The sequence below is a fragment of the Oryctolagus cuniculus genome, chromosome 11 (genome assembly GCF_051225735.1).
Source record: "Oryctolagus cuniculus isolate XC-2025 breed Fujian yellow rabbit chromosome 11, ASM5122573v1, whole genome shotgun sequence".
Classification (NCBI taxonomy): Eukaryota; Metazoa; Chordata; class Mammalia; order Lagomorpha; family Leporidae; genus Oryctolagus; species Oryctolagus cuniculus.
This window is the reverse complement of record NC_142877.1, coordinates 101546487-101834844: the sequence shown is the minus strand read 5'-3', so window position 1 is coordinate 101834844 and position 288358 is coordinate 101546487. Positions and strand designations below refer to the sequence as shown.

The 288358-nt window shown below is 42.7% G+C and overlaps 5 protein-coding genes, 1 long non-coding RNA gene, 1 other non-coding gene and 1 pseudogene across 45 annotated transcripts in view; 2 read left to right on the top strand and 6 right to left on the bottom strand.

Annotated features, from left to right (window-relative positions):
* LOC103348369 (ubiquitin-ribosomal protein eS31 fusion protein pseudogene) overlaps window positions 1-4438 on the bottom strand; it is a 63156-nt pseudogene extending 58718 nt beyond the window's left edge.
* The window catches only part of ANKS1B (ankyrin repeat and sterile alpha motif domain containing 1B), a 1209513-nt gene extending 1121117 nt beyond the window's left edge, over window positions 1-88396 (top strand). For 7 of the 27 annotated variants that reach the window (XM_017342041.4, XM_089308839.1, XM_070052747.2 and 4 more), the window contains 10 exons: window positions 11996-12103; window positions 14039-14218; window positions 33316-33390; window positions 39457-39585; window positions 41736-41807; window positions 57349-57360; window positions 58277-58363; window positions 65293-65430; window positions 82012-82179; window positions 86534-88396. In XM_017342041.4, the coding sequence (XP_017197530.1) occupies window positions 11996-12103; window positions 14039-14218; window positions 33316-33390; window positions 39457-39585; window positions 41736-41807; window positions 57349-57360; window positions 58277-58363; window positions 65293-65430; window positions 82012-82179; window positions 86534-86644 (1080 nt within the window). In that variant the 3' untranslated portion in view covers window positions 86645-88396. Of the gene's footprint in view, window positions 1-11995; window positions 12104-14038; window positions 14219-14969; window positions 16192-33315; window positions 33391-39456; window positions 39586-41735; window positions 41808-57348; window positions 57361-58276; window positions 58364-65292; window positions 65431-82011; window positions 82180-86517 lie in introns of those variants that run through there. The other 20 variants (XM_089308832.1, XM_070052748.2, XM_089308831.1 and 17 more) reach the window with 17 other exon arrangements.
* Window positions 88397-103613: 15217 nt separating this feature from the next.
* APAF1 (apoptotic peptidase activating factor 1) lies at window positions 103614-233476 on the bottom strand. 6 transcript variants are annotated; one of them, XR_016216979.1, is made up of 27 exons: window positions 233226-233476; window positions 229267-229445; window positions 228945-229134; window positions 221921-222118; window positions 207270-207453; window positions 201839-201951; window positions 201580-201711; window positions 197384-197622; window positions 196479-196646; window positions 194612-194743; window positions 192929-193042; window positions 192305-192489; window positions 188529-188655; window positions 186824-186949; window positions 179682-179813; window positions 176705-176833; window positions 153425-153586; window positions 147889-148017; window positions 135366-135491; window positions 132207-132326; window positions 126269-126385; window positions 123071-123196; window positions 115117-115236; window positions 114345-114470; window positions 112136-112261; window positions 109753-109899; window positions 103614-105890 (listed from the first exon to the last, which is right to left on the bottom strand). XR_016216979.1 is itself a non-coding variant. In XM_070052732.2 (27 exons), exons 2-27 carry the CDS (start codon window positions 229402-229404, stop codon window positions 105744-105746), a joined length of 3750 nt encoding a protein of 1249 aa, XP_069908833.2. In that variant the 5' UTR covers window positions 229405-229445; window positions 233226-233476; the 3' UTR covers window positions 103614-105743. The 6 variants fall into 6 exon arrangements, 5 of the variants coding, with proteins under 5 accessions (XP_069908833.2, XP_069908834.2, XP_069908835.2 ...); XM_070052732.2 differs by having other exon boundaries at window positions 176705-176830; XM_070052733.2 differs by having other exon boundaries at window positions 176705-176830; window positions 233209-233348.
* On the bottom strand, window positions 222535-223129 carry LOC138844414 (uncharacterized). The gene is made up of 2 exons (XR_011380220.2): window positions 223011-223129; window positions 222535-222652 (listed from the first exon to the last, which is right to left on the bottom strand). It is a non-coding gene; the product is annotated as an uncharacterized LOC138844414 (long non-coding RNA).
* Window positions 223820-228763, bottom strand: LOC100351148 (importin-7-like). Its single transcript, XM_089308825.1, is given in 6 exon segments — window positions 223820-224884; window positions 224887-225068; window positions 225515-225691; window positions 225693-226634; window positions 227008-227210; window positions 227690-228763. Coding segments are annotated over 6 exon segments (3360 nt in total). The 5' UTR covers window positions 228596-228763; the 3' UTR covers window positions 223820-223934.
* On the top strand, window positions 233460-253613 carry IKBIP (IKBKB interacting protein). Of its 3 annotated transcripts, XR_007919762.3 has the most exons (4): window positions 233551-233997; window positions 239885-240002; window positions 246503-247446; window positions 252697-253613. XR_007919762.3 is itself a non-coding variant. In XM_017342039.4 (3 exons), the coding sequence occupies exons 1-3, from the start codon at window positions 233822-233824 to the stop codon at window positions 247337-247339; spliced, it is 1131 nt and encodes a 376-aa protein (XP_017197528.2). In that variant the 5' UTR covers window positions 233460-233821; the 3' UTR covers window positions 247340-249110. The 3 variants fall into 3 exon arrangements, 2 of the variants coding, with proteins under 2 accessions (XP_017197528.2, XP_051702524.1); XM_017342039.4 differs by lacking the exon at window positions 252697-253613 and having other exon boundaries at window positions 233460-233997; window positions 246503-249110; XM_051846564.3 differs by lacking the exon at window positions 246503-247446 and having other exon boundaries at window positions 233483-233997.
* Window positions 253614-259681: 6068 nt separating this feature from the next.
* SLC25A3 (solute carrier family 25 member 3) lies at window positions 259682-265714 on the bottom strand. 6 transcript variants are annotated; one of them, XM_089308822.1, is made up of 8 exons: window positions 265664-265714; window positions 265227-265387; window positions 263823-263947; window positions 262203-262382; window positions 261508-261689; window positions 260702-260874; window positions 260118-260228; window positions 259682-260023 (listed from the first exon to the last, which is right to left on the bottom strand). In XM_089308822.1, exons 2-8 carry the CDS (start codon window positions 265381-265383, stop codon window positions 259863-259865), a joined length of 1089 nt encoding a protein of 362 aa, XP_089164948.1. In that variant the 5' UTR covers window positions 265384-265387; window positions 265664-265714; the 3' UTR covers window positions 259682-259862. The 6 variants fall into 6 exon arrangements, with proteins under 6 accessions (XP_089164948.1, XP_089164950.1, XP_002711261.1 ...); XM_089308824.1 differs by lacking the exon at window positions 263823-263947 and adding an exon at window positions 263532-263653; XM_002711215.6 differs by having other exon boundaries at window positions 265613-265667.
* On the bottom strand, window positions 260945-261190 carry LOC127491237 (small nucleolar RNA SNORA53). Its single transcript, XR_007919823.3, has one exon. It is a non-coding gene; the product is annotated as a small nucleolar RNA SNORA53 (small nucleolar RNA).
* Window positions 265715-288358: the final 22644 nt, after the last annotated feature.

Genomic DNA, 288358 nt, shown 5'->3' with positions numbered 1-288358 from the left:
CCACAGGCACAGTTTTGCCTGGATGTTTCCAGATGGAAGGTGTTTAGAAATTATTACCAGGCAAAGGGTGAAAGTTTGACATTCAGTTGTAATTTTAGTTCTGCAGATGGGAACAACGCACCTCCGTTTCCACTCTGGGTGTTTAAGGACAGCAGAACTCCTTGTCTCCCTGGCAGGCTTGCAGACTGACTAAAAGAGGCTCCTCCGAAGGACCATCAGCATCGTAGAGCCACATGGCCATTACTCTGTAGTTGGCAAATAAGTAGGAAGGAGCAGAGGAGTAATCTACTCCCCTCAGTGGAAGGAAATTCCAATGCAAGGTGAAGCCATTTCCTCCCCTCCCTAAATAAAAGCCCAGACGTGCAAAGGACGCAGTCCCAGGGTAGTGATAACGGCAACTGCTCATGCTCGGCATTGCTGCATGTGTCATCTCTAGAGAATTCCAGCTGCATGTGCCGTATCACGTCTGTCAGCTTAACTCTGAACTCCGAAACAGAACCAATCAGAATGTGACACTGAGGAACGTTATGCAGATATGTGATTTTCCCTGGAGAGCTTGGTCCAGCCATCAATAAATGGGTTGGGATTTTATGCAGAACAGGGAGACTATCGCTACATGACTTTTCTTTGTGACTTGAGGTTTTCTTCAGAGTTTTTCATACTGTGTCTGTGCAAACATAGCAATAAAAATGGAAATTGGAGGGAAATAGGATTTTGTAAGCATGTGAAATGTCTGATATCCAGAAAAAGTTTTAGTCTGATATCCATACTAAATTTACAACAATACAGGGAATGGTCTGTATGTTATAAAATGTTTATTTAAAGCAATATTATGGTAATACAGTTACTTAAAATGTCTACTGAGAGTTATATATATAAAAAAGAGTTCTTAGTTTTAATAGGGCATGAAAAAAACCCAGGTGAAAATTATATTTACAATATGGAATACTTCTAAAAGTCCATGGAAAATGGAATTGAAACGTTAAATTTATTGAGGTCCAAAAGCTTCTGAAATCCATGCATACAAAATTCATGGAAAAATGTGTATCATCCTAAAGATATGTAGAGATTTCAAACTTTTTGCCTCAAAATAGGCTTATCTTTTTTCAGATTTTGTCTACATTTTCAAAGATTTATTCATCTATTTGAAAGTCAGAGTATCTTAAAAGAGAGGGAAGGAGAGAGGAACCGTCTGTCTGCTGATTCACTCCCCAAATGCTTAAAACAACTGGGGCTCAGCCAGGCCAAAGCTTGGAGCTGGGAACTCCATCCAGGCTCCCACATGAGTCGCAGAACAAATAATTCTTGGTTGCCCTTTTAGCAGGGAGCTGGATGGGAAGCTGAGCAGCCAGGCCTGGAGCCAGCACTCTGATATGGGATGCTGGCGTCCTAACTCATGATGCCACAAGGCAGGCCCCTACAATTATCTTTTAATTTTACGTCGTTGGGAGTGCTTGCAAATGACCACCACAACACATAATCATGGGGAGGAAGATGAAATATGCCTAAGTGTTGATAGTCAATGGATAACTGGTTTTCTTATTTGTGTTTCTGTATCTTTTAAAGTATCTATAACAGAAAATCAAAACATTCAGTTTTTTAAGAGAAGGTAAAGGTGGTCTGGCACTGTGGTTTAGCAGGTAAAACTGCCACCTGTGGCCCTGACATCCCATATGGGTGCCTATTCGAGTCCTGACTGCTCCACTTCTGATCCAGCTCCCTGCTGATGTGCCTGGGAAAGCATAGGAGGATGGCCCAAGTCCCTGGCCCCTGTACCCACGTGGGAGATCCAGTGAAGTTCCTGGATCCTGGCTTCAGCCTGGCTGAGCACCGAGCCATGACAGCTATTTGGGAAGTGAACCAGCTGATGGAAGACCTCTCTGTCTGTCTTTCTCTCTCTAACTCTGCCTTTCAAGTAAATAAATAAATCTCTAAAAAGAGTGAAGGTAAAGGAAGCACATGTTTAATTTATTTCGCATTATATTCAGCATGTTTATATCACGTTGAACTTGAAAAAATTTGAGTATACTGACTTTCAGCTTTGCTGTGACATATATTCTGTTTTTGAGCTATCACAAGGATAATGTCATTATATTGTCTGGCAGAATTCCGGCAGCTAAACCCAGAAACATAAATGACAATGACATAATATTATAGCACTGTCACTCAGAAAAGTATTTCTCCTATTGCTGGAATTTGCAACAGGGTTTCTGAAGTTGTCCAGTTGAATAGATGCTGGAGAAAATTCCTGGAGACAGCTACTATTGTGATGAATGGATACCAATTTGTGACCATCCTGTGTTATTTCAACAGGATCCCTTGCCTTTAACCAACCTGCATTTCCCTTATGATGGTTGTGGTAAAAACCATTAGGAAAACATGCAAACAGCATTTATTTCTTATCTGTTGGAAGTAGCTGGAAACACATTCCTATCCCCATTTGTATAATAATATTTTTTCCTTTTTTTAAAGATTTATTTTATTTATTTGAAGGAGTTACAGAGAGGTAGAGCCAGAGAGAGAGAGAAAGAGAGGTCTTCCATCCGCTGGTTCACTCCCTAAATGACCGCAACAGCCAGAACTGAGCTGATACGAAGCCAGGAGCCAGGAGCTTCTTCCAGGTCTCCCACGCAGGTGCAGGGACCCAAGGACTTGGGCCATTTTCCACTGCTTTCCCAGGCCATAGCAGAGAGCTGGATTGAAAGTGGAGCAGCCAGTACGCAAACTGGCACCCAAACTGCCAGCACTACAGGCCGGGGCTTTTAACCCACTGCGCCACAGCACTGGCCCCTATTTTTTTCTTAATTAGTGGTTTGCAGTGCAGTTATTTGTGCCCAATCTCTGCAATATTATAAATCCTGTTCATGTTTCACTTCTGAATCCTCCAAATAATTTGTGGCAGAAATTCCATATTTTTCTAGTTGGACTATGTTGCCTCGATATCTTAGAATAACAAAATCTCAAATACATTACCATTACTTCATCTTTTACTCCCATTGAGTTTCTTCTACACATGGTTAACGTTCATCTAAGCAGCTGTGAAAATTCTAAATGATTCTTCTCTATCACAGTAACCATTGCTGTGGCTTTTTGAAAACTGCAAGTTTGCTGGTCATAGTCATGATGCCTTCAGCAGTGGGAGTCCACTACTGCAGGAGCCCATCCTGGTTCCAGAACTGATCAGCCACTAAGCTGTTCAGACTTGGCTTTTCCACAACAACTATTCTTATTTGTAATATTCTCTGTGTTACTGCCTGATAATTGGATTTCTTATTGTTGGCTTGGGAGTTTTGAAGCCAAATGTCACACTCTGCTGTTCCACTGTTGGCCAGTTTGGATTGAACCTTGAGAGATGATGGTTTCTCGCTCTTTTGGCCTATAGCTTTAACATGGCTCTGAGTCTTATCCAAAACTGAATTAGTTTAATATCTTCAGATGGCCAAGACCCAACATAAATCTTTTAAACAATAATTCAAAATAAGAAGTACCATATTAAGAAATGATATTATGGCATGACCAAAGCTTAGCTAAGGCCAAAGGTATAGAGGTTAATAGCCAAAAAAGAAGTAAAGACGAGGTTAATAACCAGGTACAAATCCTATCCATGATACCTGTTAGCGGTGTGACCTTACACAAATTACTCAATAGTTCTAGGTGTCATATTTTGTGTCCCTAAAATGGGAATGACAATATTATTGTAAGAATCAAATGAGTTATCTCTGTACTTATATAATGTATTTAGGACAGTTTCTATCATAACTAGCACATAGAAAATGTTCAATAAATGGTAGTAATTGGCAATATCTGTGGTTCTATAGGCTCCTTTCTAATAAATAAAGAAGGTTACTTAAGTGGTGCTGACATGAATCGTCATCCTGTCGCCCTCTGCTTGATATTTCTGTGGAGGGGGACAGCAAAGGTGTTCTCGTATAGGAGAGGCCTCCACTTGCCTCCTATTGGAGGTTAAGCAGTATGAATGGGAGAAAAACACGTGCTTTTAAATTAGGTTAGCATCAGACTAAAAGCTAGAAATTGGACACATCCCTGCCAGGAGGAGTTTCTTCAATGAGAGCTTTTCCAAGCTTAGCCAGATCTCTCTGTGCAAAGCAACAGGTTCTCTATTTGACATGATTCACTTTGTGACAATGAACAAGTCCTTATTATTTTGGGTCAGGGTTTCCGTGGCTCCTCAGAGTCCAGTAGCTGGAACAGACACACTGGGAAGTTTGAGTCTCCTATTTGCAAGCACCATGAGCGTTTATCTCACAATTTCACTCTTCAGCTTGCCAGCAACCTTAGCGATCAGCAATACCCACCTCACTCCATAGCGAAAAAACTGAGATTCGCGGATTGGGGTGACCTGCCCAAAATTGAGTGGTGGCAGAGTAAACCGAAAGCAACGATGGGGTTCCCACCAGCCCAGTTTTACCCCAGTCATTTGTTTTTAGGTGTCAGTTATTTGTAAAAGTGATCTTGAGTGTGTTACTGTGAAAACATTTCTGAGCAGATTCAGGAACTTTACATAGCGACACCAGCATTGGGTTCAGTTACCAGGAGAAAGGCAGTGGGATTTTATGGGGCAATTTAGACCCAATAGAAGCCTTTGGCAAAGTAATTGAGAACAAGAATAACGGAGAACAAGAGAATAATAAGAGAATGGGGTATTTAGACTTGTAAAATATCTTTGAGAAAGTTAATGGTGTATTTTTCTAAAATGGGGAGATTCTTTCATCTCAATACTTAGAAAAAAAGAAACAATGCAAGAATGTAAGAGAATTTCTATGAATCATATAAATAATGCTGTCTACAAGTACTCTGCACTAGGACCATTCTCATTTAGCATATTCATAAATCATCTGAAAGAAGGAGGACATTGTGAGATTTTAAGGTTTGCAAGAACTGCTAAGCTCTACCAGGTAGTGATGTGTCAAGCTGGTTAACATAAATGGAGAAAGGAACACAGGACAGAGTGACTGGGCAGAAGCATGGACGCGTGGCAGATGGGCTTCTGCATGGACAACTGGAAGATAAAGCATTTGGGGAGAAATAATTCTACCCACTCTTCTAAGATTAAAGGGCTTTGCATTATCAGCCCTAACACAATTAGGAAATCTTATAGTCAGTATATACGTTCATCTATAGCTATTCCCACTACAGCTAAAAGGCCAGCCAGAAATCAAGTGTGTTTAGAAAGGATATTTTAAAAGCAGCACCCTCTCGGGTATAAAACCCTGATTCACTTATACCTGCCATATTTTTTAAGAAAGCTTTTATTTAATGAATATAAATTTCATAGGTACAGCTTTAGGAATATAGTGGTTCTTCCCCCGATACCAGCCCTCCTACCCTCAGTCCCTCTTCCATCCCATTCTTCATTAAGATTCATTTTTAATTATCTTTTTATATAGAAGACCAACTCTATACTAAGTAAAGATTTCAACATTTTGCACCCACACAGGCACACAAAGTATAAAGTACTATTTGAAGACAAGTTTTACTGTTAATTTTCATAGTACAACTCATTAGGGATAGAGGTCGTACATGGGAAGCAAGTGCACAGTGACTCCTGTTGCTGATTTAACAAGTGACATTCTTATTTATGACTTCAGTGATCACCCAGGGCTCTTGCTATGAGTTGCCAAGCTATGGGAGACTTTTGATTCCACAAAATCCATCCGTATTTAGACAGGGTCATAAGCAAAGTAGAAGTTCTCTCCTCCCTTCAGAGAGAAGTATCTCCTTCTTTGATGGCCCCCTCTTTCCACTGGGATCTTACTCCCTGAGATTTTGGTCATTTTTTGCCACAGTGACTTGGCTTTCCATGCCTGAAATGATCTCAAGGGCTTTTCAGCCAGATCAGAATGTCTTAAGGGCTGATTCTGAGGTCAGAGTGCTGTTCAGGATGTTTGTCATTCTATGAGTCTGCTGTGGACTGCTCCCCATGTTGGAACATTCTTTCCTTTTTAATTCCATCTATTGTTATTACCACACACTTGGTCTTATTTATGTGAACCCTTTGACACTTAATCCTATATATATGATCAGTTACATACTTAATATGATCACTTTAACATGTAAAATGGCATTAGTACTACCCAGCTTAATGGGATTTGGAGTTCCATAGCAAGTTTTTAGCTTTACTCCTAGGGGTAAGTCCCTGGGAATGTGTGCTAAACTGTACATCTCTTCCCTCTTTTATTCTCTTTTTTTTACTGGGATCTATTTTCAATTGGATTTAAACACCTGTGAATAATTTTGTGTTAAGTAAAGAGTTCAACCAATTGCATAGAAAAATAAAATAATAAAAAAAATAATAAAACCGTTCCTCAACAGTCAAGACAAGGGCTGTTCAAGTCATTGCTTCTCATAGTGTCAGTTTCATTTCCACAGGTTTCCTTTTAGGTGCTCTGTTAGTTGTCACACATCAGGGAGAACATATTATATTTGTCTCTTTGGGACTGGCTTATTTCGTTAAGTATGAAGTTTTCCAGATTCAACCATTTTGTTGCCCATGATCAGATTCTGTTTTTTTTTTTTTTTACTGCTGTGTAGTATTCCATATAGTACATATCCTGTAATTTCTTTATCCCGTCTTCTGTTGACAGGCATTTAGATTGATTCCACCTCTTAGCTATTGTGAACTGAGCTGCAATAAACATGGAGGTGCAGATAGCTCTTTACTTGCTGATTTTATTTCCCTTGGGTAAATTCTGAGGAGTGGGATGGCTGGGTCGTATTGTAGGACTATATTCAGATTCCTGAGGTATCTCCAAACTGTCTTCCATAGTGGCTTTACCAGTTTGCATTCCAACCAACAGTGGATTAGGGTTCCTTTTTCCCCACATCCTCATCAGCATTTGTTGTTTCTTTATTTCTGTATGCCAGTCGAACTGAGTGAAATAAAACCTCATTGTGGTTTTGATTTGCATTTCCCTGATGGCTAGTGATCCTGAACATTTTTTCATCTGTCTATTAGCCATTTGGATTTCCTCTCTTGAAAAATGTCGTCTCAAGAGCGTCAGGTGATCACTGACATCATAAATAAGAGTGTCAATTGTTAAATCAACAAAAGGAGTCACAGTGCACTTACTCCCAATGTAAGACCTCTCTCCTTAATGTGTTCTACTATAAGAATTAATGGTAAAACTAGTCTTCAAACAGTACTTTATACTTAGTGTTTCTGTGTGGGTACAAACTGTTGAAATCTTTACTTAGCATATACTAAATTGATCTTCTGTATATAAAGATAATTGAAAATGAATCTTAATGAAGAATGGGATGGGAGAAGGAGTAGGAGGTGGGATGGTTTGGGGGTGGGAGGGCTGGTATGGGAGGGAAAACTGCTATAATCCAAAAGTTGTACTTATGAAATTTATATTTAATGAATAAAAGCTTTCTATAAAAAAAGAAAAAAAGTCTGATGAAGTCTTTGGTCTATCTCTTAACTGGGTTTTTTGTTTTGCTGTTGTGGAGTTTCTTGATCTCTTTGTAAATTTTGGTTATTAATCCTTTATCAGTTGTATAGTTTGCAAATAATTTTTCCCATTCTGTCAGTTGCCTCTTCACTTTCCTGTTTCTTTTGCCATACAGAAACTTCTCAATTTGATGTAATTCCATTTGTTAAGTTGGGCTTTGAAAGCCTGTGCCACTGGGGTCTTTTCTAAGAAGTGTTTGCTTGTGCCAATGTCTTGAAGAGTTTCTCTAATGTTCTCTAATACTTTGATAGTGTAGGGTCATAGATTTAGATCTTTAATCCATGTTGAGTGGATTTTTGTGTAAGGTGTAAGGTAGGGGTCTAGCTTCATACTGCTGCATGTGAAAATCCAGTTTTCCCTGCACCATTTGTTGAAGAGACTGTCCTTGCTCCAGGGATTGGTTTTAGCTCCTTGATCAAATATAAGTTGCTTGTAGATGTTTGGATTGATTTCTGGTGTTTCTATTCTGTTCCATTGGTCTGTCCATCTGTTTTTGTACCAGTACCAGGCTGTTTTGATTATAACTTCCCTGTAGTATGTCTTAAAAATCTGTTGTTGTGATGCTCCAGCTTTGTTTCTATTGTATAAGATTGCTTTAGCTATTCGAGGTCTCCTGTGCCTCTGTATGAACTTCAGCATCATTTTTTCTAGATCTGAGAAGAATTTGTTTGGTATTTTGATTGGTGTTGCATTTAATCTGTAAATTGCTTTCAGAAGAATGGACATTTTGAAGATATTGATTCTTCCAATCCATGAGCATGGAAGATTTTTTCCATTTTTTTGTATCTTCTATTTCTTTCTTTAATGTTTTGTAATTCTCATCATAGAGGTCTTTGACATCCTTGGTTCAATTTATTCCAAGGTATTTGAATTTTTTGTAGCTATTGTGAATGGGATTGATCTTAGAAGTTCTTTCTCAGCCATGGCATTGCCTGTGTATACGAAGGCTGTTGATTTTTTAGTATTGACTTTATGTGATGCTACTATACCAAACTCTTCTATGAGTTTCAATAGACTCTTAGTGTAGTCTTTTGGATCCTAGATATAGATATAGATATAGAATCATATCATCTGCAAATAGGGATAGTTTGACTTTTTCCTTCCCAATCTGTGTTCCTTTGATTTCTTTTTCTTGCCTAATGGCTCTGGCTAAAACTTTCAGGACTATATTGAATAGCAATGGTTAGAGTGGGCATACCTTTCTAGTATTAGATCTCAGTAGGAATGCTTCCAACTTTTCCCCATTCAATAGGATGCTGGCCATGGGTTTGTCATAAACTGCCTTGATTGTGTTGAGGAATGTTCCTTCTGTATCCAATTTGCTTATGGTTTTCATCATAAAATGTGTTGTATTTTATCAAATGCTTTCTCTTCATCCATTGAGATAATCATATGGTTTTTGTTCAGCAGTTTGTTAATGTGATGTATCATTGATTGATTTGCTAATGTTGAACCATCCATGCATACCAGGGATAAATCCCACTTTGAGTGGATGATCTTTCTACGTGTTGTTCGATTCAATTGGCTAGAATTTGTTGAGGATTTTTGTGTCTATGTTCATTAGGGGAATTGGTCTGTAATTCTCTTTCTCTCTTGCATCTTTTTCAGGTTTAGAAATTAAGGTTATGCTGGCTTCATAGAAAGTTTAGGAGGATTCCCTCTCCTTATTGTTTTGAATAACTTGAGAAGAATTGGAGTTAATTTTTCTTTAAATGTCTGGTAGAATTCAGCAGTGAAGCCATCCAGTCCTGGGCTTTTCTTTTTGGGGAAGGCCTTTATTACTGATTCAGGTTTTGTTTTGTTTTGTTTTGTTTTGTTTTTGACAGGCAGAGTGGACAGTGAGAGAGAGAGACAGAGAGAAAGGTCTTCCTTTGCCGTTGGTTCACCCTCCAATGGCCACCATGGCCGGCGCGCTGCGGCTGGCGCACCGCGCTAATCCAATGGCAGGAGCCAGGTACTTATCCTGGTCTCCCATGGGGTGCAGGGCCCAAGTACCTGGGCCATCCTCCACTGCACTCCCTGGCCACAGCAGAGAGCTGGCCTGGAAGAGGGGCAACAGGGACAGAATCCGGTGCCCTGACTGGGACTAGAACCCGGTGTGCCAGCACCGCAAGGCGGAGGATTAGCCTAGTGAGCTGCGGCGCCGGCCGCTGATTCAGTTTTCATTTTGGTTATGGTTCTGTTTAGGTTTCTGTGTCTTCATGGCTCAATTAAGGTAGGTTTATGTCCAGGAATCTATTTCTTCTAGGTTTCCCATTTTGTTGGCATACAGCTCTATGTAGTAATTTCTGATGATTCTTTTTATTTCTGTAGTGTTTGTTGTTACATTTCCTTTTTTCATCTCTGATTTTTATTGATTTGGGAATTCTCTCTCCTTTTTTTGGTTAGTTGGGCCAGTGGTGTGTCAGTTTTGTTTATTTTTTCATATTGTGAGCCTTTTTTTCAACAAACCCTAAGCAGTTTACAGGGTAGGAAAAGGTCCAGAGAATGGCAACTAAAATGATCTTTGGGAAAGAGGAGCTGCTTTAGGTTAACAAACTTGCAATGATTAGGATGCATCAGATTGGGAAGATAACAGTTTATAAAATCGTGAGGGTATGGTGCATATACACATTTACCTTGGTTAACACTTACCATCCCATCATCATCAACTGACATGGGGTTTGGGAAGATATAAAGGGGTTGACATAGTGCTAATTAAAATCTAAATCAGTTAAGGCAGAAAGACCATTAGGCTAACTGATAAATAGGTAAATAAAAATTCAAGGTACCAAGGGATGTGTACCAAAGAAATGCCCACCTCTCCCCAAAAAAACTTGTAAAGAGAGGAGAATTTTTACTTAAGTTGTAATTACTTTGGAAACTAATGACAAAGCCAAAGTTGCTGTATCCTGGCACTATACATGGGGGTGGAAGGAGTAAGTACATTTTTATGAATGGATTTACAATATATTGATTTTAAAAATCAGTAATATTTAGAGACATACCCAAGCTTTGCGGTGTATACCTTAGAATGAAACAAAAACCTGATTCAAATCCTGTAGTACTAGCTCTTGCGTAAGCAGTGTAACCACTCTGAACCTCCATTTCTCCATCTGTGACATGAGAAAACCCCTTCTACAAAGAGATCTTGTCAAAACTGAAGGGAGTGGCGTCTGTAAAGTATCAGGAATAGGACCGGGGCTTGAGGATCTGTGCAGTGCTTAGTTCCCTAAGACACTGCTTGCACAGCATCCTTCAACAGCATGGTCAGACTCCACAGCCCAGCCTGGGGAGACGCTGAGTCCACCCCAAGTAGGCAGCATTTGATTCTAACCCTCATTTTTCTACTTTTGTCCTTACATCCATTCTTTCAGATACATTGGGCACATATTATGTCAAGTATTGCTTTATTACTCAGGAAACAGTAGTGATAAACATAGATCTGTATCCGGGCCAGCGCCGCGGCTCACTAGGCTAATCCTCTGCCTTGCGGCGCCGGCACACCGGGTTCTAGTCCCGGTCAGGGCGCCGGATTCTGTCCCGGTTGCCCCTCTTCCAGGCCAGCTCTCTGCTGTGGCCCGGGAGTGCAGTGGAGGATGGCCCAAGTGCTTGGGCCCTGCACCCCATGGGAGACCAGGATAAGTACCTGGCTCCTGGCTTCGGATCAGCGTGGTGCGCTGGCTGCAGCGTGCTGGCCGCGGCGGCCATTGGAGGGTGAACCAACGGCAAAAGGAAGCCCTTTCTCTCTGTCTCTCTCTCTCACTGTCCACTCTGCCTGTCAAAAACAAACAAACAAAAAACAAACATAGATCTGTATCCTGTTCTTAGGGAGCTCACAGAAGGAGATCGGGTTCACGAACTAGAAATAAAGTGATTTCATAGAATGGTCAAAAACAGGGTTTGTAGGGTCATGCACAATGAGGGTTGAGGCACAGCCCTTTTCCTGAAGAGTTGGGGGGGGGACACAGCATTTGAGCAGCCTCCACAAGGGTACAGTCTCTGGTTGTTTGAAAACATGCAGCATTTCCAGAAAATGGAGGAGCATGGGGAGTTCCCCAAGGCAGGAATGAGTAGGGAGTGTTCAAGGCCCAGAGGAGGCCTGTATGAGTGAGCATCCTGGATGGAGAGGGACAGGGACGTGGTTAGAGAGGGACAGAGGACAGCTAGCCCTAGGTGCTCAGGGCCAGGCCAGGACTCAGCATTAGCAGCCGTCAGAGTTTTCAGCTGATTAATGATGTGAGTGGTTTGTATTTTTGAAAGGTATCCTGGCTACTGGGTAAACAATGGGACTCTGAGGGCAGCGGGACTCAAAGGAGATGGCTCTGTGCCTGCTTTTCCAACCCCACGCTCGTCCCTCCAGATTTCCTAGAAGCTGCTCCGTCCTCTTTCTGAACTTGACAGTCACACTGCCTTCAACGCCGCATCCCTCGAGCGTGGGCTACCTTGACACAGATGACTTTTGTGCTTGTCATGTTTTAGGACATATACAAGTTATGTTTTCTCAGGTGAGATAGTTAACCCAAATCATGTCGTTTCAGGTTTTAAAAATCAATTTGATTGGCCACAGGAAACGCATTTTGGCCTCTCTGGGAGACAGGCTGCACGAGGATCCACCGCAGAAGCCCCCTCGGTCCATCACCCTCAGGGTAAGTGCCAAGAAGTCCTCCGTGTCCTCTGCTCTTGGCCTCCAAAATCTCATCATGCAATAAAGCAGCTGAAGCTATGGGCAAGGAGTGCAGTTCCCTGTGGAGCTCACAATCCCCCTTTTGGTTGTGTTTTATAAAACGAGCTTTGTTTTTGTTGATTGGTTAGATCTGTGTTTTTGAGCTTTAGATGATACGCATCTGTCATGGAATTCAGTCTGGCCAACCTCCGCCTTTAGGAACCAGCTCCTATCCCACACTCCCGTCTACACTAAGAGAGCGGAAATGAGTTTTCTGTCAGACCCCTCAAACCCACAGAAAGAAAATCAATAAAGAACTGGAGTTAAGTAAAGATCAATTTAAAATTAACCTTAGGGTCTTCTTTTTTTCAAGACATGAAAATTGTCCATCTTTACCCCCTTCTAAAAAAATTAAGAATAGAGAACTAAAACTTTATTTAATGAACTCTTTCAGCTATATTTTAGGATTACAGGGAGAAGCAATAAGAGGAACCAAGGAAGGGGGAGGGAAATAAACAGGAAGGGAAAGGACAGAGAGAGAAAATGAGAGACGATTTCCAGGAGGAACAGCAGTGCCAAGGAGCAGCCGACATCTCCTGTTTTCATGGCTTCTCTAAGAACCTTTCCAACATTCATCTCAAAGTTGGGCTCTCCCTGGCAAGCTGGAGATTCCCCATACTGTTCTCTTCAGTCCTGTGCTTACTTCAGATTCCCTTTTCTGCAAGGTGTCAGGAAAGGCAGTGCGACAGTAAATGGGGGACACAGGCATGGCCCTTGGATGTAACTGTCTCTAAGGAGGCGCAGCAGAATGGTGTAGCTACCGTCAGGGTGGCAGGGGGCTGGGCAGGAGATAAGCTGTGAAGCTTCTGAGTCTGACTGAGCTTGGAAAGAGAAGAAAATATACCGAGATGTCAGGGAATGCCAGAGAATTGGCTCCAGGAGGGAACCACGAAGAAAATTGATTACTGGGGGAATCAGGATACACTGGCATGTTTGGAAGCTACTTGAGGGCTTTGAGAGTAGGGGAAGTAGAAATACAATTCATTTCCCCCCTCAGGAAGAGCAGCCTTAAATAAATTGAAGGAAAATTAGGCTAGAAAGGGATGAGGTCTTACCTTCCTTTTTTCCATAGAAGGGGAAGAAGCTGTAGGCGCCATCACTGTAATGACCTCAGAAGGACTCTGCAGAGAGCGATTTCCTGCTGCTTGCTGTGTTCCCTTCCTGAACCTCTGGCATTAACTGTCCAGAAGAGATTTAGGGGAGAAACAGATGGATCAAAGAGATTTCCAAAAAAAAGTGCAGGACCTAAATCTGTCAGAGAAAGTTCAGAACCCCTGGGAGACACATGCCGGGCAGAACCAGCACCCCAGCTCAGCCGTTCTGGACTTGGGGCAGCTCTCTGTGCTTGAGCACCCTCTGTCGTTGCTTGCCCTGCTCTGCAGTCCTTGCACGCGACATGCTGTGTGGCCCTCCTGTGTCCTCTCCTGGGTCCTACTGTCAGAACACTCTGGTGGAGGATCAACACCCATTCAGTTCCATGTTAGCTTTCCCATGATTGCATATTCCATGGTGAGGGCTCTGCCTATGCGAAGACCCCCTTCTCCCCTTGTGAACACACGTGATGGTGTCGGGGTGCCCAACAGAGCTGTGCTTCCCTACTCAAATCCCCATAGCTCTGGTTTAAGAAAACAAAGCCTGATTCTTGATACTTTAAGCCTTTGACCAGAAATGCTTATGGGGGAAAGCATTGACTAGATCATGCTGTTAATAAAATGACAGATGTCATCCTGTCCTTGGCAGTCGGTTCAAAAACCACTCCCACCTCCCCACGGGTTTTTGTCTTGTCAGTGTTTCGCAGTTTTGAACCAAAGGTTAGCCACAGAGCATGGTATTTATTTCATGATGTATTTCCATTCAGGAACCCAGTGGTAATCACACTCCTCCTCAGTTGTCTCCATCACTTAGCCAAAGCACTTACACCACTGGTGGCTCCCTAGACGTTCCTCACATTATCATGCAGGGCGATGCAAGGAGGAGAAGAAATGAAAACTACTTTGATGATATTCCCCGATCAAAACTGGAGAGGCAGATGGCCCAGGTAAGGTGTTCAGCAGTCTGTGATGTGTTTGCCTTTCACCCATATCAGGTAATGCATTCGAATATTGAACAGTGGCTCACAACAGATGCTTGTTGTCCACTCCTAACTGGAACTCTGCTATTTTATGGGGTATTTCTCATTCCCTGCTCACTGGAACCAGTCTGGAGCAGCCCTTCCTAGAAAAGGAATGTATGTACATATCCTTCTTACCCATTCTTCCCTAGGAAGTGGTGTCTCATCTCATTGCCCCACAAAGTCTTTGCCCTAAAGGGAATAACATCGAACCAGAATCAAGTTACAATGCAAATGAATAATAGAAGTTAGATTATAAAATGTAAACTGGTTGAATAATGGGGCAGAAGCTAGGGGATGGGGAGGTATTATTAACTCTGTGTCCTGTTGTTAGTATTCTCCTACATTTACACGTGTGTATAAAACTGTGCTACAGGGACTAGTTGCGTCATCTCATGTTGTCATCTTAAATATTTGAAAACGATGCTTCTGCCTGGGCCAGATCATTGAAAAGAGGTCTGTTGCCTTCAGACCTTGCCATGTTTTTGGTGAGGATGTCCCTGTCTAGCCTACCCTTGGATCACTGCTCAGACGCTGGAGTCAACCATAGCCCAACTGTGACACTGTTGTCAAAGCACATTCTGATGGACAGCTAGCTCTGCAGATTTGCCCTGCGATTCAAAGATATGGATTTGTTGATGACTATTGGCAGAATCCACTCTTTTCCTCCTCATTCTAGGTTCAAACTGATGTGCTAAGAGACTTCTCTCTGCCTCCCACACCTAAGATGAGAATCTCGAGGTGAAAATTTGACTGTAATTGCTTTGCCTTGGTTGTTAAATATTTTTCTCAACTGTTTGGTGAGATTCTGTTTTCAAAAGCCTTTTGTAAACATTCTGTGCTACAGCTCATAAAGGAAAAATGTGAAGAGAATGTTCTGGAAACTGTGACTGTTCCGCCTGCAAATGCCTTGGATTAAAAGAGCCTGGGATTTTGGTCTCCTTTGTGCTGTCTTGGTATAGAATTGTTCTCAGGGCCCTTTGTGCAGGGAATTGCAATGTTGGGATTACAGATCATGTTTTATTGAAGCAAGATGGAAAATGTGAGAGAGACATGGAAAGAATAATTTTCCCTTTCTCTTGTTAGGTGTTGTCTTTTAATCTTCATCACTGTTTTCGCTGCTGCTCTTTTAAGACAGTCTGAAAGCTCTTGTCTCCATCCAGCCCATTTATTTCCAGCTGCTTGGTAGTGTTTGTAGATCACATATGTGGTTAAATTTCCCTAATGACAGCATTTCAGAGACAAGAGTTGTTTTCATCTTAATCATGTAGTCTTTATATATTAATACAAATGAAATAGTTTTGAACCCTTATCTTTCCCGGGTAAGGAAGGGTGGTCCATTCATGAGCATTAGTTGTTATTGTCTGTGTTGATCTTACTAACAGAGATACCTGCTTGTATGATTTATGAAATTTCTTCTCATAGGACAGTTTTTTCAAGTATTAATTACTCTTAAGTCTAAGTGTGAACACTCAGAGGTAGTCAAGCAATGTTGCTCACGGACAGGGGCAATGTTACCTTTGGAATAGCCCAAATCTTTTTCCTGTCACTCCAATCAAAAATGCAGTCTGCTTTCTTTTACTGGGTGAGAAAGAAAGCCTTTCAGGAGTGTCTTGCCTGGAGAAAATAGAACAAACGTTTATCTGGCCAGGTAGGAAAAGCCCACAAGCAGACAGGAGAGTGAGATAAGCAGGTTGATGGAATGCGGTGATCTACAGGGCATCAATGAGAGAGTGCTTATTTCCCTACTGACGATCGAATGTCAGATAGAGACATGGCTCCATCCAAAACCAGCAGCTTATTAGAGGCTTTCTAAACTCCTGCTGTTTGATACAGCTTTTTTTTTTTTTCTGCAGAGAAAATCAGAGATGGCACTTCAAGAATCTGATCAATAAGAAAAAGGGATTCTGGGATTGTAACTGTTTAGGTTATGTTTTTTTGGAAATGTCCCCTAGTCTGACAAGACCAAAACTTAGGAATCAATGACGAGCATACCTCTTAAAAATTGTATCATTTCAAAGTGTTAACCTTTCAAAATATGAAATATTCAGTGATCTTCTTGTTGAGAAGTTCAATTTATGTGACTTTTCCACCATTCGCTCAGCTGATTTTTTTGTATATCCCCGCCCTGCTTTTTTGCTCATTTGCAGTAATACTGTATGAAATTCATTTGCTTTTATAACAACCTGTCACTCATTCTGGACTGTATTCTTCTCTGAAATTATGTGTTTAGACAATAAAGCTGGGTCTTCCTAAAGGCTTGAATTAGCAATTGAAATCCCTGTAAGGAACAGTTATACCTCCTTGCAACCCAGAGCTCAGTTCCTGTGGTACTTCCTCAAGGGAGTTCTCCCAGGAGGTTGACGGTGGCTTGCTTAGCGCTGTCTCCACTCTGTCTCCCACTGAAATGCACAAGTTCACCTTGAGGCTTTCCTTCTTTCCCAGGAAAAGAAAGCAGAATGCAGTTGAGGGAAAAAAAATCACTAAGACCGTTTCATGTTCTTAGAAACCCCTCTTTCTCTCTACATTTAGCTGAGCACACCACTAGACTGATTTGGAATTCTAGCCTGAGGCCAGAAACCTGAACTTCTTGGTGGCTGTAATAATTCATAGGTGCTTTTGCCTTCTTAAAGTCTACTCAACAAATGTTTGGGGGAGCTTTGCTTAACTTAGAAAAACACTGCCTAAAGTTAAATTGAGATAAATTTAATGTTCTTTCCATCTCTTAAATTAGTGTGTTAGCAAACATTGAGAATGTACTTCTGGAGGGACATTCAATTGCCTGTTTTCAATTTGAAACATTATTAAAAGATACCTGTGTTGGAATACAGGGGAATTGCAAATATTGTGGCCATTGTTTGCTTTTATTCTGATATAAGCAATATTCTGGCCTTTAATTGTCTTAAGTGAATATGTGAGGAAAAAAATTGATATCAGCGCTAATAGCATCTTTCAAACCACTGAATTGTAATGATGTAAACATTGCTAAACAAGGGACATCCTATCATGCTGAACACTTAGCTTCTCTAGCCTATAATCCTCAATTGGACTCATTAGGCTGAAGGTTCTTTTTTCTTTATGGACAGGCAGAGTTAGACAGTAAGAGAGAGACAGAGAGAAAGGTCTTCCTTCCATTGGTTCACACCCCAAATGGCCGCTATGACCGGCGCACTGCGCCGATCCAAAGCCAGGAGCCAGGTGCCTCCACCTGGTCTCCCATGTGGGTGCAGGGTCCAAGGACTTGGACCATCCTCCACTGCACTCCCGGGCCACAGCAGAGAGCTGGACTGGAAGAGGAGCAACCGGGACAGAACCAGCGCCCCAACCGGGACTAGAACCAGGAGTGCCAGCGCTGCAGGTGGAGGATTAGCCTAGTGAGCCGCGGCGCCAGCCGGCAGAAGATTCTAAAGTGCTCCCCCATTTCCATTCCCTAGTAGATAAATGCTACACTCACGTTTGAATGATGATACCTTAATGTACATAGAGCGTTTAAGTAGTCAGAGCACTTTGATATGTTATCGCATTCTACACAGTGTGTCCTAGCATTATTAATATGTGTATACACATTATTTCTGAGTTCTATGGAGACGACATAGAAGGAGGTAAAAGTTTCCAATATTGAGGGTCAAATTGGAATCCTTGGAAGTTTCCTTGAATGAAACTTAAAAGTCATTGTAGCCTTAAAATGAATAACAACAGATACAAAAGTTACACTTTGTAAATTCACATTTATTAAATAAAAAAATAAATAATAAAAACAGAATGAGTGATGCAGAAGAGAGAATATCGAACTTAGAAGACAGAGAACAGGAAAGTATACAGTCAAACCAAAGAAAAGAAGAGGAAATTAGAAATCTACAGCTCAATAGGCTAATCATCCGCCTAGTGGCACTGGCACACCGGGTTCTGGTCCTGGTCGGGGCACCTGATTCTGTCCCTGTTGCCCCTCTTCCAGGCCAGCTCTCTGCTGTGGCCCAGGAGTGCAGTGGAGGATGGCCCAGGTACTTGGGCCCTGCACCCCATGGGAGACCAGGAGAAGCACCTGGCTCCTGGCTTTGGATCAGTGCAGCGCGCTGCCCACGGTGGCCATTGGAAGGTGAACCAATGGCAAAAAGGAAGACCTTTCTCTCTGTCTCTCTCTCTCACTGTCCACTCTGCCTGTAATAAAAAAAAAAAAAGAAAAAATCTAAAAAATATTGTCGGTAATCTACAGGATACTATTAAAAAAACCAACATTTGGGTTCTAGGAGTTCCTCAAGGCATGGAGAGGGAGAAAGGATTAGAATGCCTTTTTAGTGAGATACTAGCAGAAAATTTCCCAGGTTTGGAGAAGGACAGAGACATCCTAGTACAGGAAGCTCATAGAACCCCTAATAAATATGACAAAAAAATGAATAACAACAGAGAATAATGGAATTCATAAGGCTTGGGGACCCCATTCTCCAAACTTATGAGAAAAGGAAGAATAGTTTAAGATGCTAAAACTTAAAATCATTTCTGGGCTTCCATTTATAGAAATGCATATAAAAATGAAATAGTATTTGTGGTTTCACAAATGGAAAAACTCTGCAACAGTAAGAAAAATACATATCTTTGCACAAAATTTAGTTTAAGCATTAGTGAGGCAAATCCATCATGTAGAAGTCCTTGGGTTTTAAGTGTTCTCGTGGAAATATATTGCCTGAGGCAATAGATCAGATACTGTAAAGACCTTTTCTAAATCATTAAAAAGTCAATTCAATTACAAGTCTACTGTTCCTCAATTTAAACAGTATTACATACTTAGGAGCAAGAGAGGTCTTCCATCCACTGGTTCACTCCCAGAAGGCTGCAACTGCTGGAGCTGCACTGATCTAAAGCCAACCAATTAACTTCTTTATTCGAAGCACTTGACATATTATATTAGTTCTACAAACGTTTGATCTTTTGATATTAAAGGAAGGGAAATAAGAACTGAGCCATGTGGAAGCCCCACAGTGGCCAGGTTCATACCTGGGGTTCCCCAGACGATGTCTGTTGAATCCCCATAACTGCCCATTTACATGGAGGAAGCCAAGGAAATGAGTCTTCCTCATACCCGGAAAATGGAAGGGCTGGAATGCAATTCCTGCTCCGCCTCAGCATATCCCCAGATGCCCCGTGGGCTGCTCCCATCAAAGTGAGAAATATTTGTAATAGTTCCACAGATACTGGTGTCCCATATATTGTAATGAATTACACTTACATAGGCAGCAGGGGACAAAATCATTAGCAGTGTAGTGGAAACTCAGTGAATCAGTGCATGGGTATCACTATTCAACCCTTTAAATGCAAAAGTACAGTGATTACTTGTTGGTCCTTTGAGTGGAGACCTGCCCACCTTGGCAGAACTCTGCCTCTCCTGTGTTAGGGCAAAGTTTGTATGTAGTTGTGGGGTTTACTCTGTACACAGAGAAGTTGCTGTCTGTGGTCTCTCTCCAAACAACGCCATTTCCTTAGTGCTCCTTCAGTTGTAGTTCTGAACTGGTTTCTTTTTGTCTGTGTCACCTGGACAAGTCATGTGGTGTCTCTGAACTTCAGTTCCCTTGTCTTTAAAGTGTGGGTAAAGCCTGCTTCTCATATTTATGTCTAGCAGATAATTCATGCGAAAGCATATTCTAAACTGTAAATTTCTGTCATTTGATAGATAATAAATAGGTAGATGAAATGGCTATCAGTTCAGATGTATCACCTGCCAGTCCCTAATTCAAAAAACCCTGATTCATTGTAGAACAGAGTTAACAGCAGCAATATAAAAATGCAAGTGCTCCCATGGTTGTACCGTTCTGTGAAGACCAGCTTTTTATTCTTGTTATCCACACTGAGAATGTGTTCTGAGAGCAGAATTGGAATCTTCCTCTTTATCATTTTAACTGTATGAACACAAAGTCTGCGGTGGAGCATACCACACGATGAGGCAGGAGCCTCTGTGTGGAATGATCTCAAGCCAGGGAATGCTAAGGATGGATGGACTCCTCTGCCGGGCCAGGGTGTCGAAGAATACAGCAGACGCTATCTTACCACAGTAACATATTAACCTTATAGCATGGTTATAAAACACTAAGTGAAAGGAGGGGATCTTTTCCTTAAATAAATTCTAGAACCTTCTTGAAATACACAAAGTTGCTAACTAGAGAAGCTTGGAGATTCCAGAAAGCCATGAGGCAGACACATCAACATCACCGAGAAAAAAAGAAAAAGTAATTTATCCACCTATACTTTTATATATACTGTACAAGAAATTCTACTCAGCATGTCAGTGTTATTGGAATTTATAGAATCAGCCTTCAAAAAAGAGTGCAACTGTGTTGAAAGGAACAGCATTTTACAATGTTTCCCCAATTCATAAATATATCCCTTGACTATAGAAGTTTTCTTATTACCATGCCACCTCAGATTTTTTGATGTTAGTGGCTTGTTTTCTTTTTCTTGTTTTTGTTTTTGTTTTTGTTTTTTTTTTACTTTTTTATTTTTTTGACAGGCAGAGTAGACAGAGAGAGACAGGGAGAAAGGTCTTCCTTTTTCCATTGCTTCACCCCCTAATGGCCGCTGTGGCCGGCACACTGCACTGATCTGAAGCCAGGAGCCAGGTGCTTCTCCTGGTCTCCTGTGCCGGTGCAGGGCCCAAGCACTTGGGCCATCCTCCACTGCACTCCGAGGCCATAGCAGAGAGCTGGACTGGAAGAGGGGCAACCTGGACAGAATCCAGCGCCCCAAATGGGACTAGAACCCGGAGTGCTGGCGCCGCAGGCAGAGGATTAGCCTGTTGAGCCATGGCGCCGGCCATGGCTTGTTTTCTTAAAGATTTATTTATTTCAAAGGCAGAATTACAGAGAGACAGAGGCAGAGAGGGAGAAAGAGAGGCCTTCCATTCACTGGTTCGCTCCCCAGATGGCAGCAACAGCCAGAGCTGCGCCGATCCAAAGCCAGGAGCCAGGAGCTTCTTTTGGGTCCCCTCATGCAGATGCAGGGGCCCAAGGACTTGGGCCACCTTCTTCTGCTTTCCCAGGCCATTAGCAGGAGATGGATCGGAAGTGGAGCAGTCGGGACTTGAACCAGCACCCATATGGGATGCCGGCACAGGTGGGAGCTTTACCCGCTACACCACAGCACCAGCCCCCGTAGCTTGTTTTTAATTTAGATTTCCATCCCCTCTCTACTGTTCAGAACACCTCAATCTGTCCATGATTTCAAAATTTTCTTTCACTAATATCTAAAGAGTAACTCCTAATACTCAAGCACATATAATATGTAACCCAAAAAAGAAGGTTAGGAATAAACTGGGGAAACTTTTCCATCAGGAGCTCAAGTTTGACAGCTTGTCAGACTGACAAGCTGATGCGCTGGCTTCAGAGATAACTGGGGGTGTTGATGATATCTGTGCTCTGTTTCAAGCCAAGAACTCGAGACCAGTGACCATCTATTACCAAAGGCAGCGTTACCGAGCACAAGTAGAAAACGGAATTTCAACCTGTTGTGTGGTACATTTTGTTTATTAATGTGGTCAGCTAATTGCCTCTTCTCAAAGCACTCCCTGCTCTGCCTGTGACAGTCTTGAGGTTAGAAATTTCAATGATTTGTGTCATTCAGGCAACATTAATTCCAATATGATTAGTGTCTTGCATATCCCATACATCAGTCTTAAATGAAAGAATCAGAGATGGATTCCTTTTCAGGTTTTGATGGTCATCTTACAGGGCCAGATTCTTTCATTCTCTGTCAAGTCCAGCAAGGAGGCAAATTAGATGGCAAAGTTTTGCTGACAGGAGAGGCTCTGATGCCCCTGCCCTCCCCCTCCATGTGCTAATGCTTAACCAAGGTGACTGTTTTCAATTAAAACCGGACCATCAATTTTTTTAAAAAATCAATAAAAGAGATTCTATTTTCAGTTGAATAAATAAGAAATATGACAATATATAAAAGTCCCATTTCCGTGGAGTTGCCCTTGTGATATTTTGTAGTGCCTTAGGCTTGCTGACACTGAGCAGCTTGTTCTCAAAGAGGCACACCAGGCGATTTTTCCACTTGTTAAATTTTTGGAATGTTTCTCATTATATTCAGTCCAGTTTCTAAGTCCAGGTCAGAGTGTTGGCTGTTGTCATCTGACCTTGCTAAACTTTCAAGGGTAGAAGAATTCTCTTTTTCTTCTTCTCCATTTTCTGTTTTCAGTGGTAAAAGCAAGAAAGGTTTTTTAAAGTCTAGAGGAAATGGGACTGATCATGTAGTCTCAGCTCACTCTGTTTGAATGTGACTGAAGCACTCTTCTGGGCACAGGAAACTGCAACCCCACGCACAACAGCTTCGGCAGCAAAGGGCAAGTGTGTGAATCACGTCTTGGCTCAGTCTGGCTGTTCTGGATCCACGCACTTTTCCTTACCGCGCTCCCTGGGTCCACATAGCTTGGTTCTGCTCCCTTCTGCATCAGCCCTTTTCCCCAACAGGCCTTCTCTGCATGTTGGTGGGAAGGAGGGGTCTCAAGCCCAGCTCCTATTAAACTTGGCCCCACAAGAAAACAGAGCTTATCATTTCCAAGTGTTTCCTCCAATATTCCATCCCATCAGTGCAGGTCAACCTGGTTCAGATCATTTGTTCATCCCTGAGCCAATCACAAAGGAACATGGGGAGGGAGCTAATTATCTAGACATAGGTTGCAGGCCTAGAGGGGTGGTCTTAGCTCCCGGTGGAGCTGAGGAGTAGGGCGAGAGCTCCTCCCATGGACAGTCTCAACTCCTGTTACTAGAAGTGGGACTGATTTCTAAGACAGAAATAATAGGGGGCGATGAATAAACCCATTTTGACTTCCCAATTCTGACAATGTCTGGTGGAAAATTGTTGTATCACGTGGGTATCAACTCCTTTTTTTTTTTTTTTTTTTTTGACAGGCAGAGTAGACAGTGAGAGAGAGAGAGAAAGGTCTTCCTTTGCTGTTGGTTCACCCTCCAATGGCCACCGCAGCCAGCGTGCTGTGGCCGGTACACCACGCTGATCCGATGGTAGGAGCCAGGTACTTATCCTGGTCTCCCATGGGGTGCAGGGCCCAAGTACTTTGGCCATCCTCCACTGCACTCCCTGGCCATAGCAAAGAGCTGGCCTGGAAGAGGGGGCAACTGGGATAAAATCCGGCGCCCCAACCGGGACTAGAACCCGGTGTGCCAGTGCCGCAAGGCGGAGGATTAGCCTAGTGAGCCGCGGCGCTGGCCAGTCAACTCTTAATTTGATGAGCTTTGTTAGAATGCCAGATTTGAAGCCATGAGATCAGAGTTAAAAATCCTGTCCTGATACCTGTTAACCTCTGTAACCCTGGGACAAGCCTCTTAGTCAGAACCTAGTTTCTTCTTCCTAAAATGAGATTGGTAACAACCTGACACACACCATTGTCACAAGACACAAATAAAGCAATTTTTGTTGAAATATTTTACAGACTCTAAAGCTACACATTTTGGTTGTTTTAGAAATTATTATTTTGTGGTAATTTCTAGGCTACATCTGCATTATGCCTTTGCAGCTGCAGCTGAGTAAAGTACATTTTAAAGTTTATAATAATTAACTACATCATAACAAAGCCATTCTGTTTTCCAACTCAAACTAATACTTTTTCATTAATATAGAAACAGTTTTCTTATCAATGCAAACACTGTTCAAGAAGTTCCTATCCATGTTATAGTCTAATTATCATTGGAGCTCTGTAGTGAAAGATTGATGGATGATATCTACATTTAAATAGTTTAAAATATAAAATATCTTTACAAGTTAGTGTACTTCAAAATATGTACTTAGATTTCATTTAAAATGCACTCTTTTGGCTTTCAATTTATGTTGGCTATGTGGGGGCAAGGCTTGACTCATCATTTTTTTAATTCCCCTATAGTAAACAGTCCACAAGTGGAGTACTTGGTAACCAAATTACTTTATGTAACATCATATGCTTCTTAAAATGACAGAGCCCTAGAACATATCAGATTGAAGACAAATTGGGATGATCTAAGATCTTTTAGGGAAATAAACTACCCAGAACACGTAGCCAGTCACCTACCTAGCTTAGATCTGGTTCATGGGCATCATCTGAAGACTCAGCACTGATTAGCACAACTTTAATGTGAGGACTCTGAGTTTGGAGAGTTAGGTTGCTTGCCCAAGGCCACACAACGATCATAAGGAGTAGAGCCAGGATTTGAATCTAGGCACCATGGCTTCACAGCTTTCACTTGAACCACTGTAGTGATGAATGTACCAGCCTTTCTCTATAAGCTGGGTGCCAGCAGATATGACACATTCTAGAAACTCTAAAACTCCAGAAGGCTACAAGGCAATGTTCTAAAACTCTATTAATAATATACAATGCTTGATACAAATGCAGGGATAGTGGAGAATTGATTCTCTACAATAGCATGGATGAACCTTGTATTTAAAGAAAGGCCCTTGTTCTTGACATCCAGTTTTTCATCCCTTGCAGAGCAAGGATAGCAAACAATTGCTGCATGAAATGATGCAAACCCCCCCACCTTGTGAGTGGGTCTGTATCCTAATGAGGTTTGTTTATGTGACTGCAAGGTCGTAACATTTGCAATAATTCACATTTCTCTGTATGCATTAGTGGTTAGAGGATTGTTCTGTACTTGTCTTAAATAAAAGCAGAATTTTAGAATCAGAAGAGGCCAGAAAATCTATGCAGTCCTCTCTCTGAACTGAGTCAGGCACCCTTTCTCATACATCCTTAGCAGAAACCCACCAGTTTCTGCTGACACTTGTCACTGGAAAACTGCCTCCCTTTGAGGCAGCCCCGTCATTGGAAAGGTTCTTACTGATAATAACTTTTGCCTTATATTGAGATGAAAGCAGCCATTCTAAAACCCTACATAGTTAATGCTCTCTTCTGGAACAACAAAGAATAAATCTGCTTCCTTCTGCTGAGAATAGTTCCTTAAGACTGAAGACAATTTGATACCTCCTCCTCACTACATTAAATATACACAGCTCCTGACCAATGTCGTTCTCATAAATGAGATAGGGGCCCGTACAACATCATAGTTCCCTGGCTCTGGGCATGTCTGTTTTGTTACTGTTCATGCAGAGCAACATTGACATATCGTTAATCCTACCAAGCTTTTCTTTATGAAAAGTTCCCAGCCGCTATCAGTGTGAACCATGCCTCCCCTCACAGCCCTCAGCAGCACTGGTTGTTCCATTTACATTATTCTTTTCCAGATAAGATTTTCTTAGCAAGTTGCTTTTCCAAAAATCCTCGTCTATTGATACCTTCTTAGAACTTGGTTATCACTCAGTGTGTCAGTGATGCTGTGTAATGTGCTAATTTAGAAGCTCCCACCCCCCCAAAAAAAATACCTTCCAAGTCATCCAACACCGTAGCAAGTGAAGTGTTGAAGAGGGTAGAACTAAAGAAGAAACTGTAGACTTCTCCCAGAGACCTCTTTGGGTGGCATCATTCAAGATGGTTTTTCAACCAGACCTTGTTTTTCCATGTTTTTCACAAGAGTAAAATGAGGAAATGGAGTGTCTCAGTAAACATCATTGCATGAATGGCTTTGTTCAATGCCTCTTTTTTTTCCCCACCAGAAATAAGATACAAACATGGAGCACGTAGTTAATAAATGGGTGGAAGTAAAGGAAATGACAATCTCCATTTGCAAGCAGGGAGGATAATGTATATTTTAAAGAGATGTTATAGACAAAGAACAGCATTACTTTGCAAAGGCAAGTTTCTTTGCAGCAATTCACATTGAGATAAAAAGCTGATCGTGCCTTTCTGAATGTTATTAATATTTCTGCCTTTTAGTGGTCTTGAAAAATGTGTGTATCAGTAGTGATGGCATCTGAACTTTGAAATAGAACAGGTAAAATAGCCTATACTGCTAGAAACAGCATGAACCCAATTGTCTTAAATGCCCTGCAATACTCAGGGAACCTGGAGAGCTCTGCCATGAGATCTGGGTTGTATAATGTTCTTTCTTCTTCTCTGTATTTTTTTTTCCTGCAAAGAGATTTCATAAATAATTGTGTAATGCCACTGAGGGCTACAGCTGGCCTCTCAGGGAATGCAGGTTATAAATGATCTCTGCAAATGAAGAATAGGAATATCATAAACCTGTCATTCTCTCCTACTTTGCCAGCTGAGGACTTACTCTCTGTGCTCTCAGTTCCAGAATCAAGGTTAACAAGGGAGGGGAGGGGAGGGGAGGGGAGGGGAGGGGAGGGGAGGGCAGGAGCACAGGAAAAAGCCTTAAACCTGAACAAGCTGTATCAGAATGTTCATCATGCCAGTGGACTTGCGATGGAACCAAATGTGCCGTTTACTTCCTCCCACTTGGGGTAGGTTGATCAACAGTGAGACCAGGAAGAGAAGGTCACACATGCAGATGCTGTTGGAGAAAGCAGCTGTTGGCCTGGCTTTTCCCTTCCGGCAGGTGATGACTGATCTGTCAAGAATCTTCTCCCTAGACACCAGGGGAAGCTCACAATCATGAAATTTTGAAGGGACTGCTCTTCATAAAGGCAGAAAAATGATGGGAAACAGCATTTTCTTGAATTGAGCATTCACTGCAAATAGAAGAGCTTATCTGAAACCTTTAGTTAAAAGGATCAGTTGTGCATTCATTTCTGTCTTTCACTCTTCAGAACTAGAAATCAACAAATTGGAACTATGCACATGAGAGGCTGACAGTGTAGCTGAAGAATCCAGATTGCATACAGGTGTTAAAGAGAGCCAAGTATGGTGTATCCTGAAACTCACCTGAGAGGAGAAAAGGAGGCTCGTTCAAATGCTGACCTGCAGCCTCTGGGTAACACAGGAGAAACAAAAACTTCCCTTATTTTCTGATCTCCAGGCAGGGTTCCATTCGTGCCCATGGAAGAAGCAGCAGTGGGCCTGTCAGTGCTGGAAGAAATATGTGTACAAAGTGTTTGGCGTATTATTCTTGCTGCACTGAATTTGTTTGACTTCATCCTTTGACAGATCTCACCTAAGTCTCTGCTCCAGGAGCTGCCATGTTTGCCAGCTCCTGACCGAAGCGTCCATTGCCGGAGTGCCCCTTTTCCTCTGCCTTTGAAGCTGTTTTCTCTGCTCTTCAAGTTTGTTTTAGTTTGATTTTAGTGGTGCTGTCATCCAAGAGATGGAATGGATTTCATTATTCCTTTAGCTTTCACTCTGAACCTTTCATATTTCCTGTTGGATTCTTTCTGGTCGATTTCTGTACACCTTGAAGTTTAAAAGTATTATGGCAAACGTAAGGGAGAAATGAGGAAAGGCCATTTATTTTTAGGGATTGAATAAGGCAGAAAATTTCATATCTGATAGACTCTGACTAGAGGATGGAATTCATGAAAAGCTGTTTTCTTAAACTAGCTACACAGCATCGGCAGACTCCCAGAAGGTTTCCAGGGCCTAATTGGTATTGTAGAATAGATGGAACTGTCAACAGCTTGCTCCATTCCGAGACCCAACATCAGCCTTCCAATCCCAGCCTACTCTTGGGTCTTACCATGGAACAAGGATCGTGTACAAGTACAGTTTCCATTCTATAAACATTGATTAAAAGCAGGGATGATCCCTATTCACTCTTGTGACCTGTGCTTTGCACACAGATGACCAGGAACTATCTTTGGTCTGGGTACCAGGGAGATAGATTCTTAGGCTCTAAACGTTTTCCTCATTTTAAATTCTACTTGAAAGGTTACTCCTCTCACAACGTGGAAAGCACAGCTGGGATCTGGATGTAAGTGTTCTCTGGGAAAGTGATGTTTGAGTAGAACCTGCAGGAAGTGAGGAAGCTGGTCCTGCAGTGTCTGGAGGAAGATCGTTTCAGGCAACGGAAGAACAAGTACAGAGGCCTTAAAGGAAGGCTTTGCTGTCCAGAACCAAGCAAGTAGGAGGGAGAGTATAGGTAGGAGTGTAAGTGGAAAGGTGAGCTGATCCACTGCCTGGAGATGGAGAACCCTGCAGGCCATTGTGAGGACTCTGCACTTTTCTCTCGGGAGAGAAAGGGAGCTGAGTGGCATGATCAGGCTTTCATGGTAAATGGATCATTTTTGACTCTAAGATTGAGAATTGACACTAAGGCAGCAAGGATAAAAGGAGTGGGACCAGTTAGGAAGCTAATGGAATAACCCACATGAGAAAAGGTAGTGGCCAGGAAGTAGATTTGCTGCTGGACTAAAGATGAAATGTAAGAGAAGGGTTGAGTTCAATATCTTAAGAGAAAGGGGGCTACTGTTTGTTGAGATAAAGAATCTTATAGGGAAAGTGAGGTCACTGGGGACTTGGTTTAGGGCATTTAAAGTTCAGATGCCTGTTAAACATCAGAGAGTTCAAGTAGACGTTTGGATGTCAAAATCTGGAATTCAGGGCAGAGATTTGGGCTGGAATTCCAAACTTGGAAGTCAGGAGTGGCTAAGACCACCTGGTATAGCCAAGAAATACTGGAGATGATTGAGCACTGACACTCCAGGGATGGTCAGACAATAGGGACGAGCAGCAGAGACTGAGAAAGGAGAGGGATGATGGAGTATGTGCAGTAGATCAAGGAATAGAAAAAGTGGTTCCAGGTTGCGAAGGATGGGCTCACTGAGGACAGGAGAAAAGGAAGTGGAGACCATGTCCACACCTCTCGGGGAGTTCTGTTTCAGGAACAGAAACACTGAGCAGGGCTGTGTTGGGTCAAGGGTTTATTTGCTTTTAATGGAAGATGTTACATCCCTTTTGGAGAATGTTCCATTAAAGAGGGTAAAATGGATACTGAAGAGGAATAATATACTGTAAACTACTGGATTGCTACCAACTGAGTAGAAAAATCCATGTTTAGGGGAAAATTTTGGAGATTGATAAGATTCTTTTTATTTTGTGTTTAGAATTGAATGCCAATTGTGTTTTTCTGAAATGAAGTCATAGTAATATGAGGGACAAGATGATAACAGGAAAGAGATATGTGTTAACTTTTAAGAAAATATTTCCAGAGTTAAGGGTGATATCTAAAGATAAAACTGTATACTGTTGATTTTATTGGCAAAGAAATAAATATGACATTCTTATAATTATTTCAGTTATAAGACCACCACATGTTTACCCCCATTTGGTTGGATTCCGTAGTAATTCAGGTTCAGGTAAACTGAATTTGCCTTTACGGTGTATGTGGAAAAGGAGTTGAGAGGAAATTAATAAGAAAATGAAATTGCAGAGGAATAATTATCATTCTTGCACCAAATTGCTTCTGAGCTCTCAACAAGCTGCCCTTTGACATATAGGTGTGCTAATGACAGGTGTTCCTTCTCTCTGTAGCAGGACTGACAGTCCTTTTTCAGCCTTTACCAGGAGAAATGAGGACTGTTCTAGCAAGAAGTCCGCAGCATTAATTTTGAGTGCATTTTATCAGCGGTGTGTTGGCAGTGACTTCCTCTACCAAAGGCATAAGTGGCAACAATAAAGCAGACCATTGACAAAGGATGACAAATAACAGTAGTAATGTTTGTGTAGTGCTTTACTGTGTACCAAGAATTTTTGAATATATTACACAATTCCATTCATTCAGGATGGAAGAGGGCTTTCTGTGTTCCATGCTCTAGGAATTTAGCCATGGAAAAGTCCCCTGTTTCACAAAGCTTAGTATGAGCTGCACACAACCTGGTGAAATAAGTAGGTCAAGCCCTATTATTATTCCTCTTTACAGATGAAGACATTGTAATGCCTAATTAAAACTCAAATTTAAATCACCACTTTTCTAGGAATTTGGGGCTTAGGTGAAATTTTATCACCTGTATGCTATTTTTCTCTCTCAAAACTTCAAAACTCAGTACCACCATACATGTTGTCCCCAGAAATATCATATTCATGAAGATAATGAATTTCTGCCATGGAAACCCTCTTGCATTTAAAAATATTCATTCTAGTACTCAGTCTGATAACCCTGTGTCTAGAAGAAGAGTCATTTTAGATTACGAATACACCAATTACAGCTAGTCCACCTTATGTTGCTGTTCTGTGAGCCTAATAAATCATTTACTGTTAACAATAACTGTGATATCTGGATTTATCAGCTTTATTATATAACAAAAATAGCTTTTATAACACTGACACAATTAACTGCCATCAGTGTAAGTTCTATTTTACAAGCTAACATTTTGCCATTTGCACTAACTCACACAATTATTAGAAATTCTAGAGACCTCACTTTTTCTGAGTTTAAAACATCATTGGAACTCATAAAAACTGTGTAAGAGCAACACATGGACTCTCCTCAGTGTACATGACTTTGTGCCTTGGGAGTGCTGAGTGGAAGTTGCAGGGACCCATGCTGGAGCCAGATCTCTTGTACACGAGACTGTACAGTGGAGAGCCCTCCAGAGACTTCACCTAGGTGCATAGTAGAACTAAGGTGGGTGCACCTGCTCCACAGAAGGCTGTGGATGCCACATGGGTGTTATCAGGAAAGCAGTGACAGCCATCGGGGAATTCAGCCACGGCCAGACAAGAAAGAGGATCCTTATCCTCCTGTACCCTTCTCCCCAACTCTTCCCATGAAGAAGGGAGAGCTTAGGGTGGGGGACAGCCCAGGCGAGATCATGCTGTGCCTCCCTCATAGAGAAGAGCAGGGGAAGAGAAGACAAAGTGTGGACCAAGCCTCTCCAATCTATGTATCAGAAATAAGATGGAGTTTTATACAGAATGGATTCTGTGAGCAGAAAGTTATGCAGTCTGCCTAGACTAGGCTGTAGTTTGATGCCAGTGAGGGCAAGGAGGTTGGATAAGGACCCATTTGGAAGGATTGGAAAACAAGCTTTTAGGTGTTTGAGCCCATGTGGAGTTGACACTGTGCCATGAACAGGTTATAGTTAGATAGATTTGTCTCAGGCTCTGTAAAACAGTCTCCATAAAACCAGGCTTCCCTCTGCTCTGTGATGAAGTCGGGATCAGGCCTGCCCTCCATCCAGGTCATCCCAGTGGACTGACACCTACCTCTCCCTGTATGACCTGAGCAAGCCACTTAACCTCTCTGAACATTTATGTCTTCATCTGTCAGATGACAGGTGGCCCATGGGTTATTGCTGGCATGAGACATGAGTAAACATTGCAAAAGCTGCAATTTATGTAAGAGAGTTAGCTCAAGACCACGGCTGATAGTGCTGAGAGGGTCAAGGGAACCCTGGAAGTGTATTTTGTGCCAATTATGCTGGTAATACAGCAAAAGCACAATCAGCTTTCCATATCCAAGGATTCCACATCAGTGGATTCAGCCAATGGTGAATCAAAAATATTTGAAAAAAAATTTGAGTCTGTCCTGAGCATGTGTAGACTTCTTGTCATTATTCCCTAAACAATACAGCATAACCACTATCTACAAAGCATTTGCGTTGTTTTAGGTGTTACAAGTAATGTAGGATGATTTCAAGTATACAGGAAGATTGTGGGAGCTATTTTTTTTTTTTTAAATAAAAGACATCAGCACCCATGGATTTTTGTATCCAAGGCAGGTCCTAGAATCAAGTTCCCACAGATACCAAGAGACCACTGCGTGGATGAAGCGGATAGTGGCTACTAGAGACAAGACCAGGGGGATTCATGGGCCCAAGATGTAACTGGCTAGAGAGACTTTGAAGATAGCAGACACTAGACCACCCACTGAGAAAACAGCATGACGTTTAGAGAGGGAACTGAGAATACCAGAGTTGATTCAAGTGGGAGGCAGTTGAAGGTGCCCTTTGGTCAGACCTGGGGCTCTAACTTCCTTAAAAGAAGGCCGGTTACAGCCTGTCCTCAGCAAGCCATCCAGATGACTGAGGGGTGGAAAGCAAAAGTGGGTGTGGCAGGGATGTGTTTGTACCTGCAGAGAGAGAGCTTACATTTCTGGTGGGTGCTCCTGGGAGGGTAGGGAATAGGGAAACTTTCAGGCAAGGTAAGCTTGCTTTTCCATAATTTGGTTGCTGGTTTTCTAAACCGAATTGTGTGGATGTGCCTGTCTCTTTCCTGCAGTGATCTCTGTAGGAATCTGCTTGTGAATTCTGAGGATGCTCACCGTGCTTGCTGAATTAATCTAGGCTCTCTGCCATTTCAGTGATTGAATTCCACAGTGTCTTTTAGAACGATCGAATTCAGTAAAAGAACTCCGTAAAGGTCAGGCCGAGAGCCCCATCTCTTTCTGCTGTTTCCTGTAACTCAGCTGCATGGTACTTTCTGCCGGCACTCCAGGAGCGAGTGTCCGTGGGGTGTCTGTGGGTTTGGTGCTTCGTTCTGAGCAAACATTATTGCCTTAGATGGTTATTGGTATGGTAGAGCTCAAGTTATAGAGCTGATTCATTAGACCCATGAATGCTGTTTCTGGAAGTTTCTACTGGATTAACAGTGCTGAGCTTCCCTGACCCCAGACCCTCCCTGCTCCAGCCACCCTCCTGGCCTGTCTACCACTATGCCCCCTCCTGGGGGCAGAAGGTCACTACTCCTTCTGCTATCCAGAGTTTTGCCCTTTAGAACCCTGGAGAACAGAGTTTTTCCCTGAGAACTCTATTTTCTAGATTCATCAAATGGAGCAATGACTAATTTTTTAAAAAAAAAAAATCCTTCTATTGCAATATTTGCTCTTGGTCATTGAAGATAAGAAAATAAAAATGTTTAACCTGTTGATGGTTTTTCCCTCATCTTTCTTGAACTTAATAAAAATATTTATTCTGTGAAAGTAACCACATAAAGGTATTCTGTTCTTTTTGGCAAATGTAAGACACAGTTTGGTTTTTCCTAAATTTGAATGTGTTGGTAATTTCACTTGGTATAACACTAATATATAAATGGTCTTCTTTCCCTCAGCCAACCCAAAATGTTTTGTGCAAAAAGAATGATTTAGAAGTCAATGATTAAACCTTGGGTACCCTAAAACAGTTTTTAGTTGTTTTTAAAGAAATATGATTCTTTGCATTTTATTGTTTTCCTCTTTCCTTCCTGGATGCTACCGTGGTAGCTGTCATGTTTTAAATATTGACAAGATGAGATAGTTTTCTGTTTATATCAGCAGTCGTCTGTCTGTGAGATATGGACCAATCAGAACGCTGGATTTCCTTTCTCAGCAATCCATCAGGTTCATAATGTAAGGTTACATGTGGTTATTTCCTCTTCCTGAACTTGCGCTGTGTACTGTGTTGCAAAGTGTTGTCAACGGCTATAGGTACCATGTCCTGGCAATGCAGACAGTGTGTAACGTCTGGTGACTTCTGAGGTTCTTCGTCTTCTATACTTCATTTACTGTGCCTTGTGACTAGTTGATGTGCAAACATTGTCCTAAAGTGATAAACATGCTTGGTTTTAAAGTCCACGGTTAAAAATCTGTCCCATGTGAGTTCTGGCTTTCATTCCAGGCATCTGTGTTAACTTGCTTTCACAGGAAAAAGGAAAAGGGTAAATCGATATATATAAATATATATTTATACACACATACACACACGTATATATCAGTGTTATTCTTCCACACTTTGTACTTTCCCATGTCCATAGGCTCTTCAACCCTTTGTGTTTAATGATTCTCAAAGATTTGTGTGCTTTACTTGTGAGACATATTTGAGTATGATTTGCATGAAACCCTTACACATTTTATGCAAATGTGGGAGGAAGTTAGCAGGGGAGAGGCACTGTTACAGCTACAACGTGGTTCTCAGCCTTTTTCCACTTGAAAATACCGAATTGATCTTTGAAATGTGTGTGAAATTGTGACCCATTTTACTCTGAGCTGCTTAATATTCAAACATGCACATTTCGCCTTTGCAGACTTAAGAAAAATTCTTCTTTGGAAAGTGAACATTTTAATATTTGAGGTTTTTTATGTTTTCTATTTTAAAATACATTCTTATTCTCACAACCTGTTAAATTGTTCCCGCTGGGTAGTGTGCTGAGAAGTGGAGACATTTGGTTGAGAATCACTGAGTGAAGTTCTCGGAGTGGCATGCAAAGGGCCTCTGCTGGGTGCTGCACCAGGCGTTTCTGTCCTCCTGTGCATGGGCTGTGGCTCCTGAGGACCATGGTGTCTGAACATCGGTGCCGGTTCTTGTGACCCGGAAACTCCTCCTGAACCTGTAATTGCTAACCAAAGCTTTTATGTGTTCAGAAGTGGCCATCTCTGCTCTTTATCATCAAAAGGAACACATTCAGTATAACCAACTGCATTTGACCAAACTAACATTCTGTATCCTTGGAGATTTTTAGAAAGAACTGCAGCATCCTGGGTATGAATGTCTGCAGGAGATCTGTCCTTATGTGCATTCACACATTTGGATGCGTAGATCTGTACACAGCAGTGAGCATGGAAAGTCAATGTGATCACATCCACCATGGATATGTTGGGTAGCCCATCTCTGAAATGGATCAGAATTATTAAAAGTATAAAACCTTAAAATAACAGTTGTTGCTTTAAATCAATTTAGTTTTTCGTTAAGTGTTCTGAAGAAATAGAGAATAATAATTGTTAATATTCAGATCTAAATTTACTAACAGACCAGTGGGAATAGCAGAAAAACTTCTATTGAAAAAATGAATACTAATTCTAAAAAAATTTAAGAACAATAGATTCAAAGCTTGAAAACACCATACCTTTTCTGTTAATGTTAGAATGCTAAGTCATAATGATGACTGTTCATTATTTGTTGATATACTTATGGAGTTTTCCTCTCAAGAAGAAGATACAAGTGTGCAGGGTTTTCCCCTGTGCATTCTCAGAGCCTACAGAATATGTAATACTCAGTTTCCCTTTTTGGGGAGAGATCCAGATGATGTGATCTGATTCTGAATTTCCCCGAGATATCTGGTGCCTGTAAACTAAAGACTTATAGCCATCTAACAGCTTTTGAAATAATGGAAAGTTTAAAAGCTTATTTTGGAATCTGTCACCCAGTAAAATCTGTCTCTATAGACAGCTGTAAATGTCTTATATGTAATGACTACATTTGGCTGGTGGTTTTATATTTTTCATCTGATGATATAAGAGAGTGTTTGCTTTAACCACATTATTGTATGTGGCCCAGTTACAATCCATCACACTCAGCCAGACTATGAATTTATACTTCACAGTTGAGAAATATCTGCTAAACAGAATCAACTCTCCATTTAAAACTATAATCTCAAATTATGTTTCCCATTTGTGTTACAAGTTAATTTTTGTTTAAGTTTGAAGAGATAGTTAATGATGTTCATTGCCCTCTGTTGAATTGTTGTGTTTTAGTCTGCTTATAAAAAAATTGAAAAAGCCTAGAGGCATATATATATATATATATATATATATATATATATATAAATAAATACCAAATAAATGAGATTTTAAGCCATGACCAAATTCTTAGAATATTGATCACTTAAATACATGAACCTAAAGGAAAGATTTTTCTCCAAGTATTTTAAGCTCTAAAGAAATAGCCTGAAGCACATATTACAGATTCCTTGAATTATTTCAGTTTCTCTTCTGTAACTACTTACAGAAGCCCTCTAAGCATATCTGTGTCAGTTATAGTTTAAAATGTGATGGAATTTCTAAACCAAACTTTTCCTACTTCATTTTGTTATTCTAATTAAGTATTCTGCCATCATTGTTACCCATGTTTAACTTTTTATTAAAGTTTTGATTATAAGCCATTATTTGAGGCAAGACTTCATAAATCTGCTTGATTTTTATTTAATATGTCATAAGCATTTTTAAATGGGGAATTATTTAATTTAAAATATTGACTGAGCAAATGCAAGTATTCTGTAGATATGAAGGTACTACTTAATAAGACCTAACCTGTACTTACAGGTCAAAATTATTTGATGTTTGAGATAAAAGCCCTTATTTATTTTTTGGTCTCTTCTACCACTCCACAGACTAACCACTCCGCTTAGCTCCTCCTGCAGCGTATTCCTGCTGTAATTCAGCCTCCAGGAGGGTTGAGACCTAAGGCACCCTTCTCTGAATTATTTTGTTCTTGCTGGTGGTGAACCTGATAGAGCTGAATCCCAGCCAAGGGCCAAGGTTGTAGCTGTCCTTTGCAATGGTGTCGAAGTCCTGCTGTTGGAGTCCATCCATTCCCATTTAACTAATTCCAAAGTGAAAACTCAACATCTACAGGTTGAGTCTTCTAAGTATTCTTAGATCTAAGCTTTTAAAAAGGGACAAAAGTTGATAAAATTACCAGGAAGAAAAGAAACTTATTTTCTTATAAATGCAATCTTAAAAACACTTTTCCCTGGGTTTGAAAATGAATTTCTGGAAATAGTACTATGTATGGCAGAACTTGACATCTATTCCAAAAAAGTAGATTCTGGCCTGTAGGGAATTTGAGAATATTTGGATTGAAACAATGTTTTAAGGCCACAAGGAAAATGAAGTAAGGATTGTATTTCTCTTCATTAAAATTATCTCTGAACATAGTATCTATGGAAGGTCCTATCAGATCACTCCAGATTCAAAGCAGGTGGTTTGTGGCTTTTGAACAAAGTAGAGTTACAGAAGAGCAGATGATGGCTCTACCTAAGTGGAGTTAAGTGGGTGCACTACTGATTTCTTCAACTGGCTTCGAGTAAGAGAGCCTGATGATTTCCAGACTGAGGTTGTATAGGTTGTCTGTTCTGGGGCTTATTATTCCCAAAGTGGCTGCTACAGTTTCTGTGGATGATGTAAATATTTGGATCAGCATTTGGCTGTAGTTTGTGCTTTAAGTGTATGGAACTCACATTAAAGTTTAATTATAAAAGTGCGTGAGATAATTGAACAATTAGAGAATGGATTTGCATATGATTTGCATGCTTAATGTACTAATACACGAAATGTTCCCATAATCTTAGCTTCACCCCACCCATTCCCACCACTGCCCTATTCCCAGTCCTTTCCCTGCAACCCATAAACCCCCAGCTCCTGCCATGTCTGTTCAGGCTTTTTGAGAGTCTGCCTGCTGAGCCCGGCCAAGCTGTTCCTCTGCTAAACTGGATCAGGGCTAACATGAAGATGCCATGCTTGGTTTGAATGGTCACATCAGCAGACACTGGATCAAAGGACCTTTTGATGCCAACCAGATCCTCCTTTTGTATCATTCCTCAGAGTTGTGTGCAAACTTCTGTTGTTCTGTTAACAGTGTTACCTGTGACTTAAATGTATAATACCTGTTTGCTATGTTGTTGTTTCTTTATCAGGGGAGGGGAGAGAAGTGGGGAGAAGCTAATGGGGCAACTTAGAGGATCTGGGGAGAACTTTGAGAACCCACAGCAGCACGTTTATAGAGTTTTAAGCTGTTGTGACTTAAAAGTTACTAAACTCAGCTTCAAAATCTTAACAAAATCCAAATATCCTCCATTTTGTATCTTCTGGTAGCTTTTTGAGAGCAAATCACAGCCAGTTGAGGTAGACTGGAGAGAGAATAAAGATCCAGACATTTTAGAGACAAGGAAACAAAAAACTCAAACTAGGAAGCTAGAAAAAAAAATTCTAAAATTGCATTCAGTTGTTGCTTTTTCCAAAGAACAATTCATATAAGGAGAAAACCTCAAGAATGGTCCAGGAACAGCTCACAAAACATGAAAAGATGCAAAAGTTAATATTAACAGGTAAAGTCTTAATACTCTCAACAGATAAGGAATGGGAGTATCAAGTAATGTATTAGTAAATCAGTAAATAGAACCAAAATAACAGAGTAGGTGACAACAGAGCAGAGAGACAGCGGGTGGGGCTCTGAGTGGTCACAGCTTGGAAGAGACCCACCTTGAGACAGCTGCCTCTAGCTGTCTACTGCTATGAAAGAGCCTCTGCATTTTTCTCTTGTTCAAAACCAGTTAGAAACTTCCAGGAGGCAAGGTCTTTGCCTGGCACTTTCCATCATTGGCAGCTGCCTCACATCCCATCTATCGTAAGCCCAAACTGCACAGCAGAAATTGCTAGGCTGCGAAGCTATTCCTGGATGACTGTGACTCTTAAATTTGGGAAGTATCTTCATGAAAGCCATGGACTTCCTTTCTCCCCCAAAACACGCACCTTCAGCCAAAATTTCACATTCTTGTCCTGAACTCTGAAAATTCTCCTTAAGAAATCCTACACCAGTGAAGCCAACCGCTACTGGTTCTATAGAACTTTGTCTCTCTCCAAGGTTTTATTTGGTTTTGGAGTTCATAAGACATTTTTATTCTGTTCCTCAATTTCTCATCATTCTGTAAGACCAGCCAAATCAAAGTTAGAAGAGAGTGTCTTCCAGAATCTGTTATTGTTTAGTTTATGTCCCCTTGAGAACAAAGTACTGGATTTTGAGAAATGAGAAAACAATATGAAATATCCTAGGTATACTATGTAAATCAGGTTAGAGCCCAGAAAAACCATGCCAACAGAGACCTTTGACTTTACAGATGCTCACACCAACCATTACAGTAATAAAACTGGTTGATGCTGACCTCATGGAAATTGATAAATATTTTAGGTCTTAGTGGGCATGGGTATTATGAGATACACTACCAAATGTGCCTGTGCTTATTCTCATAAATGAGGTTCCTCAGGTACATGCATAGGCATATCTGAGCAACCTTGGCATTTAAGCGTTTAGTCATCATTGGTGTTTTGGGTTTTCTGAGCAGGGTAGCTAAATATGTCCAAGACAACCATGGTGGCGCTAAGTCAAACACAGTTGAATTCAATGAGAGAAACTACTTGTTAGTCATTAGTAAACTTTTTGCTAAAATTGTTCATAGTATCATACTTATCTCCAAAAATATAAAATTATTCAAAGAACATGGTACATGTCATTATTTGGGAACTGAAATTTATAGAACTCTGCATTCTGAATGTAAAAGCTATTCAAACTAAAAATTTCAAATAGTCATCTAAAAACAGAAAATTCTTTCAAAGATTACAGATTTGTTTCTGTTGTAACAGAAACTAATAAACTAATAGATTATTTCTTAGTATCTTCATGTTTTATTTTAAAATTTTCTAACTTAGGCTGTTATTCTAAAAATGAATCAACTTCTTCACGCTTCAAAAGTTAACTTGGAGAAACGTGCTAATAAGTATACTCAAAAACTTAATAACCAATAAAAGTAACCAAAATGCATTTCACATTTGCAGCACATGTGTTAGAAAGTGAACTCAGGCTAGCTATAGGGGGTGAACTTTGCTTCCTGCTTGTACTGCCTCTAGAATAAATGTCATTTTCAGACAGGAGACTGGGGAGAACCTTCCATTACCTTGAGACCTCCAAACGAAGCCACAGCCTCAACTCCAGTACAGTACTGGCAACATCACCCAGAAAAGCTCATCTTCCAATCATGCGATTACAAAGCTTTTGTAAGTTACCCTGAATTCAGTCTTTGGGTACAAATGGGGATAGAAGTTATGTTTCTTATTTGTTTTCATTTATATTGAAAAAAATACCAAAATGGCCATGGCTGAAATTTCTAAAATGTTTCCCCTCCTCTTTTTCTTAAAGCATCATTCTGTCCAAAGTCCAAACAACCAGAGATTTATAACCCTTTTATTCTTGAAAGCTTAAGTCTGTTTTCTGCCTTCTTATACAGTCGTGTGTCTTAGAGTCAGTGTACTAAAGCAGTCTTGAAATGGAAACAAGTGTGAGTATAGCGTAGGTGCACCCTTTTACTCATTCCCTGTGACCTCAGAACATGGGGTCCACCACTTTATATAAATACCACATTCTTTTCATTGTCAGCAATAGTAGGGTTATACTCCTCTTTCTTTTTAGAGGTAAAGGAATAGTTAGGCTTAGGTGAGAATTGTGAGTAATAATATGCACCAGGTAAATGTTCAAAAAATACTGTGTGCTTGGGACAGGTGGTGGTTGTCATGTCTACAGCAGAAAAAGTGGCTGAACTCTTAAGCAGTCTTCTGAAACTGCCTGTCTTAAAGAAACACATTTCAATTAAGGCAAATTTTCCTGATAACTTAGAAGATAGGGAACCTTACCAAGATCGTTTTCCTTAATTTCATTTAGATGTGGCATTTTGGTTATCTCGTGGCAATTTGGACTGTTTTCCATTTTTGCGCTATCTGCTCCTTGACTGCTTCCTTATCTTGCAGCATTGGAATTATTTTAATAGCAATCACTCAAAACGTATGAGGTTGAAGTGGCTCCTGCCTTCAAAATGCAAGCCCAGTATTCCCTCAGCCTGTCTTCATGGCCTTCGACCAGGCCTGTGCTGTTGTGCCTTTGCATGTGCTACTCAAGTCAGGACCTCTCTGGTCTACAAGGCTGATCCCAGCCCTGTTTCTACAGTGTACCAGGGTGTCTCTGGTCATGGCAAGAAGTATTTTTCAAATCTCTCCTGAAATAATTATATTAATTCACTTTTTCAAAAGATGTATAGACCCTCTTTTTTTCTTGAAAGGCATTAGAGAGGAGGGAAAAAATGATAAAATGAAGGAATCCTGTTGAAGCTTAAAACTATCTACCGCCCACCAGAAGCTAGAGCATGGATGGCACTTTGCACCAGGCTAGTGTCAGATCCGCCCACCTGATGCATGATAGTCCCTGGGAGAAGATATTCTCATGCTTACCCTGCCTCCATCTAGCCATCCAAGCCCACCAGGGGCTCAACTCTGACTTCTGTAAAACTGAGAATAGCCTTCCCCTCCCCACCCTCCTATCCATTCTCAGGTGGATTAAACGTGGGGAACACAGCTGTGAATGAAAAGGGTCTAAATCTGCTTCTCTGCCTAAGAGCAGCCCAACACTAATTACCTATGGAGCTGAACAAGCCCAAATAGGGGGCATGTTGCTTGGTTTCTCAGCTGTCTCATACAACCCTGTAATTACAGAGAGAGTAGCATGATTTATTTTTACAGACATTACTGCCTCAAGGAAAAAAAAAGGAAAACATTTTTAGATGCCCCCATTTTGCAGTTAAATATGATTTGAACGACGGCAACTTTAGAAAATGCTGCCGTTTCATTATAAAGAGCAATTTTCAGCCTCCAAAACTCATGGTTAATTCTGCTGCATTCTAATTACAAATGTATTTATTTGTTAGGATTAGTTACTGTTTGCTTTGGGTGGTTTTTAGTTGGTTGGTTTTGTTTTCCAATGTGAAAGGCAGAGATCTTCCATCCACTGATTCACTCCCAAAATGGCCCCAACAGCTGAGACTGGTCCAGACTGAAGCCAGGAGCCCAGGACTCCCTCCAGGTCTCCCACGTGAGTGGCAGGGACCCAAGACTGGGGTCATCCTCCTCTGCCTTCCCAGGCACCTCAGCAGGGAACTGGATAGGAATTGAAGAAGCCAGGACTTGAACTAGCGCTCTGATATGGGATGCCAGTGTCGCAGGTGGCAGCTTAACTCGCTGCACCACAACACCTGCCCCTCTGTTCATTTTTAAAAGTCAGGCAATAATAAATAGGCAGGAAATCTAGCCAGTAGTACTTCCAGTTTATTTTTAAATTGTTATACTTTTCTTCATAAAGCATTGTATTTTTTATATTTTAGTATTTAGGTTCTATGCTGATCAAAGAGCTCAGGGGGACAGAATCAACCCAAGATGCTTGTGCAAAAATGCGGGTAAGTTTTCCAAATTGTTTTCTCTCTAGTAGCTGAAATACTAAATACTGGGTAAGGATACAAATTGCCACCTTTCAAATTGCTATTTTCTTCATTGGCTGGTCTGCTGGATCACATTGGGAGTGTATTTTAAAAAAAAAAAAAAAAAGATGTTTGGACTTTGTTCTTGTTCATACTTGAGCTTATTTCCCTGTGGTTTGAGTTAGTGTCTGTTTGACACAGTTATCCCATATTGCATTCCTCTTAAAGTTTTAAAGGTTTAAGGTGAATTGTATGAACATTGATCATTCTCCAGATTAGAGGAAGTATCTTCAGTTAAACAAGAAAATGTTTTAAGCACCCACATGACTGTCTAAGAATATTTGTTGAAAAGACCACCAATTAACTAAAAATTACTAAAGCAGAGGCATTGGGAGGATATTACATAAAGCTAATGATTTTCATGAGACCTCTTAACTATTCATCTTTTTTAAAAATAAAACATTTAACTCTGAGTGGAATGAGCCAGAGGCAAAATTCCAAATGTCTGATTTGTGGGTGCTGGTTCCCTTGGAGTCTGTTTTTGCCAAAGCAAACCCCTCTCATACTGCAGAGCCACCTGGGCACCTACCAGCATGGGTTCGTAAGCTTGCTTTCTTCATGGCACATGTGTAGAGGATATGGCAATTATCTGACAGTGCAAGTCAAGAATATTGAGCTCATTGAATACAGCAAGTAACCAAAGTCAAACTTAAGATCACTAGCAAGTGAACCCTACCTTTAATTTGGGACAGGTATACTTTGTCATTTATTTTAATATGAGTAGCTTTGGTTGGAAAATATTTCACAACATATAACTGAGCCAAAGCAATTATGAAGGTCAACATGAACTGTCCATTGTTCATGGAAAGCTAAATATGTACAAGTGTTCGTGAAATTGAGACCTCAGGATGTAATCACTAGGTTACTTTTCTGATTAATAGCAAAACAGCTATAATAATTGCCCTTCTACTAGATGTAAAGTTAATGCTTAAATTGTCAGTACCAATGATTTTTATCCCAGGTACTGACATTCTGCTTCTGTTGCTGCTCACTTGCCTTGGAAGTCACTTTTAATAATAGTAATAATAATAATTAATAATACTAATAAAGCTGCTCACATCCACTGGATAATCACAGTGTGTGCTCATACAGTTATTATTCCCATTTTACAGATTAAGAGCAGAGTTAGGGAAGGTATGTAACTTTCTTGAGGTCACACAGTTTGCCAATCTGGGCCTAAAATCTAGGTTTATCTGCCTCTGGAGTCCAAGCTTTTAACCACATTCTCCTGTTTCTCCTGAGCCTCTGCTGCTTACTTAGAAAATGAGAACCTTGGACTCGATGCCCTTTAGGGTTCTTCCCGCTTTTATAATTCTAGAAATCTTATGTTCTAAATATAGTTATCTGACCTAAATTGTGTCACCAATGGACAATGAGCAAATGCAAAAATTTTTCAATCATCAAGCCTCAGAATGACTTTAGAGATATTTATGAACATGTCTAAGAAATTAATTTGGCATCTCTGATTTAATACTATTAACTAAATTACCTGAGACCCAGCTACTTCCATGTTGTAATCAGCATAAATACTGCGTAGTGCTTGTAGCACCATTTAAAATACACCAGATCTGTGATTTGAACTTCAGCCAATTTCTTGAGATTGAATGTATCTGAAATTACATCCTGCTAGTGATAGCCAAGCCATTTTAATAGTCTCAGTAGAGAATAATTTAGTTAAATACTTGTCTGTCGCTTAAAATGAAACCTTGAAAAAGCTGTCTATTTAGAAGGCATTCTTCTATTCTTTGGGGCATTTTTCTGGTTTGCTGCCCTTGATGTTTGTTTTAGGTAGTTTATATGAAAATAGTAATTTTATTGCTTCTTAGACTGTCATAAACCCTTAATTCTCATCTTGATTAAATATATCTCAGTCCTTGATACGGTAGCTAACTTTGCATTCACTGGAACCACTAGAACCGATTTTGAACTGTTATCTGGGACTGTTGCATTTGTGAATTAGAATGTTTGCCAGCTAAAAGTGGAATGGATCTCACGTGGCAGTTAATCTTCAGTTTGAAGCCAAAGTGATAGTTTTCTCCATTTTCAACCTGGTGACATTATAGCCAAAAGTCCTAGTACTAGCAGATTTCCCCATGGAAAATACATTATGATACCAAAGATCTTAAATTCTGCATATAATAATATTATTAGGTCAAAATATTGTGAATTAAAATGTTACTCATTAATTTAAAAGACTCTCAACAGTATGAGTGTACTTGAAAAAGTTCATGGAAACTAGAATTAAAAGATAAGTGTATTCTGATGCAAAAAATGAAATCCATGCATACCTATTTAATAATACACATCTCCACTAACTTTATAAAGACCCCTCCTGTGCATGGATTTAAAAACAAAAATTTGCACTGAAGTACACTTAATATTTAATTTCATTTTCTGTGAACTTTCTGAGGAACACTGTTTTACATTTTAACAAATTAAAATTTCTTTCCTAATTTGAGGTAGTTCAGTATTTTGAGAAATATTTCTTTATTTTATCAACAAAGTGATTAAGATTCAGCCTCTGCTCTCACTGAGCTGACAGTCCAGTGGCAGAAACCAAGGTGTAGACATTGACCCCACAATGGGAGAAGTACCACCACGGAGGTGCTCACTTTACCAATCAGCCCACGGGCTAGTTAGAGGTGATCCCAAAAATGACATAGGCAAGGTCTCCTGAAATCAGTCTATCAGAGCTGGCCCCACATAAGTGAAGAATGTACACTGACTCATTAATCCACAAGGTAGGTATTGCTGTAGCCCTGCATTATACCTAAGGGAACAAAGACCAAAGGAAGCTTAGTAACTTTTCTAAGGTCCCTTCCCCGCTAAACCTGCACTGATCTTTTCACTGTCTCTCTCTATAGCCCTACATTTTCCAGAAGACCACACAGTTGGAATCACACAGTGTGCCTTTTCACACTGGCTTCTTTCACTTAGCCTTGTGTTTCAGGTTCCCCCATGTCTTTTCATGGCTGATTACCTCCCTTTTCTGAATAATATTTCATCACATGGATCTACCACAGTTGATCCATTTATCTATTGAAGGTCATCTTGCTTGCTTCCATGTTTTGGCAATGATATAGAGAGATGCTATACACATTTGTATGCAGGTTTTTATCTTAATGTTTTTCTTGGATCCAACCCTAAATGATGGCTCCTCTTAAATTTATCTTCTAAATTGTGTTTAGTGAAGAAAAAACTTGTGTTAAACTTTATTTTTTTTTAAGAAAATTGCAATTTGTGCCTTATCTTCTGGAGTTTCCTTTAATAAAAGCTTGAGGCTGGCTACGCTTTTAATAATGAGGTGTACTTTTAGGTAGAAGCAATTCTTTTTTAGAAAAATTTTTATTTATTGGAAAAGCCAAATGTCAGAAAGAGGGTGACACACAGAGCAAGAGAGAGAATCTTCCATCCACTGGTTCACTCTCCAAATGGCTGCAGCATCCAGGATTGGGTCAAGCCAAAGCCGGGATCCAAGACCTCCATCTGGGTTTTTCAGATGGGTGACAGAAACCTGAGCATTTGAGTCAATACCTGTTGCCTCCCAGGGTGCATTAGTGGGAAGCTGGATCTGAAGTGGAACAGCTGGGGCTCTGTTGAACCAATTCACTGTGCCAGTGTCACAGGCAGCAAGTTAACCTGCTACACCACTATACTAGCCCCTAAGTGGAATCATTTCTATGAACTATTTTGTTCCTTAGTAGTATAACGTGGCTGCTTATGTCCTTTACCATGGCATCTTAACAAGCATTTCAATTCAAAATTAAAACGAAAAACACATATTAGTAACATATGAAGAATTGTCAAAAATACCTATTGAATCTGAACACCATCATTTAGTGCTGCCTTTTATAATACTGGTTGGGTTTTCCAGCTCAGTCTGTGCTCAGAGTCGCATACTTCATCTTTGAAAGGATTCCTAAAGGAAGCATTAACTGGAATCCTGAGTACAATGCCACCAAGACATGGTCCCGCATAGGAGCCTTTCTTCTGCTATGCTTTCCTTCTGCCATGCCATACATCACACTGTACACATGCCTGGTTATCCATACCTCCTGGAAGGCAGGGACCATGTGTTACATCACAAGTGGAATTCACTGTTGGCCCAGGATACTGATCTGCTGACTGTTCATTGCTGAAGTCTGCCATGATAACATGTAGCCCAGAATATTCAGTTATGCTCACAGACGCTGATTTTACTTCTACTCTTCCTTGTCAGTGGGATGCTAATGCTTTGGAAAGGGACGTTGTGAAACATCCAATCTCAGATTAATAGTATGGCACTGAATTATCTTCTGTAATCCCCACAGCAACTCTACAAATTGGTTGTGGTATTAACATATCCATTTTACAGATGAGGTAACAAAAGCACAGCGTTGGCAAGAGATCAAATGAAGCCAGTACTCCAAACATGGCTTCCTGTGCTCCTACTTGCTGTACTGCAGTGCCTCCTAGAGGAAGGAGCTCATCCCTGGATTCCTTTGTAAATTCAAGATGACCACACACACACACACCCTGAAGTGTACTTACACCTGATAAATTTTAAAACTGTGTTTCTCACACATTTGCAATTTGCTTTTTAAACTAAAATCATACATTTCAACTTTGTTTCTTCTAAGATGTATTTGTTTATTTGAAAGGCAGAATTACGGCGGGGACAGGGGGCAGGCAGGGCAGAGATCTTCCATTCACTAGTTCACTCCCCAAATGGCTTCAGTGGCAGGGCAGGAGCTGGATCCACCCAAAGCCAGGAGCCAGGAGTTTCCTCCAGGTCTCTCATATGGGTGCAGATGCCCAAAGAGTTGGTCTATCCTCCACTGCTTTCCCAGGCACATTGGCAGGGAGTTGGATTGTAAGTGGAGCAGCCAGGACTTGAACTGGCACTCATATGGGAAGCCGGCATCACAGGTTACAGCTTCACCTGCTACGCCACAGTGCCGGCCCCAACTTTGTTTCTTATTACAAAGGCACCGCATGTTCATTGTTATATATTATAGAGATATCCAAAGGAAACCGTTTGCAGCTGCCTAAGCCACTAAAATATGGGTGGATGTTTGGTGCAGCAATTAATACATTGGTTAAGGAGCTCATATTGGATTTCAGAATGCCTGGTTCTGACTTCCTGCTAATGCGTACCCTGGGAGGCAGCAAGTAATGACTCAAGTACTTAGGTTCCTGCCACCCCCATGGGAAACGTGGCTTGAGTTTCTGGCTCCTAGGCGTTTGGAGAGTGAATCAGTGAATGGCAGGTGTGTCTATTTCTCTCTCAGGAAATTAATTTTTTAAAATTTTTTCAATAATAAGCTACTAAATGTAGAATGGCTGGGTCAAGTTTCATCTTGAAACTTTGGATAACTGTTGACAAATTGCCTTCCAGCAAATTTGTCCCAGTGCGGTCACCCAGAAGCAGCACACAAGCATGTGTTAATGTCTGCCTGTCACATCTCTCAGTGTCGTGTGCTTGATGTGTTGGGTTTGCTCCTAGCTGAGGGACACTGGGGAGCTTTTATGAGAAGCCGTACGTCTTCACCATGACCCCCAGTCTTCGCAACTTTCACTCGTCAGCATCTGTTCTAGATGTAGCTCTGGAATCTCTCTTCATGGCTTGTACTCTTTATTGTATGTGAAGAATGTTTTCTGCTTTCCCAGTCCCTGAGAAACCTGAAGGATTAAATAATTCTTGTTAATTGCTCTGAAGACCAAGAGCTGTAACTAAATGCTAACTAAGGATTTTTGGAAATCACTTGTCAAGTAGAGAACAGTGTGTTTTGATAAACTAGCTTCTCTCTGAATTAATGGAGGCTGCAGTACAACCGAGTTTATATGCAGAGCAGCAGAGGACGGTTCTGACAGTGGCTTTCCATCAAACTGATCAACTACATTTTTGGAGCAGTCATTGCTTGAAGTGTGGTCCCCAAACATGCAGCATCAGCAGCATCTGCAGGCTTGTTAGACTTGCAAATTCCTCAGCCCCACCTCAGATTACTGAATCAGAAACTCTCATCACTGAATCAGTCTGTAATGTAGCAAGCCCTCCGTGGGATTCAAATGCACTCAAAAGTTTGAGGACCACTGCCATGGTCCGCTGGGCCTTCTGCCAAGACTGCTGCGAAGGTCGGCTGCTCTCGGTAGAGTCCTCCTGCCCTGTGCCTGGAAACTGGCTGGGGCTAGAGGAGCAGAGAGACAAGGGCACCACTTTGTGTTGCACCAGACTTTAGCCAGTTCATGCATTACACAGGCAAATGTGACTCTCTTAAGCAGAGATGGGGTTTCAGTGGCCACTTGCCTACTACCTGTTCTTGTCACATGGTCTCAGGGTTCTGTGTTCCCCCCAGCCTTTGGGCTAGAGTCCTCGAGAGATCATTTACCCTCACTTCCCAGCCAAATGAGACTTACTCCTAAATCAGTAGTGACAGATGAGAGCCCAAACTTTATTTAAAGATGTCCAGAGGGAGAGACTTCCCAGCCACCCCTAGTAACCATTCTGCCCTCTAAGAAGCTTGCCTCTCAATGCTTGTGATCGGAGCCACTTTCCTGCAGTGTATGTGGATGCCTGACCCTTTTCTCCTTGAGGCTAAAAAAAATAAAATAAAAAATCACAGGATCTTTGAAGCCCTCCCCCACTCCAACAGGAAGCTCTGATTACCCTCTTGTCACATCTGGGGCTCTCCTCCCAGCCTCCCAAGGCCTCTGCTCAGGCTCCAGGCACCAGGGCTCTCTGCAAAGTTTGCTGAGTTCTCAATATGGTGAGGCCAACTCTGGTTCTTCTTTGTAGTGTGGACTCTGTTCTTGTCCCCAAACCTTAATTCATTGGATCGTCATTCCTTGAATCATCATGGGTTTCATCAGCCACTAAAATGAAGCCTTTGAAATTGCTGCTATTTAGCCATATTTTTCCCTGGAAAGATGGTGACCGTGGGGTCAGGCATCTGGCACAGTCATTAAAGAGCCATTTGGGATGCTCACCTTCCATATCAGAGCGCCTGAGTTCAAGTCTCAGCTCTACTTCTAATTCTAGCCTCCTGTTAATGCGCATCAGAAGTAGTCTGTAATGGCTAAGGTATTGGGTCCCTGCCACCCATGTGGGAGACCCAGATGGAGTTTCTGGCTCCTCATTTCGACCTGGCTGAGCCCTGGCTATTGCAGGCATTTGAGAACTGACCCGGTGGAGATATTCATTCTCTCTCATTCTCTCTCTCTCCCCCTCTCTCTCTCTCTCTTCCCCTCTCTCTCTGTTGTGTGTATATATCTGTCTCTCTCTCCTTCTCCCCTTGTCTCTCTTCTTTCTTTTTTTTTAAAGATTTATTTATTTGAAAGTCAGAGTTACACAGAGAGAGGAAAGGCAGAGAGACAGGTCTTCCATCTGCTGGTTCGCTCCCCAGTTGGCCACAAAGACCAGAGCTGTGCCGATCCGGAGCCAGGAGCTTCTTCCGGAACTCCCACATGGGTGCAGGGGCCCAAGGACTTGGGCCATCTTCCACTGATTTCCCAGGACACAGCAGAGAGCTGGATCAGAAGTGGAGCAGCCAGGACTAGAACCAGCTGCCTATATGGGATGCCGGCACTGCAGGTGGTGACTTTACCTGCTATGCCACAGTGCCAGCCACAATCTGACTTTCAAATAAATATATTTTTAGTGGTGACGTCATAGAAATCAGTGTAAGACTTGGCACTGGCAGTCCTCAAGGGATGTCCCATGCAGTAAGGCATCCAGAGCTCCCAAGAGCAGGGCAGTGCACTTGAAGAGCCAGTGACAGAGATGAGGAAGCAGTGCAGTCCGCCTGTGAGGCTGCAAAAGCCTTTGTGACCTTTCCCTGAGCTGCAGAGGGCGGGCGCACATTCCACATATCTGCTTTGGAGTCTGCTTTTATCCTTTTTTTTTTTTTTTTTTTTTTTGACAGGCAGAGTGGACAGTGAGAGAGAGAGACAGAGAGAAAGGTCTTCCTTTTGCTGTTGGTTCACCCTCCAATGGCCGCCACGGCCGGCGCGCTGCTGCCGGCGCACCGCACTGATCCAATGGCAGGAGCCAGGTACTTATCCTGGTCTCCCATGGGGTGCAGGGCCCAAGCACTTGGGCCATCCTCCACTGCACTCCCTGGCCACAGCAGAGAGCTGGCCTGGAAGAGGGGCAACCGGGACAGAATCCGGCGCCCTGACCGGGACTAGAACCCGGTGTTCCGGCGCCGCAAGGCGGAGGATTAGCCTAGTGAGCCATGGCGCTGGCCCTGCTTCCTGCTTTTATCCTTTATAATCCCCACAACCTAGCTGGTTTTTGTTACATACAAAATCATCATAATAATGCTTGTTTTGTGTATGCTATAATCATTTGAAAGACAGGACTTCCAGGCAAAAGTATTTTATGCTATTTTAATTTACTTGCTGAAACTAAATTTAATAATTAAGCTTTGCAACTAAGGAAATAATACATAGCAAAACTAACAGTTATGACTCGGCATTGGGTATCTAACCAGAAAGCATTCTGGTAGCCACAAGACTGTAGGTTAAAAATACTCTGGAAGTTGGATGGCCATAGACCATCTGGAAATCTCCTCCCAGTCTGCAATTTTTTTTTCCATCACTACTATTTTCCCTTTCTCTCTACGGGTGGTGGGCACAAATGATTCTTACGTGGAACATAATCATCATCCCACACTCACACCCAATATGACAGCTTACAACTGATGTGCTCCCAGTCTTAAACTTCTCTGCTCTTGTACAAACTCAGGAAAGTTGTGCTGTCAGATATTCCCATCTGTAGATTCTGCTTTCAAAAATGAGACACCACAGTCAGCTCTCCATAGCTGCAGGTTTCACATCTATGGATTCGACCAATCACAATTGAAAATGTTCAGAAAAAAATGGGTGTACTGAACATATGAAACTCATCTTTCTTATCCTTCCCTAAATGATATAACAACTATTTACATAACATTAAAATTGCATTAGATATGATAAGTAATCTAGAGATGCTTTAAAAATATACAAAAGGATATGCATAGGTCCTATACCAATAAAGGACTTGAACATTCAAGGCTTTTGGTAACTAAACACCCATGGATACCAAGGAATGACTACACCTGTTTTCAAGAATGCTTTAAAACTAAAATAAAAGTACCACTCTCTCTCTCTCTGCCTTTCCCCCTCTTTCTAACTATGCCTTTCAAATCAATAAAAAATAAATAAAAGCACCAGAAATTATTTCTAACCTGCAACCAAGAAGTTCATAATTCATAATTTAAAAAGAAAATAAATCATTATTACTTTTCCTTGACGAACCCCCAAACCCCTCCTTTTATAAAAATGTTCTAAAAGTGTTTAATTACTTACTAAGAATGACACTTCAAGTGGCCATACCTAGATATGAAGTAGTGATTTGATTATAATGATTATAGATTATGATAAAAATCCAAGTGCTAACTATAAAGCTATCTTTGAATTGAAGATTCAGATTTTACTTTAGGTTTCAGAAATGTACCATACCTGTATAACTAAATGTTTATGTTTCCCTGAGAATAAAAATCTGAATTTGGGAAATTATGAGCAAAATACAGTTGAATGCTTATTTGCAGGAGAGCAAGATGCTGCAAAGGTTAAGTTAATGTTGGGCATTACCTTTGAGTATTCAGAAGTCCTTGGTATAAATTGGTCTCGTCCTCACAGCTGGCTCTGAATGGGGAAGGAACCTGAGGATTCTGGGAAATCTCAGGAATCCCACCCAGAGCACAGCATAGAGTAAAGCAGAGAGAAAGGAGCCACAAGTTCAGGTCCGCCTTGAGCATCTTACTAGGCGAATGTGCCCGAAGAACAGGATCCTGTTTGTGCGCGTAGACAGAGGTTGAGTCCTCAGTGTGGACATGTGGAGGATTCATTATGCAGATAGCAGAGCACGCAGACAGGGCATAGGAATGTGTGCTTTGTAACCTGAGCAGGGGTGCTCAGGGAGGAAGAGAACATGGTGGTCACAGCACTAGAGGGGAAGTGGGAAAGGTGGGGCTTTGACTGCCTGAGGTTGGACTGAAGCTCTGTGCTCATGTTGCAATGGCTGCAGAGCCGTCATGAAGTGAAGTGGGCACTTCTAGGATTTCTTGAGTCCCCCCTGGCTTAAGCCAGGGTATTTGCTTTCTTTCTGTGCATTCTCATCTTCTGCTATAATTATGTCTGAAAGATCCCTCCATAAGCTGTCACAGTACAGTGTTGGAAAATCCCCCTTGAAGAGATTGAGTATAAATACCACACAGGGGGGACCCTTCCCTTGAAGATCTTCCAAGGTCCCTTTGAACGCCGTGGCTGGCCAGGATCCCTCTTGTCAAGGGCCTCAGTGGGGAGAGGAGTACAGTGTGGGCTCTAGATTGGGATGTGTCGCCATACTAACTCTGCCATTCCCAAGGCCTGTGCTCAGCCAGCATCATTGACACCCCAAGAAGAACAGAGATTCTTGGAACACGTGAAAGAGAAAGAAACAACCACCCTGTGTCTTTGCCTTATCTGTATTCCGTTTGGCTGATCATCTAATGTGGAATCTTTGTATCATAACAGAATCACTGCTGGTGCCTGCATTCAGCCTAAGAGTGTATTTCCTGAGCTGGCCATTGTCCCAGCTGTCTTTTACTGATATCCCTTGCGAAGCTTGCCCTGTTCGTTTCTCTGTGCCACCATTCTCCTGAAGCTATTCTTAATCAAGTCAGCAACATACTTTTTTTTATTGCTACAGTCTGGGCTTTTACCCAGTAAACTCAATAAAAGCAGCTCCAGAGTGTGCCAACCACTGCCCTGGGCACAGGTTTTAGACCTTCTTGGTCCTAATGGCCTTGGGCACTTCTCTTGTGGGTGATCCCCACCTTGGCCCCTCCGATGCTGCACTGTGAGTGTCTTCCAAATCCACACAGGTCCTTCGACAACTCCATAAGAACTGATCTTCCCCTGAGGGGTTCTCCTTTGCCCTCTTGTTCATTGCTTGCTTGTTCTACCTCATATGCTCCCATCTCTAACCATGACTCAGATCTCATTTCTAATTCTCCACTGGACATTTCTACCTGGTTATGACATTGAGCACAAGCAAAATCATTTCTGTTTATGCAGAAGCTTGTTCCCCCCAGGGCACTTCATCCAAGTTAACAACTTCTTCACCCATGGCGTCGTCCCCTCATTCATTTTCCATAGCCAATCAAGGAACGCATCTTCTGGATTCTCCCTCCTCAGCATTGTGGCTCCTTCTGTTCCCCCGTGCCTCTATTTCAGCTCAGTGCTTAGAGTCTTTCCTTTGCATTTGCACAAAGCTTGCACCCAGCCTCGTGCTACTACAGTCCATCCTCCATATAACCACGAGAGCCATCTTTGTGGAACACAGATCTGGCCTATGTCCAACTTCAAAGCTTTCTGTGGATCTTAACTTGGCCAAGTAGGTGATAACCTTCCAGACCTACTGTACCACTCTCATTTCCCACCAGTTACCCAAACCACCATATTATTTCTCATTTCCAGGCCTCCATGTATGTGTGCATGCATGTGTGTGTGGGTTCTTCTACTAAAACAGCCTTTAAAAAACATATATTTATTTATTTATTTATTTATTTGAAACTAAGTGACAGAGAAAAGAGAGACAGAAAGAGATCTTCCATCCACTGGTTCATTCCTCCAAATGATCACAATGACTGAGGCTGGGTAAGGCCAAAGTCAAGAACCTGGCTCCATCCAGGTCTCCCATGTGGGTGGCAGGGGCCCAAGCACTTTGGCCACCTTCCACTGCCTTCCCAAGTGCATTAGCAGGGAGCTTATGTCAGAAGAGAAGCTGCCAGGGGCCTGGCATCGCGGCACAGCAGGTTAAGCTACCTACTGCAATGCCAACATCCCATATGAGATTCAAGTCCTGGCTGCTGCAGTCAGTTATTTGAAAATAACTCTACCTATTTTTCATTATTCTGGAAGCACTCTCTTCATCCCCTTATTGTTGCATTGTTCAACACTGTCTTATAGCTGTTCTTTTTTTTTCTTTTTTTTAGAAAACTTTTATTTAATAAATATAAATTTTGAAAGTACAACTTTTGTATTATAGTGGTTTTCCCCCCATAACCACCCCCCAAGTGCAAACCATCACATATCCTACTCCCCTTCCCATCCTATTCTTCATCAAGATTCATTTTTAATTATCTTTATATATAGAAGATCTACTTAATATATACTAAGTAAAGATTTCAACTATTTGCACCCACACAGACACACAAAGTATAAAGTACTGTTTGAAGATTATTTTTACCGTTAATTCTCATAGTACAACACATTAAGGACAGAGATCCTACATGGGGAGTAAGTGCACAGTGACTCCTGTTGTTGATTTAACAATTGACACTCTTGTTTATGACGTCAGTAATCACCCGAGGCTCTTGTCATGAGTTGCCAAGGCTATGGAAACCTCTTGAGTTCACAAACTCCAACCTTATTTAGACAAGGCCATAATCAAAGTGGAAGTTCTCTCCTCCCTTCAGAGAAAGGTACCTCCTTCTTTGATGCCCCTTCTTTCCACTGGGATCTCACTCACAGATATGTTTCATTTAGATCATTTTTTGCCACAGTGTCTTGGCTTTCCATGGCTGAGAAACTCTCATGGGCTTTTTAGCCAGATCCAAATGCCTTAAGGGCTGATTCTGAGGCCAGAGTGCTGTTTAGGGCATTTGCCATTCTATGAGTCTATTGTGCATCCTGCTTCCCGTGTTGGATCGTTTCTCTCCTTTTTAATTCTGTCAGTTATTATTAGCAGACACCAGTCTTATTTATGTGATCTCTTTGACAATCCTATCTTTATGATTAATTATGAACTTAAACTGATCACTTTAACTAGTAAGATGGCATTGGTACCTGCCAACTTAATGGGATTTGGAGTCCCATGGCACGTTTTTAGCTTTACCCTTAGGGGTAAGTCCAAGTGAGCATGTGCCAAACTGTACATCTTCTCCCTCTCTTATTCCCACTCTTAATAGGGATCAATTTTCAGTTGGATTTAAACTCTTAAGAATAATTGTGTATTAATTAAAGAGTTCAACCGATAGTATTAAGTAGGAAAAGAAAATACTGAAAAGAATAAAATAGTAAGCTGTTCCTCGACAGGACAAGGGCTGATCAAGTCATTGTTTCTCTTAGTGTCCATTTCACCTTTTAGGTGCTCGGTTAGTTGTCACCGATCAGGGAGAACATATAATATTTGTCCCTTTGGGACTGGCTTATTTCACTCAACATGATGTTTTCCAGATTCCTCCATTTTGTTGCAAATGACCGGATTTCATTTTTTTTACTCCTGTGTAGTATTCTATAGAGTACATATCCCATAGTTTCTTTATCCAGTCTTCTGTTGATGGGCATTTAGGTTGATTCCATGTCTTAGTTATAGCTGTTCTTTATATGTGGCCTGGCCAGGAATGGCCATGTATGGCTTGTGTGTGCTCATTCCCCTCCTTCTCCCAGGACAGACATCATGCCCAGCCTTCCTTCCCCATGATCCCAGTCACAGATTCAGAACCCTTCTCAACACAGCATTCAGGCAGCCATGTTTAGCAAATTGACGTTAGGACACAATTTGAGGCCTGGGTGACATCCCTGAAATAGACTCTTGCTTTTCCAGGGATGATGACCATGGACTATCAGAAATAACTGCCTAGTTACTTGAAGAAAGGACAAATGGGCTGTTCTTTTTTTTCTTTTTAAAGATTTATTTATCTATTTGAAAGAGTTACACAGAGAGAGAAGGAGAGGCAGAAAGAGGTCTTCCACCTGCTGGTTCATTCCCAAAATGGCCACAACAGTCGTAGCTGCACTGATCCGAAGCCAGAAACCAGGAGCTTCCTCTGGGTCTCCCATGTGGGTGCAGGGGCCTTAGGACTTGGGCCATCTCCCACTGCTTTCCCAGGCCATAGCAGAGAGCTGGATTGGAAGTGGAGCAGCCAGCACTCAAACAGGTGCCCATGTAGAATGCCAGCACTGCAGACGGAGGCTTTACCCACTATGCCACAGTGCCGGCCCCAGTGGGCTTTTCTTATAATCAGATAAAGTGTTGGTGTTTTCATCTTAATGTTAGCTATGTAATATTTCATGTCACAGATGGATCTGTCCAGGAGAATGCATTCATGGCAAGAGATGAGCAAGGTGATTTGTTGAAATCCATTGTTAACACTTTGTAGGGAGTTCTTCACACACACATTTAACAAACCATTAGCCCATGCAGCCTCAGCCTTCTCTATTTTCAGAATTCAGACACTGCCTTGCCTTAAACTCATCAAACTGCACATTGTGTCTTCTACTCTTGCCTTTGTTTCATCTTGCACATTTTTAAGAAATTGTTGAGAAAGGCCATTAGAAAGATAAAAGTTCCTAACTTTATATTCAATTTTCACAATATCTCTTTTTGGCAGTCACAAAAGAAAACTGGAAAATCTACATATTTTATTGCTAGCTGAAAAACTCTTCAAGAGGACTGCTTTTGTCCATATTGTGTGAAACAATAAATATTAAATAATAATACTGGTAGGAATCCATTTTTGAAGTCTTTGAAAGAGGTATAACTCTCAAACATATGTATAAAACAGCCAGAAAAAAAAAAACAAACACCATTTTCGTGGCTCAACTGAGAAATTGTATTTACAATTATCATTACTGAATTCAGTGAGTTTCATTCACACTGTCCAGTGAAAAGCCTTCTTCAATTGTGGTCACATTTCCGAATTTAAAAATGGAAAGCTAGGTAATTCAAATGAAGAAATCAAAGACCACATTTTTTTCATGATTCCAGTAATACACATAACAGCTGGTTGCCTGGAGCTCAAAGCAGGAGGTTCTTGTGTGTCATTCCTAAGATTGTGCAGTGCAAGCCGGCGCCGTGGCTCAATAGGCTAATCCTCCACCTTGTGGCGCCGGCACACCGGGTTCTAGTCCCGGTCGGGGCGCCGGATTCTGTCCCGGTTGCCCCTCTTCCAGGCCAGCTCTCTGCTATGGCCAGGGAGTGCAGTGGAGGATGGCCCAGGTGCTTGGGCCCTGCACCCCATGGGAGACCAGGAAAAGCACCTGGATCCTGGCTCCTGCCATCGGATCAGCGCGGTGCGCCGGCTGCAGCGGCGGCCATTGGAGGGTGAACCAACGGCAAAGGAAGACCTTTCTCTCTGTCTCTCTCTCTCACTGTCCACTCTGCCTGTCAAAAAAAAAAAAAAAAAAAGATTGTGCAGTGCAGTAAACAAAGTGATGAGGAAACAGGGAAAGCAAAGAGAGATGGGTGCTGACAAAGCCCAAAGCCATTTCTGAAACAACAGTCGCACTCTACCTACAAATATCTGTAAAGCTGCCTGTCTTTTTATGGCACTCTTTACTTTTTAATGAATCTGTGCTATTGGTGAATTATTGAAATTGTTTCCTCTCTCACCTTTTTATATGTTTTCTCCCCTATTATGTTCCCACCTGTCTTATCTGGAAAATCCATCAGGCTAACTGTCAGGTAGGTTCTCCTTGCTATTTAATGTGACTATTACGATTCTCCAGTGATGGAAATGAAGTAATCAGACTGTTGGTGACTAGTGGTGAATGAGAAAAATGCAACAGAAAAGGCCCACAGGAAATGACAGAGAAAGTTTCTGCAGATGTGTAAAACTGTAGAAGCTATAAACCCTAAGCGCACTAAAGCAGTGTGCACATCTGTCATGAGAACTTAGCCTAAGGGAAGAAAGCCACTCCAAATGATAATCTGGGCTACCAGGACTGGCCGGCGTTTTGCTGAGACTGGAAACGCAGACTGCTCCTGCAGGACTTAGTTGTTGTAGAGCAGCGTTATATCCTCTGGTCGCGTGTGACTCTGCTGTGCGTGTAATATGTGCTTTGAAGAGTCTGGCCAGGTTGAAGAAGAATGCACAGACCTGTATTTTCAGTTTGTGTTTTAAGTACATATCTAAGCAGTCCCTGTGCTTTGAAGAGTGAAGGATGACTAGGAAGATGGGGTCAGTGGTGTCACATGTTATGTTAGTGCTGGTGTACCCTTGCAGTTAAATCTCACATGGTCCAGCTCTTACCAAAGGAATGATCACTTGAGATTGCAGCAGGAAACAGCTCTTCATTCTACCTTCAGCATCACAGAACAGCAGTGTCCCTTCTCCAACATGAAGCCACAGAATAGATTCTCTGCAGATCCTCAAATATGAGGGAGATACTTTATAAGCCCCAAGTATGGTTAAACCCAAGGGAAGAAAGAGAAACATTTAAATCAGAGTGTATTCGGTGTATGTTTGATGTGTGTGTGTGTGTGTGCACATGCGTTGTTTTTAACTTGAGTTCATTTTTATCTTTCAAAAGGAAAAATTATGTGCGTCAGTTGCCATGCAACACAAACTGCTCTAACAGCTTTCTAATTTTAATTGCAGAAGTCTACAGAGCAAATGAAGAAGGTCCCTACTATTATTCTTTCTGTCTCCTATAAAGGAGTCAAATTTATTGATGCAACAAATAAGGTAGGCACCACACATTTCTCTTTGGTTTAGATATCAGATGCAGTCCTGAGTTTGTGAACTAAAATCTTTTGCAGCTCCACATGGCCATTGTTCCCCATTTTAATCATTCCTCACCACACTTCCATTCTTTCTGCTCACACTGTGGCAACATGCATGTACATACAGAGAAACACTCATATCTATGGAAGGCACATTCTATTTGGGGGACGTTATCTAGGACTCCTATGCATGTTTTGTGTACCCTTTCATAGTGCCTTCTCTAATAGAATGTGGCCACTTACCTGGCATAACTCTTTGACACAGAAAAAAATCGCCTGTACTTGGGGTAGTCAAAGTTCATGGAAAATGTTTATTATGAGAAAACAATGCTTGGATTTCAAATTTTTTGCACCAAAATAAACATCTTTTAATTCCAGTTTTCCACAAAATATTTAAGTCCCCTGGTAGAATGAAAGGTAGCACTGTCATCATCTACCATTAGGTGAAGGGCTAGCACGTTTGTGTTTCCATTTCTCTAGGTGTATATATACTTTCTTTGATGCTGTGATTAATACCTCACACAAGGAACACATTCTGTGACTTCTATTATAACTGCATTGAATTTCCAGATACTTAGATGGGAGAGAGAATCTCTACAGAATTGTTTTCTTAAGAGACACAATCAGAAAAGAAAGTCAGGCCATGCTGTGACTGTGTACTCACAGTGGGAACAGTTTGAGGGCTCTGATGTCAAATGTAGAAAACTGGGTTGCATTTTTACTTTAAATGTGTTCTAGAGTTCCTTTCTGGGTGAAGACAAGAGTCTGGGTGCAGAACTAGAACGCTTGGGTATGACCGCTCTCGCTCTCTGTAGACTCAAAGCTGACTGTCATCTCTTCACAAAACCCCAAATGGCCGTATATTTTATTCCTGCATCCTTTAACCAGAGAAAGTATAGAAAGAGAAAAACGAGGTGGTTCTCCCTGGTCAATGCCATTTGCTTTCTGGGCTGTCCAGCCAGACCTGCTGCTGCATTCTGGGGAAAGGGAACCAACTCTTGAAGCAGGTGGACTTAAGCAGTGGTAATCCAGTCAAGCAGCTGGCTTTAGATACCAAGGAAAAGCCCAAGTGGCAATGGTTCTGGTTTCTGTAGTAAACCCAAGCATCTGAATAAGCCAATTAGAAGTTTTCCTGATTAGTTTTCTGAAGCATAGAAGGTTGCTGCATCAGCAGTCAGATGAGCCCAAGCTCCCCAAATCTACTTAGGAAACAGCTTCCCGGTTTTAGAGGAAATTCTGAAACCCAGGCAGAAAGCTTGGAAGCCAGCATCATGCTGGCTAGCGACATCCAAAGAATCCTTGGGGTTGACTGCCTGATAGGTGGTGATGACGCAGATGTGCAGTGTGCTATTGACAGTGACTGTTGTCATGGTCCAACTGTGGAGCCTCAAATCAGAGCAATTCCAACCAATGTGCTTTTTTGTTTCTTGGAAGTAACTTTAGTTCCTAGTACATAAAATTACCTATCCTTAGGTTATATTCAGTTGATTAAGAAGGGCATTGGCACTTGGATTTTTTTTTCACCTAACCTGGCTTAACTGTCTCTATCTTATTTACATTTGAAAACTTGAATAGCAATATATTCAGTGGATATGTTTGACATTATTTTAGATGAACAACTTTGGCAGACTTGGGTTCTGACAATTTCTAAAGAAGTAACATTTGCCCTGAGAAACTCGTGCCATCCTGAGGCTGTCATTCCCATGATGCCGGTAGGGTGACTGGGTCCATCCATATTAATAACTCCCCCTCTAGCCCACTCTCTACCATCAGAGCAATAAGGCAAGCACTGTCAGTTTTATTGCTTTTTGCTATTGACACATCAAGGGACCTAGTGCTCCTGTATCTTGGGGAATCATTTGTAAATAGGTGAGTTATCTGTAGACCTCTACTTTCCCAGGACTGCTCTTTGGAAACATTGACACAGTAAGATATGCAAAAGATAATTCTATGTATATAAAGATACTAAATAAAGAAGGACAGCATGTCCTTCAAGTCTTTGCTGTGTGGTTCTCAGCATAGTTTATTTTTTTAAGATTTATTTATTTATTTGAAAGGTAGAGTTAGAGAGAGGCAGAGGTAGAGAGAAAAAGAGAAGGAAAAACACAGAGAGAGAGGTCTTCCATCTGCTGGTTCACTCCCCGATTGGCCGCAATGGCCAGAGCTGCACTGAACTGAAGGCAGGAGCCAGGAGCTTCTTCCAGGTCTCCCATGGGGCTCAAGGACTTGGGCCATTTTCTACTGCTTTCCCAGGCCATAGCAGAGAACTGGATCGGAAGTGGAGCATCCAGGACTCGAACCGGCACCCATATGCGATGCCAGCACTGCAGGCAGCAGATTTACCTGCTGTATCACAGCGCTGGTCCCCATATTTTCAAACTCTAGATAGAGCAAATGCAAAGTGCATATGTTGATGTCAGGTGTTGTGACTGCAACAAAATGTGCTTGGCTCTTTCAAGAATTTAGGGACTTGAACCTCAATTGGCTATGCAGGGTCCCCAATCCCAGTGTGACAGTGAGTAGGAAGGGATTGGGTAGGTGGCTCAGAGCCCAAGTGTTGGATTTGCTGTGTGTAGCCAAAGACCATTCAGAAGGAAGAAAGGAGGAAATATGATACAAAGCCACATGAGTGAAGTTTGACCGTAGCCTAACTCTACCACCAGCCAGGGCTCAGCATGGGCTTTAAAAGGTGAGGAGGAGCCACAGGTGAAGGCTCATCCTCTAGCTGTGGTGCAGGAGACGTTGTGCTCAGAAACCTAGATCTGTTCATGGCTGCAGTGGCGTCATCATATGCCCCTTTGTTCTGGGGCAAAGGCCACAGCAGGAAAGGAGCACACTGATGAACCGCAGAGTCTGTTCGCTGTTTTCACCAGGATTTCCCCCACTACGAAGTGTTGACTTGGTGAACCACTGTGATTTGAAGTGAAGGACTTGGGAAACACAAGCATATGTGAAGATTTCACCGTTTCAGGTACTAGTGCCCACCAAGCCTGTATGAAGGCACAACCGAAAGACGCCTTATTATTCAGACTTTATGTTTCTGTTTTCACCATTGCACCCCTTTGCCACTGTCCTGGTAAGATGGAGGAGTTTAATGTGTACCATACAGCATCCGGGGCTTCTGAATGCCTCAGTACATTGGCTAAGTGCTTCCCAGGGCCACCCACCTACTGGTCACAGAGAACCAGAAGTTGAGTCTCCCACTTCCTAACCTATTGCTTTTCCTGTTACTCCACAGCTACCTTGCATCCATTAGTTTGAAGTGCCCCATCCTATAGCCCCCATTAGACTAAGTAAAAGATAAACCCTCCAGCAAAGCATTTCCTTCCTTTTATTCTAATGAATAAATGGCTTTGGCTGAGTTCATGAGGAAGAATGAGGTGCTTAGTTATAAACTCACAAACGAACTGCCTGGCAACTCAGGAAAAGAATTGAATCACTAATCCTGATTGAACAGAAAGCAATCTTGAATTAAAAATGGAACTTGAAGTAGACTTAGCACTAGAATGTCTTAGATAAATCACGTCATCAGCTTCCTGTAGACTCATAGCCCACAGGTAGCCCGCACAGGGAATTTGGCCCCGAGGACTGTGACTGCAGCGCCAGACCCTTCTGCCAAGCAGCAGTGTCTCCCAAGAGGTGACCCACTCAGCAGAGGGTGGGGTGCCACTTTGTCTCCTTACACTGACTCCCTTCTCAGTCTTCCTCTCTGACTAAATTAGAAACAATGCAGAGCTTAGTCTGCTTTTTTTTTTTTTTTTTTTTTTTTTTTTTTTTTTTGCCTTTGTTGGTAGGTTTTTTGAATGCCAACTTCCAATAGGGCTTATGCTATTTTTAAGGCACAAAATAATGCAGAACATTGACCTAAACAAGTGTCCCCCCCCCTTTATTTGGAAGTGAGTACTTCCTCTAAGAAGCTTAGAGTCAAGTTCAGACCACATTAAGCAAGTGTGCTGTTCTCATCAGCCTGGGGGCCCTACAGGGTGTCTCCAGCTAGCCTCAGCCTGGCCACTGCCTCTACCTGGGAGACCCTTACTGAAGGGGATGCTGCAGTCCTTCACTTGGGAAAACCTGGTCTCGGGGGAAACTTGGAGGAAAAGCCCTACCTGGCAGAGCTCAGATGGAAGGCAGCAGAGAAGGGCGCATTTCCAGGCCACGTCCGTTCATCATCACACACGCTTCGTAGAACTACACGATTAATTGGCCCTGCCAGACAATTCTGTTTCACACTTGCCAACCAGACACCTCTTTAGCTGTTTCTCAGCTAAAGGCAACAGATGGGCAAACAAAATCTCTTCCTGTTGAAGGTACTAAGCTGCCCAACTGTCATAAAAAAGAGAGTGACCCCCTCCCAGGTCCCTCTCCTGGACCTCTGGTCTCCATAGAATATGATTAGAGCTGGAAGCTGATTGATATACAAGGAGTCCAGTGTTGAACTGAGATACATCCCCTGTTCTTCAAGATGAGGTCTCCTTTAATCTGTGGAGGAGCCACTAATTGATGCCCAGCAGGAGGTGGAAAGCAGGTAATGTTCCTCGTTAGCTCCTCCTCCAAGGAAGAAGCCAACTCTTCTGTCTCCCTGTGGACTACAGCTGCAGTATCCTTGGTTTTGGATTCATCCTAAACATAGGCAGCTGGCTTCATTCTGCAAAGGCAGATGGTGAGAGTGACAGAAGTTTCAGTAGTGACAACCCAGATCCTCACCACGTTCCAGCACCAGAAATAGATCACTAAGTTCTGTTCACAAATACCTCCCCACAGAGGCCATCTATAGGAGCTTAAGAGCATTGTTTTTTAAATACCCATAAGAATAATTAAACGTATCAGTTATGTTAATATTTCTATTAGCCTGCTTTCCTCCTTGCTTAGACCTGGAGAATAGAAAGCTGAAAAGTTTCAGAGGTAGAGGAGGCTGACTCTGGCACATGGGCCATCACAGAAAGCAGCCTTGATGGGCACTTGAACCACTTCCCTGGGCCTCTGGGGAATGGAGAAGGGGGCTCCAGAAAATTGAGGCAGAGAGACACCCAAGATACACTTTGCGTCCTTTGCAGTTTTGCCCAGGGCTGTGATGCCGTCACAAACCACTGAAAATTGACAAGAGTAGCATCCTGTGAATTAGCAAGATTCAGAGAATTTGGTACAGTAAAAATCACAGGACACTGCACTGTCACACTTCCCCAGAAAGTTGAACTACCACATACTAGCAAAGGATCTCAAGAACACAATATGCAAACCTAACTAAAAGTTGCAGTCAGTGCTGTATTTTCTGGCAAGGATCCTGGACAGGTGAGGCCAGACTTCCCAGTTAAGGGCAGGCCTGAATCCAAGTGACAGTGGAGGCTCTACGCACCTGTTCACGTCACACCCTTAAAAGACTATGTAGATCTCCTCATTGAGAAATTCATTGTAGGACACATTGGTTCATTTTCTACTTGAAGGATTGCTATCTGAATTGCAGAACGTGATCATGACCTCATGTTCTGAAACCATTTCTTTCTTGCAATAGCATGCTACTTGTTTATGGGATTCCAATTTCAATTTGAGTTCTTGTTTACAGAGCACTGCATATAATATCAACATACGGGGTACAGTGAACAATGTCTTAATTTAATTTTCTTCTATGTGTTAATTCTGTAATTGCCTTCCAGTCATCCAGCTCAGTAGAATGAGGGACAGGAGGTTCTTGCTGGGGGTGCTGGCAGGGAAGGACATTTTGTAAGCATTTTCAGGCATTGATGGGTGTCTGCAGAGCACTGTACTGATGACAGGTTATTTAAGACTGTGCAGTTAGAAAGTAATTAGAGTAACTAAAGCACTGAGGACTTCAGCTCTGTGACAGTGGCAGAAACCACAAATGAGATAAGTTTTAAAAAGAAGACTGCACTATGATGAGACTTTTTAGCTTTTTAAATAAGCATGTATCAAAAGAAGTTTCTAGCAGGGTTTGCAGCCAAGATGATGCTCCGTGATTATTTTGTGCTTCAGGACAACAGTACTTAAATCTTTCCTCCCACCAGCTCTTCTCAAAGGCAAGTAGGGATGGGGGGGGGGAGGCAGCATAGAGAAATGTTAGGAAAGAGAATGTAAATCTGATACGCTGGTAAGGAATAGGTGGGTTTGATGAGGGGCACTGTAATGTGTTTGTTTGAAAGACCCCGGGTTCTCTAGCCAGGAAACCCTGACTTTCAGTCCCAGTTTCACCACCTGCCCTGCGCAAGGCACTTAAGCTCTCAGAGCAACAGTTTCCTCACTCCTAAGAGAATGATGGTAACCACAGCACCGTTATCCATGGTGGGTCTTGTTAGAAAAGTGGTGTTATGGCAACAGGGTACTGAGTCAGGCCAGGCGGCCAAGACCTAACATTGCACTGTGGAGGCACCCTCACCCTAGCCCTACGCCTGAGTGTCCACGGAATGTTTAGTAGCCAGCTTGTTGTGACTTCCACCTGCCTGCTTGATTCTGTACTTGCCTTTGCTCTGGTGGAATAGGAACTGTGGGCAAACTCAGGCACGAGGGTTTGGACAGTCACCTGGGGTTAGGGTTCCTCCCATGTGTACGAAGTGACCGAACTAGCAGGAGGCGGTGCTGCATGTCTATAGGTGGACATGGGTAATGGAAACAGTAAAATCCTTAATTATTGGTTTTTTAAAAGTGTCTGCCACCCAGACAGCACGTGGTGAGAACTGCTGCTCCAGGGTGTGACTATCTTGAGATGTTTTTAATTAAATGAAAACATTCCTTCCAGACCGGATGTATATTGGCCTGCAGAGAGTGCACTGGATTGCCTTGGAGAAGAAAAGGGAATGCTTCCCAGTTACTTCTCTTGGCTCTAAAATATGATGACTTGCAAAGGAAGACGACAACGTTCATTTCTGTCGTTTCTTCCAGAACATAATTGCTGAGCATGAAATCCGTAACATTTCCTGTGCAGCCCAGGACCCGGAAGACCTCTCAACGTTTGCTTATATCACTAAAGATCTGAAGTCCAATCACCACTACTGTCACGTGTTTACTGCCTTCGATGTGGTGAGTACCTGCCCTCTGGGGCAGATTACATGCTCTCCAAATTGTGGCTGGGTTTTATCAAAAGTCCAATTTGTAATTAACAATCTTCTGGCTTGGTTATGTAGTTTTGAGGTATATCAAGTGTACTAGTGTGATAGGGCTGTCCTAACAAAATGCCACAGCCTGTGGGGAGGTGGGTGCCTTAAACAACAAGAAGTTACCCTCTTATTGTTCTGGAGACCAGAAGCCCAAGGCCATAGGTGTCAGCAGGTTTGGTTTCTTGGGAGACCTCCCTGGCTTGCACGTGGTACCTTCTCACTGTGGTCTTTTCTCTGTGGGTGATGTCTGTGTCCATATTTCTTCTTATGAGGACACCAGTCAGATCGGCAAACAGTCACCTGATACATCCTGAGATTCTAGAGGTTAGAGCTTCCTCGTGAAGTTTTATTCAACCCATAAAACCAAGTATATTTTGGTAGGATCAGCTTTTCCTGTATTTTAACTCTTCCTTCCAGCTTAGAACTCCAAGCCTGCTCGATGTTTGATTATTCAGCTGCTAACATGCTTCACTTTGAGACATTCCCTTCTTTATCTGGTGGCAAAGTGTGATACAGATTTTTGAGCCTCCTTGTTCCTTCCATACCTGTGTCAGGTCCTCCAGTAGCCATGTCTAAGGCATAATAGGTAAGTTAGTCTCATTTGGTATTTGTAGTTTCTTTTTGTTGAATACAAGTCCAGTCAGACCCATATAGATAATAACTGGAAAATCCGGGGTTTGGCTGGTTAGTCATAAATTTAGCAGAATTTGAAAATGCGACTTTAGTATGGTTATTTTGCCCTGCTCACTGGGTTTGAAATGGACATTGCAGTGTATAATATTTCTGAAAGGCCAGCCCAGGTTCAATGTCATTCATAGAAGACCCCTTGAAATAATATTTTCCAGTTTCTGATAGATACCATGGGCTGAGGCCAACCATAATCCGAAACTTATACCACCCCAGGGTGCATCAGTCAGGCTCATGCCCAAAACCTTTGCATCATGCTCACCCTGTTCAGTTTTTGAAAATTGAAAATGGGAAAGATTGCTCACAGGCCTTTAAAAACATTCATTCTATTTTGGGAGCCCTGTGGAGAATCATATGAGAGTGGTAGGAGGGAACAGGAAGACCTGCAAAGCAAAACCCTCCTGGCTGCTGAGAGTAGCTCAGGCTGCCTCTCTGCACAGGATGCTGCTGCTGACTGAAGCCATTCTGCTCCAGGCTCACCAGGATGCGCAGCATTAGGACTCTGGTGCCTTAACTTGCCATTCTTATGAAATTCAGACAAATGAGGTCCTATCCACATCCACTTTGGTCTCTAAGATTTATTTTATCTATTTGAAAGGCAGTGCTACAGTGAGAGAGAGGTCCTCCAGGTCCCCTCTGTGAGTGCAGGAAGCAGGGGGCTGGAGAAGTAGAGCAGCCAGGACTTGCACTGGCACCTGTATGGGAGGCTGGGGCTGTGCGCAGTGGCTTATCCCCTATGCACCAACCCCCAGCTGCAGTCTTTTGTGAGGTCTTTGAACTTGTATTTCTCTTGGACAGTCCAGTCACCAATAGTGGGGTAACACTTTGTGGCACAATTCTTTCAAAGAACAGCAACTACTTTTCAAATCTTTTTAGTAGACACTTAAAATTAAATCTAGTTTTGGTACCATGTGATGTTTTGATACATAAATGCATGTGTAGCATTCAAATCAGGGTAAACATACCTATCTCCTCATTTATCATTTCTATAAGGAAAACACTCAAAATCTTCACATTTTGGAAATATACATTATCATATCATTATCTGTGCAGTAGACCACCAGAAGTTTTTCCTCCTAACTAAAACTATGTAAACCCATTAATCAACCCTTCCCCATCCTTTCCTCCTCTTACTCTGCCAACTTCTGGTAACCATTATTCTACACTCAACTGCTACGATACCAGCTGTTTGATTCCCCATATGACTGAATCCATGCCATATTTGTCTTTCTGAGTCTGGCTTATTTTCACTTAACATAATGACCTCCAGTTAGAGCCAGGTTGGCAGCATCCATATTGATTTTGGTTTTCAGGAGTTAGAGGGGTGTCCTGAAAAAAAAAAAAAAAAAAAAAAGGACCAAATTTCACATCTCACACCAACTGCCTCCTCACACCCAGATCTTAAACCTTCTCTGAGTCCTGATTTCCTCACCTGTAAAGCAAAGATAAGGATTTGAACCTCACACATTTAAAAAGCAGAATGTATATAGACTGCCTCATAAATACTAAATGTGGAGTGTCGGTTCCTTCCCTTTCTTGTTGACTACTGACAGCCCGACCCTTCTGCTCAAAGGGCAAAATAGACTTCCTTGAAATATATTTTCTACCCAGTCGTTCCACTGTCATTGTAAAATAACTGAAAAAGTAGGAACAATAAATAAAAATAAAAATAGAAGCAACAGGAGGGCGGCATTGACTCCACAGACCTTGCTGCCTCTTTGCAGTGTTTTCATTGAACACTAGCATTGATATTGATACTTTTCAGCATAAATCCCAGCCTTTCCCCAAGCGTGGTAGTAATACATCATTTTCCTAAGTAAGAGGATAAAAAGCATTGTTCTACACCCAGACCAAAACGATACCTAAAGGGCATCTGCCTCCTTAAGTTTGTTAGCTGTATTATGTGACACCAGGAGATTGAAGTGAAATGTAGGGGTAAAAATTGTTAGACTACAGTTGTTGAGTTTTATCATCAGTATTTTGTCCCTGATACATTTGGAAAACATATGGAAATTGCTTCCGTTTTTATTTTTCATCCAGATGTTTGCTTTAGGATCAACATCCACAAGCTTAGGGTTCTCACATCAGCGCCGAAGGATTTTCATCTTACACAGATCCACCAGTTTAATCCTCTAGGTGAACACGGTTTGTCCGACTTCAAAGACAGTAACAAAGGGCCACCAGCCATGACCTGAGCCTTTGAGCACTTTTGAGGTGCAACAAGCTATGCGCGCACTAAAAAAAGCTTCTTTGAGCATGGGTTTTATATAAGGCACTTCAGTGTTTCAGTCCAGCCCCGAATCCATTTTATGTGAGTCAGTCCCCTGGGCTGCTCCAAAGGGCAGAAAAGTAAAGAATACCTTTTGGTACCCCAAGTATACATTTAACCTTTTCACTAGTACAGACAAGTACACGTATATTTCTAACTGCAAAGTTACTGCTGCTTTTACCTTGTAGACTTTTTATGAGCCACACGTATGTTTATGTACTAACATCACGTATCTTTAGCTGCTGTCATCAGGAAAATTCAGTGGTATTCAGGAAGTTTCTAGTTTATGAATGGTTAGAATTTTCCCACACAGAATCTATGGTCTGGGAAGGAAGGCTCAAAGCCAGAGTATGAGTTTAACATGGTTTACCTACCAGAGAGACAGTGCTAAGCCTTGAGTGGGCACAGGTATGAGGCAGAGTGGAGTATGCTGTACTTCCCAAGTTCACTTGGCACTGAGACCCTCTTTTGGAGAGCATCTCACAGGGGTGGCATCTGACACATTTTGGGAAAGATTATACCTGATGATCTATGAGCCTATTTTTATTACTTAGAATCTACTATAAATTCAGTTTGTGTTATTTGCAGTTGTAGATGAAAGGCAAATGCCAATAGGACTAGAGCAGAAACGGAATGAGGCTTGTCAAGAAAAAAGCCAGCACATACCCCTAGGTGGGCAACCAAGCCTGCTCTGAATTCCAGCATCTATGCTCTCACTGCCATGAGAGCCGATTTCTATTCATGTCTATACTTGCTAGGCCTGGAACACGCCTCACCCACTGAATAACGAGACATGTCCCAACTCTACCTTGTTGGGTAGAGAGGGAGAAGAAAGGGTGGGAAGGAAAGAAGGGTATGTTCTGAGACTCAGAGTTGTGAGAGTTAAAACACATTCAACTTTCTTCTCCTCCACTCTTCTCAAATGTGTGGTGGGAAATTCCACGCAGATGGGATTAAGTGGGAGAATGGCCCCTATAGGTAAGCAGCAGGTATAACTAAAATAATTTGGATACTATTCTCTTCTACATTTTCTTCACTTCATTCAAGATTTCTCAGTAATTTGAGGTGCCTTTGAAAAGTTCATGGAAATGTGTATTACAAAAAAAAAACTAGGTATGCATTTCAAACATTTTTGTACCAAAATAAAACTTATCTTTTAATTCCATTTTTTCCAAGAATTTTTTGACATTGTGGAGTTGATATAGGTAGATCAGAAAAAAAAATTGATGCAGTCTCTGTGGGAGTATAATATTTGCTTTAAAAAGCAGGGAAGGGAGCCGGCGCCGTGGCTCAATAGGCTAATCCTCCACCTTGCGGCGCCGGCACACCGGGTTCTAGTCCCGGTTGGGGCGCCGGATTCTGTCCCGGTTGCCCCTCTTCCAGGCCAGCTCTCTGCTATGGCCAGGGAGTGCAGTGGAGGATGGCCCAGGTGCTTGGGCCCTGCACCCCATGGGAGACCAGGAAAAGCACCTGGCTCCTGGCTCCTGCCAGGATCAGCGCGGTGCGCCGGCTGCAGCGGCGGCCATTGGAGGGTGAACCAACGGCAAAGGAAGACCTTTCTCTCTGTCTCTCTCTCTCACTGTCCACTCTGCCTGTCAAAAAAAAAAAAAAAAAAAAAAAAAAAAAGCAGGGAAGGACCTCATCCAATAGCTTGAGTTGTTGAAAATTAAAAAAAAAAAAAACTTAAAAGCTGTGACTCTGCTGCTAGACCCTTGCTAATTCTCACTCTGGGAAGAACACATTTGCAGTCTTTGGTATTTTTAACCATGCTTATTTTTCTCTTACTTGCAACTCCCAAATTGTGTCATCTTCAGTGTGTGGCATGTGGTACAGCCGAACCAGGCTCAGGCATACGTAAGAAGCGAAGGCCTTGGAGCCGGTAGGAAGTGCAGGTCGGAAACAGAGCCTCCTCTTCCATGTGCTTTCTTGCCTGATTACGGGCCATGAATGGATCTAAGTGGGAGAGAAATGAAAGCCTGCAGGGAAACGTGGTCAGGGACTGTGTGAGCGCACCATGGTGCCCTGCCACCAGTCAGTACCAAGCAAACCAAGACAAAAGAGAAAGAAACTTCTAGAGTCGAGACCTGCACCAGCTTCTGACTTTGGCTCTGCTACAATTTTCTCAGTCTGTTGAAATTTAAATTCCTGAGCCCTTTCTTAAACACTGAGATGATAGCCATGGAACAGTTTGAGGTTCCTGAAGCCAAGTATTTATGGCTTATGTTGCAAAGGTTGTTCTACAAAGTGGGAACTTGGAGATGCAAAAGTATGTTTGTTGTCGCTGATGACAGTGGACATCCTACAACTACATATAGTACCTGGAAGGAGGTGGTTTCCACTTCTATTTCTCCACCTAAAAATGGCCCTCAGACCATTTGTGCTACTGTGAATATAAATGTCAATTTAAGAAAATGCTAAAGCACAGAGTGCTTAGTATTGAACTGTAACACATTCCCTGGCTGGTCTTTCACGTTGAGAGTGAAAGCCCTCTCCAGCCAGCTGAATTCCATCCGCAAGTCAGCTGCTAGAGATACCCAGGAGCTCCAAAGAGCAGCAAATGGCCCTCACTGAATAAAAAAGTAGCAGTCCTGGTCCTGTGGTCCATCCACACCATCACCCCTCAAAAAGAATTAGTAAATTCACACTGGTAGGGTTCGTTCATCCATAGCTCCTCTCCACTGGCATGAATCACCAAGAATTAACTAAGGCCCCCATAAAGCCAAAGATGAATGTGTATTCAGAGATTAATAGTTTTTCTTTTTTTCTCATGATTGTTACCAGCACCTTAGAGGGAACCCATCTTTTTGTAAAGTTAGAAAACAGGCATTCTGAAAATTTTTCCCAGGTAGACTGCTTGAGGATTTTTATGTATCTAGTCATCCCTCAGTACAGGGTGTGGAGGTACAGAGAGTGGGTGGGATCGATTTCAGGACCTCCCCTATACCAAATTCTGTAGATGTTTGAGTTCTTACATATAAATGATATAAGATTTGTATAGCATCTACATACATCCTATTATATACTTTAAATCATCTCTGGATTACACATGATACAATGTAAATGCTATGTACACAGTTGTTATGCTGAATTGTTAAGGTAATAAGAAAAAAGCCTGTCCATGTTCAGAAAACATGATTTTTCTATTATTTTCTGTCCACGGTTGGGTTGGTTTAACCTACAGGTGCAGAAGGCGTAGATACCAAGGACCAACTGCATTCTTTATAATCCCCTCCTAAATAACTGAAAATCAAGTATCATGTTGAGGGTTGCAGCCCTTAGAATCATCCTTGTCTCAGACTCCAAGTTGGCTGTTCTTAGCTTCACAGTTTGGCAAGAATACCTTTAAGCCTCAGTGTCCTTATTTGTAACATGGAGATCACAACAGCACCCAGCTCCTATGGAATTACAGAGACTGAATGTGGTGACTCGGACCTGTTTCCAGCGCATGGTATTCAGTAAATCTTAGCGCTAAGCACAGGGAGAGTGGCAGTAGGTGTCATGGTAATGCTGGTGCCCTCATAGTCAGACCTGGGTGAGGATTTGCATCCCAGCACTGGGTTTGCAACGTATAGTTTACTGCTGCCAGTGGTCCACATCTGAGGGGAAAAGACAGAGGCCATAGGAAACACATTCCTGCAATTATGGAGGGCCTACCAGGAGTCGGCACAGATCCCTGCTCTTCAGGAGCTCACAGTCAGCTTGGAGAAGCAGCAACAGAAATGAATAGTTTCAATAAAATCATACCTATTCTGTCCTGGAACTGTGCCAGGACCCAGCAGGGCAGGATCCCCCAGACGTGGGACACTTAGCTGGATGTGAACATTTGGTGACTTTGGAGGTGTGACAACTCACTTCGAAAGATGATCTCAGGGCATAAGGTAGGCATCTGTGGTAAGAAAAAAAAAAGTCATTTATACTCATAGTCAGCCCTCTGGTAGCCAAAAGTTTAACCACATCTGGGGATTCAACCACTTGTGGACCAAAAATATTGGAGGGAGTGGGCATTGTGGTTTAGCTGATTAAGCTGCAGCACGGGGCACAGGCAACAGGTATTGCAGAACCTATTTGAGTCCTGGCTACTCCACTTCCAAACCAGCTTCCTGCTGATGGTCCTAGAAGCAGCGAATGTCTCAAGTGCTTGGCCCCCTGCCACCCACACTGGAGATTTGGATGGAGTTTCAAGTTGCTGGGTGCTGTGTAGGCATTTGGGACATAAACCAGTAGATGGAAGCTCTCTACCCATTACTCTGCCTTTCAAGTAGATTAAAATAAGCTTTTTAAAAAAATATTTGAGAAAAAGATTTGTCTGAACTAAATATGCACAGACTTATTTTCCTTCTCATCATTCCCCAAACAATACAGTATAAAGCTATTTCCACAGCATGTTCATTGTATTATGCATAACAAGTAATCTGGAGATGATGGAACGTCTACAGAAGGCTGGGATACTACGCTGTTGTATACGAGGGCCTCGAGCATCTGCAGTTCTGGTATCGTGGGGGTCCTGGATCCACTCCCCTGAAGGTGCCAAGCGATGACTCTGCTGTGTTTACTAAGTCAAGGAAATGGACACCAAAGGGCAAATGAGAAGAGCCTGAACTGGCGAGTGCCCATTTCCAAGGTCCAGCAAGGCAGGTCAAGTTTACTGCAGCTTCAGCTAGGAGCTTTCATTCTTGCAGATCGAGAAGTCGGAATTTGGCAGATCTCTGTCCTCCACACTCCCTCTACAAATCCTCACCAAGTAGCAGGATAAACACTGTTTCCTCTCTGCCTTGGCAGGCCAGTCCCTCTGGGGTGGGTGTGAGAAGCCTGCCAGCAACTGCCTTCAACTGTGGTTCTGTGAGGACAGAGGTGACCATGGCCCACATTCCATGGAGCACCTGGAACGTTACAAGAGAGCAAGTCATGATTTAATGAGCAAGGCCTGACTTCCTGTACTTGGGTGAGACATGGAGTCTCACACCCTGGCAGATACAGTGGCAGAATGTTCCTGGCACCCTTAGAAATCTGGTTTTTAAGAACATTTAATGACATGCAAAAATAGTTCTATAACATTAGGTGAAAAAAGCAACTTATGAAACAGCACATAAAATATTCCAACTTTGTTTTTAAATCCACACATATAAATATTCATATAGCATATAAAAGTATGTGTATAGACACAAATATAAAAAGAAAATACACCAAGATGTTAGCAGTAGCTGTTTCTCCAACAGTGGAATTTTACAGGTGAAACTTGTTTTTTCTTCTTTATTCTCTGTTTAACTATTTTCAAAATTTTCGGCCAGTGCCGCAGCTTAATAGGCTAATTCTCCGCCTGCGGCGCCGGCACACCGGGTTCTAGTCCCGGTCGGGGCGCTGGATTCTGTCCCGGTTGCCCCTCTTCCAGGCCAGCTCTCTGCTATGGCCCAGGAGTGCAGTGGAGGATGGCCCAAGTCATTGGGCCCTGCACCCGCATGGGAAACCAGGAGAAGCACCTGGCTCCTGGCTTTGGATCAGCGCGATGTGCTGGCTGCAGTACGCCAGCCGCGGCGGCCATTGGAGGGTGAACCAACGGAAGGAATACCTTTTTCTCTGTCTCTTTCTCTCACTGTCTAACTCTGCCTGTCAAAAAAAATTTTTTTCTACAAGTACTCCTGTTATATTTAGTGTGAAGAAAATATTTTCATAACTCTTTGAATTAGCAGAAATTATCCGTAAAGAAGCAGTGTGCATTTTGGACAGTTGATATCAGTCCTATCCTAGATAGGCTTGTTAGCAGAATTCCTGATATTTATTTTGAAATGCTGAAGACCTGTGGTTGGACAATATTTACATCTCTAATCTATTAAGATTACTTTCTGGCTGCTACTTGAGAGAACTGACTATGGGCAGAACTAAAGAGATGTCAATTCTGTGCTTATGCCTGGAATGTTCTCCAAGCTATCTTTGCCTCAGGACATGGGTGAAGCAAGTTGTAGATGAGGCTTACCCCAGGTCTTAGAAAAACAAAAAGTAGAAGCAGAGTACAGCCTGCAAAGAAATGGGGTCCTTCTCCCTGGAGATCCCATCCAAGACTTAGATTGAGAAACACTTTCCTTTGGCCAGCGCCGTGGCTCACTAGGCTAATCCTCCGCCTAGCGGCACCGGCACACCGGGTTCTAGTCCCGGTCGGGGCGCCGGATTCTGTCCCGGTTGCCCCTCTTCCAGGCCAGCCCTCTGCTGTGGCCAGGGAGTGCAGTGGAGGATGGCCCAAGGACCCCATGGGCGACCAGGATAAGTACCTGGCTCCTGCCATCGGATCAGCACAGTGCGCCGGCTGCAGCGCGGCGGCCATTGGAGGGTGAACCAACGGCAAAAGGAAGACCTTTCTCTCTGTCTCTCTCTCTCACTTTCTACTCTGCCTGTCAAAAAAAAAAAAAAAAGAGAGAGAGAAACACTTTCCTCTAAAACCCTGCTCACCTTTGCTTCACTGAGAGAGAAGGCAGAATGGAGGAATCGGCCCTGGCCATGGACACTCACCCTTACCTTATCCTTACGATGCAAGGCCCCTTATCTCAGGTACCTCTGAGGCGACTTCCTTGCTGCAATTCATCTAACAAGCTTAACGTAACAAGCGATACTTCATATATTCTGAGCCAGATTCATGCAAAACCAGATGAGACTAGCACCTGCCAGGAGCTCAGCCATCCGGGGAGTCAGACCTATAAAGAGAAAATCTGGACAAAAGCCACGAGAGTCAGTAGAGCTATGACCACCTTACTGAGCCTGGGGAGACACAGACAGGAAAGGAATTCAGAGACGGCTCTTCAAGGAATCGATGCCTCAGGTTTGTCTTCTAGGCTGAGAGTCATTCGTGCAAAGGTGGGAGAAGGGCAAAGGATATCTTACAAAGAAAATGAGTTGTTTTATAACAGACAACTGCTTGGCCAATTAGAATAGCTAAGCCAGCCTCTTTCTTAGGCACTGCCTCCTGAAGCACTAGCAGGTGGACTGCTGACCCCTGCAGTCAGGCCTCTGGGCAATGGGCTGCCCTTTCACCTGGCTTCAACTGTGCATGAATCGCAAAGATGAATGTGTAGTTGAGTAAAAGACAACAGCTTCCAATCAGAATCCTGGACTGTCAGGTGGAAGGGACAAGGGGTTCCCTGGGCCAGACTAGCTTCTCAGGGCTGTCCCTTCGGGGCAGTGGTGGGTGATGGAAGGCTTTGCCTATGGCCTCTGCTCACCAACACTGGCTTCTCCACACTGGGCTCTGTGCAAACTCAGTGCTTTCCTTGAATGTGTCCAGATCTATGCCTTCTTCACAACATAATGAACCTCTGCTGACCCCTGGAGGCCAAAGAACAGCCAAGTCTGGGCCTGTAGGTTTCTGATGCTTCAATTCTAGCAGTAGAAAATGGGGCTTTTGTGTCCATAATGCAGCGTTGCTGGAGAGGTCAGAAGGCCCACTGTGAAGCACAGTCTCACAGCCTGGGCTCAGAGGGCCACCTCCCCTGGGCTGTCTCCTCCCCTCTCACTCACTTCCCTAAGACCACATGCACCAGGCCAGCACCGCGGCTCACTAGGCTAATCCTCCGCCTAGCGGCGTCACCACACCGGGTTCTAGTCCCGGTCGGGGCGCCAGATTCTGTCCCGGTTGCCCCTCTTCCAGGCCAGCTCTCTGCTGTGGACCAGGAGTGCAGTGGAGGATGGCCCAAGTCCTTGGGCCCTGCACCCCATGGGAGACCAGGAGGAAGCACCTGGCTCCTGCCTTCGGATAGGCGCGGTGCGCCGGCCGCAGCGGCCATTGGAGGGTGAACCAATGGCAAAAGAAAGACCTTTCTCTCTGTATCTCTCTCTCCTTGTCCACTCTGCCTGTCCAAAAAAAAAAAAAAAAAAAACATGCACCAGATGACGGGGAGACTTGGGGCTGCATTGGGCCTACCTTGTCAACCACACTGGCAGTAATGGTTGAAGAAAGTAAGCCCTGGAGCAATAACATCTGCTCATTTGAATTTGAAAATAGCAGCTCTTCCTCTAACCTGAAACCTCAAAACCTCTCTACTCCAAGTCCAGAGAGCTGAGCACATAGGGACCCAAGCTGGCACAGGGAGCCAGCCTCGTCAGGCTGCAAGAAGAGATCAGCTTCCAGGAGCTCGATGGAAATGGAAGGGGACAGTAGGAAGTCGATTCTTCACCATGTTCCATGTCCAGGGATAATGGTGAGAAGGCTGTAGGAGCAGCAACACAGCAACTCACACGAGGTGTCGCTTCCCGCATCCCAGGAACGGGGCTCGGAGCCACCTTGGAGAGCAAGAAAGGGAGACTGATTAACTTGGCCGAGTTCACATAGCTAGAAAGTGGCAGAGCCAAGATCCAAACCCAGACCCGGCCTCAGTGAGCCCATATGGGATGCCCCTGGGCTGTCTGCCTTCAGTGTTTCCCAGAGGCTACCAGTAATGCCTGCCCTGCACTTTCATTGAGGGACCCTCTAGGAAACCATCTCGTGTTCTAGAGACTTACAGTGTGGAGAAGAGACTCGTACACAGTATCTCTAGTGAGACCCAGGACAAAACTTTCAGATGTCAGTGTCTCTGAGGCTTTGTTTTCTGAGAGGAAAAAGCATACTTCTCCTGCAAGGAAATAAGCAGCATATAATTATCCTATTTCCCTTTTTGCCTTGACCTCCAGGAAACTCAGGCTCAGCCCTAAAAACAATAGAGAACTCTCTGGTCTGCATATTGATGCTGTAACTTTCCCCCTGGTGTACGCCTTCCGTTTAGTCTGTGTTGTCCTGATTCAGCTGTGTATCTGTGTGTTCTCACATATCCTACCTATCCATGTCAGCTGCCTTAAATCCTGCGTAGAACGGGGCATGGGGTAAATAGTCTCCAAATGTTCACTTAAATAGCTGCCTAGAATTCCACTGCATGGAACTACGTAGTATACGTAAGTCCCCATTAATGAAAATGTTATACACTATACTGAATATTCTTGCATATACGCCATTGAGCCTGAAAGATTTCCAAACCACGAATGGAAAAGCCCTGATGATGTGCCAGGTCGGTATGATAACCTGAGTGGCCTGAACTCTTCCTAGGGGACAGGAGGCCCACACTCTGATGCAGTCTAATACCCGATGGAGCAGTGTGCTGGGTAGGTTACCCTCAGTGACTGGCATACAGGGGACAATGGGGGACACCTCTTGGCCTCTTCATGAGCCTCCATTGGAAAGAACAAGAGACTTGACAGATGCTCTCACAACCCTGTGTCACTCGATGAGCTCGTCCCCACACCACAGGCCGGGCACAGAGGAGCCCATGGCAAATCCGGCTAGCCCTCCTGCTCCGGAAGCTTGCCTCTTCAGGTTCCTCTACTGAGGCTTGGTCCACAGATCTCAGTGCCTGGCAAAGAGAAGGGAAGGGGACCCATCACAACATCTGGGTTCAAATCCCAGCCCAGCTAGGTGTTGGCTTCATTAGAAAGTTACGTGATTGCACGTATTTACTCCTTTTTTTCATATGAGAGAATAAGTAAGACTAGACCTACCTAATAGAGGTGCAATTGAGATTAAATGGGATAGTTCACATAGAGCACTTAGCATAGTATACTGCACAGAGATTATAAATGTTGGCCAGTATTGACATTAGGCTAGCTATTAGTCGTGATTCTCAGGACCATCCAGTAATGTGATATTAAAAAGGATTTTTAATCCCCACTGCAAATCAGTGTCATCACTGATCAGGGTAATCACCCTCCCCATGCTCACAGATACACACATGTGTGCTGTCTTTCATTGGTTGGCTCGGGAAGGTAGGAAGTACTTACAGAAGACCAGCACGCTACCGAGGCAGGAGCCAAGACAGGGTCTGGGTTACGGCACTTGAGAGGTGTGAGGAATGAGCGCACAGCTAGCCAAGGTTGACTTCATGCTCAGGGAAGCAGTCACTGGAGCTGAAGCATGACTGTGCCGACTCGAAGGGATGCTCCAGCTCTGTGGCTGCAGCTGGCAGATGTGACCCTGTCACCAGCGTGGGTCACAGTCATCTGCTTCCCCACGCAAGGGCCGGGGCTAGGAATGTTCCTGCGTGCTCAGTACTGCTCCTCTCGCTCACACTGCTGGCCCAGGGTGCTCCAGTCATGTGCCGGGAGACAAACTGTCCCAAAACATAGGGCACACAACAGCCTCCATTTCATTACACTCCTAACTCAGAGTCCGGGGTGAGGCTGGGTACGGCAGTGCTGTTCCCGGCTTGAGAACCCCTGGGGCCATCTGCCCAGAGCTCCCAGGTCCAGAAGGCTCCTTCACTCCCTACCTGGGGCCTCTCACCATGCCAGGCTCAGACAGCTTCATAGTCTGGTGATCTCCGCGTGGCCAGACCTCTCCACCAGGACTGATTCTCCCAAGGCAGTGTCTCCAGAGGTCCAGACTCCTCACAGTCTGTATTTACAGTCTTTATGTTAACATTAATACATGTAATATTGTTATTAATATGTAAATGACTTACATTTCGCTGTTATTGGCAGCCTTGTCCCAGTAGAGCTCTTTGCTCTCATAAGAACTCTCCTCCCGTTTTAAGTCGTGGGGCTGCTCTTTAGAGAGGCAGGAGAAATGGCCGTGCACACAGGGCTTCTCCTCCATCCAAACGTGTGTCCTCAGGCTCCATCAATGAGTGCCTCGTCCCCGCAGCAGCCCTGGGATGCTGGGAAGGTAACAGGGTAGGCGTGCCTCCGTGCCCAGGGGCCCTCCCTGACTTGCAGGTTGACACTTCAGACACAAAGGCTTCAGCAGAGAGGGAGGGAACAATGCCCAATGCCCTTTCCATATGGAATCACAAAAGAACACTGTAAAGCAGTCAAAAATAAAACCAAATTAGACGTCAAAGAGAATGCAGGCCAAACCAGGGGAGGCCGTTTGGCAGGAAATCTTAGTTCCCAAGGCTGCCTGTGTGTCGACTTTGAGCAGTTTTCTAATACGGAACTAATTAAAAATGAGAGGGCAGAACTTGTCTCCTGTTACCTTTCAAAAGCTTTCGGCTCCCCGTAATAGTCATGTGAAAAGTCTCACTTGCTCAAGTGAGCATCTCTGACTTTTATTTGAAAACACCGGAGCTTTAAGGAGATCTCACGTTCAGGAACTTGTTTTTAGATTGATAAAGAAATTCACACTCAGGGAGCCTCACTGTTCCAGCGTCTGAAGCTGCGTATTAAGGAATCCCTGTATCACTTTTCCACCAGTCCAGTGCCAGCCCAGAGCACGGGGTGTCTGCTGCATGTCCCTAACAGGTGGCCATTCGCCCTCTTCTGCAGTAGTGGGGAGCGGGATCAAGAGCCCTCGACCTCATTCTGAGCCCACAGAGGTCGGGACCCCCACCCACCTTCCCGAGGGACCCATGCAAGCCCGGAGCAGCAGAGCCGAAGCAAAGTGAGTGCTGTGCTGCGTGTAGGCAGTGGAGAGGCTCGGCCTCCTCGCGCAGGGACGGTCAGAGCTGTCTCTCGGCCTCCTCCGCTATCATTTGTTGATGTGTTACTAATTTACCGCCTGACTCATTCTGCGAGGCAAACACAGGCTCGGTGCTCATGGCCAGGAAGTGCTCTGCTTGCTGTGCACGGGGCAGGGTCTCCAACAAGCAGCTGTCTGCCTCCCAGGCCATCGTTTCCTAACAGGGAGCCCAAAGGGAGCAGGAGCATCCTCCGTCAAACCAACCCTCGAGCTCAGAGAGTGTTCCCCACTAAGGCAGTTACCATGGACCTGGCATCGATCTGAAACCTGACCAGTCCAGAACTCCCGGGCCTCCTTGGAAGGACATCGTGCATCTCCCTGTCCATCCTCGTCCTGTGACACCTGTCTCAGACACTTCTGCCCAGAAACCAGGGACTTGACTCCCACATGCTTAGGCATGAGGAAGGCGTGTTTGCAATGTCCACAGAAGCAGAAGCACTGTTTTTTTTTTTTCTTTTAAAGATTGATCAATTGATGGATGTGAAAGGCAGCTCTACAGGGGCCGATGCTGTCGAGTAGCAGGTAAAGCTGCCACCTGCAGTGCCAGCATCCCATATGGGCACCGGTTCAAGTCCCTGCCACTCCACTTCTGATCCAGCTCCCTGCTAATGTGCCTGGGAAAGCAGCAGAAGATGGCCCAAGTCCTTGGGCCTCTGCACCTAGGTGGGAGACCTGGAGGAGGCTCCTGGCTCCCAGCTACAGATCAGCCCAGCTCCAGCCGTGTGGCCATTTGGGGAGTGAAGCAGTGGATGAAAGACCCCTCTTTCTGCCCCTCTATAAATATTCCTTTCAAATAAATAAGTAAATCTTAAAAAAAAAAAAAAAAAAGCCAGGGCTACAAAGAGAAAGAAAGATCTTCCACTTGCTGGTTCACTCCCCAAATGGCTACACAGTCAGGTCTGGGTGAGGCAGAAGCCAGGAGCTCCATCCTGGTCTCCTGCATGGGCACACGCACTTGGGCCATTATCTGCTGCCTTTCCACTTAGGGAGCTGGATCGGAGGCAGAGCAGTCAGGACTCAAACCAGCACTCTGATATGAGAGGCTGGCATCACAAGCAGTGGCTTAACCTGCTGCACCACAAGGCCAGCCCCCAGAACGGGCCATTTCTGTGTCCTTGAGCAAACCAAGACTAAATGTACCAGGGACAGGCTCTAGAATGCAGACTGGTGACAGACTGTGCTGCTCCTGGCTGGTGCAGTGACCTGAGAACATCCTCTGTGGCCAGCATGGGTCACTTCCAGGATACACTGTGACCTCATGAAGTCCCAGTGCAGAAAGACCCTGCGTCCCCAGTAAGTGGAGACGGGAGCCGTTCTTGGAGGCAGAAATGGAAGATCCAACCTCTCTGGAGAAGAGAGGAGAAGAAAACCTTGTGAGAAGGGCCAGAGAAAAGATCTTTTCTCCAGGTGCTACGTGGCAAGGCGCTCTGGCCTACAGCCTCCTGTCTGTTGCTGATTTGATGATAAAATAGAGAGTGGACCCACAGGGAGAGCAGAAGCCTCCAGAAAGAGCCAGATAATTGGCTCTGTCTGAGCCCTGTTTGCATGCGCGCCGCCCTGACTGTGAGACTCCACAAGCATGACTAATGCCTCTCCCCTCAGCTTAAATTAGATTTTGATTGTGTTTCATAGATGTTCACTGAATCCCAGATGTTTGAGGTAAAAAGACCCAGGCTTGTCAGGCACACCTCCCATGGTGTGTGTGGGATGTCCTGGCAGGCAGGGCAGGCTCCAAGGACTGCACTGAAATGCCACCGGTAACCCCTTCCAGTCCACAGCCCTGGGAGCACAAGGCAGATCTGCACAGAGCAGGCTTCCGGGGCCAGCGGGCTGTGTGTGGGCCCTCGTCCCCAGGAGGTTCATGGCTGTCGGCAGGTATGCTGTGCCAGCAACCAGCGCCTCAGGCAGACCCTCAGCTGGTCTTGGAGTGTCCTGTTCCTCATAGACACCCACCGAATCACTGCTACCTTGGGTGGAGGAGTTCAAGGCCCCGGCTGGTCCACCTCCCGTGGTATTCCTCTCACATACTACCAGTTCTGACTTGCAGAATGCCCGTAGTAAAGACGTTCTCATTCTTCTTGCAGAATTTAGCTTATGAAATCATCCTGACACTTGGACAGGCATTTGAAGTCGCTTACCAGCTAGCACTACAAGCAAGAAAAGGAGGCCATTCCTCCACACTTCCAGAAAGCTTTGAAAACAAACCCTCCAAGCCCATCCCCAAGCCCCGCGTCAGCATTCGCAAGTCGGTGGTAAGTAGAAACCTCAGATGGGAGGGAAGGGGTAGGGGTGCTGGGTGTGGGTACCACTTAGACTCCAGGGTCTCCCCTGCCTCCTCCTTCCTCTTGGCCTCCTCCTGGCAGGTGTCAGTACTGTCTCAGGTTCCTGCAAAATCTTAGGGAGCAAGTCTACGAACTGGGAGGCTTCAGGGAAAAGTCCACTCCTCTGTCACCTGCAGGGACCAAGAGGGGTGCCAGGTGCTGCCACTGCCATTCCTAGTGAATCTGACCTGAAGGCCCAGGAAGGCTCCAGTGCAGTGCCCTGAGGCTTCAGTTGCCATCGCCAAGGGGGCAGAACCTCTACCCAGTACCCCCCAGCTCCCGGTGCTCTCCCTGGAACCCCAGAACTCCAGTCCATGTTGAATTTAGCAGATACCTGAAACTCCGTATGTCCAGAACAGGGAGCTTACCCTGCCCTCAGTAGCCTCTTCCTCCATATATTCCCAAGCTCAGTAAAGGGCACAGCTGTTCACTGTGAGGCGTGTACCAAGAATCCCCCACCCCACCTCTAGATCCAGCCCACGAGCAAGTCACGTCCACCCACTCTGCCCTAAAACAAGTGTCCCTTCTGCCGCCCCTGGCGCTGTGCTAGTCTAGGCTACTTCCTCCCACCCAGCCTCCTCTGTGCACTCCTGACTCCCTCCACACACAGATGTCAGACCACAGCACCCGCTGGGCCCAGACACCTTGAACCTAACTTCCCACCACGCTTCTCTTGGGAGCACAGGCCCTCCCTCTCCTAGAATATACCAGGCTCCCTCTGAGCTGAGGCCTTAGTGCCACCTGCTCCAGCCACCTGGAGTCTCCTGCCCTGACTTCTGCAGGACTTGACCCTATCTTGTCAACTTGACTGCATGGGGAGGGTATTCCTGACACCCAGTCACACTTAAGCATGTCACCTGCTTGTAACCACCTAGCATTTATTAATGGAGATGTGTTATCTTGTCACTTACTTGCTCGTCAGTCTCTTGTACACTGAGATCTCAGACCAGACCCATCACAGGTGCTCAGTGAATGTCTGTAGATAAAGAAATGAGAACCTGTGGATGGGTTTAACACATTCAGCTTTAAGAATGATTAGGCAAGAATCTTCAGAATGTTGTGGGGGTTACCTGTCAGACTACTATATTCATTCTTTTGTGGGCTGGATAGATCTGTTCACAGCAGATGCCTGCTTGTGGCTTGCCTCTGACCTCCATAGACTTCTTCCAGAAAAGCATAAAGGGTTGGTTGCCATAGGGCTTACAGAATGTTCTAGACACCTTCGCTGGGATATAGGAAAACGGACAATAAATAACACTGGTGTTCTTTACCAGCCTCAAGATCCATCCCATTCAACTGGCATCCAAATTCCATTTATTAAGAAATAACACCCTTAGAAGAGATGTATAATTTGGGACATGCTCAAGCTGACTTGCCCCAAATGGTAGAGTTAAAAACATACCAGGGGATTCCAATTCAATCCCATCAAGGTGGCATGTACCAATGCCATCTCACTATTCCAAGTGATCAATTTCAGTTCACAATTGATCATAATGAAAGGACTAAGAGTCAAAGGGAGCACATAAACAAGTCTAGTACCTGCTAACACTAACCGATGGAATAAATAAAGGGGAGAGTGATCCAACATGGGAAGTGAGATACTCAGCAGACTCATAGAATGGCGGATGTCCTAAATAGCACTCTGGCCTCAGAATCAGCCCTAAAGGCATTCGGAGCTGGCTGAAAAGCCCATGAGAGTATTTCAGGCATGGAAAGCCAAGACACTCTGGCAAAAAGATCTCTGCGAGTGAGATCCCAGTGGAAAGAACAGGTCTTCAAAGAAGGAGGTACCTTTCTCTGAAGGGAGGAGTGAACCTCCACTTTGACTATGACCTTGTCTAAACAAGATAAGAATCAGAGAACTCAGAGGGCTTCCATAGCCTTGGAAACTCATGACTGGAGCATAGGGAGACTACTGATGCCATAGACAGGAGTGTCAATTGGTAAAGTCAACAACAGGAGTCACTGTGCACTTACTCCTCATGTAGGATCTCTGTCCTTAATGTGCTGTACATTGAGACTTAATGCTATAATGAGTATTCAAACAGTATATTTCACTTTGTGTTTCTATGGGGGTACAAACTGTTGAAATCTTTACTTAATGTATACTAAACTGATCTTCTGTAAAAAAAAAAAAAAGAAGAAATTATCAATCCCCAACTTGACTCTCACTGGGATTAAACATGACAATAGGTCTGATCTGATTTCATCTTCATTTAAAAAAAAATCATCTATTATTTTTCACTTTATGTTTCTGTGTGAGAGCAAACTGTTGAAATCCTTACTTAATGTATACTAAGCTGATCTTCTGTATATTAAGATAATCGAAAATGAATCTTGATGTGAATGGAAGGGGAGAGGGAGTGGGAAAGGGGAGGGTAGTGGGTGGGAGGGACGGTATGTGGGGGAAGCCATTGTAATCCATAAATCGTACTTTGGAAATTTATATTCATTAAATAAAAGTTAAAAAAAAAAAAAGAAATAACACCCTTAGAGAGACACAGTCAGAACATGGAAGAAAGCAGCCCACGGCATGGACCCCAGAGCTCACAGGGCAAGAGGAGTGAGGGGGGCCTCCGCTCCACCCCTGACCTCTGTGTCCCTGTGCAGAGCAGGCAGCCTGACATGGCAACAGCACAGGATGAAGCGAGCAGTGTGGGGAAGGTCCGGCCCCAGCCCTCTGGCAGAACTCAACCCTTGCCCCGGCAGTAGCTGATGACCTTGTATGCATGAAGACTAAGGCATTTTAGAACACAGTGGGGTTAGGTTCAAGACCGCCTGATAGGCCCCTTCACTCTCAACTGTCTCCCCTTCTGGGAACCGACACGAGCCCCAGCATGGGCACTTCCCTTCCCTCGGGCACCCCAGAGTTGCTGTGCCAGCTCCCTCCATGCCCTCCTCCTGCTTTCCCAAGCTGACACTTGCTGATTCTTCCGTTCCATTTAAACATCCCCGCATCCTTTTAATAATGTTTATTCAACAGTACTCAGTCCGTGGCTGTGAGTTACTAGGTTGCCAGGAGCTTTTCTAAGTTCTGGGGGAAACAACAGGGACCAAAATAGACAAAGGCCACCTTCATGAGTGTCCACTGCAGTGGAAGATGAACAGATACAATGTACATGGTGCCAGGCATCATGAAGAATGAAGTGAAAGCAGAAGGCAGGAAAGCCAAGGGACCGTTTTATATGGGGTAAAAAGTAAGGCTTCTAGGAGAGGAGGTGGTGTTGGAGCTGGGGCTTGAATGGCATTGGGGCATAAGCATGCGGGTGGGTACCTGGAGAAGAGCTGGAATCAGAGCCAGTGATGTGGGCAGAGTCCCTAGGAATGGGCCAGGGTGCAGGGAACAGCAGGGAAACTGGCATACCGCAGCCAAGAGGGCAGGCGGCAGGGCCGAGTTAGGACTCTGTTCCAGCTGTGATGGAAACACTGGGGGTGACAGCTACAGCATGGCAGGGCTTGGCTTCCTGGTGTGGTCTTTCTGGGCCCTACAGGGCAAGGGCTGTGTCTCATTCACAGTCACCCTTCCAGTGCCTTACACAGCAAGGGTTTAGCATAGCTGTTAAGCCACTGCTTAAGATGCTCACATCCTGAGTGGGAGTGCTCGGTTCAAGTCCCAGCCCTGCTTTCAATCCAGCTTCCTGCTAATGTCACGGTGGGGGGGGGCAGCAGGTGATGGCTCAGGTACTTGGGTCCCTGCCATCCCTCTGGGAGACGTGGATTGAGTGCCCATCTCCTGGCTTTGGCTTGGACCTGCTCTGGCTGTTGTGGCATTTGGGGAATGAACCAGTGGATGGAAGCTCTATGTCTTCCACTTAAATAAATTCTTTAAGAATTTATCTATTTATTTGAAAGGCAGGGTTACGGACAGTGGGAGAGACAGAGATCTTCCATCCACTGGTTCGTTCCCCAGATGGCTGCAATGGCCAGAGCTGGGCCAATCCGAAGCCAGGAATTTCTTCTGGGTCTCCCATGAGGATGCAGGAGCCCAAGCATTTGGGCCATCTTCCACTGCTTTCCCAGGCACATTAGCAGGGAACTGGATCAGAAGTGGAGCAGCTGGGACTCAAACAGGCACCCATACGGGATGCTGGTACCCCAGGTGGAGGCTTACCCCACTATGCCACAGCACCAGCCCCTAAATGAATTTTTAAAACATATGCCATGATGTGTGCTAAGGAACCTATCAGAGGGAGCCTTCTGCATGGGGCCTGGGTGGGTGGGAGTTCACAAGGGTCCCAGTGGTTCCAACTACCAGATAACAGGAATTAGCCTTTCTGTTTTCAAGCAGATCGACCCGTCTGAGCAAAAGACTCTGGCCAATCTGCCGTGGATTGTGGAGCCAGGGCAAGAAGCCAAGAGGGGAATTAATACCAAGTATGAAACCACGATTTTCTGATACTCACCGTGCTCCCGTCCTCGCGGTGCCTTGCTCACCAAGCCGTCCCGGAGCAGGCTCTCCCTCGCCTCCGTTTCCACCCTGCCCGGGAGGAAGACTGCTCTGCCAGTGTGGCCTTGTCATGGGCGAAAGGCCGCTGGCCATTCCTGGGGAAGTTCTTTCTGCACCAGTGACGGAAAACGCAACCAAGACTCTCCGGCCGCCACCCTGGAGAGGTGGGAGTTGAGATGGGTTCCCTGGCGCCGGGCTCCCCTCCTCGCCACCTCCCGAGGTATTTCCAGAGACTCCACCCCAATACTTGCTTTGATTTGGGGATAATACCTTTAAAAAAAAAGTTAAGGGGATCTCTAATACTGCCTAAAAGAATACTAATCGAGAGTTTAGCGTACACTGTCAGCAGCTTGAAAGGTAAAATCAGAACAGAACTACCCCATAAAGCATCTGTAAAATCATTGCATCACAGACTATGGTTTAATGCAAATGACGACAGAAACGACCCCCTATGATTGCCAGGAAATTCCGTTTCCCAATTTCTATATTTGTGGCTTTTATATGTAATCAACTATGTCAGATAAAGAGAACCTTTAAATCTAATGATTGAGTCAAGATTTAAGAATGATTTAAAACAGAGGAATTTATTATGCACAGAAAAATGTGTCTTGTATTACATATTTTTATTAAAAGAATGTATCATTAATGCATTGATAAGAAAACTAGTTAGTTGTGAGGGATGTTTCTGGTTTCAGTTCAAATAACTAAATTTCTACTGCTACAACCAAGCGGACAGGCTCGGGTGTGGCAAATCCTGGTGACGCCACCAGAGCAGGAGAAGCGGGCAGGCAGACTGGCCTGGAACCGGAAGTGCTGACGCAGCCGTAGCTGCCAGGATGGTTTTTTAAATCTTCAGTGTTTTAAAGAACATGTTCAAAAAATAATCTAGGGCTCCTGCTGTCAAGATTTCTGTCATGGAAACCTTGCTTGAGAAAGGTGTTAATAAAATTCTATTGCAAAAATTTTTTTTCTAGAAAAAAACAAATACAAAAAAAAAAAAGAAATTCCAAAGTAATAAAATTTTTCTTGAAACAAACAAAAAAAGATGTTTGCTTACTATTTGATTAAATAAAATTTACTTACATTTCTTTAAGGTATTTTAATTTTTTTAATGTCTCTGTGGAGTATTTGTATGATACCATAATGTATATTTATGTAGAATCAAATTATATAAACAATACCAATATCATTATAGAGAAAAATAACATTTTAATGTATATTGTTCTAACCAATCACATTGTGAATCATTTTGAAATTCATTATAGCGATATTGATAAATTGTGGAATTGTCTTAATGTTTTTTTATTAACCAATATTATTTTAAACCTGAGATTATCAGTTACATTCATCAGTTGGTGAGTTTTGGAGGAAAATAACTAAATTTTATTTCAAACTGACAAATGTATATGGTTTTAGTTCAGTGTTGGAAAATTTTAATACAATATTAAATTACTTGAACTGAACAGTTCCTTGTATATATTTTGCCTATTCACTGTTGATATGTATGTAGTAAATGGAGAGGAAAATAACACTAAAATATGGTACCAAAAGGAGACTGTATAGGAGCAAAGTCAATAGCAGCTTTGCTGAAGCAGAAGCATATGTGTAAATAAGCTTGGGCTTCCAGTTATAAATTTTGTAATTTTGTCATTATTTATATCCTATAAAAAAGCACACAAAATAAAACCGAAGTTGTAGCCACCGGTGCTTGGCATCGTTCTATGAGCACGTCCCCATTCCACACAGAGCAGAACCAAAGCTCTGGCCTTCTCAGTATCCACAGTGAAAGGGATTTTCACAATTAGCAAAATCGTTGAGAAAATGTACTCATTTCCAAGTCCAACCAGTCTCTTAGAAAGATACTCTGAAGTTTGAATTTCAGCCGAAAGTCCCCATTACCTTTGTTTACAGATCAAAGGAGGTTGTAAAGGAGGAACTGCCAAACTAGAACTTTGGAAAAGAGAAATGACAACCAAACTGGATCACTTTTGGAGGATGATACAGCATGCGTGTTTGGAAAAACGTTACACAGCCAGTCCTTTCCTTGTCCTACAGCAGTGTGCCAGCTGTCAGGCGAGCGGCAGGGGCCACAGATAGAACCCGCTGGGTTCTACGCTCAGTGACACGCAGTAGCAAGACATTCTGAGGCCTTGGGGAGTCGATCTGCTGTTCCAAGTCTGTTACTCTCAGAGCAATCCTGGGGTGCTCCCCACCTGACATGGAGGCCCAGGGTTTTGAACCCCCAAGAGTTCAGACCAGCCCGAGCCAGACAGGTTTCCAGAAGCTCTGGGCTGGGTTTTAGAGCAATGCTTCGACTAAGCTACTGTGGCCCCTTTTTTCCTTTTTGACCAAAAGGGGTCAATAATCCTCTTCTTCCCTCTGCAGATTGAACATGGTCCCAGCACAAAGCACACATTCCAATCAGGATAATTTAAGGATTTAATAGACTTTGCAAAGGTTTTGGCAGCCCTATAAAGGAAACCAGCGGGATGGGATGGTACCTCTGGGCTGGTCATGGCCCAAGGGAGAATGAGAAGAAGGTTGGGGGTGGGGGGAGGAGGCTGCCCAGGTTGGAGGACGTAGCCAACTGCAGTGACCCCCAAGAGAAGGAGCTGAGGATTAAAGATCCTGATCTTGCTCTCCACCTGCACCCCGCATGACCTGAAGCCACAGGGTCTGCAGAGCAGGGAGGAGCAAGGAGTAGGCCTGGAGGGACAAAAAGGAGAAAGCCAGCCCAGCCACTGATGGAGAGGTTTGCAGCTCATTTTCTTTAGGGGAAAATTTGACAAATTCTAAATGCAATAAACATGGGATGGGAGGTTCTTGAATACTAACATTATTCAAAAAAAAAAGACATGTCTTCAATTAGTTCATTTAGTTTTTCTTCTTAGATTGAATTCTGTGATAAATTCAGGTAGATGAACCCTGTGAAAATCATGCCTAGTTAATTCAGCCGGCGCCACGGCTCAATAGGCTAATCCTTCGCCTGCAGCGCCGGCACCCTGGGTTCTAGTCCTGGCCAGGGCGCCAGCTCTCTGCTGTGGCCCAGGAGTGCAGTGGAGGATGGCCCAGGTTCTTGGGCCCTGCACCTGCATGGAAGACCAGGAGAGGCACCTGGTTCCTGGCTTCAGATCAGCGTGATGGCACCGTGGCGGCCATTGGAGGGTGAACCAATGGCAAAAAAGGCCTCTCTCTCTCTCTGACTGTCCACTCTGCCTGTCAAAATAAAAGGAAAAAAAAAATCATGCCTAGTTAATTCATCAATAAGTCATGAAGTGATTTTTCTCAAGACACACCAGATTCTCACATTGAAATACTTGGGAATATTGCCAGTACATGTCATGTTTGTATTGGATGGAGCTGAGGGGAGGCTGCAATAAAGAACACATGGCCAAAGTCTCAACAATCAATAAAAAAATTCACACTTGGACTCCAAGAAACATTGCTCTTAAGCTATTTCTGAAAAGAAATGGAAATCTGATAAGTGGTCTAGCCACCAGAGAACTGAAAATCTATATGGCATAGTCTTTCTTCAGGACATTGTATTTTTCAGTTCTCATTTTACGTAGGCTACTAAGTGGGTATTTCCTATCAAAGCCAAGGAATCTGATGGTTATGAACATATTTACTTAAAATTGGGTAACCACAAACAAGCTAGCACACACTCTACCTGAAGCACAGCTCATTAGTCCATTCTACTCTCCCTTCCTGGCTCCCAGACACCAAGCCCAGCCCCACACCCATTTACCGCCGTGCTGTCTGTGCCTTGAGGCAAACAGACCCAAACATTGCCAAGCCCAGCAACAGAATCCTGCTACCCACAGAAACCATTTCCAAAACAGCCATGCACGTGCTGTGAGCCTGCGTAGGCTTGATGCCAGGCACCTTCCTGCATACAGAACAGTGATCATCTTTCAGCTGGAACTTATTTTTGTGGCTGAATTAACCCAAAGACTGTGGTGCCACTTAACTGATTCCCATCTTCATATCTCATCAGTCTACTTAATGAGAACCATGTGCTCGGTCTGGGGCCATTTTCCTTCAACTTGCTTCTGCAGAGATGACCTTTGCAAACCCAACTTACTGTCCTCAGTGTGTAACTCAGAGGAGCACAGCTAAAAAGTATGCATTATCCAAACAGCTTTGGCTGCTCTCTCCAAAACTCCAGACCTGTGTTTGTAAAAGCTGCGTGGGCATTTAGCTTTCCAAAAGTAGCTAATGATCGGTGATGTAAAGATGTAGTCACTGGGCTGACATTGAGACCCTCCATTTGTCAGTTCCTGGGAGTCACCCCAGCAGTAGGAGCTGAGATTTCTCAGGGGCTGTTACTTGGTTCAGACAGTGGAGGGTGCAGGGGTCAGTAGAGCTGATGTGTGGGTGACAAGTCCTGCCACGGAGGAAATTATACTATCTCATCACACAGTGCAAGCATACTTGAAATGCAGTCAGCTCACAACGTGGTAATAAAAACCATTCAAAGCAATCCATATTTAATGCCCAATTTAATTGTCCTCTGCATGACTCAGTGCCTCAAACATCCCAACAGCTGCTCCCTGGGGAGCTGTGTGCAGCCTGCAGCTCTCCCAAGCAAGTGGCAATAAGGCGTGTGGTGAGGGAAGTCAAGACGCCCCCAAGCAAGAAGCCACATCAGCCGCTTTCCAATATTGAGAGGCTGATTTCTCTCCAGTTTTCAAAAGTGTATGCTCAGTTTTCTGGGAGAAAAAAAAAATCCTGATGTGTGAAGTGTTGAGTCAGGAGTGAGTGGTACAAAGATTCAGAAATTCCATATTAGCCATTTCCAGGGTGTAGGTTTGTGAGAGGGGGAAGATGTTATAAACAGGTGCCATGAGTGAGTGGAGTGGGGGCCATGATGACCAATGGAGCTCCTGCCTCAACTTGGAGCAGCTGTTATTTGTTGTTAAGTAGAAATTTTCGACCTCAGGTCACCAGATTTTCTAAGTCTAGAACTTTATGTGAAACCTCTGGGTTTTGAAAGGTTTGCGACAGATCCTGTATTTCTACAGAATAAATGTAGGAGGCAGGCATTGTGGCACAGTGGGTTAAGCCACTACTTGAGATGCCTACATACCATATTGGAGTGCTTGGGATTGAGTCCCACCTCTGCTTCCAATCCACCCTCCTGCAAATGCACCTGGGAAGCGGCAGCGATGACCCAAGTGCTCAGGTTCCTGCCACCCACATAGGAGACCCAGATGGAGTTCCTGGTTCCTCGCTTTGGCTTGCTGTAGCCTTGGCTGTTGCAGGCATCTGGGAAGTGAACCAGCAAATGGGAGATTGCCTCCCTCTTCCTCTACTCTCTCCTCTTTCCCTGTTACTGTGATTTTCAAATAAATAAGACTTTTAAAAAATGTGGATGGGGGGCTGGTGCTATAGCCCCAGTAAAGCCACCACCTGCAGTGCCAGCATTCCATATGGACACTGGTTCAAGTCCTGGCTGCTCCACTTCTGATCCAGCTCCCTGCTATTTTGCCTGGGAAAGCAGCAGAAGATTGCCTAAGCCCTTGGGCCCTTGCACACCCCATGGGAGACCCTGAAGAGCCTCCTGGCTCCTGCCTGGCCCAGCCCTGGCCTTTGCGGCCATTTGGGTAGTGAAGTGGCAGATGGAAGATCTTTCTCTGCCTCTGCCATTCCTTCTCTGTAACTCTTTCAAATAAATAAACTAAGGTTAAAAAGTGCAGAGGCAGGAATTTGGCATAGCAGTTAAGCCCCTGATTAGAACGTCTGTATCTCTTATCAGAGTATCAGGTTTGACCAGGCTCTGACTCCTGACTCCAGCTTCCTACCAATGCAGATCCTGGGAGTAGCAGTGATGGCTCAAGTAACTGGGTTCCTGCCACGCATTCCCAGCTCCTGGCCATCTTCAGCCCCCTAATTCCAATCATTGCAGGCAACTGGGGAGTGATAGGAGCACTCTGTTTCTCATTTTTTTAAATGTAGGCCAAATAAGACCCACGTGTGGATTGGGAGAGGTCCATGCCTCATTCATCTGTCAACTCTTTTACAGGTAAGTATCCCTTATCCAAAGTGTTTGGGACCAGAAGTGTTTCAAATTTTGCAGTTTTTTTTTTGTATTTTGGAACATCATCATAGAATACTGGTTGAGTGGGGCCGGTGCTATGTAGCAGGTGCTGACATCCCATATGGGCACCAGTTCAATTCCCAGCTGTTCCACTTCCAATCCAGCTCCCTGCTGATGGCCTGGGAAAGCAATAGAAGATGATCCAAGTCCTTGGGACCTATATCCACATGGGAGATCCGGAGGAATCTCCTGGCTTCAGATCCGCTCTGGCCGTTGTGGCCATCTAGGGAAGTGAACCAGCGGATGGAAGACCACTCTGTTTCTTTGTAACTCTGTCTCACAAATCTTTAAAAAAAAGAATGCTAAATTAGCATCTGTAATCTAAAAAAAGAATATAAAATTCTCCAAAATCCAGAACTTTCTGAGCAGTACCTTTGGATTTCAGAGTATTTCAGACTTGGGGTTTTTGGATTCGGGATGTTCAATCTAGCAGCTTTCTGACTTTCTGATGTTCCACAAAGCTTCAGTAGCCTCCCAATTACTAACCAGAAGGAGAGCTGTGTGTGTGTAGCTGCAGCGAGGGGTAGAAGAGGCAGATTAGGCAACACTGTCATCTGCTGAATTCTATTCTACACCAGCTTGGTTTAAGACACTGTCAGGGGGCCAGCGCTGTGGCGCAGCAGGTTAAAGCCCTGGCCTAAAGCACCGGCATCCCATCCCATATGGGCACCAGTTCTGGTCTTGGCTGCTCCTCTTCCGATCCAGCTCTCTGCTATGGCCTGGGAAAGCAGTGGAGGATGGCCCAGGTCCTTGGGTCCCTGCACCCGCATGGGAGGCCCAGAAGAAGCTCCTGGCTCCTGGCTTCAATCAGCGCAGCTCCGGCCATTGTAGTCATCTGGGAAGTGAACTGACAGGTGGAGGAGCTCTCTCTGTCTCTACCTCTCTCTGTAACTCTTTCAGATAAATAAAATCTTAAAAAAAAAGACACAGGAATTAAATTCAAGGATTAAGAGCAAAGATCGAATGAGATATCTTAAAGGAGGGATTGAATTTTCCCTGACGTCACAGGAACCTCAGAAATGGGCAGTACAGGGATAGAAGGGTAGCTCTATGATATAATCACCCCAAGATCTGTGGCTATTTCTACTCTACCATCCTTAACAAAGTAGCTTCCATCCTTAAGGTCAGCTCATCATAGAATGCCTCTAGCATCATCCTGCAGATTCACTTTCCAGGCTAAAAAAATAAATAAATAAATAAAGACAAAAGGATGGGAATGTTTCCCTACTGAGTAGGCAACTTTAAAAAATGTATTTTCATTTTTATTTCGAAGGTAAAGAGAGATAAAGAGAGAAATGTTCCATTTGCCGGCTTTCTCCCCAAACGCCTACAACATCCAGAGCGTGGCCAGGCCAAAATCCTGAGACTAGAATTCCATCCGAGTCTTCGATATGCCTGGCAGGGACCCAAGTAGTTGGGCCATCACTGCTGCCTACCAGGGTGTGCATTAGCAGGAAGCTGTAATCAGAAGCAAAGCCAGGAGTCCTACCCAGATACTCTGATATGGAATGTGGGCATTCCTAGCAGCGTCTTAACCACTGTGCCAAATGCCTACCACAGGGAATCTTTTAGCTCTCCTGCGATCTCCATCCTACAACTTCTACCTGCAGCTCGCTGGCCACCCTTGCTATGTAGTTGCTGTTACTATTAGTTTTAGCTGAGCATGCTGCAGTCCCCAACAATACAGGGGTTAGTGAGGTCAAGGGAGATACTGGATATTGAGGAAGTCACTGGCACCATCTGCCACAATGAGTATCATTGGTCAAAGGCAAAAATTGCAAGCACACACAGGTGAGACACTTGAACAGAGAAACGGTGATTGTAGGAGGGATTTTTATAATCCTGGCAAAGCTGCCATATAAATTGGCCTCCAAACCCTCCAATCAAGATCCCCACAGCTGTGTTAATATCCATACCTGCACTGCCCACCAACACTCCTGAGAACATCGCAGGCAGAGCAGGTGCAGTCAGCTGAGACGGGGGAGGGAACTGTAAGTTTGGTTAGTCATCAAGGGCAGCTGCTCCCAGCCTTCACTACACACTCGTCACCTGGGGAACTCTCAAAACTATTAATGCCTGGGCTGGGTCTGCTCTCCAGAGCGCCTGAATTCATTGGCTTGGGGAGATTTTTAAGTATCCTAGATAATTCTAGATGCAGCAAAGTGTGAGAAGTGTTGCTCTTGGGTGCACCAGGCCCTGTGGATCCCATGAGAAGCTGGGCAGCCCACTAGGAAGTAGATTCCTGAGATTACACAATTTGCTGACGTTAGTGCAGCCAGGCTCTGAACTCAGATCTACTTGACAGCAAAAGCTAGGGAGATGCCTCAACGTTTCTAAGCCAATGGCCCACAGTCCTTCTCTCATTCCAAGACCCTACCACTGGATGAATGCATGCGTAACCCAAAGAGTAAATGGGGGACACTCAGGAGAAAGTGAGAGCTTTCCTGTTCAGTCATTAAAAGTCAACAGCTATAAGGCGGTGAGGGAAAGAACTGCCCAGAGAGGTGTGTGACATGAAGCAGAAGCAGCGGGGTCCTAATCTGTAAACCATGGAGACTCGGGCAAACACAGGAATGGGGAACAAAATATGTCATTTACTGAGATCTGTCAGATGCTTAACATACATTTCCAAGCATCACGAAAGGCCTGTATGTTAAATGTTTTCTGTATTACAAATAAAACTAAGATTCCAAGGGTTTGTACCTTTTCAGATGGAAGGTTTCAAAGAAATAGGTTTCAAGGGGAAGGCACTAGCAGGGCTGACAGCTCCCCCTGCTCAAGGGCTGAATCATGTAACAAGTGAGAGAGGTTAGGCAGCAGCCACCTGCTGGCAGATCCAATGCCTCCCCCAACCTCTGCCATCCATGTGGCTCCTATCAGAATGGCCTCTGCTTTTTTCAAAGAGCACCCTCTATGGGCACAGGATGGGTTAATCACACTACTAAAAGTAGAAGCCCTTGCGAGCACAGATGGCATCTAACGTCTCTCCAAGAGCTCAGCACTGACGCATCCATCCTGACGCACGAAGTGAATGCATGAAACTAATGAATTAAATGCAGAACTGAAATGATGCTCTTGGGTCTTTCAGCCTAAGGGTTTCAGAGAGGAGGTCCAGGCAGTGTTACCCAGTGGAAGCAGATTTCCATGGGCTGAAATCCAGCTCCAGGGCCAGCATTGTAGTGCAACAAGTTAAGCCGTAGCATGCAACACCGGCACCAGTTTGAGTCCCAGCTGCTCCACTTCCAATCCAGCTCCCTGCTAATGTGCCTGGGAAGGCAGCAGAGGGAGGCCCATGTCTGGAGTTCCAGGCTCCTGGCTTTGGTCTGGCCCAGTCCCAGCCACTAGGGCCATTTGGGGAATGAACCAATGAATGGATGATCTCTGTGTGTCTCTAATTCTGCCTTTCAAATAAATCTTAAAAACAAAACCAGCTCCACCACTTGACAGTGGGGCCCTCATAACTTAATTTCCTTCACCTGTTCCCATATCTATAACAGGGGAGGCGAGTATTTGGTGTGCTTGGGATATCTGTATCCTGGTTTGAGTCCTGTTTCCAATCCTGTATCCTGTGAATGTGTACCCTGGAAGGCAGTATGTCATGACTCATGTAGTTGGGACCCTACCACCCACATGGTTTGAGCTGGATTGAGCTCTGGGATCCCGGCTTCTGCCTAGTCCAGCCCTGGTTATTGCAGGCATTTGGGGAGTGAACCTTGTTACTGGTCATGGAGGAGAGGCCAGTTGCTGGAGCGAGTCTTGTGGGTTCTTTTCCTCAGCTTAGTATAGAAATAAAACGCCAAGAAACAATTTGAAAAGAGGCGGAAAATTTTATTAGACAGAAAACAAACTTTTGATTGGCAAGGACAGAGAAAGTGTCTGGTCCGAGAGAAGACCAGACGGAGTACCCGAGGGGGACACCAGCTTTGAGGCAGTGTCCCGGGTTTTTAAGGCATTACTATCTGTTTATTGGGTTATCCTATTGGGGGTGCCCACTGGACAGGGGGTTTCACATATGTTGATTAGCTTGGGGCTCAAGGAGATAGCACGGGTCTTTTGGAGACTGTCCGTCTCTTTAGGGGCTCAGCCCCCTCTTCTGCTAGCTCTGGGTGAAAGACTGCAGCCACCCTGGAGGTGTGATTTAAAACCACAAGGTCACACATGCAGCCCAGAAAGCTCTTAGAGGGGAGATGCCAGTTGGTCTGGAGACAGGCTTTCCAGCTACAGATGACAGCTTGCTGTGAAGGGCATTCTACCTCTGTCTGAGGGGCCCACAGACCCCCAGCCACACTGGACAGTCTCAAACCTGGCATGGGTAATGAATATATGGGCATATTAATTTTTTTAAAGAGTTATACAGAGAGGAGAGGTGTGGGGTGGGGGTCTTCCATCCGATGGTTCACTCCCCAATTGGCCAAAATGGCCAGAGCCACACCGATCCGAAGCCAGGAGCCAGGAGCTTCCTCCAGGTCTTCCGCGCAGGTGCAGGGGACCAAGGACTTGGGCCATTTTCCACTGCTTTCCCAGGCCATAGCAGAGAGCCAGATCAGAAGTGGAACAGCCAGGACTTGAACTGGTGCCCATATGGAATGCTGGCGCTTCAGGCCAGGGCATTAGCCCGCAGCGCCACAGCGCCAGCCCCTGGACATATTAATTTCTAATCCAGGATCTTGTCTCCCGCAGAGATAAATACACTAAGAAACTAGTACTATGTGCAAATAGGAACAGAATTTACTTAGCAGTAAATAAGGAATAAACATACATTCACACTTGAGTGTGGGCCACTCCACACAGAGAAATACCCAAAACAAGTGGTCAAAGAGTTGTCCATAAATGAGAGGGAGGAAAACTTTTTATAGGGAAGGGGGTGGTGCCTCCCCTCCCCTCATCAGACATACAAATGGGGTGGGGTCTGAGCATGTGCCCTGGATGTGGATGTGACAGGTGCACCCTGGGAAGGTGGGCATAGAGATAACATCACTTTTCAGGGATACAAAAGTTCTAACTCACCTAAACTTTTTTTTTTTTTTTTTTTAAGATTTATCTGCTTGAAAGACAGGTATAGAGAGGTAAAGGCAGAGAGAGGTCTTCCATCCGCTGGTTCACTCCCAAAATGGCTGCAACAGCTGGAGCTAGGCCAATCCAAAATCAGGAGCCAGGAGCTTCCCCGGGGTCTCCCACATGGGTGCAGGGCCCTAAGAACCCAGGCCATCCTCCACCGCCCTCACAGGCCATAGCAGATCCGGATCAGAAGCAGAGCAGTCGGGACTCCAACAGGCACCCACATGGGACGCTGGTACTGCAGGCGTGGTCTTAACCCACTGCACCACAGCGCCAGCCCCATCACCTAAATTTTAATTAACTGCGTGGTTACACCATATCAAACCAGTGGATGGAAAACTGACCTTTCTCTGTCACTCTGCCTTCCAAGTAGATAAAAATAAACATTAAAAAAAAAAAAGAGCTTTTCCTTCCTCCTAAAAAGGATTCAGTATGTCTCAGACATTTAACTGAGTAGGGCAATAAAACCAAGGTGAAGGGTTTACAATCACTGCTAATTGAAGGTGAATTAGAAATAAGAGCTCCAAAATCCACCACGTAAGCTAATGGGTTATCTTCCCCAGCTGCTGAAACCCAAGACTTTTAACCTCTAGCATGGCATTGATTCATGCTCTACTAATTCCAAGCGTATTCTACTTCCAGATATGACTGACAGTCCAATATGTCTGGGCCTTTCTATAAAAGAAAATCAGACTTAGATTCTAGCCCCAGCTTTTTTGCTGGTGAGCTGTTCTTCCCCTTAAGACTGGGGATGCTTCATCTGCGATCTGCCCAACTTCTATGAAGATGAAGGGTTGAGAAGTGCCTGAACAGACAGGCAATAAATATTGGAATGCAGGGCTTGGGACACTCACATTCCATACTGGAGTGCCTGGGTTTGAGTCCTGGCTCAGCTTCCTACTAATGCATACCCTGGGAGGCAACAGGTGATTAGTACCTGGGTTCCTGCCATCCACATGAAAGATTGGGATTGAGCTGCAGGCTCTGGTTACAGCTGGGCCCAGCCCTGGTTGTTGCAGGTAGTTGAAGAGTCAAAGCAGTGAATGGAAAATCTTTCTCTGACTTTCAAATAAAGAAAAATAAATTCATTTAAATAAATACTGGAATAAATGAGTGTTTGCTCCAGGTCCTCCAAACAGCCAGGCAGCAGTCTTCACTCATTTGCTAAGTTTACCAGTTTGATTATTGGTCAGAACACCAGGCCTAAACTCAGGCCGCGCATGCTCTCTGTAGATTCCTATTCTAGCCCTGGATGATGGGAACTACAGCGGCAGATTTTCTATTCATTTCTATAGAAGCAGTATTCCCAGTGCCGAGGGCCTGACCTCATAAATGAATTTACAATGAACACCAGCAACTCATTTTCCTGAATCACAACTGAAATGAAAATTGCTCAAGCTTTAGCCCCCTCACACCATCTGACTCAGGAGCAAGTCACTGATGCCAGATGACTTCAAAGGCCTGCTCTCTGATGAGCCCCCGTTTTGATCCAATTCTTCTGCTTCTTCCGTATGAACATACACAGTAATTCTTCCATGGCTGAACTCATAGCCCAAGAGCCACTGAGGTTCTAATTCAGGCACTTTAATAACTGTATAGCATATCTGTAGTCCTAAGGGGAGGGGTTATGAGCAAGCAATCTATTCCAGTGACAATCTTGAGAGACTCGGATTTATTAGAAAATCATTTTCTCCTTCTCTAAAGGCCAGTAAGTAAATTATAATATAAAATGCTTGTTGAATAATAGGCGGCCATGCTTGCTGACTTAAACACCCAGGGATGTGTTTATTCATTTCATATAATTTGATAGCAACCCTTTTATTCAAATTAAGCTTTACTTTCCCCTAATGATGTTTCACAGCAAAATGCCAAACTAAAATGGGAAGATATGGAAAATTCTGACAATATGCTACATCTTACTTTGACAGCCCCATGATATCTTCATGGAGGAAGAGAATGTAGAAAGTGCTGTGAGTGTATGGGCACATAGGACTTTTCAGTTATTCAGCAAACATTTATTGAAGTTCTAACTGCATGTCAGCCTATATTGGGCTCTGGTATAAAAGATCTGGCTTTCAAGGAGCTTGCAATCTAATGGAAGACTCCAATAAGTAAACAGACAATTCCAATACAAAGCAAACAAAGACACGACAGAGAAAAGGTAGTGCTACAAGAGGATAGGGCAAGCTCTGAGAAGATGCAGGATTTTATATGGAGAGGTTCAAACATGATTAAGATGAGCGCTTTAGAAAGATAATGCAGAGGGGAAGGAATGGTGGCAGAGAGAGCATTTGGGAAACTTCCCAAAGGTGATGGAGCCCACATAAGACCAAGGCAAGTTCACTGAGCACTTTCATAGTGCAGTGAGATAGGTACTTCATAAGCACTACCTCACTAAATCCTCAAAACCCTGAGGGAGGAATTAAAACTCATTTTACAGGTAACTGCTGACCCCTTCTTGTTTTCTTATTATCTATTGTTCCCCTTTCCCCCAACAATAAAATATATCTACTTATTGCTCTGTCTGGTGTTCAAAGTAGTGACTGGTACTTGCTCAATGTTCATGGCATACATAGGTGGTTGGGCAAACTGGTACAGGAATTTTCCCAATATCACACGAAGGAATCCACACTCACTGCCTTCACTATACTTACCACACTAAATTGCTATTTTTAGTTTTTGCTGGTTCCTTATCTTACTAACTTCCAGACTGCCCTGGACTCATCCTTAGGGCCTCCTGTCCTTCCTACCTAAACTCACCTCATTACTAACTACATCCAGTCCTGTGGGTTTAAGTCCCACCAATTCATTGATAACACTCTGGTTTCTATCTGCAGCATGGACTTCTCCCATAAATTCCATACCTTTGTATCCAACCACCTCCTCAACATTTCCACTTGGATTTCTCACAGGCATCTCAAATTACTGCCTCTGAAAACCTGCTCCTTTCATGCTGTCCTCCTCTAAGTTGCTAACAATAATGCTTCCAGCTGCTCAGGCCAAGACCTGGGCATCAATCTTGTCTCTCCCACACCTTTATCCCATCCATCAGCAAATCCTATTAACTCTTCAGAACATATCCAGAATCCAACTTGTCACAACCTCTGGCCAGCTTCATTCTGCCCAGATTATTGCATGAGCTTCTCCTGGATCCCCGTTTCAACTGATTCCCACTGTTGCTCAGACTCCAACGTGGGCTCCCCCATCTCAGCATCAAAGCCAAAATCCTCCCAGTGGTCTAGCAGGCAGTCGTCAGTGTGGCCCTTATTCCTCTCGGCCTCCCTCGCCTCTCACCCTCCCCTACCTTGCTAAGGTTGATTTGTTTCTGAGAGGATTCGTTCTGAGAGGAGGAGCGTGGTGGGGGCAAGAGGCACAGAGTCACCACACAGACCCCGGGAGTCGGGTGAAAGCAGACCCAAGGCGAGCAGCCTGCAGACTCATTTATTTCAGTTGCTACAACTGCTTATATAGCCAAGGCAGCCAATCCAGTCAAGGGGTGGTCTATGCCCTAACCAATCACAATCTGTTGCCAGGCAGTTTCCAAAGCCATCCAATCACAGCCTGTTGCCAGTCAGGCTCTGTTGCCAGGTAGTTTCTGAAACCATCCAATCATGGCCTGTTGTCAGTCAGGCTTTGTTGTCATGTGGTTTCCGAAGCCATCCAATCACGGCCTGTTGCCAGGCAGTTTCTGTTGTCAGCGGCCATCTTGGCATGACCTTTTCACCTCAGCGGCCATCTTGGCATGAATTTTCACCTACTCATTCCACCACATTTCCCCCTTTGCGTTTATTTTTGAGCAACCAGAGGCATGATTCTTTGCCATACCATTGTTGACCCTGTTTCCATGTGGTCTCCGTACGCAGCTGTGCCTGTTTTAGGTTGTCCCCCAGGGGATCTTACCCGTCATTGACTAACCAGCACTCAAAACGAGAGACCACAGGATTGCTTGCTCAGATAGGGGTAGGAATGAGGAATAATGGTAATCAGGAATGGCATGACCACACACAGGCTGTGGGCCGTTTGAGTGGCTGACCAGAGCTAGTGGGGTATAAAGTAGTAATGGATGTGGCTATGGGCAGTTTCTTGGGGTAGGATGATAGGGCAGGTGCATCTGCTAACAAGGCGGAGTCTCAGTCTTTCTTCAGCTGGTTCTGGTTGGCTGTCAGTTGCAGGTTTGATGTTTCTGGCTGGTACCCAAATGGGCTGTTCCACATTCTCTGGAAAGACACAAGCATATCCTCTACCCTTGGTTAGCAGAAGCCTTTTTACAGGCATTGGAATCTAGGGCCTGAATTTTGCATACACGTCAACATTAATGGCAAACATGCAGGTGGGATGGACTCTAGCGGCTGCCCTGAGAGCCTGGGGTGCCTGGGGACTGCCACAAATGTGGGGATCCTCACTGGGTGCGGATGGAATGACCTCGCATGACTTATTGTCTCAAGGTTCTCTAAGTTTATCCCATGGGTATGTGGGCGGTGGCTGACTAGGCACTGCTACATTGTTTGCTACCTTGTTTGCTACTTGTTTGCTGCATTGTTTGTTGCACTGTTTGCTATTTTTTTTTTTCACTGTCCGAGTTCTCTCCCCCTAAGTTATCAATTGCCTGCGAGACAGGGACCTGGAGTATCAGGCTCTTCTCACTCACAGATTCACTATGTTCGGTAATCTACATGGGATTCCGAGAGGTGAGTATCTTTCCCATGTTTGAGCACTTAACAGCAGTGCGCCACACCAACTCTAGCCAAGGAGACACCCACAGCACTGCTGCCATAACAAAGCAAATTCCTAGCATCTCAGCGGCTGATGGCATTCTGCAGGGGGTTCCCTACGTTAGACGAATAGACAGTGGCGTGTCAGGTCATACGTATGTCCTGTGCTTAGTGGGGGACTTCCTTGATTCGTGAGGTCAAGGCCGTATGCCCACACGGTGTCTCCGGAGCGTCACCTCTCTCAGTGAGGGAAGATGACTTGGTTCTGAATTCTGGGATGATCAGTCCCTTACATGAATTCGCCAGGCAAACCGAAAGTAAAAGGAGGAGCCGAGAAGCGGTGTACGCCTCTGGGTGGTGTGTGCTAACATGGGGTCACTTAGACTGAGGACAAGGACAAGGAAAGGGGCATAGGAGGGGGTTCTGTGCTCACCCTCACAGAACCAAACAGCACACAAAACACCAAGGGGCCTTCTTGCCGAAATCAAGGGGGGACCTTGCCGAGTCCGACATGCTGTCTCTCTCTCTCTGTCACACTGGCGCATCAGACAACAGAAACTGCCTGGCAACAGGCCGTGATTGGATGGCTTCGGAAACCACATGCCAACACTACCTCTCTTCTCCAGCCACACTAGCCTCCTTGCTGGTTACGGAACTCACTAGCCCCTTCCACTCTACAGTCAGACTCCAGAGCCCACACCACCCACAGCTGTGACCCTTGCCCTCTATTTACACTGCCTGCTTCACTACAGTTCTTTCTGCCCCAGCTGCAGCAGGACAGGGACTTGGCTCATTCCTGTATCCCGAGGACCTACGGGAATGCCAGGAACAGGAGCGACCTCAGTAAATATTTACTGAATGAATAAATGCATTCTCATTTTCACAGATCTTCCCCAAGCCTGCCACACCAGGCAGCCACCACAATGAGGCAACACTCAGATAATTCTGAGAGAATTTACAGGTAACTGATAAAGCAGACAGAAAAGCTGATAGATATTTAGCCTTCTAATCAACAGTTAAGCGACAAGCAGAGTCTAAAACAAAAATGTTGTTTTTCAAAAATTTTAGAAATTTTATTTGTATAAAAATTTGGTAAATTCATATCTTAAAATATATGTGAAGGCAAAAACAAATCAGGTAAGTTTTACATGAAATACAAAACCAACAGTTTCCAAAACATACAAGACACATAAATGTAAAAAAAATCCAATGTAATTTCTCTTAAGAAAAAATAAAGTAAGGAAAATGCCACAAAACAAAATCCACTTCTTGGCAGATCCCATGAGCTGCCATGAAACTTGCAACTACATCATATTAAGTATTTCTTCTTTCCTTGTGTTATCTTGTTTTTCATCCCATTTTTCTTTCGAACTTCTTTTTAAGACAAGGGCCAATCAAGACTTTTTAAAAGCTCATGTATTGTTATACTTTAACCAGTACTTAGCTTTTAATTCCAAAAGTCAATATTTAATATTCAGAACTACAGATACGCACCTAAACAATGTAAACAAATTAAAGTATAATTGGAATATGCTAGGCAAAACATAACTATTTACAGAAATATTCTATAAAATTAAGATTTTCACTGATCACATTTGCTTAAATCACATTTGCTTAAATCACATTAAGGCCTATAACCTAGTTTCTTAAGTTAGCACTTAAAAATTAAACAAAAAAATTAACAATGTAAAACATTTTATTCACTATATTTATGGTTCCCTCAATGCTACACAGGAAATCTACATAGGAATATCTAGTCAAATACATCAGGTAAAAAATATATATATATATATATATAGCCTGGTGGTCCATTCCCCAATTACTAGTAAGTACCACCAACAAAAACAGGTTCACTGCTATGAACTATTAGTGCTAATATGTATTTTATTTATGAGTTCTTATTGTAAATAGAATAACAAAAATCTCGCATTTTGGTTATTTATGGAAACCACATCTATTATTATTTTATCTCCATTGCCCTTAATAATACATTGCAGGTGAAATGTCTAGATTCAAATTTCTATTAAAGTTCCTCATCAGGAAGTAAAAACAGCTGGTTACTGACTCTCGTAAGTTTTTTTCCTGTCAAAAGGTATCTTTCCTGATTAACCCTGGAGGGAATGGGGAAGAGAAAGGGAAGCCAGAAGGGAGAAAAGTCAAGGAAGGGGAAGAGAAGGGGGACAAGCTGGTTGGAAGTTAAGGGTAACATCCTCCAGGGTCGCAGTGACCCTCTGCAGCTGCACAGAAACCCGAGAATTCTCTGGAAATTCACTAAGAGAAAGAACGGCGATGACAACGCCGTCCATCTAAAGTAAATAGAATTAGAAGAAAGTTATCTTTTACTATTTCACATTTTTATAAAAATATTATTAAAACTTATGGTTAAAATTGGCTCTCCCTATTCCCCCCATAAAATTTTTATTTACTAACATTTAACTATCATGCAACTGCTTTAAAAAAAAAGGATTAGAAAAGGTCAAGTCAATCAGGTAAGAAATCTGGTATGTAAAGCAACAGAGAGAACAGGATGGGGCCCAGAGAGGGCACAGGACTGACATCAGCCAGTGAGAAAAAGGTAGACCAATGGAACTGACTCTCTCCAACACTTAACTTTTGCTTCACATAAAGAATTGTTTAAATCTAAGACTCATTTATTGAGTTAATTAGAGGAAATGTAGCAAATTGTGCACACAGACACAATATTCTTAAAGCAAATTGAAAGAGTGCAAACAAGCTCCAAAATTGTTTTTGGGAGAAGTAGACCTCACATGAGAGAGGTACGTGTGTTCAGAAAGCAGGCCACGGCATCCCTGAGGCACAGCCTGTATAATAACAGTATTAGACTATAGATTGCTTTCAAATTATTCTCATTAATTATGTCAACCAATTTGAGTGCATCAAGAGAGAATTTTACCAACAGTATATAATAAGGTATGTATTTACATTTTTATTTGCATCTCCAGGACAAACTTAATGATAATGATTATGAAAAACAAAATTAAAGGTGTCCATTTGGAAAAAAGTACATCAATATTATTCATAAAGCCACAAACACTTTTGTAATAAATGAACACTGCAAAACAATTCACAGCTTTGTAAAAAGTTGATATATGGAGTTTCATTCCAATTTTTTTCTAATTCAAAATTAGAGTTCAACTTACTTTAATACTTCGTTATTTTACTCTAAAACCTGTAAAATATATAAAATACCAAGATTGTCAACAGTCACATATGTTTTGAAGTCAGGAGACACATGGATTTTCTTAAGACTGGTTCCATTTGTGTAGAAGGTCTGTAAGGATTCCCCAGTGACAACATTCCACCACTGTGCAAAGAAAAATAAAATTCTCGTTAGACTGATAATTGCACTACAGGACAATTTTTAGCACAAGCCAGATCCTTCGTCCTGTCACTTTCCCTCTCCCAAACTGAAGCAAACAGCAGGAAAGAATTTTAAAGTTTAATGCCAAATGTATTATCAATCTGATCAGCATTTCCCAATCAACCATGCAGATGGCCTCATAGCAATGTCAACACTTAACTCCACTGCAAAGCTTACTGGGGAAATGTGCAGCCTGCTTAAGAGCTGTGGACACGAGGTTACCTGGCATCCATTATGGCAGTGGTTCTAAACTGAAATCCCCCATCTGCATGTCTTCCTCCATGGACAAGTACACTGGCTTCCTTTCCCTTCCAATCATGGAATTCACAAAGTTCTAACAATATTTGTATTCATTTACCAAATGGATATAGAATTTGGTAATGAAGAATTTGGTAAATGAAGATTCTATATCCATTTGGTAAATATCCCAGCTACAATGAGGACAGCAAACAATGCACATGAACACATTCTGAAAAGGCCTTAGGTGCATCAAGATTCCAAGTATTCTCAATTCAGTAACAGTGTCATTCACTTTTGAGTAAAATAACAACATAATCAAGTCTCTTTTGTAGATTACGTTATTTTACAAAAGAGATTTGTCATTTCAGGGAAGTTCCAGGTTAGTGCTGGTTTACCAAAATCAACAGGCTATATTTGTGCCACTTACTGTAAAAACTGTGAACATGAATAGTCAACCCAGTTGTAATCAAGACTGCAGAGGACACACCCCACCCACCTGAGAGAGATCTCTTCAGTTTTCAGTCACTAAGCCTCCTGAGATCACCCAGTGCTACCTCCTCATTTTACAAATAAGGAAACTGGAACACTGAAAGAAGGAAGATGACGTAGCAGGCAGGTGGCAAAGGTAGGACACTTCGTGACTTCCTAATCCGGTGCTCCTCCTTTTCCCTCTATTGAAACATACCACCCCACCTGGAAATTCTACACCAGTCACTGGGCTGAATATGGAGTAAAAGCCAGTGATACTGTTATAGAAGCTCATACAGAAGATGTTCAGGGACTTGAACCTACTCTTTATGACACTTTAATGGTAAGTACATGTCATGACAAATTTGTCCCAATCTATAAAATGTCCAACACCAAGAATGAACGCTAATGTAAATGGTGGACTTTGGGTGGCTATGATGTGTCAGTGTAGGTCCATCAATTATAACCAATGTACATCTTTCATGAGGGATGATGATAGCGGGGAAAATCATACGTGTAGGGGCAAGAGGAACATGAGAAATCTCTATAATAAGGTAGATAGTATTATCATTATACCCATTTTGCAGATGACAAAATTATGGCATAGGGAGGTTAAGCAATCTTGTGCAAGGTTGCAAAGCTACTGAGTCAGACTCAGGCTTTGAACTCCATCAGTCTGTCCCAAGGCCCACTCTCCTGACTGTTACACTCCACTGCCCCTGAGTAATGACACAGCTCTATCCATCATCGTGTAGTCTGTACTTCAAACCATCCTCTTCTTTCCCAAGTATGAAATAATGTGACTTTGTTATCATCCTAACAGTATGTACCCTGTAACATAATGTTAAGGAAGCAGCTTTAGCTAATGCTTTAGCTGCATTATTTTTTAACTTCTAACAAATAATTTTGAAAGTTAAGAACTTTTTGGCTACTGGATTCCTATTTTATCTCACTGGCACTCTATTTAAACAGCTTAGATTCTAAAAGGACTCTTTCCTTAGCCACTACAGCAGCTGTTCCTCCTCACTTTTAATTTGCTCTGTGGTTTTAGATAGTCTCATTAACAGGCTGGGTCAATGCAGGCTGGGCTATAACATAATTAGTTTAACCAGGCAAGTAATCAAACCAGAAGGTGAAAGCAGGCCTGATCTTCACTTACATATACAGACTAAATATAGAGGCTATCAGTTCTTTCACCCTTAAGATGCAGGCACTAAGGCACAAAAATCTATTCTGCTGCTTCATTTCAAGGTTCTCCAAGAACACTGAAACTCTGGTCACTGAACTTTGTAACAACTAATGAGCTAGACACAATTATGTGATAGCGTTCTATGGGGCCCAGTGACTCGAGGGCATGGTTTCTAGAAGTATGCTGCAAAACTGAGCAAATTTTTGAGCAGACAATATAGTTGAAGAGCTCAGCCTCCAACACAAAGACAGCACTGTCTCTCTAAGCACCATCCCTCTTTACCAAAAGAGGACAAGCAGTGATCATGTCTCAAGATCCCCTCACAGCTGAATAAAGCATAAAAAAGGTGTAGGTTAAAGTAACACTTTATAAACAGGATTGTACTTTCAATGCTACTTTGTAAAGGGATCACAACATACATCCTGTCATTAAGTTAAAATCTGTCCTCTATCTTTTTTATAAGCTAATTTTTATGCTGAGTAAAACTGCAACTCTGAGTCCTCAATATAACTAAAATTTTAAATATTTCTGAACACATATACTGTGTGAGTCAATTAATTAGAATCATCTATTTATTCTCACTATTTTCATTAAGAACAGTATCATGAGATCTTATTTGGGATCTATTTTAGTTAAAAAGCTTTCTACCCCTTTGACAAGCAAATCACTATTCAAAACACTCCTCTCAAGTAGCCCCTTCTGTAGGAAGTTCTGCTAACTGTCCAAATAGGGCTTTTACTCTCCTTTGTGCCTTCGCCACCCCCTCAGTGTCCTACACTTTAGGGGCTTCACTTCTTTATCCTCTGTTTCCACGCAGACTGCAAGATGCTGAAGGGCAGGACCAAGACTTGCACATTATGCCACATGGCAGGCTCTTGGCACAGTGGGTACTTGGCAGTCCTACTGAACAGATGGGTAACTACTAGATGCACCTGAAGAACCACAACACAGTCATGGCTTGGCCTCAGTAGTTACCAGTAAGCTTCCATACGCCAATGAGCTAGAGAAAATGGAGGAGGAAGATGATCTGGGTTTGAGTCTAGGAAAGTCACAACCTCCATGGAAATCAGTTTCCTTATCGGCAAACCAAGGATAATAAAATTTAAGCCTCACAAAGGTGGCTAATGAGATGATGGAAGTGAGGCATTTTGTAAATAATCAAGCGATATACTGCTGCTATTGTCTTTAGTATACCACACATTATGTTTTAAATATATTTAACATAAAATACATTGTTTTACATAATTTCAAACAAAAACAGTTAACAATGAGTGACATGGAAAATAAAGTTAAACACCACTTCTGCTAGTCATTCTAATCATCTAAGTTTTGTATGCGGCAAAGTGAGAGCTCTGGACTCAGGGCATCCCTAACACTGTCACCAAAGCTTCTCTACAGCATGGGATCAGAACAACTCTTTCATCACTCTGCTGGATTTTGGAGGCCCAGATGAGAAACAGGAAGTAAAGAAAGACTAGAGATGCCGGCGCCGCAGCTCAATAGGCTAATCCTCCATTTGCGGCGCTGGCACACTGGGTTCTAGTCCCAGTCGGGGTGCCGGATTCTGTCCCGGTTGCTCCTCTTCCAGTCCAGCTCTCTGCTGTGGCCTGGGAGTGCAGTGGAGGATGGCCCAAGTGCTTGGGCCCTGCACCCACGTGGGAGACCGGGGGGAGGCACCTGGCTCCTGCCATCGGATCAGCGCGGTGCGCCGGCCACAGCACGCTAGCCACAGCAGCCATTGGGGGGTGAACCAATGGAAAGGGAGGACCTTTCTCTCTGTCTCTCTCTCTCACTGTCCACTCTGCCTGTCAAAAAAAAAAAAAAAAAAAAAAAAAAAAGACTAGAGAGTAGACTAGAGAGTATAATATAAACTGTTCTTTTCTTTCACAATCTTTGAGGAACTCTTACCTTAAGATATCCTCCAGCAGAGACAAGCATTTTGCTATCTGGAGAAAAGCAAAGATCAGTCACCCAGCCTCCATGGGTGGCAGCTCCCTCTTCTACCGAAACGGGCGCAAACAGATGAAGCAGCTCTCCATTGGAGACATTCCATATCTGCAGCAAAATGACATAATTCATTAAGAAGGTTAGAAAGAAGCTTCCTAGTGTGAACTATATAAACATACCTACTGGGAAGTATTTAGAAATCTTTTTTTAAAAGATTTTTTACTTATTTATTTGACAGGCAGAGTTACAGACAGAGAGAGGGAGAGACAGAGAAAGGTCTTCCATCCATTGGTTCATTCCCCAAATGGCCCAACGGCTAGAGCTGGCCCGATCCAACAAAGTCAGGAGCCAGGAGCTTCTTCCATATTTCCCATGTGGGTGCAGGAACCCAAGCACCTAGGCCATCTTCTGCTGCTTTCCCAGGCCACAGCAGAGAGCTGGATCTGAAGAGGAGCAACTGGGACACTAACTGGAGCCCATATGGAATGCTGGCGCCTCAGGCAGAGGCTTAACCTACTGTGCCACGGCACTGGCCCCATAAATCTTTCTTAAAAAACAAAGAGGCACACTGGCCTTGTGGCATAGCAGGTAAAACTGCCACCTGTGACGCAATACCCCATAAGGGAGCCAGCTGGTATACCAGCTGCTCTTCTTCCCATCCAGCTCCCTGCTAATAGCTTGGGAAAGTGCAGAAGACAGCCAAGTGCTTGGGTCCCTGCACCCATGTGGGAAACCCAGATGAAACTCCTTGCTCCTGGTTTCATCCTGGCCCAGCCCTGGCCATTGTGGCCATTTGAAGAATCAGCAGATGGAAAATCTGTCTCTCCCTTTCTGTCTCTGTAACTCTGACTTTCAAATAAATAAATGTGTAAAAAATAAAACAAAAAAAAAATAGCTAGAGCGACTGATTAGAATACTTTTTACATTTACTCAGAATTATGGGAGAAGTAAGGAATAAATATAGAAGGCCTAAACAGGAACTATCACCAAAAGGGGCAGGGGTAGAGGAGTGGCACAAAGAATTCTAGTCCCAGGACTAACACCATGAATGCTGACAGAGTAAGGTTGTGTGTGTGTGTGTGTGTGTGTGTGAATGTGTGTTGTGTATGAAGATTATTTTATTAGACTTTAAAACAACCAAATAATTTACAGATACTAATATTTCCAGTGACACTTAATATGATCAGTGCTCTAAGAAATGCACATCATGGTAAAAAAAGAAAAGAAAAAGAAATAGAGGGACAGGCCTAACAGTGAAGAAATCCTGGAGAGCCTGGCTTGGACACCTGGCTCTAGTTACCGACTCCAGCTTTCTGCTAACATAAACAATGGGAAGCAGCAGTGATGGTTCAATTAATTTGTCGCCTCTCACTCACATGAGACCTGGACTGAGCCCCAGCTCCTAGCTTCAGTTGGGGAACAGCCCAACCACTGCAGACATCTGGAGAATGAACTACCAGACTCTCTCTCAAATAATTTTTTAAAAAATTTTAAAGAAAAAAAAAAGAGGCAAAAACAACGAAAGAAAATAATCAGAATCATCATTTCCAAATGTCTCCCTAGAAAATCCGAGAGAACCAAATGGGAAAAAAAAAAAAAAAACAACCCAGCTCATACACTGGTTGACAAAGCAGCCATCCCAGTGCCCAAACTTTTCCCACTCAACTTCCAACTCTCCCTCCTAACACCACAAAGTCCACTGCTTGCTTTTCCTTGATTTCTGAGCTTTCAGCATATAGTACTATCCGTATTGCAAGGTATTTCCAGACACAAAGACAACAGCATTCCATGCACTGAGGGTAACAAAGTGGACCCTATCTCAACAGAGCCCTTTTGTGTGGGAGGCTCTGTACTGTTTAATTAACAAAGGCAGACAGCCCAAAGAGGACCTCAACAAGTTACACTGTAAAGGGTGATTAATAGGTATAGTGTAAAGGAGATTTTTTTCTTTCAGCACTGAAAACAGCACAATCTACAATTCATTTAAAACCTAGACAATCATTTACAAAATTATGTTCCTCAAATTCTGCCACTAGAAACAACCTTTGGTTCAAGTCCAAGAATTAAGATGAATCATTCTCAAACTAACAGGAGACAATTCAACTGCAAGTAACTAGGGCATTTGCCTCCTCACACATACAGGAAATGCCTCAGTCTAACTGTAAAACAAAACCTTTCTGCAGTCACGTATGGCTGTGAACACAATGTGCATAAGAAAACAAGCACACCTCAAGTAACCAGAAGCCCAGGCTTGCCTGTCCCATGAACAAAGGTCCCCAGTGTGGTGAAGAGCATTTGTCCATGCTCCCAAAGCACAGTACTCTCATGTCAGCAAACCACCTACCCTGATCTCTCCGTTGTCATCTCCTGTCGCCAGCAGGGAACTGTCCACAGAAAAGGCAGAACAGCGGACGCAGCCATTGTGGCCCCTCAACTCATGAAGAGGGGAAAGGAGTTCAAAAGTCCAAATCTGGAAAGCAATTATGATTGTTTAGGAATGGAAAACACCCTCAAAATAAGCATCTGCAAACCCTGCCTTCAGTGCTACTTAGCCATGGAATCAATCACATGGAAGTTCTAACTCTGATTGTTCATACACTTTGATGAGATATCCAAATTCCAACTTGTAACCTTGTTAATTTTTCTAAGTTTCCCGTTAACTACTTAAGTTAATGCCTGAGAAAGCAGCGGAAGATGGCCCAAGTGTTTGGGGTCCTGCCACCCATGTGGGAGACTGTCGCTCCCCCTCTTCGTGGAGGAACGACACAGGACCCTGCGCTGTTCTTTTGTCTGCTTGGCCCTCCCCGGGTTTGCTGCTGGTTCTTTCCGGGTTGGCTACCAACCCTTCCACCTCCGTGGAAAGGCAGTTCCCCCTGCCACTTTCCCCACTTCCGCGGGGGAGCGGCACACCGCCGGCCGGCTCTCTTGGGGGATGCACAGGTGTTCCCCTTAGATGTTCCCCTTAGATGTTCCTCGTGCATGTTGTCTCTCTCCTCCTTTATAGTCCTCTTCCGCCAATCCCAACTCTGCTACCCACACGCCGAGTACGCTGCTCTCCTCCAATCAGGAGCAGGTCCTACAGTTTATTGGTTGAACTGGAGGCAGCTGTGTAGAAGCTGTTTCTCCCTTCTCAGTGTCATATTGTGGGAGAGCAGATGCATAGAATAAGTCTTAATTCCAGTAACTTAGTCTAGTCCGAGTTGCTCCCAGTTGCTCCCCACAGGAGACCTGGAAGAAACTACTGCCTCCTGGCTTCAGCCTATCCCAGCCCCAGCTGTTGCAGCCATTTGGGGAGTGAACCAGTGAATAGAAGACCTCTTTCTCTGTTTCTCCCTCTCTCTTTCTAACTCTGCCTTTCAAATAAATAAATAAATAAAATCTTTAAAAAGAAAAAAAAAAAAGAAGATTGATTCAAGGAGGCACAGGTCAAAGGAAGGATGGGAGGACAGTCCGCCAGTGAAGAAGGAAGAGAGTGTGGTCTTACGGGTGGAGACAAGAAGTCTCATTTAAGAGACACTGAGGAGTAATGAACACAGCATGAAAGACAGAATAATGTCCCTGACAACTGCAAGGTCTGTAGTTTGGAAAACTTGACAGATGGTGATGCCATTAACAAAGGTGGATAGGCCGGCGCTGCGGCTCACTAGGCTAATCCTCTGCCTTGCGGCGCCAGCATACCGGGTTCTATTCCCGGTTGGGGCGCTGGATTCTGTCCCAGTTGCCCCTCTTCCAGGCCAGCTCTCTGCTGTGGCCAGGGAGTGCAGTGGAGGATGGCCCAAGTGCTTGGGCCCTGCACCCCATGGAGGCTAATCCTCTGCCTTGCGGCGCCGGCACACCAGGTTCTAGTCCCGGTCAGGGCGCCAGATTCTGTCCCAGTTGCCCCTCTTCCAGGCCAGCTCTCTGCTGTGGCCAGGGAGTGCAGTGGAGGATGGCCCAAGTGCTTGGGCCCTGCACCCCATGGGAGACCAGGAAAAGTACCTGGCTCCTGCCATCGGATCGGCGCGGTGCGCAGGCCATAGCGCGCCAGCCGCAGTGGCCATTGGAGGGTGAACCAACGGCAAAGGAAGACCTTTCTCTCTGTCTCTCTCACTGTCCACTCTGCCTGTCAAAAAAAATAAAAAATAAATAAATAAAAACAAAAACAAAAAAACAAAGGTGGATAAAAAAGAAGAGAATGGAGTACTCAACGTTAACTAACCAGCACAGTCACTAGAATGTGATATTTATAAGCACCAACATACAACTGTATAGAAATTCCCTGTGGATGTTTAATTAATTACAAAATTTCTTCCAATGATTTTAATTATCTATAATATGCAGTAGAGACTCCATTTGATTAGTCATAGGCAAAAATTTAATCCATACAGAGAAATCAGAAATCCTCAATGTCATTCATTTAATCGATTTGACCCCAAATAAATGCCAATGAGCATCCACCAAATGCTCACAAAATATACAGACATGCAGAAACTGTTACTATTCTGTTTGGTACATTATTTGAATTCATAACATAAACAACACTAAGTTTCAGACATTTCAATTGACTGACCTACCTTTGCAGTCTTATCAGCTGAGGTAGATGAAAACTTGGTTGCATCAGGAGAAATATCACAAGAAAGTACAGTGGCCTGGTGACAGACAAAGTCTTTTTCTATTCTTCCAGTAATAATATTCCATACCTTAAAAAAAATTTAGAAGTTGACATTTTTTAATGTATTCTAGTGAAATGCACATTTTGAGATTCAATGCTTGTTTACAGCCCTTGTCTCTTCCATTGAAGAACAGTGTTTTGTTTCTTCATACTATTTATTGGACTCTTACTTAGTACAGGGTTAACTATATGATCATTAAGTAAACTGAAAATAGATCTTTGTAAAAATTAAGAGTAAGAATGGAAGAGGGAAGAGGAAAAAGGGTTGGAGCGTAGGCAGGAGGGAGGGTAAGGATGGGAAGTATTACTATGTTCCTAAATCTTTATATATGAAATTCATGTAACTTAGGTAAATTTTTTCTAAAATTCTGAAATAAAAAAGTTGACATTTTTAAGTATAGTTCATATAAAAGAGCATAATCAGTTATAAAACAAATCTGTAAAACAAGGGCTTTAGCACACTGGCTGTTTTGATCTCTTTAAGTATCCTTTTGTATAAATGCTCATAAACACAGAACAGTCATAGGAGACCACAGTAAACAGAAAACAGGCATGAAAAATTAAAAGATTTAAATCCAGGTAATCACTAACATCCATGTGCTTTTGGTTGCCACAATATAATTATTACAATATCAGAATACTTTTTAACAAAACAAATCTGAGCTTCAAATTACCTTAACTGTTCCATCAAATGACCAAGAAAGTAGTCTTGAATTTTTCAAGAGCCTAAAATCCGTCACAGTTTCCTGATGGGCTTGAAGGAAGACATATTCATCTGTCTGCCAATTCCATACCTGAATGTCAAAGAAATAAATCTGTTATAATCCTCCCCAAGTAACATTCCAATGGGAGGCTGGGAAAGTATGGACTGTCTCATCTGAGGTCTTTTATCCACATGGCATTTCAGAAAAAACAACGATGCATGACAAGGAAGTTTATGGTGTCCACAACTTATAAACAGAAAAGCTGGGGATAATTAACTTGACTAAAAGGGCAAAGTAAAATATTTTTCTTTCTAAATAAAATTTGTTTTTTCAATTGCTTAGAGAACAGTTAATTACCAGAAGATCGGGAAAGCAACAATATGCCCATGAGGTCACCATTTGATTAAATTTTCCAGAGAAAATTATCCAAATCCCAAATCACAGATTTCTGAACCTTCAAGCTGGATAAGTCTGCAGATTCTGGCTCCAACAAAGCCAGCCCTATCGCCTGGGAAGGTCAGCTGACCAAAGCAGTTTAAAATCAGGTCATTTCTACACTTCAGAGATCACAGATCTTAGCTACCCACTTAAAGCAGTCCTCAAAATGACAGGAGAGAGAGAGCATTCATTCTCATATGGAGCTTTAGGACACCAGTAGAGGCAGGAGATTGAAATAATGAGTAACTGGCACAAAATAGCACACAAGCATATCTGAGACACATGAGTGAACAGAAATCACTTCTATGCCAAGTCTATTTAAAGAATTTCTCTTAATTACTACATTAAAGCGTTTATAATTAGTCTTACTAATTCTTGACTTCAAATTAACTTATTTACCAAATATTTAGCACCAATATGTAAGACAAATATGGATCAAACAAAAATCTAGCATTAGAAACCCTAAGAATCTAGCAAAGAAAATGTCCTACCATTAAAAAATCTATAATTAGAAGATATTAATAACAGAGATAAAATTTTGGGGAAATCAAAAAAGCAATTCCTCAGGGAAGATTTGGTGGAGACGGCGCATTTAGAGTACCTGAGGAATGGGTTGGAAGTATGATTCATAAACCGAGAAGGGCAACTCAAACAAAGGTAATCAATGCTGGTGTCAAAGTACAAGATGGGAAAATGTGAAAAGACAATAGGCACCTAGCTCAGGGTTCAACCTAACTGAAGCACAGGATATGCAGAAGTAACAGTAGAGCAAAAAGGCTCGGAAGGTATTTAGAGAAACACCCCAAAGGGCCCAAAGGCAGTCTCCAAAAAAATAAAGACATAGAAAAGTGAGCCCCTAGCAAAGGTATGCCAATCAGTGATATTCTGGGTCTAGTTTCTGATTGGTGAAGATTAAACAGTAGAAACGTCTTTAAGCCTTTTCCTACTAGGCTCCTACAAAATTGTACAAGAATGACACCTTTTATTACCCTTTCTTTACTCTTTATCCAGTGCATTTAGCAGTCACTCTCTCCAACATGGCAAAGCTCTCAGATCTCTCCTTATCTTCTGAGTGCTCACTCACAGAGGCAGGACATCAGAAGCACACTAGCTTATATGCAAGCAAGGAGATTTTAGAAAATTGGAAGTGAGTAATTCTAAAGAGAATGTATTAGAATTTTGAGTATTTTAAAAACCCAATGATAAATGCTGAGGGAAGGAAGGGAAAGAGGCTTTTCTGGCTTCCCAAATCATACCAGAAAATCTGTGTGATTAAGCATAACACACCCTAGACCACTTCCACCAGGAACTTTCTAGCTCCCTTTTCCCATCTTCCAGGATTTACTGGGCTAGAGCATCAGTGGCTACTCTTGACAACCCTTCCTGGTTGACAGACATTGCCAACCCTAGCTGTGTTCAATTCAGTGTTCATTCTTACTGCTGTCCTACATACCAAGAAGCCAGCTTTTGTGAACAAATGTAACAAAGAATTTGACAATCAGTAAAGGATATTAAGAACGACCTTCACAGCTTTTGTTACAGAACTCAGAGGGCTTCCATAGCCTTGGAAACTCATGACTGGAGCATAGGGAGATTACTGATGCCATAGACAGGAGTGTCAATTGGTAAAGTCAACAACAGGAGTCACTGTGCACTTACTCCTCATGTAGGATCTCTGTCCTTAATGTGCTGTGCATTGAGATTTAATGCTATAACGAGTACTCAAATAATATATTTCACTTTGTGTTTCTATGGGGGTGCAAACTGTTGAAATCTTTACTTAATGCATACTAAACTGATCCTCTGTAAAAAAAAAAAAAAAAAAAAGAAAAGAAAAGAAAAGAAAAGAAAAGAAACTATCAACTCCCAACTTGACTCTCACTGGGATTAAACATGACAATAGGTCTGATCTGATTTCATCATCATTAAAAAAAATCATCTATTATTTTTCACTTTATGTTTCTGTGTGGGAGCAAACTGTTGAAATCCTTACTTAAGGTATACTAAGCTGATCTTCTGTATATTAAGATAATCGAAAATGAATCTTGATGTGAATGGAAGGGGAGAGGGAGTGGGAAAGGGGAGGGTTGTGGGTGGGAGGGACGGTATGGGGGGGAAGCCATAGTAATCCATTATTCGTACTTTGGAAACGTATATTCATTAAATAAAAGTTAAAAAAAAAAAAAAAAAAAAAAAAAAAGAACGACCTTCACAGCTTTTGTTACAGAAGCTTTCCAACAAGGCAACGAGAGTGATACTTTTGTTGTTGGCCTCAAATATACTGTGTTAATTGAATCACTTTCAGATAACAGCTAAACTTTCAACTGCATTCAACAAATACGAAGCTGAGTTTGGGAATACATTTACCTTTGTTTTGCAATATACATTGTTGCAATGATATATATATTCTGTACACATTTTTCAGTTATATAAAGAGGATTTAAATTTTTTAAAGAAATTTCTTAGGCCTGTAAGAATCAATAAAGCCTTATATATTGGCTCAGGTGAACATGACTAATACTTGCGCTTTATTTACTTAAAGGTAAAGGACCAAAAACTACAAAGGGAGACCTCAATTTTCATAACTCAAAGTGCTTTAACTTTGACAATACCTTCAGTTCAACAAAGATTTACTGAACATACAAGGCACTGAGGATACAAAATGATTAAAACAAATTTCCATTCAGTCATTTATTAAAAACATTAAAAGGGTCAGCATGGAGAGTAAAGCCACTGAATGTGATGCTGACATCCCATACAGTCACAAGTTCGTGTCTCAGCTGCTCCACTTCAGCTCCAGCTCCCTGCTAATGGCGTGGGAAAAGCAGCAGAGGATGGCTCAGATGTTTGACACCCTGCCACCTACATGGTAGACTCAGGTGAAGCTCCTGGCTTTAGCCAGGCTCAGCTCTGGCTGGTGTAGCCACTTGGGGAGTGAACCAGATGGAAGATCTGTCTCTCTGTCTCTTCTCCTCTCTCTGTAACTCTTTCAAATAAATAAATCTTTTTTTAAAAAAATTAAAAAACTGAAACAAAATCCAACCAGTTACTTATTGGATATATCATTCAAGAGTTGCATTATATCAATGTGTACTCATTAAAACATTGTAAATGTAAAAAATATTGAGCAGAACACAGAAAATAGAATGAAAAACAACTTAATTTATACTTTAAAAATGGATTTTTATTCAAAAATTATTTCTAGAAATTATTTCTCCCTCCATCTGAGAATATTTGAAATCTTCAAGCAGGTCATAAAATCTTATGAATTTAAGTTTTGACAGAAAGGCTATATGGGGGCCAGCACTGTGGCGCAGTGGGTTCTAGTCCTGGCTGCTCCTCTTCTGATCCAGCTCTCTGCTGTGGCCTGGGAAAGCAGAAAAAGATGACCCAGGTCCTTGGGCCCCTGCACCCACTTGGGAGACCCGGAGGAAGCTCCTGGCTCCTGGCTTCAGATCGGCTCAGCTCCAGTCATTGCAGCCATCTGTGGAGTGAACCAGAGGATGGAAGACCTCTCTCTCTGTCTCTACATCTCTCTGTAACTCTTTCAAATAAATAAAATAAATCTTAAAAAAAAAAAAAAAAGAAAGAAAGATTATATGGTATACAACATCTCAACAGAATTTCATCAGATACAGATTAGTCTCACCCATTTCAAAGACATCTGGATAGGAAGAAATGTGGCTATTACACTGAGTTTAATGAAGTACTATTATGGAAGCCCATAATTAATAAGTTCTGCACTGAAGGAAAATTTTTTTTTAAGATTTATTTATTTATTTTGAGAGACAGAGTTACACAGAGAGAGAATGAGAGGCAGAGAGAGAGTGTCTTCCATCCGCAGTTCACTCCCCAATTAGCCGCAACAGCCAGAGCTGTGCTGATATCCAAAGCTAGGGGACAGGAGCTTCTTCCGGGTCTCCCATGTGGGTGCAGGGGCCCAAAGACTTGGGCCATCTTCATCTGCCTTCCCAGGCCATAACAGAGAGCTGGATCAGAAGTGAAGGCGCCAAGACTTGAACCGACGCCCATATGGGATGCCAGCACTGTAGGCAGCAGCTTTATCCACTAGGCTACAACACTGGCCCTGCCAAATTTTATTCCAAACATATACCTTTCACAGGACCCACAAAGAGATAACATAAAGAGATATTTTTTTTCTAAAACAGTATGTAATAGCACAATTAATTATTGTCACTAGAAGAAAGATTTACACTAAATAAAAGAATATCCTAACATCTGTTGAAGATACACATTTATCTTCTTTTCTGAAACTACTAAAATGTCAAGTCAAGAGAATGGGAGAGGGTTATGGGGGGGAAAACTGCTATAATCCAAAAGTTGTAATTTTGAAATTTATATTTATTAAATAAAGTTTTTAAAAAAACATGGGAGAGGCCGGCACCGCGGCTCACTAGGCTAATCCTCTGCCTTGCGGTGCCGGCACACCGGGTTCTAGTCCCGGTCGGGGCGCCGGATTCTGTCCCAGTTGCCCCTCTTCCAGGCCAGCTCTCTGCTGTGGCCAGGGAGTGCAGTGGAGGATGGCCCAAGTGCTTGGGCCCTGCACCCCATGGGAGACCAGGATAAGTACCTGGCTCCTGCCATCGGATCAGCGCGGTGCGTCGGCCACAGCGGCCATTGGAGGATGAACCAATGGCAAAAAGGAAGACCTTTCTCTCTGTCTCTCTCTCTCACTGTCCACTCTGCCTGTCAAAAAAAAAAAAAAAAAAAAAAATGGGAGAAGAGATAACAGCAAAATGTTGGGAGCTAGGAAGCAGGAGAATGGTAACTGACTCACAGAACCAAGAAATCAGAATCTAAAAGTGTTAAAGAAAGTCAAAAGCAACAAAATTGAGAGTAAAAGTTCCCAAAACATTCATGACTTGGACATACTAGGAACATCCAGAGGTGAGACTGAAGGGGACCTAAGAACAGAAGTGTTAGGGGTTGTAGGAAAACAGCAGCAGTACAGGTACATTTCAATCTCCCTAGAGCTCTCCATTAAAAATAGACACAGCAACTAGAATAGCTAAACCAAAAGTTCACAAACATGTCCAACAAGATCATGTTAAGGGACAAAGTATTCCCATAAATCCCCGATACAAGTGGATGGGAACAGAAAACTGGTTAACAGCAAGTGTTTGGTAAGAAGCAGAGAATCCCCAAACAGCCCACTGGCATTCACTGGACAGTGCAGTGGACCAACTAGAAAAGAACAGCAGAAATTGAGTGCCAGAAGACTGTTGCACAATCCAGAGGGCTCTGTAAATTATCAGAATTAACTAAGAGAATTCATTGTACAATGAGAAGAAATCAGTGAGAATAGCATCTAAATGTAAACCAGCAACGATGGCAACAAAGGAAAGAGAAGATCCAATAAATGATGGTGCAGATACCTCACCAAACAAGATGGTGTTTCTAATGCTTTATAAAAACAGTAAGAGAAGGAGCTATGGAGCTGTGAAGCTAGAAATGACGGACATCCTCACTCCTGCAAAGAGCTCAGGAAAACTGATTGCATGTTATTTAAAAAAAAAAAAAAAACACAGAAAGAAAAGAATCATAAAATCATTGCAAAATCCCTAAGTTAACTATGAGAAAATGAAAAAGGAATAAAGTACAGAACAATGCTCCTACAAACAGGGAAAGCCAACAGCAGAATTTCTGGATTAAAGAGCACCAAAACAATTTACAGTAAAATTACAGTTTTGGGAACAGGAGATCAAGTGAAGATTTACATCTTAAATGTTGAGATCCAACCTCTACTCCCAGTTCTCTTCCCTCTCTGAACTCTGAGAATCTGTCAGACAGATTTATCCTCCAGACAGGAGACAAGATTCTTCTCTAGGTAACTCATAGAGGTATTCTTATCTCAAACAAATTGACCCAAAGTTACACAGAATGGCTCTTTACCCAGATCACCTCTCAGAGAAGGTCTCCATCAATATACAGGATTTTTTTGTTTGTTTATTTGTTTTTAATCTGACAGAGTTAGACACTGAGAGAGAGACAGAGAGAAAGGTCTTCTTTCCATTGGTTCACCCCCCAAATGGCCGCTACAGGCAGAGCTACGCCGATCTGAAGCCGGAGTCAGGTGCTTCTTCCTGGTCTCCCTCACGGGCGCAGGGGCCCAAGCACTTGGGCCATCCTCCACTGCCCTCCAGGGCCACAGCAGAGAGCTGGACTGGAAGAGGAGCTAGAACCCGGTGCCCATATGGGATGCCGGCGCCACAGGCGGAGGATTAGCCAAGTGAGCCACGGCACCGGCCCCCAACACACAGGGTTTTCAATCAATCTTTTGATAACCAGGTCTGAAGTCAATGATCACTACACAGCTAAGGAGGCCCTTAAAATAAAAGGCCAAGGGCTGGCATTGTGGCACTGTGGCATGGTGGGTAAAGTTGCCACCTGCCATATAAGAGCTAGTTCATGTCCCCACTGCTCCACTCTCAATCCAGCTCCCTACTGATGGCCTGGGAAAAGCAGTAGATGGCCTAAATGCTTGGGCCCCTGCCATCCACACAGGAGACCCGGAAGAAGCTCCCGACTCCTGGCTTCAGCCCAGCCATGCAGCCATCCAGGGAGTGAACCAGCAGATGGAAGATTTCTCTCTCTGTCTCTACCTCTCTCTGTAACTCTCAAATAAATAAAATAAATCTTAAAAAAAAAGCAGTAAATAATTTTTAAAGAATATATGATAAAGCCTTAGATTCCATATCCATAAACCTTAATTATGGCAAACTATTCTCTTTTTCATACTATGATAAACATTTCATTCCTATGATAAACATTTTATTCTTAAAAAGAAAAAATAGGGCGGCGCTGTGGCACAGTGGATTAACGCCCTAGCCTGAAGTGCCGGCATCCCATATGGGTGTGAGTTGTAGTCCCGGCTGCTCCTCTTCCAATCCAGCTCTCTGCTATGGCCTGGGAAAGCAGTGGAAGATGGCCCAGGTCCTTGGGCCCCTGCATCTGTGTGGGAGACCAGGAAGAAGCTGCTGTCTCCTGGCTTCAGCCATTGTGGCCATCTGGGGAGTGAACAAATGGATGGACGACCTCTCTCTCTGTCGCCACCTATCTTTGTAACTCTTTCAAAGAAATAAAATAAATCTTTAAAAAAATAAATAAATAAAAATAAAATAAAATTACTCAAGCAGATTTTCTGTTATAAAGAAAAATAGAGAGAAATTATATAAATGTGACCAAAAGATCACCTGTTAACACAAATCTAAATACTCAGGCATTCAAATGAATGCCTTGATTTTCAAAATAAACAGCTTTCCTATAGAGGGTTTTAAGTCAGAGTACCTGCCTCACCCACAGAAAAACACAAAACACAAACAAATTTCATCTAAGCCCATATGCATAATCTGAATGTATGCCCAAGGTAATATATTTAAAATGCACACCAGATTTAAGGTACAATCAGAGTGTTTCTCTGCTATGGTCAGCATGACGTATATCAGGAGGCTATCTTCCCTCTCACCTGAATTGCAGAATCATCAGAACTTGAAATCAGAGTCTTCCCATCAGCTGTGAACTGAATATGCCGTACAGTTTTCTTGTGCCCAATCCTGGACTGGAAGATTCTGCTGTTTAGAAGTTCTAAAATCTTCACAAAGTAAGAAAACCACCGAAAATTAATACAAAGAAATTAAGCAATTATACCCCAGAGATATTAAACTAAAATTAGAGCACAGAAGGCTTTACAGTTTCCAATGCATGGTGCTTTCAGCTTAACTAAAAGCACACTAATGAATAACACACGCACACACACACACGTACACATACACACTAACATAAAGCACTCACTAGAATGACTAGAGGCAGTAGGAACCAGTAGTCCTTCTGAGTACTCAACTACCCAATTCCTCAAGTAAGTGGCAGTCTGGGCTCAGCTTCCAAAAAGAAAATGACATTTAAAATGGATGAGAAAGGAAAAAGGAAAAGATCTTGGCTGAGACAAGCCAAGCTCTTCGTGAAGCAATTGAGACAAGGAAAGACAAAGGATGACAAGGCAGGCAGGTAGAGGAAAAGACATGAGAAGGCCAGGGCAGTTCAATGAGAAGTCTGACAAGGGCTAAAAACTAGTACACGTTTGCCAAGTGTAGAGACTAAGAAAGTAGTGACAGAAACTCAAAAAATAATGACTTACATCAAAAAGACTATCATAGTGCACCCTCTCTAAAAAAAATAGTAAATGTGGTTGCTTTCCCCAAATTATAATATACTCAAGGAAATACAGATTATGCTAAAATGGGGTTCAGAAATTCAAACCTAGACCACTTCTGAAAGTCTCCTCAGAAAAGAGGAATCTTATGAATGAGGCTTTCCTAGATGTGCAGAGTGGACAGCCTCACAATTCCTATGAGGAGACTGTAAGACTTGAAGCCTAGCTCTGCCACTTACTGATTTTATGAAAGTTGTGGAAGTTAAAGAGTCCAGACAGTGTCAAACAGGAATAATAAATACCTAACATCCAGGATGTTAAAATTCAGTGTAAGGATCATGTTCAATAAACACCTAATAACAGGTGCCATTATTATTTTCTTATTATACTTGGCTGAATCATAAGAAATTTCCATTTTATAAGCTGAAAGCAGTCAATTCTTAGTGATTTCACATGGTTCATTATATTTTATTTATATTATTTGAAAAGTTAAGGATGTGGATGGAGCACAGGTGTGTTTTGTGAGTTGTTTCTAAAAACTAAGCTTTTTTTTTAAAGATATTTATGGTAAAACAAAAAGAATATGGTACTAACTTGGCAACAAGGCCCTTTAAGAATAAATAATATACAACAGCTTAAGAAAAGAAACTGAAAGGAAAACACTAAGGTTCAGTTGTACAATAATCCTTTGCTTAACAAACACCCATAATACACTTTTCTCTGCCCATCTTAACAAATTTTTCACAATAATGAACAAAAAAATGGGAGCAGTCATTTGACCTAGCAATTAAGTCACCTGTTAGGATGTCTGCATCCTGTATCACAGTGCTTGGGTTCGAGTTCCCTGTTTAAACTTACTGCTAAAACATACCCTGAGAGGCAGCAGGTGCAGTTTCAAATGACTAGGTCCCCGCCACTCACATGGGAAACGTGAATGGAGTTCCCAGCCCCAAGCTTCAACCTGGCCCAGCCCCAGCCCTTATGGGCATTTGAGCAGTGATCCAGGGGATAGCAACTCTGTCACTGTCTCTCTCTCTCTCTGCCTCTAAAATAAATGATATTTTAAATAAAAATAATGAAGAAAAACAAAACCTTTACTCTGAATCCATGCTACAATGGCCACAGCAAATATATTAAGATCACTTTTCAAAATGTTTGTCTCTACTCTGTGTATAAGTACACAGCCTCCTCTCTGTGAGGCAATATGGACTACAGAATATTTTCGTAACTCATTATGAAAATGAATCCGGGGGCATAGCAGGTTAAAGCCCTGGCCTGAAGCGCTGACACCCCATATGGGCACCGGTTCTAGCCCCGGCTGCTCCTCTTCTGATCCAGCTCTCTGCTATGGCCTGGGAAAACAGTGGAAGATGGCCCAAGTCTTTGGGCTCCTGCACCCATGTGGGGAGACCCTGAAGAAGCTCCTGGCTCCTGGCTTCGGATCAGCGTGGCTCCAGCCATTGTAGCCATCTGGGGATGAACCAGTGGATGGAAGACCTCTCTCTCTGTCTCTGCCTCTCTCTGTACCTCTTTCAAATAAATAAAATAAATCTTAAAAAAAAAAAAAGAAAATGAATCCAAAGTAAAATAAATATAGCTAGTGCCAAAATTAATAAAGAAATAATTCCCAAAAGCCTATGTGAGAAAAAGTGAAAGTAGGAACTATGTTCTTTGAAAGACTATCATATAGAGAAAAATCTGTTTTAATGATGAATTTTATTTGTGATAAAAATAGCACTTTTATCCAGGATGGCTTTTATTATACTTCCTTTTTATGTCTTACACCTGATTCCACTTTTACTTATTTAGTCTTGTTAGATAAGTTAAGGAATTGAGGTGGTTAACAGGTGTACTTTTTTTTAATACTCTTTTTATTTTTTTATAAAGGTCTTCCATCCGCTGGTTTACTCCCCAAATGGCTGCAATGACCGGAGCTAAGCTGATCCAAAGCTAGGAGCCAGGAATTTCTTCCAGGTCTCCCACATGGCTGCAGGGGCCCAAGCACTTGGGTCATTTTCTATTGTTTTCCCAGGTGACAGCAGAGAGTTGGATTGGAAGAGGAGCAGCTGGGACACACAAACTGGATCCCATATGGGATGCTGGCGCTGCGGGTAGAGGCTCAGCTTACTACACCACAGGGCCAGCCCCGAGTAGGTGTACTTCTAACACCAAAAGTAGAACAGCAAGGACTGGTGGACAAGCACTGATATTCTCAGTGAGCCCTGTCAGTACTAAAATGGAAACAACTTGCAAAATGCTCTTTGCATTGATCACTGACAGACACTGTTTGATATACATCGAGAATAGGATAACAACTAGGTAGAGAATAAAAAACAAACAAAAAAGAAGCCACAAAGACAAAAAGCATGATAAACAGCAGTAAAGGCAATCTGAAAAATACCAGATGGATAGAAAGATTTGTTTAGTATATAAGTACACAATGCCAGCCATTTGTAATTAATTTTAAATAAATAACTGTACTGCACAGTAAGACCGGAGACTAGTTTTGAATACCTCAATGGTTCCATCTTCATCTCCAAATGCAATGTACTGAAGATGCGGACTTAAGCAACAGCAGCTAACTTGAGCTTCAGTCAGGTAATCAATCTGACCTGTTTTTCCATTAATGAGCTAATGAAAAATAAGGCACAATCAGTTATTACACTGTAAGAGCAGTTTTTGTTCTTCAAAACAAAGGCTTCAATGGGAAAAGTAAAATAAACCACAGAAAATCACCAACATAGCTCCCAGGGGAGCAACAAAAGCCCTAGCCTAGTCTCGGCAGCTGCATTTAGCACTTCATGCTTTCATTTCATTTCACTTTTGTGATTCAAATGCATTTTCATAAAATAAAACAAGCTGTAAAAGGTCTAAAAAGCAGCTGCTGTGCCCACCACCTGAGACACATCTGCCTGATTCATAATCCCACAGCTAGCTCCACACCCTGTTTTCCACTTCATCACAAAGCCCATTTTCAATAGGGCTATCATTTGTTAAAATATACTCTTCTGGAATCTTTCAAGAGGGTTGGTAAAACAGGAATGCGGCAGACATTACATAAAAAGATAAATGCAAATAAAAATGTGGTGTCTAACCTCCAAATTACTAACAAAACAGCATACATTAAAATTATTTTCTGTTGGGAGGGGGTACTGGAAAAGAAACCAAAAGCATCATTTTTAAAATTTTATTTATTTATTTGAGTGACAAAAAGACAGAAATAGCTCTCATCCTCTGGTTCACACTCTAAATGCCCACACTAACCCAGGATTGGGCTAATGCCAAGGCCAAAACCAGAAGCTGGTAATTCAATCCAGGTCTCCCACATAGGAGACAGGCTCCCAATTATCTGAGCCACCATGGCTGCCAACTGGGGTCCACATAAACAGGAAGCTGCAATCAGAAGCCAGATACACCACTGAATGCAGACATATTGATGAGGAACACAGGGGTCGTAACCGCTATCTCAACCGCTAGGCCAAATACCTACCCTCAAAAGTACAGTGTGTGTGGCTAGATCTGTAATCCTTAAACCAAGATTACTCAATTTCATAATCTGTGCCATTGAGAATTTGTTTTAATCCTACAAATAGGCACGTCTATCACTCAACCAAAATACATGACCTGGAAAATATTTTTCAATCTGAAATCAATTATCAGATACCCCCTGGTGTCACAACCCAAAGCTGAGGATGTTCCTTCTCTCAAGAATCAATTTCAAGAACTCTTTTAAGACCTTAAAAAATAATAAGGGCTGCTGCTGAGTTGCAGCAAGTTAAGCCATCACCTGGAGGCCTGGGACACTGGCATCCATATCAGAGCAACGTTTGACATCCCAACTACTCTGCTTATGTGCTTGGGAAAGCAGTGGAAGATGGCTCTTGTAGGAGACCCACATGGAGCTCCAGGCTCCTAGCTTCTGTCTGGCCCGTGTCAGCTGTTGTTACTATTTGGGGATTGAACCAGCAGATGGAAGATCTATCTCTGTCAAATAAATAAAATAAATCTTAAGAAAAATAAAAAAGATGGCTTAGAGCTAAAAAAAATTGTTTTGTTCACTTAAATAGTTTAGCTATCTTCTAAACTCTCTCTTAATCACTGATGTAAAATACTTTTATAGTTAGGTGGCTTCTAAGTCTCCCAGTTATGACAACTGTTAAAGAAAGGCTGTGGGGTCGACGCTGTGGCATAGTAGGCTAACTCTCTGCCTGCGGCACGGGCAGCCTGTATGGCCACCGGTTCATGTCCTGGCTGTTCCTCTTCCGATCCAGCTCTATGCTTATGGCCTGGGAAAGTAGTGGAAGATGGCCCAAGTGCCTGGGTCCCTGCACCCACGTGGGAGACCTTGAAGAAGCTCTAGGATTCTGGCTTCAGATCAGCCCAGCTCCAGTCATTGCAGCCATTTAGGGAGTGAACCAGCAGATAGAAGACTTTTGTTTCTGTCATCTCTCTCTCACTCTGTAACTCTGCCTTTCAAATAAACAAATAAGTCTTTAAAAGAAAAAAAGTGCATGAAATTAATAAAGGAAACACAAGTATGAGGGCACTGACCTTGACAAGAACACTACAATGAAAAATACCCCAAGTGGAAGAATTAACTGTTAAACCCAGTTAATGAGGAATTCACATCCAGTTCCACATCCTAATTCATGCCAGAAATACAGGGCATCGAGAGCCCCTAATCAACACTAAATGTACAGCACAGCTTGTACAATATAGAACACTCCATTCTTAGGGATGTCTCCTAGCCTGACTCTCGCACAGCACATGAGGACAAGCTATGCCATGCCGTACACAATTTACAACCAGGGCTCTGTCTCCTGAATTTGTCTTCTACTTCGACTATATAACTAAGTCATAGACTGCTGAAGATGAAAAGGCCCTCCCAGGTGAAGAAAGTGAGACTCAGAGAAGTGATGCAATTCACGCAGCATCAGAGAACTAGTTGATGATGAAATGTGAACTTGCACTTGGGTCTCATGAGTGAAGTCACCGTTCTCTCCACTACACCAAGCTGAGCTCTTCAGTTTTAGAACTTGTTAAACTCTTTCCTAGCCTCTGTCAGTGTGTCTCAAGCTCCTGTCATGTCTCATGCCTTCCATGTCCATGCTTTCTCTCTCCTCTCTACCTCAACTACACTATCTTCTCTCATTCTCACACACACATTCTTGCTTCCTACCTTTGATAAATCAAGAAAAAGCAAATGCAAAGAGATGGCATAAGATCACATTATCACTGCTTAACTCCTTTCCCTGGAAGTTAAAAAGACATTTCTATAGCCCACCTGGAAAAAAGGTTCTCAACTTGTATAATGTGCTCTAAGAGCTAATGAAGGGACCTAAAATAACATACCACAGTGAATAGTTCATAGGATCATTAGCCCTCACCTGTGACAGGTTTCTGTCCTTCCCAATCCTATACTTCTCAGTCCTCAGAAAGGAGGAATGCCTCACTGTTCACATAAAAACCATGCCTTGCCCCTCTTCTCTACGGCAGCTCTTAACACCTCTCTCAGCCACAAGTCACTCCACTCCACTCCACAGGCTGACAACTCCTACAATGCTACACTACTCAGTTGTTCTACTTGGGCTGGCCAACAAGAAGAGTCTCTCGTGTCTGACCTTCCATAAGGTATATACTTACTCCTGCTGCCACTATCTGCAGTGCCACCATCACTTCCAGGACTTCTATGTCAATGCAGTGCAACCTGCTCTGGGCTTATGGATAGATGACATTTTACTTGAGTCACCAATACAACAGTGCTAACCTGATACTGAACACCAATGCTCTGCAGGACACCTGTTCTCTCTTACTATTGCTCAAAGTTACTTAATAGCATTTTCTAACAACAGATCTCTGGGGCTCTTTCTCTTCAGTTGGTCATGATATACTTCCAAGGAAGGGAGAAAGAAGGAGGGTGGGAGGCAGAAGAGAAGAGGGAGGGAGAGAATATCACTATGCTCTTAGAAGCTCTTAGAATTGTGTCTACAAAGCACACTGAATCTATTAAAAACTAATTAAGAATTAAAATTTAGAAATTAAAACAACCAAAAAAAGAAAAAACAAAAACAAAGATATACTTCCACTTATGTGTCCTACTATGTTAGAGGGCAGGGGGAGAGCAGTCTGAGTAGTGCTGTTTGGATTCCTAAGCAATATAGTTCTTCCAATTTTATTACACAACCCTTTCCTTCTCAAACTAAGAATCATTCAATAAATACTTATATAAATGAATGAACAGGTACATGTCATCATGTATGTAAACTTCTGCTCTTACCACCTAAGTCTTTTGAGTCAGATTCCTTCACTTAAAGTGACATCTGTTGTTTCAAAGACTCCATCAAGGCAGAGGTGTGGGTTAATCCACCTTTTGGGAAGCCTACATCCCATAACAGTGCTGGGATCGGGTCCCACCTCTGATTCCAATCCAGCTTCCTGCTAATGCACACCTTGAGAGGCAGAGATGCTGGAGCAAGTACTTGGGTTCCCGGCAACCCATGTAGAAGAAGACCCAGACTGAATTCCTGCTCTTGGCTTTGACCTGGCTTAACCCTGGCCATTGTAGGCATTTGGGAAGTGAACCAGTGGATGAACGATACCTTCCCACTCCTACCCCATGCCATCATTCCACCTTTCAAGTAAATAAAGGTAAATAAACAAACATTTTTTTTAAAATCATGTCTGGACAAGTTATGTGTTTAAAAACATCCAAAAAATATATATATAAAGACCCTATTACCCTTCCCCTACAAAAATACTTCCATTTGGGCTAAAATCCTGTCTGGACAAGTTATGTGTTTAAAAACATTTAAAAAAAAGGACCCTATTACTCTTCCCCTGCAAAAATACTTCCATTTGGGCTAGTGTTGTGGCACAGAGGGTTAAGTCGCCACTTAACAATACTGGCATCCTATACAGGAACACTGGTTCAAGTCACGGCTTCTCTGCTTCTGATCCAAATCCCTATGATTGCACCTGGAAAAGCAGCAGAAGAAAAGATGGCTGAAGGGACCTGTGTCCATGCTACTACACAGGAGACCCAAATGAAGTTTCTGCCTCCAGGCTTCAGCCTCTTCCAATCCCAGGCTTTGTGCCATTTGGGAAGTGAACCAGAAGATGGAAGATCTTTCTCTTTCTGTCTTTCCCTATCTTTCTCTCTCCCTCTCTGTCACTCTGTCTTGCAAATAAATAAAAGTGAATCTTTAAGAAAAAATGCTGGGCTGGTGCTGTGGTACAGCAGGTTAAGCTGTGACCTGAAGTGCCGGCATCCCATATGGGCACTGGTTCAAGTCTTGGCTGTTCCACTTCTGATCCCTGTTAATGGACCTCAAAAAGCAGCAGCAGATGGCTCAAGTCCCTGGGCCCCTGCACCCATGTGGGAGACCAGAAAGAAGCTCCTGGTTTCTGGCTTCAGTCTGACACAGCTCTGGCTGTTGGGGCCATTTGGGAGTGAACAACTAGATAGATCTCTCTCTCTGTCTCCCCACTCTCTCTCTGTAACTCTACCTTTCAAATAAATAAATAAATCTTTAAAAAAAAAAAAAAGAAAAATACTTCCATTAGTATGCTCATCTTATTTGCAGATTCCACCAGATATGCCTGAATCACTACTGCAAACAAGCTCAAGTTTGTCCTCATGGTATTTCTAGACATCTTGCAAATCAAGGAATGTGATCATATATTTGTCTTTAAAGGGCACCATTTTTCTTTAGTGATTTATGTAAAAAAGACTGTTGACATAGTTAAATTCCCAATACTCTGAGTTGTTTAGAAATGGATGAAATGGCTGCCATCATCACTTACAAAACTGTCTTGAACTGGATGGAGCTTATGTTCAGAAACAAAATTTATATTTTTATCTTTTAATTCCACTTTTCCACAAACTTTTTGAAGTTCCTTTTTATACTCACATGCGAAAGGAGTTACTGCCTAATTTAATTCTAAATATTGGCATATCTGAACTTCAGCTCAAAACCTAGATATTTATTCAACTAATGCTTGCTGGGCACTTGTTAGTATTGTGCATAATCCCATGGCTTAAAAAAAGGAAATAAGAAAAATTGTGGGGGCCAGCACTGTGGCGTAATGGGTGAAGCTGCCACCTGCAGTGCCAGCATCCTATATGGGCGCCGGTTCAAGTCCCGGCTCCTCCACTTCCAATCCAGCTCTCTGCTATGGCCTGGGAAAGAAGTGGAGGATGTCCCAAGCCTTTGGGCCTCTGCATCCATGTGGGAGACCCAGAGGAAGCTTCTGGCTCCTGGCTTTGGATCAGCACAGCTCCGGTCATTGTGGCCAATTAGGGAGCGAACCAACGGATGGAAGACCTCTCTCTCTGCCTCCTCTTCTCTCTCTGTGTAACTCTGACTTTCAAATGAATAAATCTTTTTAAAAAATTGTGAATTATGAATTCAACTAAAACAATGTTTTCAATTATTTGCTTAAAAATACTCACTTGTAGACATCTTACATCATCAACCGCAAGGACCATCACTTCATTTTCTTGAAAAACAACATCGACTTCTTGTTTTAACACTATTGCAGAGTTCTTACATACCTTCTTAGTCTCCCAGACCTGATTAAGAGATAAAGAAACTAAAATAAGATAACCATCTGTTATCAGCCCATCCTCTGAGATAATGTAAAGATATATCAATATCTTAAAGCAAGATACATACTATGCTTCACAAGTAAAATACCTATGATGATAGAAAATTTTCAATTATATTATATTCAAAAGAGTAAATATTTATTATTCATTATACATTCTACAATAAGAAGTGGTTAATATTAATAGTTATGGGCTTGGGGCCAGCTCTGCTATGGAAGGTTAAGCCTCTGTCTGCAGTGCCAGCATCCCATATGAACACTGGTTCAAGTTCCGGCAGCTCCACTTCCAACCCAGCTCCCTGCTAATGTAACTGAGAAAGCAGCGGAAGATGGCCCAAGTATTCAGGCCCCTACACCCATGTGGGAGACTGGAAGAAGTTCCTGGCTCTTGGCTTCAGGCTGGCACAGCCTCGGCCACAGCAGCCATTTGGGGGGTGAACCAGCAGATGGGAAGATATCTAGGTATCTTTCTCTCTCTCTCTTTCTCCCCACTCCAACCTCTTTCTTTCTGCCTCTCAAATAAATCGATCTTTTTAAAAAAAGGGGGGGTGGAGGGTATGGGTCCAGGGCCAGTACTGTGGCATAGCAAATAAAGCCACTGCCTATTCTGTGTCAGTGGCGGTTCATGTCCTGGCTGATTTACTTCCAATCCAGCTCCCTACTAAGGGCCTGGGAAGCGCGGTAGAAGATGGCCCATGAGCTTGAACCCTGTCACCCACATGGGAGACCTGGAAGAAGCTCCTGGCTCCTGACTTCAGCCTGGGTCTTCACTGGCTGTTGCAGCCACTCGGTGAGTGAAGCAACAGACAGAAGACTTCTCTCTGTGTAGCTCTGACTCTCAAATAAACAAATCTTTAAAAAAAAAAAAAAAAAAAAAGGCAGCAGCAGCAGCTATGGGCTCAAGGGTAGGTATTCAGTCCTAAGGTTAAAGGTGCTAACTAAGACCCCTGCATCCTGCATCAGAGTCTCTGGGGTCAAGACCTAACTCCAGATCCTTCCAGCTTCTTGCTAACATAGACGGTAGGAGTCAGTGGATGATGGCTCAAATGAATGGGTCCTTGCCATCCACATGGGAGACCTGCATTGTGTTCCTGCTATCAACTTCAGCTGGCTGCTGCACACATTTGAGGAGTGAAGCAGCAGATAGGACTGCTCTCTTTCCCTCTGTCTCTGAGTCTTGCCCTCTGTTTCACTCTCTAACTCTCCTTGTCTCTCTGCCTCTCAGATAAATAAACTTAATTAAAAAGGAAAAAAAAGAGTTTTGGGCTCTGGAGTCAAAATGTCTCAGAATGAATCCTAGCTCTACCTAAAATTGTAACTTTGGGCAGGCTACTTAGTCCGGAGCTGCTTCTCAAACTGTATGACACCCATCTACAAGATGAAAAGCTTACACCAGAAGATAAATCAAGTCTATCACTAAACATGCCATAACAGCATGCTTAGTGATACAGTTTGTTCTTTTTTAAATAACATTTTTTGTTGTGTATTCACTCACACTCCTTGAAACTGACACATTAAATATCACTGATTCTTCTGAACCTAATTTTTTTGTGCCTGTTTCATTAGTGGTAACAAAGATTGCTGTAACATTTAGTAAATTAATACATACTCATACAAAGTACTTGTACAATATCTGGTTTATAGCAAATATTAAATAAATTTTAGCTGCAATTTGTATAAAACATTATATAGGGACCAACCTGGATGAATGAACTCTTCACTTATAACCCAACATGTATAAATAAGGGAACCAGTGCAGTGTTGGAAGTAAGAAGTAAAGAAAATCTGCACTCTACTTCAAGTCAGAATGTGATACACACCATTGGAAATTGACACAGAAGTATACAGCATTAAAGAATACAGACATTCCTCTGAATGGGGAATTCAAGAAAGGGAATTATAGAATGGTTAGGACTTCAACAAAGAGAGATAGAGGAAAGTAGAGTTTGCCAAACATAAGAAATCACTCAAGCAAAAGCACTGAAACAGGGAACTACTGAGTCAAAAATGCAAGCAAGTCCAGTTTAAGTTACCTGTAGGAATAAACTGGAAGAATGGAGCAAAATAGGCCATACTGTGGAGAAGCTTAATAGTAGACCTATAGGGGCTGGCACTGTGGCACAGAGGGTTAAATCCCTGGCCTGAAGCGCTGGCATCCCATATGGGCACCGGTTTAAGACCTGGCTGCTCCACTTCCAATCCAGCTCTCTGTTGTGGCCTAGGAAAGCAGTAGAGGATGGGCCAAGTCCTTGGGCCCCTGCACCCGCGTGGGAGACCCAGAGAAAGCTCCTGACTCCTGGCTCCTGGCTTCGGATCAGCGCAGCTCTGGCCGTTGCAGCCAGCTGGGGAGTGAACCAGCGATGGAAGATCTCTCTCTCTCTGCCTTTCCTTCTCTCTCTGTGTAACTCTGACTTTCAAGTAAATAAATAAATCTTTAAAAAAAAAAAAAAAAGTAAACCTAGAAGGATATTTCATATGCTTACTTTGACAGACAATGGAGACACCATTTTGGACAAACATGGAATGACTGTATTGTACACAACGAAAATAGCTTAAAAACAGCATGGTGAAAAGAAAGGTTTCCAGAAGAGACTAATACAACACGAAAAGTTACAGGTTATGAAGACCTGAACATGGTCAGTAAGAATGAAAAAACAGTAGAAAACAAAAGGGCAGAATCTGAAAATCAGCAAGTGATCAGATGTAGGAATTCAGGTAGAGGAACAGTCAAAGAGTATTCTGAGGAATCAAATGTAATATATTTAAATTAACCAAAATACAGTTTATTCTTTGGACTTCTCATAGCTCCTGGTCCAAGGTAATAACGACATGTGCTGAAGGAATGAGACTCTTACAGTCCACATAATAGTACTTAACAGGCTGAATATGAATCTAGTAATTTCCTGTCTTACTTTCCCCAATACTGTCCATCAATTTTTTAGTTTGTAAGCTATTTAGTTCAGCATCAATACATGTTTAAAATAACAATCTCAGTATTTCTCACCCTGATAGTCTGGTCATCAGAAGATGTCAAAAATGATGATCCATCAGGAGAAAACATCACACCATGAACCCAACTTAAATGTCCTCGGCAATCAGCTACCTTTAAACGTGAGTCCATATTCCACAACTACAGAATAAACACAGCATATACGAAATCACATTCATAAGTTTCAAATGTACCAGTAACAGTGAAAATAGCAATATTACTTCTATGAATTTAGCCTAAAACCAATAATCAAAAATACAAAATCTTTTATACAAAAGACTATTCATTGCATCTTTATTTTTAATAACAACAACAACAAAAAAAACCCTGGAGACAACCCACTGGCCAAAACTATGGAACCAAACGAATAAACTGCAGTAATCCCATAATGAAATGTTATACAGCCATCAATGGAATGAGAAAAACATCCTGAAATGACTATATCTTTTTTCTGTTTTTTATTTAAATTTTTTATTCATATAAATGGGACAAATTTCATGTACCTCCTAATAGTTTTAAATACATAATGACACTTCCCAACTCATCCTCCCTCCCATCCTTCCTCCTGCTTCCACTCTTATTTTTCTTTTAATTTTTGCAACATGCTTTTTTTTTTTTTTTTTTTTTTTTGAGAACAAATTTTATCATTAATCAAAGAGTCACCTAAGGAAACAGGCAATGGAGTTGGGCACTTAGGCTTATCTAAAACCTATGAGGCAAAAGAATATGGTCACTCCACTTCTTTTTTTTTTTTTTTAAGATTTATTTTATTTTTGAAAGACAGAGTTACAGAGAGTTAGAGACAGAGAGAGGTTTTCCATCTGCTGGTTCACTCTGCAGATGGCAGCAATGACTGGAGCTGAGCCAATCCGAAGCCAGGAGTAGGAGGTTCTTACGGGTCTCCCATGTGGGTGCAGGGGCCCAAGGACCTGGGTCATCTTTTACTGCTATCCCAGGCCATAGCAGAGAGCTGGATAGGAAGAGGAGCAGCCGGGACTAGAACTGATGCCCATATGGGATGACAGCACTTCAGGCCAGGGCTTTAACCCGCTGTACCACAGTGCCAGCCCCAGTTGCTCCACTTCTAATACAGTTCCCTGCTAATGGTCTGGGGAAGCAGTGGAAGATGACCCAATGCTTGGGCCCTGCACCCACATGGGAGACCCAGAAGAAGCTCCCAGCTCCTGGCTTCGGATCGGCACATCAATGGCTGTTGCAGCTATTTGGGGAGTGAACCAGCAGATGGAAGACTCTCTCTCTCTCTCTCTCTCTTTCTCTCTCTCCCTCCCTCCCTCCCTCTCTCTCTCGCTCCAACACGGGAAGCAGTCCTATGCCTCTCTGTAACTCTTTCACATAAATAAAACTTTAAAATATGTATATAATGAATATCCTCTACTTAATACAACTTTGTTAATTCTCATGATACAACTCTTCGAGGACAGAGGGCCTGCATGGGAAGTTACTGCACAATGACACCTGTTGTTAATTTAACAATTAAAACTCTTATGAATGACATCACTGATTACCCAAGGCTCTTGACATGAGCTGCACAGGCTATGGAAGCCTTTTGAGTCCACAGTCTCTGTTAGTATTTAGGCAAGGCCATAAGCAAAGTGGAAGTTCTCTTCTCCCTTCAAAGCAAAGTACATACTTCTTTGATGGCCCCTTATTTCCACTGGGGTCTCACTCAGAGATCCTTCATGTAGGACATTTTTTTGCCACAGTGTCTTGGCTTTCCATGCCTGAAATACTCTCATGGGCTCTGCAGCCAGACCAGAATGCCTTAAGGGCTGATTCTGAGGTCACAGTGCTACTTAATACTATTGTCATTCTGTAAGTCTTCTGTGGGGACTGCTTTCCATGTTGGAGCATTCACTCCTTTTTAATTCTATTATTATTATAATACATGTAATCCTATCAATATGATCACTTTAACATTTAAGATTGTATTTTTACTACCCAGCTTAAGGGGATTTGGGATCTCATGGCAAGTTTTTAAATTGTACCCTTAGAAGAAAGTCTGGGCCGGCGCCGTGGCTCAATAGGCTAATCCTCTGCCTAGCGGCGCCGGCACACCGGGTTCTAGTCCTGGTTGCCCCTCTTCCAGGCCAGCTCTCTGCTGTGGCCCAGGAAGGCAGTGGAGGATGGCCCAAGTGCTTGGGCCCTGCACCCGCATGGGAGACCAGGAGAAACACCTGGCTCCTGCCTTTGGATCGGCGCAGTGCACCAGCTGCAGCACACCAGCCGTGGCGGCCATTAGAGGGTGAATCAACGGCAAAAAGGAAGACCTTTCTCTCTGCTCTGTCTCTCTCTCTCTCACTATCCACTCTGCCTGTCCAAAAAAAAAAAAAAAAAGTAAGTCTGTAGGAATGCGTGCAGAACTATACAGCTTTAAAGTTACAAACTTTATACACTTCATAATTACAACTTTAGGAACATGTTGATTTCCCACCATGCCTACCCTCCCATGCATACTCCCAGCCCTCTTACTCCTCCCTCTCTTATTTCCATTCTTATTTTTTACTGAGATACATTTTCAATTGACTTTATACACATATGTTTAATTCTGTGTTAAGTAAAGAGCTCAACAAATAGTATTTTTAAAAAAACTGTTCCTCAACAGTGAAGACAAGGACTATTCAAGTCATTGCTTCTCAAAGTGTCAATTTCACTTCTACAGATTGCCTTTTAGGTGTTCTATTATTCATCACAGGCCAGGGAGAACATGTGATATTTGTTGCTTTGGAACTAGCTTATTTCACTAAGTATGAAGTTTTCCAGATTCATCCATTTTGTTGCAAATGACTGTATTTCATTTTTTTTTTACCACTGTGCAATACTCCAGAGTGTACATATCACATAGTTTCTTTATACAGTCTTCAGTTGATGGGCATTTATGTTGATTCCATGTCTTAGATATTATAAGTTGAACTGCAATAAATATGGGGGTGCAGATAACTTTTATTTGCTGATTTAATTTCCCTTGGGTAAATTCCCAGGTATGGGATGGCTGGGTTACATGATAGGTCTATATTCAGATTTCTGAGGTATCTCCAAACTGATTTCCATAGCAGTTTTTACCAGTTTACATTCCTACCAACAGTGGATTAGGGTACCTTTTTCCCCACATATTCACCAGCATTTGTTGTTTGATGATTTCTATATGAAAGCCATTCTAACTGGAGTGAGGTGAAACCTCATTGTGCTTTTGATTTGCATTTCTCTGATGGCTAGTGATCCTGAACATTTTTTTTTTCATGTGTCTGTTGGTCATTTTGATTTCCTCTTTTGAAAAATGCCTGTTTAAGGCCTTTGTCCATTGCTTCACTGGTTTGTTTTGTTGTTCACTTTTTTGATCTCTTTATATATTCTGGATATTACTGCATTATCAGTTGTATAGATTGCCAATAATCTCTCCCATTGTGTCAGTTGCCTCTTCACTTTCCTGAGTGTTTCATTTGCAGTACAGAAGCTTCTCAATTTGATCAACTCCCATTTCTGAATTTTGGTTTTGATTGCCTGTGCCTCTGGGGTCTTTTCCAAGAACTCTTTGCCTGTGGCAGTGTCTTGCAGGGTTTCCCCAATGTTCAATAATAATTTGATGGCATTGGGCCATAGATTTATGTCTTTCAACCATTTTGAATGGATTTTTCTGTAAGGTGAAAGTAGGGGTCTTCCTTTCTCTCTGTCTCTCTCACTATCCACTCTGCCTGTCAAAAAAAAAAAAAAAAAAAAAAAGGTGCGGGGGCCAGCGTTGCAGCTCACTAGGCTAATCCTCCACCTTCAGCGCCGGCACCCTGGGTTCTATCCCGGTCGGGGCACCAGATTCTGTCCCGGTCGCCCCTCTTCCAGTCCAGCTCTCTGCTGTGGCCCAGGAGTGCAGTGGAGGATGGCCCGAGTGCTTGGGCCCTGCACCCGCATGGGAGACCAGGAGAAGCACCTGGCTCCTGGCTTTGGATCAACGCAGTGCGCCGGCTGCACTCTGCGCCGGCCACAGTGGCCATTGGGGGTTGAACCAATGGAAAAGGAAGACCTTTCTGTCTGTCTCTCTCTTGAAACGAAGGGAGGAAGGAAGGAAGGAAGGAAGGAAGGAAGGAAGGAAGGAAGGAAGGAAGGAAGGAAGGAAGGAAGGAAGGAAGGAAGGAAGGAAGGAAGGAAGGAAGAAAAATGGGGTCTTGCTTCATACTTCTGCATGTGGAAATCCAGTTTTCCCAGCACCAGCACCACTTGTTGAAGAGACTGCCCTTGCTCCAGGGATTGACTTTAGCTCCTTTGTCAAATATAAGTTAGTTGTAGAAGCTTGGGTTGATTTTTGGTGTTTCTATTCTGTACCACTGCTTTGTCCATCTGTTTTTGTACCAGTACCAGGCTGTTTTGATTATAACTGCCTTGTAGTATGTCTTGAAATCTGCTATTCTGATGCCTCCAGCTCTGTTTTTGTTGTATAAGATTGCTTTAGCTATTTGGGGTCTCCTGTGCTTCCACATGAATTTCAGCATTGTTTTTTTTCTGTATCTGAGAATGTCCTTGGTATTTTGATTGGTATCCCACTGAATCTGTAGATTGCTTTTGATAGTATGGACATTTTGATGATATTGATTCTTAGAATCCAGGAACATGGGAGATTTTTACATTTTTTGGTATCTTCTATTTCTTCCTTTAATGTTTTATAATTCTCAACATAGAGATCTCTGACATTCTTTGTTAAATTTATTCCAAGGTATTTGATTTTTTTTTTGTAGCTATTGTGAATGTGATTGATCTTAGAAGTTCTTTCTTAGCCATGGCATTGTCTGTGTATATAAATGCTGCTGATTTTTGTGTACTGATTTTATATCCTGCTACTTTACCAAATTCTTCTATGAGTTCCAATAGTCTCTTAGTGGAGTCTTTTGGATTCCCTATATATAGAATCATGTCATCTGCAAATTGGGATAGTTTGACCTCCTCCTTCCCAACTTGTATCCCTTTGGTTTCTTTTTCTTGCCTAATAGCTCTGGCTAAAACTTCTAGGACTATATTGAATAGCAAATGGTGAGAGTGGGCATCCTCGTCTGGTTCTGTATGTTATGGGGAATACTTCCAACTTTTCCTCATTCAATAGGATGCCGGCCTGGGTTTGTTACAAATTGCCTTGACTGTGCTGTAGAATGTTCCATCTATACCCAATTTGCTTAGAGTTTTCATCACGAAAAAGTGTTGTATTTTATCAAATGCTCTCTCTGCATCTATTGAGACAATCATATGGTTTTGTTCTTCAATTTCTTAATGTGATGTATCACATTGATTGATATTCGAACATTGAACCACCCTTGCATACCAGGGATAAACCTTATGTGGTCCAGGTGAATGATCTTTCTGATGTGTTGTTGAGTTCGATTGGCTAGTGTTTTGTTGAGGATATTTGTGTCTATGTTCATCAGGGAAATTGGTCTGTAATTCTCTTTCTCTGTTGCATCTTTTTCAGGTTTAGGAATTAAGGTAATGCTGGCTTCATAGAAAGAATTTGGGAGGATTCCTTCCCTTTCAATTGTTTTGAATAGCTTGAGAAGAATTGGAGTTAGTTCTTCTTTAAATGTCTGGTAGAATTCAGCGGTGAAGCCATCTGGTCCTGGGCTTTTCTTTTTTGGGAGGGCCTTTATTACTGATTCAATTTTTGTCTTTTATGGGTCTGTTTAGGTTTTCTTTGTCTTCATGGTCAATTTAGGTAGGTTGTATGTGTCCAGGAACCTATTCATTTCTTCTAGGTTTCCTAGTTTGTTGGCATACAGCTGTTTGTAGTAATTTCTGATGATTCTTTTTATTTCTGTGGTGTATGTCATTACATTTCCTTTTTTATCACTGATTTTATTGATTTGGGTCTTCTCCGTCTTTCTGTTTTGGTTAGTTGAGCCATTGGTATATCAATTTTGTTTAAAAAAAAAAAAAAAAACGGCTTTCTATTTCATTGATTTTTTTGTATTTTTTGTTTAGATTTTATTTCTTCCCTAATTTTAATGATTTCTTTCCTCCTACTAGTTTTGGGTTTGGTTCGTTGTTGATATTCTAGGTCCTTGAGATGCACTGACAGCTCATTTATTTGGCACCTTTTCATTTTCTTCACGTAGGCACTAATTGCTATGAACTTCCCTCTTAACACTGCTTTTGCTGTATCCCATAGGTTTTGATATGATATATTGTCATTTTCATTTGCTTCCAGAATTTTTTTTATTTCTCTTTTGAATTCTTCTATGATCCATTGTTCATTTAGGAGCATGTTGTTCAGCCTCCATACATTTATATATATATAACTCTAGAGTCTTCTGAGTTGTTGATTTCCAGCTTTATACCACTGTAGTCAGATAAGGTGCATGAAATGATTTTAATTGTTTTGAATTTGCTGAGACCTGCTTTGTAGCCTAGCATATGGTCTATCCTAGAGAAACTTCCATGCATTGATGACAAGAATGTGCATTCTGCCACTGTGGGATGAAAGGTTCTATAAATATCTGTTAGGTCCTTTTGGTCTCTATTGTCAATTAACCCTGTTGTTTCCTTGCTGATTTTCTGTCTGGCTGTTCTGTCCATTGCTGAAAGTGGGTTATTGAAGTCTCCTGTTATTATTGTATTAGAGTCTATGTGTCTCTTTAGGTCTATTAACATTTTTTTAAGTAGCCAAGCATCCTGTAATTGGGTGCATATATGTTTTATTATATTTTCCTGTTATACTGATCCCTTGATAATTACAAGTGTCCTTCTTCATCTCTTTTAACAGTTGTTATGTTAAAGTCTATTTTGTCTTAAATTAGGATGGCAACAGCAGCTCTCTTTTGTTTTCTGTTAGCATGGACTATCTTTTTCAAACCTTTCACTTTCTGTTTATATGTATCTTTGTTGGTGAGATGTGTTTCTTGTAAGCAGCAAATAGATGGGTCTTTTTTTTTTTTTTTGATCTTTTCAGCCAATCTGTCTTTTCACTGGAGAATTGAGGCCATTTACATTCAAGGTGACTATTGACAAGTAAGGACTTGGCCCTGCCATTTGTCTACAATTTCTTCCTATCATTTACTTTGGATTTCTTTTGTACTTCTACTGGTTTTTTGTTTTTGTTTTTGTTTTTGTTTTTGTTTTTTGCCTTCTCATTCTTTCACAAGGGTGGCTATCTTTCTGTGTTTCTGTGTGTAGCACATCTCTTAAGCGTCTTCTGTAGGGCTGGATGAGTGTCAACAAATGTTTTCAATTTCTGTTATGAAAGTCCTTTATTTCACCTTCATTCATAAATGCAACTTTTGCGGGGTACAGTATTCTGGGTTGACAGTTTTTTTTAAGACTTGACTATATCTCACCATTCCCTTCTAGCCTTTAGGGTTTCTGATGAGAAGTCTGCCATGGAAAGAGATGTGGCATTTTCTCATGCCCATTTTAGAATATTTTATGTTTTACTGTGGAGAGTTTGACTATAATATGTCATGGTGGTCATGTCTGTTAGGAGTCCTATGTGCTTCCTCTATTTGAACATCCCTTTCTTTCTCTGAGTTGGGGAAGCTTTCTATAGTTATTTCACTAAATAGGCTTTCTACTCCCTCTCTCTTTCCAGTCCTTTGGGAATTCCTAAGATCTGTATGTTTGGTCATATGATAGTGCCCCAAAGGTCTCCAACACTATTTTCTTGTGTGTGTGGTTTTTTTTTTTTTTTTTTTTTTTTTTTGGTCTAACTGTAAGATTTCCAAAGATTTGTCTCCTAGTTCGGATATTCTTTCTTCTGCCTCATCAAGCCTGCTGTTAAGAATTTCCATCACATTTTTTATTTGATCGACTGAATTCTTCATTTCTAACATTTCATTTTGATTTCTCTCTATTCTCTATTTCCTGGAAAAGTTTTTGTTCATGTCTTGTATAGTTTTCTTTAGTTAATGGATTTGTTTCAGATTTTAATAATCCCATGATTAATTGTTTAAATTCCATTTCTAGCATTTCCTCGAGCTCTTCATCTTTGCATTCTAATATTGTTGTGTATCCTCTGGGGGGTTTATGGTAACTTCCTTATTCTTGTTATTTGCATTTCAGCTCTTATTTTTCATTTTTGGAGTTGGTTTTTAATTTTTTCTTCTATTGACTTTTTTTCCTGCGGCTTCCTGGAATGTCTGCCCTTTCAATGAATACCAGGAGCTGTGTAGTGGGTGTGGCCTGTGGGCTCTGGTCAGTGCTCTAGGGTGGGGTGAGTTTCCAGGGTAACGATTCCTAGCTATGCCCTACAGCTTTTCATAGCCACCTAGGCCCCAAGGTCTCAGCATCTAAGGTTCCCCCAGATGCTCCTTGCAGGCGTGCCCCCCTTTTGTTGGTATTTTCCCAGTCACTTCCCAGTCAATCTCTGAGACACTGGGTGCTGCAGAGCATTCCCTCGGTTCCTAGATCTCAATCACACACTACAGTCACTGGTTTAATGTCTGCCTGCTGCTGCTGCCAGTGCTGCATTCAGGTGCCCCCTCTCAGTGGGCTGTTATATGTGCACCTGCAGGCTTCCCTGGTTCTAATCCTGAATTAAAATGGCATCCAATCTCTCTCGGCCGGGTAGCTGGTTTTGTTTTGGAGAGATTAGTTTTAATCAGCCGTCTCTCTCCACTTTCACTTGGACCTCAGGTGACCGCCAGCAACCTCCGGCTCCCCAGGTTGTGGACTGCTACACAGACAGATTACTGCCATCTGTCCTGCCCCTACCCTGGCCCTGTCTCAAAAATACCACTGGCTCTGGCTGTCCACAGCTTTAGTTTTCTGAGCTCTCTGTGTGTGCATCGACACTCACCACACCAGTTCAAGCTGGTTCCCCTCCTCCCATGGGGCTTCCCAGGCAGTTTTCTCTTCTCATCTCTGATGAGTGTATACCTCCTGCGTCTCTTCGCTGTTTCTCCCAAGCCCTATGCAGCATGCCACTCTCTAATCTGCATGGTTTTTTTTTTCCTCTCAGCTATATTGTTAACAGAATAAAACCAAAGTACATGGGCATAGTAGGCTAAGCCTCTGCCTGCAGCAGTGGTATCCCATATGAGCACTGGTTCATGTCCTAGCTGCCCCTCTTTCAATTCAGCTCTCTGCTTATGGCCTGGGAAAGCACTGGAAGATGGCTCAAGCACTTGGGCCCCTGTACCCACTTGGGAGGCCCTGGAAGAAGCTCCTGATTCCTGGCTTCAGATCAGCTCAGCTCTGGCCATTGGAGCCATTTGGGAAGTGAACCAACAGATGGAAGATCCTCTTTCTCTTTCTCTCTGTCTGTAACTCTACCTATCAAATAAATAAAATATTAAAAAAAAAAAAAAAAAAAGAGGCCAGCACCACGGCTCAATAGGCTAATCCTCTGCCTGTGGCACTGGCACACTGGGTTCTAGTCCCAGTCAGGGCGCCAGATTCTGTCCCAGTTGCCCCTCTTCCAGGCCAGCTCTCTGCTGTGGCCAGGGAGTGTAGCAGAGGATGGCCCAAGTCCTTGGGCCCTGCACCCACATGGGAGACCAGGAGAAGCACCTGGCTCCTGGCTTCGGATCAGCGCGCGCGCCAGCCACAGTGACCATTGGAGGGTGAACCAACGGTAAAGGAAGACCTTTCTCTCTGTCTCTCTCTCTCTCACTGTCCACTCTGCCTGTCAAAAAAAAAAAAAAAAAAAAGAAGAAGAGAAGAAGAAGAAGTAGTACAGAAGAGCATACATACTACATTACCTTTTATGTAACAGAAATAAATGGTTACAGATATAGAGATAAATATATATGTTACAGATACCAGCTTGTATGAAGGTTTTTTTTAAAGATTTATTTATTTATTTGAAAGGCAGAGTCACAGAGGCAACAGCAGAGAGAGAGGCGGGGGGGGGGGTCTTCCATCCGCTCATTCACTTCCCAAATGACCACAATGGCCAGAGCTGGGCCTATTCAAAGCCAGGAGCCAGGAGCTTCCTCCAGGTCTCCTATGTGGGTACAGGGGCGCAAGGACCCAGGCCATCTTCTACTGCTTTTTCAGTCCATAGAGAGAGCTAGATCAGAAGTGGAGCAGCCAGGACTTGAACCGGCACCCATATGGGATGCAGGCACTGCAGGTGGTGTCTTTACCTGCTATGCCACAGTGCCAGCCCCATGAAGGTATGCCAAAACAAACTGTAGAAAATGGAATTAAAAGGTGAGCTTATTCTAACACAAAAAAATTCATAAACATACAGTTTTTTCAGAATGCACATTTTCCATAACTTTTTGAAGATTCTCCATATGCAAAATCTTGAGATACCAAAATAAACTTATCTTTTAATTCCTATTTCCAGAACAGGTCTTCAAAGAGGGAGGTGCCTTTCTCTGAAGGGAGGAGAGAACCTCCACTTTGACTATGACCTTGTCTAAACAAGATAAGAGTCGGAGAACTCAAGGGGCTTCCATAGCCTTGGAAACTCATGACTGGTGCATAGGGAGATTACTGATGCCATAAACAGGAGTGTCAATTTGTAAAGTCAACAACAGGAGTCACTGTGCACTTACTCCTCATGTAGGATCTCTGTCCTTAATGTGCTGTACACTGAGGCTTAATGCTATAACGAGTACTCAAACAGTATATTTCACTTTGTGTTTCTATGGGGGTGCAAACTGTTGAAATCTTTACTTAATGTACACTAAACTGATCTTCTGTTAAAAAAAAAAAAAAAAAAAAAAGAAACTATCAATTCCCAACTTGACTCTCACTGGGATTAAACATGACAATAGGTCTGATCTGATTTCATCATCATTTAAAAAAAAATCATCTATTATTTTTCACTTTATGTTTCTGTGTGGGAACAAACTGTTGAAATCCTTACTTAAGGTATAATAAGCTGATCTTCTGTATACTAAGATAATCGAAAATGAATCTTGATGTGAATGGAAGGGGAGAGGGAGTGGGAAAGGGGAGGGTGGTGGGTGGGAGGGACGGTATGGGGGGGAAAGCCATTGTAACCCATGAGACGTACTTTGGAAATTTATATTCATTAAATAAAAGATAAAAAAAAAAAAAAAAATTCCTATTTCCATAAACTTTTTGAAGTGCCTTGTATATGCAAAAAAAAAAAAAAAAAAAACACTGGAAGGTTAAAACAAAATAAAAATATGATTACCTATGGGGTAAGGAAGTAGAGAAGAAGGAACAGGGAGGGATCACAGCAAGGCTTCTCTGAATATAATTTATTATAAAGCTTTAACTTAGGAATCACGCAAATGTTTTGTCTATTTTTTTGAATAACCTAAAAAATTCTGATGAATATAAGCAGTTTTCATAGACAATTTTCCACTAATACAGTCATCTAACCTTCATTTTAAATGACTGCAGAATCCTACAATAAATGAATGCACTAATTGTAACATGTACACATTTCCCTTGTAATTCATGCTTATTACAAACTGTTGATGTCTGCCACTAGGCTGGCTGTGTTTTGTCCTAGGTTCTGCTGTAAATTATTCAAATACATTCCAGTCTTATGAAGTACCATATGCGCCTGAGCTCCTTTCACTACATTTCGGATTATAGACCTTTACGATTTCAGAACCAGCATGGACAAACCAGTACTTCACCACACGCACAGTGGTTTTCATTCAGTGAGTTCTATGGTTACAGACTAATTATATGATATCTTCTCTGCCTTATCTCTAGAGACCAAGCTGGGACATACAGAAATGAAGTAGTTCCTCAACTGAAACACCACCTTTGAAGATCCTTTCCTTTATTCCCCCCGTGGCTCCCTATTTCTCTCCCATCATTGCTTTGCCATTTGGGGCCATCAGAATCAACCCCTACATTTCAAGAAGGAAGAAATTATTTCCTGCAGCTTTCAAAGTATTTTCATAAATGACAGTGAAGCATGAAAGATATTTATAGTGTCTTACTCTTCCACTCCTTCTAAAAATCCTGAAGAAACGTGGAGAAGTGAAAACTCCAACCACACCTACCTTGAGGAGGTCCAGAGTCAAGACCTTCTAGTGGAGCTGAAACGTTCAGTTCAGGTCCACTGACCAACAGAACCCCGCCCGCAGCACCTACTTCTTCCCACGAATTGGAACAGCCTGCTTACAGCGGGAGAATTCTCAGCAGGAAGTTCCTCAGTGTTAGATGCACTGCTCTTTTCAGAATTAGGAGGTGCCTGAGGAGCTCATCCACTCACTCTCATCTTCACAGAACCTGCACTGTGAGGGGCTATAATATATCAGCTCTTGCCCAATGCCTTCATGGAAGGCAAAGTTGACAAACTCACTAAAAACTACTGAAATTAAGCCGTGGATACTGAAAAGGTGTTTACAGTTAAGATACCCTTGAAGAGAAGCCTGTAAACCAATTAAATTTCTCTATTTTACAGACAAAGACCCACACCAATCAAGCCTTCAATCATTATTAAAGTATTAAAGCTGGATGTACAGGTTAATATCATAAAGCTATGTAGATCATAAAGCTATGAAAATACAGTTTCTGAAGCAAGCAAACTCAGTGTGAATGATTTACACAGGCAATTCTCGATTATCCTTAGATTTCAAGAAACTCAGACTTCAAAGAATAAACTACTCACCTCCACACAGTATTGAGACAAAGCCACCACTGCCAAATGATTATGAGGGGAAAAGTCACAATACTGGATAGTGCTGTTACGGCCTGTTTGGATTTCGGCCAATAGGTCACTGGTATGAAAGTCAAAAACCTATCAACAAAAATAGAGATATCTATGAAAGTAAAATATTTAAAAAGGCAAGTTATACCCAAATAGAATCTAAATTTGGCCGGCGCCACAGCTCACTAGGCTAATCCTCCGTCTGCGGCGCAGGCACCCCAGGTTCTAGTCCTGGTTGGGGTGCCAGATTCTGTCCTGGTTGCTCCTCTTCCAGTCCAGCTCTCTGCTGTGGCCTGGGAGCACAGTGGAGGATGGCCCAAGTCCTTGGGCCCTGCACCCACATGGGAGACCAGGAGGAAGCACCTGGCTCCTGGCTTCAGATCGGCACAGCGTGCCAGTCGTAGCGGCCAATTGGGGGGGGGGGGGTGAACCAACGGAAAAAGGAATACCTTTCTCTCTGTCTCTCTCTCTCTCTCTCACTGTCTAACTCTGTTTGTAAAAAAGAATCTAAATTTATTTTTCAAAGAATCTTCTTACCTTTTCAAATATAAGTCCTGAAAAAATATTACAATTGCTAGTAATTGGCATAATTAATAAAAGTCATAAACAAGATTTATATTAACATACATATACTTTTAAAATATTTCTTAACTTGAAATATATTTTCTATAAAGGAAAATTCATCACAGATTATCTATCAAGGTTGCCTAGACAGAAATAACACCACCTTTGTGACTAAATGAGGAACTAGCCAAATTAACATACCAAACAGTTCTCCCTAATGCTTGTTTATTCAAGAGAAAATGCATACTCATCAATGATGATCAAAATAATACAGAACAGACTTCCTAAAATGATATTAGCTCAATCATTTCTATTTCTCTCCAGAGCTATCAAATTACTCATTACAATAAATTATTTCTTATTTCCAAACAAAAAAAAAACCTATTTTTGAGTAATTTAAGCTTAAGTGTCTTCAATTTTTAAATAACTTTTAAATGCTGAATACAGTCTTCTAAAGTTTTTGTCAAATGATAACATGGTTTGTATTTATGAACACACACATTGATACAGTATAGTGATTTAAGACCAAAGCAATTCCAGCAATTTTTAAAGAACGGCTTCCAATCAGAGCCAAAAATATGTTCAAACAAATGTATACCCCTGAGGGGCTGGCACTGTGGTGTAGCAGGCATTCCATACAGGCCCTGGTTTGAGTCCCAGCTGCTCCACTTTCAGCTGCTCCACTTCCAATCCAACTCCCCACTAATATACCTGGGAAAGCAGCAGAAGATGGCTCAAGTCCTTGGGCCCCTGCACCCATGAGGGAGACTCTGAAGAAGCTCCTGACTCCTGGCTTTGGATCAGCCTAGCTCTGGCCTTTGTGGCCATCTGGGGAGTGAACCAGTAGATGGAAGATATCTTGCTCTCTCTCTCTCTCTCTCTCTCTCTCTGTCTCTCCCTCCCTCTTTAACTCTTTCAAATAAAAAAAAAAAAATAGATCTTAGAGAAAAAAAAAAAACAAAGAGCCTGTACTGTGGTGTAGCAGGTTAAGCCTCCGCCTGCAGTGCTGGCATCCCATATGGGTACTGATTCAAGTCCCCACTGCTCCAATTCCAATTCCAGCTCCCTGCTGATGCACCTGGGAGAGCAACAGAGGATGATTCAAGTTCTTGGATGCCTGCACTCACATGGGAGACCCAGATGAAGCTCTGGCTCCTGGCTTCAACCTGGCCCAGTCCTGGCTGTTACAGCCATTTGGGGAATAAACCAGCAGATGGAAGATTTCTCTCTTTCTCTGGATCTCTGCCTTCCAAATAAATAAATAAATAAATAAACCTTTAAAAAATTAACTGTATACCCCTGAAAGCAGGCACAGATGGTAAGCAGCATAGCACTGAAGGCCAAAATCAAAGGACAGGAAATCAAATTTAAAATGCTTCCCAGGACAGGTTGTTCTTAAAAATTACTGACTGAAAGTGGTAGAAGAAATTTGTCAAATGTGGAACAGTCAATTGTCCCAATTACAAGGCAGCAAAAGACAAAAGACCTGACAACAGGAGTAGACCAAAACATAAAAGAGTTACAAAGAAGTAAGGAGGAAAGAGAGATCAAGACATACGAACTTGGGATCTACATGTGGTTAAGGGTCATCTTGGGACAGCTTTACTTAGCATGGTAATATGTGAAGCTGGGTACAAACTTTTAAAACCAGAAGGCATGGGGCTGGCACTGTGGTGTAGTAAATAAAGCTGCCCCCTGCAGTGCCAACATCCTATATGGGTGCCATTTCGAGTCCCAGCTGCTCTACTTCCAATCCAGCTCTCTGCTATGGCCTGGGAAAGCAGAAGATGGCCCAAGCCCTTGGGCCCCTGCACCCACATGGGAGATCCGGAGGAAGCTTCTGGCTCCTGGCTTCAGATCGGCCCTGCTCCAGCTATTGCAGCCATTTGGGGAGTGAACCAGCAGATGGAAGACCTCTCTCTCTCTCTGCCTCTCTGTTACTCTGGCTTTCAAATCAATCAATCTTTAAAAAAAAAAATACTAGAAGGCATTTCATACAACATACATTATTTTCCTCTCTCACTAAAGCAGATCTTTTAAAATCTTTTAAATATTTTGCTTAACACCACTGATAATTAGGAAAATGCAAATCAACCACAATGAAATACCACTTCACACATCAGGGGCTGGGGAAATAGGGGAATAGAAGTATGAGGTGATGAAAAAGCTTTGGAGACACAGGCATTTAGGCAAACACTGAAGATGCCCATGCCCATATCAGAGTGCTTAGGTTTGACACCCACCTCCAGTTCCTAACTCCAGCTTCCTGTCCAAGCAAATCCTGGGAAGCAGTGGTGGTTGCTTACGTTAACTGAGTTCCTGACACCCCCAGGAAATATCTGCATTGATGTTCCTGACACCCACAGGAAATATCTGCATTGATTTTCTGGCTCCTGGCATTTGGGGAATGAACCAGCAGATGGGAGCTCACTTGCTCTCGCTCTCTTTCTGCCTTATTTATTTGAAAGGCAGAGTTACAGAGAGATCTTCCATTCATTAGCTCACTTCCCAAATCACAATGGTCAGGACAGTCCAGGCCAAAGTCAGGAGCCAGGAGCTTCTTCTGGGTCGCCTATATGGGTGCAGGGGCCCAAGCATTTGGGCCATCTTCCACTGCTTTCCCAGGCACATTGGCAGGGAGCTGGGTCCGAAGCAGAGCAGCTGGGACTCAAAATGGTGCCCATGTAGGATGCTGGCATCACAGGCAGAGGCTTAACCTGCAACACCACAACACTGGCCTCAAAACTTTTTTTTAAAGTCTGAGGAATATACAGGGGTAATGGTTGTACAACATTGTAAATGTAATTAATGTCACTGAATTACATACTGAAAAACAAAGAGACAACTTTTACATTAATGTAATTTATAACACTAAAAATTGTTTTAATCTTCAAATCTCACAAATGCAGTGGTTCCTTTTCTGTTCTCACAAATTTTAGCAAACTTAAGATAAAAGAAGATTGTTTTTCTCTCCAAAGTTTTCTGATAAAGGGGTATAAACCCATAAGCAACCAAGTTCCTAAGGCCACAGCAACCAGATCAATAAGAACCATACATGTGGCCCGTGCCGCAGCTCAAAAGGCTAATCCTCTGCCTGCGGTGCCGGCACACCAGGTTCTAGTCCCGGTCAGGGCACCAGATTCTGTCCCGGTTGCCCCTCTTCCAGGCCAGCACTCTGCTGTGGACCGAGAGTGCAGTGGAGGATGGCCCAAGTGCTTGGGCCCTGCACCCCATGGGAGACCAGAAGCACCTGGCTCCTGGCTTTGGATCAGCGCGGTGCGCCAGCCACAGCGGCCATTGGAGGGTGAACCAATGGCAAAGGAAGACCTTTCTCTCTGTCTCTCTCTCTCACTGTCCATTCTGCCTGTCAAAAAAAAAAAAAAAAAAAAAAAAAAACCATACATGTGATCCCTTGGTGAATTTTTATATAACTGTATTGTATATTTCAAGTATGCTATTTAGAATACTGATAAACTATTTAGGTGTTAAAAAATATGACTAGAAAAATCACTGAGCCAGGGCTGGAGCTGTGGCATAGAAGATTAAGCCACCACCAGCAATGCCAGCATCTCATGTGGGTGCCAGTTCAAGACCCGGCTGTTCCACTCTCCACTTCCAATCCAGCTCCCTGTCTATTCACCTGGGAAAGTAGCAAGAAATGGCCCAAGTCTTTGGGCCTCTGGAAACACATGGGAGATCCAGATGAAGCTCCTGGCTCATGGATTCAGCCTAACCCAGTCCCAGCCCTTGAGGCCATTTGAGGAGTGAACCAGCAGATGGAAAATCTCTGTTTCTCTCTCTCTCATCTCTTTATCTGTGCCTTTCAAATAAAAAAATAAATCTAAAATTAAAAAATTTATTGAGCCATAAATCAATCCTGACTCCCCTCCTATTCACAGTAAACTTTGGCTGCTCTGCCTCACTAGTAACACAGTGCTCTTGGAATCCATTGTATCTCTCTGATATTTATATCAAAAGAAAGTATTATGTGAGAGCATTCTCAACAACTTAAATACAAGCTACTGTTAGATTTGGGAGGAAAAAGGAAGCTATTTTTTTTCCCTTTACCTTTTTTATGCACATCTTCCTCATTTACTTTATAAAAAGCTCATCTTATTCAATTAACTTTTTAAAAAAAGATTTATTCAGAGTTACAGAGAGAGAGAGAGAGAGAAAGAGAGAAACAAAAAGGGGGGGGGGGGGTCTTCCATCTGCTGGTTCACTCCCCAAATGACCACAGCTACCAGAGCTGGGCTGATCCGAAGCCAGGAGCCAAGAGCTTCTTCCGGAGTCTCCCACATGGGTGCAGGGGCCCAAGCACTTGGGCCATCTTCCACTGCTTTCCCAGGCCACCAGGAGGGAGCTGGATTGGAAATGGAGCAGCCAGGACTTGAAATGGTACCCATAGGGATGCTAGTGCTGCAGGCAGAGGCTTAACCTACTACACCACAACGCCGGTTCAATTATTGATGTGAGCCACCAAATCACAGAATTTTAGGGAAAAGAAAGCATTTGGAAATCACCTCCTAAATATATTTGAAATCACAAAAGAGAGAAACAAAGAGAAAAAGAAGTGATACTGAATGTATTCCATATTTTAAGTAAATTCAAGGAACATGGCACAGCCTAAATTACTTCTGCATTGTAGGACTTGCCATATCATAAATGTGTTAGCTCACACTATGACATCTAACAGAAGAAAGCAATACCTACACTTCCCAGACCTGCATGACTAAGGAGACCTTTCCTTACAAGGCCATCCACAGCCTCCAGAGCACAAGTCCCAACAACTAGGAGGTTAGGGAGCCTGCCCAAAATCACACAGCTCAACTTCATTTAGAACATTAAACAGTATAAAAATCCAAAAAGTAATAGAAGTTTTAATTTTCTTTAATTCAGCCTAAATCTGACTTTTTGAAATACTAATACTTACAAGGATCTTATTTTTTGCTGCCACCATTATCCTAGCACCATCAGCAGACCACGAACAACATTTCACTATTACTTCCATATCCTCTTGCGGGTCCTCTGAAGTTAGGAAGAATTTCTTCACATTGATGCTTTTCACCTCATTTGCTGATTTCACATCCCAAAGCTTCAAATTAAAAGGAAAAAAAAAAAGCTTATTTTCATCTTAAACTATACCTCTAGAATTTACCCTGGATTAAATGTCATGCAAAATTATTTACTTCACCTAATGAATTATTTCTAGCTAGGCATGACTTTCTGTAAGTTAAGTACTCCAGTTTCACTCATCATTTTCCTAAAACTACAAATAAAAAAGAGACACACTGCCCAAAATGCATAATGTAAAATTAAATAAAAAGTTAACAGAGCCTTGCATGGCATGGAAGCAGCTAAGGACTAGGTGCTGGCAGCTAAGGACAAATGTAGAATAAAGCAAGCTGAGGGGAAGAGACACAACTTGCCATTGCTGCCCTCTGCTGTGCCAGGCATGAAGTATGCTTCTCATCTACTCTATGCACAGCAGGAAGGCTACACAGGGCCCATCCAAGATGAGTTATAACCTAGCAGAGCAAACAGACACAAAAGGAAGTTCCTGAAAATAGAAAATAAGATATACTGAAAGGAAGCATGACTTCTTATGTTCTTGATGGGCTACAGAAGGCTATAAAATTGGATCCTGAGGAACAGGACACAAAATATTCTACACCTCACTCACTATGGGGTCATTTGAACAAGACACAGGCCTTGGAGAAGGTTCATCTTCACTGTACTGAACCTTAAACATTGTCCCAGCTTCTACAAGTGATAAGGCTACAAAGTCCAGAATCTAGGGTTGGTTTAAAAGGAAGGACACACACACACACACACACACATACACACACAAACACACACAAAACCCCTCCCAGCTCCCCCCCAAAAAAACCTACACTGTGTGGGGAGCAACTCGGACTATACTGTTACTGGAATTAAGACTTATTCTATGCATCTGCTCTCTCGCAATATGGCGCTGGGAGAGAAGAAAACAGCTTCTACACAGCTGCCTCCAGTTCAGCCAATAAACTGTAGGACTTGCTCCTGATTGGAGGAGAGCAGCGTACTCGGCGTGTGGGCAGCCGAGTTAGGATTGGCGGAGGAGGACTATAAAGGAGGAGAGAGACGGCATGCACCAGGAACATCTAAGGGGAACATCTAAGGGAACACCTGTGCAGCCCCCAAGAGAGCCGGCCGGCGGTGTGCCGCTCCCCTGCGGAAGTGGGGAATGTGGCCAGGGGGAACTGCCCTTCCACGGAGGTGGAAGGGACAGTAGCCAACCCGGGAAGAACCAGCAGCAAACCCGGGGAGGGCCGAGCAGACGAAAGAACAGCGCAGGGTCCTGTGTCGTTCCTCCACGAAGAGGGGGAGCGACATAATGGTGCCGTGACTCGGATATGAAGCCTAGGCAGGGTTTAGTGTTGTTCCTCCATGAAGAGGGGGAGCGACATAATGGTGCCGTGACTCGGATAGGAAACCTAGGACGGATAGGAAACCTAGGAGGGAAGAAACGGGAAGAAGTGGAAAATATCGGAGAGAGAGACTAGCAAACAGCCTAGGGAAAAGCCGGACGAAAGAGGTGCCGGAGGAAGCTGTTGAAAGCCTAGGCATAGATTCGGATACGGACTACGGGGGGAAGCTGGGAGAAATCTCTAAGGTCGAAAGCGAAAGTGAAAGCTAGAACAAACAGACTTGGATGCGGACTGTGGGGAGAGGCCAGGAGAAATGAGGGAGGAGTATTGTTGGAAGAAAGCTTGGGGAAACATACCGGGTAGAGAAAAATGTTAGGGAAACTGAAGCCGCGGGGGGCAGGCCGAGGCGGAGACGAAAGCCACTTTGGGGTTCTCAAGTTAGCCCGGGAATAAGGGGCGAAAAGTTGAAACCAGAAGCGGAAACGTAAGCCAGATTGGGATCCGTCTGATTAGCCCGGGGAGCAAAGGACGGGAAGCCAAATCGTGGGGCGGAGACGTGAGCTGGGTTGAATTCGCCAGGTTAGCCCGGGGAACTTAGATTGAATGCTAATGGCGGAGACGTAAGCTACGCTGTGTGACTCGCGGAGGCTGCCGCGCGCAGAGAAAGCGTGCGGGGCACAAGTAGATAGGGAATGCGGGGCTAGCGCGGAGACCGCGGAGTGTGCGCGCGAAGCCGGGAAGCCGCGAAGCCGCGCAGATAAGAGAAGCGGGCTGAAGCAGCTCAGAACCGGAAAGCCGCTGAGAAGCAGCCTCGGGGTGGGCGCCGGGAAGCCGCAGGGATAAGAGAAACAGAAGTTTAGAAGTAAAATGAGAGAAATAGGAATGCTGGAAGATAGAAGTAAAATGGGAGAAATAGGAATGCCCGGAGATAGAGAAATAGAGAAATAGAGAAAGGCCTCCCCACAATACCGCAAGGAGAAGGCTTGGATTCAGTCTGCCTGATTAGTGAGGCGATGAGCACCTGCGGGCGGCTAGCAGCTTATGCGCCGCAGGTCACCGAAGACAGGCACGTTATTAACATCAATAGTCTCCCCACAATACCGCAATGAGAGGGCTTGGATTCGGTCTGCCTGATTAGGGCGGTAAGCACCAACAGGCGGCTCGACCAGAGTATGAGCCGCAGGTCACCGAAGATAGGCACGAATTAACATCAATAAGGCCTCCCCACAACACAGCAATGAGAAGGCTTAGATTCGGTCTGCCTGATTAGTAAGGCGGTAAGCACCAGCAGGCGGCTCGACCAGAGTATGAGCCGCAGGTCACCGAAGACAGGCACGCATCAGCGCCTAAAAACCTCCTCACAACATGGCGAAGAGAGGACCCGGATTCGGTTTGCCTGATTGATAGGACTTGTAAGAACCTGTGGCAACTCTAGCAAGTAGAGCAGAGTGTGTGCCGCGGGACACCGAAGACAGGCGCGTATCAACGCCAAAAAATAAAAAAAAAAGGGGGATCTGTGGGGAGCAACTCGGACTATACTGTTACTGGAATTAAGACTTATTCTATGCATCTGCTCTCCCACAATATGGCGCTGGGAGAGAAGAAAACAGCTTCTACACAGCTGCCTCCAGTTCAGCCAATAAACTGTAGGACTTGCTCCTGATTGGAGGAGAGCAGCGTACTCGGCGTGTGGGCAGCCGAGTTAGGATTGGCGGAGGAGGACTATAAAGGAGGAGAGAGACGGCATGCACCAGGAACATCTAAGGGGAACATCTAAGGGAACACCTGTGCAGCCCCCGAGAGAGCCGGCCGGCGGTGTGCTGCTCCCCTGCGGAAGTGGGGAATGTGGCCAGGGGGAACTGCCCTTCCACGGAGGTGGAAGGGACAGTAGCCAACCCGGGAAGAACCAGCAGCAAACCCGGGGAGGGCCGAGCAGACGAAAGAACAGCGCAGGGTCCTGTGTCGTTCCTCCACGAAGAGGGGGAGCGACACACTGTTTCTCAGACCTTAACTCATCTTCCAAAGCAAAGCTCCAAGACAAAACCTGATTTGTCTGGACAAACACATTTTTAAGTCTCTTTTAAGTTTAGGAAAGTATAATATATACTAAGAAATACAGCCAAAACCAAAACCTTTCCCCTTCAAACAACTGTGTATGAACTGGATAAAGCAAAAGACACAGCAGGGACTAAAACAGTTGGCTTTTCCCTATATTAAAGAGAGACAGAGACAGAAAATAACTTAAATACCAGAAGCTTCAGTCTCTTCAGCCAGAATGTATGAGAAAGCAGACTCTGCTTCCCTACTAATACAAAAAACAAAGCAACCATTGCCTGGATTCAGGAAAGAGAGAACTAACAAAGTCCAATTAAATTATATCTGCCCAGGGAGAGGCCTGTGGCACAGCACTCAAGAGGCCACATGTGATAACTGCATCCCGTATCAGAGTACATAGGCCCACATCTGACCTCCACTCTTGATCCCAGCGTCCTACTAAAGCACACTCTGGGAGGCAGCAAGTGACAGCTGACGCAGCTGGGTCACTGCCACCCCTGTGGGAGACCCAGAGTGAGTTACAGGCTCCTGGCTTCGGTCTGGACCGGCCCTGGATGTTGCAGGCATTTGGGGAGTGAACTGGGAGAAGGAAGATCTTTTCTCTCTGCCTTTCAAGATAATCAGTAAACAAATAAGCAAATTTAAAAAAAAAAATAAGTAAATAATATCTGTCTGAACTATATCTTCTGCTGCTGGCCTGCCTTTAGCTCTTATCAAAGTAGCAATGAAATCCTACATATCAAAGGATTATGTACTCTCATACCAGCATTTCAGTTTGAGTGAGTCACTGCCCTGTATTCAAGGTGCCTATGTGTTCCGTGCCCTCTGTACTTTAAGAGGTAATTATTAAATAAAGTCCCACTTTGAGATAGCTTATAATCAGAGCATGAAAAACACAAGCTTATAAACATGATAGCTGACAAAAAGCTTAAGAAAATTACATAGTCTATGGGAGAAAAAATAAGTTCATAGTTTTCACCCTTTCGGAAGGTAAAAGCTTTAGAAGACTTTGACCTTGAAATACTGTTATCTAATATCATTTTGCAAGACCCCTGCTTACTACCTATCACTGCATTAGTGAAAACCAGCCAGAAATACTGGCTTAACAGCACTGTGGGAAGGCCACCACAAACACCAGGCAGTTCTCACCAAGAGTACCGTAATGTTGGTCCCCTGCAGCTAGTACTTTGTGCTACATAATCACCTTTTGATATAAACACAAGGAGACAGAAATCAAAATCCTGTACCCAACAAACAGAACTCTTTCTAAGTTTCCCTCTGAGTTTGAAGAAGTCTTAGATTAATTTGCAGGGACATAAAAGGGTTTAATCATCTTTAACACATTTCTTTAAGATTTTTAAAATTTATTTGAAAGAGTTACAGAGAGAGGTAGAGAGAGAGGAGGAGAGACAGAGAAGTCTTCCATCCACTGGTTCACTCCTCAAATGGCCACAATGGCTGGAGCTGTGCCTATCTGAAGCCAGGAGCCAGGAGCTTCTTCTAGGTCTCCACCATGTGGGTACAGGGGCCTAAGGACTGGGGCCATCCTCTGCTGTCTTCCTAGGTGCATCAGCAGAGAGCTGGATCCAGAGTGGAGCAGCTGGGACTCAAATCAGAGGCCTTTTGGGATGCTGGCGCTGCAGGCCAGGGCTTTAACCCAATGCGCCACAGCACTGGCCCCTTAAAAACACATTTCTTTGGGACCCAGTCCCAAAGGGACAAATATCATATGTTCTCTCTGATTGGCGACAACTAACTGAGCACCAAAGGGGAAACTTGTTGAAGTGAAATGGACACTATGAGAAACAGTGACTTGATCAGCTCTTGTCCTGACGGTTGATGTACAATGTAACACTTTATCCATTTTAGTATTTTTTTTTGTTCTAGTACCGTTGGTTGAACTCTGTAATTAACACACAATTATTCTTAGGTGTTTAAATTTTAACTGAAAAGTGATCCCTGTTAGGAATTTGGAAAACATTATGCTGAGTGAAATAAGCCAATCCCAAAGGGACAAATACCACTTGTTCTCCTTGATAGGTGACAACTAACTGAGCACCAAAAAGGAAACCTGTTAAAGTAAAATGAACACTATGAGAAACGGTGACTTGATCAGCCCGTTGATGAGCAGCTTAATATGTTATCCCTCTTAGTATTTTTTTTGTTTGTTCTACTTAATACTTTTGGTTGAATACTGTAATCAATACACAATTCTTCTTAAGTGCTGAAACTTAACTGAAAAGTGATCGCTGTTAAATATAAGAGTGGGAATAAGAGAGGGAAGAGATGTGCAATTCGGGACATGCTCAAGCTGACTCACCTCAAACGGTAGAGTTAGAAACATACCAGGGGATTCCAATTCAATCCCATCAAGGTGGCATGTACCAATGCCATCTCACTAGTCCCAGTGATCAATTTCTGTTCACAATTGATCGTAATGATAGGACTAAGAACCAAAAGGATCACATAAACAAGAATAGTGTCTGCAAATACTAGCTGATAGAATAAAAAAGGAAGAGAATGATCCAACATGGGAAGCGAGATACACAGCAGACCCATAGAATGGCAAATGTCCTAACAGCAATCTGGCCTCATAATCAGCCCTTAAGGCATGCGGATCCGGCTGAAATGCCCATGAGAATATTTCAGGCATGGAAAGCCAAGACACTCTGGTAAAAAACAAAAACAAACAAACAAAAAAAAACAGCTAAATGAAAGATCTCCACGAGTGAGATCCCAGTGGAAAGAATGGGTCATCAAAGAAGGAGGTACCTTTCTCTGAAGGGAGGAGAGAACTTCCACTTTGACCATGGCCTTGTCTAAATATGATCAGAGTCAGTGAACTCAGGGGGCTTCCATAACCTTGGCAGCTCATGACAAGAGCCTAGGGTGATTACTGATGCCATAAACAAGAGTGTCAATTTGTTAAGTCAACAACAGGAGTCACTGTGCACTTATTCCTCATGTAGGATCTCTGTCCTTAGTGTGCTGTACATTGAGATTTAATGCTATAACTAGTACTCAAACAGTATTTTTCACTTTATGTTTCTGTGTGGGAGCAAACTGTTGAAATCTTTACTTAATGTATGCTAAACTGATCTTCTGTATATAAAGAGAATTGAAAATGAATCTTGATGTGAATGGAAGGGGAGAGGGAGTGGATAAGGGGAGGGTTGCGGGTTGGAGGGATGTTATGGGGGGGAAGCCATTGTAATCCATATTCTGTACTTTGGAAATTTATATTCATTAAATGAAAGTTTAAAAAAAAAAAAAGAAACAAAACATTGCTGAAATGACTAACATCCCCAGGTAACCTGTCCCCATGTGCCTTCCTACTCAGTGGTGGCTATTAATCATAATTAGATATATATTACTCCTGTGTATCTTTTTATGCTTTTCTTTATATAGTATCCATCAGTGATACATGGTGTAGTTTTGCAACCTTTCAATTTTCATGATTTTGGCATCATATTGTAATTGTTGTTCAGTGTTCTGTTTTGGGGAGAAGGTGGTGAGCATTGTTTTTGAAATTTGTCCGTGTGGGTATACATATTTCTTGCTTGCTCATTTTCCCCTTTCTATATTTCACTGTGTAATTATATTTCATACATTTCCTGTTAATGGACATTTGAGTTCTTTCCGTTGTTTATTCCTTATAAACAGTGTTTCACTAAAAAAAAAAAATAAAAACACATTTCTTAAAAACTATTCTTGTCACTTTGAGATTATATAAATGAATCCAGATATAGACACACATACTACCATAAGGAATTTACAGGCCAATAAGAGAATAAGAGAAAATAAATATCTCTAACACAACATATATCAGATGTGTCATATGAGAGGAAAAGACAGCACTGAAGGAACGCTGCATTCAGTCTGCAGGCTTAAGGAAACACTGTGTGATGCCTTACTCCTTAAAGTTGAGTCTACCTTATACCAACTTAAGAGACAGTTTTGACATCAAACAGACAGAAGAAACACTGTAGGGCTAGAGTCTATCTAGGCCAAGGTGTCAATGAAAAGGGAGAACTAGTCCAATTTGATTATAGCATCAGGGGCTGGAACGCTTCCCACAGAGTTCTCATAGCACCTTCCATCTACTTTTTTTTTTTTTTTTTTTTGACAGGCAGAGTGGACAGTGAGAGAGAGAGAGAGAAAAAGGTCATCCTTTGCCATTGGTTCACCCTACAATGGCTGCTGTGGCCGGCGCACGCGCTGATCCGAAGGCAGGAGCCAGGTGCTTCTCCTGGTCTCCCACAGGGTGCAGGGCCCAAGGACTTGGGCCATCCTCCACTGCACTCCCAGGCCACAACAGAGAGCTGGACAGGAAGAGGAGCAACCGGGACAGAATCTGGCACCCTGACTGGGACTAGAACCCGGTGTGCCGGCGCTGCAGGCATAGAATTAGCCTATTGAGCCGTGGCGCCGGCCTCCATCTACTTTTGCTGTAGACGGGCATATAGAATAAAATTGATCAGGTTTGTGAGCTGAAAGATCACACCTTCACCACGCCCCGTGTGACCTCATGCCCCTACCTGACCTGTGTGCCCACCTGCCAATCAGGCTAATTAACCACTCCCCTTTGGAAGTAGATTAAAGGCCTGGGAGACGGTGGGCCCGGCCCTTTTTGCCCTCTTTTGCCATTATGGACCTTTGTTGCCCCGTGCCTTTGGGGGCGTAGCCTTTGGGCCGCCCACGCTCTCTGTCTCAGCTCTGCTGCCCATGATAAGCTGTTAGTAGCTGCTCACAATGTTCGCTGCATGTGGCTTTTGGCCTGCTTTCTGCTTGGCATGAATTCCAACTTAATTTCCAGACTTTCTCTTCTCCCTTAGATTAGACTAATGCCTTCACTCCCCTATGCATTTCTCTCACTGAATTAAAAGCTTAAAAACTTATCACGCTGCCTGGTTTATTTATGCCAGTATTCAGAATTCTTCTCTGAATATGAGGCAAGAGCCCACACAGCTTATTAATTTCAAATTTATTAATAAGTATCTGGTAACATAATTGGCACCCCAGATGGGACTTTTAAGGGATATGTTACCGATATTACTTTCATCATTTTCTTGGTTCATTTATTCACTTACCTCTTTTCTCATCTTCACTCTAAAAACTTCAAGACAGAAAGTGTACTTTTTTTTTACTGTTTAAAATAAAATGTCTAGCACGGTTTCTGGCACACAGTATTCAATAAATGATGAATAAATATATTTAAATAAAAGATAGATTACAGGGGGCCAGTGCTGTGGTACAGCAGGTTAAAGCTGCAGCCTGCAGTGCCGGCATCCCATATGTGCGCCAGTTCAAGTCCTGGCTGCTCCACTTCCGATACAGCTCTCTGCTATGGCCTAGGAAAGCAATAGAAGATGGCCCAAATCCTTGAGCCCCTGTACCCACGTGGGAGACCCGGAAGAAGCTCCTGGCTCCTGGCTTCGGATCAGCTCAGCTCTGGCCATTGTGGCCATCTGGGGAGTGAACCAGCAGATGGAAGACCTCCCTCTCTATCTCTTTCTTTTTCTTTCTCTCTCTCTCTCTCTTTCTGGCTCTACCTCGCTCTATAACTCCTTCAAATAAATAAAATAAATCTTTAAAAAAAAAGATAGGTTATTCCCAAGTTTTAAGTACAGAGAAGTAGACAACAATGTTACTCAAAGAAATAGGGTTCAGATTAAAGATGCAGATAGAACACATACATTCCTCTCCATACCCTCCCCAAATTCAGGTAAAATAGTAATAAAGGGAATTTTTCTTACTAGGCATAATCCACAAAATGAAGGAGAATGGAGGAAAAGTTAACAAAAACAAAACTGTAAAGACTAGAAAGCAGAAAGATAAGTGATAAGGGCACTACTAAAATTTGAATCTGAGGTTGTAGGAGGAGAAATCAACCCTCCCAATTCATACCACAGAACTCTTAAAAGACTTAGGAAGTGTTGGCACCTAGTAACTTGTGGCAAAGGTGAAATTAACTCAAGAGAGATATTTTAAAAATCTATTTAAATCCCCTTCCTACAATCCAGGTGAGTTGTGTTCCTATGCTGGCCAAAGGACAGAGGATTGTTCTAAACCCTACACAACAGAGAGCACAGTCACCATACTGAAAAATAGGGAAATAGACAAAGCCTATACTCCAAATGTTGAAATCTCTGCCTACACATCTCAGAACTTTCCAACTAGCCTTACATCCTTCAAAAGGAGACTGTAAAGACTGTCCCCTCACCACACAATCAAATAAATACAAAAGACATTAAGATGTTCAGGCCGACATTGTGGAGTAGCGGGTTAAGCCTCTGCCTGTGATGCCAGCATCCCATATGGACACAGATGTGTAGTCAGAGATCTCAAAATTTGAAATATAAACTTTCTCTATGCCCCTATTTTGAAGTATGGTGATTGTGCTCTCTGCTCTCTGTCCTTTGGCCAGCACAGGAACACAGCCCACTGGACTTTTAAAGATTTCTCTTGATTTAAACCCACCTTTGCCACAAGGTACTGGGTGCCAACACTTCCTGAGCCTTTTAAGAGTTCAAGACCTAGTTGTTCCACTTTCAATCCAGCTCCCTGCTAACGTGTCTGGGAAAGCAGTGGAAGATGGCCCAAGTGTTTGGGCCCCTGCACCCACGTGGAAGACCCAAAAGAAGCTCCTAACTCTTGGCTTCAGCCTGGCCTAGACTCAATCATTGTGGTCATTTGGGGAGTGAATCAGCCCCCAAAAAGGTTATTTCCAGGGCCAGCACTGGGGCACAGTGGGTTAAACTGCTGCCCACGGCTCTGGCATCCCATGTGGATGCCGGTTCAAGTCTTAACTGCACGCACCACTTCTGATCCAGCTCCCTGCTAATGCACCTTGGAAAACTAGTGGAAGATGGCTGAAGTCCTTGGACCCCTGCACCACATGGGAGATCCAGAAGAAGTTCCTGGCTCCTGTGTTTGGCCTGGCACAGCCCTGGCCATTGCAGCCATTTGGAGAGTGAATCAGCAGATGGAAGACTGATCGCTCACTCTCTCTTTCTGTCTCCCCTCTGTATCTCTGCCTTTCAAATAAATACGTAAATCTAAAAAAAATTACTTCCAAGTAAATAAAATGTAAAGTACCAGATAAAATTTGAATACCTGACAAGTTTGAATAAGGAGCAAGTTTAGACAATAGAGAGCTTTAAGATTAAATTTATATATAGCAGATATAAACATATATAAAAATATATACACACACACACACCAACTAAGCAAATGAAAAACTATTAACCCTAGGAAAAACAGGAAGTTGCATGACAAAGGAAAAAAATTCATACTACATGGCTCAATTGCAATTATTCATAATGATGTAAGCACTGTTCTAAGGAAAAACGTGAAACATAAAAGAATAACAAAAACTGGGTCATCTTTGAGAAGAAAGTAATTGGTTCAGTTTAGAGTATAGTAGTGCTGAGGCTCAGTCTGTTATTTAAGTGACAACTAACAGGTAGTCAGGGATGCATATGGGAAAAACGGGGACTAGAGCTAACACACCTGAGTCACTCATGGAAGACATGAGAGTTGAAGCCATGCACTTGGACGAACGGGGACACAGAAGAGGTGATGGAAGTGGTAGCCAAGGCTAGAAGCTACAGGAACAACTATATTTTAATAGGAAGGGAAAAGATAAAAGGGATTAGAGAGGTAAGAGAACAAAGAATAAAACACTGATGTCAAACAGAGTTTCAAAAATGAACTAGATGGTCAGTGGAGGTTTGAACACTGACCATATAATAAAAAGGATAAGATTAAGAAAAATATCAGTGGGTTAAACCACTGGCCTGAAGCGCCGGCATCCCATGGGGCGCCGGTTCTAGTCCCAGCCACTCCTCTTCCAATCCATTTCTCTGTTATGGCCTGGGAAAGCAGTAGAAGACCCGAGTCCTTGGGCCCCTGCACCCAAGTGGGAGACCTGAAGGAAGCTCCTGGCTCCTGGCTTCGGATCGGCACAGCTCTGGCTGTTGCGGCCATCTGCGGAGTGAACTAGCGGATGGAAGACCTCTCTCTCTGTCTCTACCTCTCTCTATAACTCTTTCAAATAAATAAAAATAAATCTTTAAAAAAATTAAAATATCATATTTCACACTAATAAAGACAACAAAACAATGGAGACTGAAAATAAAACTATTTTACGCTTTTCCAGGAAATATAAAGAAGGGGGTTAAATAGTGGGTGGATACTCAGAAAAGAGAGGTTAAGATAGATGACTTAAGTTTAGTCATAAAAGGAAAGGAGAAAACAGAAAGAATATTTCATTTATTTATTTAAGAGACAGAGAAAGACAAATAGACCTCCTAACCACTGGTTTACTCACCAACATGCCTGCAACTGTGGCTGAGTCAGGCCAAAGCCAGAGCTGGGAACTCAATTCAGATCTCCCACACATTGGCAGGGATTCAACAACAGGAGCCATCACCCTACTGCCTGGCAGGAAACTGGAATCAGCATCCAGAGTCAGGAATCAAATTCAGTCACTCTGACGTGAGATGCAGGTACCTAAACCAGAGCCTAAACCAGAGTCTGAACCTGCCCCAGAATGATTATTTTAAAGGACAATATCATCAAGGAAAAATCAAAGGCTTTTCACTTTTTTTGGTTTTATAAGGCTAGGGAACACTCAACATTTACAGGGTATGGGAAAGAATTAAAAAAAAAAAAAATCTAAAGCAGAAGCACAGAGAGGAAATAACTAATGAAGCAAGTTGCCAAGGAAAGAAAGAACAGTAGGCCTAAGGAAAGGATTTTCCAGGCAATGGCACAAGGAAAAAGGGGGAAGAGTAGAGAGTATTTACAGAAGTTTTTTAGGAGGATTAAGGTGGGGAGTTCTTAGTGGATCATTTTAACCCCCTGTATATGTATAAAGTAAGGTTAACTCCACAGAATGAAAGGGTTGGGGTATAAGAACATGAGAAAAGGAACGGAATAGGCATCATGGTAAAAACAGAAAATCAAACAGGGATTAACAGACAGTAACTTAGCAGGAAAGAAGGCACAGTTAATTCTACAGGCCAGGTTTGTAGAACAGAAAAATTGCCTGGTTTTAAAACTGTCTTGAACATTCAGCAAACTAGTGATAATGGAATAATACTAAGGATAATGTAATCTTTTCAGAACTTGGAATTAGCAATGGAGATATCATGAAGAAGAACTTGGCTTAAGAAGCAGAATGTCTCCTTATGAAGTCAAAGGAAGGGAGGGAGGGAGGGAGGGAGGAGGGAGGAAGAGAGAATAGGCTGAGAACACCATAAGGACTACACAGAAGAGAGCTGCCTAAATCCGTGCAAGGTATTTTGAAAAATCTCCTATGATTTGTTTACCAAAGGAAGAATGTTTGATACTTATAGATACCACATCAAAGAAGTCAAAACCTTTTTCCCTGAATATTCTATGTAAGATCTTCCCAGCATCCATTAATAGCTAGCTAAATTTTCTGCAATCAGATTCTACCCAGAAAAGGTCCCTGGATGCTCTGCAGTGATTTATATAAAAAATTAGTTCTCAGGGATTGGATTAAGGTGGTGGAGCAGGGAGGGAGCTTACTGCTCTAGTCTAGGAGAAGAAATTTTTAAAAAGTGGAGAGAGTGCAGTCTCAGGGGAAGAGTTAGGGAGAAAACGGCAGAGGAAACTGCACGCAAAGTAGAGGGACACAGTGGACCTAGGTGGAGGGTGTAGATGTGCACAACTCAGGACCCCAGCAGCTGGGGGCTCTGTAACACCTTTGGACAGATTGCAGTAGCCCAGGCCACTGGCAATAAAGCTGCAGGAAGAGCCTGGAAGGAATCTGGCTTGGAGTTCGGGGGACAGAGTACCTGCCAAACTAGAGAAGAAAAGGGCGGGGGCATGTTTCTCTCTCCCCGATTACCTTGCAAATGGCATCCTATAACAAGCCAAGAAAGAGTGGGTACACCATTTTGGACATGCATAACAGCTGCACCAGCTCATGTCAGCACCCAGCAACCAGCCAAACGGAGACTCCTGAGTCTGGCAGAGAGAACTGACAGAGAGGGCTGGGTGCTCATGACTGTGGCAGACTTGTGCGTCAGAACTGTGAAAACACTGAGGCTTCATGGGAGGGCTCAGGGCGTGGCTGGGTCTTTGGGCAGTCACTGTGGGAGGCTCCACATGCTCAGGGCTCCCTGATTCCCTGGTGAGGGACATTGCTGGGGAATGTGTGCTTACACCAAGGACTGAACAGATCCTTTGTGTGGTCCTTGTGGCAGCAAGGACGAATATTATACCCACTGGGGATAGCGCCCAAGCATTGGAGTCCTTTGAGGAGAGGAAGTGAGCTGACTACACCAACAGACCAGAACAAACCTCCCCTCTGATTAAAAAAAAGAAGAAATTTATCACACTCAATCTGGGTGTCACCTTAGACACTCCCTTCATCCTGGAGCACTGAACAGAGCTCCATGGCCATGCCCACCACACACCTCTAGGTATTCACGAAAAATGGACACTTCACTAATCCACAGAGGCATAGTCCAAAGACAAAAACCATCACAGGAAAAAAAAAAGAGAGAGAGAAAGAAAGAAACCGGTGAGTATCTCCACAAATGCAGAATAATAAACACACCAATTCAAGAAACAAGAATAAGGAACACAACATGATGCCCCCAAAAGAACACAACACTTTAATACTAGACTGTGAAGATGAAGAGATTCAAGAAATGCCAGAAATGGAATCCAAAAAATTGACTGTGGGATTACTTAGAAGTAATCAGAAGCAAAAACATATATATGGCATGAAATAAAATTTCTACCACGAAATTGAGATCTCAAAGAAAAAGCAAAATGAAATCTTGGAAATGAAGAATTTAACAGAACAAATACAAACTGCAGTGGAAAGTCTTAACAACAGAATTGGTGAAGCTGAAGAAAGAATATCTGATTTAGAAGACAAATGAAAGGAAATTATATAGTCAGACCAAAAACAAGAAGAAGAAACCAGAAGACTAAAAAACATTGTTAGGAATCTACAGGATACTATCAAACAATCCAACATATGTTCAGGAGTTCCTGAAGGCATGGAAAGAGAGAAAGGATTAGAAGGCCTTTTTAGTGAAATAGTGACAGAAAACTTCCCTAATATGGAAAAAGAAAGGGACATCCAAGTACAGGAAGCACAACTCCTAACAGACATGACCACAAAAGACCTTCACCACAATACATCATAGTCAAACTCACCACAGTAAAACATAAAGATTCTAAAATGTACAAAACGGAAATGCCATATTACTTTCAGAGAATCTCCAATTAGAACTACAGCATAATTCTCATCAGAAACCCCAAAGGCTAGGAGAGAGTGGCGAGATAATACTCTAATCATCAGAGAAAAAAAAACTGTCAACCCAGAATACTGTAATCCTGCAAAGCTCTCATTTATGAATGAAGGTGAAATAAAGATCTTCCTTAACAAACAGATATTTAAAAAATTTGTTACCACCTGTACAGCCCTGCAAAAGATGCTTAAGGATGTACTGCACACAGAAACACAAAAAAAACATGGCCAAAACTACAACATAAAAAGGCAGAAAATCTCCCATTAAAAGTACAATGGAAATCCAAAGTTAAAAATGGGAATATTTCCAAGTGATCAATTTCAGTTCACAATTGATCATAATGAAAGGACTAAGAGTCAAAGGGAGCACATAAACAAGTCTAGTATCTGCTAACACTAACCGATAGAATAAATAAAGGGGAGAGTGATCCAACATGGGAAGTGAGATACTCAGCAGACTCATAGAATGGCGGATGTCCTAAATAGCACTCTGGCCTCAGAATCAGCCCTAAAGGCACTCGGATCTGGCTGAAAAGCCCATGAGAGTATTTCAGGCATGGAAAGCCAAGACACTCTGGCAAAAAGATCTCTGTGAGTGAGATCCCAGTGGAAAGAACAGGTCTTCAAAGAGGGAGGTGCCTTTCTCTGAAGGGAGGAGAGAACCTCCACTTTGACTATGACCTTGTCTAAACAAGATAAGAGTCGGAGAACTCAAGGGGCTTCCATAGCCTTGGAAACTCATGACTGGTGCATAGGGAGATTACTGATGCCATAGACAGGAGTGTCAATTTGTAAAGTCAACAACAGGAGTCACTGTGCACTTACTCCTCATGTAGGATCTCTGTCCTTAATGTGCTGTACACTGAGGCTTAATGCTATAACGAGTACTCAAACAGTATATTTCACTTTGTGTTTCTATGGGGGTGCAAACTGTTGAAATCTTTACTTAATGTACACTAAACTGATCTTCTGTTAAAAAAAAAAAAAGAAAAAAAAGAAACTATCAATTCCCAACTTGACTCTCACTGGGATTAAACATGACAATAGGTCTGATCTGATTTCATCATCATTTAAAAAAAATCATCTATTATTTTTCACTTTATGTGTCTGTGTGGGAACAAACTGTTGAAATCCTTACTTAAGGTATAATAAGCTGATCTTCTGTATACTAAGATAATCGAAAATGAATCTTGATGTGAATGGAAGGGGAGAGGGAGTGGGAAAGGGGAGGGTGGTGGGTGGGAGGGACGGTATGGGGGGGAAAGCCATTGTAACCCATGAGACGTACTTTGGAAATTTATATTCATTAAATAAAAGATAAAAAAAAAATGGGAATATTTATGGAAAAATGGCAGGGCAAAGTTCAAGTCCCAGCTGCTCCATTTCTGATCCAGCTCTCTGGAAATGCAGTAGAAGATGGCCCAAGTCCTTGGGCCCCTAACTTAAGTGGAAGATCCAGAAGAAGCTCCTGGCTACTGGCTTCAGAGCAGCTCAGCTCCGACCACTGGGGCCAACTGGGGAGTGAACTAGCAAATGGAAGACCTCTCTCTCTCTCTGCCTCTCATTCTCTCACTGTGTAACTCTGACTTCAAATAAATAAATAAATCTTTAAAAAAAAAAAAAAGACTGAATCACCCTAATTCCTAAACCAGAAAAAGAAACAACCGAGAAAAAGAACTATAGACCAATATCCCTGATGAACATAGATGCAAAAATCCTCAACAAAATACTAGCTAACATGCTAACATCAGAAAGATCATTCACCTGGACCAAACAGGATTTATCCCTGGTATGCAGGTATGGTTCAAGATCTGTAAAATCGGCTGGCGCCACGGTTCACTTGGCTAATCCTCTGGCTGCGGTGCCGGCGCCCCAGGTTCTAGTCCCCGGTTGGGGCATTGGGTTCTGTCCCAGTTGCTCCTCTTCCAGTCCAGCTCTCTGCTGTGGCCTGGGAGTGCAGTGGAGGATGGCTCAGGTCCTTGGGCCCTGCACCTGCATGGGAGACCAGGAGGAAGTGCCTGGCTCCTGGCTGCGGATCGGCACAGCACACCGGCCGTAGTGCCCATTTGGGGGGTGAACCAACAGAAGGAAGACCTTTCTCTCTGTCTCTCTCTCTCTCTCTCTCTCACTGTCTAACTCTGCCTGTCAAAAAAAAAAAAAGCTATAAAAAAAGATCTGTAAATCATAAATCTGATACATAACATTAACAAACTGAAAAACAAAAATCATATGACTATTTCAATAGATGCAGAGAAAGCATTTCATAAGATACTACATCCTTTCATGATGAAAACATTAAGCAAATGGGGTATAGAAGGAACGTTCCTCAAAACAATCAAGGCAATTTATGACAAATCCACAGCCAGCATCTTATCGAATGGGGAAAAGTTGGAAGCATTTCCACTAAGATCTGGAAACCAGACAAGATGTCCATTCTCACGACTGCTATTCAATATAGTCCTATGAGATTTAGACAGAGCCATTAGGCAAGAAAAGAAGTCAAAGTGATACAAATTGAGAATAAGGAAGTAAAACTATACCTATTTGCAGATGACATGATCCTATATATAGGGGATCCAAAAGACTACCCTAAGAGACTACTGGAACTCATAAAAGACTTTGGTAAAGTGGCAGGACATAAAATTAACACCAAAAAAATCAATAGCCTTTGTTTACACAGACAATGCCTTGGCTGAGAAAGAACTTCTAAGATCAATCCCATTCACTATAGCAACAAAAACAATTAAATGTCTTGGAACAAATTTAACCAAGGAGGCCAAAGATCTCTATGATGAAAATTATAAAAATTAAAGAAAGAAATAGAAGAAGACATCAAAAAATGGGAAAATCTTCCATGTTCATGGATTGGAAGGATTAATATTATCAAAATGTCCATACTACCACCATAAGCAATTTATAGATTCAATGTGATCCCAATCAAAATACCAACCACATAATTCTCAAATCTAGAAAAAACAATGCTAAAATTCACATGGAAACACAAGAGACCCTGAATAGCTGAAGCAATCTTATAACACAAAAACAAAGCCAGACAAGGATATGGGGGAAAAGGTACCCTAATCCACTGTTGGTGGCAATGTAAACTGGTAAAACCACTACACAAGACAGTTTGGAGATACCTCAGAAATCTGAATATAGTCCAACCATGCAACCCAGCCATCCCACTCCTCAGAATTTACCCAAAGGAAATTAAATTGGCAAATAAAAGAGCTGTCTGAACCTCAATGTTTATTGCAGCTCAATTCACAATAACTAAGACATGGAATCAACCTAAATGCCCATCAACAATAGACTGGATAAAGAAATTATGGGATATGTACTCTATAGAATACTATACAGCAGTAAAAAAGGATGAAATCCAGTCATTTGCAACAAAATGAATATAGGAAACATCATACTCAGTGAAATAAGCCAGTCTCAAAGGGACAAATACCGTATGTTTTTTTCCCTGATCTATGATAACTTACAGAGCACCTAAAATAAAACCTATAGAAGTGAAATTGACACCATGAGAAGCAATGACTTGAACAGCCCTTGTCTTAACTGTCAAGGAACAGTTTTTTTGTTTCATTTTTTTGTTTTTCCTTCTTAATGCCATTGGTTGAATTCTTCACTTAACAGAGAATTAATCATATGTATATAAAGTCAATTGAAAATAGATCCCAGTAAAGAATAAGAGTAGGAATAAGAGAGGGAGGAGCTGTATAGTTCTGCATACATTCCTACGTATGTACTTCTATGGGTGGGTTGGGAATGGGGGAGAGGGCAATTATGGGGGGAACAGCTACTATATTCCTAAAATTGTACTTGAGAAATTTGTACTCATTAAATAGAAAGTTTCTTTGGAAAAAAAAAAAAAAAAAAACAGAGACATCACAATACCAGATTTCAAGACATACTACAGGGCAGTTATAATCAAAACAGCCTAGTACTAGCAAAAGAAAAAAAAAAAAAAAAAACGGACTCACAGACTAATGGAATAGAATAGAAACTCTAGAAATCAGTCCACACATCTACAACCAACTTATCTTTGACAAAGGAGCTAAAATTAATTCCTAAAACAAGGACAGTCTTTTTAACAAGCAGTGCTGAGAAAACTGGATCTCCATGTGCAGAGGTAAGAAACAAGATCTCTACCTTACACCTTACACAGAAACACACTCAAAATAGACCAAAGACCTAAATCTATGACTCGATACTATCAAATTACTAGAGAACATTGGAGAAACTCTGTAAGACACTGGCACAGGCAAAGACTTTTTGGAAAAGACTCCAGAAGCATAGGCAATCAAAGCCAAAATTTACAAATGGGATTACATCAAGTTGAGAAGCTTCTGCACCACAAAAGAAACACCCAGCAAAGTGAAGAGGCAACTGACAGAATAAGAGAAAACATTTACAAACTATGCAAATGATAAAGAATTAGTATCCAGAATCTATAAACAGCTCAACAAAGTCAACAACAAAACAATCAGTTGAGAAATGGGCAAAGGACTTAAACAGGCAAAATTTTTCAAGGGAGGAAATTCAAATAGCCAATATTCACAAGAAAAAATGCTCAAGATCACTAGTCAGCAAGGAAATGCAAATCAAAACTACAATGAGGTTTCACATTACCCCAGTTAGAATGGCTGTCACACAGAAATCAACAAACAATAAATGCTGGCGAGGATAGGCAAAAAGGTACCCTAATCCACTGCTGGTAGGAATGTAAACTGGCACAGCCAATGTGGAAGACCGTATGGACTGATAGAGTTTTTGGTCACAAAAGGCTTCCATAGCATTAGCAGTTCATGGCAAGAGCCTCAGGTGATAATTGACATCATCAACAAGAGTGTTAATTGTTAAATTAACAACAGAAGTCACTGTACACTTACTACCCATTTAGGACCTCTGTCCTTAATGAGTTGTACTATGAGAATTAACTGTAAAACTTGTTATCAAACAGTATTTTATACATTGTGTGTGTGTATGTGTGTGTGTGTGTGTGTGTGGGTGGGTGGGTGTGTGGGTGCAAACTGACGAAATCTTTGCTAGTACAGAGTTGGTTTTCTGTATATAAAGTTAATTAAAAATGAATCTTAATGAAGAATGGGATGGGAGAGGGAGTAGGAGGTAGGGCAGGAGATGGGGTGAGAGGGTGGGTATAGGGGGAAGAACCACTATATTCCTAAAGTTGCACCTATGAAATTTGCATTCATTAAATAAAAACTTAAAAAAAAAAAAAACAACAAAGACAGTATGGAGATACCTCAAAAAGCTGAAAACAGATCTACCATATGACCTAGCCATCCCACTCCTGGAAATTAACCCAAGGGAAATGAAATCGGTGTATGAAACAGTTATCTGTACCCCCACGTTTATCACAGCTCCATTCACTATACCTAAGATAGATATTCATCAACTGGTGACTGGATAAAGAAATTATAGTACACATATACTATGGAGTACTACTCAGCTGTAAAAAAAAAAAAAAAAAAAAAAAAAAAGAAAGAAAGAAAGAAAAAGAAAAAAAAAGAAATCCTGTCGTTTGCAACATAATGACTGCAACTGGAAACTACTATACTTACTGAAATAAGCCAGTTCCCAAAAGACAGATATTATATGTTTTCCCTGATCTGTGGTAACTAATAGAGTACCTAAAATGTAATGTATTAGAGTAAAGTGGACATTTTGAGATTCAATGATGGTTTACAGCCCTTGTCTCAACTGTTGAAGAACACTGGTTTTTTTCTTCATACTATTTGTTGAATTCTTTACTTATTATAGGGTTAATCTTATTAGTATAAAGTAAACTGAAAATATATCTTCATAAAAATTAAGAGTGGTAATACAAGAGGGGAGAGGAAGAAAGATGGGAGTGTGGGCAGGAGGTAGGGTAGGGTGGGAAGTAATACTATGTTTCTAAATCTGTATATATGAAATACATGAAATTTGTATACTTTAAATAAAATTTTTAAAAAAATAAAATAACCATGTTCACCCCCCCAAAGAAAAACAGACAAAGAAGTTTGCCACCTATGTACATAAACAGGTGGATATAGATATGTACTCTAAACCAAATAAATAGATGTTATAAATTAAAAAAAAAAAAAAAAACACTTTCTGAACAAGGCTTTCCATAACGTTTTAAGGGTCTTCAAAAAAAAAAAAAATACAGCAGATGAACTGGAGGCAAGAAATATCCCCAGAAAGGCTACAAAGACACATATGGGGACCATGAAAAACGGCAGGGACGGTACCTGAAATAAGCATCAGAAGATACTTTGCCCAGAACAATTAATGTATAGGGGCTACAACAAATAGGCAGGAAAGGTGGCAGAGTCCAGGTTACCTATAATTTATTATTTGGTATTATTTGTGTTCAGCTGAGAGTGGCAAGATGAAAACAGTGGTACTTAGATTAGCAGAAGTGGAGAAAGCATTTTAGAAAGCTGCCATCAGACATAATGGGACAACAGCCTGAACCAGAGTTCATATAAAAGAGGATGTGGAAAAGTAGATCAAAATACAAGAAGATGGGTTGAACTTAAAAACAAAGAAAGGAGAATCAATAAACACAAGACCAGAATGACAGTAGAAACACAAATAATAAAGTAGAATTGGAATACTGTCTGAAAAGTGAGGTATTTAATCAAGAATTTATCTTTACAAGGACCAGTGTTGTGGTGCAGTGAATTAAGCTGCAACACCAGCATCCTGAAACATGATAAAAGTCCCAGCTGCTCTGCTTCCCACTGAACTCCTTGCTAAAGTGCCTGGGAAAGCAGCAGATGACCCATGTACTTGGTCCCTGCCATACGCGTGGAAGACCCAGATGGAGCTCTGTGCTCCTGGCTTTGATGTGGACCAGCCCTAGCCATTGTGGCTATTTATGAAAGTGAACAAGCAAATTTGTTTGACTTACATCTCTTTCTTCACCCTCTCTTCTCTCTCTTCCTATCACTCTGCCTTTCAAGCAATAAACTCCATTTTTAAAAAAATATTTACAAGGCTGGCACTAAGGCATGGTAAGTTAAACCTTCACCTACAGCACTAAAATTCCATGTGGGCGCCGGTTCATGTCCCCAGCTGCTTCTCTTCCAATCCAGCTTTCTGCTTATGGCCTAGGAAAGCAGTGAAAGATGACCCACATGCTTGGGGCCCTGCGTCCATGTAGGAGACCTGGAAGAAGCTCCTGGCTCCTAGCTCCTGGATCCTGGCTTCAGATTCGCCCAGCTCAAGCATTTCAGTCATTTGGAGAGTGAACCAGTTGATGGAAGACCTCTCTGTCTCCCTCTCTCTGTAGATCTGCTTCTCAAATAAATCTTCTTTAAAAAATTTACATTTTTATGAATATAAATTTCAGGAGGTCTGAATAAGCATTTTTCTGAACTTCTGCCTGCCATAGACAAACCGTAATGTAAGTGGAAAAATGAACAAATGATAAATAAAAACAGGTCCTTTACAAATCTGACCCTATGGGAGCTGGCACTGTAGCACAGTGGGTAAAACCACTTTTGCAACACTGGGATACCACATGGGTGTCAGTTCATGTCCTGACTGCTCCACTTCCAATCCAGTTCCCCTCCTAATGGCCTGGGAAAAGCAGCAGAAATGGTCCAAGTGTTTGGACCCCTGCCACCCAAGTGGGAGCCCAGATGAAGCTCCTGGCTCCTGGCTTCAGCCTGCTGTCCCACCCTGGCCATTGCAGCCATCTGGGGAGTAGACCAAGGAATGGAAGATCTCTCTCTTTCTCTCTAACTCTCTCCCTGTCTCTGTTTCTTCCTCCAACTCCTTCTAAATAAATAAATAAATTTTTAAAAAAATTACCAAACCCTGCAAATCTCAAAATATTTTGTGAATACATGTCCAATGTAGAATTCAGTTATTAAAATTTAAGAATTCAAATTATATGGACTTGGAGAAGGCATTTGGTACAGAAGCTTAAATCAAAACTTGTGACACCAACATTCCGTATCAGAGTGCCTAGTTTGTATCCCAGTAATTCTACTTCTAAAAGAGATTCCTACTAACATGCACCTTGGGAGACAGCACATGATGGCCCAAGTACATGAGTCCCAGTGTTGGGGAAGCAGATCAAGTTCTGGGCTTTTCGTTCTGGCCTGGCCCAACTCCAGCTATTGCAGGCATTTGGAAAGTGAACCAACAGATGGAAGATCCCCTCTGCCTGTCCCTTTTCCCTTCTGTTTCACTGCCTTCATATACAACAAAATTCTTAAATTATATGAAATTTAAACATTAAATTATAAGCCATTTATAAGCAATCATTAAGATTAAACTTTTACAGTTACATCAAAGCTGAGCCTGGAAGTTGAAGTGATGAGCTTTCTTTAGAAATGTGAAAAATAGAAACCTATTTCCAAATCCAAATCATAAGACTTTCTGTGAAATTACAATCCATTTTAATAATGTACAAAATGCATACCTTTAGTGTTCCATCAGCTGAACAACTAGACAAAAGTTTATCATCTGGTGAAAATCTGCAATGATTGACTGAATTTGTATGACCAAACATCGTATTTCGGCATACGTTTTGATTCAAATCCCAGAGCTACTTGAGAAAGATAAAAAGATTAAAAAATAATTAGTACTGAGCAGGAAAAAGTTACAAATCATATACAGTTCTTCCTTCCCTCCCATTGAAATTTTGGTTGTAAGACATGGTTCAATTCACAGTAACACAAAGGTGTCAAACACAAAGATAAATTTGTGACTAACAAGTAAACTGGGCAGCCTTTAGATCAGCATCTAAATCTACTATGGAACTCAAAGGTTCACCTAGACTTTGGACAGTGCCCTAAGTAACTAACAAAACAATTACTGTTTTTAAAAAATGTTCATTTTTTTCACTTATTTGAAAGGCAAAGAGAAAAAGAGGGGGCTTCAATTCCTAAGTGCCCACAACAGTGAAGCAGGGCAGGCCAAAGCTAGGAGCATGCCTCCATGTGGGTGACAGAGACTCGAGTACTTGAGCCATTACCTGCACCTCCCAGGATGTGCATTAGCAGGAAGCTGGAGTTGAGTGCAGATCTGGGACTCAAACCCAAGCACATCAACATGGGATACAGGCATCCCAAGCAGTGTCAACTGCTGCAACAGAAGTCCACCCCAGTGACTGATGATTTTAACTAAGTGGTTTAGAAGCACTGTTATTTTACTCAGTTATAATGAATTACAGTAGGTAATATGTAAGTTGCTAGGTTATACAACTCTAAAAACGGTCACTTATAAAATTCCTTAATGCAAACCTTGAATCATCTAACCAATCTCAAAGCTATTACTATTCTAAAAAAATTATTCAAAAAATCCAAAGATAGCCATTAGGTATAAATACATTGGACAGGAAATATAAGGGGTTAGAAGGGTATGTCAAACAAAATCTCCAGGAAGTAATTACCCAACTCCACAATGTGGCACATTCTGTGGGACAAATGACTCAATTTTTCTAACAAACGGTACAAAAAAGAGTATAAAGGGAAAGGGAACTTTTACAGAATAAGAGTTTAGAGATATAACAACCAAATGTCATATGATATGATTGGATTTTGATTCCAATAAACCTATGACCAAAAAACATGTTTTTAACACTATGGGGGAAGTGAACATGGACCACATAATTACAAAGCTATATTTGATTACATTTGGTATGAAAATGGCATAGTACTTATGTTTAAGACATCCAAGATGCATGCTGAGGTATACTGGATGAGATGACACAATATCCGAGATTTGCCATAAAATGCTCTAACCAAAAGGGGGGAGGGTGGTGGAAAGTAAGATTGACAAAATATTAATAATTGTTGGAGCTAAATGATAGATACCACGTTGGTTCATTATTGCATTTTCACTCTCCGGGTATATTTGAAAAAACTACATTAAGCCCAGAAGAAGAAATCATAAATCCCCAATCTTATAATCAGTAAGTGAGCCAAGTCCTGTTCTCTGTGCCTATTTCCATCCTCGGCTTCTTTATGCCAAAACTATATTCAGAACTGATAAGGCAAGTTACATAGAGGCAGCTTCAGATGTACATATTTTCACTGACTTCTCTCAGCTCAAAACCCAACAAAGTACCAATAAGTTCCAATAGTCTTTATGGTAATGAAGGTATGGTTTGAGTATAGTAGATCTTAAAGCAAAATTTGTCCTCTATTAAAACTGTTTACTAATTGATGAGCTCCTCCTACATGGTAAAAGTTTTTGACCATATTTAAGAGGAAGAAATATAAATTTTCTCAATCTACAGAATGCTTAAAAACAGCATCCAAAGTTATTCATACATATGAGGATCTCCAAAAAGTTAATCAGGGCAGGCGCTGTGGTGTAGCGGGTAAAGCCGCCACCTGTGGCACCAGCATCACATATGGATGCCAGTTTGAGTCCCAGCTGCTTCACTTCTGATCCAGCTCCCTGCTAATGTACCTGGGAAAGCAGCAGAGGATAGCCTGTGTTCTCGGGCCCCTGCACCCACGTGGGAGACCCACAAGAAGCTCCTGGCTCCTGGCTTCGGATTGGCCCAGCTCTGACCATTGCAGCCATTTGGGGAGTGAAGCAATGGATGGAAGATATGTCTCCCTCCCTCTGTCTGTCTCTGTAACTCTGCCATTCAAATAAATAAATCTTTAAAAAAAAGTTCATCAAAAATCTGTATTATGAAAAAAACCATACAAAGATTTCAAAAAGTTTACACCAAAATAAACATCTTTTTTAAAGGGAAAAAAATAAACATCTTTTTTAAAGGGAAAAAAAAAATTTAGAGTGACAGACAACGGAAGAGACCAAAAGAGAGAGATCTTCCATCTGCTGATTCACTCCCCAGATAGCTGCAACAGTGTTAGAACAAAGCCAGGAACCTGGAACTCCACCCAGGTCTCCCACATGGGTGGCAGGGGCCGAAATATTTGGGCCATCTTTGGCTGTTTTCCCAGGCATAGTAGCAGGAAATTGAATGGGAAGCACAGCAGCCAAGATTCAAAACCAGCACTCTTATAGGGGACACTAGAATTGCAGGCAGCAACTTACCCCCACAGCGTTAACTCCTAAACTTATCTTTTAATTCCATTTTCCATGAACTTTTTTAAGTACTCTCATAGTACAACAGTTCTTTTTTTTTTTTTTTTAAGATTTATTTATTGGGGCTGGCGCTGTGGCACAGTGGGTTAAAGCCCTGGCCTGAAGCGCAGGTCACGGTTCAAGCACTATGCTATGCTGAAGGCCATATTCCCTACAGACTTTTCAGTTACATCAGCCAGTATAAATTTTTTTTTTTTTTACTTAAGCTAATATGAAAGTTTCTATTCCTAACCAAAAAAGTTAGGGTAATACAATCTATAAGAAATCAAAGGAGATGTTCTGATACATCAATTAAATTTATCAATATATTTCTCAATAGCCACACCTACTTTGAGGAAGAAGTCACTTGACCCAGTGGCCAAGAGAAGGTACTGACTTTGGTTGGTGAAACAGCAGCAGTTGACTTGCTCTGAGTGCTCATCATAAGTACGTACTAGTTCCCCAGTCACAGAATTCCAAATCTAAAGAGAACAGAGAAAATCAGTTTACAAATATCCACTATTTTCAAAGGCAGAACCAAAGGACAAGGCAAGCTTGAGTCACTTTGCAGTTTCCATCTATCCTGCCAGGGCAGATTTTCCCAGGCAGACATGATGAGCACTTCTTCTCTAAAACATGGCTGTATTTTGCCTCAATGTTTTTTAAAAAAAAATCAAAAATTACCTGCAAGTTTACACATGTTTTTCAATAGCATAACTGGAATCTCATGAAAGCAAAACATTATTCAAAGGCAAGATTTCATATATTCCTATGAATGACGGCAGCAGAGAAGTGCTGTAAAGAAGGTGGCATACAGGACTGCAGATCAAAAGATTAAGCCCAAGACGTGACTCTATCACTTAATGATTTGTGTGTTCTTAACTTACCTGCACCTCAGCTCTCTCCTCTGTGAAATGGGGATATTTTTAACTCTCCTACACAATTCCAGGTATCAAATGAGATAATAAACCTAAGTATATTGTAGACTTCAAGGTTCCATATACATAAGTAAAGGCAGATTGCTCAGTTAAAAAAAAAAAAAAAAAAAGTGGGGGAGAGGCTTGTGAGTTTGAGAGAAACCTAGCTTTCAACCCTGATATAATTTTTTTAAAAATTTATTTATTTGAGAGTCAGAGTTAAACAGAGAGAGATGGAGAGATGGAGAGATGGAGAGAGAGAGAGAGAGAGAGAGAGAGAGAGAGAAAGTAAGTCTTCTATCCACTGGTTTATTCTCCAATTGCCGCAATGGCCAGAGCTGCGCCGATCTGAATCCAGGAGCCAGGATTCTTCTGGATCTCCCACACGGGTGCAGGGATCCAAGGACTCAGACTGTTTTCCACTGTTTTCTCAGGCCATAACAGAGAGCTGGATCGGAACTGGGGCAGCCGGGACTCAAACTGGCATCCATATGGGATGCTAGCACTGCAGGTGGCAGCTTTACCCACTATGCCACAGTGCTGGCTCCTGATACTATTTTTTAAAGATTGATTTATGGGGCCAGCACTGTGGTGTAGCAAGTAAAGTCTTTGCCTGCAATGCCAGCATCCCATATGGGTGCTGGTTTGAGTCCCACTGCTCCACTTCTGATCCAGCTCTCTGCTATGGCCTGGGAAGGCAGTGCAAGATGGCCCAGGTCCTTGGGCCCCTGCACTCACATGGAAGACCTGGAAGAAGCTCCTGGTTCATGGCTTTGGATTGGCTCAGCTTCAGCTGTTGCGATCACTTGAGGAGTGAACTAGCGAATGGAAGACCTCTCTCTCTCCCTACCTCTGCCTCTCCCACTAACTCTGACATTCAAATGAACAGATAAATCTTAAAAAAAAAAAGAAAAAGCCGGCGCCGCGGCTCACTAGGCTAATCCTCCGCCTAGCGGCGCCGGCACACCGGGTTCTAGTCCCGGTCGGGGCGCCGGATTCTGTCCCGCTTGCCCCTCTTCCAGGCCAGCCCTCTGCTGTGGCCAGGGAGTGCAGTGGAGGATGGCCCAGGTGCTTGGGCCCTGCACCCCATGGGAGACCAGGAAAAGCACCTGGCTCCTGGCTCCTGCCATCGGATCAGCGTGGTGCGCCGGCCGCAGCGCGCTGGCCGCGGCGGCCATTGGAGGGTGAACCAACGGCAAAGGAAGACCTTTCTCTCTGTCTCTGTCTCTCTCACTGTCCACTCTGCCTGTCAAAAAAAATAAAAATAAAAATAAAAAAAAAAAGAAAAAGAACTTGTTGAAATGAAATGGACACTATGAGAAACAGTGACTTGATCAGCTCTTGTCCTGACGGTTGATGTACAATGTAATACTTTATCCATTTTAGTATTTTTTTTTGTTCTAGTACCATTGGTTGAACTCTGTAATTAACACACAATTATTCTTAGGTGTTTAAATTTTAACTGAAAAGTGATCCCTGTTAGGAATTTGGAAAACATTATGCTGAGTGAAATAAGCCAATCCCAAAGGGACAAATACCACTTGTTCTCCTTGATAGGTGACAACTAACCGAGCACCAAAAAGGAAACCTGTTAAAGTAAAATGAACACTATGAGAAACGGTGACTTGATCAGCCCTCACCCTGACTGTTGATGAGCAGCTTAATATGTTATCCCTCTTAGTATTTTTTTTGTTTGTTCTACTTAATACTTTTGGTTGAATACTGTAATCAATACACAATTCTTCTTAAGTGCTGAAACTTAACTGAAAAGTGATCGCTGTTAAATATAAGAGTGGGAATAAGAGAGGGAAGAGATGTGCAATTCGGGACATGCTCAAGCTGACTCACCTCAAACGGTAGAGTTAGAAACATACCAGGGGATTCCAATTCAATCCCATCGAGGTGGCATGTACCAATGCCATCTCACTAGTCCCAGTGATCAATTTCTGTTCACAATTGATCATAATGATAGGACTAAGAACCAAAGGGATCACATAAACAAGAATAGTGTCTGCAAATACTAGCTGATAGAATAAAAAAGGGAGAGAATGATCCAACATGGGAAGCGAGATACACAGCAGACCCATAGAATGGCGAATGTCCTAACAGCACTCTGGCCTCAGAATCAGCCCTTAAGGCATGCGGATCCGGCTGAAAAGCCCATGAGAGTATTTCAGGCATGGAAAGCCAAGACACTCTGAAAAAAAAAAAAAAAAAAAAAAACCTAAATGAAAGATCTCCGCAAGTGAGATCCCAGTGGAAAGAACGGGTCATCAAAGAAGGAGGTACCTTTCTCTGAAGGGAGGAGAGAACTTCCACTTTGACCATGGCCTTGTCTAAATATGATCAGAGTCAGTGAACTCAGGGGGCTTCCATAGCCTTGGCAGCTCATGACAAGAGCCTAGGGTGATTACTGAGGCCATAAACAAGAGTGTCAATTTGTTAAGTCAACAACAGGAGTCACTGTGCACTTACTCCTCATATAGGATCTCTGTCCTTAGTGTGCTGTACATTGAGATTTAATGCTATAACTAGTACTCAAACAGTATTTTTCACTTTATGTTTCTGTGTGGGAGAAAACTGTTGAAATCTTTACTTAATGTATGCTAAACTGATCTTCTGTATATAAAGAGAAACGAAAATGAATCTTGATGTGAATGGAAGGGGAGAGGGAGTGGGAAAGGGGAGGGTTGCGGGTGGGAGGGACGTTATGGGGGGAAGCCATTGTAATCCATATTCTGTACTTTGGAAATTTATATTCATTAAATAAAAGTTAAAAAAAAAGAAAAAGAAAAAAAAAGACTCCACATGCTTATCAACACAATATTTTCAAAAAAAAAAAGCTGATTTATTTATTTGGATGGCAGAATCACAGAGAGACAGAGGGAGACAGAGAATCTTCCAACTGCCAGAACTCAATCCAGGTCTCCCACATGGGTGAAAGGGGTCCAAATACTTGGGCCACCCTCTGCGGCTTTACCAGGTGCATTAGCAGGGAGCTGGATTGGAAGTGGGACAGCCAGCACTCAGAAAAGCACTCATACTAGAAATCAGTGTGACAGAGGTGGCTTAATCTGCTGTGCCACATAACCAGCCCCAACCCTGTTATTATTAATGTGAAGTTAGGCAAATGACTGTATCTCCAAATATGTTATCTTCTGTAAAATGGAGTCAATATTTACCTTTTCAATTGTAGTAAGAAACTCATAATGTAACATAAAGAAGTGTGTACATGCAGCCTCTCACAAGGCTAAGTTTTCAGTAATCATCATTCAAGTTACTATGTAGGACAAACAAGCACTCTGTTCCATATCATAATGAACAAAGAAATAAATTAATTAATCTTCACTGGGATTTTTACTTTTTAGAGGTACTGATGTCCCCTCTCATAGTATTCACTTTTGATCTTATCAAAGCATTTATTAGAAGATCCAGAATTCCAACGAGTTCATCCTGGGGTCAGTGCCATGACCTAGCAGGTAATCATACCGCCTGCAGTGCCGGCATCCCATATGGGCGCCAGTTCAAGTCCCAGCTGTTCCACTTCCAATCCAGCTCTCTGCTATGGCCTGGGAAAGCAGTAGAAGATGGCCCAAGTCCTTGGGCCCCTGCACCCAAGTGGGAGACCCAGAGGAAGCTCCTGGCTCCTGGCTTCAGATCAGCACAGCTCCAGCTGTTGCGGTCAACTGAAGAGTGAACCAGCTGACGGAAGATCTCTTTCTCTCTGCTTCTCTTTCTCTCTGTGTGTAACTCTTTCAAGTAAAATAAATCTTTTTTAAAAAAGTTTATCTTTAAAAAAAAAGATATTTCTTTGAAAGGCACAGCTACAGAAAGAGACAGAGAAAATCCTCCATCTGGTTCACTCCACAAATGGTCACAACAGCCTGGTCTGGGCCACATCAAAGTCAGGAGCCAGGAACTCCATCTTGGTCTCCTACAAGAGTGATGAGGGTCCAAGTACTTGGCCCATCTTCTACTACCTTCCCAGGAACAACATCAGGACGCTGGGTTAGAAGCCGAATAGCCAGGACTCAAAGCGGGACTCCAATATAAGATGTCAGCATCACAAGCAGCAGCTTAACCCACAGTGTCACAACACCAACCCCACGAATTTATCTTATTTTGGAATTATTCAACAAGTATTTCTGCATCACCATTTATATTTTGAGTTCTTAGGAAATCTGTGCAGTTCTGACTTTGGAACTACCCAGAGTGAGCAACTCCAAATCTGTCTCAAAGTATCACTTCAAAGTAAATGAATGTTAGCCGTAAAGCCAACTAGCCTAAACTATCAAGAATTAGATTTTACCAAGGTTTGGACTGTTCCACAGCCTCCATTCCTTCAACTGAGTGAATACTCCCTATACAACCTTCTTACCTGCCGCACCTAGCCAGATTCAGTACCTCACAACTTCCTTGAAGAAGTCTCGCCTCCATGTATCAGTGATAAAACATCCCCAAGTTTTCAGTTCCTTTTAAATTCCATATATTATAAATGCTCCAGTAAAAAGTCAAATGTATGACTTGACAGGGGTGGGGCAAGATGGTGGTATAGCAGCGGGATGTTCCAAGTCACGCAGGGAAAAATGGATAATCAATAATCAATGAGTAGAGGTGATACAAGCAGGTGGCAGAATCACAAAAAGTTCACTGCATAAAGCAATTGTGGGATATGTACACTATGGAACTACACAGCAGTTAAAAAAAAAAAAAAAAAAAAGATGAAATCCGGTCATTTGCAACAAAATGGAGCAATCTGAAAAACCTCATACTTAGTGAAATAACCCAGTCCCAAAGAGACAAATACTATATGTTCTCCCTGATTTGGGAGAATTAATAGCGTTCCTAAAATGAAAGATAAAGAAGTGAAATTGACACTTTTAGAATCAATGACTTGAATAGTTCTTGTCCTGACTGTAGAGGGACAATTTATTATTGTTACTTTTTATTTTGTATTTCCTCTGTTTCTTTGTTTCCTTTCTTTTTCTTTTCTCTTCTTCATGTTGTATGTTGAACTCTATGTAACATAGAGGTAATCATATGTATATTAAGTCAATTGGAAAAAGATCCCAGTAAAAAATAAGAGAGGGAATAAGAAAGGTGGGAGGTAGTCTATATAACTGTAAATCAGTATAGTTCTGTATATAGTCCTACAGACCTACTTCTAAGGGTACAGCCTCAAAACTTGTCATGGGACTCCAAACCCATTAAAATCAATGGTATAAATGCCATCTTAACTGTTAAAATGATCATATTAAATAATAAAGTCAACATATAGATAGGTTTAAGTGTAGAAGTGATCATATAAATAACATCAAGTGTCTATTAATAATAATAGATAGAATTAAAAAGGAATGTGTCCAATATGGGAAGCAGTCCACACAACAGACTCCTAGAAAGACATTCCCTGTAAGTAACACTGTGACCTCAGAATCAACCCTTAAGGCTTCCTGGTCTGGCTGAAAGGCCTGTGAGAGCATTTCAGGCAAGGAAAGCCAAGACTCTATGGCAAAAAATATCATACACGGAGGATCTCTGTATAGACCTCAGTGGAAAGAAAGGGCCATCAAAGAAGGGAGGAGAGAACATCCATTTTTCTTATGGTTGTGTCCAAATACTGATGGATTCTATGGTCACAAAAGGCTTCCATAGCCTTGGCAGCCTATGGCAAGAGCCTCAGGTGATCACTGACATCATAAATAATAGTGTTAATTGTGAAAGGAACAACAGAAGTCACTGTGCACTTAGTCCCCATGTAGGACCTCTGTTCTTAATGAGTTGTACTATGAGAACTGATTTCAAATCATGTTCTCAAACAGTACTCTATATGTTGTGTGTGTGTGTATGTGGGTGCAAACTGTTGAAACCTGTTCTTAACATGGAATTGGTCCTCTGTATATAAAATTAAACTAAAAATGAACCATAATAAAGAAGGAGATGGGATAGGGAGAGGGAGGTGGGATGGGAGTCAGAGTGGGAAGGTGGGTGTGGGGGAAAGAACCACCATATTCTTAAAGATCTACCTATGAAAAATGCATTCATTAAATAAAAACTTTTAAAAAAAGTTAAATGTATGGACAAGAGACAAGAAAGAATAATTAGTAGATACAAATTACCCTCTATTTACTTCTCAGATCAGTAACCCAGCTGTTGCTCACCCATCTGGCTTTGCACTAAATATATGTGAGTTTGTAATTTAAAAATCTAGTCTGCATTTCACAAATTATATATTTTACATCAGGAATCTAATCTTAGACAATAATTTTGTGTGACACTTCTGATCACAATGCACTCAAATTTTTCAAATGATGTTTAACCCACAGACCTATTTATGGCAAATTCATTAACTTGTAATTTTTTTTTCTGCCTGGTAAATTTCTCAGGCTGATCAATGTAGGCATTTTTGCTGGTGCTTAAAAATAAAAAAACTTTCAAACAGTGTTACTTTATAATGGATCAAGTTAGAGGATCAATAAGCAAGAGTACTGTTACTCCTACTTACCCTAGTCCCCATTACAGGAAATGAAAATGAATTCTGTGGTAATTACAACTTAAGAGGAAAAATATTTTCCTACCTTCACTTTCCTATCCACTGAGCAGGTTGCTATAAAATTTTCATCTGTAGAGAATGTACAACAAAGTACTTCATCTTCATGAGCCTTGATTTCTAGAAGTTTCTCTCCTGTTTCAGCTTTGAACACCTACACAAACAGTAGTATCTTTTTAAAATAAGCCACTTAGCCATGGGCCATTACTCAATACAAATATTTCTTTACAAGTTCGGAATCTTTATTATTTACAAAACAGAAATGAACTAGGCAAAATCACTCCAAAATCGAAATGTCTGTCAGAATTTGTAAAACAACATAAACTGGGAGATCTTCAAAAAGTTCATGGAAAATGTGCATTTTCTGTTAATTCCACCTTTTTTTTTTTTTTTTTTTTTACAGGCTGAATGGACAGTCAGAGATAGAGACAGAGAAAGAAAGGTCTTCCTTTTTCACTGGTTCACCCCCACAATGGCTGCTGAGGCCGGCACATTGCACTGATCCGAAGCCAGGAGCCAGGTGCTTCTCCTGGTCTCCCATGCAGGTGCAGGGCCCAAGGACTTGACCCATCCTCGACTGCACTCCCAGGCCATAGCAGAGAGCTGGACTGGAAGAGGAGCAACCGGGACAGAATCCGTCGCCCCAACCGGGACTAGAACCCGGGGTGCCGGTGCCGCAGGCAGAGGATTAGCCTATTGAGCTGGGCGCCGGCCTAATTCCACCTTTCCATGAGCTTTTAAAAATTTTATTTATTTAATTTATTTGTCAGAGAGAAAGAGGGAAAAGAATGCTAGTTCACTCCCCAATGTCCACAACAGGAGAAAGCCAGGAGCCAGGGACTCTAGTCAGGTCTCCCATATTAAGGACCCAACTATTTGAGTCAACACTTGCTGCTTCCAAGGGTGTGTACTGGCAGGAAGCTAGAATCAGGAGTAAAGCCAGAACTCAGGCCCAACACTTTGATATGGGATACATGCATCCTTAGCAGCATCTTAACTGGTACACCACTCACTCACCATGAACTTTTTAAGGCACCTTCATAGAGAACTATCTATTGTTGAATGTTGAAAAGTATCAATAAAAATAAACAGAATGCAGTTGTAGTTTCTGAAACTATTTTGGCAAATTCTTTTTTCTTAAATATTTATTTGTTTATTTGAAAGGCAGAGTTTACAGAGAGAGAGGGGAAGAGACAGAGAGATAAAGATCTTCCATCTGCTGGTTTACTCCTCAGATGGGCCAGGTAAAAGACAGGCGCCCAGAGCTTCCTCCAGATTTCCCATGTGGGTTTGGGGGCCCAAGAACTTAGACCATCCTCTGCTGCATTCCTAGGCACACTAGCAGAGAACTGGACCAGAAGTGGAGCATCTGGGTCTCAAACCAGTGCCCATATGAGATACCAGCATCACAGGCGAAGGCTTAACCTGCTATGCCACAATATTGACCCTCAAATGTGGGTATCTTTTTCTTAAAGATTTATTTATTTATTTGAAAGGCAGAATTACAGAGAGGCAGAAGCAGAGAGAGAGAGAGACAGGTCTTCCATCCACCATTTTACTCCGCAGATGACCACAACTGCCGGAGCTGCGCTGATCCGAAGCCAGGAGCCAGGAGCCAGGAGCCTTATCCAGATGTCCCTGAATGTGGTATCTTAACCAATGAACCAAATGCCTACCCTATACAAATTCTAATCTACACGGGATTGGGTACATTTATCTCATGAGATGTTTACCTGCAAGGTTTTGTCAGCTCCGCAAGAGGCTATTCTCTGACCATCCGCAGAAAAGCAGGCGTGGTAAACAGCATCTGTATGGGGGCGGACAACTAAGCGGGAGAGATTCTTGATGTTTTTTTTGTTTCTGAATACAAGGAAAAAAATTAACAGAAATCCAATAAATTAGAGTAAAAGTAACTATTTTCTCTCAGTAACAAAGTAAAGCATATACTTTAACATGCATATATTCCTCAAAACTACAAAATTCTAAAAGTAATAACATGCAAATAACAAAATACCTCTGCTACACAGAAAACAAAATCTAACAAAAGTGGCATTTTGCAAGAAATGCCAGGCAACCTGTTATGTTACAAATGTCACTGAGTTAGTAGAAATCTAGTTAATCAAATACATATCACTTTCTATTTCCTTTTGATACTTTAATATAGTCACAGGTAAAGACAAAACATTATGTAAGGGTACCTTCCAAAAAATCTCCATCTCTTAAAATGAAAGAAACCATAGCAAAATGAAGTTTGTTTCCTACCTAAAATCTGACACTATGCCCACCATTATGATGATGTACTTTAAAAATTCTTCTCTCTCACTCTAATTTTCAAACACATAAGAAAAAAGGTAAAACAATGTTATTTTCTTTGTATCCTTAATGAATACCAACTATTTATATTAATATAGATATTATTCCTCATGAGCTAAAGGATAAAGGAATATAATATGTACTTAGGACAAAGTCCTGTCTCTCCCTCTCTCTGTAACTTTCAAATCTCTGTCTCTTCCTCTCTCTGTAACTTTCAAATAAATAAATATATCTTTAAAAGTAAAATAAAATAAAAACTAATTAGATCAAGAAAAAACTCTTTCTTGAGCTATGCAATTGCCAAAGGCTCAGAAAATGATCTTCACAATAAAGGGTATATTAGGGGTCGGCACTATGGCAATGATTCGAGTCCCAGCTGCTCCCCTTCTGATTCAGTTCTTTGGCAATGCAGCTGGGATAGCAGTGAAGTACTTGGGCTCCTGCCACCCACATGGAAGACCCAGTTGGAGTTCCAAGCTCCTGGCTCTTGCCTGGCCCAGCCCCGACTTTTATAGCCATTTGGGGAGTGAACCGACAGATATAGATTGTGAATTCCTTTGGGAAAACTTTAGCACCAATGCTTAGCACATCAGAGACACTCAAAAGCTAGTTGAACTAAACTGAATCAAGGGAAACACTTGATTCAGTTTAAGCAACCTTATTGGAAACAACACTTGGGGTCATAAAATTACATATATCAGGGCTGGCACTGTGGTGCAATGGGTTAAGCCACAGCCCACACTGTCAGCATCCCATACGGGCACGGGTTCAATCCAGCTCCCTGCTAATGCACCTGGGAAAGCAGCGGAGGATGGCCCAAGTCCAGTCCTTAGGACCCTGCACCCACATGGGAGACCTGGATGAAGCTCCTAGCTCCTGGGTTTGGCCTGGCCCAGCCCCGGTTGTTGCAGCCATCTGGGGAATGAATCAGCAGATGGAAGACCTCTCTCTCTCTCTCTGCTTCTGTTTCTCTATAATTCTGTCTTTCCAATAAATACATCAATCTTTTATAAATAAATTATACATATAAAAAGACAACCACTCACATTATCTCAAGCTGTAAGGAAAGCATGGCATATAGAAAGAGCACTGTGGCGTAGCAGGGTTAGCCTCCACTTGTGGTGCCAGCATCCCATATGGTTGGAGTCTAGGTTGCTCCACTTCCGGTAACAGCTCTCTGCTAATGGCCTGGGAAAGCAGTGGAAGATGGCCCAAATGCTTGGGCCCCTGCACCCATGTGGGAGACCTGGAAGAGCTCCTGGCTCCTGGCTCCTGGCTCCAGGCTTCAGATCGGCCCAGCTCCAGGCATTGTGGTCATTTGAGGAGTGAACTAGTGGATAAAAGATCTCTCTCTGTCTCTCCCTCTCTCTGTGTGTAACTCTGCCTCTCAAATATATAAATAAATATTTTTTAAAAAAGCATGAAAATAAAAGTCACAGAGACCCAGAAACTAAATCCCATTCAATCAAACACATGAGTTCAGTCAAGTAACAATTTCCTTGTGCCTTAATTTTCTGGTTTGTAAAACAAGGCAATTAATACTTATCTTAAAAGGTTGTTTTGAAGATTAAATGGAATAACATGTGATTATACAATACATAAAATACATTGATGACAGCTCATCCTTTCCTTTTTACTAATTGATGAGTCTAAGAGCAACAGTGAAGGGGCAGGCACTGTGGTATAGTGGGTAAAGCCTCCACCTGTGATGCCAGATCCCATATGAGTACCAGTTCGAGTCCCGGCTGCTCCACTTCCAGTCCAGCTCCCTACTAATTCACCTGAGAAGGCAGAGAATGGACCAGGTACTTGGGCCCCTGTGCCCAGATGAAAGACCTGAAAGAGGCTACTGGCTCCTGGCTTTGGCGGGGCCCAGGTTGTGGCCATTTGGAGAATAAACTAGCAGATGAAGGATCTCCCTCTCTCTGTGTGTCTCCCTCCCTGTAACTCTGCCTTTCAAATAAATAAAATAAATCTTTATTTAAAAAGAAGAGCAAAAGTAAAGAGCCTCCTTCAAGAAGTAGGAGAATTAGGATTCTGTGGACATTTAATAATGGCAAAGTACAAATTACCTTATAGCCATTATCTCACACAAATTTTCACAAAAAGACTACCTCTAAGGATTGCTATCAGGGCCAGTGTTGTGGAACAGTGGGTGAAGCCACTGCCTGTGATGCCAGCATCCCCACAGGTGCCAATTCATGTCCTGGATGCTCCACTTTTAATTCACTCCTTGTTAATGGTCTGGGTAGGCCCTTGCTACCCATGTGGGAGACCCAGATGAAGCTCCTGGCTCCTGGCTTTGGCCTGGCCCATTGCTGGCTATTGCAGCCATCTGGCAAGTGAATCAGCGGATGGAAGATCTCTCTCACTGTCTTTCCCTCTCCCTGTCTCTCCCTCTCTCTCTGTAACTCTTGACTCCCAAATAAATAAATAAATAAGACTGATGTCATCATTTTACATATCAGAGAGTAACCCTGTTTAAAATCACAAAATTTCATATAATTGTGTTAAAAGGTTTTTTAATTTTTATTTTTATTTGAAAGGCAGAATGACACAGAGAAGAGTAGAGAAAGACAGATCTTCTATCCACTAGTTTACTCTCCAAACAGCCACAAGAGCCAGGGATAGGCCAGGCCAAAGCCAGAAGCCTGGAACTGAAACCAAGTTTCCCACACGGATGGCAGGAACCCAACTATTTGAACAATCACCTGCTTCCTCCCAGGGTGCTTAATAGCAGAGAGCTGGACTGTAAGCAAAGCAGACATGACTTGAATCAGGCACTCCAATAGGAGATGCAGACACTCCAAGGAACTGCAGGCATCCCAAGGATCTGCTTACCCTACTACACCATAACACTCACCCCAAAACTATTAAATTTTAGAACTGAGATTCAAATGCATGTCCGTGTCTCCAAAGCCCATATTCTTCACCACCAGCCCAGATTACAGGAAGTCAAGCATCTGGTACTAACATTTAGGATGACTTCTCAAAAATGCCTATAAGGACTCTGAAAATACAATCATTTTCTCCTATACTTAATTCCCTGGAACTTTTCAATAAGGACAAATGCTTATTAAAAGTTCCAGTCCTTTCCAAAGTAGTTAAATCTTCCTGGAGTGAATTTATTCACTATTTGAAAAATAATGACATAGTTGGTGCTCCACTCCCTTTGATTCTCTCCCAACCTACGTACATCCACTCCAGGTAAAGCATTCCGTTATCGACCTCCTGCTTGGCCTGCAGCTTAGCTTGCTGATAAACTTCTGAAGTTTCCGGTTCACAGAGACCCAGCTGTATAATGTTAGGAAATGGCTGTCGTCCAAGAAGGTGTCCATTTAAAGATAAAAACTCCTGAAAATTTTCACAAACTGTACAATCCTGTGAATAAATGAAAAGTTCTTAGAAAATATGACCAGAGCTAGGATCTGACATCTTTCTGTTTCTGTGATCTTATCACTTAAAAGGCTTAAACAAAATATTCTCTATATGAACTAAAAATTAATAGCCAACCATCAGGTAACAAATATATAGTCATCCTCTTCTGACTTTGAAACATGGGGTAAAAACCTCATTACTGAACATATTTCTTAATATATTTTTTAAATCACTGAAAATCTTACTTCCCCAACTTTCCAGTCTCATTCCTACATATATTCTCGGTAGACTAGGCAGCAAATCAATTAGAAAAATCGAAGATCAAAGTAGGAAAATTATCTCTCTTCATCCCTTCTATTCTGCTCATTCCCATCATAAAACTTAGAATTAAATGTCAACATGAGATGTCCATTAAGCACTAACTTTTCATATTACTGTATACCTTTTCATCCAATATATGCCTATATTCCACAAATTCATGAATCAGATGAGCAGGGCCAACAAGTTCTGTTTTTGCTTTAATCCAATCCAGGGAAAACATTAAAGCACAAAGTTCCTTTAAAAAAAAAAAGTTCAGCACTACTGTTAAAGAATCAAAGAGCTTTAAGCATAACATTATTACCCTAACACTACTGAAATAAACTTGGCTGATATCTAGAAAAAGAATCCATAAATAATTCCAATGAAATATAAAATGGGCCTCACGTTTCAACAAAGTCAATTTCAGTTGCATTAAATATTTAAATATAAAACACAGAATCTCAAAGAAAAACTAGAAGATATAGTTAAGTATTTTTATAACCCTGAGGTGAAGGACATCTCTGTAAACATAACACTGAAGCAGAATACAAAAAAAAAAAAAACCTATATATTTAACTACCTAAAAATTCTAATGGAGTTGGCATCATGGCACAGTGGGTACAGCAATCCCAGCAGCCCCACTTCTGATCCAGCTCCCTGCTAATGTCCTGGGAAAAACAGAAGATGGTCCAAATGATTAGGCCCCTGCCCCCAACATGGGAGACCTGGATGAAGCTCCTAGTCTCTGGCTTTGGCCTGGCTCAGCCCTGGCCACTGTGGCCACTTGGGGAGTTAATCAGTGGATGGAAGATCTTTCTCTGTCTCTCCCTTTCTCTATAACTGTGACTTTCAAATACATAAATAAATCTCTAAAAAAAATTCTAATCTTCAGGGGTGTGCATTATAGTACAGCAGGTTAAGCCACTACCTTCTGAGCACCAGGTTTGATTCCTGGCTGCTCCACTTCTCATCTAGCCCCCTGTTAATACACCTGGAAAAGCAACAGAAGATGATCCACATACTTGAGCCTATGCAACCCATGTGGAAGACCCAGATGGAGTTCCTGGCTCCTGGCTTCAGCCTGGCCCAGACCTGGCTGTTGTAGCCATTTGAGGAATTAACCAGAGAATGGGAGAGATATCTCATGCACACTCTCTTTCTCACTCTCTCGCTTTCCCCATCACTCTGCCTTTCAAATAAAAAGATAATGGGCTGGTGTTGTGGCATTGCAGGAAAAGCAGCCACCTGCAGTACCAGCATCCCACATGAGCACTGGTTCAAGTCCCGGCTGCTCCACTTCGATCCAGCTCTCTGCTATGGCCTGGGGAAGCAGTAGAAAATGGCTCAACCGTCACTGTGGCGCAGCAGGTTAAAGCCCTAGCATGCCACGCCAGCATCCCACATGGGCGTCAGTTCGAGTCCTGGCTGCTCCACTTCCAATCCAGCTCTCTGCTATGGCATGAGAAAGTAGTAGAAGATGGCCCAAGTCCTTGGGCCCCCACACCCTCATGGGAGACCCAGAAGATCATGACTCCTGACTTCAGATAGGCTCAGCTCCGGCCGTTGCAGCCATTTGGGGAGTGAACAAGTGGACAGAAGACTTCTCTCTCACTGCCTCTGCCTCTCTGTAATTCTACATTTCAAATAAATAAAATAAATCTTAAAAAATAAATAAAATATAAATTAAAAAGTCTAATCTTCAGTATAGCAGAAAGCAATATAAATAAAGATTAAGACCAAAAAAAAAAAGAAGAAAAATATTTCAACAAACACGGAAAGAGGAAGGTGAGATAAAACTTGAGAATTTTTAAACAGGTCATCTTACTTTGTGCATATTCGCACTGGCCATGTGGTAGGCCAGAAAGTTGTACCAATACATGCAGTCCTCCTGATCAGGGGAGAGAGTGTATAGCTGGTGATACCTCTGGAACTGAGTGACCACCTTTTTATGTAGATCCTAAAACCCAAATTAAACATTTAAGAGGACAGAAACAATTTTATAACCCAAGCATCACTGTAGCTCCAGCTTCCAAAGCCATTCTAAATATACAAAGAATCTCCTCACAAGATATCTATTAATTAAAAAAGGAATAAATAGTAACTTTATAGTAGAGAAACCTGGTGGATACCACTTTAAGCAAATTATCAACATTAACTTATACAAAATAAGATTCATCAACACCAAGTACTCCCTGATACAATGTACTGAGAAGTATACAACATCATTTCTCTGGCATTCTTGCCAAAACATGTAAAACATTTATCTAGTCAAGAGAAAACATATGATAAAACCAAATTAGAAGGGCTGGCATCCCATATGGGTGCTGGTTCAAATCCCAGCTGCTCTACTTTTGATCCAGCTCTCTGCTATGGCCTGGGAAAGCACTGGAAGATGGCCCAAGTCCTTGGTTCCCTGCACCCACATGAGAGACTTGGGAGAGGCTCCTGGCTCTTGGCTCCTGGCTTCAGGTCAGTGCAGTTCTGGCCGTTGCGGCCATCTGGGCAGTGAATCAGAAGATATAAGACCTCTCTCTCTCTCTCTCTCTCTCTCTCTCTCTGCCTCTGCTTCTCTGTAACTTTGCTTTTCGAATAAAAAATAAATCTTTAAAAAACAAAATAAAAAAACACAAAAAAACGAATTAAAGGACACTGTACAAAATATCTGGCCAACACAAAAGTGACAAACCCGGGGGCCAGCATTATGGCATAGAGGGTAAAGCCACTGCTTCCAATGCCAGCATCCCATTTGGGCGCTTATTTTATTCCCAGCTACTGCACTTCTGATCCAAACACCCCAAAAATGGCCTGGGAAATCAGCAGAAGATGGCCGAAGTCCTTGGGCACCTGCACCCATGTGGGAAACCCAGGAAAAGCTCCTGGCTCCAGGCCTCAGGCTAGCCCACTCCAGCTGTTTGTGACCATATGGGGAGTGAATCAGCATCTTTCTCTGCTTTCCCTCTCTCTCTGTAACTCTGCCTTTCAAATAAGTAAATAAGTCTTAAAAAAAAAAAGTGACAAGGCCATTAAGACAAACACTGAGTATCATAGATTTGAGGCGACTAAGGAAAATGAAAATGAGAAAATAAGACAGTAATTTGTAACATGGTATCCTAAATTGGATGTGGAACATAAAAAGGACATTAGAAAAATTGAAATTCCTAATTCTGGGGCGGCTGTCGTGGCATAGTGGTAGGGAATAAAGCTGCTGGCATCCCATATGGGCACCAGTTGGTGTCATAGCTCCTCCACTTCCAATCCAGCTCCCTGCTAATGGCCTGAGAAAAGCAGTGAAAAAAAGTCCCAACTGTTTAGATCCCCGCCACCCATGTGGGAGACCTAAATGAAGCTTCTAGCTCTGGCCTGGCCCAGCGCTGGCTATTGCAGCCATCTGACGAGTAAACCAGCAAATGGAAGTTTGCTTGCTCTCTCTCCCTCCCTCCAAGTAGCTCTTTTAAATAAATAAATAAATCTTTAAAAAAAAAAAAATCACACTCTCTAAGTTGGTTAACAGTACTGTATCAATGTTAATTTTCTGGTTGATCATTGTGTTATGGTTATATAAGATGTTAGCATTAAAGGAAGCTAAGTGAAGAGCTGATACATGGAAATCACTACTATTCTGTAACTTTTCTGTAAGTCTAAAATAACTTCAAAATATAAAAATTTTTTTCAGTGTACAGTAACACAAGTACCTGAAGCTGGCTGCGATTCTTCTCTGTAAGAAAATCTACTTGGAGATCATGTAAATAGTAAGAAAATGATTTTCCATTCCGATCACAAAATAAGAGAGACTTATTAACAAATTCCTGCAGTATGTCTTCAACTTCTTCAGTTTCCATGTCCCAGAGAATACATAACACCTGCAAACCATTTTAAGCATTTAATATGTCATAGAAGTATAATGCCCAGGACTGCAGCCGAGATATTAACATTAAAAAACCCTAATTTAAAGCCTTGAAAAAGAATGCCTCCATTTCTTAAGAAACTCAACTATTCCTTAAGAAATAAAGAAGTCAGATGCTTTTCCAGTTTAAAAATGGCTGAGAAATAGACAACTCACACCTTAAACAGAGAGCCCTTGAAGGGAAGTAAGAGCAGAGGGACTGCTGGTGCCACAGCTCAATTGGCTAATCCTCCACCTGCGGCACTGGCACCCCAGGTTCTCATCCCGGTTGGGGCACCAGATTCTGTCCCGGTTGCTCCTCTTCCTGTCCAGTTCTCTGCTGTGGCCTGGGAGTGCAGTGGAAGATGGCCCAGGTCCTTGGGCCCTGCACCTGCATGGGAGACCAGGAGGAAGCACCTGGCTCCTGGCTTGGGATCGGCGCAGCGCGCCGGCCATAGCAGCCATTTGGGGAGTGAACCAACAGAAGGAAGACCTTTCTCTCTGTCTCTCTCTTTCTTTCTCTCTCTCTCTTACTCTGCCTGTCAAAAAAAAAAAAAAAAAAAAAAGAGCAGAGGGACTGCTACATCTTCTAACCCACCATCTCAGTTCCATGGATTATATCCTTTCAACATCCTCCCAGCAATGTGATCAACACTATATAAAAGGTTACATGCTATAAATACCCATGATGAGGACTGCTGGTCCATCTGTTACCTTTGTAGGAACCTTAACATCTTTCTGAAAGATGGAAAGATCTGTGTAATAATCTCTGATGTCTTCTCTGAGTACATCAACACTTATGGACATGGCTTCATCCAGAGCTTCATAATCATAAGATGAAGATTTCCTTATTCTCTTAAATTGCTTATTCTGAAGCTGCCTGAGGTAGTACTCCCAGCGGTTGGGAAAATCACGTAAAAGTGCACCAATTAAAGACACTACAAGAGGAGAACCTTAAAACAAAAATGTGTTAATATCACATTATGTTCAAAATCACCACTAAATTAAGAATCTATGTATTCTTAAGAAACAGTCCTACAAAAATTTGAGGAGTGCATTAAAGTAGGATATATCTTTGCCCATCCAAAGAATTCCCTTCCTGACTCAGAAGATGAATGAAACCACCATGTGGACCTTTTAAGGTAACTCCCTTGAGGCAGCCACCCGGATCCATGAAATGAGTGGCCGGCTGGCGCCGTGGCTCACTAGGGTAATCCTCCGCCTTGCGGCGCCGGCACACCGGGTTCTAGTTCCGGTCCAGACGCCGGATTCTGTCCTGGTTGCCCCTCTTCCAGGCCAGCTCTCTGCTGTGGCCCAGGAATGCAGTGGAGGATGGCCAAGTCCTTGGGCCCTGCACCCCATGGGAGACCAGGATAAGCACCTGGCTCCTGCCATCGGATCAGCGCGGTGCACCGGCCGCAGCGCGCCGGCCACGGTGGCCATTGGAGGGTGAACCAACGGCAAAAAGGAAGACCTTTCTCTCTGTCTCTCTCTCTCTCTCACTGTCCACTCTGCCTGTCAAAAAAAAAAAAAAAAAAAAAAAAAGAAAGAAAGAAATGAGTGGCTACAGAAGGTCTGCAGAAATGGAGATGCGCTATATCTAGACACATTCCTCTACCTTTCTCAGGCACAAATGCTATGTTAATGAGAACTATTCTGCCTGCCAGCAAAAGAAGCAGACAGCCAGTGTCCATAGATTATATTCCCTGGAGGAAAACCCTAAACAACTGACAAGTGAGACTGATGTTGGTAGCTCTGTGAGGGGTTTGGGGTGTGGCTACACATGGGTTATGACAGGAATAGACATGAACTCTAGACTGGGCTTTGATTACCTAGTGCAAGGTGTGTTTCTGTTTCAAGTGCAATGAAAGAACAGAAGACACTACACAGATTTAGAAGGCCAACAGTCATTTCTTCAGATAAAGTAACATTATAGAACTAGCTCATAATGTTAAACTATGGGCAGAGAGATACCCTCCTCAGAGTATAGTCTGATGAAGTGGAATGAGCAATTAAAACACTGGTATCTACAATGGGGGAAGACACATGACTAGGACTGGCTTACATGCCTTCACAAGTATACGCTCACATGCAGTGTGAATGGCCTAAAGGAATGTCCCCACTAGATAGTCCTCTGTTTTCCTTGTGGATCTCAGGAGGAGGGACTTGGAAAGTATGCTGTATGACTATGCAACTCTTGCCAAGGGAGGAATAGTGATCATTTAATTTTTTTCCTTCCTTTCCCCTATCACCTCGACTTTTTTCCTCCCCCTACTTAATACAAGGGTCCTATGAGGATCAGGGCTGCAGCTACAACTTTTGTAAGGAGGGATATTTCCTAAATAAGAAATTGTAACTGTTTCTAAAACTTGTATCAGAATTCCTAAGGGCATAAGAGAGTGGGTTGCGCCTTCATCCCATTTGGCAAAACTGGTTAACAGCATATACAGTTATATTGCCTGGTGGTAAAAGCAGCCCACTAGTTTTGCACCTAACTTAACCTTATCCTATCTGAATGAACACTCCCATTCTGAGTGGGAGTTAATTGCTAAACCAGGATGATGGGAGAACCTCAGAAACCTGAATATAACCCTACCTACAACCCAGCTATCCCACTACTTGGAATTTACCCAAAGGAAATTAAATGGGCAAACAAAAAAACTGTCTGCACATTAATGTTTATTGCAGCTCAATTCACAATAGCTAAGACCTGGAATCAACCCAAATGCCCATCAACAATAGACTAGATAAAGAAATTATGGGACATGTACTCTATAGAATACTATACAGCAGTCAAAAACAATGAAATCCGGTCATTTGCAACAAAATGGTGGATTCTGGAAAACATCATGCTGAGTGAATTAAGCCAGTCCCAAAGGGGCAAATATCATATGTTCTCCCTGATCGGTGACAACTAATCAAACACCTAAAAGGAAACCTGTTGAAGTGAAATGGACACTATGAGAAACAGTGACTTGATCAGCCCTTGTCCTGACTGTTGATGCACAATTTAATACTTTATCCCTTTTAGTATTTTTTTGTGTGTGTGTTCTACTTAATACTATTGGTTGAACTCTGTAATTAACACACAATCATTCTTAGGTGTTTAAATTTAACTGAAAAGTGATCTCTGTTAAATATAAGAGTGGGAACAAGAGAGGCAGGAAATGTACAATTTGGGACATGCTCAATCAGACTTGCCCCAAATGGTGGAGTTAGAAATGTGCCAGGGGATTCCAATACAATCCCATCAGGGTTGCATGCATACACCAATGCCATCTCACTAGTCCAAGTGATCAATTTCAGTTCACAATTGATCATACTGATAGGTCTAAGAGTCAAAGGGATCACATAAACAAGACTAGTGTCTGCTAATACTAACTGATAAAAAAGGGAGAGAATGATCCAACATGGGAAGCTGGATACACAGCAGACTCGTAGAAGGGAAGATGTCCTAAACAGCACTCTGGCCTCAGAATCAGCCCTTAAGGCATTTGGATCTGGCTGAAGAGCCCATGAGAGTATTTCAGGCATGGAAAGCCAAGACACTCTGGCAAAAAAAAAAAAAAGATCTAAATGACAGATCTCTGCGAGTGAGATCCCAGTGGAAAGAACAGGCCATCAAAGAAGGAGGTACCTTTCTCTGAAGGGAGGAGAGAACTTCCACTTTGACTATGACCTTGTCTAAATAAGAGCGAAGTCGGCAAACTCAAAAGGCTTCCATAGCCTTGGCAACTCATGCCTAGAGCCTAGGGAGATTACTGACACCATAAACAAGAGTGTCAAATTGTTATGTCAACAACAGGAGTCACTGTGCCCTTACTCCTCATGTAGGATCTCTGTCCTTAATGTGTTGCTCAATGTGAATTAATGCTATAACTAGTACTGAAACAGTATTTTATACTTTATGTTCTGTGTGGGTGCAAACTGATGAAATCTTTACTAAATATATACTAAATTGATCTTCTATATATAAAGATAATTAAAAATGAATCTTGATGTGAATGGAATGGGAGAGGGAGCGGGAGATGGGAGGGGTGCGGGTGGGAGGGAAGTTATTGGGGGGGAAGCCATTGTAATCCATAAACTGTACTTTGGAAACTTATATTTACTAAATAAAAGTTTAAAAAAAAACTCATATAAAATAGAATTAGAGGTATCGTTTTGTGGCACGGCAGGTTAAACTGCCACCTGTGACAATGGTACCCCATTTGAGCAATAGTTCAAGTCCCAGCTGTTCTACTTCCAATACAACTCCCTGGTAATTAATATGCCTGGGAAAGCAGCAGAAGACGGACAAAGTGTTTGGGTCCCTGCCACCCATGTGGGAGACCTGGATGAAGTTCCAGACTCCTGGTTTTGGCCTGGCCCAGTCCCAGCCATTGCAGTATTTGGGGAGTAAACCAGCAAATGGGGAGATCTCAGTCTCCTTCTCTAACTCTCCTTCTCTCCCCCTGTTAACTTTGTTTTGGTACAAAACAAATTTGAAATCCATGCATACAAAGGATTTTCAAATTTTCATGAAAATATTTAAGTGAGAAACTTCCTAATAAAAAACACTACACTAGTTTTTACTTACAAAATTAGAATATCATTTTTATAAAATTCCAACCAAAAAAATTTGAAAATCCAACTCTTACTATAGTTTTTAACTTTTTAACAACAGAAGTCACATATTCATCTTATCCTTCTCACTAAAACCATCTCTAGCATATTATGGGTACACATTAACATTATTTTAACAAATGAATCAATGCCATAATATCATGTGTCCATTTAAAGTATCAGGGAAGAACTTAAAACACTAAATATCCTAGAAAAGTTTTTGGATGCTGATGTGCTAAATTATCATATTCACTAGCTTCATTTACAAAAAAGGAATTTATATCCTTATGACAAAATAACCATACCTTTACATTCTTTTATAATACTATGAGCTTGTTCTGGCAAATCTGTTTTCTTCATATTAACAAATAGGGATAAAATTTCAAGTCCTTTTTCTTTTCCTAGGCTACTCTCCACAGGGACTACATATTTAGGACCTGCAACAAAATCACATTAGACACAGTAACTAATTTGGTATGCCATATATTTAGATGTAATTGAATAATACTTTTATTAATTTAATACCTTTATTAAAGTATCAAAAAGTAAGTCAATAATCCTTACCCATTACTGAATCTGTAACACTCTTATCTCTGGTTGTAAGAAGAATCTGACATTGATTGTCAAAAGCTTTTAACACCCAAGGATCCCAAACATCATCCAAGATCAACAGAGACCTAATTAAAAAATAAACAAAATGAACCATAAATAACATGTAAACCTTTTCTTAAAAAAAAAAAAAAAAAAAAAAAAAAAAAAAAAAAAAAAACTATATCTTTGAAAATCTACTCAATAATTTAAAAAGAAGAATAGATGACTAGTCCAAAATTTCTCCTTTTTCATATAAACCGTTTTCAAATAAGGGCAAAAAAAATTAGACTTTTACCTCCTCACAACCCACATTAAGAACCTATTAAAATTAAGGGTCCAGGGTCCAGTACTGTGGCATAGCGGGTAAAGCTGCCGCCTGTGGTGCCAGCATCCCGTGTGGTCGCTGGTTTGATTCCTGGCTGCTCCACTTCTGATCCAGCTCTCTGCTATGGCCTAGGAAAGCAGTAGAAGACGGCCCAAGTCCTTTGGCCCCTGCACCCATGTGAGAGACCCGGAGGAAGCTCCTGGCTCCTGGCTTCAGATCAGTGCAGCTTAGGCCATTGCAGCCATCTGGGGAGTAAACCAGAGGATGGAAGACTCTCTCTCTCTTTCTCTTTCTGTCTCTCTCTCTCTGCATCTGCCTCTCTGTAACTCTGCCTTTCAAATAAAAAAAAAATCTTTTACAAAAATGATTAAGGGTCCATAAGTAGGCATTGTGGGGTTACAGGTCAAACCACCACTTGGGATGCCTGCATAATGGAGCTCCAGTTTAAGTACTGGCTTCTCCACTTCTGATCTAGCTTCTTTATAATGCTTCCTGGAAGGCAGCAGATGCTGGCTAAGCCTGGGTCCCTGTCACTATGTGGGAGACCCAGATGGAGCTCCTGGCTCCTGGCTTGGGACTGGTCCAGCCCTGGCTGTTGTGGGCATTTAGAGAGTGAGCTAGCAGATGGAAAATCTTTCTCTCTCACTGTTGCTTTGCCTTTTCAAATGAAAATAAACATACTTTTTTTTTTAAAATTAAGACTTTACAAAAACAGGACTTTTTATAGCATGGAAGTACTAAGAATTTATCAGTTCAGACATCACTTATTGAGTGCCTAAAGGATTATACAATTAATGGAATTTTTCCCAATTCAGTCGTTAAGCATACCAGAACTAGGCTCAGATTAATATCAGAAAGACAATATTTGATTGTATCAGTGGCAATATGTGATGTGATCATTTTTTACCTACAAAACTAGCAATTTCATGTATCCTAACCTGAAAGAAAACTCTAGAAAGAATATTATTTTGGGGGCAAACATTTGAACTAGCAGTTAAGATACCAGTTGGGATACCCATATCCCATATCAGTGTGCCTGGTTCAAGTATTAGCCCTGCTCCAAGTTCCAGCATCCTGCTCAAGTGTATCCTGTGAGCCAGTAGGCGACGGCTCAAGAACTTGGGTCTCTGCAACTCACATGAAAGGCATGGATTGAAGGGCTGGCACTGTGACGTAGCAGGTTAAGCTGCCATCTACAGCATCAACATCCCAAATGGGTGCCAGTTTGAGACCCAGGGCTGCTCTACTTCTGATTCAGCTCCCTACTTATGCACCTGGAAAAGCAGCAGAGGGGCCGGCGCTGTGGCACAGTGGGTTAAATCCCTGGCCTGAAGCGCCGGCATCCCATATGAGCACCGGTTCTAGTCCTGGCTGCTCCACTTCCAATCCAGCTCTCTGCTATGGCCTGGGAAAGCAGTAGAAGATGGCTTAGGTCCTTGGGCCCCTGCACTCATGTGGGAGACCCGGAAGAAGCTCCTGCCTCCTGGCTTCAGATCAGTGCAGCTTAGGCCATTGCAGCCATCTGGGGAGTAAACCAGTGGATGGAAGACCTCTCTCTGTGTCTCTACCTCTCTCTGTTAACTCTGTCTTTCAAATAAATTAAAAAGAGAGAGAGAGAGAGAGAAGCAGCGGAACATGGCCCAAGTGCTGGGGCCCCTGCACACATGTGGGAGACACTGAAGAAACTCCTGGCTCCTTACTTCAATCTAGCCCAGCTCCAGCCCTTGCAGTCATTTGGAGAATGAACCAGTGGATGGAAGATCTCTCTCTCTCTCTCTCTCTCTCTCTCTCTCTCTCTCTCTTTCTCTCCCACCCTCCCTCCCTCCCTTCCTCCCTCTCCATCTCCATTTCCCCCATAACTCTGCCTTTCAAATAAAATAAATAAATTAAAAAAAAAAAGAAGAAGAGAAAAAAGATCTGTACTAAGAAAGTGGCTCCCAAGCTTCAGCCTGGCCCAGCCCCAGGTTCAGTGGGCATCTGGGAAGTAAACCAACTAACAGGAGATCTCTATTTTTGTATGTATATGTGTGGCTGCCTCTCAAATAAATGAATTTTTAAAAAAGATTACTTTCCAATTGCTATACTAGTGAGATATTTTTAAAATTTTTTTATTTATTTATTTGAGAGGTAGAGTTACAGAAAGACAGAGATAGAGAGAAAGGTCTTCCATCTGCTGGTTCGGTCCCTAAATGGCTGCAATGTCTGGAGCTGAGCCAACCCAAAGCCGGGAGCTTCTTCTGGGTCTCCAATGCAGGTGCAGGGGCCCAAGTGCATGGGCCATCTTCCACTGCTTTCCCAAGCAATTAGCAAAGAGCTTGATTGGTAGAGGAGCAGCTGGGACATGAACCAGCACCCATATGGAATGCAGGTGCTGCAGGCAGAGGCTTAGCTTACTACACCACAGCATGGGCCCCATGGTAAGGTTTTTTCTTTTCTTTTTTTTTTTTTTAATGAGACATAAGAATATCCTCCATTTAATACATTAAAAGAAAGTAAGCCCCTAGAACAAGTTTTATCATTGATTAAGGAAGCACCTAAGAAAACAAGCAATGAAGTTGGACACCTAGGCATAACTAAAACTTTGAGACAGAAAAATATCCTCCACTTACTACACTAAAACAAAATAAACTTTTGTGAACAAGTTTTACTGTTAACTCTCATAATACAACTCTTTGAGGACAGAAGTCCTGCATGGGAAGTTAGTGCACAGTGACTCCTGCCGTTAATTTAGCAATTAACACTCTTATGTATGATGTCAGTGATGACTCAAGGCTCTTGACATGAGCTGCCTACGCTATGGAAGCCTTCTCAATCCACAAATTCCTTCAGCATTTAGATAAGGCCATAAGCAAAGTGGAAGTTCTCTCCTCCCTTCAGAGAACAGCATATCCTTCTTTGATGACCACTTCTTTCCACTGGGATCTCACCCACAGAGTTCCTTCATGTAGGGCTTTTTTTTTTTTTTTTTTTTTTTTTTTTTTGCCAGCGTCTTGGCTTTCTATGCCTGAAATGCTCAGTGAGGTTTTTTCTACTCAAGAAATCAATCTGCTCATTCACAATAACAATGAACTTCTATGCCAGTTCCTGATGGGTTTCCACAAACTTTTTTAAATTCATCAAAACAGACAAAATAATAACAACAATAATAATAGCATGATTATGCACTAGCATTTTTATCTGAATGGTACACTCTGTACACCTCAAAAGGCAATAGTCCAAGGGCCAACGTTGTGATACAGAGGGTTAATCTGCTGTTTGCAACACCAGCACCCCTTATCAGAGTGCTGGTTTGAGTTCTAGCTTCTTTGTTTACAATCCAGCTTTCTGCTAATACGCCCTGCAAGGCAGCAAGATGGCTAAAGTACTTAGAACCCTGCCACCCAAGTAGAAGACCATGATGGAGTTTCTGGCTACTGGCTTCAGCCTGGCCAGATCTGCCTATAAAATAAATATATAAATAATTTTTTTAAACAGGAATTGCTTTAGAGGCCAGTGTTGTGGTGCAGCAGGTTAAACCACTGCCTGTAATACCAGCATCCCATAGGAGTGCCAGTTCAATTCCCAGCTGCTCTACTTACCACCCAGCTCTCTGCTAACATGCCTGGGAAGGCAGTAGAAGACGGCCCAAGTACTTGTGCCCCTGCCACCCACATGGGAGACTTAGATGGAAGATACCTGCAACTTCTCCTCTCTGTGTAACTCTGCCTTTCAAATAAATAAATCTTAAAAAAAAAAAAAAAAGGAAATTCTTGAAGAAATTCATTCCTGACCCAGTCTTTTACCCCTTGCCTAGTTTATTTTCTCTTATTCTATGTTAATCCATTAGAAATGTACTCAATGTGAGTGGTCTGCACTTTCTAGCAAAAACCACTACCCAACTCAAAACATATTTCTCTGGAGCCAGCGCCATGGCGCACTAGGTTAATCCTCCACCTGCAGCACCGGCATCCCATATGGGCGCCGGTTCTACTCCCGGTTGCTCCTCTTCCAGTCCAGCTCTCTGCTGTGGCCTGGAAAGGCAGTGGAGGATGGCCCAAGTGCTTGGGCCCTGCACCCACATGGGAGACCAGGAAGAAGCACCTGGCTCCTGGCTTCGGATCAGCATAGCTCCAGCCATTGCAGCCATTTGGGGAGTGAAGCAACAGAAGGAAGACCTTTCTCTCTGTCTCTCTCTTTCACTGTCTCTAACTCTACCTGTCAAATAAATAAATAAAATCTTTAAAAAAAAAAAAAAGACATATTTCTCGAGAGCCCACAATGAGATGGTAGTATGGGGCAGGCACCTGCATCTGGCCTAGCAATTAAGAGGTCTGTGTCCCACATCAAAGTGCCTGGATTTAATGTCCAGCTCCAGCTCCTAACTCTAACTTCCTGCTACTGTAGATCCTAGGAAGCAGCAGCAGTGGCTCAAATAACTGGATTCTTTCAACCTACAAAAGAGATCCAGATTAAGTTCTCCATTCCTGGCTCTGGCCCCAGATGGGAGCCATTGCAGGCACTTGGGGAGTGAGCCAACAGACAGGAGCTCTGTCTCTGCCTCTCAAATAAAAAAATAAATAGATAAGTAAATAAATCGTGGTAGGTAAAAAAGAAAGAACTAGGGGCAGGCATTTGGTATGGCAGTTACGCTGCTTCTTGAAACACCTACATATTGGAGTTCCTGAGTTCAAGTCCCAGCTCTGCTCTCTATTCCAGTTTCCTGCTAATGCATACCCTGGAAGGCAGCACATAATGACTCAGGTGCCCACAAGGGAGCCCCAGATTGAGTTTCTGGTTCCTGGCCTGGCCCAGTCCTGGTTGTTGAGGGCAACTGGGGAGTGAACCAGCAAATGGGAGGTGTGTTTCTATGTCTCTCTCTCTCTACCTTTCAAATAGAATTTTTTTATAGAAAGAGGGCAAGTGGCAGCCCCTTGCCCCTTCCTTTTTTTAATATGAGAGAGAGAGAGAAAACAATAGGAAGGCAGCAGTTCTTTTGTAGTCTCTCTGCAGAACAGCAGGAAAAGGACACAATGTTCTCAAGATGTCAGTGGTGAAGTCTTGATGAGACTTCACACACCGACTACACCTGACCATCTGTACCTTGGGTGTTTGTGCAGCATCAGAATGCGGAGACGGTCTTTAGCCTCTTCAATGTTAAGTGGAAGCCTCTGGAAGAAACTCTCATCCTGATCCAATCGTGAGCAGAGATTCTGCAGTTTCATCAGAAGCTTAGCTTTGTCCTGCTGCCCAACTGAAACCCAATGCACACCTCCCGGGAAACAACCTGGTGAGGAAAAAATAAACAAGGATTCTGAACAGCAGCCCTCCTCGTAATGGCTTCACTGTTAGGCATCATATTTATACAATCTTCAATCTCATCTTCACTTTTTCTTGATTCATGCTGTATATTTTGTTTGGGTGTTATTGTTGAGTTTGTTTGTTTGTTTGTTTGTTTACAGGCAGAGTTAGAGAGACAGAGAGACAGAGAGAAAGGTCTTCCTTTTTCCGTTGGTTCACCCCTCAAGTGGCTGCTACGGCTGGCGTGTTGCAGCTGGCACGCTGTGCTGATCCAAAGCCAGGAGCCAGGTGTTTCCTCCTGGTCTCCCATGCGGGTGCAGGGCCCAAGGACTTGGGCCATCCTCCACTGCCTTCCCGGGCCACAACAGAGAGCTGGACTGGAAGAGGAGCAACCAGTACAAAATCCGGCGCCCCAACTGGCACTAGAACCCGGGGCACCGGCGCCCGCAGGCAGAGTATTAACCTAGTGAGCCGTGGCACTGGCCCTATTGTTGAGTTTTAAAGCCTGAATCTAAGAGAAATTAAAGATGTGAAGAAACCAAAGTTTGAAGTAAATCTGCTACTTCTCAGGAAAATCTTACCAAACAAAATTTACACTCTTTGTCCTATAGCATCAATAATCACTGTACAGCACCTTTTTTAAAAAAATTATTTATTTACTTGAAATTAAGAGTTAGAGAGAGAGAGAGAGAGAGACCGACCTTCCATCTGCTGGTTCACTTCCCAGATGGCAGCAACAACAAGGGTCAGGCCAAGCTGAAGCCAAGAGCCAGGAGCTTCATCTGGTCTCCCACATGGGTATCAGGGGCCCAAACACTTGGGCACCCTCCACTGCTTTCCCTGCTGATGAGCAGGGAGCTGGATTGGAAGTGAAGCAGCTGGGACCCAAACCGGTGCCCATATGGGATTGCCAGCACTGCTTGCAGCAGCCAACCTCACTGTGAAGCACCATTACCCTTAGCACTCTCGATATTTTGGACAGGATAGCTCTTCACTGGACAGGATAATTCTTCATTGTACATTATAGAATGATTAACAGCCTCTTGGTATCTTCCCCCACACTAGTATCAACCACCAAAAATGCATCTAAATGTTGTCAACTGTTTCTTGAGGGCAAAAGCCCCTTGGTTGAGAAGCAATGATGCCCTACATAACTCACTCATTGTGGTTCTCTTACGCAGAGTTAAAATAAGATGTTAGGTTCAAGTCTGCCTCTACTGCTTCTAGCTATTCAATACTTTTTCTTTTTTAAAGATTTATTTATTTATTTGAAAGTCAGAGTTACACAGAGAGAAGGAGAGGCAGAATAAAGAGAGAGAAAGGACTTTCATCCACTGGTTCACTACAGATGGCCACAATGGTTGGAGCTGTGCAGATCCGAAGCCAGGAGCCAAGAGCCTCTTCTGGGTCTCCCATGCGTGTGCAGGAACCCAAGGACTTGGCCCATCCTCCACTGCCCTCCCAGGCCATATAAGAGAGCTGGACTGGAAGAGGAGCAGCTGGGACTAGAACTGGTGTCCATATGGGATGCCAGCACCGCAGGCGGAGGATTAACCCACTGCGCCATGGCGCCGGCCCCTATCTTTAATTTCTTATAATAACTCTGGAAGAGATGGGAAAGACAGTCTTATACTATATAACAAAAGAGACTGACAATAAGTCATTTGCTAAAGATTGAATAGCTAGTGGGGACGGCACTGTGGCGTAGTGGGTAAAGCTGCTGCCTGCAATGCCGGCATCCCTAGCGGGTGCTGGTTCAAAAACCAGCTGCTTCACTTCTGATCCAGCTCTCTGCTATCGCCTGGGAAAGCAGTAGAAGATGACCCAAGTCCTTGGGTTCCTGCACATGCGTGACAGACCCAGAAGAGATTCTTGGCTTCTGGCTTCGGATTGGCGCAGTTCTGGCCGTTTGGCCATCTGGGGAGTGAACCAACAGAAGGAAGACCTTTCTCTCTGTCTTGCCCTCTCACTGTCTGTAACTCTATCTCTCAAATAAATAAAAATCTTAAAAAAAGAAATTAAAGATATAAAACACTTTTTTTTTTCCCGACAGGCAGAGTGGACAGTGAGAGAGAGAGACAGAGAAAGGTCTTCCTTTTGCCGTTGGTTCACCCTCCAATGGCCGCTGCGGCCGGCGTGCTGCGGCCGGAGCACCACGCTGATCTGATGGCAGGAGCCAGGTACTTCTCCTGGTCTCCCATGGGGTGCAGGGCCCAAGGACTTGGGCCATCCTCCACTGCACTCCCGGGCCACAGCAGAGAGCTGGCCTGGAAGAGGGGCAACCGGGACAGAATCTGGCACCCCGACCGGGACTAGAACCCGGTGTGCCGGCACCACTAAGCGGAGGATTAGCCTAGTGAGCGCCAGCCTAAAACACGTTAACGTACTATGTCAACTGTAAAAGGTTATAACAGACAGGATTACCAGTGTTATAAGAATGCTAATGGAGTGCTAAGCACCTGCCTCCTGATTGATGAAAAGATGTGCAGCAAGGTACTACCTCCTGGCCCAAATGAATATGATGTTTAGTCAAATTCGGAAGCCACACTAGAAAACTCTGAACTTAATTTACAGAAAAATAAAGAAGATAGGATCATTAGAAAAACAAAGATTTCAAACTTCCTAACACAAGGACCAAAAACTGCAACAGAGACCACTGTAAACAAATATGAAGAGTGTCCTTCTGGGATTCCTCTAAATTGTGAAACAAATTTCAAGAACTATGTTTAAAAAAGAAATATGGCCGGCGCCGCGGCTCACTAGGCTAATCCTCCACCTTGCAGCGCCAGCACACCGGGTTCTAGTCCCGGTCGGGGCGCCAGATTCTGTCCCGGTTGCCCCTCTTCCAGGCCAGCTCTCTGCTGTGGCCAGGGAGTGCAGTGGAGGATGGCCCAAGTCCCTGGGCCCTGCACCCCATGGGAGACCAGGATAAGTACCTGGCTGCTGCCATCGGATCAGCGCGGTGCGCCGGCCACAGTGCACCAGCTGCGGCAGCCACTGGAGGGTGAACCAACGGTAAAGGAAGACCTTTCTCTCTGTCTCTCTCTCTCACTGTCCACTCTGCCTGTCGAAAGAAAGACAGAAAGACAGAAAGAAAGACAGAAAGAAAGACAGAAAGACAGAAAGAAAGAACGAACGAACAATAAATCTCAACTCCTTTCTTTTCCAAAATGCTCCAGAACAGATACACTGAAGAATGAAAAAAAAAAACTCCACAGTGAACAATCCTCAAGTGAAACCCAAAGGAAAGAGCTTACTCAATATTTTGGAATCAATGACAGACTTGATCACCTATTAAACAGAAAATAAAAGCTGACAAGTCAGGCCCTGAAAAGAGGACTAAGCCATGGATGAGTGGGACACTGAGAAAGGAGACATCTGTAAAAGCCAAAAAGGACGCTGAAAAGCCACAGGCTCTTGAATAAAGAAACACATGTGGGGGTTTAAAGCAAAGAACTGACTTGGAAACAAAAGGCACACAGGATATATTTAACTTGACAGAATTCTCCAAGACACTATAACAAACTTACATGCTCAATTTACTGAAAAGATTTTCCTGCTTATGTTAAATACATCAGGAAACTGACAGAAGAAGGAAAAAACAAGCAGAAAATTTGGGAGCTGTCAACTCTTTTCTATCTTTTTCTAAGGAATTCATACTATTGAAGTGAATGAAATGAAGCATTCTAATACTCGTGTAAGAAATGGAAGAAACATGGAAGAAAAAAGGAGAGAGGCCAGCATTGTGGCACAGCTGGTTGGGCTACCATCTGTGATGCCGGCATGACACATGGGCTCCAGCTCAAATCCCAGATGGTCCATTTCCAATCTGGCTCCCTGCTTAAGTGCATGGGAAAGCAGCAGAGCATAGCCCAAGTGCTTGGGCTCCCGCCATCCACTCCTGGCTTTGGCCTGGCCCAGCCCTAACTGTTGCAGCCATTTGAGGAGTGAACCAGCAAATGAAGGGTATCTCTGCATGTTTGTGTGTGTGTGTGTGTATCTCTTTTTCTCTGTAACTCTGCCCTTCAAATGAATAAAATAAATCTTTCTTAAAAGATTTTAGTTACAGAGAGGCAGAGGCAGAAAGAGAGAGAGATCTTCCATCCAATGGTTCACTCCCCAGAAGGCCACAACAGCAGTAGTTGAGCCAATCCAAAGCCAGGAGCCAGGTACTTATCCTGGTCTCCCATGCAGGTGCAGGGGCCCAAGGACTTGGGCCATCTTCCACTGCTTTCTCAGGCCGTAGCAGAAAGCTGGATTGGAAGCAGAGCAGCTGGGACTCAAACCAGCACCCATATGGGATGCTTGCACCACAGGCTGCATGTTTACCCACTACAGCACAGCGCTGGCCCCTGAAATAAATCTTAAAAAAGGATAGTATTGGGCCGGTGACGCGGCTCACTAGGCTAATCCTCTGCCGTGCGGCGCTGGCACACCGGGTTCCAGTCCCGGTCAGGGCGCCGGATTCTGTCCCAGTTGCCCCTCTTCCAGGCCAGCTCTCTGCTGTGGCCAGGGAGTGCAGTGGAGGATGGCCCAATTCCTTGGGCCCTGCACCCCATGGGAGACCAGGATAAGTACCTGGCTCCTGCCTTCGGATTAGCGTGGTGCTCCGGCCGCAGCGCGTCGGCTGCGGCGGCCATTGGAGGGTAAACCAATGGCAAAGGAAGATCTTTCTCTCTGTCTCTCTCTCTCACTATCCACTCTGCCTGTCAAAAAATAAAATTAAAAAAAAAAAAGATAGGATTGTATTTATATATACCTATAATATAAAACCAATTTTGCTTTTTAATCTACTTGGCATAGCAAAGTCAGTGAGCTTCTTGTACTTTCTTATCTGTAACTGGTATAACTGCATTTATTTGGAATTGTGTTTTTAAGATTGGCATTTGTTTATAATAAATTGTAAGTCCAAAAGAGTCTCAGTTGGAACCATCTTTACAAATGAGTTCAATTGCCTTAATATTATAAAAATAATTATTGATTCTTTATTGGCGACAGTAAAGTTGATATTTGACAGTCACACCATAAAAGTAGCTAATTTTTTGTACCTTCAGATGAAATAGTACAGTAAAAAAGAGAATGTTAGGGCCAGTGCTGTGGCATAGCAGGTAGCTGCACCCTGCAATGCCAGCATCCCACATGGGCACCATGTCCCCGCCGCTCCTCTTCAGAGCCAGCTCCCTGCTCATGGCCTGGGAAAAGCAGAAGAATGTCCAGGTTCTGGGGCTCCTGTACCGATGAGGGAAACCTGGATGAAGCTCCTGGCCCCAGGATTCAGTTTGGCCTAACCCTGGCCGTTGAGGCCATCTGGGAGAAAACCAGTAGATGGAAGAGCTCTGTCTCTCCATCTCTCTAATTTTTTCAAACAAATAAGTAAATCTTTAAAAATGTTTCCTTAAATATCACTTCTAGCCATTCATTCTTTAAATCATGATGGTTCTTCAAAGAGAAAATAGTGTAATTATAAAAGACAATTGGAGGCCGGCGCCGCAGCTCACTAGGCTAATCCTCCGCCTTGCAGCATCGGCACACCGGGTTCTAGTCCCAGTTGGGGCGCCGGATTCTGTCCCAGTTGCCCCTCTTCCAGGCCAGCTCTCTGCTGTGGCCAGGGAGTGCAGTGGAGGATGGCCCAAGTCCTTGGGCCCTGCACCTGCATGGGAGACCAGGAGAAGCACCTGGCTCCTGCCATCGGATCAGCGCAGTGAGCCGGCCGCAGCACACCGGCCGCGGCGGCCATTGGAGGGTGAACCAATGGTAAAGGAAGACCTTTCTCTCTGTTTCTCTCTCTCTCATTGTCCACTCTGCCTGTCAAAAATAAATAAAAATAAAAAGACAATTATGGCTGGCGCTGTGGCGCAGCGGGTTAACGCCCTGGCCTGAAGCGCCGGCATCCCATATGGGCGCCAGTTCTAGTCCCAGCTGCTCCTCTTCCCATCCAGCTCTCTACTATGACCTGAGAAAGCAGTGGAAGATGGCCCAAGTGCTTGAGCCCCTGCACCCATGTGGGAGATCTGGAAGAAGCTCCTGGCTCCGGATCGGCGCAACTCCGGCCATTGAGGCCATCTGGGGAGCGAACCAGCAGATGGAAGACCTCTGTGTCTCTACCTCTCTCTGTAACTCTGTCTTTCAAATAAATAAAATAAATCTTAAAAAAAAAGGCGATTATAACTCAAGACAATATAACAATGAACCATCTGAAAAAAAAAAATGGCCACTCTTTTTATTATTACTACTACCATCAAAATCATCAGAGGCTGGAGTACCTGTTCAAATCCTGGCTGCTTAACCTGTGGCCTAGCCCCCTACTAATGTGCCTGGGAAGGAAGCAGTCTATAGCCCAAGTACTTGCATTCCTGCAACCCATTTGGGACACCAGGACAGAAGCTTCAGCCTGGCCCAGGTCTGACTGTTGTGGCCACTTGGGGAGTGAACCAATAGAAGGGAAAATTCTCTCTCTGTGTCACTCTGCCTTTCAAATAAATAAATAAATCTTTTTAAAAAAATATTAAAATTTTTTAAATATATTGCTAATGAACTGTAACACATCTTGAAATGTGTATTTTACTTACCTACTTATCAGAAGACAAAAATCTTAAGTCTTTATAGACTATAATTAATCACTGCCACATAAATTTCAAAAAGTTCATGGAAAAATGTATTTTTGTTTTTAATTATTTGAAAGACAGAAACAGAGGGAGAAACAAAGTGTTCTCAAACTCTTAGTTCACTCCAAAAACACTTGCAATGTCAGCAACAAGTCTGTGCCAAAGTTAGGAGGTGGGGATTCAATCCAGGAACCCAATTACCTGAGACATCACCACTGCCTCCTGGGGTCTACATCAGCAGGTACTGAACCCAGGCAATGTGGGATGTATCTTAACTGGTATCTTTAAGCACAAGGCTAAAGTCCTGCTCCTGCATTATCTCCCCCCCACCAAAGAAACCCTTTATTTAAGGAATACAAACTTCATGCATTTCATAAACACAACTTTAGGAACATAGTGATTCTTCTCACTGTACCTGTCCTCCTACTAACACTCCCACCCATCTTCTTCCTCCGTCTCCTATTCCCAGTCTTATTTTTTTTACTAAAATCTATTTTCAATTAACTTTATACACAGAAATTAACTCTACTAAGTAAAGAGTTCAACAAATTTTATGAAGAAAAGAAACCTGTTACTCAACAGTAGAGACAAGGGCTGTACAAAGACATTGCATCTCAAAGTGAATTTCATTTTTTTTAAGCATTCTTTTTTTTTTTTTTTGAGAAACTTGTCTTTTAAGAAGAACCCAATAACTTATGAGACATAAGAATATCCTCCACTTAATACACTAAAACAAAGTAAATCTTTGAGAACAAGTTTTACTTAACTCTTATAATACAACTCTTTGAGGACAGAGGTACTACATGGAAGTTAGTGCACAGTGACTTCTGTTGTTAATTTAACAATTAACACTTTTACATATGACATCAGTGATCTTGACATGAGGCTCTTGACATGAGCTGCCTAGGCTATGGAAGCCTTCTGAATCCACAATCTCCATCAGTATCTAGACAAGGCCATAAGCAAAGTGGAAGTTCTCTCCTCCCTCCAGAGAAAAGTACATCTTTCTTTGATGACCACTTCTTTCCACTGGGGTCTCACCCATAGAGGTTCTTCATGTAGGACTTTTTTTGCCAGTGTCTTGGCTTTCCATGCCTGAAACTGCATTATCTTTTAATTCCATTTTCCATAAGCTTTTTGAAGAATACCCTATTTATATTTGTGTGTGTGCGTGTGTGTGTGTTCCTATGTGTCCAATACAGTGAACAAAAGCATTAGATCATTATCAGTGATGTGAATCATAAAAATTTCTACTATGTGGCTGGCATTGTGGTGTACAGATTAAAGCCCTGGTCTGTGGCGCCAGCATCCCTTATACGTGCTGGTTCGGGTCCCGGCTGCTCCACTTTTGATCCAGCTCCTTGCTAATGTGCCTGGGAAAGCAGCAGAGGATGGCCTCAGTCTTTGGTTCCCTGCACTCACATGGGAGACCTGGAAGAAGCTCCTGGCTCCTGGCTTCAGACCAGCTCAGCTCCAGCTATTGCAGCCATCAGGGGACAGAATCAGCAAATGGAAGACCTCTCTCTCTGTGTCTCTACCTCCCTCTGTAACTCTTTCAAAAAAATAAAATAAGCCTTTAAAAAAATTTTCTACTATGTAGCCTTAAAAGTATAAAACAAAAAACACATACAAAAAATACATGTGTTAAATTACAACAAAAGACATGTATATTTACTGCTATTCACAAATAACTGAATACAAAAATAAATTAGTATTTTTAAAAGTTAATCATCCAAGAAAAATATGTAAATAAAAAATCTATTCACGACAGATATTTATCAAGCACTATTCTAAGAGTTCTATATATTTAAATTCACTGTATTCTTATACCACCCTATCAAGCAGACTCTATTTTTTATCCCCATTTTTCCAGTTCCAGAAACAAGAGTTATAGAGAAGTTGAGAAATTTTTCCAAGCTTACAGAGCCAATAAAGCAGAGCTGGGATTCAAATCTTCAGCATCAACCCTCAACTTCTACACTATGCTGCCTCCAAAAGCTATTCATTGAAGTGCTACTTAAAACAGGAAAAAGCTGGGAATAACCCACAATGGCCATCTTAAGCCACTGTCCCACCACAGACTTAAGAACCTTACGTATAAAGGAAGTTTATACAATTAGATATTTTTTAATTGTTAAAATGTGTAACTTAAAGTGACCTGCACAGTATCATGGAAAGAATCAGTCCAGGAGAAGAGGTCTGAAAAGACAATGAAAAGGAAAGGAAAGTAGTTTCTGATTACAGCCTACAAATCACAATATCATTACACACACTACATAAACCTAACAAAATTGCTAAAGTTCGGCCGGCGCCGTGGCTCAATAGGCTAATCCTCCACCTTGCGGCGCCGGCACACCGGGTTCTAGTCCCGGTCGGGGCGCCGGATTCTGTCCCGGTTGCCCCTCTTCCAGGCCAGCTCTCTGCTATGGCCAGGGAGTGCAGTGGAGGATGGCCCAGGTGCTTGGGCCCTGCACCCCATGGGAGACCAGGAAAAAGCACCTGGATCCTGGCTCCTGCCATCGGATCAGCGCGGTGCGCCGGCTGCAGCGGCGGCCATTGGAGGGTGAACCAACGGCAAAGGAAGACCTTTCTCTCTGTCTCTCTCTCTCACTGTCCACTCTGCCTGTCAAAAAAAAAAAAAAAAAAAAAAAAAAAAAAAAAATTGCTAAAGTTTATGATCACAAACTTAAATTGTAACTCGGCAGGGTGGTTTTCTCCAGAGAATAGGAATTAAGTAATGGTCTAACTGAAGCCATGGGAAGCAAGAATGAATACCTTCCTACTCCATCTCCTAGCATGGAGGAGGAGTAATAAGTTTTCACTGCAGATAAGGTGAGAACTTAAAGAGCCAAGAGTGTATGACTGAATGATGGACAACAAAATCTAGGCCCAAGTCCAGAAGGGGGCTGATGAGGTTATAGAATGAAGATATTATGGAGTTATTGTGAAGTCTCTATTGGTCTAACTAATACAGCAATGAACTTTAAGAACAGAATAGGTGGAGGTAGGCAAAGAGTAAACTAGAATGTTTAACATCAAGATTTTAAAAAGCTATGGTCCTAACAATGAGAAGGGTTAGCGTCCAATCTGCAATCAGGGTAGAATATAGCTAAGAAAATGGTTATGGGAACAAAGGCCGAGGTTTTGGACGACTCATCTACATAGAGGTAGATGAAGAAACAGATTACAACACTGGGTAAGACTAGAGGAAATGAACCTCAAAGAATTTAGCTGGAGAGGAAGGCAACAACAATGGCCTGGAGGTGGCAACAGAGAGCAAGGACAACACCACCTATTTCCTGGTGCTGAAGGACATGAGCTATAAAAGAAAAAAGTCGCCAACCACTGAACAAGGCCATGTGGACGGCAGTATCCTGAGGAATCTTCTCCACTGGAGATAAGAAGGTGAATATTCTTAAAACAGGTTGATGATACAGAGGAGGAAATTCAGAGGGTACGGCAGAAAGCATGGGAATAAGAATTCAGCAAAGTAATGAGTAGTGAGTACATGAGAATCCAAAAGATAACAAATGGCGAAGAGACAGAGAACTCTGAAACAACTAATGCAGACTGGTTTGATTATCAGTGCCAACTTCTTAGAAGAGGACAGACAAGAAGTCCTACTGCTTTATTCTTCCTTCAGTGAAGTCAAGCTATCAAACAGGAAATCCGTGTGGCTTCACAATGTTACAGTTGGGTTCTGTGTATATCTCTATTTGCAAGTACACAGAAAAAGTTTGAAAACCTAACCCCAAACAGATAACCAAGATTATATGTGGGGTAGGATACAAAATTTAGGAGAAAAAGGAAAAGGACAATTGAGGAGAACTTTCACTTCTTTCAAATGAAAACCGAAAGTTATAAACTATCTGCTACTCTATTTTTTTTCTAATTTGTGCTTTCTATGTAAATTTTTTTTAAGATTTATTTATTTTACTTGAAAGTCACAGTTACAGAGAGAAAGAGAGAGAGAGAGAGAGAGAGAGAGAGAGGTCTTCCATCCACTGGTTCACTCCCCAGATGGCCCCAACAGCCAGAGCTGCGCCGATCCAAAGCCAGGAGCCAGGAGCTTTTTCCAGGTCTCCCACACAAGTGCAGGGGCCCAAGGACTTGGCCATCTTCTTCTGGCTTCCCAGGCTATAGCAGAGAGCTGGATCAGAAGTGGAGCAGCTAGGTCTCGAACCAACGCCCATATGGGATGCCGGCACCACAGGCAGAGGCTTTATCCGCTATGCCACAGTGCTGGTCCCTCTATGTAAAATTTTTAAGTTATCCATGGATTAAAGATAAAGCAAAGAAAGTATCCTGACTGTAAAAAAGTTGTCATACCACTGAAGAAGGCCATGTAGACAACAGTGTCCTCAGGAAACTTCACTGGAGATAGAGCAAGAAGGTAACACTCTTAAATCAGGTTGTTAATACAGAGGAGGAAGTCTATTGGATACGGCAGAAAGCATGGGAATAGGGGGAGAGAACCAAGATTAGAATTTAGCAAAATACTGTGAGAAAGGTAAAAGGCCTTTATCTCCTAAATTTAAAACTAAAAAATTAAAACATTACAAAAATATGCAGGGAAATGAAAGACAAGGCTGAGCATTTAATATAGTGGTTAAGATACTAGTTAAGATGCCAATGTCAGGGCCAGCATCATGGCATAGAGGGCTGAAGCCACAGCCTGTAGTGCCAGCATCCTATGTGGGTGCCAGTTTGAGTCCCGGCTGCTGTACTTCCAATCCAGCTCACTGCTAGTGCCCTGGGAAAGCAGCTAAGGATGGACCAAGTCCTTGGGCCCCTGCACCCATGTGGGAGACCTGGAAGAAGCTTCTGGTTCCTGGCTTCAGCCTGGCCCAGCCCCAGTCATTGCTGCCAGTTAGGAAGCTAATCAGCAGATGGAAGATCATTCTGTCTCTCCTCTCTCTCTGTAACCCTGCCTTTCAAATAAATAAATATATTTAAAAACAAATGATGCCCATGTCTCCTATCAGAATGTCTGAGTTCAATTCCCAGTTCAGATTTCAGTTTTCTGATAATGCAGACTTTGAAGACATCAGTGACGGCTCAACTGACTGGGTTCCTGCTGCCCATGTAGGGCATAGCTGCATTCCCAGCTCTCTCCTTTGGCCCTGGCCCAACCCGATCATTTGGGGACTTTGGGAAGTAAACCAGCAGATGGAAGCTGTATTCCTTTGTATCTCTCTGCCTCCCAAATAAATAATAAAAATTAAAAAAAAAAGACAGACTAAATGACCAACTGACCTGCAAATCTCTTACCACCACAAAATACGACATTTAGTTAAATACTGAACTATTATTCTAACATTTCAGAAAGAATCTAAATATCAAACATCTTGGCTGGCGCCATGGCTCACTAGGCTAATCCTCTGCCTGCAGCGCTGGCATCCCGGGTTCTAGTCCCGGTTGGGGTGCTGGATTTTGTCCTGGTTGCCCCTCTTCCAGTCCAGCTCTCTGCTGTGGCCCAGGAGGGCAGTGGAGGATGGCCCAAGTCCTTAGGCCCTGCACCCACATGGGAGACCAGGAGGAAGCACTTGGCTTCCAGCTTCGGATTGGCGCAGTGCGCAGGCCGTAGCGGCCATTTGGGGGGTGAACCAACGGAAAAGGAAGACCTTTCTCTCTGTCTCTCTCTCTCACTGTCTAACTCTGCCTGTCAAAAAAAAAAAAAAAAAAAAAAAAAAAAATCTTGACTATGGGCACGAGAGGGAGCAATTTAGCCTTGAATAAGGTTTATACACATAATGCATTCAGAGAAACTTATTCAGGAAAAAACTGCATTTTTCAGATAAAACTAACCCCATCCTACTTTCACATGATGTTTATTCTGGTAACAATGAATAATCTAACAACATCAAGAAAATCTTGGGACAGACAGAAACAAACAGGTAAACAGCATGTTTTTAAAATTCAGCATATTAATACAGCAATGTAAACAGTTTAAAGATGTCAAACTCTTTACAATTTCCCTACAAGTAAGAAAAGGAAGGGCTGAACTTTAAAAAAAAAAAAAAAAAAAAAACTAAGTTAATTGAAAACACATCTAGTTAACTTAATATATTGTCTTTACATCAACCACCACCCTAAAATAAACTTTCTATAGCAACCATGTTTTTAAGATTTATTTATTTACTTTGATAGAGTTATATAAAGGGAGAGATGGAGGTATCTTCCACCTGCTGGTTTACTTCTCAGATGGCTGCAACCGCCAGAGCCGGGCCAGGCTGAAGCCAAGAGCCAGAAGTTTCATCAGGATCTCCCACAAGGATGGCAGGGGCCCAGAGACTTGGGCCACCTTCCACTGCTTTTCCCAGGCCAATAGCAGGGAGCTGGATTGGATGTGGAGCAGCTGGGATTTAAACCAGAGCCCATTTGGGATGCCAGCGTCACAAGCAGTGGCTCTGCCTGCTTCGCAACAATGCCGACCTCAGGAACCATAATTTTAATCAAGTCTGTAACCCCCTTATTACTAAAAGAAAATGCTTTATACCATAATTTAAGGGCAAAACAATGCCAAGCTCATGATAGTTTCCCAAACATTTACTGAATACAGGAATATCTGAAGCAAGAAAAGTCAGTCACTAGATGTCAAATGAATCTAAAGCCGATCTGAAAAACCTACTAGTTGTTATAGTCAACTCCCACACAACGGTAGACATGTTATAAAAATTTTTATTTTTAAAGATAAGAAATCAACAGAATTGCGGAATTAAAGTAGTATAGGATGCCACTAGAACTGCCATTCCACTGGAATTCATTAATGGAATCAAGTTTCAAAAATTTCTTTCCCTTTATAAAGAGCTCTGTGCTAAAGTGGACACTAAACTGACAGGAATGTTTAAATCTAGTCCTGCCTGAAACGTCAGAGCAGATTGAACTGCTGCCTGTGACACTAACATCCAGTATGAGCACTAGTTTGTGTCCTGGCTGCTCGGCCTCCCATCCAGTTTCCTGCTAATGTACCTGGAAAAGCAGTGGAAGATGGCCTGAATGCTTGGGCCCCTGCCCCCCATGTGGTAGACCAGGATGGAGTTCCAGGCTCTTAGCATCAGCTTGGTTCATTTTTTTTTTTAATCCATTTTCAACCTTATAGTCTCCTAAACTGTAAAGATACAAGGGAACTAGTTTTATTCCAGTGTTATTAACAGTCATCTGATATCTTTATGAACTTCTTGGCCTGGCTAGTCAAGCCTCACTATGACAGTTTAAGAAAAAAAATAAATTCCAAATTTAATCATGCCTATAGTAGGCAGAAAAATCTCTCCTGGCTAAAAGATGTACACATGCTAATCCACAGAACTAATAAATACATGGTAAAAATGACTTAGCAGATTCATTAAATATTAAAATTAAGGAGTTTGAGATAAAGAAATTATCCTGGACTATCAAGTGAGCACAACAGAATCACAAGGGTCCTTATAAAAAGGAGGTAATACAATCAGAATCAGAAAAGGAGATGTGAGACAGAAGCACAGATTAGAGAGAATAAAAGATAAACATTTAAGATGCTATGCAGGGGCCAGCGCTGTGGCATAGCAGTGCCAGCATCCCATATGGGCACCAGTTCGAGTCCCAGCTGCTCCACTTCTGATCCAGTTTTCTGCTCTGGCCTGGGAAGCCAGTAGAAGATGACCAAGTCCTTGGGCTCCTGCACCCGTGTGGGAGACCGGGAAGAAGCTCCTGGCTCCTGGCTTTGGATCGGTGTGGCTCCGGCTGTTGCAGCCTAATGGGAAGTGAACCAGTGGATGGAAGACCTCTCTGCCTCTCTTTTCTCTGTGTAACTCTGACTTTCAAATAAATAAATCTTAAAAAAAAAAAAAAAAAAAAAAAAAAACTTACCTTCCAAGAAGGAATGATCTCGAACAGCTTCTGCAGCTAACACAGACTTCCCACTCCCCGCCATTCCATATATGGTGACCCAACCTGGTTCACCATTCAACTTCAAGAGCTTCTGCTGAATTGCATTTACCAGCTTCCTCCTGGTAACAAAAACAACCGGTCTCTGTGGTACTCCACCTTCACGCAGCACTGTCCTCACTGAAATACAAAAGAAGCATGAATGAATAGAACTTTCAAATGGGTATTCATGTAATACTATAAAAACCAGAAAGCCAAGTTGAACCTTAGCCTCTGAATTTATAAGAGAAATAATGTGGTTAACATGTTAAGTTGAAACTTCTGATTTCTCAGGACACAGAAAACAAAAGCAAGGACAGAAAAAATGTAAGTCTCCATCTATACCTACCCTTACTCACCCTATTACTCCTTGAATCCCTAGTATCTTTCTCTTATATTGAAAGCAGTATAAAAGGAAGAGAGCTTATGAATTCCCTTCAAGATAATGGATTTCTAAAAATTATCATTCTTTTCTACAAACACACAAAACTGGAAAATAACATAAATAGAATCCTACATACCACCCTATTATCTCTAAAAATTAAGAGCTTAAGTAATTTTTTTTGCCAAATTAAGTTCTTTTAATAGATTGCATATATAGATGTTTAGCCATACTCTAAGATCAACTCTTTAAGAGTAAAACTTTGTATCCAATTTACATGCTTCAGATATCACCTTTCGGCCAGCGCCACGGCTCACCAGGCTAATCTTCCGCCTTGCGGTGCCGGCACACCGGGTTCTAGTCCCGGTCAGGGCACCGGATTCTGTCCCGGTTGCCCCTCTTCCAGGCCAGCTCTCTGCTGTGGCCAGGGAGTGCAGTGGAGGATGGCCCAGGTCCTTGGGCCCTGCACCCCATGGGAGACCAGGATAAGTACCTGGCTCCTGCCATCGCATCAGCGCGGTGCGCCGGCCACAGCACACCAGCGGCGGCCATTGGAGGGTGAACCAACGGCAAAGGAAGACCTTTCTCTCTGTCTCTCTCTCTCACTGTCCACTCTGCCTGTCAAAAAAAAAAAAAAAAAAAAGATATCACCTTTCTTATTTGTTACAGTAAGGTCTCATATCCAAATATCCACTTAAACACTGAGAGCTTTAAGAAAAAAACAGGACACAGAGGGAGTTGCCATTTTTAGCAGCAATGAAATATCACTAACTCCTTTTTACATACCGAATTCAAGTCCCTATCAGAGGTGAGTGTACCACAAAGTCAACAGGTACAAAATTGCTAGTTCATTTTTAAATTAACAACTTGAAATTACCCCTACCCCCCACCCCATTACATCCCCTTCCTTTTATAAACAGCAAACATTTTGCTTTTATACATAGGCTAGCAGGCTTGTTTCAATATGAAAGTGCTAATTCATTTACAGAGCTTTAAATCAGTCATGTAGTACTACAATAAATGTCCAATAATCTACATAGGAACAATCTTTGATGAATGAAAATGATAAAGATGGAATAAGGCTATCGGATTACCTTATCTTATTTACATATAAAGTATACTCAATGGTGAGGAATAGACAAATCGGACAAATAGTCATAGGTGTAAAAATTACATCTACCTTTGAGTTTTATACTGTAAATGAGACATTTTAAATAGTCCTGTAGCCCATGCTTATTTTTTCCTCAGAAAAAGAAAAGCTGCCTTCATGACATTCCCTCTTGTTTCAGATTTCCACAGTGTCACTTGAAGCTTCAGAGTCAGGATCTTACTTTCTTCAAAAATAAAGAAAATACCAGTCCTACCTCCCCCATTACTCCCCTCCCCCCAAGAATCCCTCTGGTTTCTTTTCCAGTGCCAGGTTGCATGATCAGGTCCCACCTCCTGGGGTTTTGCTTTGTGTGCATCTATTGATCAATGAGTTTAGAGTAGATAACATAAACCAGTTCTGGAACCACTACTAGGAGGAACACAAGCTCTTCACTACAATCACACGGCAGGAAAGAAAATGACAATTCAATTCATCCCTGGTGCCGGGCCTCCAAAACTGAAAGAACCTGGCACAACTGGAGCACTGAATTTGTACCTTCCATGCTTCTCAATCATTTTGGATTCATGGGCTGCTCTTCTTTGATCAGCCAGAGTTGCTATGTCTTGTAACTGTTTCCTTTGTTCTTCATTAAGACCATGAGTCAGAGCCTGATACCACACAGGATTACAGTTTTGAATAGTCTGAAATATAGCTTTAAATATCTGATACTCATCAACAGGGTTATCTTCATCATCAATGATTGTGGAATAGCCTTCTAGAGCAGTTTCCTCAGCATCATCTTCTTCCCAGGCCTCATCATCTCCATCTCCACCTGCTTGCTTAGCCAGAATCTCCAAATATTCTTGACCACCTTCATCAATATCATCCTTGTCACTCCCCAGTTCCTCAGTGTCATCATCATCTTCAGCTTCATCATCCTCATCACTGTCATTCTCATGTTCTGCATGGCAGGCATATGCTCTTTTCAATCCATTAAATAGAAGGATAAAAGCTGGCAAAATCTGTCCAGAAACCTGATTTAAAACCTGTGGTATTTGTTCCGTATCAATAAGAGCACACAGGCCAAGAACACACATCTTTCGGTCATGGAGCCCCAAGAAACAGTCAACATCATTAAGCCACTGTGTAATAAAATGATTTGTAACTGGTTCAACATTATTAGGGAAGCGAAGATTTTCTAAAGTATTAAGTAGTAGGTGTGGGTTATAATATAAAGCTGCAATTGCAACTTGCAGACACATTGTTCTAAGTTCACTTGTCTTAACTTCTCTTGTCAGTCTCTCTAAAGCTGCTTCCACGAATAAGGGAATGCACTGGTCAATGCCATGCCCTTTGCACTGCAGAATGATGACCTCTAATAATTTTGCTGCGTGACACTCTGCATCTTCTCCTGCAACTCCTGTAAGAACCTTTTGCACATACTGTATATCATTTCAAGATACTTGGTATCAGACAGAAAAGTATCTGTATCAACTGTTACATAATTATGCAGAAGAGGCATCATATCTGTAAAGTAATCAAAGCCATCTTGCTGAAAGACTTCAAATACAAGGGGCAAAAGCTGCCACATCAGTGGAGACACTTGTTGACATGTCAAACTGTGGTGGAATGAGAAGGCCATGCCAAGGTGGCCACTGGCAAGCGAGCGTCAGTTACTCAGGAATGGCTTTGAAACCCACCTGGCAACGGAGCCTGCCTGACAACAGGCTGTGATTGGATGGCTTTGGAAACTGCCTGGCAACAGGCTGTGATTGGATGGATTTGAAACTGCCTGGCAACAGGCTGTGATTGGTTGGCTTTGGAAACTGCCTGGCAACAGGCTGTGATTGGTTGGGGCATAGACCGCCCCTTGACCAGATTGGCTGGTCTTGGCTATATAAGATGTGGTTCCAACTGTAATAAATGAGTCTGTGGGCTGCTCACCTCAAGCCTGCTTTCACCCGACTCCGAGGGTCTGTGTGGTGACTCCGCCCCTCTTGCCCCCACCACACTGCTCCTCTCAGAAACGAATCCACTGCAACATTGTTGAGAAATCAACGGCAACATCAAACTATGTGCTAAGGAGAAGATCTCCTCATAGAATTCTAAGACATGTTGCTGTAAAACAGTACCAATAACCTGTAAGCAGATTCCCTCAAGCTGCTGGGTTATCTCTTTATGATCTTCAACTACACTAAGAAGTGTGTCAATTGTATTCAAAATTCCCATAGCAGTGACTGTTGTCATCACTTCCTTCTTCTGGCCCCATCTGGATTACCTGGTTAAATGTCATTGCCAAATGTTGTGTCATTTCTACTGCACTAGGAGTAACTTCTTCACTATATTCACAAATCATTTTCTGAACTACATTGGTAAGATCATCATTTTCTGTTTCTCTTATAATATGAAGAAGAGCCTGCATTACAGGTCTGATGAATGGTGTGATGTATTCTTTAGCTTTTTCTTGATTGCTTATCAACACTTGAAGAGCTATTGCAGCTTCCACTTTCACAGGCATTTCTCTGTCATCAATCAGACATCTCCTTGTTAGTTCTAAAGCTGTTTGAAGGTTCTGGTCACTTTTGAACTTCACTTCACAAAAATAGTGAAGTACCCAGCAAGCCCGTGCTCTCATGTAGCCTAGATCACTGCTGAAAAGAGGAAATACATGATTCTGCAACATGTATTCCATCTGTTTTTTTTTTTGTTTTTTTGTTTTTTTGTTTTTTTTGACAGGCAGAGTGGACAGAGAGAGAGAGACAGAGAGAAAGGTCTTCCTTTGTCGTTGGTTCACCCTCCAATGGCCGGCGCGCTGCGGCCAGCGCACAGCGCCTATCAGAAGGCAGAAGCCAGGTGCTTCTCCTGGTCTCTCATGGGGTGCAGGGCCCAAGCACTTGGGCCATCCTCCACTGCACTCCCTGGCCACAGCAGAGAGCTGGCCTGGAAGAGGGGCAACCGGGACAGAATCCGGCACCCCGACCGGGACTAGAACCCGGTGTGCCAGCGCCGCTAGGCGGAGGATTAGCCTAGTGAGCCACGGCGCCGGCCCCATCTGATCTTTATAGATCTTTTTCTTCAAAAGTATTTCAGCTAAAGAGCCAATCATATGCAAGGCTCCATCCTTTTTTCGAGGATCAGCATTTGGTTCTGTAAGAATCTGGTAACAAAATCCCATAGTCTTTTTTTTTTTTTTTTTTTTTTTTTGACAGGCAGAGTGGACAGTGAGAGAGAGAGAGACAGAGAGAAAGGTCTTCCTTTGCCGTTGGTTCACCCTCCAATGGCCGCCGCGGCCGGCGCGCTACGGCCGGCGCACCGCGCTGATCCGGTGGCAGGAGCCAGGAGCCAGGTGCTTTTCCTGGTCTCCCATGGGGTGCAGGGCCCAAGCACCTGGGCCATCCTCCACTGCACTCCCTGGCCACAGCAGAGAGCTGGCCTGGAAGAGGGGCAACCGGGACAGAATCCGGCGCCCCGACCGGGACTAGAACCCGGGGTGCCGGCGCCGCTAGGCGGAGGATTAGCCTAGTGAGCCGCGGCGCCGGCAATCCCATAGTCTTTTGTAGTACCTCTTTCCTTTTACTACAGGGTGTAAACAGAAGTGTCTGGGCAGAAGTGGTAGGTGAAATGAAATCTTCAAATACATCAAACTTCATGTGCATATATTCATAAGGGTCTTCTTGCCAAAGTTCCTCATCAGCATCTGCACAGCACATCAATGGAAAAATGACATCTTGGATAATGCCTTGTATGTGAGGCTTCAGATTCTTCCAGGTAAGAGCATAGGAAACTCCTTGATTAATATAATTTAATGTCTGCTGTAAAACTCGAGGAGCCAGGCCAGCGCCGCGGCTCACTAGGCTAATCCTCCGCCTTGTGGCGCCGGCACACCAGGTTCTAGTCCCGGTTGGGGCGCGGGATTCTGTCCCGGTTGCCCCTCTTCCAGGCCAGCTCTCTGCTGTGGCCAGGGAGTGCAGTGGAGGATGGCCCAAGTGCTTGGGCCCTGCACCCCATGAGAGACCAGGAGAAGCACCTGGCTCCTGCCTTCGGATCAGCGCAGTGCACCGGTCGCGGCGGCTATTGGAGGGTGAACCAACAGCAAAGGAAGACCTTTCTCTCTGTCTCTCTCTCTCTCTCTCTGTCCACTCTGCCTGTCAAAAAACAAACAAAAAAAAAAAAACAAAAACAAAACTCGAGGAGCCATATATTGCTTCTCCTTGTACTGATATAATACCTTCAACAAAACTTGCTGGACACCAACAGCAAATGCCTTCAAAAATACTTCAGCAAATTCATTATACTCCTTGGAAATATTGCCGGGGCTTCCATATCTCTCAAAGAGCCTTGCTAAACTATGTAAAGCCCACTTCTTACATTTCCACCATGGTAACTCAGGTCTATCATCTTCTTCAACTTGAAGTGTTTCATTAGGTACATCTCTGTTCACAACAATCTTTAAAATTTCTATCCACTCTGTCTGGTTCTGTTGGTTTATCAGCTCCAGCAGTAGTGTACACTGAACAAGAGCATAGAAGATCTTGAATATTTGTTTCTGGATGAGGACAGATTGATTAGACTGATCAGAAAGTGGCTGGATGAAACGATCCTTTAGAACCAGCAGAAAATGCCGCATCGCTGCTACCAATGGACTCCGCTCCTCTGGTTTCTTGTACTCATAATTTTTCACAAGCTGATAAAGGCAAAGAAGAATTCCTAGCCAACAAGCACTGTTACCAGACTGAAGATAAAAGCCAATCTTATCCTCAATGGCAGTCCAGCGATTTGGATCATCGTGTTTGTTGATGTGATGAATGCACGTAGTAAGCTGTACTCTGATTAACTCAGGAGAATGGAGAATGGCTTCTACAATATTTTCTCAAATACAATGTCGATCTTCTTCTGGAATAGTATAAGGAGATATATCCCCTGGTGCCGTTTCCCGATCAGGCCAATATTGTGTTATCAAATTTTTCAAATAGCTAGCACCTGCCTGTCTCACAGGTAAGTCCAGTTGTTCTGACATAGCAATCTGCAGCAGTGTTGAAACAAAATTCAGAGACTTGTGTGCTTCGTTGAGCTGGCGCTCCGCGGCCTCACGTAAGGCTGGGTCCATGGTGCCCCGTAGGGCCTCGATTATGGTGTTGGGGTCCATGGTAGCGCGGACTCCGTCAAACCCAGGACTCCGGTGCAACTGTGCCAGGAATAGCACCACTCACTGCGCACATGGACCCGCCGCACTCCGCAGCGGCAACCGGCGTGAAAGGAGAGCTTAAATAATATTATCTCAACAAAAAAACAGTTCCAAGGTAAAAAAAAAAAAAAAAAAATGTAAGAAGTAACGCATGCAAGTAAGAAATATTTAAATTTAAAACACCACTACATTTTTTTATAAGCATTTTTAAGTGAACTAATTACTCTCTCTTCAGAGGATTACAGTCAGACAAACCTGGCAATGTAGCCATCATAATAGCATTACAACAGAAGATATCATGGATACAAACCATATGAAGTTATTCCACCAACTGAATCTTTGCCACTGGAACCAGAGACAACAGGAATGCCACCATGGAGAAGGGCCGCAAGATCCTTATATCCTTCATAAAGCAGAGCATTGTAGAATGAGATGTAAGAATTATTATCTTTCTTAAGTATCATTTTAATTAGCATAGCTGCTCGTTGACGTTGAGTACACTAAAAAAAAAAAATTAAGTAGTTTAGTGTATAACAATCAATATGTTTACAACCCAAGTTAGTGGAGACCAGCACAAGTTCTGGAATTTTAAATAGTTTTAAGAAGGCATAGAGCATCTCAGCGGGCTTTACCTCATTTTTCACTTTTTCTTCTTCCAGTAATGTCAAAACTCCATCGCTAACCATGTGATCTATGATGCAGGATGTCTTGATGTCTTTTTCCAGAGCTTCTCTATGTTGCAATAAACAATTCCGAGCTTTTGCATCCATCCTGTCTCAAATTTTTCTCTCTCTGAACTACCAACCATGAGCTACAGGCAAAACATCAAAATAGTTGTCAGGACATTAAATATTTAAAAAAGATGTAATCTCACTGGTCATAAGAAATACAAAGAAAACAATTTTTTTTTTGCAAATTCTTATAAGTGGAAAAAGCTGATGCTTTGAAAGCTGTGAGAAAACAGGCATTCTTATTCACTACTTAGGGAGAGAAAAAAAAATGGTTGCAATTTTTCCAGAAGGCAGTAAGATATAGAAGTGTTTAAAATAATTCTCAATAACCCAGAAATCCCACTTCTAGAAATCTACCTAAAGAAGATATTCACATATGTATGCAAAATATTTACAAGGAGACTTACTAAAAAGTGCTCAGGTGAGGGGAAAAAAACGAACACAACCTAAATGTCCAGCATTCTGAATATAGATTTAAAAAAATAAGCTGGGGGCCAGCACCGTGGCTCACTAGGCTAATCTTCCACCTTGCGGCACCGGAACACCGGGTTCTAGTCCCGGTTGCCCCTCTTCCAGCCCAGCTCTCTGCTGTGGCCCGGGTGTGCAGTGGAGGATGGCCCAAGTCCTTGGGCCCTGCACACCATGGGAGACCAGGATAAGCACCTGGCTCCTGCCATCGGATCAGCGCGGTGTGTTGGCCGCAGCGTGCAGCCGTGGCGGCCATTGGAGGGTGAACCAACAGCAAAGGAAGACCTTTCTCTCTGTCTCTCTCTCTCTCACTGTCCACTCTGTCAAAAAAATAATAATAATAATAATAAGCTGGGGCAAGTGTTAGGCACAGCAGTTAAGAAGCCTCTTGGGATGCCAGGGTTTAAGTCCCTGTTTGGTTTCTGATCCACCTTCTTGCCAGTGTACATCTTGGAAGATGTACACGTGACAGCTACAATACTTGGATCTCTGTCACTCATGTGAGAGACCTGGATTGAGTTATGAGCTGCTGTCTTGGGCCTGGCTGAGCTCTGGCTGTTGTAGGCATTTGGAGAGTGAACCAGCAGATGGAAGATCTCTTGCACGTGCTTGCTTATTCAGTCATTCTGCCTTTCAAACAAATAAAAATAAATACAATTTAAAAAACTATACTACATTGGGGCCAGCACTGTGGCGTAGTAGGTTAAGCCTCTGCTGCCACCCAGCATCCAATATAGGTGCCGATTCATGTCCTGGCTGCTCCTCTTCTGATCCAGCTCTCCGCTTATGGCCTGGGAAAGCAGTAGAGGATGGCCCAAGTCCTTGGGCCCCTGCACCATGGGAGACCCAGACAAAGCTCCTGGCTCCTGACCGGATCGGCCCAGCTCCAGCCATTGTGGCCATTTGGGGAGTGAACCAGCAGATGAAGATTGCTCTCCGTCTCTCTCTCTGTAACTCTGCCTCTCAAATAAACAAATCTTTTTTAAAAAAGTATGCTACATAATGAAACATTAAATAAATAATATTTATAATATATAGCCATTTAAAATTATAAATGCGCTAAATATTTAAAATTATACATGCACTGAATATAAAGATGCTCATGACACATTGATTGAAAAATAAAAATATGATCCTATAAATAACAAGAAAATGTATTGGTACAGAAAAATATAGGAAGAAGCTTAGAATTTTATTCATCAAAATGTTTAGACTACTTCTGAGGAGCAAGATTTGGAGCCACACTCTTTTCTTCTCTCTACTGTCTTAATTTTTTCAATACACATTACCTTTTTTTTTAAAGATTTACTTTATTTTTTGAAAGTCACACAGAGTTACAGAGAGAGGTAGAGACACACAGAGAAAGAGAGATCTTCCATCTGCTGGTTCACTCCCCCAATGGTTGAGGACAACTGGGGCTGGCCAAGCCAGGAGCCAGGAGCCAGGAGCCAGGAGCCAGGATCCTCTTCCAGGTCTCCCCCGTGGGCACAGAGGCCCAAGCACTTGGGCCATCCTCCGCTGCTTTCCCAGGCACATTAGCAGGGAGTTGCATCGGAAGTGGAATGGCCAGGACTCAAATTGGCACCCACACAGGATGTGGGCACTGCAGGCCAGGGCTTTAACCTGCTGCGCTACAGCGCTTGCCCCCACATCACCATTTTTAACAATAAAAATATTCCTACTATAAATTAGCATTTTATAAAATAGAGGTGGGCATTTGGTAGAGCAGCTAAGAGGATACTTGGGAAGCCCACATCCCATAGCCGTGCCCAGGATTCAGTCCCAGCTCTGCTAGTGATTCAGCTTCCTGCTAATGTACACCCGGGAGGCAGCAGGTGAAGACTCAAGTACTTGGATTCCTCAAGAACTTTGGTCCTTGGAAAACCCTGACTGAGCTCCTGGCTTCGGCCTGGCACAGTCCCAACTGCTGCAGGCATTTGGGGAGTGAACCACAAGATGGCCTCTCTCTCTCTCTCTCTCTCTCTCTCTCTCTGCATTTACAAATAAAATAAACACATTCACATGGACCTTAAAAATTAATTTAAAAAATAGTGATCATATTGAAGTCCTAATGTTTCAAACTTCCTATTTTCTTTATCCAACATAAAACCAAACAGAGCATTGTTGGTACTGAATACCGATTCTTGAAGCAGATTTCTTGAATTAAGAAAGAACAATATTCTTTGCAGTAAATACTTTAAGTTTCTACCAATTTTATGTCAAGTAGAACATGAAGTTTTCCATGAGTATAAAACTCAATTCAGACTGTTTCTAGAAGAATTCACAACACAGAAGAAAAGAAAACGAGAGCAAATAATTAGAAAGTTTATGTCCTAAGTGCAAAACCGGAATTAAGCACAAGTAATTTAGAGCACACAGAAAAGGGGCAATAATCATCAAGCTTCAATGATGACCATAATCTTTAAAAGTCACCAACTGTAGCACTTGCAAAATTAAGGAAGTAGGGCATTTGTCTGTGTTGTCCAAGATCACAAAACGCCCAGGACCACCATGAAACTTAACTGACAGATACGATGAGAATCAAGGCCTTCATATCTTCAAACAACGTTTCTACTTTCTTAATTTAAACAAGAAAATTCCTCTATTCATTGCAATGGACTTGACAAAACAAAAACGAAATTTTTCACTTTAGTGTCTAGGCAAACAGTCGCTTGTTAGGCTTGCTGTGACTAATTCCCAATTCCACCTATCCATATTACACTTAAATTTTGTACACCGTACACTTGCCCCAAGTGAAATATTCTGTCCCACCCGTTACAATCACATCAAAATGGAAAGCCAAAACTTTTCACTGACATAAAATACAAAGTCGAGAGCAAATTCATCCAGGAACCCTGTAGCTTACTACTTCCTCATTAGATAATTTCTCTTCCTGCTAAGGAAGATAAAGGATTACTAAAGATCTCATTGTCCCCTAACCCTCAGACCCTGAAATCTGCTAAAATTACCTGGCTCAGAACATCGAGCAGGTCAACTTACGCAAACCTTTGATCAGAGATCTCATCGCGGGTGCGGCCAGTGGCAATGGGGCTTCCCACCGGGAACGCAGGAAGCGGGGCACAAGCTTTCCACGTCCCCAACGCCCCAAGGAACATCAGCCGCGCAGGTGCCTCACCTGGGCCTTCGCAACCCCCGGGCGCAGGAAAACCCGCGGGGCGGACCCCGCCCCGGGACACAAAGGGAGGAGGGCCAGCCGAGCTGCCGCTCTTTCCCTCGGGCGGCAGCTGCACCCGGGAGAGCCCGACACCACTCTGGACGCCACTACGGCTACTTCAAGCCCCACGCGGGTCGCCGACGGCCCGGCCTCCCCGCCTCCGGCTCCCTCAGCCCTTCTTTCTGCCCCAGGACACGCACTTCACACCAATCGTTACCTCCTCCTGCCTCAGGACCGACCAGCAGTCAAACACCCGCCGGGCCCGCCCCGCTGGATCAGCGCGCCCCCGCGCATGCAAATAAACACGCCGCTAGTCCCTCGAGGCGGCTGCCGCCGCGCGCGCCCCCGCCCGGCTTGTGCCCGGGCGCGTACGGGGAGGCGCACGCGCACGTAGGGAAGCGCGCCCCACACTCTACGTGGGGAGGCGTGACTAAGCCACAGGGGCGCGCCGCGTTGCTACCCAGAGCCGACCTAGACAGCGACGGCGGCCGTGCCGTTGACGTGGCGCGCGCGGCCCCGCCCGGCTCCACGCCCTCGGGTCCCTGCGCGCGCCCAGGAGCTGGGGTTCCTCTGGTCAGCCGCGGTGACGCCGAGGAAGGGGGAGGTGGGGCTCCGCCTCAGCAGAGGGAGCTGGGAGGCGGGAGGCTGGGAGACTGTGGAGCTGCAGGATGGCTGGGAGAGAAAAGGGACTGGATTCTGGGCGGCGCCAAGGCTGTGCGGGGGCGCGCTCACCGCCGGCGAGGCAAAGGCGGCCACGTCCCGCTCCCCCCGGCTGAAGAAGCCGCCCCGGGTGTGTCCTCTGGGCCTCCAGACATGTCCGAGGTGAAGAACAGGAAGAAATCTGGGCCCAAGGGAGCCCTCGCGGACCCCGGCAAGCGGAGCGAGGGCGGCCAAAGCTCAGAGGCCCAGGGCGGCCGAGGCGGGGGCTGGGCAGACCCCCGGACGGGCCTGAGCCTCCTGTCGCTGGGGACGTGCCTGGGCCTGGCCTGGTAAGTGGACGCGGAGCCACCCGGGCCGTGTCCGGCCTCCTGTGGTCGCCCTGCTCATCGGAGTCCAGCCCCTGATCCTTCCACCAGACCGGGCATCCCCCTAACCTCCAGCCCCCATGCTGGCGGCTGCTGGTCCCCCAGCCGCGACCCCCGGGGCCGTGCCTCTGAGGTCTGCAGATTAAGGACAAACCTCGTTAGGCGCCTGATCTTTGACGTTGCTGTAAACCGTTACTCGTGGGCGCTGGGTGCCGGTCACATTTGCCCCATAGATGCCTAATGGGAACTTTGTAACCTTTAGATTTCATTATCTCAAAGCAGCAGTGTTAGCTGATTCCAGAGTTGGAAGGATTTCTCCTATTTCGATCAACGTGCATGCGTTGTGAATTTAAAGTCTTCCTAAATTACAGGTTAAACTTCTGTATGCATTGTAAAACTACAAAAACAGAGCGCTTGTGTTTACTTGAGACTAAATATATAGCCTTACACCCAACACAGTTGTTGTTAGGAAAAATTAACATTGGAAACAACGATGGGAAGCTATTTATTTTACTTAACCTATTTTCTTTAGGAATAATCTAACTCATTTTAATAGCAAGACTGACACGGTACGATTAATAGAGTTTACCTTTCTTCATCAATTTGTAAGATATTTAGGAACAGTTGTTACTCTTCCAGAGACCCTGAAGTTCCTCTAATCTAAAACATTTTTGATGCTAGCACATTTTGAATCATACTTTACTGGTGACTCATCCCAGGTCGTGTATTTCTTGAAGTTCATAAAAAATTTGTTAAAATAAAGTGAAATGTTGATTATTATACGTTCTTTTTTTAAAAAAAAAAAGTATGTTTTACTCAGGTGATACTTGTTTATGTAATTAGGTGTACTGGATTTACTGTTTAAATAAACTGCTCTTACACCTTCAAGTGCCTCACCTTCTTTAGATGAATTATTTTCTTTTTTTTTTTTTGACAGGCAGAGTGGACAGTGAAAGAGAGAGAGACAGAGAGAAAGGTCTTCCTTTGCCGTTGGTTCACCCTCCACTGGCCGCCGCAGCCAGCACGCTGCAGCCGGCGTACCGCGCTGATCCCATGGCAGGAGCCAGGTACTTATCCTGGTCTCCCATGGGGTGCAGGGCCCAAGCACTTGGGCCATCCTCCACTGCACTCCCTGGCCACAGCAGAATGCTGGCCTGGAAGAGAGGCAACCAGGACAGAATCCGGTGCCCCGACCGGGACTAGAACCCAGTGTGCCAGCGCCGCAAGGCGGAGGATTAGCCTAGTGAGCCACGGCACCGGCCATGGATGAATTATTTTCAAAATACCTTTTTGTATTGGGAAAGATACTGAGTTAATAGAACTTATGCTAAAACATTTTTGCTGGTTTTAGTTGCTAAATTTATTAATTTCCATTAATTAGCTAAAACTTCATAATCATGTGAGATCAATTACATCACAAAAATGTTCAGCTTTCCTCTAATTTGGTTGCTGTCCTCAGAAAATGCTGCAATAGGAAACTAAACTTTTAAGGAAATAAAACTTGAAATACTGTTGGGGGTTTTTGTTTTTAATTGCCTACCATAAAGACAAAAAACATGTTGCACTGATTTGGAAGTTTAAATTTGAACTATGTCTACAAAATGTCAATGCAGAATCAAAAGTTATTTTTTAAATGGACAGTTATATCATCTTCAAAATAGTTGACTTGGTTGCTCTTATGAAATCTCCCATAAGAATTTAAGTTTAATATGTATACTCTACATATACATATATATATGTATATATACATAACGTATACATATACATTGTTCACTGTGGCAAAATATTCATGGTCAATTTGGGAATTCAAATTTATCCTCATAAGACATTTGCAAGCAATTTTCAAATAAACATTCGGCACCTGTTAAAATAGTTAAAAGCACACTAAAGGTGCTGCGCGCCTCTTGGGATGCTCACATCCCACATGGAAGTGCCTGGGTTCAAGTCTACCTCCACTTCAATGCAGCTTCCTGCTGAAGCACACCCTGGGAGGCAGCAGCTGATGGCTCAAATGCTTGGGTTCCTGTCACCCATGTGGAAGACCTAGATTGAGTTCCACACTCCTTGCTTTGGGCTGGCCCAGTCCTGGTTGTTGCAGGCAGTTGAGCAGTGGACCAGCAGATGGAAATATTGTGTCTCTTTCTCTCTAAGTAAATTCAAGATTTATTTACTTGAAAGGCAGATTTACAGAGACAGGTCTTCCATCAGCTGGTTCAATCCCCAGATGGCTGCAACTGGCAGACTGAAGCCAGAAGCTTCTTCCAGGTTGCCCACATGGGTGCAAAGTCCCAAGGATTTGGGCCATCCTCCGCTACTTTCCCAGGCGCATTAGCAAGGAGCTGGATTGGAAGTGGAGCAGCCAGGGCTTGAACCGATGCCCATATGGGATTGCCGACACTGCAGGCCGGGGCTTTAACTTGCTGTGCCACAGCACCAGCCCCTCTAAGTAAATTAATTTTTTAAAAAAATTTAAAAACCACGCTACCCTTATCATATCAACCTGGATGCCAGTTTGAAAACAGTTTTTCAGAACCAAAGCAGCCTTCTCATGGCACACGTAGCTTCTATAAAATTATTATCAAGCACTTAAAATAGTGTCTAGCACATGTAAGTAGTAAATAAAATGTTTTATAATTCATCACCATTCAGCCCACTTTTCATTGCTTGTGCTTAGTCGTCTTCGTGCTTGTTTTTTCATGCATGAGCTATCCACGTGTAGCAAGGGTGAAATCTGTTTTTATTATGGTGAGAGGCTAACCATTTCAAAAATAACAATCATAAGAATATTTTCACTAACATGAGAGTTCTCTTGAAGTTTATGCTTGATACATAAATTTGAAGAGAAATCCAGAGATGGGTATTAAAAATATTTAATAAAACCAAATGTTCTGGGGCCCAGCTGTGGCACAGCAAGTTAAGTCACTGTATGCAGTGCTGGCATCCCATATGGGCACTAGTTCGAGTGCCAGCTGCTCCACTTCTCATCCAGCTTCCTGCTAATGCACCTGGGAAAGCAGCAAAAAATGGCCCAAGTCCTTACCCACATGGGAGTCCTGGAAGAATCCCCTGGCTCCTGGCTTCTGCCTGACCCACCTCCAATCATTGGAGCCACGTGGGGAGTGAACCAGTGTATGGAAGATTTCTGTCTCTTTCTCTGTTTCTGTAACTGCCTTTCAAATAAATAAAAATAAAATCTTAATAGTAATCCAGTTGGCCTTTCTAGAATCTCCTACCTAGCCCCAAGCCAAAGGAGTATATCAATCTGATTGCCTGGACTTGGAAGATCTCTTATTTTTCCCTCTCTAACTCTGTTTTTCAAATAAATAAAATATTTTTAAAAATCAGAATTCTTAATGTATTTTTGTAGAAGATTAACCTTCACACTCTTTTATAAGAATGCTTTCATTTTGAATAAATTCCCTGATCTATAGGATAAATTACAATGGAGTAACATTGTGAGGTAATGAATAATGAAACTAGCCCCCGAAATTAACTTTCTTTAAGGTGATCTCTCTATCCTTGGCCTCTAGCTCCTGATTTTAGATAAACCTGTACTCTTAAAAAGGAGAGGGGGGGAATTCTTAAAACCCAGGAGTAGGAATGAGATAGCCATTAAAAAATATTATGTCTATCCATCTGTCTTTGAAAATTAGAGTAACTGTTTTCTAATAACCAGAAGATTTAAAAGTTCATATTGGTGCAACTGGAAACCATTATACTTAGTGAAATAAGCCAGTCCCAGAAAGATAACACCTTTCCCCTGATCTGAGGTAACCAACAGAGTACCTGAAATACAATGTGTTGGAGTGAAATAGACATTTTGAAAGTCCATGATTGTTTACAGCCCTTGTCTCTTCAGTTGAGGAACAGTGTTTTCTTTATCTTCTTCATACTATTTGTTGAACTCTTTTACTTAGTGTAGGATTAACTATATGATCATTAAGTAAATTGAAAATAGATCTTTGTAAAAATTAACAATAGGAATGAGAGAGGGAGGAGGAAGAAGAGTATGGAAGTGTCACTATGTTCCTAAAACTGTATATATGAAGTACATTAAACTTGTATAACTTAAAATTTAAAAATAAATTTTAAAAATGTTAATATTGGCATGCATGACAAAAGACAATCTGTATGTAACCTAGGATTGTAAGTATCTCATATGATAGACACTAGCCAGCATCGTCAATCAGAATTTCATGTAACATTGTAAACATTGTTTAAAAAGCAAAAAATTTGGGGCCAGTGTTGTGGTGCAGTGGGGTTAGTCTGCAACGCCAGTATCCTTTGAGTGCTGGTTTGAATCCCGGCTGCTCCACTTCTGATCCAGCTCCCTGCTAAATGTGCACATGGGAAAGCAGCAGATGATAGTCCAAGTACTTGGACCCCTGCCATTAATGTGGGAGACCCAGAGTTCCTGTCTCCTGGCTTTGTTCTGGTCCAGCCCCAACCCTGGCCATTGTGGCCATTTAGGGAGTGAAGCAGCTGATGGAAGATCTCTTCTCTTTTCTCTCCCCCCCGCCCCACTCTCTCCTCTCTAGCTCTGACTTAAAATAATTAAAAAAAAAAAAAAAAAAGAAAGCAAAAAATCCATTTTGACTTGGACAGTTTTACAGCAACTGTCAGATGAATGATGCCATTTATGAGTTTGGAACATCACCCACCATCTTGCAAAGATGCACAAAGCTAAGACAGCTGCATTTGAGAAGTGTTTCACCTCATTAAGTTTGGGGATTTTTAAATATTTCTCTTTCACTGGAAATGAAATTTTACTAAACATGGTCAATTAGTGGTTCTCAGCTTGCCTGTGTACCATGTCACCAGGAAAGCTCTTGAAATTTTCAATAGCTCAGCCACATTCCATACCAATCAAATCACAATCTGTGGGTAGGACTCAGGTATTGGACTTTGTTACAGCTGCCAGATGATCCCAATATGCTGTGAAACTTTTGAACTACTGGCCCCAGTAAAATGATTTAGGCAGGCACTTCTCATGGTCCTGCTCCACTGCTTTTTGATGACTCAGTATACAAAGAGTTTCAACTGCTGCTTTTTCTGAGCCTGAAGAATTGAGCTAAAGTAGATAACCAAAATGTATTAGATCCAAGGCATTTCTTTTGTGCTTGTTCATTCAACTCCTGTTCAGATGTTGATTTATTGGGATAGCTCTTTTCCTTTTTTATGCTTCTGCCCTGTACTGTTTGCCAGATGAGGAACACACTCCAATTTTAGAATGTCTAAAGTGCATCTATATCAGTTGTATCACATATCATGGAGTATATTCAATTGTACAGTTTATACACCCTGCATAGCACCTGTGTTCTGTTGTCTCTGACAATGGCTGTCTTGTGTTTTCATACCTCTTCTGTTACTTTGCACTTTCTAATCACTGTCACCTCTCCTTTTATCCCACTGTTTTTCATTAGTCTACTTGCCTACATTTTAGTTTTAAAACTCTTGATAATCTTGTTTCTCCTACATTTCAATGTAAAAGCACTTTTTTTTTCTAGAGATTGCCCAAATGGCCTTGAGAAAAAAAGTTAAGATCAAAGATCTTGTTCTAAATAACGTAATGTATCTTCCTCCAAAATACTTCTTCTGCATATAGCCAATAGATATTTTACATCTTAACTGTGAACTGTGAGCAAGGGCAATGTTCTACTCTTCTTCTCATGAGGTAAGCCAGTACCTACAGTGCACATGGCTGTTTTGAGTGTTCATTAAAATAAAATAAAGGATGCATCTTGGCCATGCAAGAATGTATGTTCTTAACAGAAGAGGGTATAATACTTCTTTGAAGTTCAGATTTAAATGGATATAAATTAGGCAGTAATGATTATTTTTTCTTTTCCAGGTTTGTATTTCATCAGTCAGAAAAGTTTGCAAAGGTGGAAAGCCAGTATCAGTTACTGAAATTAGAAACCACCGACTTCCAAGGACTTCAAAGGAAAATCAGTTTAATTTCAGAAAAGGTAATTATGATTGACTTATCTGGGGGTGTTTGTCCAGTTTTTCTTCCCCACCACCATTCTACCCCACCAGAATTTCTTTCCTCATGCCTTTTATACCACTACTCTTTTAACTCTCATTGGTCTTTTTTCTACCTGTTGAAATTCTCCCTCTAATCCAATTTGGACTTAGATTATATGTATTTTCTTAAGATTTTATTTACTTATCTGAGAGGCACAGTTACAGAGAGAGAGAGATGGAGAGACAAAGAGAAACACCTTCCATCCGCTAGCTCACTCCTCAAATGGCTGCAACAGCCAGAGATGGGCCAATCCAAAGCTGGGGCCAGGAGCTTCTTCCAGGTCTCCCATGTGGGTGCGGGGACCCAAGCACTTGGGCCATCTTCCACTGCTTTCCCAGGCCATCAGCAGAGAACTGGATCAGAAGAGGAGCAACCGGGACACAAACCAGCACCCATATGGGATGCTAGCACCGCAGACAGAGGTTTAGCCTACCACAGCAGGGCGCCAGCCCCTCAGATTGTACCTTGAAAGGACAAAGATTGTTTTATATAACAATTTCTAATATTGGATAAAATTAATACCTTCATTTTAATATGTTCATTTTCTACTTATGTGTCAGTTATCTAAAGCATTGAATATATGGTTGATCTTTAGGTATGAAGTTAGAATATGAATAGCACTTACTGGAAAAAGATCAATTTTTTTCTTTCCATTTTTAAGGATATATACATATGCATGTATGAACGACTGGTCTAAAAATAAATGTTTCTTTAGACAAATAAGAGTTCTAATGAAAATTAAAATAATATAATGTCTATGTTGTGTTTCTTCAAATTGCAAATGCTGATTTCTACCAGGCATATCATTATTGTGATTCTTAGAAATGTGAGACAAAGCATTTTGTAACCCCCACGTTTTCAGGGTTGAGTCAACTATAATCAGTAAGCATCATGTGAACCTTTTCTAGCTACCAGAAACCAAGCTAGCACTAGGAATCATGCTTTGTTCATTATTCATTCACTAAATCTTTATTCATGTCATAAAGTATACAAGGGCTTGTTCTTGGGACCATGGTGGTCAAGGGTGTTACAAAACTAAGGTGAGGGGTAGGCATTTGGCACAGGATTGAGATGCCTGTTGGGACACCAGCGTTCTGTATCAGGAGTGCTTGGGTTCACATCCAGGCTTCACTGCCAATTCCAGCTTCCTGCTGCGCCTCCTGGAAGACAGCAGGTGATGGCTCAAGTGGTTGTGTCCTTGCCACCCACATGGGAGATGTAGATTGAGTTCCCAGCTCCCAGGCTCGGCCTGGCCCAGGCCTGGCTATTGTGGGTATTGGGGGAGTAAACCAGTGGTTACGAGCAGGCGCTTGCTCTCTCTCTCCCTTTCAAAGAGAGAGATGAAATGGAAGCCCCAAATCCCAGCCACCGCATGCGTGGAATGAGTATGTAATCTTCCAGAAGAGAAGACCGTAGGTGAAAATTGAGCATCTCTACACATGCTGGGTAGTCCAAGGAAGGTGAGCTTGGCTGTGGACAGGAACTGCAGTGGAGTTGATATTTTGACGTAAAACAGAGTTGGAATCTGGTTATAATTGTTGGGAGCATTCCACCTTATTGATTTAAATCCAGAAACTAGAAATTCAGTCTACTTAATTAGAAACTAATGAAAATATATTTTGAACCAAGTTAAATTTCCTTTTTAAATGAAAATTTTTGTGACAAGTAAAATGCTTTTGAGGCAGATTTCAAAATATCATCATAGAATCCAAGAAATCGTCTTTTCATAGCTCTTTGTCTCACAGTCTGCCCTGAGAGTAGTTTGCTAATAGCTGCCTTTTCACAAAGCTGGCCCTAAAGGTCAGCATAATATCGTAGGAGGGGAGAACAACTGGATGTGGGCTCTCATCACAATTGTGTTCTTCGATAAATCACTTTGACTTCTCTTGGCCTTCATTTCATCACTTATTAAATAAGATTTTTAAATGCATAAGACAACATTTAATATATATGCAAACTCTGAAAACCTTCAAGCACTAATTTAAGGTATTTGCTTTAAAAAAAAACTGTTAAAATATATTGACAGCCTATAAATGCTAGTTACTGTGGTATACTAGTCACTAAATGTTTTCACATTAAATGTTGAGAGTTATTTTCCTGGTAAGTTGATCTTGGACCTGAGGAATACCACCTCTGATGACAGTGATGTTCTTCTGGTGAACAGCCTAAATGGGAAGACACCTCAGATGAAGATAAGTTTGCCTCTTCAGAATACTTCTAATGAAAGTACTAAACCTAATACTGCACACATACTACCAATATATCAGTACTTCTCAGAAGTGGTATTTTAAGGGAGTTTGTACTATAGCTATGTATGTACATTCAAAATAATTTCTAAACAATGTCTCAGAGTGCTCCAGTTATCTTACGCGGTACGGTCAGTATGGATACACTATGCTACCTATCACCTGCAACTTCTTTAGGTCTTGATTGGGGTGGGCCCAGGAGGCATATGGCATTTTTCTTAAACACCAGCAAACTTGGCCTTGTATACTGAAATATGGGGACCATGAAAAAACTATGACTTGGTCTCTTCCCCTAAGGAATTTAGATAGAAGCTTTCAGAACTTCACATGGATAATTCATCAGTCTGTTAAAGAATCAGATTTCAGAGTCACTTCTAAGCCTCTTTTTCACTGACCTCCAACTTCGTATCTCTACTCTGAGCATACATTGTTCCCTGTGCTAACTCTGTTGTGATACTAATCATAGTAGATGTGATTTTTGTCAGTAATGTGCCTCCCTTACTTGTCTTTAGAGTGAATACTCTGTGTTTTCTATTTCCCTAGCATCTAATAATGGAACTAGCTCACAGCATACACTCAATGGATCTTATTGGGACTCTAGAATATAGAACACGGAAGACCCAAAACAGTATCTCCCCTATCAAATTGTGAAATCAAGGACTACTATGTGTATATTTTACATCCAACGTCTAGTACAAAGCCTGCCACAGAAACACTCTCAGCATTTTTAAATTATTTTTGCTAAGTGCCAAATATGTGGGAGGTGCATAATTAATCAGTTTTACAGGACAGGTGTCCAGCCTGACCGGTGTTCAGGCTGTCAGAATTAGAGCTGTGGAAGGGTGTTACACTAAAGGACTGAGATCTTGCCTGACCCTTAAAGTCAGGATAGAACTTAAGTAAGGAGGAGAAGAGAATAGCATAGGGAGAGGTATTAGAATTTGGGACTTTATTCTAGAAATATTAGGAAACACCAATGGTTTTTCAAAAGAGTACCATGATACACAAGCAGTTTTTAAAAGCTTAATTTGCTATTAGGGTGATATAGAGAAGAAGTGACTAGATAAGACTCCTTCTAGACTGCTTCCCCAGATCACTAAAGTCTGGGTTGGGTCTCCACTTAAATGTTCCCATTGTCTTTCACCTATCACAGTGCATATAGGCACATCCTTCTCCCCAGTTAAACTAAGCTGCTGGGCAGAACTGTGTTTTTTGTTTTTATTTTTATTGGTCTTGGTTTTGGTACATTCTTCAACACAATGCTGCAAACATTTGATGAATTAATGATCACTTCTAGACATTTTAGTAGTCTCCAAAGCTGTTGTCTATGCATGTGTAGACTAAAGAGGTCCATGACCTGGCCTTTTTATATTCCAGATACATATTAGGAGGTATCAGAGGCCTACCATGGTTTTCTTTTTTTTTTATAGGAAAAAATGCATTTTACTTAATGACCAAGTACACACACATATTCACATGTATCACTAAAACAATATTTACTTTTACCCAGTGGGACCCATCACAAAATGTTCTGCTCTTGTTCTTGCATTTTAAAATTAAGTAAACAAATTTTGCAGATCATGAATCTGTCATAAACTATAACTGCTGCAGAAAATTGTCAGCAGTAATTTACAGTCTTCCTCCTTCTTAGAATTAGCCCACTATAGCATTCATTACTCAGAGAGAGGAAAATCTTACATAGCCTTGCTACTGTGTACCAGCCTGGACTGGTTTATCACCTACCCTTCCAGGCCTAACAGCTGAGGAAATGACTTGCAACCGTGTAATAGGGCCCTATGTCTGTTAAATATTTTGTATAAAATTTGATCCCTATTTGATCTCCACAACAACCCTGTGAGGTAGCCAGGGAGAATATTGTCAGATTCACTTTACAGATAATGAAGTTGAAGTTCAGAGAGGTTAAGTAACTTCCCCAGTTACTGTATATGTTGCAGGAGGCAGAGTAAATACAGCAAGACTCAACAACCTTTAGGTTGAGAGCTCTCGTCCCAGTACAATACAGTTTCTAACCTTAAGTATTTTTATCACCTCATTCTTTTTTAAATTATTGATTCAACATTATAGAGGATACAACAAAAGATTTAATTTGAAACTTATGCCAAGCTTATGCTTCTCCAACCATGGCCACAGAAAATAAATGTTTTTAGAAAGCACAGTTCTTTTGACTCTAGTCTAATGGAACATAAGTAACAGGAAAGACCTTCAAGGTCAAAAAAATTGAAGAGAAGTCAGAGGAAAGGATATAAAAGGGATGTTATTAATGGGTTTCAGTCCCTTTAAGCTTTGACTTTTGTGAGAGGGTTCAATGGAGAGGTTTAATGCAGATGAGACTTGAAACTTTTGAAGAGGATCTGAGTCTTGACGAGGTTATTCAAACTCAAATCTTGAATGCACAATGATAGGCCATGCTCTTCAAAAACTTGGTACTTTATGCTCTCTCAAATTGCTAGGATTTGAATGCCACCATACAAATTGATTCATGTTTTTTGTCTATTAATGGTCCGTGGCTTTCTTTAGATGAAGTCCATGTTAGAATCCATAGTTATCAGTGTTCTGCAAAACTGCAGGAGATCCAAGGCTCCCATCGGACCACAGACGAACCACCCCTCTCATCACAACACCTACCACCCTACTATGGTTTTCACATGCTTAGAACACTTTACCATTTGATATGAACTTGCCCTACTAAAGATTTAAAGATAAATTTATTTACTTATTTATTTATCTGAAAAGAGTAACAGAAAGGGGGTGATACCAACAGAGTCCTCCATCCACTGGTTCACTCCCCAAGTGTCCATAACACCTGGACCTGGACTAGGCCAAAGCCAGGAGACAGGAACTCCATCAAGGTCTCCCACAAGGGTGGCAGGAACCCAAATACTTAGGTCACCATTTGCTGTCCCCCAGGGACATTCGCAGGAATCTGGACCAGAAGTAGAGGCAGGACTCAATCCCAGGCCTCCAAAAAACCCACAGCACAAAAAAATGCATTTCCCTAAACTGTTTTCTTTTTCATTCATTCTTGCCTTTGTAAAATGTGATTGCTAGTACCTTCTCTGTAAGAGGTTAATCAAAAAAGGTATATTTTTTTTTCCAGGTAGGAACTCCTCCAGAATCATAGCATTTAGGAAAAGTAAAAAAAAAAAAAAAGCTAAATAACAATAAAAATGACATGTATGTTACTTTCATAGGAGCAAAAAAAAGGAAAAATGATGTATTTCAAGCTTCTCTAGCATTTTTAAGAAATATTTATTTATTTATTTTGAAAGTGAGAGAGAGAGAAAGGAAGAGACACACAGAGAGAGAGGTCTTTATCAACTGGCCTACATCCCAAATGGTTGCAATGACCAAGACTGGGCCAGGCTGAAGCCAGGAGCCAGGAGCTGCTCCCAGGTCTCCCAAGTGGGTGGCAGGGGCCCAAACACCTGAGCCATCTTCTGCTGCTTTTCCCAGGCCTTTAGCAGGTAACTGGAACTGAAGTGGAACAACCAGGACACAAACCAGCACCCATAATGGGATACTGGCATCACAGGAAGCAGTATAGCCCACTATACCACAACACCAGCCCCTTCTCCAACATTTTTATCCTCAATATATCTTTATGAAGATGCACAAGTTGGGGCCTGCACTGTGGCACAGCGTGTTATGCCACTGCCTGCAGCAATGGTTTGAGTCCTGGCTATTCCACTTCCAATCCAGCTCCCTGCTAAAGCACCTGGGAAAGCAGTGGAAAATGGCCCAAGTCCCTGGACACCTGCACCCGCGTGGGAGACCCAGAAGCAGCTCCTTGCTCCTGGCTTCAATCTGGCCCAACCCTAGCCGTTGTAGCCATTTGAGGAGTGAACCAGCAGATGAAAGATCGCCCTCTGTGTCTATCCTTCTCTCTCTCTAACTCTGCCTTTAAATAAATAAGTAAATTTTTTTGAAAAAGAAAAAGAAAATGCATAAATATCCAGGATTCAGGTGTATATTTTTCTAAAATGAGGCTAATCTAGTAAATTTGTTTAAAACAAATCAATAAATGTTTTTGTCCATATAATTCTGATATACTTGGATAGTTTAGACATCCTCAGAATTTGAAGTGGGTATATTATGCTCCTTATTGTTAAAGTTTGTTTCTCCAATGTAAAAATTATTAAGTAGCCTTAGGAATTGTTTTGTGTTATAAATGCAGCTTGAGTCTACTGAAAGTATCCTGCAGGAAGCTACATCATCCATGTCTTTGCTGACCCAGTTTGAACAGGAAGTATCCAGCCTCCAAAGTATCATGCATGACATTCAAAATAATGAAGAAGTGCTCACTCAAAAGATGCAAAACCTTAATCAAAAACTCCAGAATATTACAGATTTCTGGAAGAGAAGCCTAGAAGAAATGAATGTTAACACAGACATTTTCAAATCAGAAGCAAAACACATACATTCTCAAGTTACTGTCCAAATCAACTCTGCTGAGCAAGGAATAAAATTGCTCACTGAACGGCTAAAAGATTTGGAAGATAGCACACTAAGAAATATTAGAACAGTAAAAAGACAAGAAGAAGAGGATCTTCTGAGAGTAGAAGAGCAGCTTGGCTCTGATACAAAAGCAGTTGAAAAGCTAGAAGAGGAGCAGCACGCTCTCTTTGCCAGAGATGAAGATCTGACTAATAAACTTTCCAACTATGAACCGAAAGTTGAAGAATGCAAGACACATTTACCAACAATTGAAAATGCTATTCGCTCTATTCTCAGAGTCTCTCAGGATCTGATAGGAACAGAAAAGAAAATGGAAGACTTGACTTTGCAGATGTTTAATATGGAAGATGATATGCTGAAAGCAGTATCTGAAATAATGGAGATGCAGAAAACCCTTGAAGGAATGCAGTATGACAATAGCATACTAAAGATGCAAAATGAACTGGATGTTCTAAAAGGAAAAGTTCGTGACTTTGCAGCATATTCAAGTACAAAAGAAAAGGGAATTCTAGAAGATCATACTCTAGAAAATAAAAGAATTGATGATGACTTTTAAATTCACATTTATTCTGATGACCTATATCATTATATGTAAATTGATCAGTTTCATGTTTTTGGGTTATTTGAAAATGCCTCACTTTATCCTGCATTATTGGAAGATAGGTGAGATATCTACACACATGGATTATCCACATAATTAGAGCTTATATTTTTAACTAAAACATTTTTTGTTTTTATCATTTAAAATAGAAAAAATTTGCAAATATACATTTCTCTATTTTAAAACAATATGTTTAGTGTTTTGAAAACATTTTTCTAATAATGAATGAGCGTCATTATTAATTTCACGTACTATTTTGGGCCCAAATACACTGCTGTCTCTAGGAACTATTAAACAGTTTTTACCATTTCATTAAATTACTGTTTTTCAAACCTGTGTCTATATCTTATACCTTTTCTATCAACTTACCTTGCTGTCAGGTTAGTTGGGAATATGCCTGTTTCAGCCATATTCTTCATGTTCCTTTGTAATTCACTGCAGGCTGAAAATCCATATAACCAAGTTCATAGGAATTTTGTTCAAATAAAAGTTAATGTGCCTGAGGGAGAGCCTGGAGGCTTTGCTATGAATTACTATGCACTTTCTAGAAATTATAAAGCCTGGAGCCGGTGCCGCGGCTCACTAGGCTAATCCTCCGCCTTGCGGCGCCAGCACACTGGGTTCTAGTCCTGGTCGGGGCACCGGATTCTGTCCCGGTTGCCCCTCTTCCAGGCCAGCTCTCTGCTGTGGCCAGGGAGTGCAGTGGAGGATGGCCCAAGTCCTTGGGCCCCCACCCCATGGGTCTCCCACCCCATGATGGGAGACCAGGAGAAGCACCTGGCTCCTGCCTTCGGATCAGCATGGTGCGCCGGCTGCATCGCAGTGGCCATTGGAGGGTGAACCAACGGCAAAGGAAGACCTTTCTCTTTCTCTCTCTCTCTCACTGTCCACTCTGCCTGTCAAAAAAAAAAGAAATTATAAAGCCTGGGAAATGATTTCTTTTTTGTTAAGGTTCTAAACTGTGTTACAGATACTAGTAAGAAATTTTAAATACACTTAAATATGTGCTTATTTAAGACCTTCCTTATGAATTGTGTTATGAGCTTTTGGATTATCTTCATATACATGGGCTTTTTAATAGAAAGCTTTTATTTAATAAATATAAATTTTATAGGTACAACTTATGGATTATAGCGGTTCTTCCCCCCATACCCACCCTCCCACCTCCAAACCGTCCCACCTCCTACTCCCTCTACCATTAAGGTTCTGTTAGACTCTTGAGTTTGCTAGATATATGATCTCTAGATAAACGAGTCTACTTAAAATAAAAATACACTAACAAACTTATGAAAAGGAAAGGCAGCATTATAATAAATGGTGACAAATGTGATATTACAAATATGATATTACAAGTATGTCATTAAGGGCCAGCACTATGATGTAGTAGATTAAGCCGCCACCTGCAGCATCCCTTATGGACACTGGTTCATGTCTGGGCTGCTCCTCTTCCAATTGAGTGCTTTGCTAATGGGCCTGGGAAAACAGTGTAAGGTGGCCCAAGCACTTGGGCCCCTGCACCCGCGTGTGAGACCCAAAGAAGCTCCTGGCTCCTGTTATCAAGTTTAATAACAACTTTATTTGAACTTATATATACCCTGGTAATGGTTATAGAGAGTAAATAAAAACAAGATGACCACTGTACTCTATAGTGACATTTACAAGGGAAGCGAAAACTTGTACTTCTACCTTATTACATGAGTAAATTATTGAAATATATTTACATGTAGATGTTTGTGTCTCTGTGTATTCCTTTACTAAGCAGGTTTTCCTGTTTTTAAAAAACTGCATTAGGGACCAGTGTTACAGTGGGCTAAGCCGCTGCCTACAATGCTGGCATCTCATATGGTACCAGTTTCAGCCCCTGCTGTTATGGCCATCTGGGGAGTGAACCTGTGGATGGAAGATATCTTTCTCTGTCTCTCCCTCTTTCTCTGGAATGCTGCCATTCAAATAAATAACTAAAAAAGAGAGAAAGAGAGAGAGAGAGAGAGAAAGACTCCCTAGAGATAAATACACTCATATGTCTTCCTCTGTTTCTTCGATTCATTTATTTCAAACTTGAAATTTCAAAAACTTCCCTGTATGTCAGATATTAAATTACATTGTTCATCTTTTCTTTAAGGAAAACTACCAATATCCTAAGACTCATTTTCTTAGCTTTGTAATTAATGAAAAATTCTATCAATTATGAAGCAGCACTTGGGTTGCCCCCTGGCACCCCTCTCCATTCCAGATTCCTGCTAATGCGCACCCTGGGAAGCAGCAGGTGATAGCCCTAGTACCTGAATCCCTGCCACCAACCAAGGAAACCCAGCCTGAGTTCCAGGCTCCTGGTTCCAACTTGGCACCAACTTGTGAGCATTTGGGGAGTGAACCAGTAGATGGAAAAATCTCTGCAGGGCTTTCTTTCTGCCTTTCATATTTATTTTTTTTTTAATTTTAAACTACAATTTCAAGACTATTACACTATAAGCTACCAAGTGAGACAAAGAGGTTTACCAGCAGCTCCCTAATCTGATCCTTCTAAGAAGCAGCTAAGCTCTTTCCGAGGTGCTGGAATTATGTAATGCTCTTAAGCTACAGTTACTCTGCCAGAATGGATACGTAATAAAATGTGACCGAAAAATCAAATAGATGAAAGTAGGCTACCTACTCCTTTCACCCTTGGGAGACTGTTTCAGCAAATACACTGTATTAGAGAACGTTCTCCTTAAAAATAAAACATGGTTTTGCAATTACTAGTTGATTTCCTTCCTAATTGAAGCTACTCCTTAATGTCCTATCCCACAATAACATTTTCACAAAGCTGATTTCTCTAACAAAAACAGTTTGAATCACCTCCTCCATGAATGATTAACATAATGTAAAGCAATTGAAGAGAAAAAAATCCTAAAATACGTTTTAAAACCAAACATATGATGGCCAAGGAAGGAATTGCTACTTTGACTTCACTGTCATACTGTCCCATTTCAGCACTTCACCATAATTCTTTTGCACCTATTTAAAGTTAAAACTATTTACAACCATTTAAAGTTAAAACTGCCATCAAAACAATATTCTGAGCAAATTATGTTTTTATTTGCATTGAACTAAATTTATGTTAATAAAAATAGCTGAGTAAGCCAAATTCAACTTAAGAAAGATAATTCACAAAGAAATACACATTTTGGCCTGCGCCGCGGCTCACTAGGCTAATCCTCCACCTTGCGGCGCCGGCACACGGGGTTCTAGTCCCGGTCAGGGCACTGGATTCTGTCCCGGTTGCCCCTCTTCCAGGCCAGCTCTCTGCTGTAGCCAGGGAGTGCAGTGGAGGATGGCCCGAGTACTTGGGCCCTGCACCCCATGGGAGACCAGGATAAGTACCTGGCTCCTGCCATCGGATCAGCGTGGTGTGCCAGCCGCGGCAAAAGGAAGACCTTTCTCTCTGTCTCTCTCTCACTGTCCACTCTGCCTGTCAAAAAAAAAAAAAAGAAAGAAAGAAGGAAAAGAAATACACATTTTAAGAAAAAAAGTTTCTTTTAAACTACAAATTTAATTTTGTAAAGATGTTTTGCATTTTGCATTTTGTTTTATTCTTGCTCTCTGAGTTTCAAATTATCCATTTATAGACATTCTACATCCAAACTATACTACAAGCTCTCAGAAAGTAGAGACTATTCTCTTTTTTCTTAATATTTTAAATTTGAACAGTAGAGAGAGAACTTGCATCCACTGCTTCACTCCCCAAATTCCTGCAACATCTGGAGCTAGGCCAGGAACTCCATCTGGGTCTCTCACATTGGTGGTAGGGACCCAAGTACTTGAGCCATCAAATACTGCCTGCCAGGACTTGAACCTGGTGCTCTGATATGGGATGCAGGCATCCTAGGTGGCATTTTAACCAACGCATCAAACACCTACTGCCCCCCTTCGTTTCTTTTCTTCTTTTTTTTTTTTTTAAGATATATTGATTGATTTGAAAAGCAGAGTTGACAGAGAGAGGGAAAAATGGTGGGGGAGGGAGGAAGTGGGTGTTTGGTGTTTCCATCTGCAGGTTCACTCCCCAAATGTCCACAATGGCAGGAACTGGTCAAGTCCAAATCCAGGAGCCAGGAGCTTCTTCAGGGTTTCTCATGTGGGTGCAGGGGTCCAAGGACTTGGGCCATCTTCCACTGCTTTCCCAGGCACATTAGCAGGGAGTTGATGGAAGCAGAGCAGCCAGCTCAAACCTGTACCCATTTGGGATGATAGCACTGCAGGCAGCAGCTTTATCCATTACACCACAACACCAGCTCCCTTTATTCATTTATTTTTACTTTATTTGAAAGGCAGCGTAGGGGAGAATCTTCTACTTTAAAACATAGTCCTGGGGCTAGCACTGTGGCGTAGCGAGTAAGGTCGCCGCCTGCAGTGTGGGCATCCCATATAGGTGCTGGTTCGAGTCCTGGCTGTTCCACTTCCAATCCAGTTCTCTGCAGTGGCCTGGGAGAGCAGTAGAAGATGGTCCAAGTCCTTGTGTCCCTGCACCTGTGTGGGAGACCCAGAAGAAGCTCTGGCTCGTAGCTTCAGATTGGCCCAGCTCCAGCTGTTGCAGCCATTTGGAAGAGTGAACCAGGGGATAAAAGATCTCTCTGTCTCTTCCTCTCTGTCTGTAACTCTGCCTCTCAAATAAAATTAAAAATAAATAAATAAATAAATACAACTGCCCCGTTACCACACACACACACACACACACACACTCTCACACTTAAAACCCAAAACCCATTACCATCACCAACAATAAAAATAACAACTTGAAATGTTGCCAGGCAGTTGAGTGGCTCAACATGTTTATCAGCTAATATGTCCAAGTTTAAACCAGAATGGCAATTTAGAGATATCAGGATATAATGTATGAGCATATACATACATCAAAACATCAGATTATATACCATAAGTATATTAATAAAGCTGAAAAAATGTTACCTAGTCTCACTTCACAATCTACCAAAGCCCATTGCAGAGATTTCCATTTTCATTTTCCAGCAACTGAAAATCACATCACTTCCATTTAGCTCATTTTGTTACAACACAGAAGACCTATATTTCAAAAATGATAACAGAAAAATGTAATTTCCAGTAGCATTTTGTGAAATGGCCTTAATATTTACCTTCTTATTCTTTAGTAATGAACTTAAATTGTTCCAAAGGATCTTACTTTTGAAGTCATCTTTTACCATATGCTTTCCCAAACAGCAGTGAAGTTGTAGGTAAAAATAACACATTAAAATTTAAGTTGAATTATGTTAAACTTTTAGTGGACTTAATCATTGTGGTATTATATTTTCTTATAGTGTCAGAAATCTGAAGCTGTCATGGAACAATTGAAGTCTTTACAAATAAATGCTCATCTAAAGCGTCTACAGGAGGAAATTTATGAAGTAAAAACTTGGTCTGGCAGGATAACTGAAAAACAGGATATTTTGAGCAACAATTTGACAACTCTTTCTGAAGACATTACAAAAGTAGACCAAAGTACAACTTCGTTGGCAAAAGATGTCAGTCTCAAGATTACAACTGTAAAAACAGACATACGACGCATTTCAGGTTTAGTAACTGATGTAACATCATTGACAGATTCTGTGCAAGAACTAGAAAATAAAATAGAAAAAGTAGAAGAAAATACAGTAAAAAACATAGGTGATCTTCTTTCCAGCAGCATTGACCGAACAGCACTGCTCCGAAAGACAGCATCAGAAAACTCACAAAGAATTAACTCTGTTAAGAAGACACTAACTGAACTGAAGAGTGATTTCAACAAGCACGCGGATAGATTTTTAAGCTTAGAAAGTGACAGAGCAAAAGTCCTGAAGACAGTGACCTTTGCAAATGGTCTAAAACCAAAGGTATATAATCTAAAGAAGGACTTTGCCCGTTTGGAACCACTGATAAATGACTTAACACTACGCATTGGGAGATTGGTTACTGACTTACTACAAAGAGAAAAAGAAATTGCTCTCTTAAATGAAAAAATATCTAATTTAACAATAGTCCGGGCTGAGATTAGTGATATTAAAGATGAAATAACACACATTTCAGATATGGATTAGTTTGACATTTAGGTTAGATCAAGGTGACTTTTTTATTTTAAAAGCAGGACCACTGTTATGTATGGAAAGACTGATAAATCAGAAATAGTGATATTTTGGAAAGAATACCATTTTGTATTTGATTCTATTTTATACAGGAAAAATAAAATTCTTAAACAACATTTTATTTTCCAAAGTAAATAATATAAAACCTACACTGGTAACTTATAGCAAGAACCTTATCCATACCCTTACATACTCTTAGACAATAGCACACATACACATGCACATACCCTCAGTGCCCATCAGGAACCACAGTATATATGGTTGGGGCCCTGACTGAAGAACCTCTCCTTAGTGGCAGGGCTGTAGAATTCAATCAGAGGTGGAAAACGCCCAGCTATAAAGGCTTAAGAAATCATTTGGTCTTGCCCTGCAAGGGCTAGCCCAGGTCAAAGCCAGGAGTTAGAAGCTCCATCTGGGTTTCCTATGTGGGTGCAGGGGCCCAAGGACTTGGACCGTCCTCCACTGCCTTCCTAGGTGCACCAGCACAGAGCTACATCAGAAATGGAGCAGGTGGGACCTGAACCGGTGCCCATATGGGATGCTGGCACTGCAGGCAATGGTTTAACTTGCTACATCACAGCACCAATCCCAGTTACTATTTTTTAAAGGTTTATTCATTTATTTGAAAGGTAGAGTTAGAGAGAGGTCAGTTTTTGATCCATTGGTTCACTCCCCAAATGGCCACAATGGCAGGAGCTGAGCCTATCCCAAGCCAGGAGCCAGGAACTTCTTCCATGTCTCCGACATGGGTGCAGGGGCCCAAGGACTTGGGCCATCTTGTACTGCTTTCCCAGGCCATAGCAGAGAGCTGGATGGGAAGTGAAGCAGCTAGGACTTGACCCAGAGCCCATATGGGATGCCGGAACTGCAGGCACCAGCCCCCCAGCTATTATTCTAATAGCTTTATTTTAACTAGGAAACTACTACCCAGAAAATGTGGAAAACTTAAATACTTAACAGGAAAAAGCATAAAATAACCAATCAAGCCAAACACGCAAAGGAAACTATGTAAAAAAAATCACTTGATAATTACCAGAAAATGTGAAAGCAGCACCCCCTGAACCAGAATCCAGCTGACTTCTTCACTGGAATTCCTAACACTCTAAATATGTGAAAATATACCAAAAACAGTAAAAGGATGAGCTATAAGTAATTATCAAGTAGTTATTCTTCCCACACTCCTCCTTGTAAAGACTGCTGCCTGCGTGTCACAGCATAGGCTCTAGGTAGCAAGAAACTACATAGTATAGGACTATTCTAGGGTAAGCAGCTCTACAAGGGTACTTCAAAAAGTTTGTGGGGAAAATGGAATTAAATTTTTTTTAGCTCAAAACTTTTTGAAATACATATAAACTTTCATAGTACTATTTTCCACCATAAACTTTATGCAGACTTCTCTTATACATACATTTCAAAATATTTAATACCAAAATAAACATGTTAATTCCATTTCCCCACAAACTTTTTGAGATTCTCTCATGTACACCACATAGATAACATCACTGTAATGCATTCTGATATATTTTGTATTTATAATAGTACCCAAATGAAACACTCTACTCCTTGTTATTTTAATAATACATTTTTGCTTAAAATTTTCAAGGCAGGGGAAGCTGGATGTGGTTCATTAATTGTGACAAAGATACTAATATGAAATGTTAATAGGGAAAATGGGGTATGGGTATATAGGAGCTCTTGGTATTACTACTTCACATTTTTTGTTCTGGAAAACTATTCTGAAATGTTAAAAAATAAAATAAAATTTCAAGGACAGGCACAGTATCCCCTATCAGAACACAGGTTTTTGAATTCTGGCTTCTAGGTTTCCTATCCAGATTCCTGCTAATGAACAACTTGGGAGGCAGCAGATGATCGTCGGAGTACTTGGGTTCCTGCTACCCACATGGGAGTCCCAGATGACAATCCTGGTTCCTGGCTTTGGCCTGGGCCAGCCTCAGCTGTTGCAGGCATTTGAAAAGTGAACCAGCAGGTGGAAGATCTGTCTCCCTATCACTCTGCCTTTCAAATAAAATTTTTAAAATATTTCATCCCTTAAAAAGCATATTCCACCCCCATCCTAATGGGATTTGCTGCTCCTGCTTCCCTGCCTGCCCTCTGGCAAAGTTTTAAAAGGACCTGTTCCTGAACACATGGCTCACGTGTGCGTGCACGCACTCGCTCTCGCTCGCTCGCTCTCTCTCTCCTCTCTTGCTCCCCTCGCTTTTCTCTTGTCTCTTTCTTTTTCCTTCCTGGCCCTTCCCTCTGGCCTGCTGGGTTTTCTCCAACAAACCCTTTCCCTTAAAAAAAAAAAAAAAAAAAAAAAAAAAGCATAATTCAGCTATCTGAAAATTCAAATTTTTGTTTCTATCAGTGCCAAGTAGAACACTCATCTGATTGGTGCTAGTTCTACTCATCATTATGGGAAGAGCAGTTCACAAATCTGTCACTGTTATCTGATAGCCATACTGAGCAAGACTTTCTTGATAGAACTCCCAAATCTAGAATATCTCTAGGCTAATGATTTTTATTTTATGATTTTGGCTTCAAATCAGGTAGCTTTTGTGGCAAATATAGGGTAATAGAAACCTTTGGATTTATTTCCTAACAGTAGAAAACAAAAATTACTAACTTCAGTAATGCTATAAATCTTCCTTTTTCCATTGGTTCACCCCCCAAGTAACGCACCGGCTGATCCGAAGCCAGGAGCCAGGTGCTTCCTCCTGGTCTCCCATGTGGGTGCAGGACTCAAGTACTTGGGCCATCCTCCACTGCACTCCTGGGCCACAGCAGAGAGCTGGACTGCAAGAGGAGCAAGTGGGACAGAATCCGTAGCCCCAACCAGGACTAGAACCTGGGGTGCCAGCGCCACAGGCAAAGAATTAGCCTAGTGAGCTGCTGCACCAGCCTGCCTTTTTTTTTTTTTTTTTTTAATTTTTTAAAGATTTGAAAGGCAGAATTAGAATCTTCCATTTGCTGGTTCACTCCCTATATGGTGCCAATAGCCAGGGCTGGGCCAGTCTGAAGCCAGGAGCTTCATTTGGGTGTTCCATGTATGTGCAGGGGGCCCAATTTAGGCCATCTTCTGCTGTTTTCCCAGGCACACTAGCAGGAAACTGGATGGGAAATGAAGCAGCCAGGAACCCAACTAGCACCCAGTTGGATGCCAGCATTGCAGATGGTGGATTAACCCACTACGCCACAGTTCTGGTCCCAGTAGATATGATCTTGAATGAGTGAGCCATCTTCAGTTTCCTCTGTAATGTCCTTGCTTATAGCATCATTTTAAGTCTATGTAGTCAATAAAACCAGTAAACCATAAGGAAAAGTTGAGTACAACATATTCAGGTATTAATGACTGGAGATTTAAGTTTTAATGTTGGCTGATAGAGCCATCTGGTGTCAAGATTGTGGACTCTTGGAATGTATCACCTCTCAAGAATTATCCTCCTTCAAATCTTGCAGCACACTGCATTCCATGAGGCCAACTGACATGTGTGTGTGTGTGTGTGTGTATATAAACCCTTATTCACAGAACTAGGTAGGAATCATTATCTTGTGTTGAGAAACACATCCAAGTTCTTTCATTCAGGATAGCAATACTTTTAAGTCACTGCTGCATGCACGGCACTTCAGTCTATAAACACACACCAAATGTTGGCATAGCCGCTTTCTATGAAACTTGTCAGGTCACGCCTGCCTAATAACCAGATTAACATTAAGACCTTCTGCGAATATTTCTGAGAATGCGGAGTCAGAGCTGGCTTGTAAATGATTCAATAGATAATACCCAAGATAAGGAGCTAACAAGTATAGTGGATCTATTAATGCACCATATTATTCTTTGATATTTCAGGGAAAGCGCAGCATTCAATGGCCAACTACCACCTCCTCTAAAATCAAAATTTCTTAATCATGTGGTATATCAAATTTTTTGTTATAATTTAAATTTTTTACATCAGCCATTAAAAACCTGTGTAAATACTGTAATTTTTATGCTAAAGAAGCCTTGTATAACTCCCACCAAATTTCATTATGGACACTTCTTTCCAAACTCATAGAGCGACTTTAAAAGTGTCAGAAGCTTTCACACACTGAAGACAGTTGTTTTTTTTAATATTTGAGGGGCCAGCACTGTGGCATAGTGGGTAAAGCCGCCTGCAGTACCAGCATTCCATGTGGGTGCCAGTTCAAGCCTCAGCTGCCCTACTTTCAATCCAGCTCCCTAATGCACCTGGGAAAGCAGTGGAATATGGCCCAAGTGCCTGGATCCCAGTACCCATGTGGGAGACCCGGAAGTTGTTCCTACCTCCAGATTGCCCCACTCAGTCTCAGCTATTGTGGCCATTTAGGGAGCAAACCAGCAGATGGAAGATCTGTCTCTCCCTCTCTGTAACTTTCAAATAAATCAATCTTAAAATATATATACTCGAAAAGCAGAGTTACAAGGCTGGCACCGCGGCTCACTAGGCTAATCCTCCGCCTTGCAGCGCCAGCACACCAGGTTCTAGTCCTGGTCGGGGTGCCAGATTCTGTCCTGGTTGCCCCTCTTCCAGGCCAGCTCTCTACTGTGGCCAGGGAGTGCAGTGGAGGATGGCCCAAGTCCTTGGGCCCTGTACCCCATGGGAGACCAGGATAAGTACCTGGCTCCTGCCATTGGATCAGCGCGGTGTGCCGGCCGCGGCGGCCATTGGAGGGTGAACCAATGGCAAAGGAAGACCTTTCTCTCTGTCTCTCTCTGTCCACTCTGTCAAAAAATTAAAATTAAAAATTAAAAAAGAAAAGCAGTTACAGAAACAGGCCAGGAGCTTCTTCCAGGTTTCCCATGTGAGTACAGGGGCCAGCACCCACATAGGACAGCCGCTTTATCTGCTTTGCCAAAAAGCCAGCCCCACACTGTTGCTTTTCTGTTCAATTTTGTTGTACCCATCACCAGCCACAAATAACTTACCAAAATCAGAGTTCCTTAATTGCTCTGAAATACAATTTGATTCATAATTCATCCCTCTGGAAAAATACAATGCTACCTCATCCTTGAATTACAATATAATTCAAACCACCAACCTCATATAGTTATGCCTCTAAATTCTACTTTATTGGAATTGACATTTGATCTTACTAAATGTGGGGGTAAAAAGCTCAATATTGAAATCTTACTGGAATTTAGTCAATTAATTGTGGCACAGGTTAAACTACTGCATGCAAGGCCAGCATCCTTATCCCAGTGCCAGCTCAGTCCCAGCTACTCACTCCACTTCCTCTTCGAGCCTGGGAAGCAGCGGATGATGGCAAGTACTTAAATTCCTGGATCCAACCTGGCCCAGCCCTGGCTACGGCAGTCATCTGGGGAGTAAAGCAGTGGTGGAGAGAAGACCTCTCATTCTGCCTTTCAAATACATTTTTAAAGGATGAGGTCTATGTTATCTGGGATTTGTCCCTGTTGTAACCAAGAATATGGTGAAAGTTATGTGACTTTGAGTACAAATTTGTTCCTTGCATTAGAGTGCCCTTGACTATTTTACATCCAGATTATCAGCCCTTTCTAAATGCTACACCCAAGGGCCTGAAGGGAAAACTGCATTGCATTACTTTCTGAACAACTTTAAAAATGTTTGACCTTACACCTGTCACCAAATCAGAGACATTCAAGTATGCTACTTTCCCCAGGTCATTCACCTATTTCAATTTAGGACTTTAGGACATGATTCCTAAATGTACAGAGACAAAACTTGAGACATGATAATTTGTGAATAGGGATTGAAATATTCAACCACTGATGGTTAGCTTGAATTTGTACCTTGAATTTTTACACTTGGGTTCTTTCAATCCTGTTTTAGGATTAAATCTTTTAATAAAAACCAGTGTTTGGTTTTTTTATTTACTTTGCAAAGTCAGAGTCTTCCATCTGCTGGTTCACTTCCAAAATGACAACAGCTGGGGCTGGGACAGGTCAAAGCCAAGAGCTTCTTCTGGGTCTCCCACGGGGGTGTAGGGGCCCAAGGACTTGGGTCATCTGCTGCTGCGTTCCCAGGAGCATTAGCAGGGAGTGGATTGGAAGTGGAGCAGTCGGAACATGAACTGGCACCCATATGGGATGTTGGCATTGAAGATGATGGCTTAACCAACTCTGTGCCATGGCACCAGCCCCTAAAAACTCTAGTTTTTAAAATATCAAGTCACAGACAAATCATGAACAGATAGGTTTATTTCAACAGTAAGTTTGAAACTCTTGCCTTTAAGCAAGGGTACTACAGTAATTTTATCAGGAATAGACAATATCCTACACTGTCAAATATATAAAAGTTCCTTTTGCACTTTTTTCAACACTGATCAACAAGCAGATTCAGTCCACATTTGCTTCGATCTATCTACTGAGTCAACCCAAGCTTCTTCTTCAGAGACTCTGGCATCTCAGGTGGAGGGGGGCGAGGGAGTCTGAAGTAGACCTTCACAGAGTCATAGATGAACCACTGTAGTGCAGTCAGAGTACCAATCATGATGATACGGGCAAAGAGTCCCTTCCATACACCTGGATCAAACAGGAAATATGAATGTAGGCATGCCATATACCCAAAACCAATGTTCTTCACAGGAAATTAAAAAAAAAATAATAATAATCCTACCTTTAAATCCAAGTCTCTGGAGAACCTGAGACGCACTGCTACCTTTCTCTTTATTTAACACAGATACCACAGAATCAGCAGGGTGAGAAACAATTGCACAGAAGACTCCAGCTGGGGGGAAAAAAATGATTCAATACAGGGTTAAAAAATTTCACACTACAGACAACTGTCTTTTTTTCATGATTTCTTTCCTTTAGTTATAGAATCATTTAAAGATTGGCAAGGTTATAAAGCAGTCTATGCTATGTAAAAACAACCTTTAAGTTTTTATATGAAATTTTAATCAACACTTCTTCCTGCATTAAAAATGTATTCTTAATAAGCTAAACAAAACAAAAAATGCTACAGTAAAAGAAACACATTCCCACGCCTAATAATGACATTATCACAAAATTATCAGGCAAACCTGAAAGCAATCCTTACAGGAAATAATTAGAAAGTACTTCTTAATCTAGAAGGTACATAAAATGTTACAGGAAATCAACTGACTTTATAACCTTTGGAATATTTTTTCCTCAAAGATGTCAACATGGAAATTATCTGCCCATAATTCTACAGACAAGTGTGTTCTAAAGAATTCATACCTATGTAACCTGCCACAAACGTTACAACCAGCTGTTCTGGCTTTGAACATTCACTTCGGGGCTTAGGAACCACAAACTTGTACAATGCTTCAACAGTACGTTCAAAGCAGGCAAACTTCATCATGGTGTATGGTATCTGTCTCATCCAGAGAGGAGCAACGCCCTTGTAGAATCTAGGTAATAATGAAACTTAGTTACATGGTTGCAAATATTCATATAGCACCGAGTTTCATCATTAACAGAAGTGTCCGCACACCAGCCTAGTCCTGATAGTGAAAACTGACAGCATTACTGCATGTCATTTCTATCAGAACATTAGACTAACATGCAGGTATATTTATCTCACATGCCAATGACTCAAGCACCTTTGACTATACAACCAAAAAAGTTGCTGGATGTTTCTTTAACTGGAACTACAAGAAACAAGAAGTTTACAAGTAGAACTCAGTTTAAGATTCATCCACAAAGGTGGATCTAAGGAAGCATGTTGTGGCCTTATAGCTAGATTGCAAAAATTTTAACAAGTCCTCCCCCCAAATTAAAAAAGTACATGTTTAGGTCAAATATCAAAATCATTTGCAGAGTAACAAATGGTTCTTACTTGAGGGGAAAAAAAGTTAATTCAGGACATGAACCTTGTATTAACTTATCTTACCCCTAGAGTTTATGGGCCACCTACAGGTAACTAGAAGTTAAATAACATAACTTTAAAAAGACCCACAAAACACTCTGGTGAGCTTACTGCCAAAAAAGTTACCCCCAAAAAGTATTTTTAAAACTATAAATTTAGTGAAGTGCTTACTTACGCTTTTAGACCTTCTTCCTTATACATTTTGGGAGCTGCATCCCTCAATGTGTTGGCATAACCTGGCTGGGTTTGAATTCGAACCTTAGTAGCTTCCATTGGAGCCAGGGCAATGTCAGCAAAGAATTCAGCACTAGCAGAGGCAGCCAAATATAGTGATGTGCGCCACAGATAGGCATTCTCCTAAAATACAAAACATAAGGAGACATATGAATTGTTACATCTGTTTAATTTAACCACTAGGTTGTCAGCCATTTTAACAGTATTTCTTACCACACGGTCCATGGATAACATACATTACACTGAATATGTTGTTTTCAGTTTCATTAACTTAACTATACAACAATGTGAACTTTTTTTGAACATCTATCTAGGTGCCAAGTACATGTGTAATTGGCACTGGATCTAAACAAATGAATACCTAAGACCTTCTTTTAAGGAAAAAAAAAAAAAACTCAAAACTCAACTTAGGCAAGTGACAAAGTGTATACAAAAGGCACTGAAATTTAGTGAAATATTGTTTCTCACCCTATCTCTGACAGCAGTCTTATGATTTCAGGCATGTTGCCCATTCTTCCTGGGACCATTTCTCCAGTTGTAAAACATGGTGAGTCACACAAAAGTAACTAGGATCCTTTTTGATATTTAACTTTTAAAAACACCCAGGACTTTCAATTTCAAAGTTAAATCACATACCTCTCCAAGCATGTTGCTGTACAGGACTTTGAAGACTTCATAAAAGCCAAACTTGCAGAGCCCCTGCATAGAGTAGCCAATGAAAGTCGGAGCCCATCCTTTAGCCAAACCACGAACACCATCCTCTTTAAGTGTAACTGAGAATCCATTAAATATGCCCTTGTACTTCTGAGGGTCCACCTTTATTTAAAATAAGAAAACAAATCAATTAGCTGTACTTTTCATACACAATTACATTACTACCAGTTTTTCTTTTAAAATAAAATTTCAGTAACTACACAAAAGGTCAACATGAATTCACCGAATATCTAATAGCTTAAAAAATATATAAGTATTTATTAAAGTCTAGTTCTGAATCAAACTAGGTCTTGGAGGGATAAAGAGGGTAAAATTCCCTCAAAAATATATAACAAAACTAAAGAGATTTATCACCAACTCCTACATTTTAAAATCTATAAAGATACGTCTGTATCCCCAGTATATGGTAACCCGTTAGAATTAATAAGTTTTGTGAACATTAGACAATCAAACTAAATACAAATTTATAAGACCTATCAACACAATGAGAATCTTAAGAAATTAAATTCACTTCAAGAAACAAGCATAAAAGATTTCAGTGAAGATATATTGCATATCCATTCTATTAACTAATAGAAAACAAAAAAGCTTATCTCACTATTTCTGCCAGTACTAAAAGGGCTGGTATACATCACCTTCCTCTCTCTCCCTCCTAATATTTCACCTTCCTTTATCTTTTAGGTAAGTAGACTTCTAATCCTGTTTGGGACAAATAAATTTTTGATGTTTGATTATTTTTGTTTCAATAATTCCAAGTAAAAGTCTATAAGAAAACATTTATGTAAACGTAAATACACTAGGCTATCCACATCAAATTTTCCTAGTAAGATGTTATGAGCATTTTTAAGACTGTGTTCTTTGCCCTGGTCTTTAACAGTCAGGGACACGAAGTTACTTCAAATGAAAAACATAAAAACTGATTACCCACTCTGATATGTAACTGCTTATGACTATTTGGAGCATAAAAAACTAGTGTCTTAAACAGAAACTCTGGCTAGTTCTGAACAGCAACAGTAAAGAGCCACTTATAGCCGAAGTCTTGAGAGTGAAAAATCTGCCCACACTTTTTACAAAAGAGGCATTTCTTGAATTTAAATCACTAATAAAAATAAAGATCATCAAGTTATAGAAATTAGGGTCTGGTTTCCTACTGAACTTGCTAAAAATTATGTCTTCAAAGTCTCATTTGTGATTAAGATTTAGAACCCAGTCACATGAAAGAACTTTCAACACTGTCATCTCAATACAAACCTGCATACGGCATTTCACTAAATCCAGGGGAACGACAGCAGTATGTGTCAGCCCACAACTTAAGACCCCACCAAAGCCACACAGTGCATAAAACTTCATGGAGCCATATTCACAACTGTACTCTGTAATAAGACAAGACACACCATGCATTTTAATTTAAAACTCAAGTTATCGGGTCATCAACTTACCTTCTGGACAGTTAGGTTTTCACACAGCTTGTTAGTAGACTACATCTTACAACTTAAAGGCCATGCTTCCACAATATGCTTTAGTCCAGCATGCAAAACAAACCTGCATTCTGCATTTAACCAGATCTAGAGGAACCAATGCTGTATGTGTTGTGCCACAGCTAATAATTCCTCCAAGTCCACAAAGGATAAAGAATCTGCCAGATCCATAGTCACAGCTATACTGCTCTGTTTGATTGGGAAAAAAAAAAATCAAGTAAGTACTTCAGAGTTGACTCGGGCCATGGGGAAGAAAGAAAACGATGCTTCCCTGTGATACAGAACTGTCACAGCTGCAGAGCTTTGGAAACTTTTTACAATTAAGTGGAAAGATAATTCTCCAGTGAATAACAAATTCACTACCAAAACCAGATCACTTAAAAAAAAATCACAAGAATTCTATATTTTTTAGACACTAGCTACCTTATTTTGCTGTTAACTTTAAAAAGCTTTTTCTTCAACCTTTTACAATTAAAAAATGAAACTTCATATTAACAGCTGCCAAGAGCACACTTCAAAGTAATTAACAAGCTCAGAGCATTCAACAAGTTTAAATCTTGGAAACAACTGCAAAGTCTACCTCAGCCACTACCCAATTCTATTTCCACTTAGAAACTCCAACATAAAACAAGCTAAATTCCTACAACCAAGTATGTTTAATACAGAGACATTAGCTTTAACTTTTTAAAGTTAAAACACAGAAGGACAGCATACGGACTTTTTATCCACACTATAAACACAACAGAAGCACATGAATAATTGAGAAGAAAAAAAAAGGCTTTCAGATTTTACAGGCACAATGTAGGTAACATTCTCCCGACTCCTACAATTCGGTTTTCAGGTTTCTCTGAAGGTACATTCCACTAAGATTGAAAAGATACACAATTAGGTTTAGTCCAGCCACCTGAATCCCACGATAAGACCAAGGAACGCCCACCGCGAAAATCCTTTCTATTGCTTAAGTGGGGCTGCAGGTCACCCGCTTCCTCTACGAGAAGAATTAAAACAGGAGACCCAGTTATCGCATACAATTAAGTGGAAAGAATGACGGATCTTGCGGCAACTAAGGTAAGACTGGAAACGCTTGAGGAAGGGGAAGGAATTTAAGACCAATCAAGTAACAGGTAATACAGCTAGAACTGTGGGTGGCCAGGGACTAGGAAGGTGACATTTAACATCTACAGTCTGCTGACCAAGCGGCCTCAAGTGGATAAGATAAGGAGCTACTCACGGCCTCTCTGCCTCTACTCTCCTGGGGACATGGAGGTCACAGAGGGACGCTAGGCCCAGTCCCTTCCACGCCCTTGAGGGAGGGCCAACGAGTCGATACCAGCCGAGAGCACCAAGGGGTGACTCCCTGGGCAAGTCACTGGACGCCGTCCGCAGCGGGCCGGGCCCAGGCCTCCAGGGCAGAGCGGACCGGCAGTGGCATTAACAACGACCGCAGCGGGGCAGGGTCTGGTCTTACCTTCCACAGCGGCGGCCGCCAGCTTGCGGGAGCGCTGGGGCTGGCCCGGGGGCCCGGCGGGGCTGCTGCGGGGGCCCGCGAGCCCATCGTGCACCAGCTGCAGGTGCGGCGCGTTGAAGGGGTTCGCCCGCGCCAGGTGCGCCACGGACGAGAACATCTTCCTAGGAAAAAAGGGAGCGGAGGTTAGAAGGAAGGCAAGAGGCCAATGTCACCGGCGCCCTAGGACTTCCCCTGGGGCCTTCTTCCTGCCTCCGCGCCCTTGAGGAGGTCACGGCGGCTTCCCAAAGGAGGCTTGGCCCGACTAGGCTTGCAGCCAAAGCAGCAGCCCCAGAGGCCCCCAGGCTCCACTCCTCGAACCCACTGCGGCTAAGACTGGCCACACTCACTCCCTAAGATGGCGAACACCCAACCGCTCGCTGGGGAAGGCTGCGGCTCACAGAGGCCGAACGTCCTCCCGGCCCTCAGATCTGTGCCCTTCGCGCGTCGTCAGCGTGACGCACGCAGCGCGCAACTACAGGAACGTGTCGCCCATTGGCCGATAAGAACGCTGGGGCCGTAGCGTCATCGCGTTCTCCTAGCAACCTTATCCCCGCCTACGCCCTTCCCAGCCCTTCCGGCCAGAAATGCGCAGAAGTGTTCGTACTACGCACGCGCGCATTCCGGACCCTCTTTTTTTTTTTCTCTTGAGTGGTGTTGGCTTGTTCTCATGACCTAATCTTTTTGTCTGTCACCTTCAGGTGTCTCTCCTTGACGCCAGGCCGTCAGTTCTTTCCCTGTAAGCGAATCCCAGTGTAAAGTAATTGAAAAAAGAAACACGAATGCTTGATGAAGTATTTTTTAGATATTGCCGTTGGGACATTAAGGTGGTATTTTGTCACAGCTTCTGCCAGTGTAGTACTTTCTTTTTAAATTTGGTTCATTGACATTAAACAAGCATGTCTGCATCTTCCATTAGACTTTAGAACATTTTAAATGGAAATGTGTAGCCAGAATTCTTAAGTTAGAATACTTGCTGCTTCATCACAAGAATCGACATAACAAGAAAAATCATGGAATAAATGCTTTAACATCTAGCGATACAGAGGTGCACTAGAGTGAAAGTGAAAGCGGAGTGTATGTGGTTGGAAATTTTTCATTAGCTTCAGTTCAATGGAGTGAGGAGTTGGGGTTAATTGGAGAGCGTTTAATAGGGATCAAACCTCAGATCTTGAGAACATAACCTTGGGAATTTACTTTATCTCATGAACCTGCTTCTTAAATTTAAGATGGGGCCAGGGCCAGTCTCTGGGTCCTCCTGTTCAGTTACACAAGGCCTGATTTAGTCCTCTGCTGTTACCGTTTTGACATTTTTTAAAATATTTTATTAATGTATTTGAGAGGTGGAGTTACAGACAGTGAGAGGGAGAGACAGAAAGGAAGGTCTTCAGTCCATTTGCTCACTTCCCAAATGGCCTCAATGACCAAAGCTGGCCTGTCTGAAGCCAGGAGCCAGGAGCTTCTTTTGGGTCTCCCACAAGGGTGCAGCGGCCCAAGCACTTGGGCCATCTTCTACTGCTTTCCTAGGACATAGCAGAGCTGGATCTGAAGAAGAGCAGCTAAGACTAGAACCAGTACCCACATGGGATGCTGGCGCCACAGGAGGAGCATTAACCTACTGTGCCACCGTGCTGGCCCCTCGACGTTCTTAACAAATGTCTGAGTAAAGGGCCTCACATTTTTATTTTGTACTGAGCTCTGCAAATTATGTACCTTGTCCTGCACTGGAATAAAACCTATCTTGCAGAGTTTATGAAATTCCGTAAGATAATGTCTAAAAGTCTACAAAAGACATAATATTGCAATATTTAAGAAAGGTCCAATATAAGAATGAGATAGACAGACTTGAATCACAGAATGAATTTCGTTTACAGTACTTGCCAACAATGCTTTCAGGAGAATCTCAAAAGAGCTGTTACTAGTAAGGGGGATTGCTTTTGAATCAGGTTCTAGCACTAAACAGGTCCATGACCTCCGTCACATCCATGGAGATAGCAGCAGTCGGAACTGGGTTGAGACCAAAAGTAGAATCTGGACACTTTGGTAGTGTGTGTTAGATGAGAGCTGGTTTACAAGGCCAAGAAGAACCTGAGCATCACTGTGTTCTGGCAACCCTGAGCCTCTCCCTGCCTTTCCCACCCAGCAAAAGTAAGAAGATTCAGGATTAGGATATATGAAGGGTAGTAGTGGTTGATAAATGTGAAGTGTACTTAAAACACCAGATTGTACAGGGCCCCACATAGCAGACTGAGGAGTTTATTGTATAGACAGATTCACTAAAGATTCTCTCTCTCTCTCTCTCTCAATTCAAATTCACAGCACTTTTCTGATTTAAAAATACTTTGTCATTTAAAAAATCAAATACTATATAAAGATACATGATTGCAGCAAATGCTCCTCCTCCCCTCCTCCAGCATATCACGCTGGTTCACACTGCTGAAAATTTTCTGGCTGGAGCACTGATACTCTTCATTGTGGTGCTGCATGTGCCCAGAACTCAGGAAAGCTAACAGAGGAGGAGATCCAGTGCGAGTGGGAGCTGAAAGAGCTTCAGGCCCATGGTGTAAAGGCTGCTGTTTCACTTCCGCTTTCCAAACCTTACCCAAATTTCTCTTGTAGTTCACCATAACCCAAAGTCATCCAGGGAAAGGAACTCAGGAGGTACAAAGATGTTCAAAAAGTATATGGAAAATGGAATTAAAAGATAAAATTTTTTGGTGCAAAAAAGAATTGAAATCCATGCATTGTTTTTTGGTCATATGTATTTTCCATGAACTTTTTGGAGACTGCACATATAGTTCCAACTTAGCTAAATTGACATAGAAAAAAAAAAAAAAAACAAAGTCCATCACTTGTCAGCATGACAAAAATACACTCCTCCTTTAATGCACTCCCTATTTTACCTCCAAATAAAGACCAAACAACAAAATAAAGTTTCTCCTATCATGATGCATACATCCATTTTACAACCATAAATACAATAACCCTATCCCCAAAGGAAAATACAAAATTCTTTTATCCATCTTTGAAGGATGTTCTTTCTAGCTGAAGTTCTCTTCTAGTCAAATCATACTCCCCTTTATAAAATGAATATTGATATTTAAGATTAAACACTATTAAAATATCTTATGTTTAATGGTAAGAGAATGACAAGGGTAAAGAAAAGAAAGAAAATTGGTTAATATATCACAAATGTATGAGGGTACTCCAAAATGCTCATGGAAAATGGAATTAAAAGGTAAGTTTATGGGGCCAGTATTGTGGTGTAGTGAGTTAAGCCACCCCTGCACCATCCTGTATGGGTTCCACTTCTGATCCAGCTCCCTGCTAATGCACCTGAGAAACCATTGGAAAATGGCCCAAGTGCTTAAGCCCCTGCACCCATGTGGGAGACCTAGATGAAGCTCCTGACTCATGGCTTTGGTCTGGCCCAGCTCTGGCCAATGAGGCCATTTGGGGAATGAACCGGCAGATGGAAGAGCTCTCTTTCTCTCTGTTTCTCCCTCTCTCTCTAACTCTACCTTTCAAATAAAATAAATAAATCTTATTTTTAAATTGTAGTTTATTTTGGTCAAAAAATTTTAAAATCCATGCATAGTTTCTTTTTTTTTTTTTTTAAAGATTTATGTATTTGAAAGTCAGAGTTACACAGAGAGAGAAGGAGAGGCAGAGAGAGAGAGGTCTTCCATCCACTGGTTCACTCCCCAGTTAGCCACAACATCCGAAGCTGCCCTAATCCAAAGCCAGGAGCCAGGAGCTTCCTCTGGGAACCCCACACTGGTACAGGGGCCCAAGGACTTGGGCCATCTTCTACTGCTTTCCCAGGCCATAACAGAGAGCTGGACTGGAAGTGGAGCAGCCGGGACTTGAACCAGCACCCATATGGGATTCTGGCACTGCAGGTGGCAGCTTTACATACTATACCACACCACTGGTCCCCATGTATAGTTTTTCACAATACACACTTTCCATAAACTTTGAAGGCCCCTCATATGCGTGTATATCAAAATTTTTGCACCAAATTTCTTTTGGTTTTCCGTGAATCTTTTTTTTTTTTAATTTATTTATTTGAAAGAGTTACAAAGAGAAAGGCGAGACAGAGAGAGAGGGAGATCTTCAATCTGCAGGTTCACTCCCCAGATGACTGCAATGGCTGGGGCTGTGCCAGGCCAAAGACAGGAACTTCCTCTGAGTGTCCTGCATGGGTGCAGGAGCCCAAGCACTTGGGCTATCCTCCACTGCTTTCCCACATGCAATAGCAGGGAGCTGGATCCAAAGCACAGCAGCTGGGACTCAAACCAAATGGGATGCCAGCACTGCATACCGCGGTTTAACATGCTACACCACAGCTCCGGCCCTCTTCCATGAACTTTTGAAGTAGCCTAATATTTAAATCAAATAAGAATGTGTCACTTGCTTAGAAGTGGGAGGAGCTAGATACAACAACTTGTCCTTCCCCTTGAAAGAAATTAATCAACATGCTCCAGCCATCTAGATGAGTCACCACAGAGATCAAGGTCCTTGGGAACAATGACATAAAGCTGGAGGTAGGCAAAGCTCTGAGGTGAAACAATGGAAATGTATGGCTGGCGCTTTTAGCTGACAGCAAACTGTTCCTGAAGGCCCTTACTAATAGGGAAGAAGAAGCATTCGCCTGCTCAGTAGCTGCATACCAGGTGCCAGGGAATATACTAATTTTCCCCAGCAAAATCACATCTAGGAAAACAGCTACAATTGGAGTTTACGATAAGCTACTATTATTATCCAAGATCCATTTGTCTTCTACACAGTTCACATAGGCAGTTGAATGAGATTGTGGTAGGAATCATCACATCATAAAAAAAAATACTAATTATAGGGTGAGTTCCAGCTGCTTCACTTCTCATCCAGCTTCCTGCTAATGTGCCTGGGAAAGCTGTAGATGATGGTCCAGGTACTTGGGCCCCTGCACCCACATGGGAGACTCAGAGGAAGCTCCCATCTCCTGATTTTGGTCTAGCCCAGTCCTGGCTTTTGCGTCCATTTGGGGATTGAAATATTGAGTGGAAGATTGCTCTCTCTCTCTCCTTCTCTTGATATATACAACTCTGTCTTTCAAATAAATAAATCTTTTTAAAAAAGATTTATTTATTTGAAACCAGAGAGGCCAGTGCTGCAGCTCAATAGGCTAATTCTCCGCCTGCGGTGCCGGCACCCTGGGTTCTAGTCCCGGTCGGGGCGCCGGATTCTGTCCTGGTTGCCCCTCTTCCAGGCCAGCTCTCTGCTGTGGCCCGGGAGTGCAGTGGAGGATGGCCCAAGTGCTTGGGCCCTGTACCCCATGGGAGACCAGGAGAAGCACCTGGCTCCTGGCTTCGGATCAGCGCGATGCGCCGGCCATTGGAGGGTGAACCAACAGCAAAAGGAAGACCTTTCTCTCTGTCTCTCTCACTGTCCACTCTGCCTGTAAAAGATAGGAAGGAAGGAAGGAAGGAAGGAAGGAAGGAAGGAAGGAAGGAAGGAAGGAAGGAAGGAAGGGTGGGTTACAGAGAGGCAAAGGCAGAGAGAGAGAGAGGTCTTCCATCCACTGGCTCACTCCCCAGATGGTTGCAACGGCCGGAGCTGCACCAATCCGAAGCCAGGAGTCAGGAGCTTCCTCTGGGTCTCCCACATGGATGCAGGAGCCCAAAGACTTGGGCCATCCTCCACTGCCTTCCCAGGCAATAGTGGAGAGCTGGGTCAAAAGTGGAGTAGCTGAGACTCAAACTTGCTATGCACAGCGCCAGCCCCAAGCCTCTGCCCTTTCAGTGTAGCCAAAACTGCAAATTCCAGAATGTTGCTAACTAGGAACCAGCACTAGCTGGAAAAACCTCATATGGCTGTAGGGTAACCTTTAGATCACCATAATGTCATTATAACAAAATTCCACGGCAGGTATTCCCACTCCCATCATGCAACTGACACCATGATACATCTGATATTTCCCAAAAAGCTCATGGAAATAGACTGTGCTAGAGCCCTCCATGCTATTCTCCCTGTCTTCCCCACTCTCTTGAGCTGGCCTGACTTGCTTTTTTGAGTGTGCACTTTTTCTTTGCTGTAAACAAATCCTGCTTCCTTGTAAACCTTTTTATGTCCACCTTGAGTTTTTTCATATATGGAGAGAAGAACCTGGAATAAGCCTAGCCAGGAATCCCACAGCCCACAACAGTACCATCCTGAAAGCAAAGAACAATCCCTTATGTTCCCAGCTGACAGAATAGTGTGAAATAAATTTCTTTTATTTCTCAATTACCAGTCTAAGGTGTTTTGCTACAGCAGCAAGTATGGGCTAAGACAAGGAATTTGACTTTCTTTACATTCAGGGGACTTGGGATCTCTGCCCTGACACAAGTATGGGAATTGTTCGAGTTAAAAAAAAAGGTTGGGGGGGGGGCAGCGCAATGGCTCACTAGGTTAATCCTCCGCCTGCAGCGCTGGCATCCCATATGGGCACCGGGTTCTAGTCCCGATTGCTCCTCTTCCAGGCCAGCTCTCTGCTGTGGCCCTGGAGGGCAGTGGAGGATGGCCCAAGTGCTTGGGCGCCTGTACCCACATGGGAGAACAGGAGGAAGCACCTGGTTCCTGGCTTTGGATCTGTGTAGCAACGGCTGTGGCAGCCATGTAGGGAGTGAACCAATGGAAGGAAGACCTTTCTCTCTGTCTCTCTCTCTCACTGTCTGTAACTCTACCTGTAAAAAAAAAGAAAGAAAGAAAGAAAGAAAGAAAGAAAGAAAGAAAGAAAGAAAGAAAGAAAGAAAGAAAGAAAGAAAGAAAAGTTGCCATAACTCTCAACTGTGAACACTCAATTAAGACTTCCATCCACCATATTCTGGAATCTTTTCACTTACGCACATAACTAACTTTAGTTGGTTGCTCATATGTTTTAGTTCTAAGGGCATCATGGTCAATTAACCAATGCCAAAGATCTCTTCTGGTAAGGCCATATGGCTATTTTTTCTGCTACCCAGTACATTAATCACACTTGCCTGGTCTTTGACCAGTCCTTCACCCCAGAACTCCATTTAATTTAGGGAGCTTCTGTTTGATGATGGTAGTTTCTGTCATTATTCCTGGTCTACAGAGAATGGCTACTATATAAACTCCTCAAGAATTTGAGCTCCTCTTGTGAATGTATTTTCTATGACCTTGGTAAAATATTGTACTCTAGACTCTTTTGAAGGATATAGTTAGGAGATGGATAAGCACATATTAAAATAGTACATCTGGGGGCCGGCGCTATGGCGCAGCAAGTTAACACCCTGGCCTGAAGCACCGGCATCTCATATGGGCACCGGTTCTAGTCCCAGCTGCTCCTCTTCCTATCCATCTCTCTGCTGTGGCCTGGGAAAGCAGTGGAAGATGGTCCAAGCCCTTGGGCCCCTGCATCCACAGGGGAGACCCGGAAGAAGCTCCTAGCTCCTGGCTCCTGGCTTCGGATCAGCGCAGCTCCGGTCGTTTCAGCCAACTGGGGAATGAACCATCAGATGGAAGACCTCTTTCTCTTTCTGCCTCTCCTCTCCTCTCTGTGTAACTCTTTCAAATAAATAAATAAATCTTTTAAAAAAATAAAAAATAGTAAATCTTATCTAGAATTCTTATCTCTCTAAACATTTAGATACTATCAAGTGGGGGAAAAAGTCTGACACTTGAGTCTGGTACTGTGGCACAGCCCACTAAGCTGCCACCTGTGCTGATGGTATCCCATATGAGCACTGGTTCAAGACCTGGCTGCTCTACTTCTAATACAGTTTCCTGCTAATACATTTGGAAAAACGGCAGAACATGGCCCAAGCACTTGGGCCTCTGCCATCCATATGGAAGACCTGGCTCCTGGCTTCCACTTCATCCAGGGCACTGGCCATTTGCTGACATCTGGGGAGTGAACCAGCGAATGGAAGATCCCTGTTTCTGTCTCTCTTTCTCTTTCTCTCTCTCTCTCTCTATAATTTTGCCTTTCAACTCAATAAATAATTTTTTTTTAAATCTGACACTTGTTAAAGATCCAGTCCAGCTCTCTGCTGTGGCCAGGAGTGCAGTGGAGGATGGCCCAAGTGCTTGGGCCCTGCACCCACATGGGAGACCAGGAGAAGCACTCAGCTCCTGGCTTCGGATCAATGCGGTGCACTGGCCACAGTGGCCATTGGCGGGGGGCAACGGAAAAGAGGACCTTTCCCTCTGTCTCTGTCTCTGCCTGTCAAAAAAAAAAAAAAAAAAAAGATAGTTAGACCTAATGTTATTTGAGACAATCATGGTAGGTTTAGGTATTACTGCAATAGACTTTATTTTTTTTTTAAAGATTTATTTATTTAATTGAAAGGCGTGGTTGCAGAGAGGCAGAGGCAGAGAGAGAGAGAGAGGTCTTCATCTGCTGGTTCACTCCCCAAATGGCCACAACAGCCAGAGCTGTGCTGATCTAAAGCCAGAAGACAGGAATTTCTTCTGGGTCTCCCACGTGAGTGCAGGGGCCCAAAGACATGGGCCAGGCCATAGCAGAGAGCTGAATCGGAAGTGGAGCAGCCAGGACTAGAACCATAGCCAATATGGGATGGTGGCACTGCAGGCAACTGCTTTACCCATTATGCCACAGCATCAGCCCCTGCCATAGACTTTTGTAGTAGGGAAGAATGATTGGGCTTAACTCCAAACAAAATGAAGAAAAGTAGGGATTAATAGTCCAAGAGCAGGTCTGGAGACTGATGAATAGAAAAATTACCAAAAAGATGTGGTAATTATTGCTGAAGTAATTTAGTAGAATTCTTGCTGAAGGCAAATCAGGGTAACCAGATTATCACCTGTGTGAGGGATGAGGAAGAAGTAGATGAGGAATTTGATCACCATTGGAGAATAATCAGATACCCAGAATGGGGGATTCTGGCTAAGCCAGACTGACAGGATTCTGTCTGTAACTGGGCTCTTGGGGGACATCCCAATACAGGGATATACTAGTTGAGAAGTGTTCAACCAGGCAGCTTCCTAATGAAAGTTTAATCAAAGAGAGTTTTTGTCAGTACCTTCATATTCAGTATGCCAAGGAATCCCTGCCTTTTAAATTTCATTTAGTGTAGACCACCATTGAATTTATTTTTTAATTTTTTTTTTCTTTTTTGACAGGCAGAGTTAGACAGAGAGACAGAGAGAAAGGTCTTCCTTCCACTGGCTCACCCTGCAATGGCCGCTGCGGCCGGCGCACCGTGCTGATCCGAAGCCAGGAGCCAGGTGCTTCTCCTGGTCCCCCATGCGGGTGCAGGGCCCAAGCACTTGGGCCATCCTCCACTGCACTCCCTGGCCACAGCAGAGAGCTGGACTGGAAGCGGAGCAACTGAGACAGAATCCAGCGCCCCGACCAGTTCTAGAACCCAGGGTGCCGGTGCCGTAGGCAGAGGATTAGCCTACTGAGCCGTGGCACCAGCCGACCACCATTGATTTTAGATTTCAGCAAATCGTTAAAAATGCTCCTAGCCATTTGAGTAAAAAACAATAAATTGAGACACCTGTTTATACATATAACAATACATTTTATTCGATCTCCTAATGTGTTCCTTTTACTGTAACTCCACTGTCTATCAAATTACTGCAAATGTAGGAGCAAAAAAAAAAAACATTTTTCATCTCACAATTGCTAAGTGTCTGGAATCTGAGTGGCTTTGCTGGGAGGTTCTGGTTCAGGATCTCTCATGAGGTTGTAGTGAAGCTGTTGGCTAGGATGGTCATCTCTGAAGACTTGACTGGGGCTGAAGTATACGCTTCTAAGCTCTCTGGCATGGCTGTTGTCAAGAATTTTTTTTTTTTTTTTGACAGGCAGAGTGGACTGTGGGGAGCAGCCCGGACTGGACTGAGTTACTGGAATTAAGACTTATTCTATGCATCTGCTCTCCCACAATATGGCGCTGGGAGAGAAGTAAACAGCTTCCGCACAGCTGCCTCCAGTTCAGCTAATAAACTGTAGGACTTGCTCCTGATTGGAGGAGAGCAGCGTACTCGGTGTGTGGGCAGCCGAGTTGGGATTGGCGGAGGAGGACTATAAAGGAGGAGAGAGACAGCATGCACCAGGAACATCTACGGGGAACATCTAAGGGGAACATCTAGCTGAAGGAACACCCGTGCAGCCCCCGAGAAAGCCGGCCGGCGGTGTGCCGCTCCCCTGCGGAAGTGGGGAATGTGGCCAGGGGGAACTGCCCTTCCACGGAGGTGGAAGGGATAGTAGCCAACCCGGGAAGAACCAGCAGCAAACCCGGGGAGGGCCGAGCAGACGAAAGAACAGCGCAGGGTCCTGTGTCGTTCCTCCATGAAGACGGGGAGCGACATAATGGTGCCGTGACTCGGATATGAAGCCTAGGCAGGGCTTAGTGTCGTTCCTCCACGAAGAGGGGGAGCGACATAATGGTGCCATGACTCGGATAGGAAACGTGACTCGGATAGGAAACTTAGGACGGATATGAAACTTAGGAGGGAAGAACTGGGAAAATATCGGAGAGAGAGACTAGCAAACAGCCTAGGGAAAAGCCGGACGAAAAAGGTGCCGGAAGAAGCTATTGAAAGCCTAGGCATAGACTCAGATACGGACTACGGGGGGAAGCTGGGAGAAATCTCTAAGGTCGAAAGCGAAAGTGAAAGCTAGAACAAACAGACTCGGACGCGGACTGTGGGGAGAGGCCAGGAGAAATGAGGGAGGAGTATTGTTGGAGGAAAGCTTGGGGAAACATACCGGGTAGAGAAAAGTGTTAGGGAAATTGAAGCCGCGGGGGGCAGGCCGAGGCGGATACGAAAGCCACTTTGGGATTCTCAAATTAGCCCGGGAATAGGGGGCGAAAAGTTGAAACCAGAAGCTGAAACGTAAGCCAGATTGGGATCCGTCTGATTAGCCCGGGGAGCAAAGGACGGGAAGCCAAATCGTGGGGCGGAGACGTAAGCTGGGTTGAATTCGCCAGGCTAGCCCGGGGAACTTAGATTGAATGCTAGTGGCGGACACGTAAGCTACGCTGTGTGACTCGCGGAGGCTGCCGTGCGCAAAGAGCGTGCGGGGCACAAGTAGATAGGGAATGGGGCTGGCGCGAGGCCGTGGTGCAGACGCGAAGGGCGTGGAGACCGCGGAGCGCACAAAGCCAAGGCGCGCAAAGCCGAGCCGCGCAGATGGGAGAGGCGCGGGCTGAAGCGGCGCAGAGCCGGGAACCCGCCGGCGGGGCGAGGCGCCGGGAAGCTGCAGGGATAAGAGAAATAGAAGTTTAGAAGTAAAGTGAGAGAAATAGGAATGCTGGAAGATAGAAGTAAAATGGGAGAAATAGGAATGCCCGGAGATAGAGAAATAGAGAAATAGAAAGGCCTCCCCTCAACATGGCAATAAGAAAGCTTGGATTCGGTCTGCCTGATTAAGTGAGGCGATGAGCACCTGCGGGCAGCTAGCAGCTTATGCGCCGCAGGTCACCGAAGACAGGCACGAATTAACATCAGTAAGGCCTCCCCCACAATACGGCAATGAGAAGGCTTGGATTCGGTTTGCCTGATTGTTAGGGCTTGTAAGCCCCTGCAGGCAGAGCAGAGCATGCGCTGCGGGGCACCGAACACAGGCACGCATCAGCGCCTAAAAACCTCCTCACAACATGGCGAAGAGAGGACCCGGATTCGGTTTGCCTGATTGATAGGACTTGCAAAGAACCTGTGGGAACTCTAGCAAGTAGAGCAGAGTGTGTGCCGCGGGACACCGAAGACAGGCGCGTATCAACGCCAAAAAATAAAAAGAAAGGGGGATCTGTGGGGAGCAGCCCGGACTGGACTGAGTTACTGGAATTAAGACTTATTCTATGCATCTGCTCTCCCACAATATGGCGCTGGGAGAGAAGTAAACAGCTTCCGCACAGCTGCCTCCAGTTCAGCTAATAAACTGTAGGACTTGCTCCTGATTGGAGGAGAGCAGCGTACTCGGTGTGTGGGCAGCCGAGTTGGGATTGGCGGAGGAGGACTATAAAGGAGGAGAGAGACGGCATGCACCAGGAACATCTACGGGGAACATCTAAGGGGAACATCTAGCTGAAGGAACACCCGTGCAGCCCCCGAGAAAGCCGGCCGGCGGTGTGCCACTCCCCTGCGGAAGTGGGGAATGTGGCCAGGGGGAACTGCCCTTCCACGGAGGTGGAAGGGATAGTAGCCAACCCGGGAAGAACCAGCAGCAAACCCGGGGAGGGCCGAGCAGACGAAAGAACAGCGCAGGGTCTTGTGTCGTTCCTCCACGAAGAGGGGGAGCAACAGTGGACAGTGAGAGAGAGACAGACAGAAAGGTCTTCCTTTGCCATTGGTTCACCCTCCTGCGGCTGGCACACCGCGCTGATCTGAAGGCAGGAGCCAGGTGCTTATCCTGGTCTTCCATGGGGTGCAGAGCCCAAGTACTTGGGCCATCCTCCACTGCACTCCCTGGCCACAGCAGAGAGCTGGCCTGGAAGAGGGGCAACTGGGACAGAATCCGGCGCCCCGACCGGGACTAGAACCTGGTGTGCTGGCGCTGCTAGGTGGAGGATTAGCCTGTTGAGCCGCGGCGCTGGCCGTCAGCAATCTTAAGTTCCAGGACACATGGTCCTCTCCATAGAGCTGCTCATGACATGGATTCTCAAAGTGAGTAAGCCAAAAATAAAAGCAGTCAGTTCAGAAGCTGCAGTGTCCTTTATAACTTAATCTCAGAAATGACACGTCTTCACTTCTGTTATATTTTATTGGACACACAGACTATATTAGCCCAGAATGCCTAAGACTGGGTAATTTATAAAGTCAAGAGGGTTATTTTGGCCTATGGTTCTAGAAGCTGTGAAGTCCAAGGTTGACTGACTACATCTGGTAAGGGCATTGTGCTGCTTCAACTCATGGTGGAAAGCAGAAAGGCCAAGTGACATGTGCAATGGAGAGAAAACAGAGTTGAATTCCTGAAACGGATAACCCATTCCCACCATTAAAACATTAATCCATTTATGAGGGCTTCATCTCCGTGACCCAGACCCCTTCCCCAGGCCTCACCTCCAGCAGTCTCACTGAGGAATTAAGATTCTAACAAATGAAGCTTGGGGAACACAAACTATAACATAGACCAAATCCAGGAACAGTGTGGAAAGGGAGGCGGGGCTCTTTGGGCATATCCTAGAAGGTGGCCACTGTACATCCAATTCAACATTTTTAGACTCCAGCCCCATATTTGTTGTTCAGGCCCCTATTCTTTATCTTAGTCTCATGCAGGGGGTCTAGAACAACAGGAGGTAATGACGTTAGTTTTTTTTTTTTTTAGAGATTTTATTTATTTATTTAAGAGGTAGAGTTACAGACAGTGTGAGAGAGAAACAGAGAGAAAGGTCTTCCTTCCGTTGGTTCACCCCCCAAATGGCCACTACAACCGGAACTATGCCGATCCAAAGCCAGGAGCCAGGTGCTTCCTCCTGGTCTCCCACACAGGTACAGGCGCCCAAGCACCTGGGCCATCCTCCACTGCCCTCCGGGGCCACAGCAGAGAGCTGGACTGGAAGAGGAGCAGCTGGGACTAGAACCCGGTGCCCATATGGGATGCCGGCGTCTCAGGCGGAGGATTAACCAAGTGAGCCATGGCACTGGCCCCTGACATTATGTTAGGTTTTGAGGCAGATAAATACACTCTGCAAAGCAGCTGCCTCAGGGGAGGCCTGTACCGAGTTTATAGGTAAGGAGAAACAACTGGAGGCTTATTTCTTCTCCTAAGAGAGTCTTAGCAGAATTTAGGGGCTTATGATTCTAGTTTCATCAGAATCTATCCATGTGATTCTACTCCAAAATTTAGGATTTTATTGCTGCTCAAAAAACCAAAAATTCCCTAACTTAACATGAAATGTTGCAATATGCTTGCATTGTGGCATAGCAGGTAAAGCTACCACCTATAATGCTGGCATTCAATATGTTCGTATCCTGGCTGCTCCACTTCTGACCCAGCTCCCTGCTAATGTGTGGGTGATCCTGTACCTGGTGGGGAGTCTGCCTGCCCTGCCCTGCCCATGCAGGAGGTTGAGAGGGCATGGCGCACCATGCCTCACAGGAAGGACCCCACAACCTGACTGCTGGCAGGTGGCGGAAGCCCCAGGCACATTTCCCCCACTCCCGCCAATCAGGTCAAGGGCTCCCAGGTGTGTCCCAGGCACACCTGGAAAGCTACCCTAGTTAAGTGACCTTCAAGCTGATTGAAGAAGCATAGCAACGCCAATATCGGCTCTAACTATAGAATTAGTGTTGTCCTGATAAGCAATGCACCCTCTGCCTGCCCTTTAAAAGGTGTGCTTGGTTGTTAATAAAGCAGACACATTCACCAAAACTGTCTCCAGTGCTTCTTGTCGAAGAATACCATCGCCCCACCATCCCGGCATTTGTGGATCTCGCAGGTTGAGTCTGCACTAATGGCCTGAGAAAAGCAGCAAAAGATGGCCAGAGTGCTTGGGCCCCTGTGCTGGGAGACCTGGAAGAAGCCTCCTGGCTGCTGGTTTCAGCCTGGCCCAGCACTGGCCGTTGCAGCCATCTGGGGAGTAAACAAGTGGATGGAAGATCCTCTCTCTCTCTCTCTCTCTCTCTCTCTCTCTCTCTCTCTCTCTCTCTCTCCCCCTCCCTGTAACTCTTTCAAACACATAAATAGTTTTTTTAAAAAAGTTTCAAGATTGGGAATTTGATTTGTATCATAATTCACAATGAGATTGTAGGTTTGAATTTGAAAATTTATAGCCTTACAGACATAGGAAGGCAGTTATATAAATTTTCTAGTGATTTATTTGATCTTTAACTGAGAACTTAGAGCCCACAGCTCATCATTTCGTTTCCCCCAGTATTGCAACATAATTAGAAGAAACCGACCAACTCCACAGTACTTCTTATTTTCACTAAAACATTTTAAATTAATTTAATTATTTTCATTTTATTTGAAAAGTAGAGAGACAGAGATGGTATTCCATCTGCTTCTTTACTCCCCAAATGCCCATAACAGCTAAGGCTGGACCAGGCTGAAGCCCAGATCCAGGAACTACATTCTGGTCTCCTACATGGTGGCAGGGACTCAAGTATGTGAGCCATTAGTGTTGCCTTTATAGGCATATTAGCAGGAAGCTGGATTGGAAACAGAGTGGAGACTTGAACCAGGTGCTCTAAGATGGGATGTGGGGACCCCAGGTGACATAATAACCACTGCACCAAATGTCCACCTTGTTGCTAAAATATTCTGTGGAAGCATGCATTTGATCACCCAATGCCTTGCCTTCTTTAGACATTTGATTGCAGGGGGCAATGGTTGATGATTTAAGAAACTTTGTCAATGAACAATCAGTATTGACTATCATTGACAACTTGTCATCTGTGCATTTAAAGTAATCAAACCACAGAACCACTTCAGATAAACAGAAGGAATAAAGGGGAGAACCCATTGTGGTGTTTTTTTTTTTTTAAAGATATATGTATTTATTTGGAAGGCAGACTTGGAGAGAGAGAAAGAGCGAGCGAGAGAGTCTTCCATTCACCAGTTCACTCCCCTAAATGGCCACAATGGCTAGGACTGTGCCAGGCCAGAGTCAGGAACCAGGAGCTTCATCCTGATCTCCTACATGGGTGGCAGGGGCCCAAGCACTTGAGCAAACTTCCACTGCCTTCTGAAGCACACTAGCAGGGAGGGAGCTGGATTGGAAGTGGAGTAGCCAGGACTCAAACTGGCACCCACATGGGATGCCAGCATTGCAGACAGCTGGCCCTGGAGAACCCATTCTTAACATTCTGTTCTGCTATTGGTTCCAGTATTAGTATCAGGGTTTAACCAACGTACATAACCACTAAGAGTCATATGGAATGAGAGATTTGTTCTATGAATTGGACCTTAAGGAAACTGTGGGCAGTGGAGAAATCTGTTAGGGGCTATTGCTTCTGTGTCTGGGGCTGAATATGAGATTGGTGTAAATCAACAGAGTTTACAAAGAGATAGGAGAGGTGGACATGAAGTGAAGACAATCTATAACCCACAAAGACATACGGAATCCCATGAGGATAAACTGGACTATGTATCTGTTTTTTACCACCTATAACCTCACTGATGCAGGTGCTTACAGGAGCCATGTGCTGTGTGTGTATCTGGCCCAGGACTCAGAAACTGCAGGAAACACATCGAGTAGGGACTGAATGAGCCCCTGGCCTGGCTGCTGCCCCACACCAAAATGAGCCAGCAGATCAGCAAAGGGTGTGAACTGCAACAGTATGCACTGTCCTGCACTGACTTAATCTTTTATTTATTTATTTATTTATTTATTTGAAAGGCAGAGTTAGAGAGAGAGAGAGAGAGAGAGAGGTCTTCCATCTGGTGGTTTACTCCCCAACTGGCTGCAACAGCCAGAGCTGGGCTGGGCCAAAGCCAGGAGCCAGAAGCTTCTTCTGGGTCTCCCATGTGGGTGCAGGGGCCCAAGGACTTGGGCCATCTTCTGCTGCTTTCCCAGGCACATTAGCAGGGAGCTGGACTGGAAGTGGAGCAGCCGGGACCCAAACTGGCAACCTTATGGAATGCTGGCACCACAGGTGGCTGCTTTACCCGCTATGCCACAGCGACGCCCCCACTCCATCCCTGCAGTAGCTGCAGCTTCACTTCTGCCTTCCAAATATTGCACAAATGTCTCTTTTGGCTAGCCCTAACCCAAACTCATATTTGAGTGATAGGGGTTATTAGAATTTTCTTAAAGATGCATTTATTTATTTGAAAGTCAGAGTTACACAGAGAGAGGAGAAGCAGAGAGAGAGGAAGAGAGGTCTTCCATCCTATGGTTCACTCCCCAATTGGCCGCAATGTCCGGAGCTGCGCCGATCCAAAGCCAGGAGCCAGGAGCCACGAGCTTCTTCTTGGTCTCCCACGCCGGTGCAGGAGCCCAAGGGCTTGGGCCATCCTCTACTGCTTTCCCAGGCCACAACAGAGACCTGGATCAGAAGAGGAGCAGCCAGAACTAGAACGAGAGCCCATATGGGATGCCGGTGCTTCAGGCCAGGGTGTTAACCCACTGCGCCACAGCGCCCACCCCAATAAATAAATCTTTTAAAAAAAAATTTAAGATGTTGGAGACAGGACATTCAAATGGAACTTTTCAAAAGGCATTTATGGGCCGGCGCCATGGCTCACTAGGCTAATCCTCCGCCTTGCGGCGCCGGCACACCGGGTTCTAGTCCCGGTCGGGGCGCCGGATTCTGTCCCGGTTGCCCCTCTTCCAGGCCAGCCCTCTGCTGTGGCCAGGGATTGCAGTGGAGGATGGCCCAAGTACTTGGGCCCTGCACCCCATGGGAGACCAGGAGAAGTACCTGGCTCCTGCCATCGGATCAGCGCAGCGCGTGCGCTGGCCGCGGCGGCCATTGGAGGGTGAACCAACGGCAAAGGAAGACCTTTCTCTCTGTCTCTCTCACTGTCCACTCTGCCTGTCAAAAAAAAAAAAAAAAAAGGCATTTATATACTCAAGAGTTAGGGGGCCAGCGTTATGGCATAGCAGATAAAGCTGCTGCCTGCGACACTGATGTCCCATGTGGGCGCCAGTTTGAGTCCCAACTGCTCCATTTCTGACCCAGCTCCCTGCTAAAGGCTTGGAGAAAGCAGCAGAAGATGGCCCACATGCTTGTACCCCTGCCATCCACGTGGGAGACCTGGAAGCTCCTGGTTCCTGGCTTTGGCTTGGCCCAGCCCTGGCCATTGTGGCCATCTGGGGAGTGAACAAGTGGATAGAACATTCTCTCTCTCCTTTCCCTCTCTCTCTGTAGCTCTGATTTTCAAATAAATAAGTAAATCTTAAAAAAAAAAAAAAAACTCAAGAGTTAGTGGTCAACAATGTGCTTATAGATTTGAGAATCACTCCTTTCATGGGGAATCACAAGAAAATCCTTAAATACTTCCTGGCACTATCATGTAATAGAGGGATCCAATACCTTATGCAGAGCAGGCTAAAGTCCCTATGACAACTCTTTTCATATCTGTTCTGAGGGAAAAAAAGATTAACATCCATTAACACCATAGCTAGTGACACCTTTAAATTACAGATTTTTTTTTAAAATAAGGTCACAATTTCCATTCTGAACAGTGTGACAAGAACAAGGCATTTCCACTGGGGCCAGCATCTTGCCTAGTGGTTAAACTGCTAGTTAGGACCCCCCATGAGACTGCTTGGGTTCCTGTTCAGCTCTGCTTTCCATTCCAGTTCCTGCTGGAGTTAAAATGATCAGACTGGATGTCTGTGCATCCTGGGGGATAGCAGGTGATGGCTCAAGTACTTGGGTCTCTGTCACCTATGTGGGAGGCATGGATTGAGTTCCCAGCTCCTGACTTCAACATGATCTACCTCAGGCTGTTGCAGCATTTGGAGAGTAAACCAGCAGACCAGGAGCAGGCTTGCTTTCTCTCTCAATCTCTCCCCACCCAAAAAAAAGTCCATATCTAAATTTGGACAGTAGTGAATTGGGGAGGAATGGCTTTAGAGAATCAAACTGCTAGAGAGCAGTAGCTTCATATTGGAATTAACTGACTGGCTTTATTTTTCTAAGATAAATGAGTATTGCTGACTGTTACACAATTACAATTAATTTATATAACATTAACTGTTGCTCCCCGTCTTCACGGAGGAACGACACAGGACCCTGTGCTGTTCTTTTGTCTGCTCGGCCCTCCCTGGGTTTGCTGCTGGTTCTTCCCGGGTTGGCTACTGTCCCTTCCACCTCCGTGGAAGGGCGGTTCCCCCTGCCACTTTCCCCACTTCCGCGGGGGAGCGGCACACCGCCGGCCGGCTCTCTCGGGGGCTGCACAGGTGTTCCTCTTAGATGTTCCTGGTGCATGTTGTCTCTCTCCTCCTTTATAGTCCTCTTCTGCCAATCCCAACTCTGCTACCCACACGCCGAGTACGCTGCTCTCCTCCAATCAGGAGCAGGTCCTACAGTTTATTGGTTGAACTGGAGGCAGTTGTGTAGAAGCTGTTTGCTCCTCTCTCAGCGCCATATTGTGGGAGAGCAGATGCATAGAATAAGTCTTAATTCCAGTAACAGTCTAGTCCGAGTTGCTCCCAGTTGCTCCCCACAATTAACAATTACTTGGGGCCAGCAATGTAGGTTAATCCTCCACCTGTGGTGCTGGCATTCCCATATGGGCACTGGTTCTGGTCCTGGTTGCTCCTCTTCCAATCCAATTCTCTGCTATGGCCTAGGAAAGCAGTAGAAGATGGCCCAAGTCCTTGGGCCCCTGCACCCACATGGGAGACCGGGAAGAAGCACCTGGCTCCTGGCTTCGGATCGGTGCAGCAATGGCCGTGTCGGCCATTTGGGGAGTGAACCACCGGAAGGAAGACCTCTCTCTCTCTCTCTCACTGTCTGTAACTCTACCTGTCAAATAAAAAAAAATCTTTAAAATAAAACAAAATAAATAAACACAATTACTTAAATTTTCTACAATTTCTGCTGCTTTGACACACTGTGGAGAAGAAACAGTGTTTTTCTTCTTTACAGTTAAAAATTTTGACATTTGAAAATATTGAAATCAGTCTTCATTTAAATTTCAAAATAGGAGAACCTAAAGACCAAAGTAGATCAATGATCTAATTAAACAGGGCCAATTGTGGGACTGAATAACTTGTTTTTTTAAATTTTTTATTTTTTATTTTTTTGACAGGCAGAGTGGACAGTGAGAGAGACAGAGAGAAAGGTCTTCCTTTGCCGTTGGTTCACCCTCCAATGGCCGCCACGGCCGGCGCACCGCACTGATCCGATGGCAGGAGCCAGGAGCCAGGTACTTCTCCTGGTCTCCCATGGGGTGCAGGGCCCAAGCACCTGGGCCATCCTCCACTGCACTCCCTGGCCACAGCAGAGGGCTGGCCTGGAAGAGGGGCAACCGGGACAGAATCCGGCGCCCCGACCGGGACTAGAACCCAGTGTGCCGGCGCCGCAAGGCGGAGGATTAGCCTAGTGAGCCGCGGCGCCGGCCATGAATAACTTGTTCTTGAGAGTTAAAATGATCAGACTCGATGTCTGAATTAAATGAACAAGATTATTAATTTCATTATTTAAATAATATGGCTAAAACTTTGGAATAAGTTACCTATTCTAAATATCTGAAGGCTGTGCAAATAAAAATGTAGTTTACTTTTAGAGAGTAGCTATAAATTGTTTGCATGCTGAGAGTTCAAGATTCCTTGCACCTGTACAATGGTATTTGTTCCAATTTTTTTATTATTTGAATTTCAAAGAAAGTTGTTTCTTACAAATTGTATGTGGCCTGATTTGTCTTTAAATATTATTGCTTTCCTAACTTTTAGATTTTAATCTTATATGACAGACAGAGATAGAGACATAAACATAAATTTCCTATCTGCTAGTTCCACCCCAAGTATCTGCAGCACCTCAGGCTGGGCCAGGTCAAAGACAGGAGCCTGGAACTCAATCCTGGTCTCCCACATAGGTAGCAGGGACTCAACTTTTTGAGTTATCATCTGTTGCTTCCCAGGTGCACATAATAAGAATGCTGGATCAGAAGCAAAGGATATGCTATGTGGACATACTAAGCACTATCTTAACCACTGCACCATCTAGGCTACATATTTTTTAAATTATTTAATATTTATTAAACACCTAGTTTAGAGTACCATGAATATTTTCAAAGTGCTGTCTTCTTTTATATCCCCTCCCCTGGAATCTCCTTTACTCCTATGGGATCAGTTTTCATCCTTTAATGGAAAATTCTCAAGCTTCTATTTTTCATATCTTCAGATTTCACTTATTTTCACTTTGAAATAATTTCAACCTTACAGAAAATATGCAAAATAGTACAAAGAATTTTAGAACTCTACCCAGGTTTCCTGATACTAATGTTTTCCTATATTTGCTTTATCATTCTGTGTCTCTATCCATCTTCCATTTACATTTACATCTATGTCTATATAGATAGACACAAGTAAATCTACACATTCATGTATGTGTACATATGTAGACACATGAATACATATTCATAGAGATGTAGATTATAAATACACACACACATATATAAAATGTAACCTACATACACACGCATATATTTTTCCAGAACCATTTGAGAGTTAAGTTAAATACATGATACCTTATAACCCTTAAATGCTAAAGTATGCATTTCCTAAAACACCAAGCACAAACATTAGACAGAATGTTAATTTGCAATATTACCTCTGATCTATAGGCACCATTCAAAACCCAAGTTTTCCAGTAATAGTAGCAAAAAACAAAATGAGACAAATCAAAATATGTCTATTATCCAGTCCAGGAACACATGTAGCATTAATTTTCATGTCCCTTGTCCCTTTAATCTTCTTCCATCTAGAGTTGTTCTTCTATTTCTGTCATTCATAACCATAGCATTTTAAAATATATATTTATTTATTTGAAAGACAGAAAGAAACAGAAAAAGAAAAAGAGAGATGAATCTCCCACCCACGGGTTCAATCAAATGCCTGTTATAGCCAGTGCTGGGCCAGGTCAAAATTGGGAGCCTAGAACTTAATCCATATCTCCCATGTGGGTGGCAGTGACCCAACCACCTGATCCATTACCTCCTGTCTTACAGGGTGCCCATTAGTAAGAAGCTGGAACTGAGAATGAAGGCACTTCAAGATGGGATGCTGGTGTCCCAACTGGTGTCTTACTCTCCAGGCCAAACAGTCACTTTGATTGTTACAGCCCTATCTGTTGCAGGCATTTAGGGAGTGAGCCAGTGGATGGAAGATTTCTCTCTTAGTCTCTGCCTTTCAAGTAAAATGAAAATAAATAAATAAATAAAATTGATAACAGTTGATACAGTATTCTCAAAATAACTGGTTGTTGTCTTAGCTTTCTGTTGCTATAACAATACCTGAGACTGGGTAATTTATAAAGAGGGGTTGCTGCTCCTCCACACGCAGAGGAGCCGCACCGGACCGGACGCTTGTTGTTCCCTTTTTTACAAGTCTTTTCTATAGTAAAGTAAGAATGAGCAAACAACGAACTCCCAAAGCAAGAATGAGTAGAGAGAAATGAGAAAGAACGAAGCAACGAACTTCCCCGAGAACTCTCCAACACACTCTCCAACCAACCCACACCACCGTGCCGTCGCTCTTCTCCTTTATAGTCCTCTCCACCAATCCGTGCTCCGCCTGTCCACGTGTCGAGCATGCCGTTCTCTTCTAATCAGAGGATGAATCGGCTCCTGCAGCTTCTAGTAGTCAAGATGAATCAGCTGTGTAAAAGCTGGTTACTCCTTATCAGTGCCATATTGTGGGAGGCGGGCTTCGCCTCCCACAGGAGACGGATTCTGCCTCCCACAGATCCCCCTTCTTTTTATTTTTTAAGGCGTGGATACGTGCCTGCCCCGCGGCGCACACTCTGCTCACCTGCCATCAAGGATACAGGAAGCATGTCCTGTCCTCTGTTTTAGGCTGCCCGAGTTGCCCGCAGGTGCTTACCCGTCTTTTGACTATCGGTTCAACACGCTCATCACCTGTTTGATGACAACCTCTGACTGCCGTTGTCGTTGAAGCAGCTTCAACGTTACATGTTTGCAGCCTGTATAAAGTTCAGCATGATCTTCATGCTATTGACTGTCTTGTTTATCATGGTACTTCAGGGTTCGTTGAAAATGTCCCATATTCCAAGGATCCCAGGGATTGGTTATTCATTGTTTCCTTCCTCAAATGGAGTATTTTCTTCTAGCTCCTCTGCTGGTAGGTTCACCAAGTGAATTCTTCTCTCAGAGGTCCATATTGGTTGTGCCGCACCCTGCGGAAACAAACAAACGGCGCCTTGTACCCTTCTGAGTAAGGGGAATGGGCCTTTCCATTGGTTATCCTGTACATCCTTCCACATTACCCACTGTATTGATTCCTTATCAGCTGATTGAGCGTGCATTTCTGCAGGTGTTTTGCTGTTCTTCTTGTTCAAAAAATTAATTGTATAAAGAGCTAAGGCCAAATCATCCTTATTGGATGCAGCCATTTCCCCTGTTCCCCCTTTTTGTTTAATTATTAAATTTTTTAAATATAAGTGAGTGCGTTCTACCACAGCTTGCCCTTGTGGATTATATGGAATACCAGTAATATGGGAGA

Coding starts and splice junctions, on each gene's coding strand:
- APAF1 (XM_070052732.2), bottom strand. CDS start 229,404: ATGGATGCAAAAGCTCGGAATTGTTTATTGCAACATAGAGAAGCTCTG. Junction 194,744..196,478: donor AGAATCGCAGCCAGCTTCAG/GTACTTGTGTTA, acceptor TTTGGGTTTTAG/GATCTACATAAAAAGGTGGT. Junction 179,814..186,823: donor CAGTGGATAGGAAAGTGAAG/GTAGGAAAATAT, acceptor TGTTCTCTTTAG/ATTTGGAATTCTGTGACTGG.
- IKBIP (XM_017342039.4), top strand. CDS start 233,822: ATGTCCGAGGTGAAGAACAGGAAGAAATCTGGGCCCAAGGGAGCCCTC. Junction 233,998..239,884: donor ACGTGCCTGGGCCTGGCCTG/GTAAGTGGACGC, acceptor TTTCTTTTCCAG/GTTTGTATTTCATCAGTCAG. Junction 240,003..246,502: donor TCAGTTTAATTTCAGAAAAG/GTAATTATGATT, acceptor TTATAAATGCAG/CTTGAGTCTACTGAAAGTAT.
- SLC25A3 (XM_089308822.1), bottom strand. CDS start 265,383: ATGTTCTCGTCCGTGGCGCACCTGGCGCGGGCGAACCCCTTCAACGCG. Junction 262,383..263,822: donor TGGTTAAATGCAGAATGCAG/GTTTGTTTTGCA, acceptor TTTTAAATAAAG/GTGGACCCTCAGAAGTACAA. Junction 261,690..262,202: donor ACAGCAACATGCTTGGAGAG/GTATGTGATTTA, acceptor TTTGTATTTTAG/GAGAATGCCTATCTGTGGCG.